Source organism: Suillus discolor (assembly GCF_016758755.1).
Source record: "Suillus discolor strain FC423 chromosome Unknown F5147scaffold_45, whole genome shotgun sequence".
In the NCBI taxonomy this organism is placed as follows: Eukaryota; Fungi; Basidiomycota; class Agaricomycetes; order Boletales; family Suillaceae; genus Suillus; species Suillus discolor.
The window spans coordinates 1-253818 of NW_024541292.1; the positions used below are offsets into that span (position 1 = coordinate 1).

A 253818-nucleotide genomic window follows, 5' to 3' on the forward strand; every position below is an offset into this window, starting at 1 on the left:
GAGAGAGTTCTGTGGACTTAGCCAAAGGAGTGCTTTGACTAAGAATCGGGTTTCAGGACGACTTAAGATTGGAGGTCTTAAGCGAAGGATGTTCCAGGTAAAACCTAGTAAGATTCAAGTGAAGAATACAAGCGTAATACATGTGCTTAAATAGATCCATATGTGCGCACAGACCAAGTCATCGTGAGATAGTAAGTACAAGTTCAAGAAAGGAAGGCATATCGTAAGAATGTAAAAGTATGAAATAGCGGTTGTAACAACTGCTGCATCTGGGCCTGGATCTGAGTACGCCAACTCTGTGTCTACCTCCTCCGCTTCCAACGTCAACTCTATCACCGGACTACGGAAGCATAAGAACAATCCTCAAGGAGTCTTTTGTTTAACGACCGGATGTGGGCGTGGGGATCACGACAAGGAACATTGCTTTCGTGAAGGTGGAGGAATGGCGGGACAGGCACCCTGGCAGAAGAAGAAGAAGGAGACAGCCACAGTCGCATCCGGCACTCCTCCCACTCCTTCACCAACATCATCTGATCCACCGCCTGCCATTGCAGCACTGGCCGCACACATACGTGACCTATCATGTGCGGGCATCGAGGAGTTATCTGACGACGTCACTGCCCATGCTCATGCACTTTCCACCATCCTAGACTCTGGCACCACCAGCACTCTCATTAGTAATCGCGCTATGTTTTGGACTTACTCCACCCAGGACCCTGTGACTGTCAAAACGGCGAACCATGGGTCACTCCGCACGTCTGGTCGTGGAGACTGCGTTGTGTGGCTTAAGATTGGTGGAGTTCGGCACCGAGTACGATTCTCTAACTGCCTTCATGCGCCTGGGGCCATGCTGAACCTTCTTTCCGTCGGGTGGATGTTAGCCAAGGGATGGGAATGCAACTTCCGGGGTGAACCAGCTCGTTGTGACCTCGTGTACAGAGGGACAACACTTGGAGCGATCCCCATGTCCGGACGTCTCTTTTACGTAGACCTAGAGTTCATTTCCCCTCAAGAGCTCACACCTCTGGTGTCTCAACCATCAGAGGTCTCCGCTTTTGCACGTGTCCCATTGACTTATGACATATGGCACGCTCGCATGGGTCACACTGGAGGAGAGTCTGTCCGTCGTCTTCCTCACATCGCTCGTGGGTTTTCCCTCAACTCTAATGAAGCATTGTCACACTGCGAGTCCTGCATCATCGCCAAACATCCACGGCTGCCTCATCCTTCGTCACAATCTCCTCCTGCTTCCCGTTTCCTTGAGTTAGTTCATTCCGATGTTTGCGGCCCCATTCCGGTACTCACTCCTCACCATAAACGTTACTTCATCATATTCCTCGACGATCATACGGGACTCCTGGACCTCCAGCTTTTAGCCACCAAGGATCAAGCTCTAGATGCATGGAAAAGTGTACGTGCAAGGTGGGAGACCCGCTCAGGACTTCGCGTCATCGCCTTTCGTTCAGACAACGGTGGAGAATTTCTTAATGATGCATTTACCGCTGAACTGCAAGCAGCTGGGATCGAGCGTCAGCTCTCCGCGCCTTATTCGCACCAGCAGAACGGACGGGCTGAGCGTGTCCTTCGCACCATTGAAGGAAGGATGTACGCCATGTTAAACTATGCGCGTCTTCCTAGGAATCTCTGGGGGGAAGCAGCCTTAACGGCTGCATATCTATTCAATCGCACAGAGTCACGTGCACTACCTGCGGGCAAGACGCCCTATGAGATGCTACATAATGTTCAACCCGACCTTTCTCACATTCGCGTCTTCGGTTCCCGCTGCTTTGCACGTATCCCTTCCGAGCTCCAGGATAAGCTGGGTCCGAAGTCACGCGAGGCCTATTTTATGGGCTACGCCCCTGGTGGGCGTGCTTGGCGCTGCAGAGACAAAGCTACCGGTACCTTCTTCAACTCGCATGACGTCATCTTTGACAAAACATTCTCGGGCCGACCTTTTCCACCGGATGATGACTCAGACGATGAAGACACAACATTGGCTCTTGCGAGTCCCTCCACACCTTCCTTGTCGAATGTGAATGCAACTTCAGCAGCACTGGCACCTCTATCAACAGAACCTCGTCGGTCTGAACGTGTCCGCTTGCCCACTGAACGTGGGCAAGTCTTCCAGGAGAAGCTAGTGTTGGATCGCGAGCGTTTGGCACGTCAGCGTGAGTTGCGTCAAGCTCGCATTCAGGGGGTGCCTCTTGAGGGGGTGAATGCGCCTGACCACGTCACCGCTGACTTAGATGCTGATGCCATTGTCCCGGATGAGGATGAAGTTGGTTATCCTCGTGTACTTGCTAATCTCATCGCCACTGAATTTGCCTGCGTCACCATCCGTAGCGATACTCGCAGAAACCCACTTGCCGCAGACTATAATATGAAGATACCACCTTCTACTTTCGACGAAGCAATGCAACGCTCAGACTGCAATGATTGGCTCAATGCCATGCGCAAGGAAATCAATCTAATGTCCGAAATGAACGTTTATGAGCTTCGCAAGCTTCCAGCGGGATGCAAGGCTATAGGATGTAGATGGGTCTTGGAGTTTAAAGAGGACACGGAAGGTGGGCCTGCGCACAAAGCTCGACTAGTAGCACAGGGATTCTCGCAGGTACCAGGCATTGACTTTGGCAAAATGTTCGCACCTGTCGCCAGACCATCATCGATCCGACTCCTTTCCGCGCACGCAGCAGCCCATGACTGGGAGGTTGACAGCTTTGACGCAAAGCGTGCATTCCTGTGGGGAAAACTACGCGAAGATGTTTACATGCGGCAGCCGCCTGGTTTTGAGTGCCTCGATCACAACGGGAGAAGCTTAGTATGCCATCTTTTGTCCTCGCTCTACGGGCTGAAACAAGCTGTGTACGACTGGGATGAACTTCTGTGTGCTGTTCTATCACGTTTGGGATTTGTTACAACAAACGGTCGTGTGCGACTAGGATGATCTAAACAGCGACAACCACGACAGTGGTACCGAGTGCTGAGAGTCATCGGCCTTTACAGACAAGCAAAGGTTGCGTACTCGAACATAGCTCGTGGTGGTTAACGAGGGGTTACGCCGAGATGATAGCGGGTTTACAGACAGTGAGAGGCGTCACTGAAGGTACGAGTCGATGTCGAGCAGGTAGCTTTAGCGGGACAAGGAGTTCAAGGGTAAACCTAGTAAGATTAAAGTAAGGAACGTCTACTTTAATCTTCGACCTTATATAAGGCTACTCTTCGTATCTAAGCTCAGCCTAAAGCTGGGTTCTAATCTGCTTATCTACATGAGTCAGAGATAGCGTCCATGAGGCGGGCTTCTATCGTAGATAGGGTCCATGCGGTACCCTTCTATCAGTACATGAGGCAGCACGAGGCTTGCCTTCTATCGGTACATGAGGCAGCACGAGGCTTGCCTTCTATCTTGATAACATAAATAGGTCTTCTAGACCTATGTCGTCATGTGTCGTCACGTGCGGTCCAGACCGCTTATCTAAGCCAGCAGTTGCTGCTTATCATCTATCATCATCTATCGTCATCTGTTGTCATCTATCATCATAGAGCTGGTGAGACTCCGGTATCGTCTATAGCCGTGCGGTGGCAGAGGGCTGTCTGCTGGCAGGGGACTCATGCCATGTTACTGTAACAGGATTCTTATGTTGCGAGGCTGACTATGCCGTCTTCATATACAATCACACCACCAGCGAGGGGGTGCATGTCATCTGCATCATTGCATGGCATGTTGATGACGGCCTTGCAGGGTGCAATAACCGGAAGTTCCTTGATTGGATCAAGGGTCACATTGCTGAACGCTTTGGAATCACAGACCTAGGGCCAGTCATTAAGCATCTGGGTGTCCAATATGTCCGTTCTCGCGCTACACGAGAATTATGGATGCATCAGCAGGACTACATAGTCTACCTTCTCGAAGAGCATGGCCTCCGTCACTGTAATCCTGTCTCACTCCCCATGGACCCAGCCTTTCCTTTCGGACGGGACACTGATGTCCATCCTCAAATCGACAATCTCCAGTCAGAATATCGCAAGCTTGTCGGAGAGCTGCTTTATCTCGCCATGTACACTCGTCCCGATATCGCCCACGCTGTCATGAAACTCTCCCAATACAACTCTAATCCCGAGCCACGTCACTACGCTGCCGCAAAACGTGTTCTTCATTATCTCTCTAGCACTCTGTCCTATCGCGTGCATTACGGGGGGAAGAATGCAGACACCAGCATTCATGGATTCAGCAATGCTGATTGGGCCATGTCTCCCGAAGATCGTATATCCATCACCGGCTATGTGTGGTATTACTATGGTGGTCCCATCTCGCACGCAGCAAAGACACAGTCAACGCAAGCATTGTCTTCCGTGGAGTCAGAGTACATGGCGTTGACAGGGGCGATTCAGGATGGACTCTGGATCAAATCTTTTTGCGAATGCTTACAGATCACCATCAATCTCCCTCTCAAGCTCTATGCCGACAATACAGGCGCTATTGCACTGTCTGTGGAAGCTGCCAATCATACGCGCACCAAACACATAGATTTACGCTACCATTTCATTAGAAAGCATATTGAGGCCGGCACCTTTCTACCCATCTGGGTCTCTACTCATCGCAACAGCGCCGACATCTTCACCAAAGTTCTTCCACGTCCAACATTCGTCGTTCATCGTGCTGGACTATCACTCGTGGCGGGTTGAGGGGGTGTGTTGGAAGTTTATTCTCTGCATTCGGACGTTGATGAGATAAGTCCGCATGCGGACAGATTAACGTTGCATTTGGCTATTGGGCAACCTCACCACTTCGTCGTATCACATGTTTCATGCTTGGCATCGTATGGTTACCTTACTTCTTGACATTCGAGCTCCGTCTTTCCGTATCCTACAAGTACCTCGTCTTGTTGTCGCTTGCGTCCCTCAGCTGTTGTTCACCAACGCTGAGGTACGCGTATTGTTTATCTTGCTCCAAGTCTCATACTTACTAGATCTTAGCGCACTTTCCAACAGGTACATTAATTATGAATACAGCTGTTGTTCACCAACGCTGAGCGCACTTTCCAACAATATTCTGGTCATTCATAGGTAAGGATCCGACTCTGACTTTATTTATAACCCCCACTATCGCCTACTCTGCCTCTAGTCACTCATTAACGCTACTTCCTTCAAGTTTCTCAAGTCTCCGTCCAGGGAGTCGTGCCGTATGGTATGGTTCAGCAACAAGCATTGTGGTCTATGTTTCTGTCTAAGGAACGCTGGTCTTCGACAATATGGCCAAAGTCGATCCCACATTCGAACTCGATCCTACATTCAAACTCGGTCCCATGGCCAACCTTTATTCCAAGGCCACAAACTGGATTCTATGGCCAGACTCGATCCCATCACGTTCTATAGTACTGCGGCCTGCCAAATTCGATCTTATACCACCGAGCCCGATCCTATAACGCTGTACTTTATTCGAGTCCGTGATGCCTGGTGCGAATCCCCGCTTATGGACCACTATGTCTTGCTTTCGTTGGACTTCAAGACGCTCACAATATCTGTCGTGGTTACCCACTGTCTGTTATTGTCAAATTCTTGCAGGTGGTGTTGACAATGAGATTGGGGTAGAGCACGTGTATTGTACCAAGCATTTTTGTATAACTCGCATACCATCCAATATGATTTCCTGGCCAATCAAGTATAAAACCCATAATATCATAATACCAGTATTTGAAGCAATTGTCTGTATGATGGTACAGATGGCAAGAATTTATATTTTTGTTACTTATTGGACAGGAGAGCCACTGTGCTAGAAATTCTACATGAGAAACACTTCGTTGAACATGTTTCATCACTTCAAAACAGTACTAGTATTTGTCACTACACGATTCATGACAATCATTGGTCATAGGGGATAGCGTTCTAAACACTTATATGCCTATATATCTCGCACTGTCATATTTTAGCCGAATATGGTTATTATCTACATGATAATGTGTATATAATGGTTTGTGGGGAACGGTGGGATTTAGTGATGCCCGTTTGCAAACCACAAGGGAAAGCCAACATGGATGTAGTAGCATCACGTGACTATCGACGAGCGTCCATTGAATTTGTGATGAAAGCGCTTCTGATCAACCAGCACCACTAGCATGGAAATATCACCAATTACTCTCAACCTTCCGGAATGCGCGCCCAATCTCATGCCATTCCACATCTCTCACTCAGGGCCCGCACCAATATCTACGTACTTTCGGGTCAAGCCCTCGCTTTCTAGCCCGCACCTTTCCCTTACACAAAACACGTCAAACGAAACACACCTGTCTACAGACCACAGCCAGAACACCCTCGTTGCTGAAGAGTCTCAATGCTCCATAACCACAATTGCCGAATCACAGTCTACTCCATTAGAGGAGGATTCTCAGACATGTCCTGCAAGAGTGGGCGCTATGGTAGTCGACGCGGATTCTGGGACTCAAGCCAGCTCATCAAGTGAAGTAGCTCGCGCGCCACCTGTGCCATCTCCAGTCGAAGTTGGTATCAACAATAGCTTTATTGCAGCATTCAGAGGGAGGCAGGTACACGGTCGTACCGCAGACCTGCCACAAGGATACGGTGGCATAGTTCTTAGTGCACCAAGCGGTGATGCAAAGAGTCAGGGTGACGACGCTGGGATGGTTGAAAAAATGGCTCAAACAAGAGGCAAGGGTCGAGCAACACGAACATGCAGCCGACAGATGGACATAGATGAGGACGATGCGGTGGATGCAGATCATGACGGCTCACATGTTGAGATTCGGAGACTAACCCCGGTCTCAAGGTTTTCTTCCTTGACCGTTTGGTCCCCAGACATACCGGTGGATGAGGGCAAAGACGAGTATCTTAGGTCTTTGACAGAGTGGACAAAATTAGCGGCAGAGGTACGTTTTCATGTATATTCAGCTATCGTGTCGTGATTCATCTTCAAAGATTCATGCCTATGACGCATAATATGGAGCCTCAGTAGTGGACTGTAAGATGATATATTACTACACGCGTCAGCTGTTAGCCCTGGTTTGGCTAATATCAAAACTCCATCATGCATAGTAATCGACTTGATCGATGCCCTTTCGTCACCGAGTCTTCACGGCTAGATCTCGTCGCTTACTGTGATTGCTGACTACCATCGGAACTTCTGCAAGATCACTCGAAGATTATTTTACACCATTATATCTTTTGGATCATGAACTAGATTCTAGTGGCACTATGACTTAGCTATTAGGTATAGCGACTTGCCTATTCACTTGCGTAGCTCGTCACTCGGGGAGAAACACATCGTCACCGACACGGAATGGAATATTGGCACGAGTGAGAGGTCAATTTCAAGATTTAGAAATTAGGTTTGACTCTCAAAACTCGGGATGACATGACACACCGGGGCAGCTTTGCATTTGCAGCTGGATTATTTTGTTCATTATTCCGAAAGTAGTGATCAACATATCCGTCCAGATTTCGCGAAGCTTTTCATCTCTTGATTGAAATGGCGGTGGCGGTAGAACTTCCAGAAGCAGATTCCAGTCTTTTCCTACGATAACAAATAGGCACGCTGCTTGGCGCAGAGGCACAGTTGCATTTGTACAATCGCTTGATAAGATGGTTTGGCAGGTTAATGTCACGATTCTGGACTCGAGCACCTGATGGGTTATCAATGTTGCCACATCGTTTACATTTCCAGTGATAGGGATTCGAGGTGTTCTCAATTCGTTCCAGGCGCTCAAAATTGCCTGACGCGAGGGGGAACCCTCCACCGTGCACCATCTTACGTTAAGGACGTCGGTTTTCATTGTCGTCATGGCAGGCGAGCGCACGCAGCGAGAAAGAGAGCTATCAAAGAATAGATTCTAGCTCAGTACGAAACGAGAGAAAAACAAATGGCTCACATCTCCGATGAATCCTCGACGATGACCGCGAAGGCACTCATGAACGGGAGTTGCCATCTGTATACTGAGGCTGTTCCTCAATGGAAACTTTGGCACCCAAGCGAGATATTTCTGAGAACGCTGCTTTGAGGAGGTCAAGGTCTGCGTCCAGGCCCTCCGCCCGTGTCTTCATCTACAGAGAAATGAGACTACACAAAGATGCACCTTATAAATCTACACACCGCAGCTATAGTATCACTAGCTGCAATCAGCTCATGATGGTGGTTGTAAACAAGAGACTGCCTATCGCCATCAAGTTGTCGTATTTCTGAACATCCGAGTGCATGAGCAGACGTCTCACACGGTCTTGAACAACACGAACCTGTAAGTAGGTCGTTCTCTCGCTTCAGGAGAGCCGACAGAGATGATGCGGTTATGAGTTGTTCGTAGTATGATTTTGCGTCAAAGGCTGCTGAATCTTCAGTAGCATGGTGAGAATCGAGCTTGAGAACTTGATGACTTTCAAAGCATACCTAAATCCATGGGGTCGTCTGATCTCCCAGGTAGAGGTGGGGGTGGACCTACTCCGAGGCCATAGTGCTTCCTTAAGAGATCTCTAGCACGAGACTTTGCAAGAGGGCCTGGAGGTGTTTTCGTCCGAGGCGTTTGTCCAACACCAAGGGAGGATCGACGAGAATTGGACGGAATTACGGTTGAAGAGCTTTGAGGAGACGTTGGTCGCAGCGGAGATAAGACCACTCTAGGAGCTGACTTCACACGTTGGGCCGTTGGGGATGTAGGTGTAGACTGTGTGGTGGACATGAGAGGTGATGATGATACTCCAATTTGACGCGATCACGTGCCTGTGCATCGGCAACAACTCGGAGTCCGGACGCCGAGTACGTAATTTTATCTGCCGCGGCGGTCACTTGCAAGCATCTAGTATTACGGCCCATGGCACAGATGCCATTTGGGCTGGTTCAAGCACCACTCATATCACGACAAGTTCTCTTCGCAATATCCGTACTAATGTCAACCTTCTATGGCGCATCAAGCTTTCAAGCTCCACCCTGCACGTCCGCCGTTGTTTGAAATAGTATTTTATCACTTGTGCGTACCTAAATTCTCGTCTACATCTGGTCTTATAACAATTTGCAATACAGCACACTCCAAATGTCTTTGAACATTCCCTTAAAGTAATACCCTTAGTATCACCACTTCTTGCACGCACGTTCCAAGTTCAAAATTCTAAATCAATCTAATGTCGAAAACATTTTGGCCACATACCAGCTACATCGAGAGATTCCCCTTCACCTCGCTATCACGTCCGGACTCCGCAGCCTGACCTCAAGGAGCAGATGCTCGACTCCCGCAATATATTGCTGGTGCTGGTGCATTCCTGGGTGCGTCGCTTCTCACCGTTTTGAACCACATCAACAAGCTGTTTTATGTTCCGTGTCGCCTCGCCAGCACAGGCCCAGGGAGCATAACACCTCATTCAAGGTCACCCAACAAATGCACATTTGCGTCAGCATGACGCCAGACCAGAAAAGTCAAAAATAGCGGAGATTGACACAATACAAACAAATTCGCATCTTACCCTGTGTGCCGATAACATCCTGCGAGCACCTTTCATTATCTCATCTCGTCCTTAGGTCATCTGTCGCTTCATGCGCACGCTCTCGTCTCGCTCTCCGCCTCAGAAATCGGGTCATCGTATGATCTGGATACCAGAAATGGTCAGCCCAGAATGTTTGATTTGTATCGTGGTCCGTGGAGTTGGTGAGGTGATAAGAGGTATCAGGTTTCACCAAACTTTCTCCTGGTTGAGATTCCGTGATTGATGTATGATGAAGATACATCACCACCTATATCAAGGGAGTATTGAGAGAGAAAATGATGGCTCGAATGCGCAATGGCTGAAGGCGATGATATTCTGTTGGCACACCATCAGAAATCTAGAGATTTGAAGAAGTCGAGGGAATCACCCGAAAACATACGGCTGCCAATGCACACCGTCAATATTCATTCCAAAACATGCCACACTTATGTAACCATCATGCACTTCATGCCCTTCAACGGTTGAGTCACGCTTTCGTAGGGTAGCCTGAGTGGAAATGTGGATTGGAACGCTGTTGTATTTCGCATGAACCAGCTACTATAATGACGCCCGAGATAACACCGACACCTCAGAATTCCTGATGATCAAGATTCGAGACTTGAGAATTCTTGTGGCGTTAGAGCCCTCGCATGCTAACAGATTATACAAAGCCGGTTCTGTGTGGGTTTGCTTAGCGAAAAACGATCGAAAAAAGGATGGGACGCTCACCGCGAATGTACATGTGCTGTGAATCAGAGTGGAGCAGCTGTACGATTTCATCAGGTGGCCTTGGTTCGACATTGAAAGAGTGGGATGCCATGGCTGAGCACTGAGGTTTAGCCTAGGAATAAGTACTTACTTCAATTTGGAGCATTGTGGATGCTGGCGTACCCAGGTGCAGACCGTGTGAATATCGCACTAGTAGTTAGCTGGTTTACATTTGGGAACAAGAATATATCAGATGAGCAACACGATCGCGAACTAGACTCGTGACCAGGTGCAGTCGCATGTCTTTTGAGAGTGGAGAATATATAATAATGATGGATGTAGCACGTTGGACTGGCGCGGCTGGCAATGTGCCTGCCTCTGGCAGACGGAAGCTGGTGTGGCCTCAACTAGATGAAAGTGCTACCTACGACAATCTACCCCTACTGACTAAGCTACGCAAATGGTGGCAAACACCCGCCTGTGCCACCCCCCGCTGGAGGGGTACCCCACTCCAACGTTCTTTTAAGATACGGGTGGTTTAGGAAGAACGAAAAGAAGATATTAATGTGGAACATCGACAGCGCTCGGCCGATGTCGACTCCCTGCACTCCTACCTGGTGTGACTTCGATTCGTCAGAGTCCAATATTCATGTTCTATCGGATTCAAACTGTATTATCAGAGTCGAATTACAAGATTTGCGAGTCCTGGAGTCCCGCCAGGTCGTGAGTTCTGCCGTTGACCAGGCACAACCACCGGTTGGCAAAACTCCAAAGTTCTGCCAACAACGCTGGCTGTATCCCTAATTAATATCCGGTCGTTACAGTAGTGGTGGGCGCTCACAAGTTGGCTCGACTCACCTCCTTATGACCAAGGAATCATCGTCTCCATCGTTACCTACTTCAAATGTCATCGAGAAGCAGTGCGCGGTGGTGTCGACGGTGATGTCCGAGTCGCCGCTGTCCGGATTCCAGAATGCCCCGTGCACGCATGAGGCCCTAGCTAGATGGACTTGGCATAAGTTTTGTGCCTCACTAGTGTGAACTTTTATGAAGTTGTGTGAGCCACCGGCGGCAGCGGCCAGTGGGTTGCCCAACGATTGATGTTGATAATAAGTGCTTGCGGACGGTCCCATAACGGGTACCCATCCCCGACCACGGTTCACAATGACTTGGACACGTGCTAGCACTCGTTTAGCAGCTCGCTGGCTTCTCGATCGATGGATAAATTTAGTCTGGAGGCTGGCTCTGCCCATAGTGTCGGGTGTATACACGAGTCGATCACTTGGCAGGGGGCTGACGCGCGCTGACATGTCAACTGGTTGGGTCATGAATACAGCTGCCGGTCTGACGTACGTGGTACAAAAACTTACTTCCGCGAGTTACGATCCTTCACCCACCACAGGCTTGTATCGGCTCCCTAGCACTTCGCCAGTCGCTCCTTTGCTATTTGCTGAGTCTTTCGGGTCGTCTTCACCATCAGTAAGTCGCGATGTATTCATTATTGCTGTACCTTAAATGATGCAATCGCCACCGTTGCGTTTTTTTTGTCAACCTCCAGTTTAAAGCACACTCCTTTCATATAAAAAACATGTTTGCGGCCCTCGCGTTGACAATTTTGGCCTCATCTGCTGCTCTATTCGCACATGCCGATCCAGATCCCACCAATCCTGGACCTGGAGATGTCTTCATCGAGGGCCAGGCCTGTTCCATGAGCTGGAACCCGGATACCACTGGCGTGTGGAAGACTATGATCATTCAGTTGAAGACGGGAGACAACTTCAACATGGTCAACTTGACCAGTCCGTTCATATACTCGGTCATGAGATACTGACTTCAACTGTTCATAGCGGTCGGCACTGTTGACGGAACGGACGCGACGAAAACTTCATTCTCTTATCCTTGTCCTCAGGTTGGTGGTGTCTCATTCCACCCATACACGCATCGTAATCGTGCTTATCCCCCCAGGTCACACCCCACTCGCCTATCTACTTTTACCAGTTCTCTTCTCCGGCTTCCACCAACAGTGTCTGGACTGGGCGATTCACGATCACTGACTCTGTAACCGACATCGTCCCCGCGGCTGAAAGCACTCAATCGGACGGCTCGGCCATTCCTTGGGGTACCGGTTCGCTCGTCAATTCGACTTCAACCACCACCGTTGTTATCACGGGATCCACGTCAGCTACAGTTAGCACACTTGGAACATCGAGTGCCACTTCTTCCGTAAGTAACGCTTCAAATAATGCCAGTCTCACTGGTAGCAGAACAGACTTACCCAGCAGTATTATTTAGAGCTCTAGCTTCAGTGCCACGACTGCCAGTGCATCTTCAACTCCGACGCCGTCCTCTGGTTCGCAAGCAACTGGCGGTGGACTCCGCTTAGCCGCGGAAAGCATCGGCTGGAAGACTGCTTTAACCCTGGGCATCTCGGCACTGGGCTTCACTTTGACGCTTTAGATTCATGACCTCACGATTAGTACAGACCCCACTTCATGTTACCACAGCATGCCGGATACTCCTACTCGCGAATTCTCCCAGTCATTTATCTCACTGTACCTTTTTCAACTTTCGGGTCTGCGGCGTGTATACCCAACAGGGCAAATATATTGTTAATTTAACTGGGTCGTTTCTCTGTCGGTATTCCATTTTTCGTATTGATACCACAGACAATACTACCTTATTGCTAAATTATAGCGATGCTCCAGATGCTTTGCTGTGATCTTCGTGCCAGTGGTGATCCAGCCTGATTGAGTTTGATTGCATGATACTGATTACATGTTAGTTCCAGGAATACTTCACCACTGAACCCATAGGCTGCATCAAATGAGTATGTAGTGTTTACTCGCCTCACGAACAAGCCGCCGAGAAAAAACCGCATGCCACGGTTCACGGAACAAGGCGAAAGTCAACAGGGCCGAATTCGAATAATCATATCATTACATCACTGTTTTACCGATTATAGTAGCGGTGATGGTAACGCACAGGTCTATAGGCCTTATCTCTCGTGTCCGAACTAGGCCCCGAGTTAGAGCATGCCCTGATAAATATATAAACCCAGGTCTTGTGGAATCGTTCGAGTGGAACTTTACCGCTAGTATCGACATTAGTACTGTATTCAACGCGACGTAATAAATCTTCTACAGCAGCTATGTCAGACTCCGTCGCTTCAAACTCTAGCTCCCTATGCACGTATATGAAGGACCATCCTCGTACACTGGTTGCATATGTCAAATATTTCGGGAAAGTTCAGGACAATGTGGTTAGTGCTGAGATGTCTGGCATCGACTCAAAGGTCAGTCTGGGACGATGGACTTCTTGTACTTCATTTGCATTGACGAATGCACCCAGGGCATGACACTTTCATACAAGCTCCAATCTGGAGTCTCAAATTCGGTTCGGGTACCATTTAATCCATCGCTTCCAGGATACGATGGTGCCAAACCCCGCCTTTTGAGTATGAAGACAGAGGCGCTTGATGGTCTTGGTATGGTACGTGTTCGCAAAAAATATTCCTTTCAATCTGTCTTGTGTCTGATGCATACGCGTCCACTTTAGCTCAAAGTTCCCAAGTTGACCACATTCCGGTTTCCTCCCAAAGCTATCTTGACGCCATTCATTTTCCTCGCGTACTTTTATCTTCTTGCACCACCACCCCCTGGCACGACATTGTTCTCTATCCCTGCCGCCACCGTGGATACATTCTTCTCCCCAGCAAACGCGATTAAAAACTTCACCGGTTTAGGGTTTGCTGCTCGGACTCTTGCTACGATACTCGGTGTTATCCACACGGCTGAAGGGCTGTATACCTTGTCACTTTGTAGGCGTTCTGTAAAAGGCTTGGCAGTGACGGTGAGTTTGTCTGATGAGTCTTCGAGTCTTGCGCTTAAACTCTATGTTCAGGCTGTTTACGTGGGCTGTTCTATGTTGTTCGGCGTTCACATATGGAAAGACCTCAAAATCCGCATTCAGGAGAAACGCACTGAAGCTGCCACGAAGTTTGAATGATTGACATGGATCCTATGTGCAATTCTGGCCGAAATATATGTTGAAACGTTGAACTGCGGTTCGCGGAGTATCGAGCTGTATGTTACAGATTAGTATTAGGCTCAAACATTTGAAGTTTAGTTGCTTAGTGGATATGTTGTTCTTGATTATGAGGTACTGATCTGACCCTACGTTAATTTCATATCGGTAGAGTCGTACTGCAGAGCTCGGCTTTACATAAATTGTTTGTGATAATAAGTAAGAAGTAGTGCACGGCCGGTCAGATTTTCAAATTCAAAGTCAACTATAGCTTCCAAATATGGATATGTCAAACAAACTCTAGTCTCTTGAGTCTTGACCACGTTGTTCTATGCAAACACACGCGACTCAAGCTTCAAGCTACGGAAAAAGAGTCAGTTATCTTGAGTGTTTTGATCTCCTACATTATGTGACCATGATGTTTCTGGATTCAACGAATATAAGTGCGTCAACGTCCTGGTCGAGGATAGCCGCTGGCGACTGTGATCGCGGGCGAAGAGCTGACACTTCTGTCTCCATCAGTTGTGAAATGAGCGGAACGAGAAGCTCGCTCTCAAGGAAATTGGTTGGCAAACTCCGGAACGCACGCACGGTGCGGAGCATACACTTCCTTGACAGGAAGATCAAAGAGCCTGTCTTCGTCACATTGACTAATAGAACTTCAATGCATCGGCAAAAACTTCGGAACGGCCGGCTACATACCTTAACCTGGTAACATTCATGCACCCACTTACCATGCAGACGCCTGCGACGAGTCTGTACATACAGATCGGATAATATCGACCACTTCAAGCTGAACTGCGCTCGGAAAGTTAGAATTCGACTCCTCGTACTACATACCTTGTAACTCTTCCCCCCAGCTTTATGCATTCCCGATAGGGAAACAAGAGGCATACCCCCACGATCCTCGTTGAGATGGGCGGACATATATGACAAACCTTCGTATTGCTGAAGTGATGGTATCGATGGAGCGGAAGTACCATCACCCCTCTCCCGGGAGGAAACATCCTGTGAACTCGAGTCTGCATGCCTGGTTAGGTACAGACTAGATCACACTGCGGCTCCGAGTGAGCTGTCAGTGTGACGTGGAACAAAGTAAGCCATCTTTCCTAGAATCCATTAATAACATAGTAGCAACGCTCGATGAGAGCGGTTGAATCTGTACCCGGAAAACTTCAATCGATCTCGGATCGTTGGCGCGGAGAATATATTTGATGGTAGCTGTTCCCCATGAGGATTACTGTCAAGGAAGGAGGAGCCCCTCGAATTCAATCTCAATCCCATGTCTATACCGCGAGTCTCTTGTGCGAGATTCCTGGTGTGCCCATTTTCGTCAGTTTTGACTCTTGAGCACGCAGGTAAGAGGACCATGGACCCAAGTGCAGTCATCGCGTCGGGTCGATTATGTAGGAGGAGCCTCGCTTCGTGACCATATAAATTTGAGTTTGAAGGGAAGGAGAGAATGTTGGTACGGAAACCTTCCTTTAGTACTTTGTAAACGTTCGGATGGCGCGCTTTGAGTAGCAACGTGGTGTATTCAATCTGCTGAGATCAGCTACATCTATAAACTCAAACTTTTGAATACCCATGCCGATTCCACTACCGCCTGGGTCCTGGGTATGACGCTCCAAAGCGTACTTTAATAAATTGCGCGATACAACATCCAGTGCGCGATACACAACACCCAGTGCGCGATACACAACATCCAGTGCGCGATACACAACATTGAGCGCGCGATACACAACATCAAGTGCTCAATACACCAGCTATTCTAGTGAACTAGACGGCCGAAATCTTCAAAGTTAGGCTCGACAATTAGGTACTTCACAAGATCATCAGCTGTACGAGTGATAAGTTTTCGCTCATGATCAAAAGCACTGCGAGCTTTCACAATATATAGCACAGCCTTCCAGCAGTCTAGATTGATTTCTCCGATGTCGAGTTTCTCGAAGCGTTCGACGGCATCCTTGTAAGGCTGGGGATTTCGTCCGTCCAGTAAAAATCTACCCATTCCGTTCCACCACAGCTGCTTCCAGTCGTCCTCGCATAACTTTTGCTTCGTGCAAGTTCCCGCGTGCACCATAGGTGGGGCTTCACATGCAATGATCCGGCGGTGTACATCAAGTCGTTCCTTGACTTTGAACATTGTGTTCCACACAACGGACCCAACAGCGCGAAATTCGTCGTCGGAGATATCATTGATGCGAGCTGAAACGAGTCGTTCGAAAGCATGCGGCAGGATTTCTTTGACATTGTACTTCAATGCGAGTGAGATAAGTTGTGTTGGCTCAAGCGAGTAACGCTGCCGCTGGAGATGGTGAACAGCATAGACTCGCGCATCTTTGCAAAGATACATGTCGCTTAGCTCGAGCAGTTGAATGACAGCTTTGTTACATATTTTGAGGACATCAGGCCTCCATCTGTATGGTATCAATTGTTAGACTTGTCCGAGTCGTCCATTGTCAAAATAAACTCACTTGTTGTAACAGACAGACAAAAATAATTCGAACGCACTTTCGCTTACTTGCGACGGCACACAAATAGGCTTGTCATCAGTACTACCATCAACCTGTTCAAGTTGGGTGCCTTGGCTTGCAGCAAACATGTCTCGGAAAGCAAGTGATTTATCCCCGAGAATGCTTGCATGCACCCTAAAGAGTGAGTTTCCTGCCTAATAGTGGTACACTGTCAGTCCGCGGTATCCACTATGAGACTATTCAGATAAGTGGTCATGGTGCACGAACCTGGAAGATGTGAGTGCCATCTAAGAAGTAGAACATTTGATGGTGTCGAGCCGTCATTGAACCACTGATAGTTGCAAGGTTGACTAGTATGAAGAACAGCTTGAAAGAGATGACTTGAGTGGTTGTTAGTAATAAAACCGGACACACTGGAAAACAATGCCTTGACCACGTCACCTGCGAATTACATATGCCCGCGGAACTCTTGGTGACAATTTTTATTACCCTTCCAACCTACACTGACTCGGACTCTCGGAAACAATGGACATAAACAGTCCTTCAATGCCATTGTCACTCCCGCTTCTCCCTGAAACCAGAAATTGGTCAGCAGAAATCCGAGCTGCCTATGAGAATATCCAACACACTTACGATCATGCAATCCGAGTTCTTCGAGCAGAGGGAGCCGACCCTACCCGTATTGCTTTCCATGTGGATGCTATCTCGTCAAATGCACTTCTGATCCTCGAAGCACTCACACCAGATGCCAGTAACACAGACTCCGAGTCGGATGAAATGTCAGAGTCTCTCCCAGTCAAATGGTTAGCTGATGTAGCCATGGTACTTGGCTGTGTAGTTTCGGGTCTGGAACACCTAGGGACTACTGCAAATGAGGAGTAAGCCTAAATTTTGATAGATATGTGGATACTGAGACAGGGATCTTACAGAGAGGAGCATCATGTTGATATACCAGAATTAACTGGAATCGAGAACACGGGAAAACGAGGGCGGCCCAAAAAAATAATAGACCTTGATTTCTTGATCGAGGCCACCTCTGCTCAACATCACATCAGACATGTTGAGCTAGCAAAGATTGTCGATGTTCATCCAGCAACATTACGGCGCTACATGCGTCAACACGGCATTGAAAGGTGCTATTCCAACCTTCGTGACCGTGACCTTGATGCTTTGGTGAAGATATTCAAATGTCATAGACCAGAGTCTGGGTTTCGGTACCTTGTTGGTTTTCTTCGACAACAAGGTGTCCGTGTACAACATAGGCGAATATGGCAATCCCTACAACGAGTGGACAGAATTGGACGCCAATTCAGACGCCAGCAAATTATTCGAAGAAGGACATATAAAGTTAAACGTTCCAATGCTCTTTGGCATTTGGATGGGCACCATAAGATGATTCGGTGGGGATTTGTTGTCCATGGATTTATTGATGGTTACTGCAGAACGGTATGTCACAAGTCCGAGTCGAAGTCATTAGAAATTAATTATGGCGTGTCCAGGTGGTTGCACTAGAAACGAGCACAAATAATCGTGCTACAACAGTTCTCGATTTATTTCTCAAAGCACAAGAAGAGTATGGTATGCCATCACGTATGCGAGGTGACCGTGGTGGTGAAAATATTGATGTTGCCACTTATATGGTCATGCGAAACGGCCCAAATCGTGGCTCGTTTATGTGGGGATCGTAAGCCTAGTATCATCATTTGATCCTTTGGGTGTTCTTCTCACACAAGTACCACAGGTCAACTCGGAATTCGAGGATTGAACGCCTCTGGGTTGAAGTAGGAACACAATTCGTGAGACGTTGGAGGGCTTTCTTTAGCCGTTTAGAAAGACTGCACAGGCTCGATATTGAGCAAACAGGTCATTTGTGGCTTCTCCAAAATCTATTCTTGGATGCTATCAATGACGACTGTAAGACCTTTCGTGAAGAATGGAACCTCCATCCAATTGCTGGCCCATCAACAAACAATAAGAGTCCACAAGTGAGATTTCAGATCAAAAATTTGAACATAAAGTAACTGACACCATATTTATCACAGGATTTGCGACTGATAAGCCAGGCAACACTTGGTATTTACCGAGACAATTGTGACGAAGTTCATCCAGACACAATTGAACAATACTACGGCACTCACGGGCGAGAGCAGACTCGTCGTCATGGGCAGACTGGTGCTGGCCATCCTGATGATGAAGACACTAATTCGGAGGATCAGCTCATCTTACAGATAGAAGAAGACCAGGAACGGAATATTCGACATGCCGCTGTTGAAGTTCCCGGAAAGAAAAGCCCCTTCGAGACTCAGCGTGATGAAAACTTGTTTTTTTCAACAGTCGAGCAAATAGTTACTGAGGGCATTGTACCGGAAGGTTATGGCTTGCTCCCGGATGAGCAAGGTGATGATGCAGCCATGACCGAAGTCTTACAATTCGGAAGGCGCGGAACAAAATCAATTACCATCTCGTTAAGTGATCCTATCTGGGAAGCTCGTGCAACACTTTGGTGTCAAGGGTTATCAGCATTATCTTTGTTTGAAACAGAAGGATACTTGTAGTTACATCATTATATTGAATGAATAAGCTTAGAAATTGATGAGACTTGCGAGTCAATAACCAATGCTTATGCGAAATAAAAAATCTATGAGCCGTACTGATTTGTTCTCCCGAACCATCTTTACTTCATTCCATACACTGCTATGTCTGATCGCCGTGAAGTATACTGCCGAGACTTTCGTCAGGGAGGGCAAGCCTGCACCTGTGAATGCTTCACCCCACCCTCTAATCCTGATGCTCCATACTACTGTCGAGAATGCCAGCATGGCTTTAGCAAGCATCCCGAAGCTCTGGATCCTACAAGAGATGCACCTCGAAAGCAAGATGGCACAACATCTGGAAAAAAGAGACTCGTCAGCATATTCAAGGAAAAGACCAGCTCGGGGTCTGCAGCAAGACCTTTGCCATCTGCTGCCTCTTCCAAAAGCATGCTCGATCAGAAGATACTAGGTGTCGAGCGAGCAAGAGATGAAGTCATGAATGGATATAGAACTGGTTTAAATTCACAGAGCAATAAGGTGCGCAGTACACAATGACCGATGTGCAGCACTTACAAGTCAGAGCAGTTGCAATTTCGTCACGTTACTGGTAAAGCAAGGGCCACGAGCCAATTTGACTCTGAGGATAAAATTACCAAGGTTGCACAATGGCTTCTCTTGGTGAATTGTCTTGATGTAAATTCAGAATATATATCTCGTTCATTGCACAAGAAAAACTAACACAATATGTTGAAGGATGATGGTAACCTCATCAATACAAGCCCACCGTCACGGACACAGTTGCACAACATGGAACGTCGTCAATGTGCACATATCGAGACTGCTAGCAGGTTTTCCTTTAGCCGAATGTGGACTCACGACGAAGTCAATCAATACCTGCAGAATGAAGTGTTCCCTTTGGCACTTGGATATGTCAATTCGACAGAAAAGGGGAAAGGAATTGGCATACCTTCTTGCCCATGGGTTTTGATAAGCAAGGAGAGGCTCCGCTATGAGGTCGTAAATATTGAAAGGCCTGACGGCAATGATCTTGCACGATTCCGAGGCAGACCCAAGTGCCCTGTAAAAGATGCAAACATCATTATAGGTAAGAAGCCTCTGTCTTATATAATTTCTTGATGCTAACCTGAGTATCTTCAGCATTGCGGAGAAGAATTCCAGAACACGTCTATGCATCATGGGATCCCGAATATCGAGAGACGGGGGATGATGGAATGTTTCTCGACTCTGATGATGCTTCAAGTTTTGAGGCGGCGAAACCAACAATCTTAACACGTGCAGGTAAGTTTATTAATTTCGACCACTTACTTCTTATTTGGTTCATATTTATCCAACTCTCTACTAGCTGCTGCGAAGCTCAAACGTGGGCGACGAACATCATTGTCCATCGAGATTCTCTCCGACACGGAATACAAACCAGTCATCAAAAAAATGAAAGGTGTGTGTTGTGTGACTAGCGAAATATACTCTCACTTATTCGTTATTCTAGTAGGCACTGCGGTGAAGCAGGAGCTTGAGGAGCCAGCGTCGGATCTCCGGGCATCGAGTATTATTAATGCGGCCTCACAGCCTACGAAACGTGTGTCCCTATTTTGATGTAAAGTTTCTCAACTCACTTTAAATTCAGTTTTTTTAGAAAGTTCTAATGCAGATATGGATGATCTCCCTGATGTTATTCGACAACTGTCTCTGGTACCACAGACCCCAAGCAAAAACACTGTCCCCTCCACTGGCTCTTTTTTCACCGGGTCACGTTTCGGCACTGCTGATTTACTTTCGACACAATTTCATTCACCCATTGTTCAACGCCGTCGTGTTGCCATGCCACCCGACTTCGTAGAGCCCCAAGCATCTGATATCATATTGCGTGGTATCCGCGACCCCGATAGTCCATCTGCCCCTCCTCGTATTAATCCCTGGTCAGAAGATTATTTTATTGGTGATGTCAATATTGCCCTCTAATCTCTCGTGTCCTCTCGCCGTCTACTCAGTATCTTTTCTAGTACCATAATGATCACTATGGAGTCCTTATTGCCTATACCTTGCTACTACCCTAACCAGCTCATCCATACTATATGCATTCCCTTACCAATAATACTCACATTAACCAACAGCCAGGCCTCAAAAAGATTCGAGGCTTTGCCGATGCTGGCAACCTTCAGTTTTTTTTTGCTTTCCGACTACTACTAGTTACTAGCGCTTATAGCAGACTTGCTTGTTGAAAAATTCATGATATTGACATGAAATACTATTGCAACGACTTCGAAGCTTCAAGCTTCAAGGCCCAACTAAGCTGCTTTTGTATCGCGCACTCGACGTATCGCGCACTGGATGTTGTGTATCGCGCACTGGGTGTTGTGTATCGCGCACTGGGTGTTGTGTATCGCGCACTGGGTGTTGTATCGCGCAATTTATTAAAGTACACTTTGGAGCGTCATACCTGGGAGATATGGAACAAACAGTGAATGAAAAATGTATGTGAACCAAAAAGGGAACCAAGAGAGTCGAGACAGGTACATTTTACATAAGATTATTCGTAACAACTTGAAGAAGGAAGGAAGGGAGATGCATCATGCAGTGACAGGGAACGTTTGAACAGTGAAGCTATCGAAACGAAACGAGCACCGACTGGACTGAAGGGCCATTATAAGGAAGGAGAAAAAAGCGCCGCCTTGACCCAGTCCAAATTCGGAACGTGCGATTTCTCCCAGGAAGGTTGGCGAAACCAGATCTCTGCTGCGTTGGTCTCCCGACCACATCGTAAGTCTGGCAGCGAACATGGAAATTCTTTGCGCCCAAGCGCTGCAATTCGCTTTTAGCACGATGTTCGCATACAAATCAGATTTAACTCACCGCGAGAGTATGCGTCGGTGAATTCTGACATGCCGGGTTCGAACAAAAACGATCTATGATTTACGACTTCAGCGAACCCAAACCGCGATGACGGGACGGGTTGCAGCAGCTACCATGGCAAAGATGAGTGATGGTGCCAGAAAACGAACAAGACAAAAGCTTACCCCAGAGATCAAATCCTCGAGATCTTCACGCAATTCTTCAAAGGCAGGGAACCGTTTGGATGGTCTGTCGCCACTGGAGCACCAAGAAACATAGGAAAATACGTCGTCCTTTGTCACAAAGAGTGACTGACGAGATGATATCAGTAAGATAGCAGCGAAGGAAGACTCAAAACGTACCTCGTGCTTCTTCGAAACGAGCTCGTAGATGACGCAGCCTAACGACCACCAGTCTGCGGGCGTTCCATACTTCAAAGGACGGGGGTCGGATTTGTTGCGCAGGACCTCCGGTGCCATGGTGCATGTTGTTCCCACCGGTTCCGAAGAATAATTCTGTTGTCGGTCCAAGGGTCCTTCGTCTGTGTTTACATAACTCACGCCAAAGTCAGTGATGCGTACGTTCTGTTGAACGTCGATCAGGATGTTTGCGGCTTTGATGTCCCGGTGGATGATCCCTATCTCGTGCAGAGCATTGATCCCGAGGGTCTTCGAAGTCGGAGGAGGCGTGAGACATGACATGTCGAAGACCAGGAAAGACGACCGCTTACCATTTGAGCAGCCCACCTGCGAGCATTGGGGACGCAGTACGTAGGATTATGTTTCAAATAATAAAACAGGTCGCTAGCCATCAGGTCCTAGAGACGTCCGATGGAGTCAGATGACTGAAACGGTCGCAGGGAGGAGGACGCACCATTACAAAACATATCTTATCCTTTGTCTGAAACGACATTTCAAGCCCCATGAGGAAATCAGCCGCGGGACATGGAAATGCGCATGAAAGACGCTTGTAAGCTTCGAGTTCGTTCAGAAGAACATCTTTCCTGGATTTGCGCTCAAGATGGTGCTTTGGGAAGACCTTGAGACACAACAAGCGATTCGACGCTACGTCTTCAGCTCCCATCGCCACGCCGTACGCGCCCTCGCCCAATGTGCCCCAAACACGAAAGGGGCCATACGTGCATGACACCGGCGCAGTTCGGACCACCTCTGCTGGGACGGAGTGCGTGAAGGTGAAAATGTGAGCAGGTGCTGGAGGGTCGGCCGGCTCTGAAGCAGAAGGGTATTGAGGATCGGGGGGCTCTGAGCGAGGATTCGCGATGCCAGCATCGATTACGGTAGACATTATGACGGGGGCGTTGGATGCAGCGCTCGAGTGAGGTTCAGAAGCAGAAGATTGAGTGATGGACTTTTGAGTGACCATGCCTGACAGATAAGAATGAGGAGAAGGGTATGGAAATGCCAAGGAGCAATTCGACGAGCGTATTTAAGAGTTCCTTGGTAGGACCACAGCATGCTTTAAATGAGTTGTGGAGCGTCGGTTTGTGGATTGTCTGAAAACACCCACAGGGTAATCATGGCGACTAGCCACTGTCGATCACGACGGGGGAGATTGTGGAGATGTGCGCTGTGGGACAATCAAAACACGTTGCGACCACAGTTGAGCACCAAGCGTCTGCGCACATCGCTGCTAGCTGCTGAGTGGTCAATAACACTCACGATATCAAAACAATGCGATGCCGTAAAAATGTGCATGTCCAAGTCTAGAATGCGAGCGGTCTTAGCACCAAACATTCTAGTCAAGCGCTAACCGCTGCAAGGCATGCTGTTACAGGTGCTTTACTTCTTCTGAATATTTATTTATCAGCGTCGTACGACAGACCACGAATGGGTATCTTCAGAATCTGTACATTATTCTTCATATTCTTATCTCATGAATGTCAAGTTGACGTCCCCAGCCGTGGAGTCGGTCGCTCAAGATGGTCTCCGCGGCAGCGGTATTGACATTTACAAAGTATAAATGTATGTTAGCAGAAAGATCAGAGTGATGCATGAACTACACCTTTGGATGACAGCATGAAAGAGTCATGGAATGAATTGACAGCGTTTGAAGGTAATAACAGGGTTGATGATTCGGATTCAAACTTTACATGTTCAACGGGCTTGTGCGGACGTGTCGATCACGGCGTGGTCCCATGGAGGTCGCGATTGCGAGTAGGAAAGTAGCCGAGTCGGTGAGTTATATTTTGGTTTCGGCTTCATGCATAACAAGGTTTATAACGGGAAAATACATGTAGAGCAGTAGGTTCAAAATGCCCTTGAACTAATATCAGCATATACTGTGACACGCGAAAAAAAAAACATACGAAGGATACTGACACAACAGACACCCCGTCGCGGTTCACCTGCAAGCTCTCGATCTGAAATCACAAGTGATGCGGGAGGTGGTCGACATGTAGCACGAGCGACGAACCAGAAGCTGTGACGATAAAGACAACTTAGACAAGGAAGCAAAGAGCATGATGATCCCAATGAGGTTGCGGCTGACCCGGGCCGGCGGCGCAAACCGTGCAACCTTCAAGTTTAACTCTTCTACTTGGGTACGGGAAGCATGACTCTCCACTATGATAGTATGATTCTAGGCAGATGTGTACTGATAAACATCGCAAACTATTTGGAAATAAGCTTATACGAAACTCTCGAATAAATTCAGAATGATCAACGGGAACGAATACCTGTCATGTGACTCAAACTTGTTGCAAAGTCGCCTGAGGCAGACTTAACACAGACCGGCCATTTCCTACATGTCCTCTCGTTTATCGTCTCTATCATTACATATGTTGCACAGAACTTATCTCAGTTATCTGTGACCTGCGTTCTGTCAGCGTTTCGTGTCGGCAAGATATACCTTCGTCAACTTACCATGACTCCACGCTCTTTTACAGATTCAGTAACACCAAAAAATATCACTGCGGTTGCGAGAGATTGTGCAAGAGCCAGCTGCACCAAGTACCTTATGGAACATGGAGACGGCATGTAGAGGTCCCGATACGAAGGGGACGTGTTCTCTGAAAGAAAAAAAGGATACATGCTAGCATGGTATCGGGACCCACAACCTGTCCAGCAGGATGAACCGGAGATGATCATGATCCTGGTATAGAGGTTCGTTTTTCTGTTTTTGTGCTTTTTACTACAACAGACTGTAGTAGCACATCATCCATCCATTCACACAGCGATCTCAGAGCACAGCCTTGGCCCTAGCTCACCGCGACCTGAAACAGCGACGGAGTGTCTCATAACTCTTTCCAAGGACCCTGCAGTCCTACATGTCATGCAGAAGCGTCGTTTTTCTATGGGCTTGCTTACCGAGCTTGCACCACATGAGCACCCTGGACTTCTGGGTCTTAACGTCGGGAGTGGAGGTACCATCAAGCTGCGAATTCGGCTCGATACCTATGATGGATTTCATCCGTACCTGGAGGCCAGGCGCGTGTTGTGCCATGAATTGGCTCACAATATATATATCAAAAATTAGCTTTTAATACCCTGTTTACACCGCGGTCGTGTACTGCTAGTTTAAAGAGTTAAATTCTCAGCTCAATCGTGAGGTTGCAGAATTTGAGGCTGCAGCAAGAGCAGGAACACGTGAACTTTCTGATTTACGAGACACCGAACTTCAATGCATCAGCAAAAACTTCGGAACCGCTGGCTACATACCTTAACCTGGTAGCATTCACCCACTTACCATGCAGATCGGATAATATCGACCACTTCAAGTTGAACTACACTGGGAAAGTTAGAATTCGACTCCTCATACTACATACCTTGTAACTCTTCCCCCCAGCTGTATGCATTCCCGACAGAGAAACAAGAGACATACCCTCACGATCCTCGTTGAGTTGGGCGGACATTTATCACAAACCTTCGTATTGCTGAAGTGATGGTATCGATGGAGCGGAAGTACCATCACCCCTCTCCTGGGAGGAAAAATCCTGTGGACTCAAGTCTGCATATCTGGTTAGGTACAGACTAAAACTGCGGCTCCGAGTAAGCTGTTGGTGTGACGTGGAACGAAGTAAGCCATCTTTCCTGGAATCCATTAATAACACAGTAACACTCGATGAGAGCGGTTGAATCTGTACCCGGAAAACTCCAATCGATGTTCTTGGTCTCGGATCGTTGGCGCGGAGAATATATTTGATGGTAGCTGTTCCCGATGAAGATTATTGTCAAGGGGGAGCCCCTCGCATTCAATTACATGTCTATACCACGAGTCTCTTGTGCGAGATTCCTGGCGTGCCCAGTTTCCGTCGGTTTTGACGCTTGAGCACGCAGGGTAAGTCTGATCAAGAGGACCATGAACCCAAGTGCAGTCTTCGCGTCGGGTCGATTATGTGGCAGGAGCCTCGCTTCGTGACCATAGAAATTTGAGTTCGAAGAGAAGCAGAGAATGTTAGTGCGGAGACCTTGCTTTAGTACTTTGTCGACTGTTCGGATGGCGTGCTTTGAGTAGTAACGTGGCGTATGTAATCTGCTGAAATCAGCTACAACTATGAACTCAAACCTTTGAAAACCCATGCCGATTCCGTTACCGCCTGGGTCCTGGGAGCTATGGAACAAACAGTGAATTGATACCGAAAGATGTATGTATGTGAACCAAAAAAGGGAACCAGGATACAGATATATTTTACATAAGATTATTTGTAACAACTTGAAGAAGGAAAGGAGACGTAATGACAGTGAACAGTGAAGCTATCAAAACGAAATGAGCACCGACTGGACTGAAGGGCTATCATAAGAAATGAGAGAAAAGTGCCGGCGTGAGCTGGTCCACATTCGGAATGTGCGATTTCTCCCAGTAAGGTTGGCGAAACCAGATCTCCGCTTCGTTGGTCTCTCGACCACATCGTAAGTCTGGCAGCGAACATGGAACTTCTTCGCGCTCAAGCGCTGCAATCCGTTTTTAGTATGATGTTCACAGACAAATCAGATTCAACTCACCGCGAGAGTGTGCGTCGGAGAATTCTGACGTGCCGGATTTGGACATAAACGATCTATGATTTACGACTTCGGCAAACCCAAACCGCGATGACGGGTCGGGTTGCAGCAGCTACCGCGGTGAAGATGAGTGATGGTTCCGGAAAATGAACAAGACAAAAGCTTACTCCAGATATCAAATCCGCGAGATTTTCCTTCAATTCTTGAAAGGCAGGGAACCGTTTGGATGGTCTGTTGCGGCTGGAGCACCAAGAAACATAGGAAAATACGTCGTCCTCTGTAACGAAGAGCGACTGATGAGATGATATTAGTAAGATGGCAGCGAAGGAAGACTCGAAACATACCTCGTGCTCCTTCGACACAAGCTCGTAGATGACGCAACCTAACGACCACCAGTCTGCGGGTGCTCCGTACTTCGAAGGACGGGGGTCGGATATGTTGCGCAGTACCTCCGGTGCCATGATGTGTGTCGTTCCCACCGGTTCCGAAGAATAATTCTGCTGTCGGTCCAAGGGTCCTTCGTCTTTGTTTACATAACTACCACCAAAGTCAATGATGCGCACGTTCTCTCGAACGTCGATCATGATGTTTTCGGTTTTGATGTCCCGGTGGATAATCCCTATCTCGTGCAAAGCGTTGATCCCAAGGGTCTTCAAAATCGGAGGAGGCGTGAGTCATCGAAGACCAGGACAGACAACTGCTTACCATTTGTGCAGTCCACCTGCGAGCATTGCTGACGCAGTACGAAGGATAATGTTGCAGATAATTATACAGGTCGCCTGCCATCAGGTCCTAGAGACATCCGATGGAGTCAGATGACTGAAATGGGTAGCAGGGGAGGAGGACGTACCATTACAAAACATATCTTATCCTTTGTCTGAAACGACATTTCAAGCCCCATGAGGAAATAAGCCGCGGGACACGGCAATGCGCATGAAAGACGCTTGTACGCTTCGAGTTCGTTCAGAAGAACAGCTTTCCTGGATTTGCGCTCAAGACGGCGCTTTGGAAAGACCTTGAGACACAACAGGCGATTGGACACTATGTCTTCAGCTCCCATCGCCACGCCGTACGTGCCCTCGCCCAATGTGCCCCAAATACGAAAGGGGCCATACGTGCATGACACCGGTGTAGTTCGGACCACCTCTGCTGGGACGGAGTGCGTGAAGGTGAAAATGTGAGCAGGTGCTGGAGGGTCGGCAGGAGGGTATTGAAGATTGGGGAGCTCTGAGCGAGGATTGGCGATGCCAGCATCGACTACGGTAGACATTATGACGGGGGCGTTGGATGCAGTGCTGGAATGAGGTTCAGAAGAAGAAGATTGAGCGACCATGCTTAACAGATAAGAACGAGGAGAAGGGAGCAATTCGACGCGCGAATTTCAGAGTTCATTGGTAGGACCACAGCATGCTTTAAATGAGTTGTGGAGCGTCGATTTGTGGATTGTCTGAAAACACCCACAGGGTAATCATGGCGACTAGCTACTGTAGATCACGACGGGGGAGATTGTGGAGATGTGCGCTGTGGAACAATCAAAACACGTTGCGACCACAGTTGAGCGGCAAGCGTCGGTGCACATCCCTGCCAGCTGCCGAGTGGTCAATAACACTCACGATATCAAAACAATGCGATGCCGCAGAAACGTGCATGTCCAAGTCTAGAACGCGAGCAGTCCTAGCACCGAACATTCTAGTCAAGCACTGACCGGTGTGAGGCATGCTGTTACAGGTGTTTTACTTCTTTTGAATATTTATTTATCAGCGTCGCACGACAGACCACGAATGGGTATCTTCGGAAGAACTTGTACATTATTCTTCGTATACTTATCTCATGAATGTCAAGTTAATGTCCCCAGCCGTGGAGTCGGTCGCTCAAGATAGTCTCCGCGGCAGCGGTATTGACATTCAAAAAGTATAAATGTATGTTAGCAGAAAGGTCGGAGTGATGCATGAACTACACCTTTGGACGACAGCATGACAGAGTCATGGAATGAAATGACAGCGTTTGAAGGTAATAAGAGGCTTGATGATTCAAATTCAAACTTTACATGTTGGGGCTTGTGCGGACGTGTCGATCACGGTATGGTCCCATGGAGGTCGTGATTGCAAGTAGGAAAGTAACCGAGTCATTGAGTTATATTTTGGTTTCGGCTTGATATATAACAAGGTTGATGACGTGAAAATACATGTAGTAAGAGCAGTAGCTTGATTTGGTGAACAAAACGCTCTTGAACGAAGATTAGCATACACTGTGACACGCGAAAAAAAACATACGAAGGGTACTGACACAACAGATGCCCGTCACCTGCAAGCTCTCGATCTGAAATCACAAGCGACGCAGGATGTGGTCGAGATGCAGCACAAGCGACGAACCAGAAGCTGTAAGCTTGTAACGGTAAAGACCGTGACAAGGAAACAAGGGAGCACTATGATCCCAATGAGGTTGCGGCTGACCCGGACCGGCTAGAACCGTGAAACCTTTTGCGAAAACTCTTCTGCTAGGTACGGGAATCACGAGTCCACGACTCTCCGCTATGATAACATGATTCATACGAATCAAGTCCTGAAGGCCATGGAAGTGGGCGCCCATGCACGTATATGCATGATATTGTCTTGCACTCGTCCAACTATCTCTCCCGTTCACCTGGTCTACCCAGAGCCTGAGATCGGCTGCCTAGGAGTGCAACTTCTACGGAACACATTGTCGACGACGAACTAGAGTAAGCACTATCCACATATATTTATAGAAACTACCAACTCGAGAAATTTCGTCAGCCCGCTCCTACTCTTAACTCAAGTATGTGCCAATCAGAATTTGACTGTAGTAGGGAATCCAGACATACCGAAAGTTGAGAGCGTCTTGGCCGCACTTGCAGTATACAAGCAACGAAATCATTGCATCCCCAAAGTCTCTTGACCACGTTTTTCTTTGCAAACAACCACACGCGACTAGTACTCAAGCTTCGAGCTACGGCAGAATCTTGAGTGTTTCGGTCTTTTATATTATGTGACCATGATGTTTCTGGATTTTGTGACGTTTCATGCACCAATGCATCGATTATCTTGCTCCTATCACTGTTTTGTCTGTTTGACATTGGGGTGTCTTCTAACATGCCACTAGTACTCTAGAGTAGAGCGGAGGCCGCACTCGTCATTGTATCAAGGTCTGGAAAGGCTTATCTTAAATGCCTGCGAGCCAGCCTTCCCCGGGCAATAATAGCCTGTCAATGGGGTCATGTGGTTTGTTATATGTTCTTCGTATATATAGTGCCGCATTGCAGTTCTCACCATGATTCGGACTGAACGACACCCTGTCGATACTGTCTGGCCTTTAAGCGATAGCCCGCATCTATGACTAGGAAAATTTTCGTTGGATTCGGCGTAGATGTTGACGCTGTGGCTGGCTGGTACGTGGTTTTCCATTCGTAGATGATAATGGTGATCATGATGCAGGCTTGGGTCCTATGGAGGAGAAGATTCGCCATTGGACATCTCTCGGGTACGCTCGCATTGACGTTATGTGATTATCAGCTTAAATCAGCGCAGGGAATGTACGCGGGAGAAGTTGGAGTGCCTCGCCTTCTAAAGTTGTTTGATAAGTATAAGATCAAAACAACCTGGTTCATTCCTGGTTGGTCTCAAGTTCAGTGCTCCCAAGACACAAGGAGCTGACGGATAGCGTATGTAGGTCATAGCTTGGAGACATTTCCGAAGCAGATGGAGGCAGTTCGAGATGCCGGTCATGAAATGTAAGATTCCTTGGGTGAGGAGATCTATATCTTTCTCATCTCATACGCAGAGGTCTTCATGGATACTCCCATGAGGTAAGTGATAATGATATCAATATTGGGCAAGGAGCTGAATGTTTCCAAAGAACCCTGTTACTATGACTCTGGAACAACAGCGAGACATTTTGGACCACACCTTCAAGCTTCTTACGGATTTCAATCATGGTGTTCCTCCGAAGGGCAGCGTCGCCCCTTGGTGGGAAACCAGTAAGGAGGGAACGGCGCTGTTACTGGAAAAGGGCATTGAATATGGTCACTATATCGCTACTCATTTCAAGCAAGGTACTAACACCTTTTAAAACAGACCACTCCAATATGTGCCACGAGTGAGTCGGCATACCAGTCGTGAAATACTCAGACTTACATTCTTTCAGTTCGCAAATGTATTATCTTCGTGACGAAGATACATGGACAAATATTGATTATCAGGCGAAAGCTCACACGTGGATGAAGCCGCTGCAAAGGGGCAAAGAAACTGGGGTCGTTGAGATTCCGGCTAACTGGTCCGTCAAATACATCGCCAATGTGCGCTGATTTGATGCTGATTATACGTGTGTTAAGGTACCTTGACGATCTTCCCCCCATGATGTAGGACGCAAGTCGTGCACAAAAGCAACATGCTAACACTAGTCTAGGTTCATCAAATCAAGCTCAAACTCTCATGGCTGGGTATGCTAACACGTTTAAAAACCTTCTCACGTCTATTCATGCATCCATCAGGTCAGCGCCCAAGCTGTCGAGCAGCTTTGGAAAGATACATTCACTTACCTCTATAGGTAAGGGTAAGATTGCTTGGTTTCAGCCCCCTGTTGATTTCTAGCGACCAGAGAAGAGAAAGATTTTGTATTTCCCATTAGCATCCACCCGGACGTTAGCGGGTCAGTCTCCACTTCTTACCATCATTTGAGTGTTCTGACCTCGGTCTTTGACAGTCGTCCACACGTACTTCTGATGCTGGTATATTTCACTCAACCTCCTCCTTGTTCTCTAATTCATTGGCTGTCACAGGAGAGTTTTATTGAATGGATCAATACTCACGATGACGTCCAGTGGCTAACCTTCTATGAAATGGCTCAAGATTTCAGAGCCACAAATGACCCAGCACCAGGTGCCATCATGCCCAAAGGCTTCGAGAAGGCCTAAGCTTGTCTTTACAATGCAATGTGTTTCATACGGCATGTTTGTGTTGAGACTTCTTTAGGCGCTGTTGAATGTTTACCTACTCATTTGTATCAGTATGTTGTATCAATTTGTGACTTATACGTTTCGAAAGCCATGGCAGAAAGGGTTCTGATTTATTTGAGTCGGACAGACCTTAAATGAGCTTGTGCATGTCATGTACAAGGTTACTGCCAGTGTGATCGTCATGCTTTGGCTGCCGTGCATAGCCTTCAAGTTCCTGCAATCATCACTGCTCAATGAGTCTTCATTTGCAATAAAAATATGTACAACCGATACGTCTCAGTAAGCGAACTCGAACACAATACAAGATCGATTCGAACAAGTTGATTTAGGTACTCCCAGTGGCTTCTTCATCTTCAAACAGCTTGAAATTCATACTTTGCAGAAACCCATCCAGAACGTAGTCCAAAAAATTCCTCCTATGTTTCCCCAACCACGCAAGACAGCCGACGATGGCCATCTCGTCTATCCACTTTTTGAGGGTTTGGCCTAGAGTACTCCCTCCCGGCGAGAGCTCATACCCCGGGAGCGATTTCCGCAGTATCATCTTCATATTCGAGAAAAGCAACTCTGAATGCTCTTCTGGCATCTTGTAAAGGAGCCGGGCCTTGGGCCTCTCGCGCGGCTGCGAAGAATACGGTTCTGGCAGGGATCCCAGCATTGTGCGACCAAGACATTGAATTATAGATGCCGTTAACTGGTAATAGCTCAGACTGACAGGATTGGTGGTCGGCCCAGCCATGCCGCATACTCTTCGTAATGAATATGCCATATGAAAACCAGAAGAGAAATCTGACGGTGAAGAGCGCTCATACATGAGCCGCGTGAGATCCACAACAAATCCATCTGTCGGGGTGTCTTCCTTGAATAGCGTTGACAAGATTTCGGGGGCCTGTGGGCTGGTACACAAGAGCGCATGCCACACTACAGGGCTGCTTGACGCACGTGCAAGAAAACTCACTACGGCGACTTCATCTTGGAGCTCTTCCAAAATCCCTTCACCTCCAGACATCACTGCGCCCAGTCTGCTCATGCAAGGTATCATGAATCGGAAGAGTTGAGAGGACGACTCGTTGGAAATCGAAGAGAGTAAAGGAGCGAAACTGACACCTTCTGCGAAAGACACTTCATCCTCCGAACATTTGCAGACCTTGAAAGCCTTCTCGACTTCTCGGCTGATTTCGTCTGCAAATGAAGTAGGCTTTGCTTTCTCCATGATTCTAAAGACTAGATATGCCCTGTCGTATGCCGTTTCGAACCGCCTGCTGCCCGTGCATATCTGCATTAGAAGCACATAGAGCACTACATCAACGAGTGTAAGTGCGTCAACATCCTGGTCGAGGACAGCCGCTGGCGACTGTGATGGTGGACGAAGAGCTGACACTTCTGTCTCCACAGTATCCGCCAGTCGCGCAATGAGCGGAACGAGAAGCTCGCTCTCAAGGAAATTGGCTGGCAAACTCCGGAACGCACGCACGGTGCGGAGCATACTCCTCCTTGACAGGAAGGTCAAAGAGCCTGTCTTCGTCACATTGACTAATAGAACGGAATTGAACTCCAATGTTTGGGGTCGCGACAGCTTTGTGATCTTGAACACAAAACTGTCATCTGCCCCTTCCTGGGAGGATCTGTAACGTGCAAGTGACATCGCGGATTGCACATCTACGTGGTCGATGTGTGCACCACGTTCGCCACTGGCGTAAATTGGAGTGGGCGGTACTGGATTCACGTGGAGCAAAGAGCTCACTAACGAACCCGGCTTGATATATTCCTTCATCTCTGGACGCAATACCACATGCCGCAGGACGAGGGCAATGCGAGGGCTGACTACAAATATGCGATGCAGGCCAGGGCAGCCACCTCCTAAACCTTCCCACAAACCAAATGTGTTGTGCGTGAGGATAAATTCTTCCCCTTCCGCGGCTTCCCAGATGCTGAAGAAGTAGTTGTCCGCCTGAGTATGGTAAGTGTACGCATCGTGGTTTTCGAGATCAGGTGGGATATGCGATTCAGTCATCATTTTTTGAAGACCTTCTTCGCCGTACTTCTCTATAAGTTCTGCAGCATCTCTCATGATATCTGAATGCGATGTGTCCAGGTAGTATCTGAGGACGTATAGCCAAAACTCGACAGCGGATTGAATACCCTTCTTTTTCATGTAGGACTCAATCCACTGACGGCCCCTTGCGTTCTCCGGGTGATCCGCTTGAAAGTAGGTGTTGGAGCATGATACCTTGCGATAATGCATGATAAATAGGAACTTCCGTAGGAGCTCTAGCGGCCTCCGCTTCAGAGTGAAAGTACCCTGAGGAAGCGCTTTGTGCAAGTCCATGATAATAGATGCTGCATGACGTTCGAGGTCCGCTAATTTCTCTTCTAGCTCGTTGATATTATACGTGTTTCGAACGTCCTGGTAGAGATTATGTACGCCGTAAACCTTTCCAATAGGACGAATGTCAAGGCTACCCGTGGCAATATCATAGTAGTAGACGTATTCAGGATCAACACCAGTGCGTCGAAATTCTTTTTGTCGTTCTGTTTTGGACCTGCAAAGAACATCATTCAGTATTCTGGTCTATTGTCCTACACGCAGAGTGCTCGAGAGGACACTGAAAACATACTTCACAGGACCGACTTGGAATCTTCGTAATATGAATCGTGGAATGAAATGTTGGTATTGTGTTGTAGGTGCACACGGACTCGGAGAGCCGTCTGTCTTCTGAGTTTCTCCTGCAAATTCTGTTCTGGCTTGTTGTTTTGGTGTATTCCTGCGACGTCGTGTCATTCTGTACTAGTAGAGTTCAACGAACCCAAGAACTGAGCGCTGAGCGCCAGTGAACACGCCATATCCATGCGGCCGCGTTGTCGTCACTGAACCCTTTAAAGAGCATATAGTAGTACTATACATAGATACCTTATTAAGTTATATGGTGCTTATAGTATCCGTTATGAATATTCAGGGCAGGGCAATGGTAAGACTATTGAGGATATCAGTAACCGCCGATGGTCGCTTGTACTTGGACCGACATCGTCAGCATCGCTAGCACTGATTTTATTAAAGTGGCTACACACTATACAGCTGAATATTGCGAAAGGGGTCTACGACTTAAGGACAATAAACCTGCATCTTGTTTTTCAAGACAAAATCGCCAAAACTCGTTATGCATCAAATTTTGCTCAAAGATCATCATCATCATTCTTAGATTACACGACTGCGAAAATTCAACAGTGTTCAAGATTCACCAGGTAAGATCTTTGCAATGTTCATTAACTCGGCCCATCTCTTGTCTTCTGCCCACACGATGCTTTGGTCTTCCTGCATAGTCAGAGCTTCATCAAGTCCATGCGTCGGCTTGCCCTGTTGCTCGAGGGCGGCGATCTCCTTGTCGAATGCGTCAAGCCATTCAATCGCCTTCTTCATTTGTGGATAATTCATGCTCGGGATACGAAGAGCCCAGAAGCAGCGGTCAGTTGCATGCGTGACCCACCCTGTTGCACGAGCTTCAGTAATCATCTCACAACTCTATGGATACTGATATACCTTTTGGACGCAGTTGTTCTGGAGTCCAGCGAATCGTATATCTGAGAATTGGGAACCCCGCCTGTTGGAAATCTCTTGCAAACATCCTCACGGGGATGTGCACTTGTCCATCACTTAGAATTTCTCCCATGTGCCTCATCGATTCGTCGATAGTTGCTGTACTTGGGAGCGTCTGATACTTCTTCACGAGCTTCTCAACGACGGGACGTGGGAAGTACCGCAAGATGTTAGGGAACACATCCTGTGGACCTTGAACCGGGTGCGCGATCGCGTAAAGGTACCACTCCTCGCTCAGATCGCCAATAGAAATGCTCTTGACTCCTTTCTCGCGCAGAGCACGAGCAAGGGCTCCCGACCGTTGCCAGGTCATTGGGTCGGGTGTGGTAGGGATCCAATTGCCATCAAAACATCCTCGGTACGTGCCGTGCTCCACACCGACTTCGTCTGTCTCTATTACCTTCATCATGGCTTTGATAGGAACTTTGGCAGGGTCTCTCAGAGTCTCCAAAATGTCAGGGGCATTAGGATCGAGATTGAGGGCGCGGCAAAGGGCTTGGAAGGATTGCCTCAGCTCCAACGGGGTTTTAGGGATAGTCCTGCAGGCAATGAGTGAGTTAATGGCAAGTGATAAAAGTAAGTGACTCACATCATTGCGTTTGATTGCAAATGGGCGGAACGGAACGGAGAGTTCTGCCCTGGTGGCAGGTGTGAAAGGTGGTGCAAGATTTGGTGTACGGCATGGGCACCTATTGCTCGTTAGCAATGATGTGAGTTCAAAGGAAACTTTCACTTACCAGCAGACAGCCCAGAAAGTTGTATATTGCTTGGGTCACCTGCACATGATGTCAGGATATCGACAAAATCTGACATGGCGTGCATGCAAGCTTACCTCCAAATGATGCAATGTTCTCCGAAATCCACTGAAGCGCTAACCATTGATCTTTGAAGCCAAAGTTTCCGTCTATCTTGGGCTCGTCGCACGCAAGGAAACCAAGTACCGAGAGCCTATAGCCGATGTTGATATGAATTTCCTTCCTTGACTCGGCCACATATTGTGACTGGGAGCTCAAGCCATGGGGCGAACCAAACTGAAGAAATCTGCGACAATGGGTCACTGAGAATTATAGGTCTATGCACAACGAACCCTCCGTGAATGTAAACCTTGACAGGAAGATTCGCCCCAGGTTTCGATGATGAATGGCACGCAATATTGACAAACAGGCTGAATAATGAAAGTATCAGATTCAGAGCTGGAAACAATATCCTGAATTGCTTACGGGTCCTCTGACGGCTCTCCGTAGCCCTTACGATCAGCTGGTGCTGTCGCTGCACCCTGTCCATCGTTCGAAGGCTGAACACAGTCTAAGGCAATTCCATCTTGTAGCAATGATTTACGAGAGTTTGATGATTTGACATACGCTTGGTCTCATAAATGTAATCCTTGTCTTCATATCGATAATCAGGAGGTAGTGGCTTTGGGTCCTGGAAGCGAACGGGTGGCAACGCGTAGGGAACCTCTAAATACTTGGTTCAGCGTACGAGTGTAAAGGGTCTGGTTGACAACCTCACCTAAGAACACTGAAGCGCCGTTCGTGGTTCTGCCACCTTTGATGGGACCGTACTTCGTCTCGACGACGACACTGACACCCTTCTGTAGCTCATCAGGGATGTGTGGGATAGGTGGGATAGCCATGTTTGCTCGAGGTGTAAGTGACAAGACGACTTGAGAGATTCGAGTTGAACTTGACAGTGGGCCGGGATGAACAATCACAGGTTCTTATAGGATCCACGATATAGGACGTGCATGTGCCACAGAGACCTAGGCATTATTGATCACGAGGTAGGAAGTTATATATTCGGGCTAGTACATGGATGAGTAAAGCGGGATGCTCGGAACGCCTTTATGTAATGTCCTCAACATCACATCCTATTTTGGAAAACCTCCTATTGACCGCTTATCATGTAACGGTAAGCGCTTTGTGTATGATTCAGCTAGCGTTTTGAAGTCCACTCTACTACAGCCGTGCTTTATGTTTCACATATCCCTTTGGCATCATAGCGCCTGGAGGAGGATCATTCTTCGCCCTGAACCTTTCTGCCATTTCATGGAACGTAACCCACTTCACGTTGTCATGAGTATTGACCCACTCGATGAACCGTTCCTAAACGCAGGAATGCAGTGTCACATAGGCACGCTTGTAGGTCATTAGAACCACTTACCAGCATGAGTAATACTTGGGGACGTCTAAATCAAATAAGTTAATCATTCTAAATGCGAAAGCAATGTATGAGACGTACCCGCCCACGTCCGGATGGATACTCAGCGGGAAAATGAAATCTTGTTCTTCCCTGTAGAGATATGTGAAGGTATCTTTCCAAAGCTGCTCGACAGCTTGAGGGGCCACCTAAGCGTGGTCAAGTCAGTAAACGGTTTTGGGAATTGTACCATGTTTTGCTTGCCCATCCATGAGAATTACTGCTAGCCTTCATGAACCTATGTTTTGCGTCAATGAAGCACGCTTTTCTATGAAGCATAAAACGCACATCATTGGTGTCATATCTTCGAGGTACCTTTGATAGAAAAGTTAGCTATGATTGATCACTCCGGCAAGGGACAGTGTTACCAGCTAGCAGGGATTTCAACGAGACCTGTTTCTTTTCCCCTCACAAGAGGCTTCATCCACGTGCGCGCCTTCTCCTTGTAGTCGATTTTGGTCCACGTATCTTGATCACGAAGGTAGTGTGCCTGGGAGCTGCGAACACAGCAGTCAATATCCGAGTGGGGTACACACATCCCAGATCCTTACTCGCGAGACATGTTCGAATGATCTACATGGAAGTATAAGAGCGATCCAATATCGTGACATAACTTGTAGGCATACCATACTCGATTCCTTTCTCTAGAAGGAGGGCAACGCCTTCCTTGCTTGTTTGCCACCACGGCGCTACACTGCCCTTTGGAGGCACTCCGTGATTGAAGTCTGTGAGTAATTTGTATGTGTAATCAAGAATATCACGTTGTTGCTCTGGCGTCAATGCATCCGGATTCTGTGGAAAATTAGCTGAGCCATGTAAGTCTAGTTGGGTTAAGTGTGTGCAGGCACCTCATGCGAATAACCGTGCAGTCCGCTAGATAGCTATCAGTCAGTGGTCATCATGACACAGGCACAAGACTAACATTTCATGACCTGCGTCCCTGACAGCTGCCATCTCTTTTGGAAACGTTTCCAAGCTATGGCCTGCACATTAATGGTGTGATAAAGCCCCAGTAACAAAACTCAAACTCACCTGGGATGAACCAAGTAGCTTTGATGTTGTATTTATCAAGTAACTTCAATACTCGCCAAACTCCAACTTCGCCCGCATACATGCCCTAAAAGATCATCAGGTAAAAATGCCATAGGTTAGGTTGAAAGCAATTCGATCATACGCGAGATATGTCTAGGGGAGAGTCCTCGCCACCGTACGAGCCTAGCCTGAAGTGGTCGCATAGAATACAGTCATTTCGGAGCTCACAAGGAATTAAACTTACCATCCAGCCACAGCATCCACATCAACACCAAACCCTATGAGGATCTCGCGGGGCATCTTATTAGGTTAGTACTTCTGGCGAAAAAGAGACTAGAACAGGCTCTTTATATAGCCTATCTTTAGAAAGACCAGGGCTGCAGAAGAGATCTTGTATTATGATTGCAGCTCGCTTTTGCCACGATCCATGATGTAATATCTCTTGGGGCCTTCTACACGTGTAGATTATCAAACCAAGTTGATAGAACACTGACTCGCGTCATTCAATATTCATCCGCGTGAAGAAGTCTTCTACAACACGATGTACAGCATTTCACAGACGTTGTGCGAAGCCCTTAGGCATTACGGCACCTGGTGCTGGTTCTTTTCTGGCTCTAAAGTCTTGAGCCATCCCGTGTAAGGTTACCCAGTGTACGTGATCGTGGGTATTGACCCATTCAATGAAACGCTCCTATGTATCGCCAGTTATTTAGAGAGCAAGGAGCATGTTGGATGAAACACACCAGCATGAGAAGCACGTGTGGACGACTGTACCAAAATAAAACACTTAGAGACGCTCAAGTATCGAAGAAGGGAGAAAGAGAGACTCACCCGCTGACATCTGGGTGAATCGTGAGAGGGAATACGAAATCTTCCTCTTCTCTAAGTGGTGTAATCAGTAGACAGTGGATTGCAACACAATTAGTATCGTTACCTATACAGATAAGTGAAAGTGTCTTTCCAAAGTTGCTCGACATCTCGGGTGTTAACCTGTCGGATACATAAATGAAACAGCCCAGAAGTGCTTCAAACGTGATGACACACCCAACCATGAGAGTTTGAGCTCGACTTAATGAACCTAGACTGATGTTAGTAGGTTGAACTTGCACACAGGTAGCGGGATCTGACATCATCGGGGGAAGATCGTCAAGGTACCTTTCCAATTGTGTAAGACGCATGGAAGGGAAGACACCAATGATACAATCCACGAACCAGTTAGCAGGAATCTCGACGAGTCCTGTTTCCTTGCCCCTTTGTAGCGGCTTCATCCACGTGTGAGCTTGCGCCTGGTAGTCAATCTTCGTCCACGTATCTTCATCACGAAGATAATACATCTGCGAACTGAAAGAATGCGAGAATTCCTATGAGTAAATACTGGCAGGACTGGTATACCGCCTTACTCATGGGACATGTTGGAGTGATCTGTTAAAACGGTGTCAATACTTCACTTGAAACGAGTAGCAATGAATTGTGACCATATTCAATGCCCTTTTCTAACAACAGCGTCGTCCCCTCCTTGCTGGTTTCCCACCAAGGGGCGACGCTGCCCTTCGGAGGAACACCGTGATTGAAATCCGTAAGAAGCTTGTGGGTGTAGTCCAAAATGTCCTGCTGTTGTTCCAGGGTCATAGAGACAGGGTTCTTTAGAAATATTCAGTACCATGCCCAGGATTGATACCATCACCATTTACCTCATGGGAATATCCATGAAGACCTCTGCACATGACATGAGAAAGATAAGGATCTCCACAGCCAAGGAAGCTTACATTTCATGACCGGCATCTCGAACTGCTTCCATTTGCATTGGAAATGTCTCCAAGCTGTGTCCTTCATATGCGCCCATCAATTCCACGTGTCTTGAGAGCATTGAACTTAGGACTGACCGGGGATGAACCAGGTTGTCTTAATCTTATACTTATCAAACAGCTTCAGAAGGCGAGGTACTCCAACTTCTCCCGCATACATTCCCTGCCTGACTTGAGCTCCCAACGATCATGTAAAGATTGTACCGTGACCATACTCGTGAAATATCTAACGGAGAATCTTCTCCTCCATAGGACCCAAGCCTGCATAATAGTACTCGGCGCTGATTCTTTTCATGATCAAATGGAAGACAACATACCAACCAGCCACAGCATCAACATCTACGCCAAATCCAATGAGAACTTTTCTGGGCATTAGGTATTTGTGGCTGAACCGCAAGAATATTCAGACAGTGTTGATGGGGAATCTTTGAGTCCTAGTCATGGTGAGAATGATATCACAACGATATATATATGAGGGAACGTAGGATACAGTCCCATGACCCTTTTCAAGGACCGGTAACGGGAGATGCAGCGAATGCTCACTCACAAACGATCTAATATAAGCCGAGTAGATAGCGACGCGGTGATGGATTTATTCTAGAGGACTGTTAAGCTGAACTCGAGAATTCGCATCGTACTGCTGCAATCGCACAAATTTCGACCAAAGCTATAAGTAAGTTGAGGGGATCGAGGCGACACCACTTTGCAGTCGCGGTTGAACGTTGAACTTGGCATTGACTTGGCAAGAGCGGATTCGTTACATAAGCACTTCATTGAGCAAGTTCAAGTTGTTGTGCCTTCTCGTTCCATGAGTGACATGGCCCAGCATGATAACATGTCACTGTCAAGAGATAAGGGACATTTTTACCAAGTGTCGCATGTCTTTCCGCAGGCCTGAGGCTCTTTCTCAGATGACCAGGACACGACACGACTTAGTAACCAAGCGCCCATGCCCTTATCTCCAACTTGACCGATATATATAAGTACACATGGCGTAAAAGAAGCGTAAGAACCCCGTGTCGTATCCGAAGATGTCGATCAGCTCGGAGAAGCAGGCGGAAGTCAGCGTCAACACTACTGGCAGCATCAAGGGCTACCGTGACTCTACTCCGCCCCGCAATGCAGACGATACACTACTCGCTGAGCTTGGCTACAAAGCCGAATTCAAGCGCGAGTTCTCGGTCAGTGACACTCCTTTACAAGTTGCCGCCCATATGGAAGCAAACATAATTCCGTCCAGATGATCGAGACAATTGCTTTTGCCTTTTCAATCATGGGTGTGGTGGCCTCTGTATCATCGACATTCTCATTTCCATTGGTCTCAGGTGTGTGCCTACCCTTCAATATCAGCCACGTGTGACACCGAGGTCCGCAGGTGGTCACGTTGGAATGGTCTGGGGATGGCTGATTCCCTGTTTCTTTGTGATGGCGGTGGCATCTTCAATGGCGGAGCTGGTATCATCAATGCCGTAAATACTTTTGTCACCTTCCAGAATACTGTGACTTGGGACCTTAGTTTTCGCCTAGGACTTCCGCCGGCCTTTATTACTTTTCCGCTAAACTCGCACCTCCGAAATACTCTGCATTAGCGAGCTGGATCACAGGTTGGGGAAACATTTTGTCAAATAGACACTTATCTCATCATGGGCTTTCCAGGATGGGCCAATATCACGGGCCAAGTCACTCTCGTGTGTTCCATCGACTTTACATGGTTCGTTAAGCAGTACTATATACTTCCTGTGACTTACTTTGTGTAGTGCACAGATGATCACTACCGCGATTGCGGTGAGCTCTGATGGAGCAACGATATTGAGCTCTGGTGCCACATACGGCATCTTACTGGCCATTCTATTTGCCCATGGCCTAGTATGCTCTGCTGCCACGAATGTATTGGCCCGCTTAAATCTGTTTTACGTGATTGTTAACGGCAAGTATTGGTTTACACGGGGTGTATGAACGTCTAGATCCCATTTTCTTCCAACAGTTGGTACCACTATAGCCGCCATCATTGCATTACTTGTCTGTTCTGGTGATAACAAAGTATCTACACAAGATGCCTTCACTATGTTCGAGAACAACACAGGATGGAGCAACAGTGAGCACTGGCCTGTAATCTGATGCCACTGACCGACCGCGTGTACAGATGGATGGGCTTTCCTTCTTGCTTTCACGGCTCCAATGTGGACGCTCACGGGCTGTGCGTGGGCAGATGTCATCTGCGGATGTACCATTGACTTCATAGAACTCCAGATGACTCCGCTGCGCACATCGCTGAAGAGGTAGCCGGTGCTCAGCGTACAGCACCCATTGCAGTCCTCGTGGGTGTGTTCGGGACGCAAGTACTGGGCTGGCTTCTCTTTATCGCGTGCTCCTTTGCAACGGCTTCAGTGGCCGACTTGTTGTCTGGTGCCTTACCACTTCCCATGGGCCAGCTCTTTTTGGATGTACTTGGAAAAAGAGGGATGCTGGCAATATGGAGTCTTATCATTGTTGTCCAGGTACGCTGAAGATTATCATTATTTGTTTTCGCATGAATAATAGGTTGATCAGTTCGTGACGGGAGCTGCACAAGGAGTCGATGCATCTCGTGTCGTTTTTGCTTTTGCGAGAGATAACGCTCTTCCCGGCTCTCGTTGGTGGAAGCGGATCAATCGGCGCACGCAAACTCCTGTAAATGCTGTCTGGTTGGTAATGACTGGTGCCGCCGTTTGTGGCTTGTTAGGTTTCTCCGCCGCCGCACTTTCATCTCTTGCAGGGTATGTTGGATTTCACTTCGTCAAGTCCATATCCTTAGGACTTATCCACATCCCAGGGCCTCCGTCATCGGCTTGTACGTGTCTTATGCAACACCTATCTTCCTTCGTATCACATCGGGCCGTGATAAGCTGGTCCCTGGCACATTCAGCCTGGGAAGGTGGTATATACCTATTGGGATCATAGCGGTTGCATGGGTATCATTCATTGTTGTTTTATTACTCTTTCCCCCAACACAAACAACCACCCCGGCGGGGATGAGTACGTATATCGAATGATTCTGATAGCCTTGATTCGGTTGCTGACAAGATGGTACAGACTACGCTGTCGTGATTATCATGGGCGTTTTCATCTTTGCGTCTATCTCTTGGATCTTTTCAGCGCACAAGTGGTTCCATGGCCCGATCAAGAATATTGATGATCCCAGATCGTCTTCAGAGGGGAAAGAGCTTTGAAGGGTGATATTTGGTCTGTTGTCCAAGCACATTTGTAGATGCTAGTGGCGTAGATGCAATCAAATATGGTGCTCTAAATATGGTGCGCTCCACCTGTGGAAGACTACTAAGTTGAAACAGAGAAGCAATGCAGTACTTCCTGCGCTTGTCTAACGTATTTCTATGCTGTCACAAATCAAGAATATAGGGTTACCAGCGTCCGATGAACGGGCCATCGACTCGGAATCCTGCGTTATCCGGTATACACACTGATTAGATTCAGAACTGTTAGCCTTCTGCTTGAGACTGAGGTATTACGCGTGCACGCGGCATGTGTATAATGCAAATTTTGTGTTACCTCCATTTTCTTCTTGACGTGTCTCCCAGCAGGGTCCAGGCCCCTATGTAAGTACACAAAAAAGCAATAGTGACGTTTTTAAGCCCGCGCGGTCAGCATGGCCAGTATGTAATATTATGCAACACGTATCGACCAACTCTTCTTCGCATCCATCATGACACATGAAGCATAATACATCGAAGTATGGCGAAATAATGATGACTAGGGGTGCCCTGTCATAGAGCGTCATCCTGCCCCGGTTCAAGATTCTATTATAGATCAAGTACGTTAGCATACGACGTAAAAGAACATGGGGCACGGTAATATACCGAACGTACGCAGGAATGATTCTGGATGCTTGTATAATTAATGTAGCGGAGGAACAACTTTTTCCTTCTATGATGTACAAGAGCCTGCCTGTGGGAGACTAACTACTAGTAGTAAATGTCAAAGTTGGATTTCCAAACCGCGCTGAATCCTAACCTTCCTGTTCGGGGGAGCGAGCTGCTGATCCTTTGAAAACCATGTACAATAGGGACAATCACTCGATGGCAAGCAGCATGTGCTAGATATTTTACATGACTGTGATTGAATATCTAAATTCTGAAACAACGATGTCGTACACTGCGAACGCAAATAGTGACTACTCTGCGGCCAACGGCATTTGATACAGGACTAAACTCATAATGCATAGATGGAATCTCCAATAGTAAAGGAGGAAATGAATACCAAGAAATTCGTTTTACTGCCGAGAGAAAACCAGCTAACTTGATCTGAGGTAAAATGAATCTTCTCGCTTAATTCGCGACTTTACCCAAGGGGGTTTTGGCCATGACGCTAATGACCTCGAAAAGTACCTGGGAAGCTAGGGTTGAAAACAATTCGGAAGTTTGATATTCATGACGTACATCGGCTGCGGCCATGGTCGTAAGCTCTGCATTCGTATCATATGCAGGAGCAACTTCAACAATATCGGCCGAAACAATGTGGAGACCATCCAAGCCTCTGATGATAGTGCGTAACTCGCGTGTAGACCAGCCTTGAGGTAATTGAGTTTATCATCTAAAAATGACGTACGAACTTACCACCGGTTTCTGGGGTGCCCGTCGCAGGAGCGAATGCGGGATCGATGGAATCAATCTATAATAAGTTAATTGAATGCTCCACAGCGATATGAAATTCCAACATACGTCAATGGACAAATAAACGGGTCGATCGCCGACGGTCTCCCGAATCCTTTTGATAATACCATCAGTGCCTACGAGATGTTCAGATAATGAATAATGATAAATCCTCGGCCTCGTTCACCTATGGTGTCGATCTCACGGGCTTCGATTCGTCGGAAGCCAGAGGCGTCGTCATTCGCATAATCGGCTGGTCCTGATAGCGTGGTCCGGATAGCACCATGCTAGATGAAGTTCAAAGATAAACTAGGATCAAAGCATTCGGTGATAGATGTTGGAAGGTAAAGAAATAAGATACTTGCAATAGAGCTTCCATTCTTAATCAGACCCTCCTGACTAGCCCAGTAAAAGTATGTGCCGTGGTTGATAGCGGCCTGGTCGGAAGGGGCGCCTCCAAATACAGAAGGTTTCCAGGTATCTAAATGGGAGTCGAAGTGGATGACAGAAATTGGGCCATATGCAGAGTGAATAGACCTGGGTGCGTAGCATTGAGTAACAGTCGCAAATCACCCGCTAGAAGCGAAACGAACCTAAGCAAAGGCAGAACAATCGTGTGGTCACCACCAAGTGTGACTACCCGTGGATGATTCTTTCCGTCGACCGAAATTGGAACGAGGGGCTTGCCGGTGAGAGCATCGTTGCCAAGTGGAGAAAAAGCAGGTCGGTGAAGGAGCTCCTTGTGCCCGCCTTCAATTTGCTGTATGGCGAACTTGTTGTCGTAGGGAGTGACTGGGATGTCACCGCAATCTACAATTTTGAGTCCAGAATGGAATGGGTTGACCTCGAGGGGAACATTGTATCCTCCATACAATGTCAACCGGCGGGATCCGGCACGAATACCAGCAGGCCCGAACCGGGCACCAGGGCGGTAGGATGTTCCGGTATCCTATGCAGAACACTAGAATAAACCTTTTGAATAAACGAAGATGCAATAACGTACAAAAGGTGCGCCGATAAATGCGATATCAAAGGTAGTATCTCGGTCCTTGCCAAGACATTGCACCCATGGTAGCTTCGCAAATGTGGTAATTCCAGAAAAAATAGAGTCCGCGGTTACTACATCGCGGGTGCCGGTGAGCGCAGTCAATAGGAGGAGGGTTTAGTGTATACCTTCATTATCGCCTGGATACACGGCCTGGTAGGGGTATTTGACATAATTCAGAGGAATTTGGTCTTCGTGGTGATGGTCATGGGCGAAGCCTACGGCAGCGAACACCAAAGCGAACAGAGCAACAGCTTGTGATTTCATCTCGGGGGAAAATTCTAGAGGGTAGAATCTGATGAGTTTCAATGAGCGTTAGGCTACTTAAAAAGCTTTTCTGACGGGAAAATTTTCGTATCTCATGACCGCTACCACGCCACGAGTATCACAAAAGATGGTGATTCTGTCTTGATAACATCACAGGTACAAGACGCTTTCCGCCATGAGGCCTGAAAACGCAAGGCCCCATCTGCCAGATGAAGCTTATCAGGGATAGTGAAATGGAAATGAGTCGGAAAATTCGGCTCACAAAAATACTCCACACGAGGTAGGATCAAACACGATGCAAGCCTCATTTTGAGAAGGATGCATGCTGTTCCAGAGGGTTTCGGAAGGGAATCGGCATGGGACAATCCGAGGTTCCGTTATATAGTCCGTTGCATCGGAATCAGCTATAAAGACTGTGGAATTGGTAACGGCCATTCACTAAGTCTCGCATCATGTCACGTACTAGATCCATGCATGAAACAGCACCCCTCCTCCACAACGCTCAACGCGCACAGCAACCGAATGAGCATTCCATTCAGAATTTTCCCGAAGTGGCAGGAGAGAACCAAACAATCGGGCCTCGCCTTCTGGCCTCCCTTGTCATCGATTCAATTCCTGGTAGGCTGGATTTCGTCAGCTTCAAGAAGCATGCACTAACAACCGATGTCAATCAGTCATATTGTCGTACATCTTACAGAATTCTATCCAGACAGTGTCGATCGTGATCACAGGCCGTCTAGGCCCAGAAGAACTTTCTGCGGCGGCATTTTCGATGATGCTGGCCTACGTTACTGGCGAGTAGCCCCATTGATTATCTTTTGCGAGGATGATCCCACGTCCTGTAGGCTGGTGCATTGCACTGGGAGGGGGATCAGCCCTTGATACCTTAGGCTCTCAGGCATTTACAGGAGGAAGTCGTTCCACCGATCTGGCTGTGCATTTCCAGCGTTGTGTAGTGTTACTCTGGATTCTTCTGATTCCCGTCGGCGTGCTCTGGGCATTCATGGAACCTGCCTTGTTGGCTCTCAAAGAGCCCCCTCGCCTTTGCAAGGATGTGCAAGCTATTCTGAGGATCTTGGTTTTCGGTGCGCCTGGGTACATTGCCTTCGAGTCCCTCAAGAAATACCTGCAATGCCAAGGTCAGTTGTATGCCGAGTATTCGTCCGTCGACTTACAAAATATGCAGGAATTATGAAGGCTGCTACTTGGGTACTGATCATAGTATCGCCAATCAATATCGCCCTCAACATTTTTCTTGTTCACTATACTTCATTGGGTATGCTCGGCTGCCCTGTCGCGCTTTCCATAACATACTGGTGTGCGTTCTTCCTCTTGATTGCAATGACATCGATCTCTTCCGTGCACAAACAAAACGCTACGTGGGGCGGCTTTCAACCCAAGGCTGTCTTCAACATCGAGAGCTGCATCGAGTTCCTCAAATTGGCACTCCCGGGTATCTTAATGGTAGGCACAGAATGGTGAGCCGCGACTGTCCCCAACTCAGGTATCCCACTTACTGTGAATAGGGCTGCATTTGAAATAGTAGCCCTTGCAGCAGGCCGGCTCGGAAAGCTTCCGCTGGCAGCACAGTCTGTTATCATGACTACCGACCAAAGTATGGAATTCACTAATACACCTCATAATGTATTAACCGCATCCATAGTCATAAGCACGCTGCCTTTTGGGTTCGGTCAGTGTCCAACGCAACGGACAATTCGTGCAGCTAACATCTCACCAGGGGTCGTCGCCTCAAATCGCATTGGAAACTTGATCGGGGCACGAACGGCCATCGGCGCCAGGAACGCAGCCCATGCTATTGCCTTGATTAGCGTCATCATTGGCTTTGTAGTGATGGTCATCATGTTAGCAGTCAGAAACGTACGTCAACAATTGTCTCGCTATGTGCTTTTTACCAAATGGCAGATAGAAATTTGGCTATATCTTCAGCGACGATGAGGATGTCGTCCAGCTTGTCAGTAGAGTAATGCCTCTAGTCGCTTCATTTCAAGTGAGTACATCTCTATGCGCGATATCTACAAATTGAGAAAGTACCGTGAGATCGCCGACGCTCTGGCAAACTCCTGCGGTGGTGTCCTTCGCGGTCAAGGTGGGCAAGCATTTGATGTGAAATGGGAAGCTCACCTATCAGTGCTTTCAGGCAAACAACACCTTGGCGCCATGTTTAACCTTGTTGCATACTACATTCTTGCATTGCCGATCGGAATCACCCTCGCATTCAAGACTGGTCTTGGCCTGCAGGGACTCTGGATCGGTGCGCATCCCGTGCCTTTTGCGAAATCACTACTCATCCTCATTCAGGTCAAGTCATCGGCCTATTCACAGTAGGCCTATCTGAATATGGTGTGGTATGGCTCGGAACAAACTGGGACCGAGAGGTACAAAAAGGAATCAAGAGGAACGCCGAAGAAGCAAAGCGAAGGGTGTTGGCTGAACGGATACGCCAGGAAGACGGTCTAACGAATTAACCTGAGAGACTTCACAGGAGGTGAAGGATTGATAAAGAACGCGTGTTGAGATACAAACTTGGGATTCAAACTTCAATGGAAGTGACGATCGCTCATCCTATATCTGCAGGAAATGGGAGTTATGCAGAATATAGAATATGAATCATAATCAAATATTTTTTCTGTCCGTTAGCACGCGCATGGCTTCCCCTCCCATCAAGAAACTGGCCAGAATATGAGGATATCGACCTCTGGCGAACACCGTGTGAGATTGATGATATGTCCGCGGGTGACTCCAAACACGTTGGAGTAGAAGATGCCAATCACTTTACGTTGATCCAAGGAAATTACAGTTCATCCCTGACAGATTGTTCTGGTGACGTTTGGAGGATGTCTGCTGACCCATCCAATATGGACCTAAAAAACTTGGTCAACGGCTCGTACTTGGTCATCCCTAAGTAGTCATGTTTATCAAGTAATCAAAGCTGTGTACGTAAAACACGCACCTTCATACAAAATTGGCACGCTGGATCCTGGTAGATACACGATGACCTTTGATGTCTTGCCCTCCACAGTCGCTGGGAACCCTAACGATACCGCAAATGCGCCATTTGGGTCTGTATGATGGCCAAACGCCATCTTCTTCCCGTAATTATTCGCAAGGACCTGCCAGAGCAGCGGAAACTTCTTGTCCTTGTTCAAGAGGATGACACGTGGGAGGTCGCTCGTCTGTGAGGGATGCGCGGGTCATATGAGGCCAAGAGACAGGATATTTGAGAGCCGAACCTTGTCCAACCACGCTGGGATGTCGTGGATATGCGGGAGAGCTTTCACGTTGTTGGGTACGGAGCGCGAGGCCCAGCGGATGAACTTGCCAGAAGTACGTTCGTTGGAGTCGTATGGCTCAGGCTCGGTCCGGCCACCACGAGGGAAGACTTTGAGGGTTGGGAACCCTTGAACACCCTGAACGAGTGTCTGAAATGACTGCACCAAGGGGTAATTGCGATGCGCACCTGTTCCGCGCACAACCGCTTGTTCAACTCGGCATCGCAGTCTACTGCATAAAACGGAATGAGTGGACTCAAATTCTGAGCAGCCTTGCTATACTCGGGAGCCATCCGTTGGCAGTGCTGGTGTGCTTGTTTGTCAGTTGAAACGAAACCATGGTTCTGGAACTCACCCCGCACCATGGGGCGACAAACGCAACCACACTCGTCCTCTGAAGTGGTTGGAATGAGAATTTAATTAAGGGCAGAATCAAAGCCGCCTACATTGCTCTTCATAACTTTACGAAAACCTTTTGGGTCTAGCATCTTGACCTTGGTGTCAGGAGGAAATATGGCTGCAGACACTATTGTGGGCAATAACACCAGGAGCGTGGTTAGAGAAAACAGAAGCATTGCAACAAAGGCCGGCAGGGACTAGTAAGTAAACAAGTAGACGAGCCAGCCAGAAGGTGTATCGAGTCGAAGTAGATCCAGTGTGGAATTACTGCTAAATATGCCATAACCGCGCTCAGAAACGTATACAAGACGTGCTGACGTGGCGTTCGGAATTTTGCATGACCCGTTGTACGTATACAACTCTTGAATCACGTCAGACTGGCACGACTAGTAGGGCTGCTTGGAATCTCAATACTGTTACTATATGTAATAACACGTATGTATGTCTGTGTTACTGTATTCAGTGAGTGAACGAAGGTAGCGGTGGAGCGGGGCGTCCGCATCAGACCTAGGCAGGTCCGGGCACAGTAGCAGGTGTCCTGGCGCGGTGGCAGGGGTCCTGGCTCGTAGAGCTGTCCTCGATAGGTAGCTATAGAGGTCTGGCCTTAGTTCCCTTGCAGTCCTTCCCCTTACAGCGGCTCGTTCAAGTTCTCCTGGTGGCAAAAATGACTTGGGTATACATCCTACCACCGCCCAGTGGATGCTTATTGTCCCAAGTTCTATCTCACTCTAGATTTTGTCATATTCAATATTCAGCTCGGTAGTATCCCTGAGTGACGAGCACGCACATACGGCTAGGGCGAGGGTCATGTCATGGTCATCGGCATCAGACGTGCCATCATCGTCCCCGCCAAAAAAGCTGACAACGACCATATGGGGCGATCTGCACGTTCCTCGGTGTACGGAAAAATCATCACCGCACCCACCGGGTGGGAAGAGTGCAGGTCCATGAAGGGTTGATACTCGAAGTAATGTTGATGGGGATGTGCCCAGTGCGTACCAACTAGCATCTGGTTAGAAATGGAGGCTTACGCGGGAAGTCAAGCCAAGCAGAGATGGCCGCCGCGAATAATGATAACATCCGGGTTCATGAAGTTAGGCAAAAGTACCAAGTACCGATCTGTCATAGTCCTAACACACCTCGATGATCGGCAGCCCAGCCGCTGCGAGGGACAGTAAATGTTCAATGCCATGAGGGAACACTTCTAAACCCTTCGACAATTGACCAGAGTTGAATGATGGATGTCAAGACAAGAATGTCAATAACACTCTAAGCTAGATCTAAGAGGTCCGGCAGTATGTCTCCTTGAAATCTACTTCGGGAAACCAAATAAACTAAATCAATACCATCACGAAAGTAGGAATAAATAAAAGCAAAATCCTCTGCTCTTTGTAGGACATCAGACAGCCGTTGACTTCACCGAAAATTACACACTACCATTGATAGTCGATATATGCGCGCGCTCCTGGAAAGCGATCGAGGATATGGCGGTTACTGCGTCAGAATCGGACACGAGCTTAGCATGATATTCTCGAACGCCAAGGATCAGGCGTGGTCCCAGCACAGACATCTGCACGACCATCAGAATCTGAACCAAACCAGAATAAATCTGAATTTCTAGGTAAGATAGATTCTATAGAGATGATGAACCGTGGTTGTATGCAGAGGTAGATGAAAGATTGACATACTGTTGAGAATGTTTGAGGCAAACTAGCAATTAACTGGAAGCAAAAAGCAGCAACGAAGCTACCATGTCCGACCCTTCAGTGGAAACAAGGAACATTAATCACAATATAATCTTACCTCGCAGAGTAAACCACGTGACTTTCCATCAACACGTTAAAACAGTCCCCGATCATCCCTCCCGCTGAATGTCGTCGCAGTTCACGGAGGTGTTTTACCGCTACCCAGACTGTGAGACACAGTGTGACGACCTCCCACACGGTGTAGAGTATCCAAGTAAGAGAAATCAGAAGTACGATATCTTTCGCGGAGTTAATCAAGCACAGATCAGCGCCAAAGGCAATGAGTTCCTCTGGTATTCATCAATGAGCCCCATGCACGTTTGTTTTCATCCATAATTAAGCGTACCCCCTGAACTATGCATCGTTGTCATTGCGGCCACCACTCCATCGAAAATGTTGTTAGCCAGGAAGGTGACAATGAGAAATATGAGGATCTTTCTGGATCGTTGATACATGGCATGTAACCGAATAATGATGATGACTTGCAACATGTTTCAGTCAAATCAATATCACTGAGGTCTCACAAGTGCCAAGCTCACCTGACAGCATTGCAACTACTAAAACAACCGTCCAACTCTCTGCGACGTATATAATCAAGCCTGACGAACACAGTCAGTGACCAACCTCGAATAGCACACACACCAAACAGACTCACATCTGTAGTCATATAGCGTGGCATTAGTGAACCAAGAAGTCAGCAAAGAACCACACCCACTGCTACAGGGTATTGTGGTCAATTGAAAGGGAATAACGACATATCTGTGCAGAAAACTCACTGTGTCTGTCAGCGAGATGGTCAGAACAATGTCTGTATACCGTTGATCAGAAAACGGAAAGACAGTGGATGTACTAAGGAGACGTACTCAGGATACTCAGGCTAATTATGAGGGATAGATGATCAACACAACACTGATTGTTTAGCTTTCCGAACATACGCAGCATATAAGATTCCAAGGTAGCGCACCTAGGATGCTTTCAAGTCAGTACAACATGGCGACCGCGACAGACAAACTACACACACTGAGATACAGAACTGTCATTAGCGACCAGCGTCGTTTCTGTAATTAATTATTCCATGGTTGTTCCTCGTACATGGGACCCTACTCACCCAGATCAGTTCAACCTACAAAACCATTTTAGCAAGATGGCTGTTCCAGTCATAGCATTAACATACCTCTTGTCCGAATGTAAGTGCTTAAAATACTTGTAAGATATCAGTCCTTCAATATTATCATGCTCACCCCAATCATACGTCACTCCAATAAAGGCGGCAACTATGAAACCGCCGTCAAAGGTTAGATTGAGACTCATCAGCCCTCAACTTCAACATCCGACTACTCTCTACGAACCTATAAAATAACTGGCAAGACGATCCGCTTTGATGATAGGCCACAAAGCGGGATCATTGATTGAGATCGTTATGGTCATATTGGTGGATAATGAAGCGAACTTGATAGATGCATAACAATAACATATGTTCGTGTTATATATACGCACACCGCTATCCAAGTCAATGCTTCAAGTTGAAAATAGAAATGAGATCAAGGGATATCGGTGCAATCCAGAGTCCACATACTAAATGTTTCAGGTGCAACTAGAGAGGTTGGGCTGTGCTTAGACTGTCAACTCTTCGCAAGCAGACGAGTTCGAGATTCGGAGGTACAACAACAACGCGAGAACGCTACTAGTAACTAGTAGTATAGCACGGCTATACCCGCGGATCCGAAGATCAATACCATACCCGGGTACCGTGACAGGTGTTACCCGTACTACCGCGGTGTTACATTTACCCGCGGGTACACAAACAAGAAATAGTAACACAGGTCTAATAACCTCACCCAACACTCTCGTCCTCTTAATCAAGGTTCATGTAGACGCATGAGCAGTAACTTGGTTCACGTACTTAGATCAGCTTTGTCATCCTCAGGCTGTTCGGTGCATCATTTTCATCAACATTGACATATGACCACGGGTAGCAAATCTCTACGCCGTACCTGTGCTATACCGTATACCGGAAGAGCTCAGTAGTTCAAGAACGTTCAAGCTCAAGTTGTTCCGAGGTGTTCACATGGGACACGACGATACGAACGGTAAATTAGCTAATTAATGGTACCGGAGAAGTAACGCGAGTATAGGTGTCTCTAATATTAATGTTGAGCAACTTGCGACTGGGTCTTGTGTAGTCTATTTTGTTCTATTTTCATTACATGTGTTATCAATGCTTGTCGGACATGTACGACGAGACGACAAAGAGGGTGAACGAAGATTGTAGCTCCAGATAAGGTCTATAATACTACAAGGCGTAGAGATACGATCTCTATGTCAGACACGCCGTTCTGAGGCCTCGAAGCTTTTCTGCATCTCATTCGCTGTGTATCATTCCCTCCTTCAAGCACCGATAGCCTTCCTTCTCGACATAGGTTTCGTCCGCTTGCGTTTCTTCCCCTGATTGAACGCATTCGCGATTTTCAAGTCGCGTCCGAGCACATCGTCCTTCTTCACTTCATAAATGCGGACCTAAAGGACAGTCAGCTAAATACCGCATTCCAATCACGTCGAGACGTACGATCCAGTTTTCTGATGTATATGCCTCCTCGAGGTAGTCCAAAGTTGGGCCCTGTATAGGCACATGCTGTCCTCGCACACGATCCATAGGCTGCTGACCACCAAACAGCTCCGCAAAGCGATAGTAGCTCATTTTGTACATCAGACTGTCACGCATCGCCGGGGATGCCTCGCTGTCTACACGGTACTCTCCGCGATTGAAGTAATTTGGCTCTTGGATCTCATCGGGCCAGACACCCTGCGCGATGCGTACCATCCAGAGGAACTTGTTGATGTCGTCGCCGCTGTATCCGATCAACCCACCGAAGATGATGAGCACGTAGCTGACATCGTGTTTGCGCAGGATGGGGTAGGCAATATCCTCGGGCGATGACATGGCTTTGCCCACTGTCGCAATGTGTGCTGTTGCATAAGTTAGCGTCAATTGAGGATGTTATATCATGGGAGAAACTCACTATTGTTCCAGGTATTGTTATCCACCAACGTCGGGCGATCCGCCATTCCTGCGATCTGGTAGCCATAGTCCCACCAACTCATGACAACTGCATCCTCTGCCGTGTTCTGCCTCAGCCAGTGGTACGCCTCCCTGAAATCATCAATGAGGTTCTTGCCTCCATCGGAGCTTGTCGAGCTCAACACGACGGATGGCGAGGAGTATGCGTTCGAAGTCACCCATGTGCAATGCACGACGAAGAAGAGAAGCAATCCGAGCGAGTTCAAAAGAACAACCAGGCGCGTGTCCATACCGAAGACGCCCCTTTCGGTAGTAGTGGCGGATTTGGCAGCTGCAGCAGAGGAAGTAACGTTGGAGACAAGTTCACTTAAGACACCGCCTGCGGATGCAGCAGCTTCCTTTTCTTTCTCCTTGTTCTTTTTCGTCTTCTTGCTGGTAGCGGGTGTAGCGGGTCTCGAGGCAGATGCTGTCCCAGTGGAGTGAGTAGTCGAGGTCTCACTCTTGTCGTCTTCAACACTGGGTTCGGTAGGGTCCAGATACGTATCCATGAGGGAGGAGAGTGCTACAGCGGCAGACACACAGACAACCGGGGTGAGGGTAAGCATCAGACGCACCATCACGCCTGCAAAGTAGCTGGCAACGACTGCGTAGATGATCACGAAGATGTGCTCGTCCCTCAGTGTACGGAAACACATCACGACGCCCGCAGGGAAAAGGAAAATCAGGAAATGCAAGTCCATGAAGAACGAAGGCCATGCGGTAGGCTGGTGCTCAGATACTGAAGCAATGATAGGGATGTACCTGTGTGTCTGGTCAGTGATAGAAGGTTGTGCACAGGTATCTTCTCATACTTCTTGGCATAGCCGGTGTCCCACAGGGAGTAGAATCGCCCAGTCCAGGGGGCAATCCAGCCCTTATAAGTAAGGCCAACAATTCCAAAGAAGCCGATCAAGCCAAGAGAGATGACCGCAGCAAGGAGTAATTCCTGGAACTGCTTTGAAGACACGTGTGCGCGAACAAGTTGCCCGAAAGCAACGATCTGCAATAGGCCGAATACACCTGCAAAGGTGTTCAAAATAATACGAGAAATGGGAATGATGAACGTACCAAGCGCAGCCATGTGTTCGCTAGTGCGAACAGGCTGGAAGCCAACGAAGGGGACCTGCATACTGGACAAGGTGCCGATCGCATACCATGACGAATACGCAACATAAAGTCGACCCGTAAAACGACCCATCAACATTAGGACGAGCGCATGCAGAGGAATCATATTTGTGATGAATGCATACCCGCCTGTGGATTGTTGTCAGAATCAACTTGAAAAGTAGATGAATGACATCATACCCCATGCAGCCACCATGTAGAAGTAAAATACAGCAGCAATAGTGCCCCAAAATGCGCTTCCCTGCTTGAGCGCCTTGATCCATGCGAAAAAGGTAAACATAAGCAAGAATATAGCAATAGCCTCATTATCATACGAGCCGGCGACGGAACGCGAGATGTAACCCGGTACTATGCCGATGAACGCAGCTGCAAGAAGACCAGCACTTTCATCTTTCATTTCTTTCGTAAACCTGGTAAGTGATAATAAATTGACTGCAATAATGGAGTGCAGAACGCGCGCACATATACGTGGCCCAAGCAGTTAAGGCGCTAAATCCTGGAGCTAAGAGGACGCAAATGTTGCGAATATCGACCGGGAGATTGAGTGCATGGAGTAAGTTGTATATTACACCGCTAGTTGCCATAAGACCGGGATAGATAGTTCCACCAACTACACGTCCGAGGGGGGTACCATGCCGTTGGGTCGAACCAATTCCAAAATTCCTGGAAAACGCGACTTGTGAAGTGCTAGTTGAAGAGCCTGAATGTTCTGCTTACATAGAAACCTTGCGAGGCAAGAACCTTTGTTGCTCGACTGTAAAGGAGGCGCTGAGCACGCGAATAAGAACACAAAATTTACGTACTAGTTAAACCATGGATCGCTGTGAAGAGTTCATTGTGTGAGTCGACGCATGTTCAAATACGGTTGCACGCACAATTCATGGATAATACTCTCGAAATTGATAACAGCAAATAGACGAGAGGCAATAGCAGCGCCTGATATGAGGGCAAGTGCAATGATACGGAGGAGGGACGCGGTGTTGGCAACGGTGACGGGAGACAAGTCAGAAGGGAGTGGGTAGGCAGCCGGCATGGCCGCTAGTAATTATTGTCGACTGTCGTGGACTGTCTTTTAGCAACGTTGAATGAAGAGACCGAAATATGAGCTGAAACCCTCCAAGCAATATGGAAATGCGAAACCTTGGCGTTAACCGAAAGTCGACGTGTCCAATGAATGTAGACTTTGACCCCTCCGTGGAGGGTCACACGCACCTGGCAAGCCTATTACTATTAGTATTGCCGTAACTATCTACTACTCATCGTTGCCAATGACAGCCATTCATATGCTACCAGTACTGGTCACGGTGACTTGTGGCTTATACGCTGGTCCCATTAGCTCAAGGTATCCTCGGTGGAAATCTAACATGGATATAAGGCGGGACGAGTCGACGTAGCCAGCTTCTGATACCAGCACTGCTTTTTCCAATGACCGCCGCGGTCCAAGGAATTCCGAGTCATCGTGGTATACGCCATGTTGTTTATCTGCAGGAGAGATGCTGGTATATGGGCCCTAAATCTATTACCAGTGAAGTGGTGCCTGCAATGACCGGTGCCGCGAACCTAATAGTGCAGAGACAATCACCTCGAGATACGGCATACTCGTTGAGTCAGGGCTGGATTATGCCTGCTGGATCAAACGCTGGGGCAACGCGCTGGGAAACGCGCCCGGATCCAGCATTCACACCCGGGTCAAAACATCCTAGCATTTTGCTCTCGCCGGAGTTTAGTAATTCAGTATCACAAAACTACCCTCCACCTCGATAACAAACCACTGCCCTAATCAGCTTCGGTGCGTCATAAGGCAGTGACGATACCATTAGAATGCGCCATGTAAGTATTGATGGAATTTCTACAACAGTGCTAGTTCAACACGTGTCTCATCAACCTTCCATCTATGGCAGGCGTGCGGAAGCCTCGAGGCGCAGCATGCAGCCCTCATAAGCGGCTCCAGATGCAACGGCATTCTGCACTTTTCTTCCAGCTCTCTTCATCTTGTAGCTCTTCAATAGCAGAGCCACTACATTCACGTCCTGGTGACTGAATACATACCAAGCAACAACCACAGTCTAGCCTTACGGGTATATTCGTACCCTAATCCATTTCAGGTTACTCGCAGATCTATCAAATCATGCTCCCCATTACCGAATTCCAGTTTGCGTTCTGTGGGATCGCGACCTTTGCGGCCACCTTCGGCTACGCATGTGCTCGTAGAGCCTCCTCCCTGGGCGCTCAACCAAGGCACGTCGATGTCGAACCGTGAGTCACGCAACCCAGCCGAGTAGTAGTAATCCATAACGCGGACTCAGCGAGGAGAAGTCTCTCAAGCGTAAGCTCGATGAATCTGATGCCGAATCCGAGGAAGAACAGGAGAGACCCGTCAAAAGGAGCAGAACACCTCCCAACGACCACGAGGAGGAAGTAAGTTTTAATCGAAGACGATGTAATTGTCTTCATTTGTTGAGCAACTTCTGCTAGGAGTGGGAAGTTGTCATCCCACCTCCTTCATATCAAGAGGCCCAGAATGCGGCACCCCATCCTGAACCAGCTGTTCAACAAGAAGTGTCCACAGTTGCTCAAGTTGGGGCCGCGCAAGTCGAAGAAGTCGCTGCAAGCGCTAATGAGGTAAAGTTAAGATTCAATTTGATCGTGCACCAGGTGACTCAAATTAATCTTCTGCAGCCCGCTCCAGAAGCACACACTCCACCGGCTACCATTGTTAACGAAAATGCTCAGTCGGCCGAACCACAAACCGAGGAGGTTGAGTCACAACATAAGCAGAGTCCCGAGAATCAGTCTCAATCAGTGAGGACCAATGAGCCCAGTGAGCCCCGCCCCGTTACACCGCCACCACTGTCGGCTCCCAAACCAGTTACTCCTGGTCCGAATGTCACTGCATTCTCATCTTTCGCAAACACCAAATCCCCCTTCACCAAGTATTCCAACACTCCCTTCCCGTCATCTACGTCGGCGTTCACACCTGCTTGGCGATGCGGCGAATCTCGTACCCGAAACTTTCCCGTTGATAACGCACCTGTGCTGTGTCCGAACGATAATGCGATCTCGCCGTCTCCAAATGAAGTTGCTGAGACGTCTTCGGCCGGTGCTCTAGGTGACCGTGCACAGGCATCCACATCATCAAAAGTATCATCACGTGGGTCACCGCCTACAACGACCTGACAACTTCATTAATCTATGGTATCCCTAGTCGTAACCGGTGAAGAAGACGAATCCGTATCTTCCGAGCTCAAAGGTGTCAAAATCTTCATAAAGCGCGGACGCAAAGAATTCACAAATGGTAACTTTGGACATATCAAAGTCCTGACGCATGACGAACGAACGCGCTTGTGTAAGTATATCTTCCTTGCAAAATGTTGATATTGATCATGTGCGGTGTATCAGTATTCAGACGGGACCCCTTGGGCCAGGTGTCGATGAACGTAGCCTTGCGGTCTGCAGTGCGGTGCCATTATGATGCAGGTGAAAGTATTCTCCGAGTCGTGCTGATGGAGCAGGTCGCTGCTGAGGGGAAGGAACCGAAAGATGAGGTTGTGATCTATGCCCTCAAGGTAGGTAACATAACTTTGATCCAAGAACAATTCGGTTAATCAATCGACATGCAGCCGGGGCGTGCACCGAAGGCCGATTTCAAGGCCTTTGCTGAAACGCTCTGCGCAAACGAGTCTCTCAAAGTGGCATCATAATCCCTCCTTCCCCTTGGAGGTCATGGCAGATGTCATGTGCCATGCCGCAAGACGCTGGACGTCTTCATTAGGACGCAATATGCGTTCGGGCAGTAAGTTGTATGACAGTATGTCGACAACTTCGCCGCATGTGCAAAATGGGTTTGGTTGGTGAAAGACCTCGGCACGTCCAGACCACTGAACAGTTATGGATATCCCGACACTGTATATTGAATACACACTAAAGATTGTACGAATTTTTGCTCGTGTTGCGAACACAACACGTATTCTAGGCAAGTTTGTACGTCTACTCTATAGAATCATGACTCCAGTGCTAAGTTGTCGGAGACTCGAGAAGATCACAACTACGACATAGTCAGAATAGTGGCAGATCACAAACTTTTGCGCTCTCAGGAAAGGTGCTATGTGAATCTCTTGGAAAATGTGCCACTGATCATGGTCACTTCGATAAATAAAACTTACGTTTCGAGTGCTTAGTGCAGTAAAATGGTAATGCGTTGTGTGAGTGACCTGAGAGGTATCGGGTGCCATGGGTCATTTCAATATTCTGAGCTTCGTAGCCATGTTATGTTCTTGAGAGCTTAAGTTATCCTGAAAGATCACTTCAGAAGTATGGAAACTGAGTTCATCTGGATTCTGGAATGTCCATTTCCATTTCCATTTCCGCAGCTACACTTCCGAGAATATGCGATCGATCGAGGCCGTGTAAGGCAGGTTCTTATCTTATTCTACTGATCAGACCTTTCATATTCTGCTTAGAACGCGGCTTATACATGCGGGCGGGCGGGGCCGCCGATCATTATTAAACTGGCGAGCCACCGATATTCCCACTCCTGGGGCCCCATCGGAGTCAATATTTAGTGTTGGATAAGTCACAAATATAGAAATTATATTCGAAATTGGCGCAAATTGTAGCTATACTTCATCAGATTTTGTATAACACATTCAAATTCGGCTTGAACTGCTTAAGTTCAGCCAGCGCTAGACATTTGTGATTTCGAATGCGATTTTATATTAGATTTGTTACTTATTTGAGGTGTTGAAAGTGTCTGCCGCCCAAGCGTACACAGAGGTCACATGATGTGTTAGGTCACGGTTACGACTCTTGGGCTAACTTGAAGGCTGCCGCATCAGCATTCGAATGAGTTTCTTGCTGTTTCTCTTTGGCTTGCCTAGTGAGCGACTCGAAACCTAGTACGCAAGCTTTGAGCGGTGCCTCAGAAGTCTCTCCAGACTCTTCACTTTGCTTTCCTCGTTTGCCACACCATGACTCGCGGCTTCAAATCCCCTGCTGCTCAAGTACCACTGCCTAAAGTGTCATTTATTATCGTCCAGGATGATGATATCAACCAACCTGCTGGGGTGCACGACCTACAAGCTAGATCTTATGGATGTATGTAGTGTATATGCTTTGTCAAACTACTCGAGCCAACTCCTTTGCAGACAATGACTTCACTGAATTCCTGAGACCGGATCATTACATTCGGTACATCGGTGAGCATGTTCACGTGTAATAAACGATTTATTTGACACAAAATAGAGCCCCTTGAGAAAGACCTTGCCATTCAGGTAGAATATGACATGGACGACCAAGGTGGGCACTCCCTTACCCCTCCTTCGCTTTACCAATATATTAGAGCAGATCAGGAATGGCTTGACGCAGCGAACGTTGAAAGGAAGAAGGATCAACTGAATGCGGTCACGTACGAGACGTTTGAGATTATCATGGATCGCCTGGAGAAAGAGTACTTTGATTTGGTACGCCCCTCTGTACCATGTATAGACTCTTCTTACTTTGCCACTATGCAGACAAAGAATATACCCAAATCTGATTATGCCATGCCTTCTGAGGATTCGACTTGCGCCATTTGTGACGATTCCGAGGGAGAAAACAGTAATGCTATCGTATTTTGTGATGGCTGTAACCTCGCTGTTCATCAGGGTATTTCCCTCGAACTTTTGAACATATCACTTCACTCATGTACCAACAGACTGCTATGGAGTCCCGTACATACCTGAAGGCCAGTGGTTATGTCGCAAGTGCACCGTCTCCCCTGAGAATCTAGTGGTGAGGAGATTTTGAAAGGGCATGCATATTTCACTAACGGACCTTCAGTCATGCATACTTTGCCCCAACGAGGGGGGAGCGTTCAAACAAACAGTATTTGGTGACTGGGCCCATCTTCTGTGTGCTATTTGGATACCCGAGACGCGGGTGGCAAATGAGGTATTCATGGAACCTATCACTGGATCTGACAAAATTCCGAAGCAACGCTGGAAATTGGTAAGTTTTTTTTTCGTCTCATGTTTCTTTCGTTCATTGACACTCTATCCAGAAATGCTCAATATGTGGCATTCGCGAGGGTGCATGCATCCAATGTACAAAGAACTCATGCTTCCTGGCCTTCCACACAACCTGCGCTCGCAAGGAAAGGTTACTCATGCCAATGAAGAGCTCGCAGGGATCTGAGCCTGGTACGCTGGCATGCTATTGCGAGAAGCACCTTCCTGTATGCAATGCCGTCTCCCTTACATTGGAAATCACTCATCTTACTTTTTATATATAGAAAGAGCAGCAAGACGCTCGCCTGAAAGCTCTTGCACAAGACGGCCAGATGACTAGCCCCAATTCCAAGCTGTCCAAATCTGCTCGTGCATACGCCAAAACTTACAAGACCGGCCCACCGCTCGTGCCACACATCATTGTTGAACGCATCCTGAATTATATCACCAAGGTGAATGTGCGCAAGAAAAACGAATTTGTATATATGGTTTGTAAATATTGGAGCTTGAAGCGTGAAGCGAGGCGGGGGGCGCCGCTGTTGAAGAGACTGCATCTCGAACCATGGACAGCGTCAAACTCGGGGAAAGTACAGACGGAAGAAGAAAAGACTGTGAAACTAGAGGTTCGTTTTCCTTTCTGTTTCTTCTGCAATGGCTAATGTTCGTGCAGTACTTGAAAAAATTGCGCGGAGATCTGGAGTCTGTTCGTGAATTGACGCTACAAACTCGCAGACGGGAGAGCCGGAAGCTTGCACAGACTGAGAGCATCCAGAAAGTGCTCGAGATTGCACTCTTCCCTCACGAGGCACTACTCCGGCTTGCGTTTGAGAAGGTTCTTGCGTACGCGGTGCTCCAAGTCTTCAGATTGAAACGCTGACATTTCATAAGTCTTGACCGTCACAGTCTCTTCAAGCATCCGGTGTCAAGGACGGAGGTCCCCGACTACTATGATGTCGTGAAAACGCCCATGACCTGGGATGCGATCGATGGGAAGCTTGATCGTCACGAGTACTGGGACCTCGAGGGTTTCAAGGTGAGCTATGATTAGGCTAGTTTTACGCTTCCGTTTTTAACATCTCTCAGAGTGACATCGAGTTGGTACTGTCTAATGCAATCCTGTACAACAAGCCTGGTACATCTTTCTACAAGACCGCACAAAGAATACAAATAAGCAGTCAACCCATCCTTCAGGAACTCAATTCCCTTGCCTACAATCACTCACCCCTTACTCCCCCTGATCCTTCCGACTCCTTCGTTCTCTCCCAGGTGTCAATCGGAGACCTAGAACCTTTAATGGAAACACTCCAGCTACTGACGTCGACTCAAGACATTCAAGATAACACTAATCTTCTTCTTCATACCGATCCCATCTCATCACTATTCAGCTTTGAACTTCCGCTCGTGAAGCCCCCACCGCCTCCTGCCCCAGCTCCATCTCCGCCGCCTCCGAAGTCAAAGGTATCCAAAAAGAAGCGCACTCCCAAAACTGTTGAACCTGGTCCTCTGGACACCTCCCCAGGCTTCCGTGCCCCGCGAACTCGCCGAGCTCGTGCCGCAGCCGCAGCTTTCGAGGCTGAGGCTGGCTTTGAACCCGAACCTCAATCCACTGCCGAACCTGAGCTGGGAGTAATTGAGGGTGATCAGAAAGTAGCTTCTGAACCACCGAAGAAACGACGCCGGCAGAGTGCAATGCCTGGGCAAGCAGAAACGCCACCCATGGTCACAGATGTAGACAGTCAGGGATTATTCAAAATGTTTGATGCCGGATGGATTTTACCGTCGGGACAACGGAGGGGCGGACGCCAGCCAGTAGAAAGGGCTCCACTTCCACCAAAGAAAAAGAAGATTGGTAAGTCGATATCTTCTTTGCTGTTTTCTTAAACTGATCGTCGTAATGAAGATCGTGGGATGTCGAGGTTGTCTGTATTCAGCACAAACGCATCGGATAATCAGACTCTAGACGAGATTTTTGGACCCTCTGGCTTGTCTGTAGAAGAGAAAGCGGAGATGGATGTCAAATCTGGAGTAATGTCCGAGGCGGGTGCTGCTGCCACTGACATGGATGCGCAGGCAGAGTTAGACCATGCCATTAATGAAGAGATGGAGGTACCCATGGCTCTTGATATTCCAGAGAAGCACCAGGAGGAAGAACCGGAGAGGCAACTACTACCAGAACCAGAACCTCAACTGGAAGTTCAACCGGAGAGGCAGCTACTACTAGAACCCGAACCTCAATTGGAAGTTCAACTGGAAGTTCAACCGGAGAGGCAACTACTGCCAGAACCCGAACCTCAACCACTGGAAGTTCAACCGGAAGTTCAACCGGAGAGGCAACTACTGCCAGAACCCGAACCTCAACCAGAAGTTGAACCGCAGGTAATAATCCAGCCGAAGGTCACAGAGTTAGAAAGGGACAGGGAGGAGACACGATCAGAGTTAGAAGCGCGGATAGCCAAGATCCCCGTACGACCAAACACGAAGATCAATGTCGAAAATGGGAAAATTGTGGTGGAGGAGTTAGACACGCCCAAACTTCGGCGGGAAAAAGCAAGGCAGCGGAAAGCAGAAAAGGCCGCGGCCGCGGCAGCTGCAGCTGCAGCTGCCCAAGGCCTTCCGCCACCCAACACTGAGATCCCGAAAACCAACGTCGGGACCACTCAAGATGACGTATCCGATTTATCCTCTCTGAGCGAGCTGGACAGTGATTCTGATGAGAAGCCTACGACACGGGGCGAGGCGACTACATCCAATACCATACCCGACGTAAAGCTCGTCGGAACGCGTCAACTGCAACGCGCGCCAGCCAATCTCGTTACTACAGGGAAAGCGCTTGTTGTCCTTGAACCGGGAAAACAGTTAGAGTGTGGTACTCTTGGTAAGTCGACCGATATCTTCACAGATTTCTCATCTGACGATGGTTCCTTAACAGTTTGGGCTAAAGCAGGTCAGACCTCGATAAATGGAATTCGGCAGTCTACAGACTCTTACTGATATCACTTCATTAGATACGTATCCATGGTGGCCTGCAGTCGTTTGGGAACCGGATGACCCAGCGATTCCAGAAGACGTCAGGAAGAAGAGACCTCAAGATAATTCTCGTCACATCGTACAATTCTATGACCCCACAAGTTCATGGTACATCTCCGAAAATGAATAGTTGGATTTTGCTGATCATTTGAGCAGGACATGGGTCACCACTGGCCATATGTTGTTACTGGGTGAAGATAATGGTAAGTGCCAGTAACGTTGTGTGTGTGTTACTGCTGATTCTCTCATTAGCGGTCGATGCTTCTCTACTTTCGCCAACCTCGGTGGTCCAAAAGTGGAAAACACCCAGGATTAAGAAACAATGCCGGGAAGCTTTCGGGTGAGTCCTCTTCTCATTCTTCATATATTTGACGAGAACACGTTGCTTCCAGGCGCGCCCTGGCAGAGATGGAAACGGATGCAGATTTACTTGCTCATGAAACGGAGGATGTTGCGACTGAGGTCACAAGCGCTGGTTCTATGAAAGAGCAAGGTCCCACTGATGTTCACATGGCTATGCCAGTCGAGCAATCTGCTTCATGAACGGGGGCTTCTTTCTGTACTTTTGTGCAGACGAGTAACAGACTGGTCATCAGACATGAATATACTAATACAGAGACTGTACCAAGTCCCAACCCGTGATCCGGGCTCCACATTTTCTCAAAAAACTGCTGGGAAACACGTTGCTTTATGGGATGGCCAAGATTTTTTCTGGTGATCACGGTCGCACTGTTGGTAAAGCATAGTGAGACAGACACAAGAGATAGACGTGTAGGTACTTGCATAAACAGCTGTTTTGCACCTGTGGCGTGGTGAGGCCCAGGTGAACTAAAGAACGAGAACAGGATCATACCGAGAGCATTGCAAGAGCTTCGAAGTTCCGGACTTTCCACAGCCGTCAAAGCCGCATTTATTAAGAGAGCTTTCACAGTGTTGTTTCAGGCCACCTGCCAGGATCGTTGTCTCCCTTGTTTGGGGGTTGTCATTACCCTTCTCGGCGACGAACGGGAAACTCACGGATCATCCTCCAGTTGCTTGAGGCAACGCGTAATCTGTTGCTTTTGGTATTTCCTATTCCATTCACGCAGTTTTGGGAGAAGCGCTTGTTTGTCTTCCTCGCTGACGGAATTCGTACCCTGCAGGGCTAAGAGGGTCGAGAGAAACTGGCACATTTCTACGATGTGCACGGGATCTGCTGGAGCTGAAGACGCAGTGGCCATGCGATGCGCTTGAGTCTTACAAATCGACGTTTTGGCCGTGGTCAATAGAAACCTAGCGAAGTAAGGCCTGAAAACTGTGTGTGAATGGGGCGAAACAGGTAGTCGAAGAGGACTTGCAGGTAAGCAACGGCATTGAGCATTCTCATGGGTATATTGAATGCCGCATCTTGCGCATCGTAGGCGTCTACAAGGGCTGGGAGATATATGGCGCAAAATTCACTGACAGAAGCATGGTTTAGGGTTCAGCCAAGGAAAAGGGACAACCTTGGCTGCTAAACGCACGAATTGATCACGTTTTGGGATGGATTTCTTTGGAGCAAACCAAGCTGATGTGCAGATGAGAAACGGTGAGAACGATGGTGTTGCCAGTAGGATACGAACCTGTGATTCGAGAAACACTGAATTTGCCTGGTGATCGCCAGTCAATCCGCAGTACTCAGCCAGCGAATCTGCCGTGACGTTCAATAGCCCTTGCATACCAGCTTGCGTGCCAGACATCCAGCTCATCGTTATGATACCACTACGAAGACTAGAGTAGCTCGAGGGAGGGTCACTCGGTTCAAACCCAGGAACAACGTGTGCAATGAGGGCATAAGCAGGCCGCAATCATTATTTACGTAGTTCATCGATGATCAGTCTATAGTGCTGATCATAAGTAGTAAATCGGGACCTTACTGGAGAAATAAGGTTTAGTAATAGCCTGTTTCCAACTTCACGTACGCGCGTATATACGGCTTCTGATTAAATCACCATAGGAAATGAACGTTTGCAAGCAAACCGGTTTTTTTTTCCTGCCGTCAGATATCTATCACGTTAGAATTTTGAAAAGACGATGTACAAGAGACCGGCTCATTACAAATATAACTCCCAAGGCGATGGCGAAGGCGCTTGATTGATAGACATGCGTGAAGACACCTGAGAAACCATTACACAATTAACAATAACAGGTCACATGTCACATGTCACTCGACAACTTTTCACTCCTTGCCACAAGTTCAATAACCTGAACGTATGGTGAGGCTCTAATACTGAGCAACAAAGTGATGATGCAAGTCGTTGGGCGTGGCAGTTGTGGGGTCAAACGAACTCACCCGACCTGGCGACTTAGTACTAGAAAGGTGACCGACCCCTGGGAAGGCACGAAGTTGACCCCTTGGTTTCAGCTTTTCTTAAGTTACATGATGTCACGCGAACCGTCGGGGCCTGGGATAGGTACTACGTCAAGCACTTAACATCTCAGAGACGTAGTAAAGACTGGTTACGGAGACAGCTCTGTCAAAAATTTGACCCTGGCCCGGATTCACATTCCGATAACACGTGGTGAGTTGAAAGTACTCATTACATTCCGCCAGGAATTTGACAACCTCTTGCAAGTATATGTCAGAATGACGCTCGAGGATCGTGCATGCTGGGCTTCGCGAATCACCACCACAGCATGGGAACTCGCGTATATGATTTTTGAATGCCGGTAGGTTCAAGCCAAGACCAAGGTAGAGCAACGTGTGCACTCACGCTTCAAGCGTTCAAATTCAAATCCCAGCCTCGGCAGAATTGGCTAACTTCGAGTAAGTAGATCCGGACCGATTCTGTATGCTTGTGCTCTATCTGATAGTCCGATGATTCCACAGGGACGATACACTCATGGCTCCACCTTCTCCATTTTAACTAATGTCAAATGGGGTACTTACCCGATAGCGCTTGCCTTCACGAAGGCATCGTGACCATGTCTATCCAAGAGACCACTCTGCCACGGACGTTAACATGTCAAAGGCCTGCAAACGCTTCGCTTATTATGAGGTTCGATCTCAAATCATGCACTTGCTTGTCACGGTTACATGAATGGTGGTGAGACTTCATTCGATGTTTTCCAGCAGGAGCAGATAAGCACCGCCCTTGCTACCGAATCTAGCCTAAGAAGCTGTTACAGCCACCGGTGACGCAGGGTCACCCTTCAAGTTGTCAGTCGTGTGATCATCGACCTTTGGGCCTTCCCGTTGGTAGCGAATTATCAAGGACAGACATCTGATAGAGTGCGGCACCGCAAGCTCCGCTGTCGTACAGTTTTCATTAAAACGTCACAAGTTCACAACCCTTGCCAGTTGACGGGATTCCGATAGCCTGCCCTATAAGTATTGTACGTTAGTGATTAGCAACCCATCCCTTACTCTTTGAAACTGCCATTTGATCTGCACAGTTTTATGCCGGAACTAGATGAATATATGTATGCTCTTGCCTGGAATAACAACACATCAGGTTCGTTAGCCTTATCGGAAATGGTTCATTATGCTAAATTTCATCGTTTTTCAGTTGTGGTCATTACCCTGATATTCTATGAGTACGGTCAGTAGCTCTCATGAACCTTGCAGTGCAGCTGAACGTAATGTTATCTAGTGCTTCAGTTCGAGAAAGAGGTACCAAAGAGATCATTTTGTCTTGGTCGATTACTCATGATCATATTATCACAGGTCACGTTTGTTTGGGTTAGAAATCAACCTCGACGTTATCGAGATCCGGAACTGACTGGATATGCAGGAAAGACAGTGGTCGATGATGACGTATCTATACCTTGTTGTGAGTCCCACCCTGCCAAAGTGCTTGATAGTTTCCCATTTTGTTGCTATTTCAGGTTCGATATTTCGGTATTTTGATTGCAATGTACGTTGCGGTGTTGTATCCTTCAGATGGATATTGTATGTTGACGCTGGCTTTTAGAATCTCCGCCTGCTGTACGTGAGGTATACCAACTGAGCTGTCATTAACTGAGTAGTGCTAGGGGGAGGTCTATTTTATATACCTGAAGCAGTGAGTCTATCAATTCTTTCTCTAGAGAATTCTAGGTTGACTAAGATTCAGCCGTACGTCAGAAGTTTGTTTGACATTTAAGCATGATCTGCTGACCTCTTGTTTAGTTGTGAGTATATCATATTCAACTGAAACTAGGTTTGCTCATCGTGAAATTGGAATAGGTTATGGTATGTTTCTGTTTATCCAATGGAGTCTTTCTGTATATTTTTGCTTGGGAGAAGGTAAGTCAAGGTCGTATACATACATTCTCGCATACCCATTTCGCATTTGCAGTCATTCTCATCTGGCGTCTATACGCCTTGTACAACCAATCCAAGCCTATCCTTTATGTTCTACTGGTGTTGTTTATACCTATTGTCGCGCTCTATATAGCGGTGGATATATATTTATGGAGTCGACCCTCAGCGATCTCAAGTAAATTTCTATTTTGATCGAATTCTGTGCAAGCTGATGCCTTGGTGCGTAGTACAAGAAGTAATAATAACCCCAAACATCAAGTACTGCGCGGCTTTCTTCCACATCGGACCCATGCCAGCGATATATACTTCCATCCCCGTCATATGCTATGATATCTTCCTAGTTGTCCTCGCCATTGCCGCCCTCGGGAAGCACCTGAAAGAACGGAAGGGACTTCGAATGAAACCTAACACCTATGTAATCGTGATCGTCCAATATCATGTGATATACTTTGTCCTGTAAGTTCCCCTTCGCTTGTTGCGTTCTCTGAAAGCATTCATCGCGCCACGCTAGGAATTTGGCGAATCAAATATTCATGGCGATATTGTGGGCCAACCTTTCGGTATGATCTCTCTTGATTCTAGAAAGATGCGCTCTAATGCAGGCATACCCAGACGGTAGTGATGAATCTCCTTCTAATGTTCAACGATACTGCACCATTTATTATCGTGCCACGTCTTATCATCAGCATTTGGGAAGCGCATGCCAACGATAACTGTGTGCATGTCAGTACAACATTCCAGGATTGCCTCTGTTGGACTTCGCCACCGATGTTGGAGGAGCACGAGCTGGACTCGCGCGAATGATATTTTAACTTAGGAGGAGGTAGAGTGAAAACCCTTCGCCCGGACTCTTGTCATAGAGGAATTCTCTGATGCTAGTCCATAGTGTCATATCGAGACATCTAACACTGTACATTGTCGCTACCAAGGATACATCAATAGTGATTGATTCATCAGTGGTTTTGGATGATCGGGTTCCTCCACATCATCTATGGCAACGTGCATTCACTATCAGCGACCATAGCATCGCAGTAAAGTCGCCCCCATGCAGCAGACTGTGGCGCTTTTGACTAGTCATACTCGCCTTATGTGCCTGGCTAAATACTGCTCATTATCAAACTAGCTGTCGGTACAGGTCAGTACTCGTACACTTAATATAATTTTATTTGGCTGTTAAAATCAGGCACCATCATTCATTGAGTGAACGATTGATTTGCCCTTTTATTTTGCACTCAGCTCAACATGCTGTTTGGAGGTTGAGAGCTGCCGAAATGCCGACTGTATTCTTGAACAGACTACTTCCGATTGCGATTGTCTTCCTCAAGGCATCATGATCATGTCTATTCAAGAGATCACTTTACCGTACGGACGTCAACATGCAAAGAGCCTGCAAACGCTTCGCTTGTTTCCAGGTTTGAAATTTGATCTCGGATCATGCACTTGCTTGTCAAGGTCATATGCATAATGGAATCTGGATGCACAGTGGTGGGACTTCATTTGATGTTTTCCAGCACATGCCGGGGTAGATAAGCACCGCCCTTACCACTTAAGCCAGAGGGTCGGACAACCCAAGAAGCAGTTATAGCCACCGGTGACGCAGGGCGACCCTTCAAGTTGTCAGCCGTGTGATCATCAATATACTTACGACCTTCCGAATCCCGTTGGACCTTGGCCTTGTCGCTGGAGGTGAATTATCGAGTACAATTATTCGCGACATCAAATGGAAAAGTGCGGCGCCGCAAGCTCGACACGATGTCGTACTATTTTCATTAAAACACAGCAAAAGTCACCAACCCTTAGGAGTTAACGAGATTTAGTCTGCCCTATAAGTATTGTACGTTGGTGACAATCAGCCCATCCCTCATTCTTTGAATCTGTAATTCGATCTTTACAGTTTTATGTCGGAACTAGAAGATGCTCTCTATGCTCTTTACTGGAATAACAGCGTCTCAGGTTCGTTAGTTTTGTCGGAAATGAACCAATGCGCTGAATTTCGTCGTTTTCCAGTTGCTGTCATCACCATGATATCTTATGAATACAGTTAGTAACTTGTATGAATCTTGCAGTGCTGTTGACCGTAATGTTATCTAGTACTCCAATTCGAGAAAGAGGTACCGAGAAGCTCGTTTTGTCTTCGTCGAGTACTCATGCATGATCATATCATCATAGGTCAAGTTTGTTTGGGTTAGAGTTAAACCTGGATGATATCAAGATCCGGAACTGACTAGATACGCAGGAAAGACAGTGGTCAGTGATGACGTATCTATACCTTGCTGTGAGCTACACCCTACCAAAGTGCTTCATGGTTTCCCATTTTTATTGCCATGTCAGGTTCGATATTTCGGTATTTTGGTTGTAATGTACGTCGCGGTTGTTGTATCCTCCGGATGATACATTGTATGTTGACGCCGACTTCTAGGTTTTCCGCCGCCTGTACGTGACGTAGTGCCAACTGCACCGTAATTAACTGACTAGCGCTAGGGGGAGGTCTAGTTTATATACCCGAGGCAGTGAGTCTGTCTTTCTTTAGAGAATTCTCAGTTGACTAAGATTCAGCCGTACGTCAGAATTTCGTTTGACAGCTGACCTGTTGTTGACCGCTTGTTTAGTTGTGAGTATATCGCATTCAACTGAAACTAGCTTTGCTCATCGTGAAATTGAAATAGGTTATGGCATGTTTCTGTTTATGCAATGGGGTTTCTCTGTATACTCTTGCTTGACGAAAGGTAAGTCACGGACATATGCATAGTACATTCTTCTTACTTCAATACACGTACCCATTTGGCATTTGCAGTCATTCTCATCTGGCGTCTATATGCCCTATACAACCAATCCAAGCCCATACTATATGTTCTAATGGGCTTGTTTATACCTATCGTCGCGCTCTATATAGCGGTGGATGTATTTTTGTGGAGTCGACCCTCAGCGATCTCAAGTGAATTTCTACTTCAATCGAATTCTGTGCAAGCTGATGCCTTGGTGCGTAGTGCAAGAAATAACAATAACCCCAAACATCAAGTACTGCACAGCTTTCTTCCACGTCGGACCCATGCTAGCGATATATACTTCCATCCCCGTCATATGCTATGACATTTTTCTGGTTGTTCTCGCCATTACCCTCCTGGTGAAGCACCTGAAAGAACGGAAGGAGCTTAAAATGAAACCAAACACCTATATAGTCTTGATCGTCCGATACCATGTCATATACTTTGTCATGTAAGTTCCCCTTCGTTTGTTGCGTTCTCTGAGAGCATTCATCGAGTCGTACTAGGAATCTGGCAATTCAAATCTTCTCGGTGGTATTGTGGGCCAACCTTTCGGTATGATCTCCTATGATTCTAAAGAGGTCTGCTCTAATGCAGGCATGCACAGACGGAAGTGATGAATGTCATACTGTTGTTCTCCGATACTGCGCCATTTATTATCGTGCCACGTTTTATCATCAGCATTTGGGAAACGCATGCCAACGATAGCTGTGTGCATGTCAGTACAACATTCGAGGATTGCGTCTGTTGGACTTCGCCACCGCCGTTGGAGGAGCACGAGCTGGAATTCTATATAGATCCTGACAACATTTCTTGATACTTCATGGGAGCAAGTAGTCCAGGGCTTAATGTTTTCGTGTAACTATGTACTATCTTTCATTCTATATTTATTTACATAAGTAGTCCCCAGCCACGTCTGGTACCACCTACGACGGGTTACCGGCAATCAATCTAGCGCCGGTAGCCTGAGCACTTTTAGTCAGCTTGATCCGGTACTGCAGTACAACTTTCCCTTGACCAGTAACTATCACCAGACAGCCGAAGGAAATCATGTCCCATGAAGATATCATGCTGACCATTACCTTTCGCGGGACATCGCACACTGTTTTCCTCCCGAATGACGCCCCTCTCTCTGCTCTCCACTCCCGTCTCGAGCTCCTCACTTCTGTTCCGCCATCATTACAGAAACTCATTTATAGAGGAAAGAAATTCCAGCATCGACAGGATGACTCAGATTCAGAACCCACCATCGCCCAAGCGGGTCTTCGCGATGGCATCAAAGTGCAAATGCTTGGCTCGACAGTAGAAGAACTCGGACAACTGAATGCAGCTGACTCGGCACATCAGAAGAAGGAGCAAATTCTGAGAGAGAGGGCGCTAAAGCCACAGGTCAAGGTATGTCCTGACATTCGTTCTTATCAGCAAGATTATCAATCATGATGAGAGGCAATTAGCTTCGTTCGACCGGGTCATCGTCTACTTCGTCACACCAGTACTACTTTCACCGTATAGAACCGCTTACTCATCTGCCGCGACCTGAAACAGCGACGGAGTGTCTCACAACTCTTTCCAAGGACCCTGCAGTCCTACATGTCATGCAGAAGCATCGTTTTTCTGTGGGCTTGCTTACGGAGCTTGCACCACACGAGCACCCTGGACTTCTGGGTCTTAACGTCGGGAGTGGAGATACCATCAAGCTGCGAATTCGGCTCGATACATATGACGGATTTCGTCCGTACCTGGAGGTCAGGCGCGTGTTGTGCCATGAACTGGCTCACAATGTGTGGGGCGAACATAACAATGATGTGAGTAACAACCTGTATATCAAGAATTAGCGTCTAATACCCTGTTCACACCGTGGTCGTGTACTGGTAGTTTAAAGAGCTAAATTCTCAGCTCAATCGTGAGGTTGCAGAATTTGAGGCTGCAGCAAGAGCAGGAACACACGGACTTTCTGATTTAGGAGACACATATCAGCCGTCGGACGGAGAAGTAGAGGCACTTGCTCATGTTCTAGGAGGCACAGACCTTCGAGGTAACGATACCACGGAAGAACATCGGATAAGGGCGCTGGAAGCTGCCACAGCGCGTCTTAGGAACGAAGAACTAGAACGGAGCTGTGGGACTTCTGGACCGCAGAAGCAATCTGGTTGATAGCTGAGTTAATGGTAACTACATATATTTCAGGCTAGGGATAGTGGTTTGAATCTGATGATAATTTATTTCTGGGATAGCATACTATCCTTATAGCAAACATTACTCGCGTGACCTATAGAATTTGCTGACTGGGTTTGCATGCATGAATATGTGCTCCTTCAGAAGTTTGGTGGAACGCCTAGGGATGCAATGATGTCGATGCTCGTATACTGCAAGTGCGGCCAAGACGCTTCCAACTTCCGGTCTGTCTGGAATATGAATTCCCTACTACAGTCAAATTTTGATTGGCACACATTTGAGTGAAGAGTAGGGGCGGGCTGACAATTTCTCGAGCTGGTGGTTTCTCTAAAGATATGAGGATAGCGCTTACTCTGGTTCGTCGTTGACGATGTATTCCGTAGAAGTTGCACTATCAGCCGGTTTCTGGGTAGCGGGAGAGACAGTTGAACGAGTGCAAGGCAATATCATGCATATGCCATACGTGCATGGGCACTTCCGTGGTCTTCAAGCCTTCAGGACTTGATTCATATGAATCATACTATCATAGTGCAGAGTCATGATTCCCGTACCTAGTAAAAGAGTTTTCGCAAAAAGTTTCACGGTTGTCGCCGGTCCGGGTCAGCCGCAACCTCACTGGGATCATCTTGCTCCCTTGTTTCCTTGTCTTTGGTCGGACTCGTTACAGCTTCTGGTCCGTCGGTTGTGCTGCATCTTGACCACCTCCTACATCACTTGTTTCAGATTGAGAGCTTGCAGGAGACGGGCGTCTGTTGTGTCAGTACCTTTTGTATGTTTTTTTTTTCGCGTGTCACAGTGTATGTTAATCTTTGTTCAAGGGCGTTTTGTTCAGCAAATCAAGCTACTGCTCTTACATGTATTTCCCCGTTATCAACCTCGTTATTTATCAAGCCGAAACCAAAATATAACTCAACGACTCAGTTACTTTCCTACTCGCAATCGCGACCTCTATGGGAGCACGCCATGACCGATACGTCCGCGCAAGCTCCAACATGTAAAGTTTGAATCTGAATCGTCAACCCTGTTATTACCCTCCAACGGCGTCTTTTCATTTCATGCCTTTGTCATGCTGTCGTCCAAAGGTGTAGTTCATGCATCACTCCGATCTTTCTGCTAACGTACATTTATACTTTTTGAATATCAATACCATTGCTGCGGAGACTATCTTGAGCGACCGACTCCATGGCTAGGAACATCAACTTGACATTCATGAGATAAGTATATGAAAAATAATGTGCAGGTTCTTCCGAAGATACCCATTCGTGGTCCGTCGTGCGACACTGATAAATAAAGGCTCAAATATTCAGAAGAAGTAAAACACCTGTAACAGCATGCCCTGCAGCGGCTAGTGCTTGACTAGAATGTTCGGTGCTAGGACCGCTTGCGTTCTAGACTTGGACATGCACATTTTTGCGGCATCACGTTGTTTTGATATCGTGAGTGTTATTGACCACTCGGCAGCTGGCAGCCGCGATGTGCGCCGACGCTTGGTGCTCAACTGTGGTCGCAACGTGTTTTGATTGTTCCACAGCGCACATTTCAATGATCACCCCCGTGGTGATCCACAGTGGCTAGTCGCCATGATTACCCTGTGAGTGTTTCCAGACAATCCACAAATCGACGCTCCACAACTCATTGATATTATCTAAAGCGTGTTGTGGTCCTACCAAGGAACTCTTAAATACGCTCGTCGAATCGCCCCTTGTCGTTTCCGTACCCTTCTCCTCATTCTTATCTGTCAGGCATGGCCGCTCAAAATTCGATCGCTCAATCTTCTTCTGAACCTCATTCCAGCGCTGCATCCAGCGCTGCATCCAACGCCCCCGTCATAATGTCTACCGTAGTCGATGCTGGCATCGCGAATCCTCGCTCAGAGCCCCCCGATCCTCAATACCCTTCTGCCTCGGAGCCGGCCGACCCTCCAGCACCTGCTCACGTATTCACCTTCACACACTCCGGCCCAGCAGAGGTGGTCCGAACTACACCGGTGTCATGCACGTATGGCCCCTTTCGTGTTTGGCGCAAATTGGGCGAGGGCACGTACGGCGTGGCGATGGGAGCTGAGGATGTAGTGTCGAATCGCTTGTTGTGTCTCAAGGTCTTTCCAAAGCACCATCTTGAGCGCAAATCCAGGAAAGATGTTCTTCTGAATGAACTGGAAGCGTACAAGCGTCTTTCACGCGCATTGCCGTGTCCCGCGGCTGATTTCCTCATGGGGCTTGAAATGTCGTTTCAGACAAAGGATAAGATATGTCTTGTAATGGTACGTCCTCCTCCCCTGCGACCCATTTCAGTCATCTGACTCCATCGACCGTCTCTAGGACCTGATGGCGAGCGACCTGTATAATTATCTGGAACGTCATCCTTCGTACTGCTCCCGCAATGCTTGCAGGTGGGCTGCGCAAATGGTAAGCAGTCGTCTTTCCTGGTCTTCGGTGACTCACGCCCCCTCCAACTTTGAAGACCCTTGGGATCAACGCTCTGCACGAGATAGGGATCATCCACCGCGACATCAAAACAGAAAACATCCTGATCGACGTTCGAGATAACGTGCGCATCACCGACTTTGGCGTGAGTTATGTAAACAAAGACGAAGGACCCTTGGACCGACAGCGGAATTATTCTTCGGAATCGGTGGGAACAACATCCATCATGGCACCGGAGGTCCTGCGCAACATATCCGACCGCCGTCCTTCGAAGTACGGAGCACCCGCAGACTGGTGGTCGTTAGGTTGCGTCATCTACGAGCTTGTGTCGAAGAAGCACGAGGCACGTTTCGAGTCTTCTTTTGCTGCTATCTTACTGATATCATCTCGTCAGCCACTTTTTTTTTACAGAGGACGAGATATTTTCTTATGTTTCCTGGTGCTCCAACCGCGACAGACCATCCAAACGGTTCCCTGCCTTTGAAGAATTGCAAGAAAATCTCGCGGATTTGATCTCTGGGGTAAGATTTTGTCTTGTTTATTTTCCGGCACCATCACTCATCTTCACTGCGGTAGCTGCTGCAACCCGTCCCGTCATCGCGGTTTGGGTTCGCTGAAGTCGTAAATCATAGATCGTTTTTGTTCGAACCCGACACGTCAGAATTCACCGACACATACTCTCGCGGTGAGTTGAATCTGATTTGTCTGCGAACATCATGCTAAAACCGGATTGCAGCGCTTGAGCGGGAAAATTTTCCATGTTCGCTGCCAGACTTACGACGTGGTCAAGAGACCAACGCAGCGGAGATCTGGTTTCGCCAACCTTCCTGGGAGAAATCGCGCGTTCCGGATGTCGACTGGGTCAAGCCGGCGCTTTTTTCTCTGTCCCTATGATAGTCCTTCAGTCCAGTCGGTGCTCATTTCGTTCCGATAGCTTCATTGTTCACTGTCACTACGTTTCCCTTCCTTCTTCAAGTTGTTACAAATAACCTTACGTAAAAAGCATCTGTCTCTTGGTTCACATACATATTTCAGTATCAATCCACTGTTTGTTCCAGATCTCCCAGGACCCAGGCAGTAGTAGAATTGGCATGGGTATTCAAAGGTTTGAGTTTATAGTTGTAGCTGATTTCAGCAGATTGAGTACGCCACGTTGCTACTCAAAGCGCGCCATCTGAACATCGACAAAGTACTAACTTAGTAAAGGAAGGTCTCCGCACTAACATTCTCTCCTTCTCTTCGAACTCAAATTTCTATGGACACGAAGGAGGCTCCTCCCACATACTCGACTCGACGCGAAGACTGCACTTGGGTTCAAAGCACTCAGGCTGATTGATTGCCGGTAACCCGTCGTAGGTGGTACCAAGACGTGGCTGAGGACATAAACAAATATAGAATGGAAGATAGTACACAGTTACACCAAAACATTGAACCCTGGACTACTTGCGCCCATGAAGCATCAAGCAATGTTGTCAGGATCTATACAGAATTCCATCTCGTGCTGCTCCAATGGCGGTGGCGAAGTCCAACAGACGCAATCCTCGAATGTCGTGCTGACATGTACACAGCTGTCGTTGGCATGCGTTTCCCAAATGTCGATGATAAGACGTGGCACGATGATAAATGGCGCACTATCGGAGAACAACAGTACGACATACATCACCGCCGTCTGCCAGTGTGCATGCCTATATTAGAACAGACCTCTTTAGAATCATGAAAAATCATACCGAAAGGTCGGCCCACAATATCGCCGAGAAGATTTGAACTGCCAGATTCCTAGCACGACTCGATGAATGCATTCAGAGAATACAACAAACGAAGGAGAACTTACAGGACAAAGTATATGTCATGGTATCGGACGATCGAGACTATATAGGTGTTGGGTTTCATTTGAAGTTCCTTCCGTTCTTTCAGGTGCTTCACCAGGAGGGTAATGGCGAGAACAACCAGCAAAATGTCATAGCATATGACGGGGATGGAAGTATATATCGCTGGCATGGGTCCGATGTGGAAAAAGTCGTGCAGTACTTGATGTTTGGGGGGATTATTATTTCTTGTACTACGCATCAAGGCATCAGCTTGTACAGAATTCGATCAAAATAGAAATTTACTTGAGATCGCTGAGGGTCGACTCCACAAAACACATCCACCGCTATATAGAGCGCGACGACAGGTATAAACAACCCCAGTAGAACATAAAGTATGGACTTGGATTGGTTGCACAGGGCGTACAGACGCCAGATGAGGATGACTATAAATGCGAAATGGGTACGTGTAAAGAAGTAAGGATGTATGCATATGACCGTGACTTACCTTTCGTCAAGCAAGAGTATACAGAGGTACCCCATTGCATAAACAGAAACGTGCTATCACCTATTTCAATTTCACCATGAGCAAAGCTAGTTTCAGTTGAATGCGATATACTCACAACTAAACAAGAGGTCAACAGCAGATCAGCTGTCAAACGAAATTCTGACGTACGACTGAATCTTAGTCAACCTAGAATTCTCTAAAGAAAGACAAACTCACTGCCTGAGGTATATAAATTTGACCTCCCCCTAGCGCTAGTCAGTTAATGACTGCTCAGTTGGTATACCTCACGTACAGCAGGCGGAGAACCTAAAAGTCAGCGTCAATATACAATGTCCATCTGAAGGACACAACAACACGTACATTGCGATCACAATACTGAAATATCGAACCTGAAAATAGTAACAAAATGGGAAACTATGAAGCACTTTGGCAGAGTGGAGCTCACAGCAAGGTATAGACACGTCATCACCGACCACAGGCTGTCTTTCCTGCGTATCTAGTCAGTTCCGGATCTTGATATCATTGAGGTTCAACTCTAACCCAAACAAACTTGACCTATGATGATATGATCATGAGTACTCGACCAAGACAAAACGAGCTTCTCGGTACCTCTTTCTCGAATTGAAGTACTAGATAACATTACAGTCAACAGTACTGCAAGATTCATGCAAGCTACATAACTGTATTCATAAGATATCATGGTGATGACAGCAACTGGAAAACGACGAAATTCAGCGCAATGGTTCATTTCCGACAAAACTAACGAACCTGACATGCTGTTATTCCAGTAAAGAGCATAGAGAAATTCTTCTTGTTCTGACATGAAACTGTGAAGATCGAATTGCAAATTCAAAGAATGAGGGGTGGGCTGATGAGCTGATGGTCACCAACGTACAATACTTATAGGGCAGGCTAAATCTCGTTAACTCCTAAGGGTTGGTGACTTTTGCTGTGTTTTAATGAAAATAGTACGACATCGTGTCGAGCTTGCGGCGCCGCACTTTTCCATTTGATGTCAATCACTGTACTGAATGATCCACCACCAGCGACAAGGTCCAATGGGAAGGCCGTAAGTATATCGATGATCACACGGCTGACAACTTGAAGGGTCACCTTGCGTCACCGGAGTTATAACTGCTTATTGGTTTGTCCGACCCTCTTGCTTAGGTGCCAAGGGCGGTGCTTGTCTACCCCGATATGTGCTGGAAATCATCAAATGAAGTCCCACCACCAGGCATACAACCTTGATAAGCAAGTGCATGATGACAGTAGTTGAACAGTTGGACGAGTGCAAGACAGTATTATGCGTATACGTGCATGGGCACTTCCAAGGTCTTCAGGCCTTCAGGACTTGGTCCTATCAATCATACTATCACAGTCATCTGGAGTAGCCTCGAGTGATTGTGACATTTCACAGTGTTGTGGAGACCTGGCATGGTGCACGGTGCTCTAGAATTGTTTATCGGAATCATCGGATGCGAAAGCGACAAAGTTTCCGTCGGAAAGCCTGAGAAAGTCATTACAAAATATTCCGGTAGCAATGTGAACTTGGCAGTTTAACGAACGTACACCAAGGTTGTATACGCTCCCCTACCGCCACAAACTTCAATCATACTCCTATATTTTCATATAATTCATATGTATCCATAGTATTACAGTGCGACAGATTATGCTTGATTACAATAGCCATGGCTACAATATCAAGGACTCACCGGTTCACTGATTGGCATGTCCGATGCATCACAACACAGAATGGATGCTCATACAATCATCAATTCAATAGTGTGCCATCCGAGTTATGTGGGTACTATGGAAACAATGCAGGTGTGATAGCAAAATAATACAAGCGAAAGCGGACGTGACTTACAGTAACAGCAACGAGGAGATAAGAGCGAGAGCAGACGAAATGTAGCATTTAAGTGATAGGACCATTGGCTGCGAAATATTTCACGGACGATGGACTGGAACAGTAAGCTGCTTGACTTCGTATAAAGGGTTTAAACTGAAGTGCCGAGTATAGTACATAACATGGGCAGGAGGCATCGGAAACAACTGCACCGCTCAGGAGTTAGAGCTGGCGTGTTTGGTATAGTACACAACACGAGCGCATAGCATGAGGAAAGACGCATCAAAAAACGGAAAGCTTGGCCCAAACATCATCTACTTCTTTTCTGTCAAGTCCTTCGCTGCAGGCTTTTCGTAAACTTCGACTTCCAGGTTCACAACGAGAAGAGGGACGTACACAAACGATTTTCAAGTATGAACTCAAGAACCTTCTTTCCTAGTTCCTCTCTGTGGTAGCCTTGACGACAAATCTCTTTCGCTACTTTCTCTACTGCGGCAACCATGGGAGATTTCAGGTAGTAGCTCACAGCAGACTCGATGAGCTCCAAGCCATCCGACTTGTCTGGGAGAAATGCAGAGTACTCGAGGACGATAATGGTAGCTGCTTCCTGTGATTAAGACTACAACCGGTCGTGTGGTGAGAAACTAACCGATGCCAGTCTGAATTATTCTGTTCGCAGAAGAAGTGAACAGTGAACCCTTCACAGCCTGTTGCACACTCGTATAGCGCCAGGAATCAATGCGGAGGAAAGTCAACCTACCAAGGGCTGAAGGACGCGGACGATATGATCTTGACGGGTTCGGGCCTAGCCACAGGTTGAAAGTATGGGTATCAGAATCGACTCCACAGAGGAAAGTACTTGCCCCCTGCAGGAAAGAATTGTCAGAATTATGAGGCGGAAAATTGACATTTGATTAATAACAGGGACGCACATTCTATCTGGTTGACGTGACAGTCGTGAATAATCAAACCACCAGATTGTAGACAATGACTGCTATGCTCAGGTAACTTACAAACTGTTAGGGGTTGGAACCAGATGAGCATCATTATATATTGGCGAATACCATTCATGGACGTACGAGCTAGATAAGATTGTCTGTCAGTGGAGTAATATGATGTAAGAAGGATATGATCAACACACATTCTGCGAACACGTGATGAAGACAAGGGCTAAAATCACTGACTATTGAAATACACTTACAACCTACAGATCGACAGAGTCAGTCGAAATGATTGAGACATCGAACGCTTCGCATTACGAAGGTCAAACGACTCACATTCTGCACAGGACACGAAAATATGCAAGATGAATGAACATGGAAAATAAGTCATCAAGGAGGGATACTCAACGAACTAAGCATCATATGAGCAATGATGATTCGACTCATCTGATGGAATAGAGCGCGCTTACATTAGGCTATGAAAACGAGTGAACATCATTACATTATTCGGCACCATCTCAATACAAGATATGATCAAGACACGCACCACCTGCCAAAAAAAAACAGTAAGATGTAAGACGTGTCCACATGAGTTGCAGACAGAAAACCATCAAAGCACTTACCTCCTGTCAACAGGTAAGGAGCAGCGATTGTCAGCATGGGTTAAGGATGAGAAACCATCAAAAGTACACACATTCTGTCAACAGGCAAGCAGCAGCGAGGGATGGGGATCATGAGTATGGGTCGAGGGCTAGAAACCATCAAGGCACTTACATTCTGTCAACAGGCGAGCAGCAGCGAGGGATGGGGATCATGAGCATGGGTCGAGGACTAGAAACCATCAAGGCACTTACCCGCTGTCAACAGGCGAGCAGCAGTAAGGCATCAGCGTTGTCCCTGCGTAGCTTTGTAAGCCATGATCTTACCAGCTGTTATCAATAAACAACTACAATCAAGGAAAACATGTCAGAATGTCAACAGTTTCAGCGCTTCGATATTTACCATCCGTGAGCACCATTACCAGGGAATCGTCAGATTGAATCAATCTTCGTCTTACTTTGAGATGTGGAAACCACTTAGCAATGCTATACTGATAGTCTTCATCATCGATTTGCTTAGGTGCACGGTCAACGAGTGTTCTAGATGATGTTGAAACAAAAATACGCGACTTGCAAATATGAGACTCACGCGATGGCGCACTTGATGCAAAGCTCCATGTTCGATTTTTGTGTCGACACCAAGCACAACCGCAATTCTTCATTATCCAGTGCGAGAGTAGTGCTTTCCAGCAGAGTGTCGCAGTTTGTATTCGTTTTGTTCATATCTAGGACGGTTGCTAATGTCAACTTTGACATGGGACAAATCAATCTAAACCACTCACTTTGCAAGCGTACATGGGACTTGGGATGCGCGCGGTTTTCGGGGTTGTACAACCGATCCAAGACACATGTCTTAGTGAATAGTTCCTCAACGCGCTCGGCAATCCTCTTTGAGCGCTCTTCGCCCGATACCCCTTGTAGTTGCTTCTTGATTTCACCATACACGACTGGACGCAGAGCTTCGAACTTGGTGAACACCACGACCACAGGAACTAGAGATCGATCATTCAGTCCCAGCACGGCAACTGACGATGAAGTTGCAAGCTCACCGTGCCCGGTGTCGCACTCCTGGAAGAACTTCTCTTCTGCCCGCTGGAATGTTCGCCAATGGTCGTCCATCGGAATACAATACCTGATGGCAATCAAAAAGCGCGGAACGTCGGAAGGGGGCTGCTTACCATATAGCGTGAATTCGGTCCTCTAATTTCGTCGCATGTGCGCGTTCTGATATAAATTTCTTCATGCTTTCAAACTCTTCTTCAGACCCCGCTTCGAAACCGCACGAGTCATGAAAGACAAAATCGGGATTACTTTTGAATACCATCTCATTCGTGATGTCGTGATTTCCACGCTGAACATTCGTCAGCGCATGTATGCCCACAGGGCAAATGATATACACACCTTGATCGAGGAATTCACGATGGTAGTATCAATCTGCCCACAATCGATCAGCGATACACGCGTCCATGGCATAGATTATCACCCGCACCTTGTTTCCTTTGGTATCGTAAATTTCTGGTCGATCGGTGGTGTTGCAGACCTTCTGAGGAATGGTCGTTTTGCCTGCGTTTGCTCTCCCCATGATCAGAACTCGAAAGCGCCCCATCATCCTTCTGAGTTTCTGAGCTTCGATGGTTGCCATTGGGAGATCTTGATGTGTGTCCTGAGAAAGAGGTAATTTGGTTTATCGTGAAAGCTGTACTGCGATACAGAACGACGTCGTGACGAAATATGGCAGCGAACGAACACGAAGCAAGGGTTCTTATGGCTTGTGGCACAACAGCTACACACGGCGTCTATCTCTTAATCTATCTCCCTGCAACAGACCACTGATTATACCCTCGCATAGACACGAAGTTGCAACTGTTCAATCGTTCGTGCGATAAGATATTTCCTTGATACAGAGGATTACACAACAAATGACGCCAAATAATGAGAACATTGATGAACTATGATGAATGATCAGAACACGACGGACATGACAGAATTTCGCTCTTCCCTATACCCATCTAGCTGAGAGCCGTATATCGGAAATCTTAGTAGGTGAGCTCGATCTTCTAAATGGTTGATCCTTGAAACGTCTGAGAGCAAACGAGAGCATGTCGGTATGTGAGACAGCTTCTGGACTGTGACATCCCGTGCTGCTCGACAGGGTCTGCACGTATGGAGTTTTCCCGGATGATGGTGGTTCTGGGTATGAACTGAGGGGCAATTAGGTACCGTGTGTGTTGGCTGAACTCGAATGTCGACCACGTTCGTTGGTACTGAGGAAAAGGCAGACGGAGCGGGCCGCAGGAGCTTGTGTGTTTATAGATAGCTCGGGGCAGGCCTGATACACGTTCGCGGATGAGTCCGGCTGTCCATATACTTTATAAATTGGCGCATATATTGTCAGGTATCAAAGAAGACGTACCGGTCAACATACACAAAGATTCTCAGGGCTGGCGTGCGTCTCACTGGATTACGATGAAATCCGCTCCAAAACCCTTGGATATCCACTCATGAGCACAGTATTAATGGACAAACTTCTTGCAGCTCCAAGAGTCGCAGTGTGCGCCACCGTTTCACTCAACCCTCCTTCGACTCTTCCCCCATTGCTGGTCCCTACTGTGATGAGTGATGTCATTTAGGCTGGCTCCTTATCGGTTCATAGCGAGCTCCCTGGTGTCTTTTAATGGTATTGAGATCGCATCGAGATCATATAGCTCCGCCCGTCATGATGTACGTGATGAAGTACATGACCCTGCGCCTCAAACATACAAAACAGCATGCTTTGGCAAGAACGCGATCAGTATAAGGACTTCGTGGTGCAAGCTAAGACTCACTAGTTGTGAAAGATATGCGTGACTGTATACCTTGGATCCAGCCATTTCGAAACATGTCCACAGCATTGCAAGACATAGCGTTGAATGTCGGCACATAGCCGTGAAGCTCGATGATCATACTGCGCATCCTTTTCTAGAGCTGGACGTGAAAGGTAGAGTTCGACAGTGGGGAACGTGGATACCCTCAAGCGAAGGTGTGAACTGCAGTGAGAATCTGGGTTGTGTGACTGCTTCTGTGCTGAGCCCGGTGTCTTTCGTCATCTAGACCGGCTGTTTGCATCCACAAGACAAACGTGAGGGAGTGACGAAGATCATTACGCTTCACGTGCGTAAAAAATCCTCCGTAAGGACACGCTCATCCACTAGGGATGTGAGAATACCGTTGTCATTAGGGTGTGGTAGCAGTGGATCTGGATCTGGAGATCGTTGTGGGATCACATGTTGGGGAAGTGAGATGAAAGGGCGGATCATCGATGTCATCTATCGCTGTGCCGGGAATGTCTCCAGAGGTGTCGTAATCTGTAAAATGGTTCTCCTGTACGGATAAATTGAAATCATAAGTTATTGTAGTAAAAAGCACAAGAACAGCAAAACGAACCTCTATACCAGGATCATGATTTGGTTCATCCTGCTGGACAGGTTGTGGGTCGATACCATGCTAGCATGCATCCTTTTCTCTTTCAGAGAACACGTGCCCTTCGTATTGGGACCTCTACATGCCGTCTCCACATTCAATAAGGCACTTAGTGCAGTTGGCACTTGTACAATCTCTCGCAATCGCAGTGATTTTTTTTGATGTTACTGAGTCTGTAAAAGAGTGTGGAGTCATGGTGTGTCGACAAAGGTATGTCTTGCCGACACGAGACGCTGACAGAATGCAGGTCACAGATAACTGAGATAAGTTCTGTGCAACGTGTGCTCTGCCTGCGTTTCGTGTGGTCACTGTGGTGGAGTAATGATAGAGACGATAAATGAAATGACAAATTTGAACATCGAGTCACATGACAGGTATTCGATCATTCTGAATTTCAATTTCGTCACTCGACCCCCCAACATCAACAGCGGAAATAGGAACCCGGCGCCTCCTCCAAGTCAGGCCTCAGCAACCGTCACTGTACTGATGGGGGTACGCCTCACATCAGGGCATTTGCGATTTCGGAACAAAGGGCACCGGGAGCCCTAGTAGAATAGCAAGTATTGTCCTACATAGGAAACTTTCCTCAATGGACACAAATTGGAATAAAAAAAACCCCGTCACTGTACCAAGCTCTGTTCAAATCTAGAGCATGTTCGGTAACCCACGTTAGACCAACTTTACCTCAACATACAATTTTGATGTGGTGCAGGTGCATCTGAGTTGTGAGCGGAGACTGAAAATGACACTGATGATCACTGGTAGAGTCGGTATGACATTCCAGCCATGGATCCACAGGGACTCCTATCAGTAAATCAGCCGCTATTCCCTAATCCCATTACCCCCAATGGGGGGCATCTCACTGCAGCTCGTCTTCTTCAGCAAACTCAACCGGATAGGACTTGCATCGCAAGAGCAGAAGTCCGCAAGCGCATTTTCCGCTATATTGCTCTCCTTATCAATATATTGCTCGCCGCTACCACACATCTACTTGTACAACAGACCCCTGAGGATCCTGAGCCCTACCACACATCGTCATTGACCGGTCAAGAATGGGTGATGGAATTAATCATTGGCCACCCTGATCGCATACGCTGTGAGCTTGGGGTGCATGCTGAGGTCTTTGAGAATTTGGTCAATGATCTTCGTAGCCTTGGCCATGGAGATTCACACCACGTATCGTTAGAGGAGCAGCTGGCAATATTCCTATATGCATGTGTGACTGGATTAACCGTAAGACATATCACGGAACGATTCCAGCGGTCAAATGATACAATCTCTCGGTTTGTAGTTTGCAAAACCTTGCTTGAACCTAGTACTAACCCCAAGTCACTCATATCACAGGTATTTCTGCAAGATGTTATTCATTTTTTCATCCCATCCATTCTACACGACGCATGTCTGCCTTCCCACTGACAACACACCTGTCTCAAGTGAAATTCGCGACAACCCGAAACACTGGCCTTATTTCAAAGATGCCATCGGAGCGATTGATGGCAGTCATATCCACGCATACCCTCCTTCACACAGCCACCACCTATATTACAATCGCAAAGGCTTCATCTCCCAAAATTGCCTTTTCGTATGCGATTTTGACCTCAATTTTACATTCACATTGACCGGCTGGGAGGGATCAGCGACAGACGCTCAGCTCTGGGACGTAGCTCACAATGATGGCCTGAATATCCCCCCCGGAAAATATCTCCTTGCTGATTCAGGGTTTCCCTCATGCAAAGAGCTCTTAGTCCCCTATCGTGGTGTTCGCTATCACCTTGCTGAATGGGGCCGTGCTAGCACTAGGTAAAACTTCAGTTGTTTTTTTTGCTCATCTGACATTATTTTTAGACCTGTTAACAAAGAGGAGTTGTTCAACCTCCATCATGCATCAGCGCGCAACGTTGTTGAACGAATTTTTGGTGTTGTGAAACATTGTTTTCGCATCCTTCTAATATCCCCTGAATATAGCATTGAGATTCAGGCGCGGATTCCTACAGCGCTATGTGCTCTTCACAATTACATCCGCACTCATGACCCAGATGAAGGTCCATTGCCGCACATACCTGTTGTCAATGACAATTATCAAGACACCTTCCCAGCACCTCCAGGACATGCCGGTGCTGATAACTCAAGTGCAGCACCTGTTCATACGAACACAAATACCTTTCGTGATCAGATTGCAACGCAAATGTGGGAGGATTATCAAAGCTATCTGCATGAACGAGACTTGATGGATGTAGATCAGTTCTTGGAAAGTGATGAGGAGGCGGCTTCAGATGATGAGCGGTATGCAGAGCTTGAAAATGATGCTGACAACAACGATGTTATTTGATACAGTAGTAGTACAACGTTCTACTACTACAAAAATGGAATATTGTGCTTGACTTGTAGAATGATAGACCGCAAAAAACCAATGCGAAGCTCCGGGGTGGTACTCAAATACACAGTGCATATCCTCGCGTTCAGCAAGAACGCGTTCAAGAGGATAATCTTCTCATCCTGCGACAACTCCTCTTCCGCTTGCATGCTGTCCAGCGCACGTGTTGTTTCATCCACTGTTACAGGGATCTGTAACACCTACAGGAGCCCCAGCTCTGCCTACGCCTGCCCCCGCTCTGCTAGACTCCCCGCGCGGCGGTGCGCCGCCCACGCCTAGAAAGACAGCGGTCTGGACCGCTACGACCCCGCCTCATGGCGCTATGACCCCGCCTGACGCTATGACCCCGCCCCTGGCCTAGACGGCCTTGTACCTGATCCATGGAGGCTGTACGCCTCATGGACACCCTAGATCAGCGCATGTATACCACATGTCGCTTCATGAAGATCCGGAGCGCGCTTGGCGCTTCCTGTACCTATGCGCAGCTGCCCTTGGCGCAGCATGCCTGATCAGAGGTTAAGCCTCATGTATCTTATCTGACCCTCATGTCTTGTTATCATAGATTTACGATATACTATTGATTACAGACTGAGCTAGAATACTTGTAGTACTTCCCTATAAGTAGACACAGATTATTGTACTTAGACTTTACTTTAATCTACTAGGTTCATCCCCAGAACTTGCTCATCTAAGCCTACCAGCTTCCTTGTGTGAGACCGCACTTCTAAGTCGCCCCCGTACGACTTAGCACGTATCCGCTAGCCCTGCATCTCGACGAGCGCCGTCTTACCGAGATCGCCGGAGGAAACCTTGACATTCCGTCAAGGCCAGACCACGCTCAGCTTCAGTAGACTCACTCGAGTCGTCGCTGAGAAGACCTATCCTAGTTCGCACACGCCGACCTACAGTCAGCGTAACATCCACCACCTGAGAATCTTCAGTGGCATTCATCGATGTTGTAAGACCGTCACTCAGGTGATTGATGGAACCTTGCAGGTTCATCCATGCAGCAGCGCTGGCAGCTTCTTTGCCCTTTCTGCCACCATTCCCACTGCTATGCCGACTCGCACCTGTTAACTTGAGCTTCTTGCTGTCGGATTCTGATGGTACCAGCTGCAAGACTGAGTCTGAGATGCCGGATGCGGAAGGGGCAACTGATGTCATATCGTCAAGCTGGCGCTTTCCCAGGCTAGAGGTAGAAGGAGGCGGCATGAGGGCGGGAATACTAGTACTGGCATCATGAGTGATGTTGCTGGTGCTGGGACCTGGTACTGGTGCAGTGTCATCAGTGATGTTACTGACACTGGGACCTGGCACTGTGACTTGAGCACCGGTTGCAGCTGATGATGTGGGGTTGTATGAAGCAGATCCATGCGCGATGCTGTTAGTTGGTAGGATTTGTTCCATCTTGCTGTAGAACCTCCAACCGGTGTTCTTAAACAACTTCATGGACTTCCCAGAGCTGCTCTGTGGCAAGATACATTCAGTTGATTCATAAATTGATACATAGATGTGATTACACGCCTGAATAAATTCACTCCACACAGATTCAACTGCTGCTTCCCCCTGAATGCTAGCACCACGATCCCTATCCCAATGACACCCAGATCGGTTGCAATATTTCTCGATAGCATTGTAAGTGGATTTTAACTAAAATATTTGCGTCAGTGATGGCTGGACTCAGAGTGGTGTAAGAGACAACATACCCCTGCCCATTTAACCTTGCAATGTGATGCCATCTTTACTGGGCCACTTTTCTTTAACCCTGCGATCTTGAGGGAAGCTTCATTGCAGGTCGGTTCTTTGAAGTTGGTTCCAGCCAACTTCGATCGTTGTGAAATAAGATAATCAAGGAAGGCATCGACCTCAGCATCCTCCCATTGAGCCTTCTCCTTTGGTATAGACATTTGTATAAGTTGGAGTTGGCTACAGATTATGAAAGTAGCAACTGCTACAAAGATTTGTTTTCCGCGCTGATCATATGCACGATGGCTGATAACAGATTTGGTGGCCATCGTCAGAAGGGAAAGACATTCAAAGTCCGATACCGGCGTCCCATCATGCCATCTGTCAATGCTGTGCATTGTCAAACTTTGCGCCCAACATTAACACAAACATGGGTTACCGAACAAGCTCCTAAGAAGTAAAGTGCGACGGTTGCGGGAACATTCGGGCGCTCGCGTGGTTTGCGCCTATTTTGCCTATTTCGTTTATTTCGTTTATCTCACGTATTTCACCAAAGGCCATGTGGTTTGCGCTTAGCTCGCTTAACCTCGATTTGGAAATCTTGCGTGGTTTTCTCGCGTGGCCTTTGAGCGCTGACTCAATCTCCTTTGCCCATTAGAACAGCACCCATGTTTATTCATGAAATTTGAGTGTTTTCCTGCAGGTGTTGTAGCAACTGTATATACACAAATCAAATGGTCGAAATGAAATGGTGAATGACGAAAGGTAGTGACAAAAATAAACAAATAAAAAGGGAAAAAGAAGGGAAAAGACAATGGAGAGACAAAACCTGGGGAAGGGAAGAATTGGGAGATATAAGAAAATTGGAAAATTGCTGGGAGAATGGGAGAATGAGCAAACAGGGAGAATGGGGAGTAGATGGGAGACGGGAGATGGGAGATGGGAGACGGGAGACAGGAGGATGTAGGAGACAATTGGGAGATGGGTAGGTGTCGGAAAAAAGTTAGGTACCATTGTAATACTGCTGGATTACAAGTTCAGCTCGGCACCTTAAGAAAGCCTTACAAGGCATTTTAATGGGCTATTCTGAGGCACGGCGAGGCAAAACTCAATGTAAGGTCATCAAAAGGGCCCTTATAAGTGCCTTTTAATGGGCATTAAAATATTATCTTACCCATTTAAAAGCCCTTATAAGGACACCCTCCAAATAGAGCATTAAAATGTCTTGCAAGGCCTTAAAACCCTGGGAACTTTTTTCTGACAGCCAAAGATGGGAAAATAAATACATTCAATGATACTGTTATATATTTTGTAATTTTGTCAGAATCCTGCTCAAAGAATGTAGAACTGACTGATCTTACTATGTACTTTATGTGGTGGTAGATTGTACTTTTAGTTTTTTTGAACTGCTCATAAATGTATTTTCAAAATTATTCAAAATGCACAATTTATTAGGATGCAGCCTGAGGCCAGGAAGCCAAAGGAGGGCGTAGCCCTCCTTGGCTTCCTGTGACGAAGGAACAACACTCATTTTCCTACCCTGAAGGAGCGCATAGCGCTCCTTCGATTTGTGCCGAAGGCACAACGGGCGTGAGCTTGTATATATATAACACACACCAAGAGACTGGAATACTTAGTCATTTGGAGATGTCACCCAAACCAAGAGAGGAATAAGTAACACTCACTCATTTGTGATTCCTTATCATTCTCAGTCGGTGTCTCCATTCTTGTACTCTTGGTTGAACTCAGAGCAGTCACCCACCACGTACAAAGCAGAAATAAATAGACACGGTACATACTGTAGACAGACAATAAGCAAGAATAAAGAATAAATAAACAACCAAAAATCGCATCTCGTGAACTCGTGTCAAGGTAGAGGTAGCCCATGCAGCCCCAGGATCTTCAACTCGACCCATTCACTTTACAACAGCCGACTGTTGGTTTCATTGACAAACCCATATGAAGTGCTACAATCTTGTTCGCCAATGTCATAAGGGTCATTCCCAGGTTCACATTTCGGGTTTACTCCCGCTTCCGCAGTACAGATCTTGGTGGGGCCAGCTGTGAGTGCCCAATCCTGGCATTTCAGTGGGTGTACATGCACTGCTGACATAGACAGTTACTTATGGTCGATGCACTATATGAGTGACCATTCCATGTTCCCAGATTCGCAACAGAAGGTAATAGCACGTGAAAGTATCCCTGAGCATGTCCAGTAGTTAAGACATGCATTTCCTTGCTCAATACTGATTTACTCGTAATCGCAATTAGGACAGGCCTCGCAATTTGCACTAACTCCAGTGCCAAGCGCGAGGAACAAGGAAACGGCCAGTACAAAATGAACCATGGTTGCACTGGAATGTTAATTGTTAGATCTAGCAGCAAAGGTATAGGGCAACAAAAACGTACACGGCATAGTTGTTTCAATTGCCTAGTAAATCTTTGGTTGGACAGTCGCTCTTATATGCAAGCTGCTTCAGGCACAACTGAGGATGCGGTAAGATCCCATAAGTCTCGCGTCCGATGTCATATGATCTGTGGTGTGGGTCTGTTCAAATGACATCAATGAGGTTACTTCCAAAGCAATATCTATTACCCATACTTGCTCACCTACAAAGTTCTATCACACCGTTTCACATACATTTCCTATGTCCGCAAAGCAGATATGCGGCAACTACACAACCGGCACTGACAAGGCCAGCGAACCGGTGGCCACCAACTTGAGCGATGGCACCCACAAAGTTTTGCCTGGCCATTTCACATGCATTTCCATTGTCCGAAAAGCAACTACACAACCAACAAGACCAACCTGCAGGTGACAGTTAACTTGAACATGGAATATGATTTAGAAATACTCACATGGACTAGAATTTGCAAGTCAAGTCACCAAAACAGTCGTTTGCTCACAAGCATGATCAGACTGACGAAGATTTCTTTTCCAGGAAGGGAGAAGTCGTCTTCGTCGTCCTGCTCGCCCTCGTCAAGTGAACGGTCCTTGAACTCCAAGTTGGAGGCTGAGAGTTCGATAATCTCAGAAAATGCGGGATTTGATCGGTCTGCGTGAGGTCTATGCAAACTAGATGCAGACTTGCGTCCTGTTAATGTGTTGCGCGGATTCAGAAAGTGGCGGCTCCGAGTCAGTGAAAATACTCACCACAAAAGATAAGCAGATATCACCGTACATAGGCCATGAAAATTCGACGGGAGAACTCAGAACATGACAGGCCGCGGTAAATGGTGATCGTGTTTTCTCACGCTTCCCGTACCTAGTAATAGAAGGTTCACGGCCCGGGTCAGCCGCAACCTCATTGGGATCATCATGTTCCTTCATCAGCAAAAGTGCCCAAACCTGACGAGGCCTTGGAAGGCCTAACAAGACCATACACGACCTTGCGAATATTGGAAGGCTTGCGATGCCTTGCGAGGAAATAGCCCCATCTTGGATGGCCTTCTGAGAGCACATCTAGGATGGCCTTTTGAGGGTGTGCTAGCTAGGTTGACCTTGCGAGGCTGTTGAGGCTTGCAAGGAAATACTAGGTCTTATTAGAACCTTGCGAGGCTGCTGAGGCTTGCAAGGGAATACTAGGTCTTACTAGATCACTCGAGACTTGTGTACATTAGAAGGCCCCAAGAGGCATCGCATTAGCATGACACTGGTAGCTAAAATACATAAGTTGCACAAAGTCCATATGGCAAAGTCCAAAGCGTGCATTAAGTCTATGTCAGCAGAAGCAGTAATGCGAGAAACGGAGAACGAAAGTCCAATGAGAGAGATGCAGTCCTAATAGCCATTAGCCCTCTTTTGTACGGAGGTTCTTCGAGGAGCGTCAGGATCAGTGATTTTCTTCCTCCCTCTCTTCTTTGAGGGAACAGGAGCCATTGGAGCTTGCGGGGAGAAGTTGATGTCATTGTCAGTCAGATCTGACAGTGGGGGTGAGGGGCGTCGAGGCGGAGACACTGGCTGAGACTGCTAATCATAATATCACTATAACGACAAAAAATTGGTCTTAGCTGCATACCTGAATCACATTCAATGACTGCTTGGTCACATGCGCACTTAGTGAATCCTCGTGCTCATCACAAGCAGCAGGGCATCGAGGTTTCGGCTTGGGTTTCGGCTTAGGACGTGGAGGCTGATCCTCATCATCATACTGGACGGAGGCACTTGTAGGATGCTGAGGCTTGCTTAGCCGAGGTTGGTGTTCCTCTCCATCGGAATCTGTAGCTCCACGGGCAGGTTGCATCGAAGTTGGAGCCTCACCATGATCAGAGGTGGAGTACCGAGGTTTATTGAACTTTGGAGGCAATGGCACATGGGGGTCAGATCGAGGCCGTTTGGGTTGTGCTGCTATTTCCAGCTCATCGGCATCATCATCGAGAGAGATAGGGCGCTTGGATTTGAGCTTGCGAGGGGGTGGGGTATCTTCGTCGTCGTCTGAAGTAACCTGAGTGTGGCGCTGGTGCAGGGGCCGTGGCTTCGCAGGCTGCCCTTGCCTTTCCAACCGAGGGTGGGTTGACTGTGTTTGTGGTGCTGCAACCTCGTTGTCATCATAAACTGAGGTGTGGTGCTGCTTAGTGTTGGAATTTGGGTGAGGTGGTGAGTCACTGGCAAGGTCGTCACCCGCTCGCCAAAGCCATTTGGGTGCATGTGTTATATCATCTTCGTCTTCGTACTCCACAGGGCGAGCTTGCTTACTGGTTGAGGGCTCTCGAGACCCATTAGGGTTGACCGGACATGACAGCACTGGGAAATAAATATCAGTACCAGCATTGTATATACATCTATCACATACCATCTGATGTAACTAATGCAGAACGGCGTGCAGCTCACTGAGCACAAATTTGTGCAATGTCGTCCTCACTTTCCTTTCGCATGAGCTTGGCTGAGTGTGAGTTGTCCTTGGTTGGTTTGAGGTGCCTGCGAACAATTAGCACTGAACTAACCACGCAGAAAAATGTACCTGTTCCACCACACGAGGGTGTCTTTGACCCATGGATCGTCGTCGTCGTCTAGCATTTCAATGATGGCCCAGAGGAGCTCATCCAAGTCCATGTCACCAATACACTGTGTCCAGTGCTGAGCGCTGCTGATCGTAAAGTGTGTCTATGGGTTCATGAGAGGGGTGCTGATATCAATAGCAAAAGAGCTAAACTTACGATAATGTGAACATATGTGATGATGTATTTGTTGACAGCTGTCAGTCCCCATGCACGATTTTTGGATGGCTTCACAGAGTTGCGGACATTTGATGCATCGTTCATGATGGATGATGGTCCAATAAAAAGATGTTTATAAAACTATAGTAACTTTGTTATAAATAAATGACAGCGTAGAAAATGAAGACGCACCCTCAGAACAATGTGGTTTCGAAACAGGCCGTGTGTCTTCTCAGCAGCATCGTAAATGCCATGTTCATAAAAGAATGTTGGCCAGTTGTGTGCCATCATGGTGATTTCGCCAGCTTGCAAGGCAGCCATAGCGCTGAACATAGTGACATCAGTACAAATAATGAAATGAATCAGGGTCCTCATCAAACCAATCCAATTTCTTCCGAGGGCAAAGTAAACAAGCCAACTGTGGGTGATTGAGCCCACACATCGACTTATCCTCGATTTCTGGAATTGGCGGGTCAAGAGCATCGGCCTTACTATACATATTTAGCCCAATGGATTGCAGGCCCTTGTGCTTGACGGAGCTCAGATCTGCAGATCTGCCATCGCTCATACCCTTCGATACCTGCCATGCAAAAGATCAGTTGTCAAGCTCAGATTTGAGTGGAAACAAGCGCATATATGCGCATACAGTCACCATTGCAATGATCATGTTGAGTTTTTTGCTTGATATGTGGTCGAGCTCACTCTTGAGACCAGGAACATAGTCGATGACGCCATTGTACAGTAACAAATGCCGATTGGTGACATCTTCAGGTCTGTAGTGAGTTAGCTGTATTGTGAGATAGATATAAGGTACATACTGTTTCGGGTTGCGCTTACCACCTCGGTCAAATTGAAGACCGGTCTTGAAGGCTGCAGAAGGTATGCCAAACGTATCCAGAAGACTCGAAGTCTTCCTTCCCGCGTTTCGGTACAGCTCTGTGTCATCCGTTTTCAAATCTTCATGTTTCCTGCCGCCAAAGGTCAAAAATTTATGGCACAATTCAAATTACAATACCTTGTTGTGTGCTTGTGAGAGCCTGACGATATAGAATTGATGAGGTCGTCAGTTCTGGTGTCCCTGGAGGAATGCATATGCTTGTGTTTGCTGGGCCTTGATGGTTCTGGTGACTCTGACCGTTTATTCTTGCATTTTCCAAGTTTCACGGGCTCTGGAGAGGATCCGACAGAAGAAATGCTAGTGCTTCATATATACATTGCATCTGAGTCAGGGGGATCAGAGGAGCTTGACAATGCGCCAGGACGACGATGGGAAGACATGATGGTGATTAGACTTAAGGGTTAGGGACGCGTTATTGACGCTTTGTTTATTTCTGGAAAATGCCGACTGACTTTTAAAGTCACGTGACCTTCGAAACAGGAAGTCCGAACTTGTTTCGTACCATTGACTTATGCACTCATATCCTCATCGCCGTCATCACACATCCTCCTCATCCTCCTAACTGAACTCTTGGTGGCGCCTCTCCACATCCAGTTGTTGATGAACTACGACTATATACGCCGTGTATGCACACAAACTCTGGTTGCACTTCACTTCCTGGTCCAACACGCTTCTAGGAAGTGACTTGGACCAGAGGCTGTCAGGCTGCGAGGACACACCTCTAGGAGGCGACTCTGAGCACTTAAGCCTGACAGCTTCTAACTTTTATTCCTACTACTTACTATGTGTACTGACCCCATCACAGAGTGTCCCATCTTCACCTGCCCTCACATCTTCACCCAACCTCGCATTCTTGCCCTCACCCAACCTCACATCTTCACCCAACCTCGCATTCTCGCCCTCACCTGCCCTCACATCTTCACCTTTAGCGCACTCGCGACGTGAGAACTTAACAATGGTGGGGCCGAAAGTCAGTCAATTATGTCCTGAGTTGTCCACCACTCTTCTTAACCTTTAACGATCATCAGGCATTATTCCCTTGAAGTAGTACAACACCCTATGCGTGCCCGTATGTGTGGTTTTGGTGATAAAGTGCGCGAGCCGTCGCGCCTTTGTCTCATAACCTTATAACATTTATTATCAGGATCGCAGGCCACTCACGCCTGCAGCAGTCGCAAAGATGGTTGTCCGATGAGAAGATAACTCTATCGTAGATGTGGAGTAAGCAGAAACATTTATTTTCCCTTTTGTGCAGCTCATCACCTACCACTCAGGGACAGCGTCATTGAGTTCTTTTCTTAGATCGCATTTGGGATGGGAATCGACAAACTGGATGGTAAAGTTGTGTTTGTTCACTCCGGCCTTTGTCTGACCGCATCGAATGGTGCGCTTCGTAATCCACTCAACGTTGAGCCACCGCAATGATAAAGGACCGGCTTGGACTCCAGAGGAGAAAAAGCGACAACTGGAAGATCTCTCAGTGGTGTCCCAGTATTGCCGCAACAAGGCTGACTGTCGATGATCATTAATCCTCACGCATTTCAACGAGCGTTTTGATTCCCACCTTTACCTGATTGTACTCATTTTGTCTACGGCCCAACCCATCCTGTGATTCAGGCCACATGTAAATTACTTTAAAAATAACAGAGCTAATTTCTGAGCTATCTGTCATGCACCGTCGTCAATTACAAGTCTGCAAAGCTATCCTCCTCGAACTCGTTCATCACATCCTCCCCATCTTCTGGACCGAAGTCATCAATCTCATTAGTTTCTTCATCTGCACCATCCTCGTCAAGGACTTGATCAAGGCCGGAGTATCCATATTCGTCCATCTCGTCGGCAACAGTGTCGTCTACCATCGCTTCAAAGGGAGCTGGAACTTCATCCCTGTCCTCGTCGTCCATGCTGTCTGTCTCCTCGCTATCATCTGTTTCCTCCTCGCTATCATCACCACTCCCATCATCTCCATCCTCCTCCATATCCTCATCTTCTTCAGAGCCCTCATCGAATTCTGATCCATGGCGCTCTTTCTCTCTTTGGAGGGGGATTCTATCCAACTCATCACAATCATCAAGCAGGCATGACGTCTCTCTTTGCGTGGATTTGTGCCCCATGCTTCCTCCATGGAAGCGCATGAACATGTCTCGGTCGACGAACCTGGTAATTTATCAGATTTGATTCATGTCGTTAGTGGGAAATAACTGACATGTTGACGCAGTACCAGTCCCAATCCTCGTCATTGTCAGCTGCTTGACGGGCGATGGATGGTCCCAACAGTGCAGTCGTACGTAGATGTCGAAAGGCTGGGATAAGGTGAACGCCACGAACGACGAGGTCAGGATCGAGGAACCCAAAGGCTGATTCATTGTTTCCGTCATAAAACCCAACTCGTGGCAGCCATTTTGCTGCCCAACCTGTTGGTGCAGTGATGTCACGAGCGAACCAGCGGACCCACAAAAAGTCGACACGCTTTATAGTGGGATGTGCACCTTGTCTCATGTAGCGGATATTGGCATGAAAGATGCCAATAACCCGGGTGTACCAGTATGGATGGGAGTCTTCCTGATCACGGGCAAGAACCATGATGTCTGCATGCGTGCGGGGATTGAGGGAGTCCTGAGCGTGCCGCAAGTCATAGGTAGTGTAGTTGACACGAAGCACTTTGTGACGATAAATTCGATTGTTGATAATTGCAACAGAGTTTCGTTGTGCTGCACTAAATGAAGTCTCATCCCCGTCGTAGTCCAGTCCTGACAAGCGACCCAGCAGGTGATCTTTGAGATGTGGAAGAAAATTCTAATTACATCCAGTGAGCAAATACATTTGTCATTTTACGAGTTTCAGAGACCTACCTTTGTGGCCTGGTCATTTCTGTTCTTTCCAAGCCAGGAAGAAATATCTCAGTGATGTTTCTGTGATGAGGACATCTGGTAGTGGATCTCTGGTGAGCAATGCGGCAGTGGGTCCTGGTCAACGAAATGAAGAGATGGACGGAGATCTTCAGTCTCAGGCTGTGCATGATTCTCTTGTGCAGCTGCCCTTTCACGGTTCACCTCTTTCATCCTCTGCAAAATGCGCTCATGACGCTGAAGTCTTGCAATTCCTCATGTGAACTTGTTCTTGTTGGTCCGTGCATAAAATCGCTTCACTCGTCGATGCTCAAGTTCACCCTAATTCCAACATTAGTAGGTGAATGGTAGGTGATAGATTCCAATACTTGCAACTTGTGTAGAGTAATTGTCTGTGGTCCCATATAGCCAGATTGACCTGACATAGTCTCCGAGAGCATGAAGTTTATAAGTCGAGAGGTTAAAAATGTGTTGCTTCGAGGGGCCATCACCTTCAACATCAATATTCATCCTTTCTGACCCTGCTTTCTTGCCTTTAGACACTTTCAGACGCCGATGCTGTGCATGAGCAGCCGTTTCACGTGGCAAGTCATGAGTAGCAAATTTTTTGCATGTGTTGTCATGAAATCGCCGGAGAGCCTTTCCTAGCCGTGTCATACAATTATTGAAATGGTAGAGTGTCGTCTCCGTGTCCATACGAAGCTTCCCAAATGCATGCCAGGTGGCCAGCTCAAACAGAAGGTTGAGGATTGAGTTGTTGAACGGTTCCGGTAGAAGACCATCAAATACTGGCATCGCACACTGCCAGCATTGATCAGCATGACAGCAGCTGTATTACTTATGCTCCTACCTGAAGCAGGTCTTCGAAATCACGCACTGCGAGTTTTGTAAGACCTGACACATTGTCACTAAACTTGCGGATGGTGTCACGTCCAAATGTTGGCACGAGACAATACCTGGATCATCACGATGGACACGCAAATATATGAGAAAAAACAACTTACCGCTCATTGAGATCTTGCACAGCAGTACCTCCATATGAATACAAAATTTGGAGAAGATGCGTAAGGGTTGCCTTCCATACTCCCAACTCAAACTCATGCATAAAGTTGGGCACGAGCATCAAGTGGAAATCGAAACCGAACTTGGCAAGCTTCTCTGAAAAGGCATTCTGATGCTCACAGTTAGTAAACTTTCAAGTTGAGAGATCAATTCAAATCATACATACACGAATAGGTGCCACAGAGGTGGTACCGACAATTCTCTCAATTGCAGAGCTGACTACACTATAGCCTCGAACAAATATGAGTTCACAGGCTCGTTCAATGAGACTACGCCGTGGATGATTGTCAACTCGAGAATTTCTGGTGCGCTGCCGTCGATCGAACTTTGTCCCTAATTTGAAAATGTTGTCTTTGCTAACAAGACACCGTGGGCATGGACACCTCCCGAGGAATTTCATGCATGCAAGTAGAACCCTGACATCAGGGAGATTAGTATGGTGTGATCAAGTAAGATGTGAAACAGACTTCTCCAGATAATCAGCAGAATAGGTGAAAAAACGAGGAAACACACGACGAGAGACTCCATCAGGGAACTTGACAACGAAGCCATGTTCATATGCATCTATGAATTCAGCATTGAGCAGGAAGTGCCAAACGGCCTGCATTAATTCACATTTGCAATGCGTGAGCACTGCTCCTGTGGCACTATGACCAAAAGTCTTCTTGTAGAAGTCTTGGATAGTATCTGATAGCTATACACATAATTAGTTTGTGTCTCAAGTTCAAATATTAAAGACAGACCTTTGGAATATATGCGAGATGATGTGCTGCAAACGATGTTGGCTTGCCACGAATATACTTTGACTGATTGCCAATGAACAAGTATATCGGCCAGAGAGAAGCATTTCCGAAGCTTGCTAAATGAGTGGAATCGGACCAGAGCATGATTGCAGCTACGACAGTTTCTAGATTACAGTCTGATTCACAGGGCTGCGAGTTGAGCTTCGCTTGCTCTTGAAGCATGGCGTCAGATGTATACAGTTCAGTAATGATTCACTCTGGGGGTTCGTCGTCCTCCGGCTGCCAGAATAGTTTGTATGGCTTTGTGTGAAATGTTTTGGCTGCAACTTCTGCGTACGCCGATTTGAGGACCTCTAATGGCTTGCAGTAATAGAGCCCGTCAACTTCAAATTCAGGTGCACAATCCTCAGAAGAGAACTTCTCTTTTTCACATGGGAGTCGGATTTTCACTGAGGCCTCATGCCATCCATCGGATGAGAATATGGATGAGGCAGGGTCATGTTGGGCCTTCTCGAGACATGATGCCTCCCTAGGTGCATTAAAATCTAGCAAATCCTCTCGGCAGAAATCCTCCACTAAAATGACATCGTTGACTAGATGATTGAGATCTTGCAGTGATTTCGAGATCGATGAGTTGTAAAACCATGTCATGAGCCGGAAAACAGTGGCATTAAGGAATGGTGCGAAGTAGTCATGGTGGACTGCCTCAAGTGATTGTCCGAAGCCAGCATACCACAGCCGTTCGTAATCAGCATCCCCATCAACATGCTGGAATGTTGAGGAGTCACAAAGTGCATCGAAGTAGGCTGAATGTTCGGGGTCGTATGTTGGAAATGAATGAGGGTATTCACAAAAAAGGTCGAATGTGTCAATGTCCATACGATGTTGCTCTGTAGGGGGGGCATGCTCTGATGATGGTCTGTCATCGAAGTCCATGGCAATGTCATCTGGGTCGTCAGGCACTGGTGCTGGCTCATCTGGCTCAACCGGAGGTGGCGCAGGAATTGGCAGGACTGGAACTTCGTCACGGTAATGTTTGGGGAGACGTATCTGGCGATTGGGACGCCCAGATGGTCGCGAGTCCATTTCAATATCTGGTACCTGTTCATATATGAATATCAAGTCTATGTTTTAAAAATAATACTCACTTCCTCAACACGAGGCTGCTGCTGTTGTCATTGACGATGCTGTGCCTCACGCTCTTCTTCCTGTTGCCGTTCTTCCTCTGCACGGGCAGCTTCGGCAATGGCTTGTCGGCGCTCCAGCCGTTCAGTAAGCGCTGATGTCGTGGCTACATCACGCATGCGGCAGTACCTGCTGAGGTGCATGGAAAGTCCACGATCACGAACTTCAACATCGCAGTTCGGACAGTTGACCATAGTGAGAATAGCGAGCAAAAATAATGAGACTGAGTAGAGCAGCATCAAGAGAGGCTGCTGGAGAGCTGTTGCATCAACGATTAGTATAATTGATAAGGCTTAAATACACATATGAGAACGGTCCGAAGGAATGTGTTTCAAAGGCATGAACCGAACCCGAAATAGGACACGGACCGTACCTTTGAAACACGAACCGTTATTAGAGATGAGGTTTCCCTCGCAATCCTGTGCGAGACAGCGCCGATCTTGAAATGCCTCGCGAGGCTGCCGCGAGGTTGAAACAGTCTAGTAAGGCCTTGTGAGACGAGTATGCGTACCTTGCGTGATGACGAACAAATACAATCAAGCCTCGGAACGCATCATGTGGCCGTGGGAGACTCTCCGGACCTTGCCGGACCTAGTTAGATTTGGGCACTTTTGCTGATGTTGTGTCCGAGTCTTTATTGTTACAGCTTCTGGTTCGTTGCTCGCTGCATCTCGACCACCTCCCGCATCACTTGTGATTTCAGATCGAGAGCTTGCAGGTGAACCGTGATGGGGCGTCTGTTGTGTCAGTACCCTTCGTATATTTTTTTTTCGCGTGTCACAGTGTATGCTAATCTTAGTTCAAGAGCATTTTGGACCTACTGCTCTACATGTATCAACCCTGTTATGTATCAAGCCGAAACCGAAATATAACTCACTAACTCAGTTACTTTCATACTCGCAATCGCGACCTCCCTGGGACCACGCCGTGATCGACATGTCAGCACAATGAGCATGTAAAGTTTGAATTTGAATCATCAAGCCTCTTATTACCTTCAAACGCTGTCATTTTATTCCACGACTCTGTCATGCTGTCGTCCAAAGGTGTAGTTTATGCATCACTCCAATCTTTCTGCTAATATATATTTATGCTTTCTAGATGTCAATACCGCTGCCGCGGAGACTATCTTGCGCGACCGACTCCACGGCTGGGGACATCAGCTTTACATTACTGAGATAAGTATATGAAGAATAATGTACTGGTTCTTCCGAAGATACTCATTCATGGTCCGTCGTGCGACGCTAATCAATAAATATTCAGAAGAAGTAAAGCACCTATAACAGCATGCCTTACAGCGGTTAGCGCTTGACTAGAATGTTCGATGCTAGGACCGCTCGCGTTTCTAGACTTGGACATGCACATTTCTGCAGCATTGCATTGTTTTGATATCGTGAGTGTTATTGACCACTCGGCAGCTGGCAGCGATGTGCGCTGACGCTTGGTGCTCAGCTGTGGTCACAACATCTTTTAATTGTTCCAAAGCGTACATCTCCATGATCTCCCCCGTTGTGATCAATAGTGGCATTATCTGGTCGCCATGATCACCCTGTGGGTGTTTTCAGACAATTCACAAATCGACGCTCCACGACCCATTGATATTATTTAAAGCGTGCTGTGGTCCTACCAAGCGAACTTTTAAATACGCTCGTCAAATTGCTCCTCGACATTTCCGTACCCTTCTCCTCATCATTATCTGTCAGGCAAGGTCACTGAAATGTCGATAGCTCGATCTTCTTTTTCTTCTTCTGAAGAATCTGAACCTTATTTTACCGCCATACAGTCTATCGTTGTCGATGCTGGAATCGCGAATCCTCGCTCAGAGCCCCCGGATCTTCAATACCCTTTTGCTTCGGAGCCGGCCGACCCTCCAGCCGACCCTCCAGCCGACCCTCCAGCACCTGCTCACGTCTCTACCTTCACGCACTCCGGCCCAGCAGAGGTGGTTCAAACTACACCGGTGTCATGCACGTATGGCGCCTTTCGTATTTGGCGCACGTTGGGCGAGGGCACGTACGGCGTGGCGATGGCAGCTCAAGACGTAGCGTCGAATCGCTTGTTGTGTCTCAAGGTCTTTCCAAAGCACCATCTTGAGCGCAAAGCCAGGGAGTCTGTTCTTCTGAACGAACTCGAAGTGTACAAGCGTCTTTCATGCGCGTTGCCGAGCCCCGCGGCTAGATTTCTCATGGGGCTCGAGATGTCGTTCCAGACAAAGGATAAAATATGTTTTGCAATGGTGTGTTCTCCTCCCATGCGACCCGTTTCAGTCATCTGACTCCATCGGACGTCTCTAGGACCTGATGGCGAGCGACCTGTATAGCTATCTGCAACGTCATCCTGCGTACTGCGTCCACAATGCTGGCAGGTGGGCTGCACAAATGGTAAGCGGTCGTCTTTCCTGGTCTTCGACATCTCACGTCTCACGCCTCCTCCGACTTCGAAGACCCTTGGGATCAACGCTCTGCACGAGATGGGGATCATCCACCGGGACATCAAAGCCGGAAACATCCTGATTGACGTTCGAGAGAACGTGCGCATCACCGACTTTGGTGTGAGTTATATAGACAAAGACAAAGGACCCTTGGACCGACAGCGGAATTATTGTTCGCAAGAGGCGGGAACGACGCACACTATGGCACCGGAGGTCCTGCGCAACGGATCCGACTCCCGTCCTTTGAAGTACGGAGCACCTGCAGACTGGTGGTCGTTAGGCTGCGTCATCTACGAGCTTGTTTCGAAGAAGCACAAGGCACGTTTCGAGTCTTCTTTCGCTGCTATCTTACTGATATCATCTCGTCAGCCACTCTTTGTTACAGCGGACAACATACTTTCCTACGTTTCATGGTGCTCCAGCCCCGACAGTCCATCCAAACAGTTCCCTGCCTTTGAAGAATTACATGAAGCTCTTGCAGATTTGATCTCTGGGGTAAGCTTTTGTCTTGTTCGTTTTCCGGCACCATCACTCATCTTTACCGTGGTAGCTGCTGCAACCTGTCCCGTTATCGCGGTTTGGGTTCGCTGAAGTTGTAAATCATAGATCGTTTTTGTTCAAACCCGGCTTGTCAGAATTTACTGACGCATACTCTCGCGGTGAGTTAAATCTGATATGTTTATGAACATCATACTAAAAACGAATTGCAGCCCTTAAGCGCGAAGAATTTCCATATATGCTACCAGACTTACGATGTGGTCGAGAGACCAGCGCAGCAGAGATCTGGTTTCGCCAACCTTCCTGGGAGAAACCGCGCGTTCCGAATGTGGATTGGGCCAAGCCGGCGCTTCTTTCTCCGTTCTTATGATGGCTCTTCAGTCTAGTCGGTGTTTATTTCGTTTCGCTAGCTTCACTGTTTACTGTCACTACGTCTCCCTTCATTCTTCACGTTGTTACAAATAATCCTATGTAAAATGCACCTGTCTTGGTTGGTTCACATACATCTTTCATTCACTGTTTGTTCCATATCTCCCAGAACCCAGGCAGTAGTAGAATCGGCATGGCTATTCAAAGGTTTGAGGTTATCGTCGTAGCTGATTTCAGCAGATTGAGTACGCCACATTGCGACTCAAAGCGCGCCATCCGAACGTTGACAAAGTACTAAAGGAAGGGGTCTCCGCACCAACATTTTCTCCTTCTCTTCGAACCCAAATTGTCTACGATCACGAAGCGAGGCTCCTCCCACAGAATTGACCCGATGCGAAGACTGCACTTGGGTTCATGGTCCTCTTGATCAGTGCCAGGAGTCGAATTCTAGCTTTCCGAGCGTAGTTCAGCTTGAAGTGGTCGATCTGTATGTACAGACTCGTCGCAGACCTCTGCATGGTAAGTGGGTGCATGAATGCTACCAGGTTAAGGTATGTAGCCAGCCGTGCCAAAGTTTTTGCCGAATCTCGATGCTAGTACACCTCAACATTTCCGGAAGCGTTGAAATAGTAAGCACTGTATCAGATTGATAACCATCTCACCACTGGCCAATTATGCTAATCTGCAAACTGCAATCCGGCCTTGGCCCGGCCAGCCTTCAATATTCAATATGAGCCTCATAGCCTACGTCCTGAAGGTATCAACGCACAATTCCAGCCCCAATCTTTCAAATGTCATCCACACGCCTGAGCCCTCAACTTCTCGTCGCTGATATTGGCACTGGTTGAGATCTTCGACAGTGGCAGTGTTCAAGTGAGGGCAGTTGGCCCTACAGTTAACGCTGGATATCACCTGACTAATATATCTCTAACTGAAGACTATGACTGTCCTGACGGTATGATTATTGCTATAGATGTATGTTCGAGCCTTTGGAAACGTAGTCTCGCATACACATATATGCAATAAGCAACACTTCGGAGTCGATGAGGACGTATCCAGATTTTGGAATTGCAAGACTGTGTGGCACTGGCAGGATAAATGGTGGGCCGTGGCCGACTAAAGATCAAGCAGCAAGTTAGAGGTTGTTGTATCATGATTTGGTTCCATTTCAAGTATTTGTGACTATTTGTCATGTGCCACGTAAGGAGTTTCGGTTTGCATTAAGTCCTGCCAAATCACAAACTTCTTCTTCACTTGTCCGCTCCTGGACTTCAAGCTACAATGAGCGGTTGTAAGTCTCAAACAGAGTTCGTTAGTTGACTGGTATTGACTTTAGTTGCATACAGTTCGGTTTCTGAATCTTGTCCGACCATTCCTTCCACTCCTGCCAGAGGTTTCTTCACCTGATCGCAAAGTATGTCCCATACATGCGTTTGTAGTTACAACATGCAAAACTCACCAGCTTCCTTCATTTTTAGGTTCCTTTCAACCAAAAACTGCTATGGACCGCTGTTACACTCCTCATTTTCTTGGTCTGCTCTCAAGTACCATTATATGGCATCATGTCTTCAGATTCGTCTGATCCTCTTTACTGGATGCGTGTCATCCTCGCTTCCAACCGTGGAACCCTCATGGAGCTCGGTATAAGTCCTATTGTTACGTCCGGAATGATCATGCAACTATTGGCTGGCGCAAATTTAATCGAAGTCGACTTCAGCTTGAAGGAAGACCGGGCACTGTTCAGCGGTGCACAAAAATGTACGTGTCACTTGGCAACTTTTCAAACCTTACTGACTGATGCTTGTTTCAGTGTTTGCTTTGATCATTTCCCTCGGTCATGCTACCGTATACGTCTTGACAGGTCTTTACGGGCAACCAAGTGATCTCGGTGCTGGTGTTTGTCTTCTGCTCATCATTCAGCTTGTCGTTGCCGCCCTCATCGTTATTCTCCTCGACGAGCTTCTCCAGAAGGGCTACGGTCTTGGGTCCGGTATCTCCCTTTTCATCGCGACCAACATCTGTGAATCCATCATCTGGAAGGCCTTCTCACCTACAACTGTTAACACCGGTCGTGGCCCTGAGTTCGAAGGTGCCATCGTCGCGCTCTTCCACCTACTCTTCACGTGGAATGACAAGGGACGTGCTCTTCGTGAGGCGTTCTGGCGTGACAGACTCCCGAACATTATGAACCTCCTTGCGACTGTCATCGTGTTTGCCGCTGTTATCTATATGCAAGGCTTCCGCATTGAGATCCCCGTCAAGAGCAACAGATTTCGCGGTCAGCGCGGCAGCTACCCCGTCAAGCTGTTTTATACTAGCAACATGCCCATCATGCTCCAGAGCGCACTCGTATCAAACGTGTTCATTGTGTCACAAATGCTCGCAACGCGCTTCCCCTCTAACATCTTGGTCAAGATTATTGGCATCTGGGAGGTCAGTTATTCTATGACTTGATGGTTTTAATTGGCACTAAAGTATATCACAGCCTCTGGAGGACTCTCCCCAACTTCGCGCCGTAGGTGGTCTCGCATACTATATGTCACCCCCACACACCATCAAAGAAGCCTTCCTGGACCCCATCCATACATTCCTCTACATCACATTCGTAGTTTCTGCTTGCGCACTCTTCTCAAAAACCTGGATTGAAGTGTCTGGGAGTGGCCCACGCGAGATCGCTAAACAGCTCAAGGACCAACAAATGGTCATGGCTGGTCATCGTGAGGGTTCAATGTACAAGGAACTGAAGCGTGTTATTCCTACCGCTGCTGCATTCGGAGGCGCTATTCTGGGCTTGCTTTCTGTTGCTGCTGATCTCATGGGCGCTATCGGAAGTGGAACGGGTATTCTGATGGCTGTTACAATCATCTACAGTTGTGAGTACTTTTGTCCTCCCCGAAATGAACGTTCGCACTGACTGACGTGCGCCTTGCGTTTTAGACTGGGAGATTGGTATCAAGGAGAGTGGGGGATCCGAAATGGCAGCGCTGAGCGACCTCATGTAGATACTGGAAGTGTAGCCGTCAATTGTTGAGTCTACTTGAATACATGGACCTGATTCAGAACCTCGCTGAGTGATGTCAATCGACTCATTCCACAACTGGAACATGGTATTGATGGAGCAGAAGCACCTGTGCCCATCTTCCCGGGGAAGAAATCCTGTGCACTCAAGGTCTGCATGTCTGGTTAGGTACAGAGTAAATCACACCACGGCTTCGAGTGAATGGTCGGAACGAAGTAAACTGGCCCTCCTGCCTGGAATCCATTAATAAAACAGTGACGAGAGTGGTTGTCCCCAGAAAACCCCAATCAATGTCAATGGGAGCCTCTATGTCAAATTCATGTCTATATCGCGAGTCCCTCATGCGAGATGCCTTGTGTGGCCATTTTCTTTCGTTTGACTCTTGGGCACGGTAAGTCGGACCAAGAGGACCATAAACTAAAGTGCAGTCTTCACGTCGGGTCGATTCTGCGGGATACAATTACGAACTCAGACCTTTGAATACCTATGGCGATTCCACTACCGCCTGGGAGATATGAAACAAACTGTGAATTGGTACTGAAAGATGTATGCGAACCAAAAAAAAAGGAACGAAGAGACAGGTGCATTTTACATGGGATTATTTGTAAGAAGAAAGGGAGACGTAGTGACAGTGAACAGCGAAGCTATCGAAACGAAATGAGCACCGACTGGACTAGAGGGCCATCATAAGGAAGGAGAAAAAAGCGTCGGGTTGACCCAGTCCACATCCGGAACGCGCGATTCCTCCCAGGACGGTTGGCGAAACCAGATCTCTGCTGTGCTGATGTCTTGACCACGTTGTAAGTCTGGCAGCAAAGATGGAACTTCTTTGCGCTCAAGCGCTGCAATCCGTTTTTAGCATGATGTTCGCAGACGAATCAAGTTTAACTCACCGCGAGAGTATGCGTCAGTGAATTCTGACGTGCCGGCTTTGGACAAAAACGATTTATGATTCACAACTTCAGCGAAACCAAACCGCGATGACGGGTCGGGTTGCAGCAGCTACCGTGGTGAAGATGAGTGATGGTGCCGGAAAACGAACAAAACAAAAGTTTACCCCAGAAATCAAATTCGCGATGTTATTTTTACCCAAATCTTCGAAGGCAGGGAATTGTTTGGATGGTTCGTCGCGGCTGGAGCACCAGGAAACATAAGAAAATATGTCGTCCTCTGTAACAAATAGTGGCTGACGAGATGATATCAGTAAGATAGCAGCGAAAGAAGACTCGAAACGTGCCTTGCGCTTCTTCGAAACAAGCTCGTAGATGACGCAGCCTAATGACCACCAGTCTGCGGGTGCTCCGTACTCCGAAGAACAGGGGCCGGATCTGTTGCGTAGGACCTCCGGTGCCATGGTGCGTGTCGTTCCCATCGGATCTGCAGAATAATTTCGCTGTCGGTCCAAGGGTCCTTTGTCTTGGTTGACATAACTCAAGCCAAAGTCGGTGATGCGCACGTTCTCTCGAGCGTCAATCAGGATGTTTCCGGCTTTGATGTCTCGGTGGATGATCCCTATCTCGTGCAGAGCGTTGATCCCAAGGGTCTTCGAAGTCGGAGGAGGCGTGAGGCGTGAGATGTCGAAGACCAGGAAAGATGACTGCTTACCATTTGCGCCGCCCACCTGCGAGAATTGCGAGAGCAGTACGAAGGACGACGTTTCAGATTAACACACAGGTCGTTCGCCATTAGGTCCTAGAGACGTCCGATGGAGTCAGATGACTGAAATGGGTCGCAGGGAAGGAGGACGCACCATTGCAAAACATATTTTATCCTTTGTCTGGAACGACATCTCGAGCCCCATGAGGAATCTAGCCGCGGGACACGGCAACGCGCATGAAAGACGCTTGTACGCTTCGAGTTCGTCCAGAATAACCTCTTTCGCGTATTTGTGCTCAAACCGGTCCTTTGAAAAGACCTTGAGACACAACAAGCGATTCGACGTTACGTCTTGAGCTCCCATCGCCCCAGCGAACGTACCCTGGCCCAACTTGCGCCAAACACGAAAGGGGCCATACGTGCATGACACCGGTGTAGTTTGGACCGCCTCTGCTGGGCCAGAGTGCGTGAAGGTGAAACCGTGAGCAGGTGCTGGAGGGTCGCCTGGAGGGTCAGCCGGCTCCGAGGCAGAAGGGTATTGAGGATCGGGGAGCTCTGAGCGAGGATTTGCAATGCCAGCATCGACGATGGTAGACTGTATGGCGGGCGCGTTGGATGCAGCGCTAGAATAAGGTTCAGAAGAAGATTGAGCTATCGACATTTCAGCGACTTTGCCAGATAGATAATGATGAGGAGAAGGGTACGGAAATGCCAAGAAGCGATTCAACGAGCGTATTTAAGAGTTCCTTGGTAGGACCACAACGCGCTTTAAATAATATCAATGAGTTGTGGAGCGTCGATTTGTGAATTGTCTGGAAACACTCACAGGGTAATCATGGCGACTAGCCACTGTGGATCACGATGGGGGAGATCTTTGAGATGTACGATGTGGAACAATCAAAACACGTTGCAACCACAGTTGAGCACCAAGCATCGGCACACACCGCTGCCAGCTACCGAGTGGTCAATAACATTCACGATATCAAAGCAATGTGATGCCCCAGAAATGTGCATATCCAAGTCTAGAACGCGAGCGGTCCTAGCACCGAACATTCTAGTCAAGCGCTGACCGCTGCGAGGCATACTGTTACAGGTGTTTTACTCCTTCTGAATATTTATTTATCAGCGTCGCAGGCCATCCAGAATGGATACTCTTGTCATGTCGGCCATGTAGTGATAAGATGATCCAAAACGACTCCAGATCTGCGTACGAAATCGTGTCGTGGTTTGAGGCGTGGTCGTGACTTCTGCCACTGCTGTCTGTGTAGGAACCTATGCAAAATTCTCGATGTACAGGATAAACAATTCGACAAGTTGGAAACAAACTCTCAGAGAGGATGATGTCGACAGCAAATATATGCCTTCGTAGCCTCACAAGTATGTTTATCATCTTCAGGTTGTTCGGATCTTCTTCCGCCTAAGTAGGCATCGTTATTATTCCTGTTGAACTTTGAAATCGAGTCTGCTTATTTTGCAGGCATACACGGTGATGAAAATTCAGGGGGACGAAAAGGATAAGAGCTGCACTCACCCACATTCCCTTATTTATTATCTTGTCATCATTATCGTCTGACGAGTTGAAAGTTCTAAACTGCTGTTGTCGCCGCAGAGGAAGGGCTCGCGAATGGGTAGGTTCGGAAGAACCTGTATATTATTCTTCATACACTCATCTCATGAATTTCAAGCCGATGTCCCCAGCTATGGAGTCGGTCACTCAAGATGGTCTCCGTGGAAGCAGTATTGACATTTAAAGCGTGTTGACCAGAATCATCAGAGTGGTGCCTGAACTACACCTTTGAGCGACGGCATGACGAAGACATGAAATGAAGCGACAGCGTTTAAAGACAATAACGGGGTTGATGATTCAGATCATGTGAGGCTTGATGTCGATCACGGTGTAACGGTCCCCTGGAGGTCGCGAACGCGAGTAGGGAAGTGACAGAGAGACATTGAGTTATATTTTTGTTGCGGCTCGATACAGAGCAAGATTGATAGCGGGCAAATACATGTGAGAGTAAGTAGTAGCTTGATTTTGTGGAAATGCTCTTAAACGGAGATGGGCATACATTGTGCATATACCGTTCAAATCACAAGTCATGTGATATGGTACTGACTGAAGTGTATTGTGATGGATACACTATCACCGGCCGACTAGCTCAGTTGGTTAGAGCGTCGTGCTAATAACGCGAAGGTCTTGGGTTCGACCCCCACGTTGGCCATACATTTTTGCTCATCTACCAAATCAAAACCAACACGAAACCAATTAATCGCTAATAGTAATACTGCACACAAAATTATACCATCGTACATCGACTCCTACATCGAGTATTCAATAAATAAATCATCGTTCTTTGGGCTTAAAAGTCCAAATCTCCATAACAGTCTTCCCCGCTCTCTTACACATAACCGCACACACACCCTTCTTATAGAGCACCTTCCACACGCTCTCGCACCGCTCACTCAGATCGCGCACCCACGCCCCAGTCTGCGTCTCAAACACCCGTACGCGGCCATCGTTGCCGCCCGTGATGAGGAAGTTCGTGTCGAACTGGAGAGAAGTGACACTGCTGTCGTGTGCGGCGAGACGTTGAAGGGCGGTGAATGAGCGAAGGGAGAAGGTAATGACTCGGCCGTCGGAGCCGCCTGTGGCGAGGAGGTTGGTGGTGGTGCTGAGTTGGAGTTGGCAGACTAGGGCGGTGTGGCCTGTGAGTTGGGCGACACAGTTTCTGTTATGGGTGAATGTGTGAACGTGGGAGTGTCAGGAAGGGAGAGAACATACCCCGTGGTTGCGTCCCATACTCTCACGATGGTGTCCATACCCCCTGAAGCGACGAAGTTGCCAGCGATCGCGATGGAGTAGATTTGATGGCTATGGCCTCGGAGAACTCGTATGCATTCACCTGTGTCAACGTCCCATATCTGCAACTCGTCAAAATCATGTGCACATTGCTCTGGAAATAAGACTCACTCGACATGTAGTGTCGTAACTACCACTGACGACCCGGTTCCCACAAACGTCAAGACATCTTACGCTCGCAGTGTGGCCGTGCAGTACACGGAGCATGACCCCCTTTTGGATGTTCCATACACGGAGGGTAGAGTCCCGAGAACCTGTCACTGCGATCGGGCGGTTGTGTAGTACTCGGGCGCATCTGACAGTAGCAGTATGCCCGCGAAGGACGTAAACGCAATGTCTAAGCGCCCATAAGCACATAGCCAGAACCAGACGAACGCAGGAACATACCCAGATGTGGCATCCCAAACACGAAGCGTCTTGTCGCAACTAGCACTGACAATGATAGAGTTTGGCTGGCCCCATCCTTCGCTCGTACAGCAGATATCGCTCGGCTTAGAAGAGCCGTCTCCAACGCTCGCTGGGGATCGCATTCGCCTGCGCCTGTCGATACCGAGTGCTATTTTCAGGGCTGCGGGTACGACTGGATCGCCTGCGTCGTCCGGGTATCCGTCTTCATCCATGTCTCCGCGACCCCAATAACCGCCGCGGCAGACGAGATGGACTGCCCATACGCCTAGTTCGTGACCCGTGAGTGTTCGGCTGAGTACGCCTGTGATTGCGCTGAATAAATGGATCTTTGAGTTTGCTAGGCCGACAACTACCCATTCGGTATCAAGGGCTACGGATGTGACTACACCACTGTCTGGTGTTGGGATTGGCATACGGTGAGCGTGAAGGATGCTACCGCCCTTTCTCAGATTGAGCACTAGATATTTGATTAGTGAGGATATGCATGTGGGCAGGAGCGACGTACTTGTACCATAAGCGCGCCTGAAATATTGCTGATGAGAAAACTGAGTTCTTGGATGTAAAAGATCATCCGCGTATGGACCCCAGTGGGATACGGAAGTAAGTTCTTGCCGTTTGAGTCGATCTCGCGCTGTGAGCCATGGGTCTATTGAATTGGAGGTGAATTTATCGATCTCGTCCCAAGATTCGTCGTCTTGGTATAGATTAGTAGCAGATTTGTCTTCTGTATCTGCTCTGAAGCTGTATGTATCGCATAAGACCTTCCAGAGCCAGTCATCTGCGACGAGGTCGTGCCAGCGTTTAGAGACTTGACTTGCGCGTGCGAGAGTGCATGGATCGTCGACATAAGATAGGATGTGGAGTGCAAGTTCTGCTGGTAGTTCTGTTAGGACATCACGTTTGAGCATGGGGGTGATTGTTTGGGAGAGGAAGCGTAGTTCTGCTGGGGAACATTCATGCAGTATTGATATGAGGTATTGTTTACGTGAGGCGGGACCTAATAGAGTTGAGAATTCGGATGAAGGGTTGTATTGGGGTATTGGACGAGGAGAAGGAGCTGGCGTTGGTGGTGATACTATTGGCATGTTACTGGTCATGGTCAAGACATAGACTTGACACGTGACTTAATACTCTCTCGACTTTATTCAATTTTTCATTGTAACAAGTTAACTATGACCAAAAAGAAGACTCAAGCAAAGAAAAAGCAGGCTCAGGCTGCTGCTGCCAATGCAAATGGCATAAAGTATGGTTTAATTCGTTCCATTCACTCGCAATTGACCGCCATCTCATCGTTGATTAGCAAAAATCCACCTCCTCCCGAGCCTAGTCCTTCCTCACCCTCCATCCCCAAGCCTGAGGGCCCTTGTGCAGATGACGTAAAAGAGCAAGGTAATGTAGCCTTCAAAGCAAAACAATATACAGAAGCTATCGAGCTATATACCAAAGCTATCGGTAAAATAACTACATCTCCTTCGCAACTCACAGAATAACCCCCTTCCAGATATCAAACCAACAGAACCAGCATATTTCACTAATCGCGCAGCCTCTTACATGGCTTTGAAGCGTTTCCGTCCCGCACTATCAGACTGCCAACAAGCAGCTACACTCCAATCCTCAGAACCATCATCAAAGACTCTCATCCGTCTCGCACGTTGTCAATTCGCACTCGGTTTATCAGAGCCTGCATTAACAACACTACGCTCGGTCCTCGATCTTGAACCTACAAATCTTGCTGCTGCACAACTGAGAGACAAAGTCCTCGAACTAGAAGCTCACTTGCGTACCTTTACCTCTTCCCGCACACGCAAGGAATGGGGCATGGCACGCCTTGCGTTAGATAAATGTCTACAAAGCATCGAGGCTGAGGGCGGCGAGATACCAACTCAGTGGCGGCTATGGAAAGTTGAACTCGAGCTCTCAAGAGGGAACTGGGATGCTGCAAACATTGCTGCAAAGTGAGTCTGACCCTATCACCACAGATCTCTGGACATTAACAGTCTTTCAGCGATGCTCTTCGATTAGAACCCAACTCACCAGAAGTACTTACACACCGTGGTCTCGTGCTCTTCCTCAGTGGTAAGCTATCCCAAGCACTACAACACGTGGCTTCGGCGCTTCGCCTCGATCCTGGACACGAGCCTGCCCACCGCCTGCGTAAGCGCGTAAAAGACGTAGAGCGTCTAAAGGAGGAGGGAAACACCGCCTTCAAAGGTAGCAGACTCCAAGACGCAATCGCACGATACACAGAAGCCCTCGATGTACGTCCCTCCTTACTTCAATAACTCAGGCTCATACTCATACTTCATTTCAGCGAATAGGCGAAATCGAAGAAGAAGGCAAAGGCGGACAGATCCGCGCAACCCTTCTCTCAAATCGCGCTACGACTCTCGTAAAGGTATGTCCCCTCTAACGCCTCACTCATACCACATTTTCACATCATTCTCAGCTTGATAAATACGAAGAAGCACTCCTAGACACAGAAGCTTCTCTCACACTTTACTCCACCTCCTTCAAAGCCCTCCGCACGCGCGCGCGCATCAACCTCCATCTCGAGAAATATGATGCTGCAATCGCCGATTTCAGAGCGTCGATGGAACAAGCAGAGTTTGAGGGTGTAGACGCCGATGTTAGGGCGCTGAGGAGCGAACTTAAGAAAGCGGAGGCTGCACTTAAGAGGAGTAAGACGAAGGATTATTATAATATCCTCGGTGCGTCCTTTTCTTTTCGAGAAATAGGTAATATGTATCGATTGTTACTTTCCAGGCATTGCGAGAGACTGCAACGAACTCGACATCAAGAAAGCATACAGACGTGAAAGCCTCAAACATCACCCAGACAAAGGAGGCGACGAGGAGAAATTCAAACTGGTAGTAGAAGCACACGCAGTCCTCAGCGACCCTCAACGCCGCGAACGCTATGACATGGGCGAGGACGAGGATGGACAGACGGAGGGTGGGATGGGTGGCGCAGGGGCGTTTAATACGGCTGATTTGGCCGAGATATTTAGTCAGTTTCAGGGCGGGTTTAGTGGGGGGCCGTTTGGTGGCGCAGGAGGAGGAGGGTTTGGCGGAGGGCAAGGGGCCAGTTTCCATTTTCATTCGGGGAGGCCGCATGACTTTCATTGAGTGGTTCCATTATATGAGAATTTTTTTCGTATTGTTGGATTTCGTCGGACTTGAATTTGTGAGACATATCGCGCTAGCACTTAGACTGCGAGCTCCGCGGGGATCAGCTTGACTGATCAGATTTCTTGGACAAAAATATCGTTTGAGTGGCGACACTGCTTTGAACCTCTTGTACATAAAATTATGGCGAACCCCTGACCAGGCTTAGAGACTCTCATCATCGCTGGCACACAAACTCAACTCTTCGAGTTTCAAAACAGTCGCATTGGCAAGAGGGACAAAAATCATGGCCAACGTGGGGATCGAACCCAAGACCTTCGCGTTATTAGCACGACGCTCTAACCAACTGAGCTAGTCGGCCGTTGGAAAATAAATGTACTCAATCAACAAGACAAAGCGGCATCCTGAATGCCAAGTCAACGGGCCCCTGTGAACTATTCTTAAATTCGAACCAAGTCCACAATGTCCTCCACGAAGAAATCAAGACGAAACAATAGTGCCCCGGCCCTTAAACAGGGGACCTTGGCCTTTTCTGTTAAGCGCACAAACTCCCACACCACTACTAAGACGAAAGGGACTCTACCACGACGGTCATCCCCTTTGATTGAAAAGCATGCAGCTGAAGACGCAATAGACTTGGAGATAAACAACGAGCAGGACAGTGACGCCGTGCTGGAGATATCTTCAGAAGAGGAGTACTCACCAGCTTCTGTGAAGCGAGGTGGAGCTCCCAACGCCACGAAAGCATCGACATCCAGTCCTGCCAAAAGGCTAAAGGATAATCCTCCTGCTGTTAAATCCGTGGGGCAACGGCCGACATTAGATGTATCGGGCAAGGCCTACCGCAAACACTATGGACACGTGCGAGAAAAGATGGGCCACCTTGAACCGAGTGAGTGGCTATATGCGTCTCTATCGTTCACAAGGCTAAAGCGGGAACATATGTTTAGTTCATTCGGAAGGGCAGAATAGAATCCATCAGATACTCCGCGTGTTTGACATGTATGTAAACTTTGGATCCAGGGAATTAGATCGATGTTTAGCTTTTTTTAGGTCCTACGAGTACGGTCCGTGTGTTGGTATGTCACGTCTTGAGCGTTGGGAGAGAGCCGCTTCGTTTGGTCTCAACCCACCTGATGAGGTATGTGCATGTACACCATGACGCTCCAACATAAATGCACTCTTGCTTTGTGATCAGGTTCGGCATATTCTCTTGACTGAAGAAGGAGTCGAAAAAGATGAATATTCTCAATGTGTTCTCTATGGAGAAGTGTAGTTTGAAGACTTGTTCAACTTCTCGGATGTAACCTAGTAAGTGCCTACATGTTCACCCCATCGGGTCCGTCCGATAACTGGCTCATGGCTATCTCCGTAAGTCTGGTTTTTCCTACGTGTCCGACTCGACTCGGATGTAGTGTTTGGGGTTATCCATGCGCGCCGCGGGCACTTCCGGACAAGCCTGTGAGTCGTGACACAACAACCTCGGTCCTCCACTGCTCCATCATATCGAAGAGGATAGAGTACTTGTTCCATACTTCTCTGTTGTACTGATCACTTGTTATATTAACATTCGTTGTGCTACCCAAGTCAGGATGATTGATCTCACGGAAGGATATCGGACATCACTCCATGTCAAGTCCACCCGAATGTGCTGTCACTTACGGTCTTGATGGTGCCAGCCTATTAAGAACAATACGGGGTACACAATATTTTTATTCGCAGGATGATATGTTTATCCAGATTCAAAATTCAAGTCAGCGCCTTAGAATCGCTGTGGGTCTAGTCAATGATCAATAAATAAGCGTATAGAACACAAAATTCAATCAGGGATGTATTTCTGACATACCAATAAGCGTATTGTGTTGTAAAATAGTTGCTAATGCATACGAGGTGTCTGGTCAGCTTAGTCATCACTAGAATGTGCTCACATAAGCTTGACGTCGCCACATGGAGCTCCCTTGGTGAAATTCACTGTCGCAATTGCGTTCGAGAACATCGTCAACAGTTAATTCTTGATGCTTAGTGTCATATAGCAAATGCTTTTATCTCGATGCGGCAAGAATTGCACATACACTCCTGGTGCGTTGGGTCAAGCTCTCCCACCGTGCTCGAGAGTCGAGAACCATTATGCTTCCTTTTCGCCGAAATAGCCTCGACGTAGCTCCGCTGATTAGGATAAATTTTGAAGTGCACAGGATGGCCATAGATTCATCTCGGTAGGTTCTTAGAGAAATTTGCATATATTTTGTGACGCGGCTGCCGGTAATCGCAGCTAGTCCTTGTGACTCAATTTGTCAGTAGGTTGGCAATGCTCGGGCCCTAGTACCAGTGGCATGTTTATTGAGAAAGAGACGATGTGTCAGCAGGAGAGCGTCGATACGCAAAATCACATACATCCATTATCACTTGGATTTGCCCATATTGCATGCGGCTCAGCTCACACCATGTACATTTCAGGCTCAACCTTCTGCACGCGGATTATACACCTCTATGTATGTCACAGTGTTTCCCATAAAGTCTCACTGAAGCCGGTTCTATTTTCTGATCCCTCCGTTTGTCCGTGGCCTGTGGTGAGGTCGGCCGGGCGGATAATTGACTAGTACAGTGTTGGTGAGGACTTTTTTATTTTTATTTTTAACAAACCAGGAGCTCATGAAAACGGGAGTAGCGAGGCATCACCCAAATTTCAATCAAATATTTTTTTGCCAGATCGATTAGCTCCTTTACTCGTCCCCAGTAGAAACCCAGCAATCAACCACATCAGAGCTACATGCATCTAATTTATTGTGAACAACTACACATTTGATGAACTCCTCGATAGATTCGGTATTTGCCACGTGTAGGAGGCAGAAATATGATCGCCCACATAGTCTTATCCAGACATCTTGCAAATGTGGATTACTGTGAGATAGGCTCATATATTTATCCTGCCTCTGGTCATTTGCTCTCACGAGCACTCTGGACATTGTGGCTACGATCCTCTACAGTTACACCCTGGTATCCGGGCCTTCGGTATCAGATGACTTTGGTGAGTGCGAGTGTGGTCTTAATTTGCGCAATTAGCTGAATTGGCACTACTAGCGGTGCTACAATCATGTTTGATTTTTGCTTACTCTCCCGTGGAGGTCCGGGCGCCAGTGCTCCGCTTCAGTTAAGGATAGGGATTCCCGCACTCGCACCCTTTGTATAAAGACGCTCTACATTTTCATTTTTTCACCATCACAATCTTATTTGCAATGCCTGTCCCCGTCGTACCCCACTCCGAAGTCGATGTTCTCATTATTGGGGCTGGCCCTGCTGGCCTCATGTGTGCGAACGCTCTGGCAAATGCGAAAGTGAATGTTCGGGTCATCGATAAAAGGTATGTGAGTTTGGTGGCTAGCATTCCTTCTTACTTGATTTTGCATCAGGGCTGCTCGAGTAGCCGCCGGTCAGGCTGATGGACTTTCACCTCGTACTATTGAAGTTTTCCAGGTGAGATCGCTTCTTTACTCAATGCTGGCTGACTAATGATCCATCACAGAGCTATGGCATTGCAGAGCGCCTTTTGAAGGAATCTGTTCAAGTCCATCAAGCGGTATGTCCTTCAACAGGGGCTGTCCTTCAACAGGGACTTGGCCAATCAAACTTACTGTTTTCTAGGCCTTCTATAACCCTTCCCCGTCTGGCGGTATCGAGGTTCGTAACTTTTTGTGATCAACGAGGAATATTCAATGAATGACGGCCATCAGCTTACCAGCAGAACACAAGATGTAGTAGCTCCGTCTGCAAGATACCCATTCGAGGTATGCTCATTATTTAAAGCGAAAATGTATACCAGCTGAACGAAATGCAGTGTGCACTTCATCAAGGAGCTATTCAAGCTATTTTTATAGATTCCATGAAACCGCTTGGTGTCGAGGTTGAGTGGTCAACGTTACCAACTTCGATAGAGATCTGCAATGACGAACATGTGTTGATGGACCCTGCATCGCATCCTGTTCGCGTTGTTCTACAAAAACTAAACGCCCCTGAGGGTCAACTACAAGAAGAGATTGTCCGTGCTAAATATGTTGTTGGAGCTGATGGTACGTTCCGAGGATATCCATCTGGCCGTCCTAATCATTGTTTCCTATAGGCGCTCACTCATGGGTTCGCAAACAATTTGATATTACGATGGATGGCGAACAATCTGGTAAGCATCTATATCAGTTAGGGTTTACAGCAAGCCTAATCTCGATTGATAGATTTCATCTGGGGTGTCATGGACATGGTGCCTGACACGGATTTCCCGGATGTCAGGAATAAGTGTCTTATGCATTCCAACAATGGCTCAATTCTTCTTGTACCTCGAGAACAAGATCGCCTTCGCGTGTATGTGCAACTAGAGAACAAGGATATCATCGATCCAGCAACAGGTAGAGTAGATAAGGATAGAATGGGTCCGGATGAGATGCTTGAAGTAAGTGATACCCGTTCAACGGATCAACAATCATCAATATCCCCCTTAGGTTGCCCGAAAATCGTTTAGCCCTTACAAAATTTCCCCGACGACTGGGTTTTTGTGGTGGACACTATATATCAGTACGCATCTGACCAATTTGCCATCGAATGTTTGTTTGACACGTCGCTTAAGTCGGGCAACGAGTGGCCTCACAATTTTCCGTCAAAAACCGAGTACTTATCGTCGGCGATGCTTGTCATACACACTCTCCGAAAGCAGGCAAGTGTCTTAAATCCGGCCCTCCCCTATCAGTCTGCTTACAATGGAATTTTCAGGGCAAGGAATGAACGCAGGTGTGAGCGATGCACACAATCTAGGTGTGTTTCCTGTTTCCTGCGGCGTCGGTTGAAGCCAATGGGCTTTTACAGCATGGAAGCTCGCCCTAGTGATTCGTGGTTGGGCAGATCTGTCACTTTTGTCAACGGTACGCTCTCGTATACCCATTTGACTATCTGCTCACGCATCGCCATTAGTACGAATCAGAGCGCCGTAAATTCGCATTGGACCTCATCGTATTTGATAAAATGTATTCCACCCTCTTTTCTGGGAAGCCCTTGTCCCAGGAGAACGCCCATGGGGTTGCGCCCGAGCATTTCTTGAAGTGAGAATATGCTACCAACAGTGTTGCCTTGTTACTAATGCAACGGGGTTATAGGATATTTAAACAGTTCGGTGGCTTCACCAGTGGCATTGGGGTACATTATGAGCCTTCGATTGCAACACTTGACAAAAACCAAGAGTTGGCCAGTGGTGTAGTGATTGGCGAACGTTTCCCTCCATACAAATTCATCCGCGCTGCAGACGCATGGCCCTTTGAAATCCAGGACCTTCTTCCTGCGGACTTCCGCTTCAAATTGCTCGTTTTCACTGGTGACTTCAACGACCCACTTCAACATGCGAGGGTTGAGTCGATGGTTGCTACCATGCAGAAACCCGAGAGCTTCCTAAACCGTTACGCGACGTCTAGCAAGGGCGTTGAAAACTCACGATTTGACATCATCACCATCAGCAAAGGTCGAAAAGAAGGATTCAATTTCTTGCAGTTCCCAACGCTTCTTCGCTCTCACTGGTCGAAGTGAGTATTTGATTTATAATATGTGTGATGATATTGATAGGGGTATTCTCAGGGTATTTATCGATGACATTGATGTCACCGGTAGCTTCGGGGGGAAAGGCTACTCGTATTATGGTGTAGGCCATGAGGGCGCAATAGTTGCTGTTCGCCCCGATGGCTATGTTGGAGCTATCGCGCCCCTGGATCACGTTGAAGACCTTGATGAGTATTTCACATCTTTCATGACGGCTGCCGTTTAGTTTCCACGACCAATTCGTTTTGCACATTGCTTCAAAATAACATATTTTCTATTCTTTATGTATTAAAAAAAGTCCTGTTGTATTATCATAGAGTCATCATCAAATGCATTACAAATATATCTTTGGCTTGGAAATCTCCACATGTCGCCTTCAATGATGCAAATAATGCTGCGGGGTGTTTACACCGTGAGCGAGTGAACTTGTGAGGAGGTGCCAAATTCGAATTGAATCCGCGTGTGCTGTTGGTAAAAGCGCAGCCAGTCGTCTTACATAGCAGTCACGAGGGTAATGCAGCTGAGAACAACTTTTGAATAATCTTTCCTATTTTTGTAACTCCAAAGACGGCCGTCTCTACCACGAGTCCAAAAGGGCGACGGAGGAGAGTAAGAAACTCGGCGGCGCAGGGAATGTCGTGGCCAAATTGTCTTTGCGAGACGTGTCTATCAACCTTATGGGCATATAATCGAATGGCTTTAGTTGCAGACACCATGACGTCTGCGATGTGGCATTCAATTTCAGAGTTGCGTGCCCTTCCGTGTTTACATAATGACCTAAGGCGGGTGTGGCGCGCAGTTGCCTTTTCGAGCGGAGTCGGTGGCGCCAGGCCCGTATATGTACGTCTCGAATTTCTTAGATTTCTAATTGATGCCAAGTTGGATCTAGACGTCTATTGCCACCTATCTTCCTCTTGTTGTCGAACCAGTCGATTTTCATTAATGGGACTGTCAACATGATGACTAGAAGGCGCACAGACACGCGTAGTAACCGGGTGCGTATCCATACATACGCCCTGCACACTCAAGCTAGCAGGGCCCAGGCTACCGTGACATCACAGCCCACAAGCACAAGAGTTACAGTATCTCTCCTCGCGCACGAGCAAGATAAAGGACGACGTATTCTCTTCATAAACCATATAGCCGAGATAGCTTCGGATCCGGAAATGCCGCTGGTGTTCGGTGACGAAGCTGCGAAAGATAAAGGACGTTTCGGAATTTGGAACAAGGTTTGCTTCATTTACAGCCTAGTACCAGTCGAAGCGTACCGTTGCTTCTTAGTGACCCGTTATCGTGCTTCGCAAGCGTAACTGTGAGGAAATTGAGGTATTTGGAGTTGAGATATGAAATTTGACTTCTTTGACTTCGCTGAAGGTGAGGCCATTATTAAAAGCGAGTCTATCTCGAAGTTAGTATCTCTTGCAGCATAGTGTTCGAGTCTGACGTACTTATGGGGTCCAACATTACCAACTTTTGCGCCTCCACGTAACTTGCGAGCGGCTGTAATGTCCAGCATCTCAGCTTTATAGAACCCCATGGGCGTAGAAAAAACTATATGATTCAGTTATTACAATTGACAAGCTGACACGTTTATGCGTATGGTGTCGAAACTCTATTGGCAATATGCTAAAAAGATGTGTATGAAACGAGATGAATCGTCTCAAGAAACGTGATGGTGAACGCCAAGGCACTACGCCTCGCGGTTCAAGGTTTTTCCTATCAGGAAAGAACCGAAGTACTTATCCATGCTCTCTAACTCCGTAGATGGTGCAATCATACCGACATAACCGTCAGGCCGAACAACCACTATCGTGATTTCTTTCTCATCGATACCGAATCTCGGATATGCGCCTCCACCCAAGCGGCCTGTCACATCCGTGTCATCGATCAAGACTCTGCAAGATCATATGTCAGTGTCGTGAGACAGTAGAAAGCACGACGACTCACTTAGACCAGTGTGTCCTCAACGTCGAAGGAATGTCCAGGAAATTCACATCATCCTTGTGACCAGCGGCTATCGAAATGATGTCGAACGTAGACTGTGCCTTGCCCTGGGCAGGGGAGCCGTACTTTTGTAGGAAACTTGTGGGGAGTTCCAACTCCTCAGCAAGCCTTCGAACCTTCGTGAGCTGTTCCGATGTCAAAAGGCCAACGAAGAAGAGAAGCTTGAAGCGGGTATCTGCGGGAAGCATGTCTTGGAGCTCCATAGGACGAGCATCCGCTGCACGAACGAATATTTGGGGCAGCATCCGCTCGCCGATGATGATGTTGGGCGCGCAGCCTTGATGGATAGCATCGACAATCGCTGAAGGCATGTAATGCACACCGATTCCACTGCTGAAGCCACCAAAAGCCTGGAAGGCACTGAGAAGCGTAATTCAGATAAAGTTATAGAACGCTATTGAGAGAACTCGACCTCAAGAATTCTTCATGGGTAACACCCTCCTGGTTTTCCAACGTCCTCGGTTTGCCGGAAAACAGAGCGGAGAACTCACGATCGAAATCAATGAGATCTTGGGCATATTTCTGGCGCTCAAGCTCGTACTGAGGGGTGATAAGTCCTTGACATGAACGAGTGATACGCGAACATACAGTTTTCAAAAGGGAAATATCCGCCCTGCCCCGCAGGACTTGTGCCAGCTTCCACGCTATTTGCAAAGACTCTGAGAAATGCACTTCATCTGGAATAGGAAACCCGTACCAAGGTTATGGGTGTCGTTCATGCTCGCGTTCATACCCTGTCCTGTAATGCAATGAGACACGTTTATCTTCTTGGACCATCACATGGCTCACCTGCTTTCGGAGAGTGCGTGTGGCACGCGTCACCAGCGATGAAGACACGGTCATGTTTAGAGAACTTGGAGGCTACACGTTGACCAACTGGAGTGCCAACTGTTCAACTCGCGATCCCAATGATAGCAATGTAATGCCCTTACTGATGTAAATTGAACACCAGTCCACTTCTTTTGGTTCGTTAACTACATACGGGTAGAATGTTCTGCGAGCAGTCTGTTGGAAAAGGTATTAGCAGTCCTTTGAGGCGATCGAGTTGTTGCATACGTTGATGAGGTTCTCAGCGGTCACTTTCTGCTTGTCGATTCTTCCTGTTGCAGGATCCATGACGTCTTTATCCGCCATCTGCAGGTAGAACCGGACTTTGTCTCCTTCGCGGGGTATGATCATACATGAGCCGTTCTCGGAGTGGATTGCAGCACGATTGCGAATGTCTGGGAAGTCGGTATCCGGAATGAAGTCGATCACGCCCCAAATGTAATCTGAAATGGGCTCCACATATTAGAATATCTCATGTTGAGGAGTGAGTGCCCAAGTTGACCTGTTTGTTCCCCATCCATCGTAAAGCCCAAGGTTTTGCGAACCCACGAGTGTGCACCTGAGTAATAGGCACCATCAGTTCCACAAGAGCGTCCGACATGTTGCATGTCTCACCATCTGCACCGACGACGAACTTTGCATGAACGATCTCCTGTTCTGGTGCATCGTCTGAAGAATGTATGTGGTCCAAGACCACCTGTGCCAATGTGTCAAAAGTAGCGTCTTGTTGGGATTAGAATCTTGAGCACCTTCACAGGGTATGATGATGGGTCCAGAAGTTCTGCGGGATCTTGTGAAATTTCTAGTGAAGAAGGGACGATCGGACGGTCAACTGATATTCCTTGGGACTTCAGGGATTCGACGAAAAGTGCTTCGATTGATGCTTGTGCGATCGTGATCTGCCCGACAGTAAGAATCAGATATGAATAAGCCGAATAATAAAACATACCTTGAAGGGATAACGGGCGGTTGGAGCTGTCACATCTGCAGCGCGGCCAGTACGCTGCAAGTATTGTTTGAACAAATAGTGACACAGCAATTAACAAACATACTTCGATGCCGCCATCAGGGCCGGGGTTGTAAAAGGCCTACACAAACATCATTACTGCTTAGAATTTGAATCAACTGAAAGTCTGAGACTTACACAAAGATGCATCTGAGCACCGTCCTTCAACAAAGGCTCTGCCAAACCATAACTCTGGAGGAATTGAATATCACTCCTCTTCTATTGCAAATGTTGGGACATACTTGAAGAACTTCGATCGTCCTGGGCTGTATGCCATCAGCTTGGCCAGCGGCCACACCCACCGGTCTGGGTTGAGGTGAGTCATCCATCTGCGCCCAAAACTCTAAACAACGGACCTGTTGTCTATGATTCTAAAGTCGACTCCAGCGCCAGCTAATGCATTGGCACACATGAGGCCAGATGGACCTGCACCGATGATGAGTACATCAACATGACTTTCCTTGAACATGACGATAGGGATATGTGTAGGGATGATAGAGTGACTGTGTTTTTGGATGAGGGTTTATATATACGATTTAATACGCGTGCTGTGTTAACGTTTGAAAGACCCGCCCGAACAGAAATCCCATGATATTCGGTTCACCTTCGAAAGCTGTGTCACTGGCAGCTGTGAGATCTGGGTACTTGTACGGTATCCGATACTTATAAATGGTACGATAACAATTATGTAGACCCGAGCAATATTATATGGCCTGACCCTTTGCTTCATTAATTAAAGTATATGTATTACTCCTATTTTGTACTTGCCAACTCCTACATCGGCATCCGACACCCAAGTGTCCCTGGATGTCCGCCCGATGCACGATTTTTGCTTGTAATCGCAGGGATGCAGTGATACATTATCGCAGTAGTACTTTGGTGCATCACTCAATGCCATCAAGTGCTTTGATGCCGCATCACATACCGACTGTGGGAATTTTATCAAAACATAGCCATTTTCGGTCTCCTGCTTCCTACTATACCATATCCACCTAGAGAAGGCAATGTACATATTTAAAACGCTTTTTTGTCCCGATACAAACTCCAGACCTGGGAGGATCCAGGAGATGGAGAAGGAGATGACCGGAAATGCATCACTGCATCCCCACAATTGTTACATCATCATATCAATATAGGTGCTTGTGAATCTTCTATAGATATTATAAGACAGTCTGAACTCAACGGAACATCATCGATGTGATCCCTAAAGTAAGCTGAAGGACACCCCCTCGCACCTCAATTCCGAAATTCACCCACTCAATATTAATGCATCTCTCTGCTGTGACAATTCTCCCAATTATAGGGCATGCAGGCGAGGTAGAGCGCACCGTGACATCACAACACAGTCTACATGACTCTCAATTTGAAACGCAGCACCGGGGAACTGGGGAGTCCCTGCCGTCGACATGCTCATATGCGCACGTGTGAAGAGGTTGGCATTACTGTTGAGGCTGCACGAAATCTTGAAGCATTTTTCGCGTGGACGCCTCCGAGCTTCTTGCTGGTCTAGAGAATATCTCGTCTGACGACGTTACTGCTGGATTTGCGGCTCTCAAAGAGTGGACTGAAGAAGTTCAAAGCAGTAACGAAGTTGAAGTGCTCGAGGTAAATGCTTCAGGTTGAACAAGGGATAATACCATAGGCTATTCTAGAGGACCACAGTTTTCCGATTCCGCCGGTTGTAACCGGAGTAGATCTACCCCTGCCAGAACTTGAACTTTTCTTCCGTGGTCATCGACATCAATTGAATACTTGAAGTTGAATCACTGTGCCAACCACGCGATGGCTCGGAATCTAAGTATGTATTTGCAAAATGCCACATGTAGCGGACTCGGTTCAAGCGCGATGTCCATGTCAACGCTTGTCAACGCGATGTGAAAATGCTGCAATGTCACTGCGTGGTGACAAGACTATTCGTGAGTACTGCAATTTCACGTGCACTCGATTAAACGTGTCGCTCCATTCTGCTTGCTTGGCCTTCGTTGATGGGCTTATCGTGGGTGCTGGACCAGTAGAGCTGATGTTCACTAATCATGCACTCGCGACTGGTCACTGCTGGGATTCTTGTTAAAATTGTGTGTCTTCTTTACTGCGGTACTTATGCCAACTTTATTTCAGACCGCCGAAAGTATCAACAGGACAACGGCCGCACGCGGGCCCGGTATTCAATGATTGAAGTTCCTCAGGTCGATTCCACCATGGTTCTGTACCACATTGCTGCGACACACTAGGCTGGGATTCTTGTTAAAATTGTGCCTTCTTTACTACGGTACTTGTGCCAACTTTATCTCAGACCGCCGAAAGTATCAACAGGACAACGGCCGCACGCGGGCCCGGTCACGGTATTCAACGATTGAAGTTCCTCAGGTCGATTCCACCATGGCTCTGTACCACATTGTTACGACACACCAGCCTACTACTACCACAACGTCTGCTCAAGGCTGTCAAATGCACATGTGTGTAAGCCAAACCACTAGAGCGCGCAGTACTTGTCGTCGCAGCCGGCTGCCCGTTGTTAATGTCGATCTAAATCAAGGAGTTCTATAGCCCCGATCACGATGGTACATTCGCAGTACGAGTTTTACGTTAAATTCTCATACTAACCTCATGCTGGATGCACTCCTGACACAACTACCCCAACAGCTCGATATCCCTTTGAGATCCTGTTTAATCAAGAAGTTGCCAAGTCAATCTTTGTCGAATTCATGGACACGGTCTAGATCTCATAGTCGGCCGTCCCATGATGCCTGCTTCTATCGAGCTGTCCAATCATTCGAGGCAACTTTGAACTTGCAGGTCCGTTCATCCGTGATAAGAAACCTTGAACAAGGCAGGAAAATGATGATGTTTTCTTATTTAGATACCCCCAATCAGATGGTGCATGCTTGTTTTGTTGCCGTAGGTTTGATCTTTCCTACGTGAAATTAATGAATGATACAAGGTAGGCTTCTGTATATTTTTGTCAAGGCTGCAGATCTCGTTTATATGACATATCTGACACACGTTGGTCTGCTGATGCGCCAAGAGCACCTCACGCTCTTGTCGACCACCAGCCAGTCAGCCAATGAAAATTGTTTATCGTTTATCCACTTCTTCTTGGACGCCATTCGGCAAAGTTCTGAACAACAACGCGAACCTCAAAGGACATCTCGGGCCGTCTACATGAGGCTGATAGCAATATTCCGCAGGAGATAGCATTTTGTGACCGTCTGGCCGCCTGATGATTTAATTCATGGCCGCCCCTCGGGGAGAAGCACTTCATCATCAAACGCTGTAAGGCATTCATCTGACTCTGGTAATGGGCTTCTTTGATACTTCCTCTTATGAAACATTATTGCATACGTAGGCACAGATGTTAATGTTTACAATAAAACCGTAGGGTATCATAATAATACGGCAGGAGAAAATCACGGACGTGTGTGGGGACAACTACAAAAGACTATTAGTCATAACGTCTCTCATCCTCGCCACCCAGGCAAAGGAGCAGCTTCGGCACTTCCAATTAATACCCTCCTCGCACCACCCTTTCCAGAAGGTAGCTTCGGTGGAGGCTTGTTTGCAGCTACGCCGCTAGCCTTCAGCTTTGGTTGAGGAGCAGGAGGCAACGAAGGAGATGGTTTTCGGAAGACCTTGTCGCAGTTTTCTTTCTCTGGTTTCAGCTTTCCAGGAACAAGCTCCGCTTTGGTCTTTCCCTTCTCTTTTGTCGAAAAGCGCTTCGATTCGGGGGGTAGCACTTTTTTGAAGGGAACCAGAGGAACAACATTTGGCTCGGTCTTCTTATCCCTCAGGGGACTATCATCTGACTCTGATTCGCTTTGGAACGTCTTCTTTGTAGCAACTGGTGGGGGAACAACAGACGTCGGAGAGTCTTCGCCCTCTTCTGATACCCCGTCCAGGCTGTCAGGAGAGTTCGCAAGCATGAGAATGCGAGAGAGTGGACTTGGTTTTACAGGCGAGTAAGCATGTGACATGTGTGGCGCAAGTGGCTTCGCAAGTGGGAATGGACGGAGTGTATTCGCAACAGGAGCAGGAGGTGTTTTAGGTGATGGAAGGATAATTTTCGGTATTGCGGCTCGTGCCTGAGTAGGAGGCGACGTGTCATCTAACGGAGAAGTATCAGTGCTCGAAGCGGAGGCTGACTCGGTGTCGGTGGAAATTCCTCCTAACGTTGCCTGATGTGTATTTATCACTGGAGGAAGGAATGCCTCCACAGGGGGTAAGGACGTCCGGGGTGAACGCGGAGGGAGCACAAACGCGGAGGGTAAAATAGAAGCCCCCAAGGTTGACTTTTTGCCTAGCGCCTCAATGGCAGCCGGTGGGATAGCGATAGGAATCACCTCCGTCTCGTATGCAGGCTCTACTTTACTTGGTGGTGTGATCGAGGACGAGGAGCGCCGAGACACTCGGGTCTTTCTGCTTGCCACCTTGCCGACGACCTTGGGCTTCATAGGCGACTTTCGGGGCGACTTGATCTTATGAAGCTGAGGTGGTCGAGGTGCAGGTTGGGAGGTTGTGGGAGGTGTTGGTGGGAGATCGGAGAGCATCTGCTCGACATGCCATGAACGTTTCTCTTCAAGAAACTGGATACGCTCAGTCTGAGTATGATCATCAGTAATGTGCTAGACCCAAGTATTGGATTTTTACCTCGAGAGCAGCTTTCTCCTTGCCGAGTTTGACAGCAACATCGGTAAACTTTTTCCGCTCCTCATCAAGTTCGATCTTCATTCGCTCAAGGCGCTCAGCGGCAAGATCTCGCTCTGGCTGTGTCATGAGCTCGGCGCTTTCGTCCCTTGGATGGCGTTCTGTAGATGATGTTTGGGATGCAATTTGCATCAAGAGTGCCTGAGTCTCTACAACATGCCTGTCATGGAGTTTCTTAGCTCCATCTGTTCCGAACACTTGTTAGGTATGTGCAAGGAAACCCGATGGCGTCCAGACACGCACCAAGTTCTGAGCGCAACTCGTCGACGATTCCTTGTAATCGTTTATTCTCCAGAGCATCCGAAGCCTTGGCGCAGTCTGGTGCTGGTAGTGCAGCAGCTCGCTGTGACAAGAGTTCTGAAATATCATCGAAGATGCTGTGCGCCGAGGAAAAAAGAGTAGAAAGCTTGTCATTGGCAGCGTTGGGATGTGCTAGAGGAAATAATATGCTGTGTGATATTATTGTGGGCTACGGACAGGTTAGCAGGTTGGTTTGTGCTCGAAGCTGTAGTCATACCTCTTCATCACAAGGTGAAACTAAGCATTGCAGTTCGTGCAGTACCGACTGCAGTCGGTTTGCGACATTTACAACAAGTCGCTGTAACGCCAATGTTTCATCAGCTAGTGTAGCGCGAGCAGATTCAGCTTGCTCAAGAGCAATCTCAAGGTATCCCTTCCCCTTGCCAAGGGTTTCGGACCCGCTCACCACGTCGGCATTACCGCATCGAAAAGTCAATCCTGAAGACGAAGTTGACAACTTGGTCTGCATGTCAGAAAGCTTTGACCATTTCTCGATAATGCGCTCGACATCTTTCTCTTTCTTTTTGATTTCCGCCGAGTGAGTCGCCCGAAGAGCTATCAACGAGGAGCGTGTGCGCTGAAGTTCGGCTGAAGTTTGCTTGTGGGCTGATTCCGAAGCTGCCAAAGTTTTGGAGGCCGTTCTGCCACAAAATTTAGATTTAAATTTTCGATAAAGATAACCAATCGCTCACGCCATTCGTGACTTGTAAACGTTCATTTCGCGCTCTGCATTAGCTGCCTTCTCAGTGGCTGAGCGATGCATCCCCATAAGCCGCTCGTGGTCATAAGAAAGGGTGCGCAAACTGGTCGATAGATCTTCAGCGCGAGACATGTCATTCTAATATTTCAAAGGAAAGTCTTGAATGAGACTGGTATCACTCGCGCTATCACATAACCGCGTTAACGCACCACTCTTTGGCCTAACATAGCAAGCAAACACCTTGCAAGCTGATCGGCGTCAGAATTCGAGAGTCCTTCGAAGGAGATCCCAGGTGAATGAGTGAATCCATGTGCCACAAGCTGAGAGTTGATGTATTCCAGACTGGATGTTGACGCGACGGAATCGGAGGACGTTGCTTCCGAGCATGGTGATCCAAGGTCAGAAATAGAGACATCAAGACCCCAATGCACCAGCTTTCGTGGTGTGACGGCCATCATCGGTCGTGGTGCTGAGTTGTTGGTTGTGGTTGTCGTCGGCGTCGTCGATGTTGAACTATTTCTGACGCGACTCGGTCACGTGTAATCAATGTTAACGCGTGACAGCGTAAAATCTGTGACAATATCACAAACCGAATCATGATGATTCAAGACATGTCGGAAATCTCGGAAATTGATTTCAACCGATTAGGATGCTTTGTAATAGTCCCAATATCACACGTGATTGGCAAGCCATTGCAATAGAAGCCACGGTTTGGAATACATATTATAATGACGCCATAAACGTTACATTTACACCTCTAATGCTCATTACATTTTCCAATTCCACTATGTTTTCAATTTTTTTGGGTGTCATTGCAATTAATTTTCAATATAATGGTGATCTTTGGCTTGCGCATTACGATTAGTGATGTTCCGGCCCGGCTTTGGCTTGGCCTGAGGGGGCTCGGGCTCACCATATTTCAAGCCAAGGCCATGAGCCAAAGCCGGCCAAAAGCCACGGCTTGAGCCAAACGAAGCCGCGGCTCTTTTGCTATCAGTGCGACATTATATATTGTAGTGCAATAGAACTACGGAACAAGCAACATGGAGCAGACCTAGTCTGTCTCAAAGTCAGACACCTCATCATCAGCTTCATCATCAGCATCGTCTTCCGCATCATCAAGCATGATATCCCAACTATCCTTGTCATCACCATCATCACCTGCAGTCTTCGAGTCAACCGAAGAAGTTGTCAATGTCGGCAGTTTTGCCTTTCTGAGATGACCCTGGGTCTGCGATAGAGACGTCGACATCAACAAGAACCCCATCTTCATCAACTAACTCTGGGGACTTCTCTGGGGACTTGCGCTTCCTTCTAGCACACTTAGGGTTGACACGAGCGTTCTCGCGCTCCATATCACCAGATTCATCGTCATCGAGGGCATCATCGAGGGCATCATCGGGACACACATGTTTGTTGGATGGGGGAGGCGCTAATTGTGTGGCTGGTACAGGCACTGTGAGTGCAGCAGGCTGAGAAACCTCTGAAGCACGCTTGGCAGCCTCAGCTGCACAAAAATCGTTGATAGCTTTTGTTTGGGAGGGAAGAGCCGCTTTCTCCGAGTGTTGAAGAAGGGCAGCAGTGGGTTTGATTTTGCATACGGGACGCACAACACGTGGCTCATCTTCACCATCGGTGAGAACTGTGCCCATCATGCCAGTCATTGCAGGCAGCTACACAGATAAAATACACACACATACCATTTATAAACAACTGAAGCTTGTTCAAGAATCCATCAAGCTCACAAAGCTGCAGCACAAAGTAGGACTTGAGAGGTGCATAGATTGCTGAAAACAGTGCAATATGATACGGCGGGTGATGTCTGTTTTTCCGTCACCGGGGTGAGTATTAGCGGAAGCTTTGAAAGAAGACAACAATGGCAACTCACCGTGTCATTCTGACATACCCTACAGTATGATGGACTAGGAAGCAAGAACCAAAGAGAAGCAAGAAAATGACAAAAATAGAGTTGACAATCAGGTTCCTGCGCAGTACTTACATAATTCTAAGCTGCGGCTTGGGCCGGCGGCTCAGGCTTCGCAGAATTGAAGCCTAGGCCAAAGCCCTTGTCAGGCCGTCACCTGGGCCTGGGCTTGGCCTGGCTCAATTTGGCCCGGCTTTGGCTGGCCCGGGGCTTGAAGCCAGGCCGGAACATCACTAATTACGATGGGTTTGCATTGCACATGTCAATTATTCCCATAGTATTCTGCCAATTACAACATAAATTTTATTGCGCTGTAGAGACTCATGCCTCTCCTTGTGCAATATTGCAGTTTTCACCAAGGAGTATGCTGCATGAACTTGTAGTATCACTCTGTATGCTATCCACAGCTATTCCTATACGAGGCGCAGCTTTCCCACGCAACGCGCAACTCGTGCGCGTGCCTTTCCCGCGCTTCACAATGTATATGCGCGCGCACTTTCCCGCGCTTGAGCGCCCTATAGCGCCAGCCATCCAGAAGCATCCATCCACTGTCCACCAAGTTCCCTAGTGCGTATATTTCCATTTCTCACATTTGCTTATCGTTCCATCTTTATTTTTATCATGGACCCTTACTTACATATACCTTTACATACCTTACTCGGTAGCGCTTCGGCTCCGCATGACAGCGCTTAGGCGCCATACTTAAGCACCAGCAGTACATACTATTAGGAACTTACTCACCCACCACAAACAACGGAAGACTGAACCACAACAATACCCATTTACTACCCAGCAGAGCATAGTTGAAATCTATTCCTTGGCACCTCGCATATAACATCTCTCAGCTTGCATCTCTCACCTCTTGTCTGGTGTCTTATCATCACTTAAGCAAACTCACTCTTACTCTCTCTTGTTTCTGCATACACGCGCATGCATTCCCGCGCTTCGCGCATTCTCGCACCTCGCGCACACCTGCGCTTTCCCGCGCTTCGCATTCGCCAACCAGTAGCGCCTTTGGCGCCTACTACTAGATCCTTGCTGCACTTGCTTCCCCTTTAGGGTCAAATGCACTTGTCGTCTCAAGTATAGCAGACTAGGCAACACGCGACCTTACAACATTTATAGATACAGTCAGGAGCATTGTTTGTGCCTCGCTGTATCGTTGAACCTTCAACGTTGAAGGTACAACAATTCAGATGGTGAGTCTGAACAATGTTGGGTCTTGCAGAACCTAGCTGCTATTCGACCCTAAAGGGTTTCTGGACCAGGCTCAAGGCTCAGAGGAGAGGAAATGTCATAAAAACTGCTCAAGACTCAGACAGACTCATACTGGTAACTGGTGAAAAGATAACTTCATTATGTAAGCTACAAAAGTGCAAACATAACACTAAGGTAAAAACAGTCTCTGCAAGCCCAGCCAGAAATGAATCCCTACAGCACATTATAATGGATATATAGTTGTACATTATGATCAATTTCGAAACATCTAACAGTTGCACGAATTCATTATACTGGCACTCGCAAGTCCTGCGGAGACCCTTGCGCGTACGAATGCCCCTGACAAACTTTTCGATCTTGCTTCAAGAGGAGCTGATGGATTTCATTAGTATTAACAGTCTTCATACGTCACACAATTACGCACATCCATTCATGATCTCCTAGTGGTCAAACACAATGTCACTCTGGGGGAAGGCTTGACCAGCTGTCTGTGAGCGGAGATCACTGTTGAAGCCAAAGGACTCCATGACGGGGAGGTACGCCTTGATGGTGAACATGGGCATTCTTGCTCGACTATGAATGGTATCAGCACCCTGTAAAATTATGAGGCAAGCGTACCGAGATACACTGGCTCCTGGAGACCAGGGGTAGCAAGCAAACATGCAGCGTAGCAGACACGATGGCACGTAGGAATGATTTGTCCACCGCCATGATGGATAGCATCAGCGTGCAGCTGTCAACTTTGCATAAGAAGATGTAATACAAGTAGGCATGAAGTGAACTTAAAGTGACATCAAGGACATTGAAATGGATACCACACATGTTCTCCTCAGCACAGACACCTTCCTTGGTTGCCCACTGGAAGGCAGAGTCCTTGATTTCATTAAGGTACTGCACACCATTGGTAACATCAATGAGCAAGTTGGGGCCAGTGGTATCGGGACCGAAACACCAGATCTTCCTTGCATCGATGACATCGTCACGGGAGTTGACGGTACCAGCCTCGATTTCCTTGGTGAGTTCCTCATTGAGAGGCATTGCTTTGGTGTAGAGATGGCTGTGTTTATTCTGCGACTTGGACAAGGTCATGATTGTGGACTCAGCCTTGACAGTCGCATGGTAGCCGTCGATGACAGGGTCAGATACCTTGAGAAGAACACCAGCGTGGTCTTCTTGGAGATCCTACAATAAGGGTCAGACTAATGAGATGGACCAGCAAGTAGATAAATTTTTATAGCTGTTTACCTTCAAGCAAATTTCCAATTAAAGTGCAGCTCACCAGCACCAGTGACAATGTGCTCACCAGTATAAGCAATCCAAGCCTAGACACAGAGGTCAGACTCCAACAGATGCTCGAGACCTTCGACAAGCTTGGGCAAATCTGCAGCGTCATTGTAGACATTATAGTTTAAGGGAGATGTGGACTAAGTTCAAAAGAGAAACCAAAACACCAGTGATGCGTGTTGCAATGCTGACATAATCACTGCACAGAGATTGTGAAGTTCATGGTGAACTTGGTATACTTATTTGATTCATTGTATTGGTACTAGCTATCATCAAAATTTTAAGAGCAGACACTTGACATCAGGACCGCTGAATCTAAGTGACTACTTGAAGAGAGATAAATTGTGAGTAACTGTAGCTGTATCAATAATCAGGAGAAAAGTTGGGATATGTATTAGTATTAACATTTCTTCGAACGGCCACATCGTTTTGGGGCCTCAGCGCCTCCGTCCTGTAACACCTTTGACTTCTTGGACCGACCAGCCTTAGACTTCGTCTTGACAACCTCTTCGACTACTGTGACCTCTCCAACAATCTCATCTGGTCCAGGTCCATGCTGAACTTGAAGACTGGTGATCAGCGAAGAGTTGGTTGCTACACTGGCAGTGAGGGTTGATGTCATAGTGGTAGTTGACAAAGGAGTAGGAGCCTCATTGGAATCACGTAGCGCTATATTGCCTGTAGCTTTAGCGAGGACGTCAATACTAGCATTTTCATTGTCAGACAGAGACAGATCATCTTCTGTGTCTGCTGCTAATCCAAGTCGAGCGAGACACATTTCTTCTTGAAGATCATCAGCAGAATCCCTACTGTTAAGATCATGAGAGGGGCAAGAAGTGCGCTCGAAAATGAAGGTATTGATATGCTTGATGATTGTCTTCAGGCAAGGCTTCTCCCAGTCGCAGATCAGCAGTTCTTTAAAGAACATAAAGATCATGCCATAGTTGATTCTGGAGGTCTTCCCTTTGCCTTCTTGGGAAAATTCCTGGTCGGGTGATAATAGAAATATGTTCTATTAGAAGTGTACAGAGATTGAATCAGCCAAGATGAGCACAATGAATAAAGGCCTAGACTTACTGCGACAATAGCCCAAGCCACAGCCCCAGGTGTTACTGCCATGACGCCCCACTTAACTGCGTTGGGTGGAGCACCGCCCTGTCGTCTACTCTCATTGGAGAGTGATGTCCTGCCCTTAAGGCAGCAGCTCAGTGTCTATCGATACAGTGTAGATTAGATGTCAAATGTGAATGAAGTGAATGACGACGCACCTTAGCAATAAGTTGCCAGTTACCAAACAGTGTTTTACAACTGCAGTTGACAATATTCCCTGGAAACAACATAGGTGGCAGAGTCGGATATGACTCGCCGGCTTTGCCAGTGGTGCCAAGTAGCTGGCTGTCACAACCCCTTAAACAAATTAACGCAGGGCAGAGACTAGGACTCAAACACAGAAAGATCACAACAAAGGATAAGGCAGCAGGTATGTCTTGGATTGCTCACTTGGAGATACAAGAGGTTTGAACTAAAGAACTACTGGCTACAAGACACTACCTATATACATATATTGAAGCGGAGATCGAAACTGAGTATGAACTAACCAGCCAATGAGAATAATTAAAGGTATCGTATGATTCTATAATTATGATGTCATAACATGTGCTGCAGCTGCAGTAAGACTCTGGAACATTCCAAGAGTGTCGCATGGCATGATGTCATCTTCTGATGAGTCACGTGATTCTGATATAGGGGAGTTTGGTAATTCTACAATAGATGCCGTAGGCGCTTCCTCGACTATAAATACATTCTTAGGTTTATCTTTAGGTACAGGCGCTATACTTGTGTGCTTAAAGGACTTCAAATTCAGAAAAGTATAATGATTCGTATTTGGAACTCGTGACACTGGCGAATCTCAGTTTCTGTGTCGCGAGCATATGAGATGGCGAAGTAACACTGAGGAAGCTCGAAAATCTGACCAGTGGCACTCCTGAGCTTGTTAAGCTCGGAGGCACGACCAGCACAGACTGCCTTGGAGAACTGTAGATAGTGTCAATGGTACTAAGTAAGACATTGCATGATAATGAAAAATAAATGTATTACCACGTTCGAAAACTGATTCATCGGCACCAGGTGATACAGGTGCTGGGGGAGCATGTCGTACAATTCTGCCAGAACTGCAATCTCCTGCGAACCTGTAGTAGCATACCGAGCAGCTGTATTGAATGACAGTGCAGGGTCGGGAAGTGTTGTTTTGAGCAGGGCTGCTGGCGGAGGGAACATATTGACCATGAGACTGTATCGTTTTGCACAGACCTTGAGTTCTGCTTCGAAGGCCAGAATGTCTTCAGCAACCGCATCGTCCTTCTTGCGGCGACCCTTATTGGCCGATAGTATCTTATTCTGTTCCTCCACGATGCGGAGTCTTTCCTTCAGTGCCTGGTTTTCAAGCTGTGCATTCTTGACCCCCTGTAGACATCGATAATGCTTTGGTGAGTGATACGAAAGGGAATCATGTACTTTCATACTTACTTCTGCTTCGTGTCTAGAATGGTGCAGTCTTCGTTCACTGGCAGCCGCACTGGTAGCCTGACGTTGAACAATATCAGAGGCTGACCCTCAAACAACACTATGCGTAGGTCCGGGCCTCTCATCAGATGATGAAGATTCATCAGCATAACGAGATTGAGACATGATAACAAGTCTAAGGGGAGACGAAATCAGCGACACTTGAACGTCGAAGTGGTGCTTGTACCAACAGCACAACACCAGCTACAATTTATATGCAGTTTGGATGACAGTGGGAACATGTCGGACCAGTGCATATGGGGCATGGTATTGGGGTGTGGAGGACAGGTTGTGCGATTAATGATGTATTCGGAACCTTGATAAGCCTCTGGATGACATCAAATGAGTGGCTGTAGACTCGGATCGTGAGAATGGACTCATACTTACGGTTGGTTTGAAACGAGGATGCTGCAATATTACTCTCATCCGCCAAAAGCAGTATTGTCGGCGCGAGTGCGGTTGATGTCAAGAGACATTAAGTGTGTTGGGGCAGACCCGTCCGCTCAGGGTTTGTTAGACATGTTAGCGTTGAACTAAACCAAAGATAAACAGAAATTGATCAGTAGTTCCGACTCGAACATCCTGACTCTTACGGTTTGAGAGTCCCTGCCAGACAATGGAAGCTTGCAGGAAGAGTACATAATAAGGGCCCCATTGAGGATACAGCGTGGCGTGAATGATGTTGGATCTGTCGCATTGTTGGGTCGCCACAGAGATAATACCAAGCTTACAAGTATCCATGCCACAATTCTAAGTCTCCACCCAAGGTCTGTATGCTGGTGTCCTTGGTAAAGAATGCGCGTGTATTGTTTGGATATCTCCTGCAAAGAAAATGAGCACTACTGATAAAAGCGCAACGCACAAATTGCATGCCTGGATGATTAATTGGAGGACATTGATGACAGTCAGAACCTGAGTAGTCTGCTTGGTCTGTTTTCCGTCGATGAATGCTTGCAAACCGCTGTAATTTGACAGTAGTAAGTGGAAAACTGGGGGGGAAACATGCTTGATAAAAGTACATACCTGGAGGACTCCGCGGGTTGGGACAGACCCATCCGTTAGGGGTTTGTCTGACATTGATGGCCGTCAGAACTTGAGTAGTCTGCTTGGTCTGTTTGCCGTCAATGAATGCTTGCAAACCACTGTAATTCGACAATAGTAAGTGGAAAACTGGGGGGGGGGAAACTCGCTTGATAAAAGTACATACCTGGAGGACTCCGCGGGTTGGGACAGACCCATGTCATTATCAGAGTAAATAGAGCTTGAACTCGTGCTTAATGCCAAAGGCAAAGAGTTTGGTGAGGGTGTGTACACGCAAGAAGTTCAATGGAAACGGGCCTCGAACATGCCCGACACTTGATAATATGCCCTCCTGGAGAGATAGCTTTGCACGTGGTGATGGGACAGGATGCAAAGGCATAGAGAAGTCGCCACTACCGGATTGTGCCGATTTGCATTTGGTGCCCACGCACCATGATGTGCAGGCTGCAAATTGAGCTGCTTTGCAGCTAGTATGGTACAATGGGAGTCCTTGACTGGCGTAAGCAGTGGTTGAGTGAATGTGTGATGAAAGAAAGGGGAAGGTACAGTGGATGGAGAGGATCCAGAGAGGAAAATGGTCGCCTAACACGATTGGTTTGATTGGTTTCTGAGGATGTGAGATGGAGTATAGACAGTGCACTATGGGTGGTGATCTGAATGGAGATTGTAAGAAGATATCGCTGTCGTTGTGATCCTGCTCCTGAGCCATTCATCTACTTCATGTGTGGCATCTGCTGGGAACAATGATCGCTATCTAAGAGGAGACGGTGTCAACAATGAACATTGGTGACAGATGCTCAGATGACACCCTGACCTTTGGGGGAGTTTGATAATGGGCTGCGCAACAGCCTGAAGATATTGGTGAGACACTCTGGTCGCATGCTCTAGTTCTGGATTTTTGTACAGAACCTATGTACTGTGGGACAGACGTCGAGACGAGTGCCGTCATCGTTGCCGGTGTACTGTTTTTGTTGTCTTCATTGTTGCTGTCGTGATCATCACTGTGGTCAATGTTAGGGAGGAACAAAGGTTGCAATAGCTGAATCTGACGGCTGAAGAATGAGCGTCCCAGGCCATTATTAGACATTGACATGCTCCACAGACTCAGAGGGTCCAGAGAGGGAGGAAAAGAAAACGGACATTGCATGATGCGGCTAGTAATAAGTATGAGTACATGTCCCTATACTATGATGAACAACATAACAAAGGAATGTTAGTTGGCATGAAGCCGCAATGATGGTTACTAGTCTAAGTGCCTGGCTGCGAGGTGCATTTGCTTCATGCGCAGAAATATATCACTGTCTACAGTGTCCATAACGAGAAAATCACCAGGTATAGTGGGATCGGGAGCAAGAGCGACTCCTCGGATGATTGATTCTGCTAGTATGAACTCACTAGCAGTTTCTCTCGGTTGCGATCTAACACGCCAAAATTTCAGGTGTTTGTCCTTCTGGAGACGCCTCCCAATTGGTGCGTTGTCTTACTAGGATGTGATTGGCAATAAAATCACCAGTTCTCACTATCCTCCATGGTCAACAGTTCAGACAAATACCAACAGTTGATAACGTGGTCGTTCGTGGGAGGAGGCGTAAATAGCTGGGTCAATCTAAACAACTTCTAATGACTTTAGGTGGGTTGAGACAGTGACCGTTAACTGGCTTGATGTAGTGCTTAGGTACTTGAAGGTCGATAGTCCATTAACTGGCTTGATGCAGTACTTAGGACGGTGAAGATAAGGATCGTAAATGGTGTAGCCAAATCGATAACTGGCTTGATGCAGTACTATGATGCTACTAAAAGAGGATTGCAAAGGTGTGCAATATGAAGATGAAGATATGAATCACACAGTACACAATGAATCAGAGTAATATCTTGTAAACACTCCCTATTCTCAAAAATTAGAGGAGATCAAACTAAGCCTCTAACACAATCGAATCAACCAAAATATGTGGCTTCGAAACTAACTTCTCTGCTGCTCAGGCACTCACGATGAGTATGACGCAGAATCAGAACAGAGTACACCCTCTTGATGTAGTCTTAAAGCAGCCAAGCTCTTAATATTGTTGAATAAAGTGCTAGTCTTGTTTGTCGTCCTCCTAATCGTTAAAAATACGTAAATTCTCCCAACAGAAAAGGTATCCTGTGTTTGTAAAGAGAATGTGACGAAACTACAACTAGATGACTGATAACCGTGTACCAGCTAGTGTAATTCAAGGATTGGCTCAAGGTAGGCCTCAGAAGATCAGTATGTTGTGGGAAATGATGACAAAAGAATGGAGGGAATAAACTAATATTCACTCAGATGTTCACACAAATGTAGGGTGAGAAATTCAGGAAGATACTCAAATCCTCCTCCCTCTCTCTAAAAGGGGGATGTCTGTCCTCTCAAAGGAAGCTTATTTCAAAAGGGAGATTGTCATTATTCAGAGGGGAAACTGGGCCCCTTATATACTACTCTAAATGTGGCTGTGTAACTATCTATTTAAGGAAATATGACTCATCCTGACTCATACTGAGTCATATTAAAGATGACTCATAGTGACTCAGACAGAAAATGATTCATAATGACTCATACTGAGTCATAGTTGAAATGTCTCATGATGACTTGTTCACTTCTCAAATATTCCCATCTATCAACTTTCTTCCTTCAGTTTCCTGACTAATCCATCTCATCTTACTAATCCATTTCATCTGACTAAGCCATTGATCACACATGAACTGTTGAAATGTTGAAATGCTACTGTAAATATGTTTCAGAACATACAGAAAAAATGTGAAGAATTTGTAAAAAAAAAAACACTCATAAGATTGTGAGAGAATGCTGACTAATGTGTTGTGGTATGTTTGGAACTTTATCTTTAGATTGGATCAGTGTTAATTGAATTATTATGTAGTATTATGGGTTTGTTATGTCTGAAAATTACTCAAATCAAATCATAATGTGTTATAGAAAATTCTCAGTAATTTCATAAAGTATGGTAGAGAACGTCAAAGCTAAAAAGTAGCCATGACCATGCACAAAACAAGTTTGGTGCGTGTCAGCATCGTATGAATGTACAAGGGCGATGGGATAGGATGTGTCATTGACATTACATGTAAAGAGGAATAGGAGCCGTGCAAAAAACACACCAGTCGTGGTGTTAACGATGATGCAGTCATATTGGGGAAGATTGTGGAATCTCAGGCTGCAACGGAGATAGTCTGTGGTCTGGCAGAAGTCAACTAGTGACTCATAGTTAACCTTGAGGAATCGAAACTCTATTATCTGCTCAGTATTAGTCATGTGTAAGCACCGACATTCAATGTGATAGACTTACTTCGTCAGAAGGTAACATGTTCACCTGCTGCAAGACAGTGGGCAAAGCATTTAAAAATGCATTGAGCTTGGTGCAAAACTGCCTGAAGGAAGGGTTGTCAATATGTCGTTCGTCGATTGCCTCAAGAGACTTTTTCGGTTGCCTCGATCCAAATCTGATATGGAAATTGGATGCGATGTTAGTATCCGGGCCAGTCTTGTCAACCTCGTCTTCATCCATCCGAGCATCATATGCAGCCAGTTCGTCTACTCAACCACGGATGAACTCAGAAACGAGAGACCAATGGTCTGCACGTAAAATCTGTATGTAATAACCTAGATTAAAACTAGAACCAATGATATTGAAAATAGGACGATGAACTTGTGGTGCTACATTTTTGAAATTGGTTTGTTGTTGATATGACTCCTTTAGAGGACCATGACACTTCTCATTTGGCTTTGTGTTGTAGTTGCGAGTTGCTCCCTTAGCCTCGATGTCGTTGAATAAGTGGGCAGCTAGATGGATCTTCAGGAATGACCAGTTTTTGTCTGGCCATAAAGCTTCAGACTTGCGGATGTATTTCTAACGAATCAATCTGAGAGTGAAAGGGCCATCAAGAAGTCTAATATGACATACATTCATTAGTTCCAAGAAAGATTGAAGGGCTTTGCGTCCTGCAGCTATCATTTTCGTGGTATGTACCTCCAATGCTGCATACAGGTCCACCTCGAGGTATGCATGGATACATCGAAGGAGAAGGTAAGCAATTTTACATTCGTCAGTGTTCGGAAGAATATCATGAGCTGCAAATACTATTAGCTGGTTCGGTAGTACATAGTCCTGTGAGTAGAAGACACTCGCACTTCGATAAAAAGATCATTTACCTTGAAAATGTCTTCGTATTTACTGCCATCAGTAAATGTTATAGCCATGACAGCATCAAAATGATTCATATTGCGCCAACGTGGCAGTGCATCAAAACTACGAGTGAGAAATGAGAACAAATTATGTTGTGAAACTTGACAAGTTTACTTCTGGTCAACTTTTACGGCGAAGTCACGTCCCAAAAGACCGATTAGTACTTGTAGCTCTGGCCACATGTGGTCCCCAAAGAGACCTCGGAGGACAATGTGAAGGCGGTCATAGCATAGTGCACGGTGCACATCAGTAGTCTTGCGATTCATCTTGTGAAATGTGTTCTAAATGTGAGATGGTTATTGCAATAGATCTAATCAAATCAAACACTATCATACATCAACATCGCGAATTGACTGTCCCTTGAGTATTGCCTCCCACTGTCCTTTGCGGTGCTCTGCCCTTGCCTTGATCAAAAGGTCATTCATTGCCTGGCATGTGCGAAGAGTATAGTTATGGGGCATGACAGAAGACAATTTGTCCTCGGGGATCAGACAGATTGGGCATGGAAAGTTGCTCATCACGCCTCGAGTGAGGGACATTACACTCCTGGACCACCAAAAAAGTTAGATAACATATCAATAAACTTAACAAATGAAACCTGACTGCTCCTCGTAGTCCGCGGATAGTATCAACACCAGTGTATAGAAGAGCCTCACAACATCGTCCCAGCAATTCGCCCAGTGGCCATGTTTCGAAGGCGGTATGATTGATGCAAGCACTTTCTTGAAGGCAGCATGCCATACAGCAACTTTGAAGTTAGCGAATTGTTGGGTACCTTTGTATTTCAGGTCGTCTTTGACCTATGGAGTGATGGTTAGCTCTTGATGCAAATCTGTGATGAACGGCCTTGAAACGTACCAGTGGGAGCCATCCAACCACTCGTCCCCCACCCACCCCATTTCTGTTTCTGATGGTGACAGGAAGGTTTGCTAGCCGAGCGATGACAGGATATCCCTTCTCGTGCCCAAATGATGATAGCTTCGACTTGTCAGCATACAGGATGAACGCCAACAGTTTTGCTTCTGGAGGGATCTGGGACTACATAATTTTCCTACACATCAATGGTATGTCATAGTATGACATGGAAATACGTACCTGGCATTCCCAAAATGCATCTGCGGTCCATGGCTCATCAATGAACCTAATAAATGAGTCTCCATCAAATTTCGATAGCTGCTGGGCATCAAAAATGCAATGAGGGCCAATGTCAGGGTGTTGCAAAATATCTACTCCCCAATCCCAAAGGGAGCGAAAATAAACTGTATATTCCATGTCATTGCCATCAAGTGGTACTGTAATAGTATCCTTTTCGAACTGAACTGATCAGATGACTTGTGACAACAAACATAGATAAGACTTACCGGCGTCAAGCGATGGGACGCTGCTTCCCATGTATTCCGAACATCGGCGTAATTTTTAAGAGTGAAGTCTTCGGTCCTACCATGCTGAACCAACTGGATGAGGCACGTCGTTTGTTCATGAGTGAGTACGGTCTCGTGCACCAACCCCGCAACCTCAAAGTCAAGTTGGCATCTGAATGGGAGCCAAGGGTGGCGATCTGGGCAGGGTGGCTCGTAGTGATGTTGTCGTGTGAAGTCAGAGAATGCTTCAATGCGCATTGTGATCCTCGCGTGCGGATGAAACTCAGTGCGGATATCATCCACACTGGTATGTTCAGGGACATTCTCGGGCTCAGAGCGATCTAAACAAGATCTCAGCACACTGTATACTGACCAACTGATAGCAACTCACCCGATAGCATGTCAACGTCGGCGTTATAATGGCCGACGTAGTCGTTGTCATGATCATAGCCATGGTCCTCGTTCCAGGCTTGTCCTTGTACGGCCAGGGCCAGCACAGCAACTGTAAAAAGTAGAGTTATATTAGCAGAATCATATTAGTATTGATCCGCTGACCTTGTACAGGCGGGATCGAAGCCCATAGCTCTCCATCTTCTTCTGACTCTCTTGCTCGTTGCTCGCAGGCTCTTTGGTGATGATCGAAGCCTTTGGGCTTGAAACTGCGTCCACAGGTATCACAGACTTTCTGTCTGTCATCTGGTACATATTGCAAATACGCAGACATGCTGCAGTGGTGCGCTGTGCAATGCTGGCAGGAGTTCGGGATGGTATACACGTAGAGTACTGGTAGAGTACAGTGAGAACAATACAAAAGATGTTGTTGGATGAAACTCACACGCGAGTGCAATGCGTTAATGAAAAACGTGTCCACGGACTGCGTCATAATAAGTCATTATGTGTCAGATGATAATACTAATGACTTACTACATAATCGCCACACAGTACATTGACGGCTCATTGTTCGATACCCTGTTGGCTTGCGAGTGCACTGAAATGCAGTGTGATTGTGATCATAGGTGTGAGGCGACTGAGAGAATCCTGAATCAGAGAATGAGCGAACAATGTCATAACAAGAGCAAGCAAACAGAGAATAGCGAGGAATAAATGAGCACATATTCACTGTTCCACTTACTGATGGCATTCAGATAAACTAATCAATCCTGGACCAGACATTGCAAGAATCATCTGAATTGATTACCGCCGTGTTCGCCACTTGAGAGCTGATGCATCAATAACCCGATAGAGGCGCGCTTATGTGTGACGACAAGTCTAATAAGGAATGGTAGCGGCACTAGGTACTGGAGTTAGAGGCTGGAGGACCAGGGATTATGGCGTGGATAGTATTTGTTGCATGTTGGCGGCTCAGAACAAGATCGATCAGCTGTGGCAGTGCGATTTCAATCAATTTGCAATCAATTGCGTTTTTGCCCTGTTATATTACATAAAATAGGCCATGCTTGCATTGGAACTGACTCAAATTCTGAAGTCTATATCAATATTATTAAAATATTATCATATCTACGTCGCATTTGCAAAACTTTGAGCTGTATTGCAATTAGGTCACGTGTATTGTAATGTCCAATTCAAGACTTATCTCAATCACCGGCTATTGCAATGAGGGTGGGAAATTTCCGACACATGCAGAATCATTCCAGAAGTAGAGCTGATCACGGTCAAATTGGCGGTCCAGCATGGGCTTACCCAAGCGAGCACCGCCACCGCGGCACATGAACCGCAACGTCAAAAAAGATGTGACCCCAGACAGCAACATTTCAAACCACAGATAGGCTCGGAAAATGCGCGAGAGGGCACCAGACGGGCTATGGACGCCATAGGCAGCAAAAATCGATGTTTTTGAGCTGCGAGAGAGCTCTGGATGGCTGCTGGATGGGGTGGAGGGTCCTGGGTGAGCACAATGCAAACCACCTGTGGGAGAATCCCGAGACGCTAACCGAGAGACTGCAAATTTCGCACATTAGGACCGTCAATTTTTCGTTTACACCCAGCTTCGGTCTTGGTGGCGACGCATCCTTCCCTCCTGCCAAAAAAACACGCTGCACGCTGATGTGCTGCAGATTGACAGTCCTCGTATTTACAGTCCCGGCTGGCTGCTATACCATACATGGTACTGCCACCACTGATGTATGCACACATACGCTACTAGTACTAGTGAGTACCTCCTCTTCTCGTTCAACTCCCGTCTCCTCCACACATAGCGGCTGTGCTTGTCAGCCTACTGATCTCAAATTATACTTCCAGCATCCTCATCGTCATGGGCATCAACGACCTGTGGGAGGCACATTCCCACTGTTCACTCGGCAGGTGCTGAAACTCACCCCATCATTTGTCAGGTGCTCGAGCCTGCCGCAACGACGGTGCCCCTCATCTCTCTCGCCATCCGGGGCCGATATGAGGGACCTGCCCCTCACTCGCCTTATATTGTAGGCGTGGATGCAAGGTTTGTGTTCGCTCGCTGTGTTCGATGGCAAACATTCTCACATTCTCATTTCTTGATTCTAGTGCATGGTTCAAACAATGCCAGCAGGGCAGGTGGCACCGTGCACATGCTCAGACAGGCCAGAATCCCGCCCTTCGAACATTTTTGAAATCAAATGGGGCCACAGAGTGTCTACCAACGACCATTGGATGGTCAAGCCCACCCAGCGCCTACTGAATGCATTCAACGTGCAGTGGATCATGGTGAGTTTTTTCTTTTTTTTCATTGTCATCTATATCAATCCTGGCTATCCAGACTGCCAGAGAAGCTGAGACACAGCTGGCACTGATGAATGGTGCCGGTGAAGGTACAACAATTCAGATGGTGAGTCTGAACAATGTTGGGTCTTGCAGAACCTAGCTGCTATTCGACCCTAAAGGGTTTCTGGACCAGGCTCAAGGCTCAGAGAAGAGGAAATATGATAGAAACTTGCTGAATACTCAGACTCATAGTAGAACTGGTGAAAAGGTAACTTGATTATGTAAGCTACAAAAGTGCAAACATAACACTAAGGTAAAAACAGTCTCTGCAAGCCCAGCCAGAAATGAATCCCTACACCGGTATTATTGATGCTGTCATGACAGATGACAGCGACTCATTTGTTTTTGGTGCTCAGACTGTCCTGCGCAAGTAAGATCTCTCATGTTCTCTTTCACATGCCCTGCTGACTCTTTTTAAGCTCGACATTTTCAATAGATTCGACTGTCAAATTGTATACAACGAGTGCCATTCAAGAGCACTCAGGAGCACGTTTCTTTATCATATCCCCCCGGACTCGTCACTTACTACATATCCCATCCATGCAGCGGCACACCATCAAATTTGCACTGTCTACCACTATATCCCTACCTAGCTGTTTCTACAGGTAACTTCAATCTCGCTCGGGCATTTGTCCAATAGTTTATGATTATAAACCATACATTCTCTTCTAATCTACTACTGTACACACAAGTATGCACTACATAATCTAATTGTCTTGTCTCCAACCCATGAACAGAGCGCTCAAGAGCTTCTCCAGCGCACCTGTAACCATTAACAGAGCACATCGGTACCTGGTGCAGGGATTTGGTGAGTCTTGGGGGCCGGACAGAGACGGCACATACGTATAATCATGAATGGAGTGCTCATGAGCTTCTCCAGCGCACCTGTAACCATTAACAGAGCATGTTGGTACCTGGTGCAGGGATTTGGTGAGTCTAGGGATCTGCACGGGTACGGGTAACCCGCACGGGTCACGGGTACGGTGTAGAGACTCATGCCTCTCATTGTGCAATATGGCAGTTTTCACTGGGGAGTACATGGCACGAACTTGTAGCATCACTCTGTGTGCTACCTGCAGCTATCTCTATATGAGGCGCAGCTTTCCCGCGCAATGCGCGCCATGCGCGCGTACCTTTCCCGCGCTTCACGATGTATATGCGCGCGCGCTTTCCCGCGCTTGAGCGCCCTATAGCGCCAGCCATCCGGAAGCATCCATCCACTGTCCACCAAGTTCCCTAGTGCGTATATTTCCATTTCTCACATTTGCTTATCGTTCCATCTTTATTTTTATCATGGACCCTTACTTACATATATCTTTACATACCTTACTCGGTAGCGCTTCGGCTCCGCATGACAGCGCTTAGGCACCATACTTAAGCGCCAGCAGTACATACTAACTTACTCTCCCACCAGAACGACAGAGGACTTACTGGTTACTACCCACTATTTACCTAGCAGAACATAGTAGAAATCTATTTGTTTACACCTCGCATCTCTCTTCTCTTGTCTTACATCATATCACCACTTAAGCAAACTCACTCTTACTCTCTCTCATATCTGTATACACGCGCACGCTTTCCCGCGCTTCGCGCCATACACGCGCGCATTCCCGCGCCTTGCGCGCACCTGCGCTTTCTTGCGCTTCGCATTGGCCAACCAGTAGCGCTTTCAGCGCATACCTCTAGATCCTTGCTGCACTCGCTTCCCCTTTAGGGTTGAACGCACTTGTCGTCTCAAGTATAGCAGACTAGGCAACGCGCGACCTTACAACAATTATAGATACAGTCAGGAGCATTGTTCGTGCCTTGCTGTATCGTTGAACCTTCAACGGGTACTACTGGGGTACGGGTACGGGTCAGGATTCTAAGACCCGCGCTCTTACCCATACCCCAGCTATACCCATGCCTTCCATAAACGCGATACTTCCCGCGTGCACGCTACAACCGGCACCACCACCAAGCACTCACCTGCTAACACACCACCACCAGCATCCTCGCATTCGGCAGCACTCGCTGCACCCCCCATGCCAATTCTTCCGGCACCCGTTCTAACGCCACTAAGCACGTCAACGGATGCCCTCAGCCAGCAACCACCACCACCATTCACACGTTCCTCGATGCCGGCACCACCACCACCATTGCTAGCAGCTCCCTTCCCACAGCAACAACCACCTCCATCCAGGATGCCACCAGCAGCTCCCACCTCGTGCTACCAACCGCCAGCATCGAGCATCTGTGCCCAGAGCACGCCAGCATTTGCTGGCGTGGCTCAGACACATACGGAGGATACGACGACGAGGAAAGAAGGGAAAGAGAAGGAAGTGAGAAGGAAAAGAGGAGGAACGAGAGGAGGAAGGAAGGATCTTGTCAGTAAGTCGCCGTCCTGACTCTGCCCCCATTTTCTGCAATGAGGATGTGACGCCCGACACGTCACACTCTCACGCCACCACACCACCATCTCCCATTTCGACATGCTCACCTTCGACTTCGATCATATGCGATGAAGGTTCAACGATACAGCGAGGCACGAACAATGCTCCTGACTGTATCTATAATGTTGTAAGGTCACGCGTTGCCTAGTCTGCTATACTTGAGACGACAAGTGCATTCGACCCTAAAGGGGAAGCGAGTGCAGCAAGGATCTAGAGGTATGTGCTGAAAGCGCTACTGGTTGGCCAATGCGAAGCGCGGGAAAGCGCAGGTGCACGCGAGGCGCGAGAATGCGCGTGTGTATGGCGCGAAGCGCGGGAAAGCGTGCACGTGTATACAGATACGAGAGAGAGTAAGAGTGAGTTTGCTTAAGTGATGATATGATGTAAGACAAGAGAAGAGAGATGTGAGGTGTAAACAAATAGATTTCTACTATGTTCTGCTAGGTAAATAGTGGGTAGTAACCAGTAAGTCCTCTGTCGTTCTGGTGGGAGAGTAAGTTAGTATGTACTGCTGGCGCTTAAGTATGGTGCCTAAGCGCTGTCATGCGGAGCCGAAGCGCTACCGAGTAAGGTATGTAAAGATATATGTAAGTAAGGGTCCATGATAAAAATAAAGATGGAACGATAAGCAAATGTGAGAAATGGAAATATACGCACTAGGGAACTTGGTGGACAGTGGATGGATGCTTCCGGATGGCTGGCGCTATAGGGCGCTCAAGCGCGGGAAAGCGCGCGCGCATATACATCGTGAAGCGCGGGAAAGGTACGCGCGCATGGCGCGCATTGCGCGGGAAAGCTGCGCCTCATATAGAGATAGCTGCAGGTAGCACACAGAGTGATGCTACAAGTTCGTGCCATGTATTCCCCAGTGAAAACTGCCATATTGCACAATGAGAGGCATGAGTCTCTACATCTCCCAGGGACTTAAATTCTGAGTGTCCCCACTCAGCGCGTGTGTGGTGAGGATCTCAAGTGATAGTATGCGAGTACGATGCATGTACGATGCTTGGGTTGTTGGGCGATGGATGCGCACGCATAGGAATGTATCACATGATATGCACGAAGCGCGGGAATGCGCAGGTGCGCACGAGGCGCGAAGGTGCGGGAAAGTGCGCGCGCATATGCGCTCGAGGCGTGGGAATGCAGCATAGCATGGCGAATTGCAAGGGTGACTCTGGTGTGAATAATGCACCATGGGTGTGAGGCGATGATGTGAGAGTGATATGGCTGTGGTGTGCAAAGCGTGGGCGAGGCGCGCACGTATGGCGTGAAGCGTGGGAGAGTGCGCGCGCATAAGGCGCGAGAACATGCGTGAGTGTTGCATGCGCTGCATTCTGTGGGGGTGCAAGGGGTTGTTGCACAATGATCTCTGAGTCCAATATGCGTGCATGAGCATGATGTGAAGTGGCGCGGTCCAAGAGCGATCCAATCCATGTCCAAACCAAGTCCTGCTAGGTGCGCTAAATATTAGGTGCTAAAGGTTTGAACAGCATGAGTAAAACTTTATGCGAAAATATGAAGAGAAAACAGTAAACTTTGCAGATGTCCTATCCGACTTGTCTTCTTCGTGCGGCTGTCGACATCTACACCTTCCTATGAGCAAGGCGCGGGAAGCGCGCGCGCACGTGAGGCGCATGGGTGCGGGAAGATTGCGCGCATATGTGCGCATTCTAAGGTAAAAAGAGCATGGTGCCGCGTCATGCGTGCAAAGAGAAAATAATATCCTATTGAGCTAGGCGGGCACAATCTAAGGTTGTTTTGGTGTTTTTTTTTCTTCTATATTCTTCTAGGCGATCCCTATATGCATATATATCTGTGTGTTATTAGTCCTTTGGATGGTGTTATAATGAGAGAAAATAAAAATGAAAGAGCACTGGACGAAACCCAGGGTAAAACGAACGGTATCCTATGAAACAGCAATGGTATGTGTTTTTCTTTGGTGCGCAGCTGAAGCGCTTGAAGCGCGTGGTGTGTGTGGCATAGGCGAGGGTCAGAAGGCGCAAGGCTGGCGCGCTTGGGGTGCTTGGTTCCTCTTCATCAAGCCTTTTTGATTGTGACTCCGAGGCGGGCTAGTAACTGGCAGAATGAATTCCTGCACAACGCGCTGCAGGTTGAAGGCGCGCCAATGGGAGGCGCTGCAAGGGGTGTAGAGGTGCTCTACAAGCTGATAGGATGCGCGCGATGTGCGCGCCTTGGGGCGATTTCGCGCGAATTCGATTATATTGGCCGAACACACAAGGAACGGCCATTTCTCTGCAAATGTGTTAGCGAGAGACATATATAGTTTGGAATTAGGCGCAAATGTTGCGCGAATGGGCTGTAAGGGTGGTTTATCAAGGCGCAATAGGCGCATAGGTGAAAGAGAATAGTGCACGTCAGGGTGTGCAGGAACGAAATTGACATGGTAAGCAAAAACATGAAGAATGCGAATAAATGTGGAAAGTGCGAAGTTGAAGATGATGATGGGGGAGTTAGGCGCATATGTATGTGTCCGGTGCGCGCCTAAGGCGCGCCTGGATGGCTGATTGGAATATATTTTGTGTTGAATAACAGAAATGTGATTTAAAAGGGGAGAAACAATAGAAATGCGATAGTGTGAAAACTCTGCTAAAATTATGAATGCGCGAGGCGCGGGAATTACCGCGCGATGCGCGCGATCATGGCGCGTGAACAAGGGTTGGTGCGAAGATGAAATTAAAGTGTTTGGAATTCTCATATAGCTCCTTAAGAGCTTTAAACATGAAAGGGACAAAAAACGCGAAATGAGATGAGGGAAACTATACAATGCCTCTAGGCGCACGCATTGCGCGTTCTCAGGCGCAATATGGTGCGCCTGAGTCATCCCAGGGTCGCCTGAGACATGCTCTGCTTGGTGGTTGGGCAGTGTGATGCACGGATGCTTTACTGGCAAGGGATAGTCACTAGAAGCAAAAAGCGCGATGTGTGCGTGATCGTTAGTGACAGATGGAATTACCAGAGGCAAAGTCTGGTTGACGCGAGGTGCAACTTGACCCTCTGATGCGGTAGAAGGCTCCTCTATAGGCGCGCTAAGGTGCAATAGATGTTTAGGGTCATCCCTGACCTCTGGCGATGTGAACGGCGATAGCGGTGACGGTGACGGGGCAATTGGCAAGATTTCTTCCTTAAGCGATGCAATAGCGATAGGCGAGTGTGTTTCAAGCGATGGCGTAATAACTTCCACAATGGGCGCGTTATTGTGCAATAGATGTTTAGAGTCATCCCTGACTATAGGTGATGCGATAGCGATAGGCGAGCGTGATTTGAGCGGTGCATTAATGTGCAATAGATGTTTAGAGTCATCCCTGACTAAAGGCGATGCGATTGATGCTGACATGGGCAGCAAATGTGAATTGTCAGCGTGAAAAACAGGTGAAGAAAGAGATGATGATGGGGGCAAAGAGGCGCCTGCAGTGCGCTTCTGGTTGCGCTTCGCAGGCGCGCGCTCGAGTTCGTGATCTAAAGCGATGCAGTCTGGTATAGCTTTGTGTGCTGGCGCAGTTGATGGTTCAGGCGAGCGTGAATCGCGCGAAGGCGTGGGAAAATCGTGCGCACGAGGCGCAAGGATAGGAACTGGTGGCCTTTTGTCAAGTACAGCATCTGAGGATGCACGATAGAAGAGTCCGGCTGTCACACTAGCGCTAGTGGACGTATCCTGCGTTGCGCGGCTCGTGTAGTATTGATCTTTGCGCTTGGTTACCATGGCTTGCACCGGTGCTTGCGCTGGCGCGGTCGCTGGGACTAAGTTCACAATTGGCACTACTACAGGCGCGTTAACTGGCGCGCTTGGCGCGGGAAAAGTGCGCGCAGGTAATAGGAACTGTGCGGCTGCAAAGACGTCCATAAACGGATATGGGTCATGTGGATAGTGGTCGGGGAACTTGATCATAAGGCGCAAGCGAATTTGCGGCTGAGCATCTCTAGGGATTCCTTCCATGAATAAGCGGTCGCGTTCGGCCTTTCCAATACGGTCTTCATCCATAAGTGGCTGCATAACCTTCCTGAATGCGCGCAAGTAATTGCTTAGTTCGGTGCAAGAGGGCATAGGTTTGTTAGCGTATTCTCGTGTGATGGCACGTAAGTCTGCGAGTGCGTAGCGTCTCTTGCCATCCCATCCTGGATACATTACCTTCACCTCATCTAAGAAGGCGTCGTAATCGCTTACTGCCGCTTCAGGCATGCCTCCCCATAGTTCTCGATCATCGCGTTCAAGGTAGCGAATAATACCTTTGATGCGGTTGAGTCCTTGGAGTCCTGCTTCATCAGCGAGCTGCTCATATGCGTCAATGAACTCGGCGAGGTTGTCTGTAGTGCCATCAAACTTGGGCGCGTTCGTCGTGCCACGGATGGGCATTCTATAAGGCATTGAAGCGCGAGAAAGGCGCGCGCGCGAGGCGCGAGAAAGCGCGACTAAAAATGGTTAGCTTGTGAAAATGCAAAGAGATTGACCTATATGTGCTAAATGGCGCTAAGTGCAAAGGTGCACGGAACTAGATCTTGCTGACTGTTCCCCTCGCGGTGGGCTCCAGTTGAAGGTTCAACGATACAGCAAGGCACGAACAATGCTCCTGACTGTATCTATAATTGTTGTAAGGTCGCGCGTTGCCTAGTCTGCTATACTTGAGACGACAAGTGCGTTCAACCCTAAAGGGGAAGCGAGTGCAGCAAGGATCTAGAGGTATGCGCTGAAAGCGCTACTGGTTGGCCAATGCGAAGCGCAAGAAAGCGCAGGTGCGCGCAAGGCGCGGGAATGCGCGCGTGTATGGCGCGAAGCGCGGGAAAGCGTGCGCGTGTATACAGATATGAGAGAGAGTAAGAGTGAGTTTGCTTAAGTGGTGATATGATGTAAGACAAGAGAAGAGAGATGCGAGGTGTAAACAAATAGATTTCTACTATGTTCTGCTAGGTAAATAGTGGGTAGTAACCAGTAAGTCCTCTGTCATTCTGGTGGGAGAGTCAGTTTGTGTATGTACTGCTGGCGCTTAAGTATGGCGCCTAAGCGCTGTCATGCGGAGCCGAAGTGCTACCGAGTAAGGTATGTAAAGATATATGTAAGTAAGGGTCCATGATAAAAATAAAGATGGAACGATAAGCAAATGTGAGAAATGGAAATATACGCACTAGGGAACTTGGTGGACAGTGGATGGATGCTTCTGGATGGCTGGCGCTATAGGGCGCTCAAGCGCGGGAAAGCGCGCGCGCATATACATCGTGAAGCGCGGGAAAGGTACGCGCGCATGGCGCGCATTGCGCGGGAAAGCTGCGCCTCATATAGAGATAGCTGCAGGTAGCACACAGAGTGATGCTACAAGTTCGTGCCATGTATTCCCCAGTGAAAACTGCCATATTGCACAATGAGAGGCATGAGTCTCTACAGCGACACACCACCTGCCACAACATCAGTGTCTATTTCGACGTGTCCGTCATTCACGCTGTGCCTCCACTCCTCCTTGTGCCATCCACATATGTTCGAGTCATGTCAGCATTCACTGACGTGTGCTGGACATATGTGCTAAGCACTGGCAGTGATACCTATGGTACCCGCAGGTAAACCCTGCACAGGTGCGGGTGTGGGTAGGGGTCTGAGCTTGTTGTACCCGCCAAAAACCTGTACCCGTCAGAGCGGGTACAGGTTTTTGCCAGGTGCGGGTGCGGGTATGGCCTCCAATACCCAGGGGTTTACCCGTGCAGTTCCCTAGGTGAGTCTCGAGGGCTGGACAGAGACAGCACGTACCTATAATCATGAATGGAGCACTCATGAGCTTCTCCAGCGCACCTGTAATTATGAACGGAGCATGTTGGTACCTGGTGCAGGGATTTGGTGAGTCTCGAGGGCCAGGCAAAGATGGCACATACCTATCACCATCAATGGAGCACTCATGAGCTTCTCCAGTGCACCTGAACCTGGCAGCACATTTAGGAACCTATGAATATAATAATCGACTCGACTGGAATACATGAAGTGGGACTGGATTTCTGTGCTTGTGGGACCATGCAAACACACGTTAAGCAACTGCTACGCTCTCGACTCTTTCCAGCAACCGTTACTGACCCCAAAACTGCGGCTACTTTCGGCGTGCTCGAACAGTATCACTTACTGTCTTTTGAGTCTAAAGCCTCCGCGTTTGAGTTCTATCAAGCCCTCGCGCGCTTATCCAACAATACGGGCATGGATCTGCCAAAGGTATTTTATTTACTTATTGCGAAGCACTGTGATAACAAGAACTACAGGACCGTTATCCTACATTCTTGCGAGTAGTGCACGAATGGCGAATCCTCAAGTTGCTCAAACGTTTCGCTCGGGGACACTGTCCGGATGGCGTCGTGACAACAGAGCCTGGACAGTGCGCAGTGCTCTGCCCTGCCTGTCCGCACCCCAGAAAAAACCTGCCGGAGAACTGGGAGAACGCCTCGCTTGATAAGCGGTAAGTTCCATATTGGTTCAAAATTCTTTACCTTCTAATCCAAACACAGATGGCTGTATGCTTTATTCGTTGGCATCGATGCCAACTTCCGTCTGAAGCGGAAGTTGGTATCAAGTGATATTGTTGATCCTGGAGTCAGTAAGGGATGGTCGTATTTTGTGGAGGAGAAGGCGTACAAATCATATCTAGAAGACAATAAAGACCGGAACCAGGAGGTAAGTCTTTTTTTGGTCAACGATTGTTGCAAACAACTCAGTCACCGATAGCGCAGTACATGCGCCAGTCACAACGCTGTGAATATGGCCGATACAAAGAAGTCTAGAGGCCTTGCCGCTACAGGTGTTGGGACGGTGGATTGTGCCAGGCACAATATGAAACTTCGCAACGCAGTTGGTGACTTACAGAAGGGCGAGAAGTATGTATTCCCCATTGTTTATTTTGTCACGCTACCGCCTTACAACACTGCACAGGTACATTAATATGGATTACCTATTTTTTTCGGCAATGAAACACCACGACGTCATCGTTCTCAACATATCATACGATATCGCGTGTCAATGGTCCAAGCATCTGTGGTCACGGATGTCAAAGCTTCCTTCCGCGTTTCATCTGGATCACGACAACAAACAGGTCAACTTTCTTATTCCAAAATTCCATCTACCGGCCCACATCGAGCCATGCCAGATTGATTTTTCTTTTAATTTCTCTCGGCATGTTGGTCGTACTGATGGCGAAGCTCCGGAACGCGGGTGGGCTAATATTAACCCGATCGCATCAAGCACCAAGGAGATGGGCCCAGGCTCTCGGCGTGATACACTCAATGACCATTTCGGTGATTGGAATTGGAAGCGTGTTGTCCAGCTTGGTAAGCATTGTCGTTGGCATTTTGTTCTTTCTACTAATCATGATGCAATATTGCACTTAGGACGACTCACTGCTCGAAAATTAGCAAACGCCGTGGAGCAAAAAGCCGATCATCAACGCGAGCTTTTGGAACTTGAAAGCTGCCTGCAAGCACAAGATATTTCCGAATGGAGAATTGACATAGAGGCTTGGGAACTGGATCGCATGCAGCCAAATCCATTCAAGGTCCGAGTAGCATGTATGTGTTTTTGTTCGTTTCAATTTCTCTCCGTTGACTTTATTAGCCAAGACACAGGCTGCTATTCGTCTAGAACTCGCACGTATTGAAGCCGCAGAACTTGAGTCTGGCACAAATGTCTCCCTTCATGCAGAAGTCCCCCCCTCGGTATTAATCAGTTCCGCAATTGACCTAGAAGATCAACAGTAAGTTAACCAGCTCGTGAATTCACGAGCAAAGAACTAATGAGCACACAGACGACGTTTATCACATGAGATAGCAGCACTCGGCGCCCATGCAACCGACCACCAACTCGCTAAGGTCCAGCTGCATGCCAATACATTACGCAGGAAAGTTGATGGGTGGCAGGAGATCCAATTGCTTTATATGCCATTCGTGTCTCGCCTACGCGCCAATGAAGATTGTGCACGCTCCTCTACGGATGCAACACCCGCTGTCGAAGCTATTAATCTGTGGCTACCATCTGCAGTCGGCCCAGACACACAGTGTCCTACTCAGCTTCATCGCTTCGAATGGATGTTACGCTACGCCCAAGCAAATGATGCGTTAAAGGACATTCGAAATCTTTTGCGTCTCCGCTCACACCTATATAAATTCAAGGATAACAACATCGTCGGCCAAGCAGCTAATACCCGCGCAAGAAGTACTATCAATAAGACCGATGTCAAAGTCAGCATGGCCGCTGAGCGTTATGAAGTTGCGAGGGCGGCGCTCACTGCTCTGGCGCAGATTCTCGATGAAGGCCCGGCCTGGCAAGATATATTCAAGCCTCTCAATCGCAACAGGGACCTGAAATCGTTGAAGGACATGTGGGAAAAGGAGACGGAGGGGATGAGACACCTGTCGTGGATCTGGAAGACACCGGGGGTGGCAGAGGACGCCAGTGTTGGCCTACATGATGGTAAGGCCTAATATTTTTCAATTTGCTTGCACTGACAGACATGCTTATGGTTAGCCCTTCGTATCGAATGGTGCAAGGCGCGCGCGCGCACGATGCGATGGGAGGAGGAGGTCGATTTGCTGAAGGAGGAGCAACGGCGGGTCATTGCATTCCTGGACTGGCAGGCAGACTGGTGGTGGTGTCAAAGACAAGGCCGCGATTCAGAACACTTGGATGACTGCTTGAGGGAAGGTTTGAAGGCCTATGCCGAACGCCAGGCATCGCTGCGCAGGGCTTTATCGGCTCAATTTCAGGCATTGTGGACGACACCTACCCTCCCAGCAGCAACAAGCATCGACACAGCAACATTCACTGTTTGATTTTTGAGATACATGCTTGTACAGTAGTCACGTTTTATCTACTATGATGCATTTTGGCCTGCTATTCTCAGTGTGGTATGGGTGTCGGTCACCGTGAGAGGCAACAGTGGGCGTCGGTCACCGTGGGAGGCAACTATCATGCGTCGTGCATGATATCATGCAAGGCAGCGGCTGTTGTGCATGGCAAGACGCAATGCAAGACTGCGGCTGTCATGTATGGTGCCATGATTGTCATGCATGGGGTAACACTGCGGGTATCATGCAAGGCAGCGGCTGTCATGCATGGCAAGACACTATGCAAGGCGGCGGCTATCATGCATGACGGCAAGACACTACTATGCAAGACTGGGGGTGCAGCCAAGACACCATGCATGGCAAGGGACAGTGTAGCCTGATGTATACCATGCATGAATGACAGACTAGGATAGCAGTACAAGATGCATGACGTCTGTACTCTAGTAACAGTACTATCATGCATGACTACCCCACCATCAGGTGACTCACCTCACTGATATACACCACCAGCGAGACCCATCGTCTGGCCAACGGGTCTTGGATGCCGATTGTGCTGATTGTGCTGATTGTCGGTGGTCCAGGTCCAGGTGGAGCGCGATTGGCAATCGAGCCAAGGAAGGAAGCGAGCGCTGTGGCTGAGTCGTCACGTGACAAGTTTGCAGTCTTAAGCGAGGACTGCAAACGCCACCGGTGGGACCGTCAATTTTTCGCACGAAGATGAGTTATCGATGATAAAGCTATTGTCAATGACTTCACATCTTCTGCGTGTCTCACTACACGCATGCTAGTGCTATTGTTCTCCACAGCTCTGTGATGCACATTCTGATTCATCGAGAAATGGGTTCGAGATCGTCCTAGTCACTAAGATCTCTTCCCCCCCAATGGGCCCCCATCATGATAGACTCGTCATGGATTTGCCCCTGTCAGTCCTTTTTCTGTTCTTTCTGAAACTAGTATGCAACAGGATCCATTCTTGACTGAGTTTCAACCTCCAACACTCACCCACTGAATCAACTCGAGGACCAGTATCAATATGCTGAATCTGGTGTGATGAAACCTGCCATCTGACTCGAAGTACAGGATCATGGCAGATCGGTTTTCTCGTGTAGGAAGACCAATAGAAGGGAACCAGTCGTTATTCCTTGAGCCTACTATGGTATGTGCTTTTGAATTCACTCGTTAACGAGATATTATTGACTTGTAAGTTGTCGGCCGCCACGTCATCGTATTCAATACTTATTTGCTACTACGATGCGTTTCTCAACTTTATTGATCACAAGCTATCACCAGGCCTCCCGAACAGCAAGTATTCACTACGCGAAGCGCGTTGTGGCTGCCATGACCGGTCCATCATAGATCGATGTAGTCTATCCCGGCTCCGAGAGTAAATGTCATTATTGATGTGAGAGTACACATAGACTAAGAAAATTCTGTGAAAAGAAACAAATAGTAAGGAACGTCATGTCGACAGGCGAGCTACAGGGGATGACAGCAAGTATAGTGATATAAGTTTGATTTGACTCCAGGAGATAAACATCCAAATAAGCATCTTAAATAGTGATTTGATCTATGATTCGATTCTCTTGTAGTACAACACGTATGCTGGGCGTCCCTAAGAAAATCGTCAGGTTCGAGTCTCAACCTGCATATCAAAAGCTTACCACAATGTCCTTGGCGTCAGTTGGCATGACCCGACTGTCGTCACAATAAACCCATCCTCCACGAGAAGCGATAAAAGCGGTATCTGGACACCCGAGTTGTTGACAAAAAGGTAACATAGCAACAGCAAAAAAGCTCACAATGTCCATTGCTTAGATTTCCAAAATGATTCGTCACGCCGTATAGATCGTATTTGTATGGTGGCGTCTGTACTCGCGGATCACCAATACCATTCGCTGAACCTTTATGCATCCCAGGGGGTAGAGCTGGAGGCATGTAATTCGTCAGATCCAGACCCTTGAGAGGAAAGTCGACGACGGTCTCAATCTTGTCTGTGAATACCCCTTTGTGCGAGAAGCGCTTCAGGTGAATGAGCAGGATTGGTGGAAGGCGTGATAACGAGAGCTGTTTGGTGGCATTACGCAAGGTTTTGCAATGCGGACAGTGCCTGGTAATGACATGAGAACAATGCCATAAAATTACGCGACACTATACCAAGCCTCCGTTCCCGAAAGTACTTCTTCTTTAACAAAAGCGTCTAGGCACGACTGCAGGGATGTCTTGGACAGGCCTTTTACGGAAGGCATGGGAAGCGAAAGGTACATGAAGGAATTATACGTCGTCGATGTCTGCATGATGTCGCAAGCATTGTCAATTGTTTGAGAATGTCTAAGAAGATTCCAAACACACCTTACGACATGTCAAGCACACCAACCGATTCTTAAATTGTCCTTGAAAGAAATCTACAATAAGTGAATCGTTCCGCATTCGGTAAATCTCCCATTCTTGTGCACTGGCAATCGACTGAGGAAGCCGCTCCAGTTCGGCCTCGCGTTCAGGCGTCGTTCCGTTGGATGGTTTATGAAGGACACGATTGAGGTCCTCATGGAGACCATCAAGTAAGAAGGTGAGGAATTCTTGCGAGTCATGCTGGTCAGATCCTGAAAATTGAGGAGCATGTGTACATATTGATTTCTTGCTGACGAAGTCAGTTGTGCACCAATGAAGACAACAAACTTACCCTGAACGAAGCGGGGATCAGATGCGGAAGCTCGGAATGTGACATTTCGTAGAGAATAGTTGCGAACGCCGATGCGAGGTTCCCCTTCGTTCCCATGGGGTTGACCGCATTGACAGCCTTCTTCCACCGGCCTTCTATATCAGAGTCATCTCCCATAAGCCCTTCATTTGAATGTAGATTTTGACATTCATACATACCAGTGAAGAATCTCGCGAATGGCACCGTGGCACTGAGACACTGAATTGTAGCATTCATGTAACATGTATTTCCCAAATTCTTGAGGCCAACCGTGACAATCTGCATGTCAGACCAATATGTCACGGGATAATCAGACGCTATTATAGGCGGTTTGGGAGGCTCCTTAAGCGTGCTAACGGAATAGGACTGCGAGTGCGAATGATGTCGTTGGAACGAGGAGGAAGCAACCGGAGGGGGAGGGCGAATAATGTGAGAATGAGGTAGATCGGGGTAGTCGATGGGGAGGCGAGCACTAAACGACGCACTGCCAGTACCCTGTTCGACGTAGTCGCTTCGCCTCCGGACAAGCGGAGAGTGGTTGATGCTCGCTTGCGGTGGAATCGCTGGGGGGTGAGAGATTAAGGACGTGGCCCCTGACCTCGAAGCAGAGGAATGACTTGTGGTTGAGAAGGAGGGGTATTGGATCGATGTGAATGCCGCTGCAGAACCGTTCGCGAGAGAATGGGGTATCACGGGAGGTGTGCGGGGTGTCTGTGGGACAATGAGCAACGTGTAATCAAATTAGGGTAAATGCCACGTACACTATCAGGACGGCTATAACTGTATGATATGGATGACGGGATATGCGTAAGAATGTTCGCGCGGCTTATGGAAGCGGGAGTGTCACTTAATGTATCTGAATCGTGGGACTTAAGCAATAGCCTAGTACCGGTACATCAATACTAGACGCAGGATGGAAAAGGTTTAGCTTACCCTGGAGAATCGTTCGGCAATTTCGGAAACCGGCGTTCAGGTGATGAGGGTATGCCAGACAGGGCGTCATTTGTTGAAGGTTTCCAGGGGCGTAAAGCTGATTCGAAAGTTGACCTAGTACCAAAATATCAATATTGGACACAGGCTCGAAGAGTGAATGCTTACCCTGAGGTGTCCATTAGCAATTCCGGAAACCGGCGCTCAGGTGATGAGGGTATGCCAGACAGCACGTCATTTGTTGTAGGATTCCAGGGGTGGGAAGCCGGTTCGAATGTTGATATACCTCCTAGATCCTTGATTGCACTTGGTTTTTCCACTTCATTGGCTGCAGCGACTCCACCAGCAACTCGATCAAACCCCGTCTCTGACGATTCAGTAGACGTCGGGGACGGCGGCCCCAGTGACGACGGCGGGACAAATGCATATGGTGAAGGTGCTGTAGAGTTTGATGCGGATGAAGAGGTACTGAGGACAACAGTCGAGGACAACGAGGGAGACGTTCGATTAGAGCGGACTGGATCCGGCAGGTACAAGGGAGGAGGAGTCCCAGGAGCAACTTCCCGCGAATAGCGTTTCGTCGTGGGGTCGACGAGTCCATTTTGACTAAGCATCTTCATCCGATCTGCGAGCGACTTCATATTGGATAATTCTCCCTGATGAGGTGAAACACTATGGAAGAAAGAAGAGTCAATATATACGAGGGTCAATCTGTTGGGTGCAGCACCCACGTTGTCGTCGATCTCTCAAGATCAAGTTCAGCCTCCAGACCTTTGATGCGGTTCAGATAATTACTGTTTTCCTGTGGATGATATCATTGGATGGTACTCTACACTGAAGACATAGTGCGAACCTGGAAGAACTGTAGGAACTCATTGTAAATTGGGCTCCCTTTAACCCTGTCTGCGGCATAGCTGGGGTGCTCCGTATAAATCGCAATCAGGTTAGCTGCGATATAGAAGGCATGCAGAGCTGCCTTTGGGTCCCGAGCGGCGTCCTTGGATCGAGCCAGTTGTATCTGGGAACGGGCCGACCCAATGAGTGTTTTGGCACTAAAACCTTTACTGCATTCCGCAGTACTTTTAGCATGCTCCTTGATCTCCTGGACAGATCCTAAAGATGACAAGCCATTGTGCATAGTTGAAGAATTTAAGGTAGGATCGATAAGTTGTCGAGGCAGGTGTGCTCTATTAGTACTGTGAGTGTCTGGACCGAACCCTGCGAGACTAGGTGATGGGGAAAGGACAACGACACCAGGCATCCAAGAAAACGAAAAGAGTAGCCTCGAGTAGCCCCGAGTAGAGTCAGCGATTCAGTGCGTGGCAGGTACTGAGCCGCTCGGCGACGGAGCGAAATACTTGGCAGAACAACACAACTGAGTCCCACTGCATCGTGTGACAATATTGATCCCGATTACATAACTCAACATCAAGCCACTCTGAATATTAATGTTCTTTCCTGAACGACGAGTGCACTAGTATCGTACAAAGTTCATTTAAAATACAATGGGGTATTCAAAAAGACCCGCGTCTATCCATCCATTGTGTCATCAAGGGGGGAAAGACTATCATCAGGAGACTGGCCAGCACCGACCCCATTTCGGTGCTCAAAGTGGCATTTGTGGCACCGCCAACGGCCCGAGTAATGTCCACTCGGATAGAATGCAGGGGAGTATTGTGTAGAGCACATATCACATTGAAGCGCAGGCTCAGCCGAAACGTCAGCCGACGAGGCGCCGTCCGTGCGGATATTCAAGGTTTGGTCGAGTCTCCTAGCCTTCCGAAGTAGAGCATGCGCCTGAGTTACAGGCGCCTGTTTATAGATCCGGCAGTAAACTTGCAGAGCAGTCTGCCGCACCGCTTCAGCAATTCTAACAGGTGAAACATTGTGATCCCTCACCTCTCCAGTCTCATCCGTTTCACATACATCATATAGTTCCCGCCTGCTGTTCTCGTGTTCCTGGCAACATACGATAGGAACCATGTTGCCAGTCTCACCCTTGAAGGTGATTATACCATCCCGACGTGGATGACGCACCTGCAATAATTATCCTATGACGCAAAACGATGAAAAAAAAACGAAAAACCGTACCGGTTGGATCTCGAAACCAAAATGGTGACCTTTCCTCCAAGCACAAGATGAGTGGTATTCCCGGACACAGTCACTGCATCGGATGACTGCACCGCTGGTTTCGCCGCATAGAGCACATTTCTGCTTAATCGTGTCAACTAAATAAGGATAAAGGAAACGGATGCGTCCTTACAGATGCCCATCTCTGTTTGGGTATGGTGCTGATGCCCTCAACGAGCCGGAGTTGCGACACATCCGAGAAACTGATCTCAGGAGTAAAGACAGCACACAGTACGTGCGCCCACCCTTGTCCTTCTGTAGGCTTGGAAGCACGTAAGAATGAATCAGCGTTGGGGAATTGAACTTTCTTCTTGGATTTGCGCCGTGGACACAACAAACAGTCAGTGTGCTAGAGAATACAAGTTATTATCATACGGTTATGACAAACCAATTTTTTTGGTTGATTTACCATAGATGATTCCAGGGTCTCTTCATTCTGGCAAATGTCGCACATCCACGAGTCAACGGCGCTCTTGTCCACGTGAACGCCGCATGATGCTGTATATTCGTGCTGTTGAATTAGTGTATGACGTGATTAGATCAGCGACCTCACCTGCATGCACTCGGAATTGACACTGGTTACACTTCAGTACCTTACCCACTGGACCATTCTTCTGGCATGCCAAGCAACGCAGTTGTGGGGCCATTGGGGCATTAGGGGGAGGTGTCGCATTTACAGAGGCCGATGTTGAGGTCTTAGAGAAAACGAAAATGAATAATTGAAGTACCAGGGCGCGTCCGCCATTACCTTCACTCGTTTCGTACTAGGTCCATTTAGGGGTGTTCCTTCACGTTTATCCGAGCCCTTCTTGCTAGGCGGTAGAGCATCCTCGCGGACTGTACGGAAATTAAGGTCCGCATATTTACGCCAGTTCGTCCCACAAGTATCACAGAGAATATCAGTAGCAAGGCCCTTGGGGGCCCTCCACCAATTCTCCGATTCACGAGTACGGCATGCGCCACAGCTATTGTTGTGTCTGGACAATCCAGGCATGATTGAACCTTCGTCATCAGAGAATTGGTCGGTGACAGCCGCAGTGGCTGAGGGCAACTCATCTCTGCCCTCATCTTTAGCCTTGAGTCTCGCGGCTCTGATTTGTGCATTCTCTTCCTCTAGTCTCGAGCTGGATGGGAAAGAATAATAAGAAAAATCAGGGAAGATAATCCATGCCTACTTTTTCCAGTGCCCATAAAACCGCACGACCTCAGCCGTGGAACGGGTACCAATTTCGTCATGTACGGCCCGAAGTTCAGCGCCGTAGAGGAAAATGCCGTCCTCGAAAGCAGTCACCTCATCTGCGGTCCACTCCCGGTCGGTATGCCTCGTTTCGCCCTTCTTCCACTGTGAACCAGTCAGATTTTCTCACTAAAAAAAACCACATCTGGGACATTACCTTCTCTGGACGGGTGGGAATAACACTCATATCAACAGTGGACCAGCCGCGATTCAATAAATGTGCCTGAGTAAACCGCCTGAGGGCCTCGGTCAGCCAGTCGACACTGTGCAATTTTTCCGGTTTTCTGCTCAACACCACCTTCCATGCTTCCACTGAAATTTGTATTTTTAGCAAATGTGGTCCCCCAGATCATAAGGCACCTACTTTCAGCGACTGCGAAAAAAAGTAAGTTGTTTACCTAAGCCTAGGGAAGGCTAAAAATACGTACTTTCTTCATCTGTCAAGGTGTTGATCGCGCTCAGAACTTCGACGGTATAGTCTCCGCCCCGCTGTTCCGGATCTAAGTTGCCTTGAGCAGCATCCCGGGCTAAAAGGAGAAGAAACTTACCTGAAGGCGAGGGTACATCAAGCGTAGTTGGAACAGTAGCTTGATATTTGGGGCCAACGCGTGTAGCAGATCGAGGGAAGATGAGATCGTCAGGATCTATCGTCCAGATGTACTAAGCTTCACACATCCCGTATCAAACTCAAACTTACCAAGCGTATCTTCTGCCACTGTGTATTGCCTTCATGGGAACATGGGCAGTCAGCTTTCGCTCTTAAATACCTAACGAGATAGGGATGCGGTCAGGCGCATACACTTACCCAAAGTACCGAAACGGCCACATTTTAAAGTACTTGATCTCGACGTTTTCTTCCTTTTCCGCAAGGCTCCTGTCTTTACGCGGGCGTCCCCTGCCTCGTGGAGCAGGCGCATTAGACTTTGGCTTCGTAACGGGGGTCGGATGTCGAACATCATGTTTATCTACCTCCTCTTCATGGCGCTTAGAGCAAGGGGCGCATGTCCAGCCGTAGCCGCGTGATGGCTTTGCCAGAAGTGGAGGTTGTACGCAGCTCATGTGGAAGAAATTCTTGCATCTATCACACCCTACTGTGTCAGGACTGATGTTATGATGTTAGTATATGCACAAAATAAAAATGTTTCCTCCATCAACAACGTACTTTGCACACCATTCACTGCAGGTTGCACACAACCGCAGAGTGTCGGTGAGGTCTGGAACCACGTCTTTCTCAGCTACCACGTATTCGTATCTTGAGGTCAAAACCTGTCTGATGTGATCGGGCACTATAGGAAAATGTTGACTCGAAACCGCGGAGGTAACGAGAAGTTGTACGTACAATTCCGAACGTCAGTCGCTTGAATAACATCAAACTCCTTCTTGATATAAGGATCAAAAAGACGATTGAAATAAAATCTGTCAGGGCGCTTCTTCCATCCAGCTAGGTCGGTAATTTTATCCCTATGCAAAACGTGGCACCGGGAGCGAAGTTGGTTTATGTCGCAGATCTCTGAATATATGGCGGCGAGAAGGAGGCGAGAATCTGCGACCGGACGATCACTGACGTCGCTTGGACGATAATACCAAGCCAATCGAGCGCGGGTATATATTTCCTTTCCCTTCCCTTTGCCTTTGCCTGCCCCTTCCGGTGGCAGGAATTCCATGATACGGGCTATAGAGTATGGGGTACCATCTCGAACAGACCATGGTGGAGAACAATATACATGGTCTTCGTGATTCAAGTCAGAATGATGTCAGAAGACAATATGGAAAGGAGTTGGATTTTTACCGTTGACTTTGACCTTCTCCCCGCTTTTCAGGGTAACCTGAGCTGTCATAAGCGCTTGCTGGAAAGATTGTAGGAAAAATCTGCAGGGGATCAAAACATATCCTTTGACCTTAATCAAGTTCAATACCGTAAAAAATTGACTCGTCTTGGCTGTTTATTGTGTTGTTGTGTGGATAGTATGAGCTGCACAATGAAGGAAACGAGGTGGAGAAGGTGTGATCCACGAAAGGCAGAAGCCTGCGTAGTAATCAAACTCCGATGGGCGCGAATATTCCCGCCGGCTCACACAAAACACCAATATTTACAAGCTTCCCACTACTACACATGTTAATTTTCAGCTTATATTTTCTTGGTTGTTTTCACGAGGACAAAGTGAAACCAATGTCTGAGTTTGTTGCGACGCGGACATGTTTATAGCGTGGCACTCTTGTGTCGGAGCTGGACATTTGTTGCCATTTGAGTTCACAACTTCACATGCCGTACTGGCCGTACCTAGCCCTGGACAGGCCTCCCGCTAGCTGTCGACTTCCGCGATACCGAGGAAGTATGTAGCTTGTACATCGTGTGCAACACATATGTAGTAGTTGACCATCTTCAGGAACCTTCCGCGAGTTATATGATGCATTCGTAACGGATGATTACTGTGAATTTCCCACTGCGGCAGCATTGTCAATGTTAACGCGCGCTTGTCTACTGATACAGTACATACGTTGACTTTCCACGATGACACCAAAGAAGAAGAAGGCTCAAGCCTATCCGAGCGGGCCTTGAACGCGGATTCTATGGGGAGATAGTGAGCTTATGATGCAATTTCGTATCCTCAGATATCTTACAGTCACTTTCCAGGTTCATCAGATCTCATATACACCCCTCCGCATGCTGCTCGGCCTCTTGTCTTGCAGAGATGTCCAAGTTCAATGATGGTACTCGACGTCAGCTTGTTGAGGCAAAGATGGGCGATACGGCGTCTGTTCTCTTTACCCGTCAGCCCGAGGACTTCACGGGCTTGCCACTTCCTGTTACACAGACTAGTACTGCAGATTCAGGCCACCAAAACACGAAAAGATGCGTTTATTGGGAATGTTTCATGAAGCGCATGGGTACCGAGTCCCCGTCCTTATCCTCTGCGCTTGTGGACAGTGTTCGCGATAGCGGTCAAGTTCGGCTAAGAACAGAAGATGGTACTGACGTTGACGAAGTCGACGAAATTGTCGTGGACCGAGATTGGACAGAGGATATAAAGAACTCGCCGGACCATTCGGAATACGCTTTGGATAATTCAGGGGATAGCCACATGGCTCATGTCGGTGCAAGGACTGGTACAAGCGTCGGCCATGAAAGTACAGCGTTTCCAGATGATGGTGGCTTCTTCCGTCAATTTCTCGTTCTTCTCCGCTGGGAGGTTTGGCCAGCAGTTCATAAGTTTTTTCTTGTTCGTTTCAATGACGAAAAGACGGAAGAACGATATCAGGGGGAGCGTTGGTATATTAGAAAGGTACTGTGCCTTCTGGACTTCCCTGCTACCTAACTGACGTTTTGTTCAGCCGTTAGCAATTTGGTCGGCCATATTTTTCATTGCCAACTGGGTCATTGGAGCAGCAACAATTGCCACGCCCAACACCACACTCGATAAATCATGGATATGGGGTGTAAGTACAAATGTCGTTTGCATGTATTGGCCATGTTCATATTTTACAATAGTTTATACCTGCGCATACCATTCCTCTCCTCATCTTGGTTGTATTCGATTTCCCACGCGACTGTCGAATACCTTACCAGTTGCTTTTAATGATCTCAACGTGGTCATGGTGAGCGTCATAGATATGTAGCTTGCAAGTACAATGATTTTGACTTCCCCCGAGGTGTCTGTATGAGATCGTGACAATGTGAGCCTTAGCGTTATGCCTTCTACTAAGACTCTGATACTGGGTAAAGGTATGTATGTGGATATTATAGTGCAGATAACACATGCGGAACAAAGGATTTCCTCGGAACATTCTAGTGCGTGGTACCGGCCTTCGAGCTCAAAACTACTTATCATTGCTTCTAGCTATACCTCTGCATTACAAACTATAGCACTATTCGGGATGCGGATGAATAGAATCGCCGCTATGGCGGGGGCACTGACTTTCCTGGTTATGTGAGATATGCACGAGTTTATGTATTGCGAGGCCTATACTGATTTCTCATAGCTCAAGTACTCTTATTTTGCCATATAAGCCAATATGGACCAAGCGTGCGTTGAATGTTTCCGGTCTTATCCCCCTAGCTCACTAAAAATTCCAGACATGCTTAATTTTCTCCTGTATCACATATTCCTCTTGTTTGTGCATTACATGCATGAGAATGTGGGTGGAACAAGTGTTCCTCTCTTTTTTATTCTCACCTTCACAGTCTGAACGGCGTCTCTTTATTCTCCGAGAGCAACTCAAAACCCAATTTAAGGCTACCCAGAAGGCTCAAATTAACGAGAGAAAAGAAGCGGACTCTAAGAGGAGGCTTACGTCGTACGCATCATGTTCGCATGCCTGCATAGTTTGCTGACTATTGTTATTAGATATGTCTTCCATGATAAGTACAGTATCTTCTTGTCTTCACCTGACTCACCAGAAATTTACAGGTGCGAGTGCCCTTGAACACAGCTCGTAGGTGTTATCAGGTACAGGATAGCTAGTGCTGATCTCGAGCGTCTAGTGCTCGCCGTGCAGAATATGGAGGCGTCCTGCGCTGTATCTAAAGCGCAAGAAATAGAATTCATGGCATTAGGGGGTAGCTTGGTAATGATGTCTAAAGGTAAGTCCGTCTTCGTTTAGTTTCTGCAGCTAATTAATTGCTCAGCAGTTCTCAATGACATGCTTGACTTGCTTGAGTAGCTCCCTCCCTTCTAGGAACCGTGTCTGACATCGTTCCTAGCAATCGCATGGATAGTGGTCTGTTCGAGATCTTGTCTAAACCTTACAAATTCCATGCTGTTATGCGCTCGTTGTTCATTCCACTGCGCATGGCAACAGATGCCCGCAATCTTGAACTCGTAACTTCTCTTGACGAGACCATCGACAAGGTTGCGCGACAAGCCGCTTTCGAGGCTGCAGGCGATAATTTGGCAGGATCTGAGGAGTATCTGAACAACAAGGAAGACGGTATCGTTCTTGGGGATGCTACTAGGCTGCGACAGATCATCAACAATCTCGCAAGGTCTGCAGCTATCCATACGTCATCAAGACTGTCTGGAGCATTTCATTTTTAGCAACGCCTGTAAATTTACCCCTGCGGGAGGCAGAATAATGTGTTCAACACGTCTCATATTTCCTACACATCCTGCGCCAGAACCTTCATCAAGACCAAAGATTGATATAGGCGAAGATGCGATAGAGGAGGTACTCTGCGCCCCCGCTGATGATTTTGATCCACTACATCCAACAACGAGCGGGGGACAGGACATGGAATTTTCAACAAAGAAGGGCCCACCGAAGCAAATCGTTGTGCGAATTGAAGTTAGCGATACAGGACACGGAATTCCGCCCAGGGAGATGGCGCAGGGCAAGCTGTTTTGTGAGTGACCGTCTTGTGAATTCGTTGCGAGATGCTCACTTTTTCAGCTGCATTCAATCAGACGGAGCAAGGTAGACAACAAGGCGGAAAGGGCACCGGTCTTGGCCTGGCCCTCGTCCGCCAGATCGTAAGGCTGAGTGGCGGTCGGCTAGGCCTGCGTTCTAAAGTTGGCCATGGGTCAACATTTTGGGTCGAGCTACGTAAGTTATCTAGGTTGTTCAGCCCGACTTTAATTGTTTATGCACATGTTTTGCAACAGCGCTGGGTGTCGGAGTTAAAGTCGTCGATGAACCAGACGCGGAGTCGACTCTGCGCGAGAAGCAGCGCACCTTTGAGCTAGCTGGGCCGCTATCAGTGGATCTACTGACAAGCAGTGCCCCGACGCAGTCAGTCTCGACAAACATTATGCAGACCATGATGGACGAAGGTCAGCGTTATACATACTCTGTTCATCGTGTAAAGCAAACATCCGATTTTAGGGGGCCTGGTGCAGTTGAATTTACCAAATACAGTTAACAGCTCTGAAACTTACAGGCTCACTCGGACTACCAGCAAACTCTCGTCAGGCACACAGCTTGGTCCTCCGTTACCCACTCCACCTGTCGATGAGTTTGGCGAGAACCTGGGTAGCATCATGTTCTCTCGAATGGGAAAATACTCAGTTGACAGCTCGCCTACGGTCGTTGCGGATTCGCTGAAGAGTCTTGATGATGCTACCCCACTTCCAGCTATGTCATCTATGTCAACTCGCCCAGATCCACCAGTTCGACAGCCAGCTTCCCAATTATCGGTGTCCCTACCTTTGCCTTTAAGCCGCAAAGGGTCCACTGCCGGTTTTGATCCGCCTATACTTGTTCTAGTCGTTGACGATGACCGCATCACTCGTACCGTCATGTCTCGAATGCTGACGAGATTGGGATGCGACGTCTCAACCGCTGAGAATGGTGAAATTGCGTTGGAGATGATCATCAGCGGTCCAGGCACTTCGAAGACCGAAGATGGATCTAATTCTAGGGTCTTCGACCTCAATCATGATAGTGAAAAGGACCAGAATGGTAAAGGGACCGAGAATGGTTATGCATATGATGTCGTCTTTCTTGACAATCAGATGCCCGTTATGTCTGGTTTGGAGGTGGTTTCCAAACTTCGAGAGATGGGTAGGGCCGATTTCGTCGTTGGAATTACCGGTCAGTGCTGCAATTGAATTGTGCCCTTAAGTGTTCTGACGCTGAAGCAGGTAATGCACTCATCAATGACCAGAAAGAATACTTTGAGGCGGGTGTGGACTAGTATGTGGCTTCCCTAGTTCATAACGTTCAAGTCCAACTAAATTTCTATCAGCATCTTGACAAAACCTGTCTTTGAATCTAGCCTGGTCAAAATGTTGACGATAGCGGACGAGCGGCGGCAAAAGTTATGAACTTTGACGACCTTGATACCAATGGGCTTATTTGTCCTCCTTGTTTACAGCACTCTCATCTACCGTAGACAATCTTACGATGTTCTTTATTTTGGACTTTTTGCGTATAGGATCGCACAACATGTACCATGCTAGATGTTGTTATCTATCTTTATTATTCACTCACGCTATTTAGCCGCCAGGCGATATGAAAATGAAAGTTTGGGAGCAAAAAGACGATGGCTGACTACTAATTGCTGATTGAATGATAATAGTCGACAAATTCTTGTCCCCTGCGTCAACAACTAGTAATCATTGTTCGCAACGGAGGTGTATATATTCGGGTTGGGTGTGATCGGGCACCCCGTGAAAAGGCTTGCTAGAGACAATCCTTTTACAACGAGAAACAAAGGTCTGGCAATGGCTTATAATCGTAAGTACATTAGAACTGTATTTCAAGACTGCACGACGAACAGCGAACCTGTCAGGAGTCATGTTGTTTACATAGGTGCAGCTTTGTTCAGGGACGAAGATTTGCGCGAGGTACAGTAAGTATTGAGCGAGGCTGGAGATGATCTGCATCTGGAACCTGAAAAAAAGCTAGAGTTGTTACCCTTCACCTTCGAATACATTACAAGCTTCCGTAGAATCTATGTTTCAGTTTTCACTTCCTCCTCTATACCGTCATTCTGTGTCCACTGAGATACATGAACCTGCGAAGGCTTCATAGAATACCGCTGCGAACTCCTTCTTTCGATTTCCCCGCTATAAGCCATCGGGAGGAAATTTGGAGTAGTTTGCCAGGGTGTAAGGCGAATCAACACCATGTAGAAGGCAATCGAAATGATTGGCATGATCTAGGTCGAGTTTCAGTCTCATAACGGGCGTTGACAGTTATAATTACCATGTCCAGCATAATATACTGGGCGTTGTTCGCGCAGATGAAACATATTAGTATGGTCACCAGGGCTGCAGAGTACAAGATGGCGGCATCTACAAGCACGTGCACGATGGGCATCATGGTGCCATTCGTAGCGCGATTTTGAGAGATTTTACGTTCCACCGTCCAGATGCGATACACAAGTAATCCTGGATAAATTCAGGTCGTTATGAGCTATCGACATCGTGTTAATGCGAAAGCAGGCTTACCTGAACTTATCAGATTAGTTGAAAGTGTCAAGGTAAACAATGCCGTGATCCATTGTCTAGTCTGATTGGTGTAGACGTTTCCGCCAGTTGCCTGCGAGGCATAGTAGGGTGCGATTAAAGCAGCCACTTCAATACAAAATCAGTAGTCAATTCCCCGAGTACGGTAGCGATCTGACCTGAGGAGCCGCACCACAGCATGCTTGGTAGAATAATTACCCAAACGGATTGCCAAACGACATAACAGCGATAAATCTTTTATCATACAAGGCTTTTTAAGCCCAAAGAGCTGTAAGCTGGTAAATAAGAATAAAACACACCACCACGCCATCGCCAATCATAGTTTGCAAGGCGTATATCAGGTTCTTTGTCACAAATGTTGGTTGGCTGATGTCTTGGAAGAACGCCACTGGTCCGCCAGGAAAGATGTCGCGATACTTGACAAATCCATCTTGGAGACGAATGATGTCTACGATCAAGTGCTGGGGCAAATTCAGCAGGTGGCATCAGGTGTAAGAGGTGAGGGGCTCACTGCAGTGCTTAATATCAACAGCAGGATTGCCGCCAAAGCGATCGGGCGATTTGCGTCACGTTTGTAGTGGATCGACGCCCACATTGTACCCATAAACATGAGAACTGAAAAGCCTGAAGAACCCTAGGTTGATGGGCATGGACAGATGCTCATCCTAGTACTCACCAAACAAGATGCCTTCCAGCGCTGTTGAAATTATAGTAGCGGTATCTAGCGGAATGCCTGTTGAGACCATGGCGAGAACAACCTGGATGGCTTGGGAATATACGAGACGAGGACAATACGAGGGCCCAACTTTATAGAGCCTTGGTGTCATCAGCGGTCTAGCTCATCAGGGTGTATTTTTGGAACATGCTAACCTAAAAAAGAGAAAGCACTCGTCTTGTTGTGAGATGGAGATGATTTGCGGATGGCGGATGATGCTTGAAAAATTATTGTCACGAGTGAAGAACTGCAAACAGAGAAAAGTTGACTAACACACAGTGAACATTAATACGTGAACGAACTATAATACATGGTGCATGATATCATATAAGCGCACAAGAGACACCCCTGTGTAAAGTAGTTAGTCACTGCCAAACCGTGACGTACCTCTAGAGACAGGCTGTGTCTCTGGCAGTGCTCGAGCTTTACATCTGACCACCAATGCCCCGCTGTCAAATAGTTTTGAAAGTAGCTCTCCGTTACGGTCGCTCAGGCGATTATAACGCGTAAAGGTTGCTTGCTGGTTTTAAATTGATTGGACGGACACCTTGCCGTGAAGGTCAGATTCGTCCATAAAGACATACATCCGTGGGAAGTAATACCCGATTGTACGCAAGGTTCCGATGAAGTTCCGAGGACCGAAGGCCGTTTCCTGATCTAGTCACTTTTGTTCTGATATGTCTACTTCAAACACATTCCTGTCTTTCTCTCATTCCACGCTCCTTTCACATTCTGTCTCGCCTGTCTCTCCCGGAGTGTTACCGCCGTACCCAGGCTATCTCCAGAGTCATTTCACCTTTTGACATGGATGCTTGCCTCAATGCGGGGTTTTCAGGTGTAATCTACTGACAGCATCAAGTCTTCAGACCTTTCCAGACATTTTGGAACTAACGTTGGAATTTTAAGAAAAGATGTACGATCAGGCTACGGTTTTTGTATCTTATCTCCAAATTTCAACAAGCCTGGAACCTGGAGACTCTGCGAGTCGGAGATGATCGATGACCACCGACTACACCGCCAGTATCTTTTTTTATCGTCCGCAAGATGGTTGCTTCCGTAGGACGGTTGGGCGGTTCGTATTCGTTCTTTTAGTTTATTTGTCAGTCATACTTACTATAAAACGTAGGACTAGCCTACATGGTAAAGCTCGCTGCGTTGACTCCTACTCGTTCTTTCCTCGCTCTTTTTCCACACAAATCGTCACCATAGTGTCAGCTACTTCTAGGATGTTTTCGGGGGCCCTCGTGATTGAAGCCGTTGTGTTGAGAAAGGAATGGACAACGCGTATTCATCCAATTCAGCAGACGATCAATTTCGCTTTTAGCAAAATTGTTCATGTGCTAAGTTGGCAGTTACATAACTCATTATAAGTAACTCGATTGACCAGAATTTGAATTACTTTTGACCGTATACATCAAGTTTAGCCCTGACAACGTCTACTAAGTAAAGTGCCACATCGAAATTGCGAATACCAATGTTGGTGGGAGGTGGACTCGTTGATGCTCACAAATCATTATGGGGGAGGTTCACGTTCTTATGTTGAAAGAGTTCGCCACCATACATGCATATCAGTATCGAGGATCATGAATATTGAAATTAGATATTCGGAACGAATACAAGTGCTTTACTTTTCAACGCCATCTGCAGAGACGTCCACTGCAGAAAGACACTGAGGTTAGTCACTTTCCTCCTAAGTACAGCTGTCGTTCGGATTCGTCGCCATCACAAAGTCCGAATCAATGAGCTGTTCTGCTCTAATATTCCAGCCAAACCTCCAAGGTGTGCTTATAAAGTGGCCGCACCACTAAGGATGGCGCATGTAACGCTACATCCATAATAATTGATGTTACTCTACGTACAATGATATATTCTAAGTTGTCTTTGCAGAGCTAGTGAGAGTACATCCACCATGCGCATAGACATTCCGTGACTGGCGTGGCCGTGGTATATCATCATGGTGATACTTTCCATCGTCCGGTGAGCTGGTTAGCGCGGAGAACAAGCAGGTCCCTGAGCATTTGTAGCGAGTCCTTGACAACATTCAGTTTGCTCCCCGCCACCTCATGCCATTGTACAGGAACTTCTGCAACAGGTATACCCAGCTGCTTCGCAAGCAGGAGTAGCTCAACGTCGAAGATCCAAGTGGCAAGATGTTGTGCAGGGAAAATCTGCTGTGCAGCGCGGCGTGAGAATAGTTTGAATCCGCACTGCGTGTCACGAATATGCCCCACGCCCACTATGCGTAGGATAGTGTGCAAGCCATACATGAGGATGTTACGGAGTACAGAGCGCTAACGGAGAGCGATGTAAGAAGTCAGTCGTGTCACACCGGAGAAAAGGCGCACCTTGACCACAGCTTCGGTCTTGACGAGGTGCGCTCGACTGCCGACGACCACCGTCGGCTCGTTCTTCGGCCCAAGTTCGTCCATCTTCTTCCACAGTAGCTCTAAGTCTTCAAAGCGACTTGCACCGTCCGCATCCACCATTAACAGCCTGTTTCCGCGTGCGTGTAGCATCCCATGGCGTACCGCACCGCCCTTGCCAAGGTTCTTTTCAAGGGTGACAACCCGAATATCGCTATTGAGGTGTTGCTGTGCCAATTTTAACGCAAGTGCGGACGTGTCATCTTTTGAACCGTCGTCGATGATGATGAGCTCGTATGTGCGTGTCTGGCGGATGGAAGTGGAGTTAAGGTGATCAAGTGTCGTTTCGAGCATGGACGGGAGACGGGATGTCTCGTTGTACGCGGGAATGATGACGCTGAGATCAATGGAGGCTGCATCGGCGAGAGATGGAAGGCTGAGAGGATCTTTGAGGGACTTTCGTGAGCGGTATGTCTTTTCCGAGAGTCGGGTTATTATTGGGGGAGGCGAAAGCAAGATGAGAGCTAGATAGAGCTAGTGATGATTAGCGAAATTGTTAAAGCGGATTGATATGGAGAAGATGGTCAGGCAAGAGGGAAATGATTCCCTGACCCAGGATTTGTCGTCCTCGCCACGGCGCAACGTCTCTCGAGACGGCCCGTGGCTCGAAGAACAAGGATGAAATGGGTGCTCATCATACAAAAACGAAAGACCAGACATTGACGTTGAAATTATCACTCACGCAAGGTAACGATATGGCCAGAGCAGTTAACAAATAACCAAGGACAGATTGGTCCATTTTTGAAGACTCCTTCAAGGAACCATACGGTAAATTGAAGCCAATTGAGATGAAGTTTGTCACGCAATGTATCATGTCACACAACATTACTTGACTCTGAAGGACCGCAAGTCCGCAACGTCAGACACACCCCGTATACTTCCCGCCGCTGCCGCAAACCCAGAACTTCGATAGCTTGGGGGCGTTCATGGAAGCAACGAGGAAATATGGTATCATGATGGAAGCACCGACTTTGAAACAGGCGATCGTTCTGAAAGGCTAGCGCAACTCGGAGCTAGCCACTCGCCGAGAGTTCGTTCGAAGCCCATCAAGACAGTCATCTACAAGCGACTGTCTATCCCACCCGCACCGCCTCAGTCATCTGACCGACCTCCCACACCGTCGGTCTCAACTCCTGCTGCTCTAAAATCAGCTGCCTCTCCTTCTGCTCGTCCCTCACCGCTAGTACAGCCACCATCCACAGAGGAACATCGGCCGTTTATCATGGCTTCTCTGTTCATGTCGAAGTACTGCGGCACCCTTTCCCAAGTTTGCATTTTTCCATCGCCACTCTTACCCATCAGGTCTGCAGATCAGATTTATCGCACGTGTCTGGGCGTACTTTTATCTACTACATGGCAGTTGGGCTTACGTTGTGATCGCTGAGGTTCATGAAACCGCAGCAAACGTGGGGTTGACCATCATCATGGTGACCACGCTCTTTGTTAACTCCGAGTCGGAAGTTTTGACTCGGAGTGCTGTGGGCTTCAGACTAGGTGAACTATGCAGTTTCTACTGTCACTTAGGAGGAAGAAGACGGACAGAGTACATGGAGCTACGGAATTTGGTGGCCTCATTCTTGATCTTCTAAAAGAGTGTCTTGGGTTTATGACTCAGGTTCCGTGCGAGGGCTTCTCTCCGGAACGAGTGCCTGCACTCCCCATGTTGTCTCAGCCCTGTTCAGGGATGGAATTAAGAGACTCAGGGACTCATTTCGCACCCGCAGGTGATCTCTCCATCTCTTCTACCGGACGTTTCCGCAAAACTTACAATCTCATTATGCAGATGCCCGCTGGACTCCCACCAGCGCTGGGATACACGTTCTTCCGCGAACATCTAGTAGCGTTCCCTGCATCCAGCAGTTTGATTCACAGAATAGCAGGTATTACAGCAAACTTAGATAACATCGCCGGCAATGTGTTGGTGGTGGAACATGCCCGAGGGCGGAGTCTACTAGTTCGGACCAGGTTCAAGAATCCTGCAAGTCCTTGAACCGTGGACCGGACCAATCCTTCTATTTCCTGAACTTTGAACCGGCCTTTTGGTCAGGTTCAACGAAACGGTTTAGGTTCGAACCGCGGTTTAGAACTGGACCCGGCCACCACTATTGCTTAATCATCTCAAATTGGCGTTATCTTAACCTGTACTAAACGTTGTGTCTTGTATCAGAATCTTCCATCTTGCCAAGATTTTACTCCAGTTCTTCACAGCAGGAAGACAGGTGGCAGCCATATCGATTTCCTGGCGTCTTTATACCACGTGGTGTCAGTCATAATTAGCCTCCCCGCTCAAGACTATCGGAGTAAGCCGACGGCACGAAACTGCGAGTTGTTGCTGACGTAAAAGATTCCTGGGCACACCGGGCAGGAACCAGTTGTTAATCCCGATCACATGTAGGCTCGGGACCAGCCTGGCTTATATAACCACGGACAAGTCGAGTGGCGTAGCCAGGCTGGTCGATCTCGGAGAGATTTGGCAGGCGAAGCATGGAGTTTCAATTTAGCAGGTGCCGGTCGTGCCGGTCGAAGTAATAGTGCTACATAGTTACTAGGGGTTTGCTGTGCGAACTTATGACCTTGCTCTGGAGAATTTTTAATTCGTGGGAATCGGCCTTGTTGACCTCTTCCAACACTCGTCGTTTTCGGACCCCAAAATCTGCGTGACGGCAGTCCTAAGTCTGCTTGTTTTTTGTTTTCACTGCGATAAGTCATTTTTTTTCAGCCAATTAATAGGTTGGCCTTTAGCATATTCGATGTCGTCTTCAGCTTGGTCCTAATATTGCCTTTTGAGCATGTTCGATAAGCCGATTAAAACATTGTAACAGCACACAAAATGTACGAAAGTTCAACAAATCCAAATAGACCAATGCGGCTTCACGCGCTCTACCATCCTCACTATATCACCCCGTGATTTTTGCATCTGCTGAAATGTTTTGTATTCCAGATCCGGGCACCATGCGATTGCTCTTGCACTCGAACATAACTGGGAGGCTCTTCATCGCGTGACACTCTTTGAAGTTTGACTCCCAACTTCAACTACATACGCACGAAATGGCAACCGAAAGAGATCCGTTGATCTCAAATGGAACACAAGATCATCGTCTGCCTGGCCCTCGAGACATTTCAAGGTCGACGCGTTACGAAATTTTGGTTGGTCTGTGGTCTAGGTGCCCAACCTACAATTAGATCCAAAGTCGGCGAGTGGTTCATCGACCGTTCGAAATACATCCCTCTTCGACGCTGTACTTCAGGTATCCGAGTTATAGTATTCAGCGCTTACTCTTCCGGGCGAGCAGAATCGAAGCACTCGAGTGCTACCGATCGTCCATATCCTCTCTCTTGTTCTCGTTCTCCTCCTTGTCTTCTTCCCTTCTCCTGCTCTCGTCCATCGTCCGTATTCGTCTGAGCCACATCAGCAGTTGCTGACGTGTGCTGGGCGTTTGCGCATGGTGTTCATGGTTTTGGGAACAGCATGGTGGAGCTCAGACATCGATTACACGGCCGCGGCTTGCATGGGCCTAAGCCCCGGCTTTGGGCCGGCTTGGGCTCACGGCTCAGGCTTGAAATCTAGCGAACCTAAACCCCCCCCCCAAGCCGAGCCTAAGCCGGGCCGGAACATCACTAATTTAAAATTGTATCATGACATCGAGATCGAGCTCAGAGTTTGACTGTATTTCATCGAGACCAAGTTCTGAGTAGCTAATTGGATACTTTATGAAGTAGTTTTGTGTATTCATATTGATGCAGTTCTATTATTTTTGATTATTGCACAGCATGATGTTCATGTCAGGTGACTGACAGATTATCTGCCATCCGACATGACCTTGCTCCGCAAGGTAACTGTCGACTATCAATCACTCAGAAACTTTCGTTCGCGCACTGCTGCATAGAGTACCACATTTTTCTCGCTTTTGCGCTGCATCACTAAAATTGAAATAGGATACTTCAAATGATACCATTTGCTCCATATTATACTCCCCCACTGCAGTATGCCCTGCCGCCTGAACCTTTAGCATGGACAGTGGACCCTCGCAGCCTCAGCAACTCTCATGTACACTCCAGAGTGTCTTGTCATGAGGAGTGTCATGATTGATTGCGATTGAACGAACCCCATGCTCCTCGAATTCCTTGACCTGTAATCCAGAAGCGCAAATTTCACGCGATGAGAGTGATATTCAAATATTCAGCGTACATGATCTTTTTAAAGCAATTTTAAAGGTGTAACTGTGATAGCCATCTTGTCGGGGGAGAGAAGCAAAGGTAAAGCAAAACAGTATAGTGTCTGCCACACAATGTCTAGATGTACGACGACACTCGGCACAACCGGCACCTGCTAGAATTTGAACTCCATGCTTCACCTGCCAAATTTCTCCGAGATCGACCAGTCTGACTACGTCAAAAATTCCCCACTCTCATGTGACGTACGTCAGACTGGTCACGAGTCTAGATCACATGCCCGATCATACCAAAGTACAGACCTGAGAGTGTGGCACTGGAGTACAGTCAGCGAGGCCGTCAATATCTGCGTCATTGTGCCCCATTACGCTTCCTCCAGTCTAAATATGCTACCTCTCCGTGCTCAGGGTAGTCGACCCGCATTTTCCGCGAACCTCGGCGATCACCTAGTGTATAATTGCGGCTGTACGCTGGCCTGGTGAGCTTTTCGCAATTCACTTCTGTATGCCACTTCCTAGTAATTATCCCACCACCACTCCGTTGTCTAGCACCACGAGTCACAGGTTGTTAGTTTTCAATACGAAAGTCACTTACGTGTTACCTTTTGCGTCTGTACCTCCGAGTTAGACCTGATTCTCATTCATAATTTCATGACCCTTTCAATGTGTCCCGGGGGGCATCGCATCTTATATTAAGTTCAGCCTCATCGGATTCTTGCGCGCGAGACGAATATTGTCGGAATGAAATCCTACGAAGGCTTGAGGCGTCGACACGGCGCTTGTTAAGTTCTCAGAAAGTACTATCATAGGTATGGAGATTACTTGAACATGATGGAGAACTCAAGCTAACACTTCTGACGAGTCTCCGCCGTGTCTAATTTGTCTCATATAATGCTTACGCATGATAGGTTAGATTGTGTGGACATGAGCGAGGTCAAAGTTACCGTAAAGGAAGCTCTGAGATGCTGGCAATCCATGACAAGGCTGAGGCTGTACTGATTGATTTCATTCGGATAGACAATATCGAGATCGGTCTCGCGAGAATCCCATGAGGCTGACTGAGCGGGGTGACACATTGAAAGGGGTCATGACAGACGCCATGTTCTACACTACCACTTGTCATTCCGCGCAAGTCAGTCCTTCTCCAAGTTCCGACTACAGGATCTGACTCATAAATTACAGGCGTCGACCCAGTGCCATTTACAGGACTATTCGGGGATCGTCAGTAAGTGAATGTATCGCCACCTCTATCTCATTTTGACAAATACTTCCGTAGTCCTCACCGTCGGATCTTTTGTACCATACCTTTACTACGGATTCTACTGTGAACCAGCCTTGTAAGCCTGTTATCTATGTTCCATCGCACTAGTTGGCGCAGGTCGGTGTTGTTCATTGATACCAGTCCATTAGCAAGTCATTTACCAATATACGTTTTAAGGAGCAGCATATATCGTTCTCAACCCTGAATATGCAAAACCAACACATCAAGGTGCACGTACCGGTGTTTTCATTGGTCTTGGATTGTCCGCTGTGGTCCCAGTTGCTCGTTTATTGGTATCGCATGGGGCATCAAAGCTATTTTCCGAAATGGCATTTGGTTGGCTGCTCGCATCAGGTGGACTATGCATTACGGGCGCATTGATTTAGTGCGTAGGGCCTCGCCGATTTCCCACTTTCCACACATATGTCTGACATTACGATTAATCCCCGCGCAGTGCCAATCGCATGCCGGAACATCTGGCCCCAGGGAAATTCGACTTACTCTTCACATCACATCAAATATTTCACCCCTGTGTGGTTCTGGCCGCTCTGGCTCACGGGATGTGTGTATTGACTGCCTTCGATCATTGACATTCTGGCTTAAACAGATGAAGATTGTGACATGCTGGTGTTGCGTCGCTGCGTCGTGAGTATTATGCTGTGGTTGGACAGCCCTGGGAAAATATTTTGTCGAACATGCCCGAATTCACCTGTACAGCAGGGTTCACGGCTCCGGCGGAGTCGTTAGCGCGGAAACAAAATGCACGTTGCAGGGTGTATCCGTAAGCCTAATGGAAGTTTGGTCATCCTTATTTCAATCGACAGATTGAATGGTCTTGATTGTTTGCCTTCGGTGACCGTGCACTGTATGCGTGTGGTTATGAAGGTGACGTGTATGTTAGATGATAGATGGATTTTGCACTACTAGTAGTGAATGGGATCGAGGCTCTGATCCACCAGCGTCCAATGGACGATGATGAATAGATGTAAAGATGCCTTGCCACACCAAGACCTCGAGGCTTTGTCCGAGTTCTATTTTTTAGGTATTAGAGAGTGCCACGATGCAGGGCCGGATGTACCAACTCTGGCGACCAATGAAGTGCAGCACGAAGTACGTTAGGCTACACTGCGGTGCGTCGTGATTGTCTCCGACACAAGATAGCACATATGAGCCATGAGACAATTACGTATTTACCGCGTTTGAGGAATCGAAGCTAAAAAATTAAAGATCTGATCATCGCCGAAAGGCACTTATGCGTGCATACCGTATAGGCGAGGCCGCATATTGGGATCTTGTACACCACGGTGTAATGACCCATGGACTTGAGTTAGTTTAAATATGTGGCACGTCCCTATCTTTTTATCACACCAACCTCATCTCTCTACAATGGCAACAGTTACTCAGGAGTCCGAAGCACCCCTACCTTGTGTTTCAACTGAGTCTGATGCCAATGGAACTCCCCTGCCGAATCAACTGCTGGATGCAAACAAACGCATCACCATCTTTCAGAACAATGTTATTGCAGAGGGTGTAACCATCAACATATCCTCGAGTCACTGCGACGGTTCCAGTGAGTTCTTCATATATATAACTTACCATTTATGCTCACCTTTCAAACAAGCTGTGACCAAGCTGGAATACGTCGCTGGCGTTGCTGGAACTACTGAGCCTACGTCCTCGCAGCCTCCGTTAGCCAGACAGTTGGTACCAGTGGAATACAGTCGCGAAAGTGTCATATTCAACGGCAACACTTTTGGCCAGTACGTTATGATCAACATAGGATCCCACAATTGCACAGGAGCTGGTGGGTCCTTTACTTCTGACCAAAATCCAAGAGCTTAAGAATCCTTTATCACTCACCAGTCAAGCAAACTGCTCTTCCTAAGACCTCAAACCAAGTACGACATTTTTGCGAAGCAAGGAAACCCTTTCGAGTCGTTACTTAGTTAAAGTCCTGTGTGGTCATTCATGATCCTATGTTGGACATTGTATTTTGCATCTGATTTTAGTCCTGCGCTGTCGTTCATGGCCCCATGTTGGGCGTTGTCATGTACTTACTTGATACTCACTCTGCATATCTACCAAATCTTCCGCTGCTTTCGAGGCAAAGATGCACGTACAGCGGGATCTGTTAGATGCGGGAAGAGCGTACATGCAAGGAAAATCGGAGTGTATTTGAATCTAAAAGACACATCCAGTCAGCACTCACTCTGTGCACGAAAAAACGAAACAGAATGAAACCCACCCAGCACCCGTTCCTGAGTCACCAAACACCAGCGTCCGCGCGTGCATCTTCTGGAGCTTTTCTAGATTCTCGGGGTCGATTTTTGTTTTCCCGTTCAGAGGGATATTGTCGAAGGAACACCAGCGTCGCTTGCGGCTGTCTGTGACATCAGCGAACAAGTGTGTGCATGGTGGTGGCGAGGCCAATGTTGCAGGAGCAAGGGCCAAAGCCGCATGACGTGACCCACATTTTTGCAATCGTTGTGACCTGTTGCGGCGCCCAAGCCCAGGACCGCACGCAGAGCCCTTCTGTAAGATAATCTTAACCAGTACCAGAAACAGATGGTAGAAAATTGTACGAAAGAGAAAGACAAGAGGAAAGGGAAAAACACACCCACTTCAACGACCTCACCAAAAGCGATCTCTCAACTGTAGGATCTCTCCCGGACCCGGACGTTCACTCAACCGTTGATCAGTAGACAAGCGTTCTCTCTGCTCCCTATCCCTATCTATGTCCCGGTGCCTCTCTCTCTCAGGACCAGGAAGCCTCAGATACACACGCTCCCTGTCCACTCTCTGACTTTGCATATGTTCCCTATCCCTATCCCATTCATGCAGATGCGGAGGAGGCAACGCCTGGAACTGCCCTTGGACAGGTAACATCCCCCCACAACCCTGCTGGATATGAGAATTATGTGGTGGTGGTGGTGGTGGTATATGCACATGCCCATGACTTGATGGGTGTCCATGAGTATTATGTGCGTGAGGCGATAGGTGGGTGTGGGTGTGGGTGTTTGCCAGTGCATAGGGGGTCAGGAGAGTCGAGATGCAAGATGGCTGCTAGGTCCTGGCCCCGGTCCAGAATTAAGGTTAGGTCCTACCCTCTATCGTTCCCCTACGCTGGGTTTATCTGGCTGCATCTCTCCTGGGCGTTCCCTTTCTCGATCTCTGTCACGATCCCATTGCTGCTGCTGCTGCAAACGCAACCTCTCCGCTCTCTCACACAATACTTCTCGGTCCCTGTGGATCGTCATCTCGCGCTCGCAGTCTAGAGGGGGAGCGATGGCATGGAAGCGTTCTCTTTCGCATTTGCGCTCTCTTTCCCTCTCCCTATCACGCTCTAGCCGCAGCACATGCGTGTGCAGATGGGGATGGATAGGACCAAGGTGGAGCTGCAGGATGCTGGGGCCTGCGGGGATGGGACCACGCTCGGAGGGAGGGCGAGGGCGGTCTAAGCGTTCCATAGGGTGAGCGTGTGGGTCGCGTCTATCTTTGGTGAGAGGTTCACGTCTGTCCATGGGTAGATCGCGTCTGTCTATTGGTGGATCACGTCTATCCAAACTTAAAGGTTCTCTTCTCTCCATGCCCATCTCCCACCTCTCCATCTCAGGTTCGCTCTCTCGAGCAGCCGCGCAAGTGCGGACGTGTTATCTTTTGAATCGTCGTCAATGATGATGAGCTCGTATGTACGTGCCTGGCGGATGGAAGTGGAGTTAAGGTGATCAAGTGTCGTTTCGAGCATGGACCGGAGACGGGATGTCTTGTTGTACGCGGGAATGATGACGCTGAGATCAATGGAGGCTGCATTGGCGAGAGATGGAAGGCTGAGAGGGTCTTTGAGGGATTTTCGTGAGCGGTATGTCTTTTCCAAGGGTCGGGCAAGATGAGAGCTAGATAGAGCTAGTGATGATTAGCAAAGATGGTATGGAGAAGATGGTCAGGTAAGAGGGAAATGATTCCCTGACCCAGGATTTGTCGTCCTCACTGCGGCGCAACGTCTGTCGAGATAGTCCGTGGCTCAAAGAACAATGATGAAATGGGTGCTCATCATACAAAAACGAAAGACCAGATGTTGGTATTGAAATTATCACTCACACAGGGTAATGAGATGGCTAGAGCAATGAGCGAATAAACAGATTGGTCCATTTTAAAGACTTATTACCGGAACCATACAGTAAATTGAAGCGAGAAATACTTTGTCAATTGAGACTCTGGGTCACTGAGAATATTCGGAAATGTTATCGTGCCCTTCCCGGTGACTAGTAACATAAATCCAACTGCTATGCAGTAGATAAAAGTCCACAGACTGGTCTTGCTTCCTTCGCACCTAGATAATTTGTTGGGGGCACACTGCACGCCCTCCATCAATGAAATTAATAACATGACCACAACATTGAGGAAACCTTGGCTGGAAAGTAACTTGCATGAAGAAACATGACCAGGTCTATTCCATTATACCAGTGGACAGCACCTTGAGGACAAACCCTGACATTCAACGACATGGTTACCACCCACTCGGTTACCATATTTAAGGTAGGCAACCGTGGTGATTGTCACTTTATGATAGGCCTGCTGCGCACTCATTCACAACACATTTAATAATGGGAGTCTCATGATGGATTCAAAAGAGCCGCTTCAAGTTGGACGGTTCCAGAATTGGAGATAGAGCACTGCAATGTCACACACTAAGGGGGGCAAATGCCGTGCATATGCATCATCCATGGACCACGGGGGATGTGCTGTTAGTATATCTTGAATATATATATATACTGTCACTTGCCGCATCTCAGATCAACCTTCAATGTTGCAAATTTACACTGGATAATTATTGAAGATGAGTTCTGATTGGCTGTCATTGATGTCATCATTGACCAGACAGATCCGTAAATTATTAATTAGTATTCGGCGGCGTCTGTGTATCATTGAAACAAGTTAAAAGGCGCACTCTATCCTGCTTTTACCAGCACCCACCCCCAAACTCTACAATGGATTCTTCTACTAAAACATACTCACCTCGTGCTTCAACAGAGTTATATCTGCCTCTTGCTATTGTCCCATTGCAAGATGCTATTGCAATGCCAGCGTCACCCAGTCATGGCTCCATGACTGATGGCATTCCACTGCCAAGTGTCAAACAGCCATCCCCGAACCCACCAAGCAACTGTATCATAATCATACAGAACAACTATATTGCGGAGGGGGGAACCATCAATATATACTCAAGTCACTACAATGGTTCCAGTGAGTTCTTTGTATTTTTGACTGACAAGACCCACTTCACGATGTAAACAGCTACCACCAAGTTAGAATGTGTTACCACAATTGCAGAGCCTACGCCCTTCAAGCCTCGATCAGAAATGCAGGCAGAACCCGCAGAGCACAGTCATGAAAGCATAGTATTGAGCAGCAACATGTTTGGCGAGTGTGTCATGATAAACGTAGGATCGCCAAATTGCACTGGAGCTGGTAGGTCTTTTAGTTCATTCAAAAGAGACTTGGCTTACAGTTGATTGGCATCAGTTAAACAAATTGTTCTTGTGTCTTAAATTGACCTCGACGTCTAGCAGAATGGAGTAAGGGTTGATGTTGAATGTACTATTTTGCGCCCACCTGTATGCCTATGTAAAGATATCGACCAACATTTATTTCTAAAAAATCTGGATGCGCGTATGCGCCTGAGCTTGGTGCTCGTAGCCATTTCGCTACCCGCCTCCCAAAGGTAATAATGAGCTTGCCATAAAGAAAAAAACCACGGGAAGGGTGCCAATTGTATAGTGTTCAATTAAGGTTCAAAAAAAGAACAGGCGGTTCCTCGGAGTGTTCCGTGTTTCCTGTAGAAAAGCATTTGGATGAATACTGGAAGAACATGCAGCTGCATGACATCTATCATCGTGCATGATACAGAACCCTTAAAGGGGATGATTACTTCTAGAACACAATAGTAAGTTGCTACAGGAATTGGACTCACCAAATAATACCGTGGAACTTGATATGTTCCCGTTCCCCCTCCATACCAGCAACACAAATGAACTGATCGCGACATAGAACTTCTGAAGGCTAGGACACTGCCTTTCCAGAGGTTCATCGCTGCAGTGCCATTTTTAGTGCGAGAGTGGATCGTGTCGGCTTTTGAACATTTGAACAGTCATCAACGCGTCGACAATGAGCTTATATGCGTGCACCCACTGTATGTGGGCAGAGTTGAGGCTCCTGGGCATTGTCGTGAGTATGGATGAGACATGTGATGTCTTGATGTAGCAGGAACAAGGACACTATGTCGATGGAGGCTGCATCGGCGAGCATTGAGCTGGACCACAATTGCCCTAGACTCATTCTATGAGCGCCCGTAACCAGTGCAAGTTGATTCAGAAATAATAGATTTTACAGAGCGAAATCAATATTATGTAAGCCATATAGCGTCAGCGCCGCCATTCCAACCATCTATCCAGCGGATCTGCAGTCACTTTTCAAATTCGTTTGATTTCCAATATGTCAAGACCTGCAACATTTGTCCATTGCCCACTACCCAGAACTCGAGATTTCCTGCCCTGCGAAAAGGTCCTACTCGTGTACTTCTCTCTGACCATGAGGTCAATCAACTATGTACGGTCCGCCTTTGAAGCTCCCGTTTCAATGCTTGATGTTGTCAATCATCGAGCTGTGATGTCTTTCTCTTTCCTGCGCGCTGTTAAGTGTTGTTGCTGTTGTATCTTACACTGCTTAATCATAGGCTCTCATTCTGTTCTTCTGTGTGCATTTGCTTATCCTTTCCTCCAGTGTGCGATGTTTGTCTGCAAAGTCCCGTGCTACGTCGTATGCGCGCATGCTTGATGAGCGTTGTCTATCACATGCAGTTGCCCATACCACCTCAGATCACCCCATTACTATGATGCACCTTATTACCCTGAATATCATGCATTGTGCTTCGAATCCCCTGAAAACTGATGTTCTTGGATTTTCTTCCATTAACCGTGGCCGTTGTTTTTCGTGCACTGGACTGTTTGCAGATTGTATGTGGTTAGATGGCGAGTCGATTGTGATGGCTCGCAACGGTGTGTCCGTGTCATCATCTCTTATTGTCTTTCAGGCGTCCAACTATACCCACTGCGCTGCGCCACAACAGTCAACTTCTGACCTGATGGAGTTCTAGAGAGTGGAAGCGCGCAGATAAGATCTAACAGGTGAGTCTCGTCTCAGTATCTTGGTCAGAACTCTATATTGATGATGTATGTACCTAACAGGTGAGTCTCCTATGTCATCATCAATACATCTACTCGAAGTGTAAAGTAAAGCTAACTCACGTCTCAGTATCTTGGTCAGAACTGAGACACTTGGGTGGCTGGCTGCTGCCTTTTATACGGTAAGTGTTTTTCTAAACGATATTAAAACAAAACATTGATACTTGGAAGGTTTTGGCCCCGATGTCACATCTCTCGTCCCTGTGCCTCTTTTGCCCTTGCGCTCGGACCACTCACTCGTCATCTTGTTCCTCGGCTTCGGTCTCATCGGCAACATTTGACTCGGAGGATTCGGACTTCAACACTCCCCCTTGAGCGCAAGCCAGTCCCATTAGGGCCCTGAGCTTTTGCAAACGGGGGCATGGGAGGGCCTTGGTAAAGGCATTGGCCACGTTGTCGTCAGTGGGACAATAGAGAATGTTAAACGTGCTGTCTTTGACGTACGAACGTACGAAGTGGTACCTCAAATAGATATGCTTGGTGCGTGACTGGAACTTCTTGTTCGACACTAATGCGATGGCTGCCTGGTTGTTGCAGAATATTGGAATGGGGAGTGTGGGGGGCTCGTAGAGCTCAGTGATGAGGAGTTTCAGATAGAGCAGCTCACGGACGACGCTGGTAAGTGCTATGTACTCAGCTTCTGTGGTAGATAGTGCGATTAATGGTTGTTTTTGTGCACTCCAGGCGATGGGACCTCCGTTCAACATCATGATGTAATCGGACATCGAGTGCCTGTGCAGTTGGGAGGCCCAATCCACATCGACAAATGCCTCCAGTCCTGCATCTGTGGAGCCCAAGGTAAGCTCGTATCCATCAGTGGCCTTCAGGTAATGTAGGGCGCGTTTAGCTGCCTCCCAATGGGCTCTCCCCGGACTTCGCATGAACTGCGACAACATCGCGATAGCGAAAGCTATGTCCGGACGCGTGCTCGTCGCCGTGTACATCAATAACCCAATGGCACACTGATACAGTACGTCCTTCATGGCCTCTAGTTCTGTGTGTGTGGATGGGGACTGATCTGTGGATAGAGTGATGGCTGACTCCATGGGGGTGTGCACGGACTTCGCGTCGCCCAGTCGGAAATGTTCAACTATGGTGGCCACGTAGGCTTTCTGCGACAAGGTCAAGGTACGTGATGCTCTGTCTCGTGTTACCTTCAATCCCAAGAGCCATTTCAGTTCCCCCAAGTCGGATATTTCAAAATATTGCTGGAGCTGGTCTTTGAAGCAGGTGATGTGGGAAAGGTGGTTCGTGGTTACGGCCATGTCGTCGACGGAGACCGTGATGACCATCTTCTCATCAGAGGTATGCTTGAAATAGACCGCCTGATTGACCATTGACCTTCTGAACCCTAGCTCCCTGAACACTCCTGCTAATTCCTCCGCCCACTCGTATCCTGCCTGCTTGAGTCCCGGTAAGCTTCTTTTCAGCCTCAACACCTTTCCACATTGATCCTCCCTCAAGTATCCAGGTGGTGCATGCATGTAAATCTCTTCTTGGATGCTGGCGTAAAGGTAAGCACTCTTGATATTGACTTGGTGGATTTCCCAGTCTTGCTGAGCCGCCATTGCTAGGACCGTCCAGATCGTGCTCATATTGGCAGTGGGGGCAAAGGTGTCGAAGTAGTTGACACCGTACTTTTGCCTCTGGCCATTCGTGACAAGCCGGGCCCGGAGCTTCAATCTCTCTCCGTCAGGTCTACGTTTCATCGCCAAAACATAATGGCACGGTATGACATTGGCGCCTTTAGGTGGGTCAATGACTTCCCACGTACCTAACTTCTCGAGCTGACTGATTTTGTAATCCAGCGCTTCTTGCCACTCCACCGCATCAGGACCATTTAGAGCTTGCTGAAGGGTGGGTTCCGGCTCTGCCGCAGCCAAAGCTAGGTGAATGTGCACCTCCTCATCTAGGAGGTCTAATGCTGATGCCTCTAACAGGCTATCTAATGCTAGGGACACGGTCTCCCCCTCATTGAGGGCCGCATAGTATCCAGGGGGTGGCCTAGTGCGAGTCGTCCTTGGAGCTGGTGGGGTTATAGGGCGTTGAGGTTGGATTCTGGCTGGGGTTGCTGGTGGAAGGATGGACTGAACGACAGGTACATTGTTAGTATTGCCGCTATTATATTCGTCGTGCCGCATGACGATGGACTCCCCCTTGTTCAGGGCATCCTCTGCCACTGTCACCTCACTCGGCACAAAGGTGACGTTGCGCTCGATGGAAATCCATCCCTTACCCGGCCAATACACCCGGTAAGCCTTACTCTGGGTGTCCATCCCCACAAAGATCGCTTCCTCCGCCTTGGCCTCCAACTTTCCAGCATCCTCAAGATGCACAAAGATTCTGGCACCGAATTCTCACGCATGGGAGAGGTTGGGCTTGGTCTTGATGACCAGCTCAAATGGTGTCACACCCAGTGCCGCCCTAGATGGTAGGCAATTTTTCAGCCAGGTGGCATAATTAACTGCCTCTGCCCACAGGTTCTTGGGGAGGTCCTTCGCCAGCAACATGGCTCTGGCGTGCTCGACGAGGGTGCAGTTCAGGCACTCGGCCACTCCATTCTGCTGAGGTGAGTCATGCACTGTGAGTTGTCTTTCGATGCCGCGCTCACGCAAGTACTCGTCGAATTCAGCACTTAGGTACTCTCCTCTGCGATCAGATCTGACCTTGCGGAGCTGGATGCCTGGATTTTGGTGTGTGAGCCAGGCCTCATAGGCCTTGAAGGTGGTGAGTGCCTCGCTCTTCAGCTTCAAGAACTGAATTTTGGTCTGACATGTGCAGTCATCGGTGAAGGTGATGTAGTACCAGCATCCGCCCAAGCTGGTGGTTTGTGCGGGGCCCCATAGGTCCGTATGGACCAACTCTCCATAGGTGCGTGCTCTGTTGTGGCTCTCGTTGGGGAATGGCTTCCACGCTGACTTTGCTTTGACACATGTGTCGCAGAACTCCGGCTTGGAGTCCTTGTCCAGGGCAACACCCACGACAAGGCCTTTGTTTACGGCCTCGACCACTGCAGGCTGGGAGACGTGGCCCAGCACCCGGTGCAACTCACTCACAGTAAGCTTTGTTTTGGCAACGTTCGCATGGTGCTGACTCGTCTTTCCCACCGCTATGCTGTATAGACCTTCCACTTGCGGAATTTCCGCAATGACTCGGTGTTTCAGTCCCTGGGACAAGACCTTACACATGCGCTGTAGAGACTCATGCCTCTCATTGTGCAATATTGCAGTTTTCACTGGGGAGTACATGGCACGAACTTGTAGCATCACTCTGTGTGCTACCTGCAGCTATCTCTATATGAGGCGCAGCTTTCCCGCACAACGCGCGCCATGCGCGCGTACCTTTCCCGCGCTTCACGATGTATATGTGCGCGCGCTTTCCCGCGCTTGAGCGCCCTATAGCGCCAGCCATCCGGAAGCATCCATCCACTGTCCACCAAGTTCCCTAGTGCGTATATTTCCATTTCTCACATTTGCTTATCGTTCCATCTTTATTTTTATCATGGACCCTTACTTACATATATCTTTACATACCTTACTCGGTAGCGCTTCGGCTCCGCATGACAGCGCTTAGGCGCCATACTTAAGCGCCAGCAGTACATACTATGACTGACTAACTTACTCTCCCATGAGAACGACAGAGGACTTACTGGTTACTACCCACTATTCACCTAGCAGAACATAGTAGAAATCTATTTGTTTACACCTCGCATCTCTCTTCTCTTGTCTTACATCATATCATCACTTAAGCAAACTCACTCTTACTCTCTCTCATATCTGTATACACGCGCACGCTTTCCCACGCTTCGCGCCATACACGCGCGCATTCCCGCGCCTTGCGCGCACCTGCGCTTTCTCGCGCTTCGCATTGGCCAACCAGTAGCGCTTTCAGCGCATACCTCTAGATCCTTGCTGCACTCACTTCCCCTTTAGGGTCGAACGCACTTGTCGTCTCAAGTATAGCAGACTAGGCAACGCGCGACCTTACAACATTTATAGATACAGTCAGGAGCATTGTTTGTGCCTCGCTGTATCGTTGAACCTTCAGCGCCCCTCGAAGAGGACGGCCATGCCTGCGGCTGCTATGCGATTGGTGGATATGAGGGTGAAGGCCATGGCAGGTGCGTATAATGTGTTTTTGAGTATGACTTTCGTGCATTTCTCACCAAGGGGCAATTCTAGCTCGATGTCTCCTCGACCTATGGCGCTCAGGCTTGAGCCATCGGCCGTGCGGATTTCCTGGGGGGATATTGAGGTGAAATTGGTGAATTTCGCCCGGTCTGGGCAGAAATGCGACATGGCGCCAGAATCGACGATGGCACCACGGTGTTCAATGGGGATTTTCAGGTCCTTGGCGACACTTGCCAAGTCGGACAATACGAACGCGTATTGGTCCTGGGACCTGGACTCTGCTGCCGAGTTCGCTGTCTCCTTCTGTCCCTTTTCACCTTTTCACCTTTGCTGATTCAGGCCTTGGCCCTCTTTTCCCCCTCCAGGTCTCCAACAATCGGTCTTGTAGTGACCTTTTCGGTCGCAATTATAGCAGGTAATGTCTGTGTTTGCCTTGCTCGACATAGCTGACCTTTTCCCCTTGTCTCTAGGCTCCCTCGCACTAAGTGCAGTGCCCGCACTCCCCTTCTTACTGGGGCACTTCTCAGTGAGCTGACGGTGCTCGTATTCCTCCGTAATGATACTGATTAGTTCGTAGGAGGACAAGGGGGTCTTTGTGATCTTGGCGGCCGTGTTAATGGATGACAGGAGAGGGCGATAGGATTCGGGGAGTGAGCCAAGAATGATGGTGTGGAAGTCCGTATTGAGGATTCCTGCACCCATGCCTGCGAGTAGCTCGTGCAAGCGCAGCATCTCGGCGAAGTGGGCTTTGACGTCAGCTCCCTCCTCGCACCTTGTCTCCTGCAAGCGCCGCCATAAATCGATCTGGACCAGTTCAGTCTTGTCTTCGTGGATCTGGCATATCTCCTCCCAGACCTCTGAGGCAGACTTGAACTTCTGGATGCGCAGCAACAGTCGGTCGGTAATCATACTGAAGATTTGCTGCTTAACAAGTGAGTTCTTTTGGTCGTACTCGTCCATTTTCTTATCGCGTTCATTGATCTCCTTTTGAGAGGGAATCGAACCATCCGGTTTTTCTGGTACTCCCGAATCCTTGCCAATGAGGTAGGGTAACGGCTCAACGGCACGGCCATCTGCATATTGCATCAAACCTCGGGCACTTATCGCTGTCAATGTTCTCTCCTTGTAGGTAATCCAATTCGTGCCATCTTCAGCAAGTTTGGGGACGTTGAACACCGAGGACATAGTGCCGGGGAGCATATTATCGGTGGCCATGTCAGGGCTCATAACCTCTAGAGAGCAGAAGCACGCAGATAAGATCTAACAGGTGAGTCTCGTCTCAGTATCTTGGTCAGAACTCTATATTGACGATGTATTTACCTAACAGGTGAGTCTCCTACGTCGTCATCAGTACATCTACTCGAAGGGTAAAGTAAAGCTAACTCACATCTCAGTATCTTGGTCAGAACTGAGACGCTTGGGTGGCTGGCTGCTGCCTTTTATATGGTAAGTGTTTTTCTAAACAATATTAAAACGAAACATTGATACTTGGAAGGTTTCAGCCCTGATGTCACATCTCTTGTCCCTGTGCCTCTTTTGCCCTTGCGCTCAGACCACTCACTCATCATCTCGTTCCTCAGCTTCGGTCTCATCGGCAACATTTGACTCGGAGGATTCAGACGTCGACAGTAGTGACATCTGTTGTTGCATTCAAGGATTGTTTCACTGCTTTTTTCTCGCACAACCCCGCCGTAATCGCAAAACATTCAAACACTTTGATGCTCCCCCTTCTGGCTCTCTGTGTTGCCCTCTCACACAAAAGGCACGAACGTTGGTGTTATCCTGCAGCATTTTCTCGGCCTTTGTGAGCGAATATTTTGTTGGTTGATGCTGGAGCAGTTGACTGATGTTTGCGTGCCTTCAAACTAATACTGTGCATATATCTCTATCAAATGTTTACTAATACAAGGTCGTCGCGTTGTCTATTCTCGTTCTCGTACTAAGACCGGTAATGAATTGTTTAAATTTGGCAACACCCTTTGTTTCTGCAGTCAGCTGGCTCTCAAATCATCATTTCCCAAGCGATGACAAGATCATAGCAGAATAAAAGGGGTCTGATACACATGTAAGTACAATGCCAGTTTCCCACAGATGGATTTGTAGAGGAGATCCGGCATGTTTGTTGCAACAGAACGGATCCCACTTGTTGCTTATCGTGGGAGTGGGCTTTGCACACTTCCGGCTTTTGCTTGCTACTTGGGTTTTTTTTGAGCCCTCCCCTGCCCTCCCCCCACTAACATGGGAGTCAGGGATATCATAGAACCCTGTTATTAAAAGAGCTTATGTTATCACCCACCCTAGCCTCATAAAAGGTGTGTTTTGTGCCTGTGCTTCTCCGACTCATTGCCTACATCACCCAGGTGCCTAGTCGGAGCTGATGCCTGCGGCATAAAACAACTCAGGGGATCGCACGTACTATTATGGTTTTCAGCTTCAGCTCTGGAGGCCTAGGCCATTTCATCATGGACTCATGTTTGCATTGCCTTCAGCTCAATGAAGGATTCTATCATATCAGTATATATTTGGTTAGCATGCACATCCTACATGAAGCTTGAAGTCTGAACTCAGTGCTCTGCACTGCTAGGCATGCGCTAACTTGGAGCGAAATATCGCTCTATTGTGTCACTTCTAGACTGAAGAAACAGTCGTATTGATGATATCAACGTGGTACTACATATTATTTTCCCTCCTACACTGTGTCGCAGTAACTCTCACTATCTTTCGCGTTGTCATCGAGATATGATTGTATAAAGTTTGAGCGCTTATGTCAGAATGTTGAATGGATGGCCCAGGATCCGACAAGAGGACGGTCCCAGTTGTCCAGTATCCACCTGCGAAGTTTCGTATCGTAGTATTCGACATCGCCAAGGTTGGGGCTAAGTGCTCGAAGGAGATCGTGGTGGTCGGACAAAGAGCAGACCGTAGACTTCTCATATCCCGTCACAGAGATGGGATCAGCATTGCTCTGCATTCAGGTTTGTTAACAGCAGCGAGACAAATTCAAGTGTCGCACCTCATCCCAGTAGTTGACTATAAAGCGACCTTTCAGGCACTGCTCATGAGTCCTCTTCATCTCCATGCGACGCTGGTGCTCCGTCTTGAGAATCTCATGTTCAGTATGCATAGTGAGCCATGTATCATTAAGTTGAGTACTAAGACAAGGATCAAGGGTCTGGTGTGCTGATTGTGAAGAACTTGGGTGTGAAGCGAGGATCTTCGTTGCAGCAGAACCTAGGAGTGGTAAGGGAGGTTGCGACACTGAGGGGGGTGCTTCGGCAGCCAATGCTTCATGAGCGGTGCCATCAAGACCTATGGCAGGGACAGGCAGGTGAGACAATGGGTCCGGACCACCGGCAGGATCGGTGTCGAGCAAGAAATCATTGAGAACGTCACTTTCAGTTGATGTGAGACATGTGGCTGACACTGGGGGTGCTGATTCAGACTGAGCAGACGGAAAGCCATGGGTAGAACATCCACCACTTATAACACAGTGCGCTTTGCACATATGGTGTGGGCACATAGCTCTGACGGATTTAATGGCACAGAAAGACGTAGCACACCCTTTGGCCATGGTAACAAGCGTGTGTGGCAGGCAGGCAGGTATCACAGGGAGGACGAGAGGTATCGCAACTGATATGAGGGAAACGAGTGTGTGCAGCAGGCAGGTATCACAAGGAGAATGAGAAATATCACAGTGGGAACAGGCAATGCACGTCGCAAATATTGATACCAGGGAAACGAGCGTGTGTGGGTATCACAGGGAGGATGAGAGGTATCGCAGCGAGAACAGGCAATCCAAATGATATCAGATAACTAACAATATTAATATTATTGACATATGCACGTCAGGTAGTTTCCAACTCCAACTAAACTGCCATAGGACGGGAATACCCGCCGTACTTTGGGCCGTACTGTTCTGAGCCGTAGGGTTGGGTTGAGTGACTTTTACCAGGATCCTGTGTGTGAAACTTAGCAGTCTGGGAAAGTGGCCCTGTAGCTGATTGGCCTGATCATCTCCTCAAATGTCTACGTTCATACAATGTTCATATCACATTCATTTTCTGGTGGCGGAGTCAGCGCAAGAACTTTAAACAGGACAAGATTCTTACCAACAGATTAGCTTAAATATGTGGTATGTCCCTCTGTTTTTATCAGCAACCTCATCTCTACAATGGCAACAGTCACTAAGTCTGATGCCAATGGAACCCCCCTGCCGAATCAAATGCTGGATGCAAACAATCACATCACCATCTTCCAGAATAGCTTTATCGCAGAGGGTGTAACCATCAACATATCCTTGAGTAACTGCGACAGTTCCAGTGAGTTCTTCACACATATAACTTATCATTTATGCTCACCTTTCAAACAAGCTGTGACCAAGCTGGAATACATCGCTGGCATTGCTGGAACTACTGAGCCCATGTCCTCGCAGCCTCCGTTAGCAAGACAGTTGGTACCATTAGAATATGGTCGTGAAAGCGTCATATTCAATGGCAACACTTTTGGCCAATATGTCATGATAAACATTGGATCCCATAATTGCACAGGAGCTAGTGGGTCCTTTACTTCTGACCAAAAATCCAAGAGCTTAACAATCCTTTATCGCTGACCAGTCAAGCAAACTGCTCTTCCTAAGACCTCAAACCAAGAATGACATTTTTGCGAAGCAGAGAAACCCTTTCGAGTTGTTACTTAGTTAAGTCCTGTGCGGTCATTCATGACCCTATGTTGGACATTGTATCATTTTGTATCTGATTTTAGTCCTGCGCTGTCGTTCACGGCCCCATGTTGGGTGTTGTTATGTACTTACTCGATACTCACTCTACATATCACAGTCTAGAGTCATTGCTTGTAATTGTTACGCACTCAAATAGATCTGTTATACGGAGCCCTAAGAGGGGCATCGTCTGCTAACGTTCGTGACGTAACTGGAAGGATCCGGTGTAGCAAGTGAGACTGGCGACGATGAGTCGACAGTGATCACAGTACGCGCTTGTCACGTGACTTCTGAGATGGATGTCTTATGAAGTCGCTCAACGTAAGGACAGTCTTGTCCGGACGATGAGGTCGATTGAGGTAGACTCAGTCGCGATGAGCAACTAAGAAAAGATACTAGAGACTGAAGCCAAAGGGGCGTTCAGAGAGAAGTATGTTCCAGGGAAGATTGAGTAGATTCAAGTTAGAGAATCTAGTACAGGGTGACCGACTACTTATACTAAGTGAAGAGGGTTAAGGGCAAGGCTACCGCACAGTAGGTAAGGGTAAAGGGGAAACGAGAATGGTATAGGTGCGTTGGCAACAGAGCCAGATTAGCGATGGATGGTCGAATGTGGAATGAGACCGAGAAACGTTGGAACAGACCAACGGTAAGAATACAACGTGTGGGAATCCGCAGTCAGAAGGTAACAGAAAGGGAAAGCCACATTGGTGGCATGAGTCAGACCGAGTCATAGGTGCGGGACCACATAGGTGGTCGAATCACGGGAGGAACATGCGTGCACGTGCATAGAGGCGGGCGATGCGAGGGATGGGAACGATCCCGATGATCCGGTCAACGGAAAGTCGGTAAAGGAGGACGAGCCGGTAGATGGTGAGGGCGAGGATGAAGGGAAAATGATAGGGGGGCCATGTGACCAATGTTACTTGTAACAGTAATAAATCAATAATGCACCTTGGTGCCCGCTCATTCACAACTGGCGGTTCAGATGCATGACAGACTGTACTATGCACTCTCAAGGCAGTCAAAATGTGGCATTATGTTTCATTATCAAACTCCGTTCCAATCCAAACGGACCACGGGCCAAGGGGATTACCAGTTAGATTTAGGTTGTGATTTGACATGAGGAAAGTGAAAAAAAACAAAATCAACATTCATTTCACGGCAAACAAGTAATAACCGCTGTGACTGTAGTACGTACCCATATGAAAGAGTCAACCTGTGTTCATCCTGCCTTTCTGATTAGCAAAAGCAAGCAAACCCAAACAAGCAAATCAAGACTAGATTGCCACCTCGAAAACACTGCGCGTCCTCAAGGCCTCATATTCGGTATCTTTTGTAACGAGAAGATATCCATGTCACGGTCACTCTCCATGCATTGAGGAGATTATGGAATGTGATCTCAACTTGAAGGTGATCGAGCCTGAATTCGACTTCCCAGAGGCGTGCAACTTCAATTTTGGACTTCAAGAACAGATCATTCTTAGTTGGCGATAGGATTTTGGTAACAGTTTCTTCGGATTGGACTTTTATGTTATGAAGGATCTCGCTGGTGCCTGTGTTGCTGCAGGGAGGATAGACTGGGACATGTGTGCTCCAGCTCAGGGCGGAGAGTATGACTCAGTTCACGCAGCGCGTTCGATGGTATTGCAATATCAGCAAGTCCCATTTCTTTGCAAATTGTTAATGCTGTCATCTAACCTAGACTCGTGACCAGTCTGTCTGATATTGTGGCTTTTTCCGTGGATATTTATTTCTTCATCGTGAGCTCATTATTACCTTTGGGGAGGCAGATGCCGAAGCGACTGCATGGACGGGTGCATATAGCTTGTCCCAATTTAGAAAAAAATGTCAACGAACTGCATCTTTCATACATGTGCATACAGGTGAGTTTATTACAAGACCAGTGAGCTTCTTCCCCTAAATGTTACGGTCACGTCAGGATGCAAGAGCCGTTTGTTTAACTGATGCAATCATTCTTCAGCCAAATTTCTTTTGGATGAACTTGATGACCTACCGGCTCCAGTGCAATTCGGCGATCCTACATTTATCATGACGCACTCACCGAACGTATTACCGCTCAACACTATGCTTTCATGACCGTGCTCCATTGGCTCTGGCTGACTCGTCAACAGAGGGTCCAAGGATGTGGGCTCTGCAGTCAGTCCGACATGTTCAAACTTGCTCACGGCTTGTTTACAAGATGAGTATTTAGTAATGTCAGACATGCAAAAAAACTCACTGGAACCGTTACAGTTACTTGAAAGTATGTTGATGGTTCCCCCCTCCGCAATGTAGTTGTTCTGTATGATGATAACGCAACTACTTGGGTTCGGTGGTGGTTGTGTGCTACTCAGCAGTGTATTACCATCAACATGAGTGGAGGGCATCATGTTTACATCTCGGAGTAGTGTAGCAATCAGAGGCAAGCATGCCTTGTATATTGCATTAGCACCGCCCAGCCCCAGTGAGGACAGCATACTCTTGAGTGCATCCATCAAGGATGAGGGTATTATAGAGAAAGTAAGAGGAGGTGCGCTTCTTGCCCAGGTTATGGATAGTCTTTTAAGGTACTTTATTAGCACCTCGCATGTTGTACAGGGTGGCGGGCTGTACATCTTCGAATAACGAGATTAATAGCTGCTTCCCACCTAAAATCAATCCCGGTGTGATCTGAAAAGTATTAGGGCAGCGGAACAACCAAAAGGGGTGGTCACAGGATAAGATCTAAGAGAGCGCAAGGCACACATCCCCATATAGCTTTTCAAGCAGTTAGTCACAACTTAGGTAGTGACAGTGGAGTTGTACTAGAGTCCCCCTCGCTGCATCAGGAAAAGCCTCCTGGGCAAAAATCGTAATAATTTGCGCTAAATGATGTTATTCTGATAATTCTATCTAATTTCAAGTTTTAGGAATAAAATGGCTAGAAGACAATAATGTACAATGGCATTATCAAGACTTATTTGAAAATACAGTAAGTGAATCTATCTAGATACGAGTTCAACCAAAAAGTGTCACAGTCATCTAGAACTGTATCACTGGACCACTCTCGCGGGACGACGGCACCGAAATTCGGTAGCCATACGCAACATTGGCAGTATGATTGTTAGAAATAGGTTGCCCAGCACGCGAGTCTGGATAGGGCACGATAACACAACCATGCTGCCCTTGGGCACGTTCTTGAATCTCCTGGTGACCATGGTGTTGTTCTTGACCGGTTGCTTCATCAGCGGCCAAATCATCCATGGCATCCATGTCATCGTGGTCATGTTGCTGATCAACCGGAGGCTCCCACTCAGGTTCGTTATTTGCTTCATCTTCCCATCCATCGTCCGCTCCCTCATCCGCATCACTACCATGGCCAGATCCCTTGCGAGCCCACTCAAACTCTTCCATGTCATACCCTCCATCATCATCAGGCCATTCCAACTCGTCATCAAGTTGCGGTTCACTAGTGTTGGCGTGTATCTGGGAGCGTGAGTAATTGTACAGCGCTCGACAATCAGGGTTTCGGCTCTTTGATAGATGATGACTGAGGCCTGTGACAGTGAGATTGTCCTGTCCACAAGCTGGGCAGCTTGCGGACATTGTGTTAGAGACAAGGGGGGTAGAGGTGAGGGAGTGAGACAAGGGGGGCAAAGGGTAGAGGTGAGGAAGAGACGCCCCCGACCAATGATAGAGAGTGAGAGAGTAGAGAGACGCCCCCGACCAACGATACAGACAGAGGGAATAGAGAAACGCCCCTGACCAACGCTACAGATGGTTAGACGATAGAGGGTGAGGGTGTAGAGGGTGAGGGAGTAGACGACAGCGCCCCCGACCAACGATAGAGAGAGAGAGGCAGTATCTGCTATGAGGGTGGAGGATGAGAGGGTTGAGGTTAGCCTGAGTAATGTTTAGACCCTCAAATTGAACGTACCAAATTGACTGCCTCCGAGCCCCTTGAAATGCAGGTCAACGTTATATTCGGCACCCAATTGAGGTGAACGGGAGCGGGAATTGAGACAGAACATGTGGCATGCGCATAGGCGTGACATAATGTGAATGCAAGTTCTTTCAGGTGGAGGGAGTAGTAGTAGACGGGAGCGGGAGGGAGTAGGCGTGACATAGTGTGAACGCAAGTTCTTTCAGGTGGAGGGAGTAGTAGTAGACGGGAGCGGGAGGGAGTATAGGCGTGACATAGTGTGAACGCAAGTTCTTTCAGGTTGAGGGAGTAGTAGTAGACGGGAGTGGGAAGAGCATAGGCGTGACATAGTGTGAACGCAAGTTCTTTCAGGTTGAGGGAGTACTAGTAGACGCTATTAGAGATGGAGGTTAGTCTGAGTATTGACTGAAAATTGAACCCTTGACGGCGAATTGAACTCACCGGTAACTGCCTCCGGCATCCCTTGAAATGCAATAATGAACAAAAATTTTGAGGCGCCAAGAGGTCGAGAGCCAGGACCCGCATCCGAACAGCATATGCGGACGACAGGAATCAGGAAGTAGACCAGTGCCCAATGAGCAGTATTAGCCGAAGTGAAGGGTGGACAGAGTAAAGGATGCTTTGTGCCAAAGATAAGGTGAAGGGTGAGGGAGTGGTGGATCAACGTGGCCGATATACGCGCAAATATCCTAGTGAGTCTGAGGTAAAATGAACTCACCTAACGACTCGGAACTGCCACCGATGCACTGCAATGCACACAACATCACCGTTAAAAATGACAACGAAAAATCTAACAGCGTTGTCAAATTTTTATTTCACCCCCCCTCCCGCTCTTTTCGTATCCTGAACATTCATTCAGTTAGCTTCCTGTCCTTGCAATCCAGTATAGCATGTACGCACCTCTTAATTCTCGTGGTGAGTTAAGCATATTATTTTGAAGATTGGCGAGACAGCAGCTTCTCACTGGGCTTGAATAGAGCCCTGAAATGCAAAGAAAAAAGCTATGGAAAAAGCCAGTAAGCAAGCGACTTCGGTCAGGCTTGAAATCAGAGAATTCAATGCTCACCTGCTACTTCAGTTTGGATGCCTGAAAAGTCAGCAAGAAAAGTTCTTCAACAGACTCAAGCACCTCCCAACCCACCGGCAAGTAGGCCACCCACCAAACCACCCACCAAACCATCTACCAAACCACCCACCAAAGCGAAACGACCAGCGCCAAGTGCGGTTGCTCAGATTGACCAGGGTTTGCCTTCAAAACTGAGTACATCACGTATTTAATCTTGAAATCATAGCGATAAGTACTAACTTTGATGGTAGAGCGTCAGCGTACCTTTGTGAACGAGGAATCGGATGATGGGTATGGTTCTAGTGGCCATGGTAGCGACTCAGAGGACTTGCGACCTGAAAAAAATCGAGGTGAGTTATAGATAACAAGGGGTTTGAATCTTACTCACTATGATGATGTGCACCATCCCAGCTGCCCGTCCTAAGAAACTCTGTCGCACTTATGCGATGCGCGATGTGACTGCGATGTTCGACTCCGACGAAGATCTTGAGGACAAGCCACCAAATGGCATTGATACTGATGCCGACTGCGAGGAGAGTGAGGGCGAAGAACCAGAGGCCACTGCCTTGATGCTCTCAGACGAGGTTAGTAGTTGCACTGGTTTACCTAAGCTGATCCTGCTGATTCTGAGTTTCGGAAGATGCCTTCGCTTGTTCAATCACGTGGCAACTCCTTGAAGCAATCCGCCAGAGAGCGAAAGCAAGCCGAGGAGGTGAGTCCATACTATTATATACTCTACGCTGATACTACAGACTACCTTCAGACTCCAATGTGGCGCGATGTCGACAACGCTGTCTCAGAGTCAGTTGAAGAATCCACTACTCGTGGTGACTCCTTGGAACCTCCCTCCAGCGACATTGAAGTTGTCCAGAAGGTCACCTCTGCAGCTTCTCTCGTTCGAACGGAGAAAGGAAACGTCAAACTACTCGATCAGAACCTGGAGACTCGGCGAGTAGTCCGGGATGCCATTATTGACGCTAAAGGTCACATCATCTTCGTCAATGCTTACCCTGAGCTCGTCGACAAAAACCAGGTATCACTCCAGTCTTTGCTAACGGTGGCCGAGAATCGCGGCATAAAAGCCATCAAAAAACGCCTTCAAACAGATGCTCAGTATGCTGCTCTCCTTGGTAGCTTGGTAAGTCATTCGCATGTCTCGTTTTACGGATTTTTTTTAACTATCATTGCTATTACTTGAGGTCGAGCCCCGGATCCCATTATTGCGGCGTGATCTGAAAGTCGCTGCATGTGCGAACATCGATAGCTACTTCCGTCTCAGCAACAACATAGTCAAGGCAAAAAAACTCATGGAGCAGCACGCATATGTATATGCCTTGAGGTTTGATGTGAGTTTACTCTGTCCCTTCCCTCCTTCGCCAACACCCAGGAGCGGGTTCTTTATCGTATTCCCATATCTTCCCTCCTTCACCAACACCCAGGAGCGGGTTCTTTATCGTATTCCCATATCGTTTCTCCTTCCTCGACCATTCTATTCTCTTACTAACTTCCCTCTTCAACAGTCCAACGACGATGCTTTGCCCATAGGGAAAAAGCCCTACCAGGGTGAACTACTGATTTTTCTGTTACACGACGGAGTCTTCAATGGTGCGAAGTCCATCGGTGTCAGATTTTCGGCGCGTTTTGTCGAAATTGCGAGAAACAAGGCCAAACGCCCCGAAGTCCCCATTCCATTGCTGGCGCTGGCGGCAACAGCAGTAATGTCCTTTCCACTAAGCCTTCATGCTGTGCTCATTTGTTTTCAAGATCTACGCGGCCCTTTTCTGGAAGACGCTTGGTTCACCGGGAAAGTTTAACTTTACCGGGAATCAATTCAGTGAAACTTATGTTTTCCATGTCAACTTTCTCGAGGGTTTGAAGAAGGACGCACCTGGAAAGTTTCACTGTATGATGGCTGACATTTTCGAAGCTGTACAGTAAGTTTCGCTGGTGTGGATGGTGCCATTCTGACATGCTGGATACTGACGCTACTTGCAGGGCTTTGAAACAGAAGGGCAATGATCATCTCGCCAGTGAGCATCGAAATGCTCTGTCGCTACTCGACTTGGATGGCATGGCCGATGATTAGGTTCTGTAGTCACGGTGCTGATCCATTCCTGTATATTGTGCATTCATTAGTGATTGTACCGAAATTCCTCATACCCTCGTCGTCAGCTGTTTCGCAATTACTTTAATACACATGTTTTAATCCAATATTAGTCTTTTGTTCTTGTAACATTGCCTGGGACGCGTGATCTGTGAACCAACATTTGTAATAACGGCTTCTGCAATTCACCACTATTATGTCTAATATCAGCTAAATCTTGATAATTATCCAACACTGAGGAGGGGGTTAAAAAGTCCTTCTAAACTATATAATCTTCCTAATTCTCCTAAGGCTGCTAATTAGACCTAATTCTTGGATTTTATCAAAGATTATCGAAATTTTTGCCAGGAGGTTTTTCCTGATGTGCTTATCTGTTGATTTAGTTGCAAGATCACGCAGCGCCCTCGGCCAAATTTCTCGGAACAACTCACTCAGGCTAGTCAAAAAGATTGCCACCCCCTTGCCACCCAAAGTCACCTCGAAAGCTCAGCATCCGTACATCTTTTTTAACGAGAAGATGTTCACATGCATATGCGTCAAGGAGAGTATCGAATGTGACGATTGCGATCTCGAGGTGATCGAGCTTCGAGCCTGAGTTCAGTCTCCCGGAGGCATGCAACTTTGGTTTCGGAATTCAAAAGCACATCGTTCTTAGTTTGCGATAGGATTTTGATAGGGCACGTCAACAAATCTGACGTGTTCGACCTAATTGCATAAACAACCGCTCCCGTGTGCAGATACGTGAAGATCGCAAAGTCAAGTTATGAGCAAGTGAATCGGATTAGTACCACCATGAATTGGCAATTTCGGAATCAGCCCACCTCAAAGCAGCGCCAAAACAATATTAATTCCAAGCCTAATAATAAACGCAAAAATCATCCTCTAAGTATTATTATAAATACCATCTCCACCGCACCACTCTCACCCTCATATCCTCACCCTGCCCACACACAACAACACCATCCTGCTCAAATTTGAAATCCGTATCCTGCAGGTTGCTTCGAACGACCTTCGTACTGGTCTGAGGCACCATCTTTTTTGAAGGCGGAGAAGTAGATATAGGCTGAGGTAGAGGTGGATCTGGGACTGGGACTGGTGTTTTTTGGTCATCTTTTGGCACATCGGAAGTAGTGGTCGGGTTTTCACCAGCACTCGAAGCGGGAGGTGTGATCTTGGGTGCAGAAGCTGTGGTTACTGTGTTCTTATCGTTCGCAGGTTCCTCAACAACGTCCATAATCTTCCCGTTTGTAGGTGTGGCCAGAAGGATAGACAGCACGAATCCTTCACTTGGGCTAGGCCCAGGAGAAACAAGGTACGTCTCGCTGTCGCTCTCGAGAACCACCGCACGTCCTTCGTCTCCAGTCTCTTCCCCGACACCGTCTATGTCCATTCGCACGTCCTCTGCCCCTGCAGGTGGGTCCTGCGCATGCAGAATCTTCCGCCGCTTTCGAGGTAAAGATACACGTACAGCAGGATCTGCTAGATGTGGGAAGAGCGCACATGCAAGGAGAATCGGAGTGTATTTGAATCTAAAAGACACATCTAGTCAGCACTTGCTCTGGACACAAAAAACGAAACAGAATGAAACTCACCCAGCACCCGTCCCCGAGTCACCAAACACCAGCGTCCGCGCGTGCATCTTCTGGAGCTCTTCTAGATTCTCGGGGTCGACTTTTATTTTCCCATTCACATCGATATTGTCGAGAGTAAACCAGCGTCGCTTGCGGCCATTTGTGACGTCAGCGAACAAGTGTGTGCATGGTGGTGGCGAGGCCGATGTTGTAGGAGCAAGGGCCAAAGCCGCACGACGCGACGCATATTCTTGCAATCGTTGTGACCTGTTGCGTCGCCCAAGCCCAGGGCCACGCGCAGAGCCCTTCTGTAAGATAATACTAATCAGTAACAAATACAAATTGTACGAAAGAGAAAGACGAGAAGAAATGGAAAAAAAACACCCACCTCAACGACCTCAACATGCACAACCTCAATAGCACTCCCATCATGGCCCCACCCCCAACCAGCACTAACGACTCCCCTCCCATCATCCTCCGCTTCCTCTTCAAAGCTCCTCTGTCGCGCATCCGCACTCGTAGCATCATTCACACTCGCAGCACAATACCCTGCACTCGGATGCCCATAAAACGCCTCCCCCCATCCACCCACGAACCGACTCGCCCAGACACCACCAGCATAACCCATCCCGTCAAGCGCCGTAGCTCCAGCAATACCACGAGTACCATTGCTCACAGAACCATGAGACGATACAGTAGGCTGCGAAGCGGAAGATTGTGAGGTACTAGGCGTGATCCCGTTCGATACTGATACAGCGGGTGTAATGCCGTTCGAGGACGTGCCATTTGCTGGTCCAATACCTGCAACTACAGGAGGATCTACGTGGTTTGCATCGCCCCCGACGCTACCTCCATAACTTGATACGGTGGGCACGACTCCAAGCACGACTTTGATGTCTTTGCCTTCTTTTTTTGCGCGAGAGACGGCACTCCATGTTAGAAGACCAGCGTGCACGGCACATGCGAGAACGTTTGAGTCGTCGGTGTAGACGCGTCGGCGGGGAGCGTGCATTGGATGGTAGGTGGGTGGTGCAAAGTTTGGTGCGGTCCTTCCGACAGATCCTGAGGGGTTAGGCGTAGCACTTGATCCAGATGGGCCAGAACCGTTTCCTGCTGCGTTGCTCAAGTTCGTATGTACCGGCCAGAACTGCATTGGCGGAGGGGGCAATAATCCTCCACCCCATAACCGCAGCTTGTGTGGCCTGGAGGCAGGGAGGAAAGAGGACGGAATGAGGACGGTGAGGCGTACTTCTGGAGGGACAACCAAGCCATCTCTTCCAATCTCCTGTGCATCTCCTTGCTTCATGCAGGGCATGTGGTCTCCAAAAAACCAGGGGAACGGCAATGCGGGGAGCACCCATGAGCCAAGGCTGATATGCGGACGCTCCGTTCGGGATTGCAGAAGTAGGGCAAGCTCCTGCGGGGTGGGAAGACGCTCGAAGGCTTCGCGTTCAGCGCGTTCACGCTCCATTGCCTCGCGCTCCGCACGTTCACGAGCTTCGATGTGTTCGCGTGAAATGAGGTCGTGTTCGCGTTCACGAGCGTCAAAGCGCTCACGCTCGAGGGCGTCGAGATGCTGCTGTCGTTCCATACGTTCGAGATGTTCGCGCTCCATCCTTTCCCGCTCGGCGATACTCATATTCATCCCCCGCTCACGCTCTCGTTCCATGTACTCGCGCTCAAGGTGCTCCCTCTCCAATCTCTCTCTTTCCATCCTCTCACGCTCAAAGTGCTCACGCTCGCGTTCGCGTTCCAGCATCACTCTCTCCCTCTCTTCTACCATGGGAGACGGTATCCGCGAGTGTACCTGAGTCGGAGCCTGCGAATGTGAATGCGTACGACGTCCAACTCGTCGATCAGGCTGTTCAAGGGCCCTAAGCTCCCTCTCTCGATCCGACAACACCTTTTGCTCGTGTTCTCTCTCCCCCACTCTCTCCCGCTCTCTCTGCTCCCGCTCTCTCACAAATTCACCCCGCTGCTCCCTCCCACCACCACCGACACCAGTGTTCTCTCGATCCCTGACCAACAGCGCTGGATCTCTCAACTGTAAGATCTCCCCCGGACCCGGACGTTCACTCAACCGTTGATCAGTAGGCAAGCGTTCTCTCTGCTCCCTATCCCTATCTCTGTCCCGGTGCCTCTCTCTCTCAGGACCAGGAAGCCTCAGATCCACACGCTCCCTGTCAACTCTCTGACTTTGCGTATGTTCCCTATCCCTATCCCTATTGTCCCTGTCCCTATCCCATTCATGCGGATGGGGATGTGGAGGAGGCAACGCCTGGAACTGCCCTTGGCCAGGTAACATCCGCCCACGACCCTGCTGGATATGAGAATTATGTGGTGGTGGTATGTGCACATGTCCATGGTTCGGTGTGTGTGCGTGAGTATTATGTGCATGAGGCGATGGGTGGGTGTGGGTGTTCGCCGGTACGTAGGGGGGTCGGGAGAGTGGAGATGCACGATGGCTGCTGGGTCCTGGGCCCGGCCCAGGGTTAGGGTTAGGTCCTACTCTCTCTCGGTCCCCAACGTTAGGTTTATCTCGCTGCATCTCTCCTGGGCGTTCCCTTTCTCGATCTCTGTCACGATCCCGTTGCTGCTGCTGTTGCTGCAAAAGCTCCCTCTCCGCTCTCTCACGCAACGCTTCTCGGTCTCTGTGGATCGCCATCTCGCGCTCGCGGTCTAGAGGGGGGGCGATAGCATGGGAGCGTTCTCTTTCGCGTTCGCGCTCTCTTTCCCTCTGACTCTCCCTATCACGCTCTGGCTGCGGCGCATGCGTGTGGGGATGGGGAAGGATAGGACCAGGGTGGAGCTGCAGGACGCCAGGGCCTGCGGGGACGGGACCACGTTCGGAGGGAGGGCGAGGGCGGTCTAAGCGTTCCATAGGGTGAGCGTGTGGGTCGCGTCTATCTTTGGTGAGAGGTTCACGTCTGTCCATGGGTGGATCACGTCTGTCCATGGGTGGGTCGCGTCTGTCCATAGGTGGGTCGCGTCTGTCTATAGCTGGATCACGTCTGTCCATAACTGGATCACGTCTGTCCATAGCTGGGTCACGCCTATCCATAGCTGGATCACGCCTGTCCATGGGTGGGTCACGCCTGTCCATAACAGGGTCACGTCTTTCCATAGCCGAGTCACGTCTGTCCATGAGCGGGTCACGTCTGTCCATAGGTGGGTCACGTCTATCCAAACCCAAAGGCTCTCTTCTCTCCATGCCCATCTCCCGCCTCTCCATCTCATGTTCCCTCTCTCGAGCAGCCGCACGTATCACATCCATATCTCTCTCCCGCTCATCTCGATAGCGTTGGAGAATTGGGTCTCTTTCCCTCTCGCGTGCAAGGGGTTCTCTGCCAGTTATGAGCGGGTCGCGCACCAGGAGAGGGTCTCGTTCGCGTGGGAAATGCGGATCTCTGTCTCTGGTGAGCAATAGGTCTCGTGGGTCTCTTTCTCTTGGTAGTAGAGGAGTGTCTCTTTCTCTTGGTAGTAGAGGAGTGTCACGTTCTCTCGGGAGTAGAACGGCATCACGCTGTAAACCTGGTTCTCGTTCTCTAGCGCCATCACGTTCTCTTGGAAGGAGAGTGGGATCACGGATGTCTCTGTCACGCGGTAATAGACCTGGATCTCTGGGAAGTAACGTAGGTTCGCGCTCTCTGGGCAACAAGGCAGGTTCTCTATCCCTCGGTAACAAAACAGGGTCACGGATGTGTAGACCTTGTTCACGGGCAAGGTCGCGGAGAGGGCCATCACGGTCTCGCATAGTCTCGCGGTCACGAAAGTTGAGATTTGGGTTTAAATTTGGACTTGGATTATTGAGATTGGGGTTCAAGTTTGGAGGGGGACGTTTTTCGAGTGATTGTTTGGGGGGTTGAGATTGGTTTTGGGGTGAATGAGAGGGTGCTATCGGGGGGTTAGGGTTGTGATATGTGTATGGAGAAAGACGAACCTGGAGCAGTAGTCACAGGGTTGATTACGTTTTGTCGTTGAACTACTGGACTTCTTTCTATAGATTTCATTGAAGGAATGGAAATGAGTGTTTACATGAGGATGAAAAGAAAAGAAGAACGGACCGACGGGTAATGGCGCTCTGGTAGTTGCAGATAGAAGGGTGGAGGACCCCGAAGATGGTCGAGGACCCCAGGAATTATGAGGGTGAGGGTGTTGTAGACTAGCCATTGGTTGTTCGGGGGGTTGCCTAGGTGTGATACGTTGTGGCACGAAAGGGGAAGAAGGTGAATAGCTTGAGTAAGATGGCGGTGCAGGGTACTGGGCATTTGGATGTGGAAGTGTAGGACGAGGCTGAGCTGCATTTGTTTGGGGTGAAACTGAATTCGACTTGACAATTTGTTGGGGTACGGGTGAAGAAGAGCTAGTGCTAGTGCTCGTTGGTCGTTTTCTATGCTGACTAGGTGAATCCTGGAGTAGATCGGACACGTTCATTGTACTATGTCGTCGTTGTCGCTGTCGTTATTGTCTTGGTCGTAGTGGTAGTAGTGGTGGTAGTAGTCTTCTTCGACCTCGTTGTCGGGGTCGGGGTCGTGGACAAGGATGAAGTAAGCTGAAGTAAGTTTGAATGTAGTGGGAGCAAAAAGAAAGCAACTTGGAGGCGAAGCGATACAAATGAATCACCCCGATCGTGATCTAATACACGTGCAGATCCGATCGGTCAGGTACACCTTCTCTCGGCAATTACCGCGGGCCCAAACTCGTGACTTTAATTTCATTCTACTGATAAGACTTGTCCTGGTACTACATAGCTACCCATGTCATTATATGTCAAAACAGGCGTTACAGCCTAATATTTTGACGTTTAACGACAAGGACTCACTAGTAACTCATCCTCTCGGTGTTAACGTTCCCAAGGGAGCCCCGCGTGCTCACATGCCGTCACTCCACAAATTTGCTTCAGATTTATCAATGATTGTATGTCTCACTTACTGTAAATGACTTGTTTCTTGTCCGACATCACTTCCATCAGATTTCATATCGTCAGGCCTTGATGCTGATGCCCTTTGCTCCGCTTCAATTTTTCATACAACGAACAAATCTATATTTGTCATCTCTCATGTGATCCTATGTTTTCATCCATAAATATTACTCGAGCGGCCTTTCTAAATTCTCATACATCAAACACCCTGTCCTCCATATCCCGCAACATACTCGGCCCCGAAATCATTTACTCCTCCAAGCCTAGCGTACTCGTCAGGTCATGTGTATGCATTGTTGTCCATAACATCGCTTGCACATGAGACCTGACGGATATACTTGCTACATAAATTGTCATGATTTCAATCTTCTCGCGACGCAACATGAATGCCTCGATGTCTCAATTGACACCGCAAATCCACTCAAGAACCAATCTACGCTAGCAGCCAAACACCAATCACCACCGAACACCTTCTAGGCTGATTGCGATTGCCACGCTGATAATCAGTACGTATAAGTATCTGCACTAGTAGTAAGTTCGTCCACCTTTCTTGATCGTACCATCAAGTGCTTCGGGCGCTAGCTAAAATGCCTCTCCGCAGCTTTCCCAGTCCTCCCAGAGCTGTATCTTACCATCAGAGCCGGCCTCTGCCCACCATCCTAGCAATCTATCGTACTCCCTCTACTCCCTCCAATCAAATAAACTCTCCCACATCTTTATGTTCCGACCTATGGAAGCTCTTCGGTGACATCGCCGTAGAACCCATGCGCGCCGAGCTCCGGCGCACAGCCTCCACCCACCACTCAGGCGAAAATGGTCTTCCTCAAGTCTTCCTTCTCTTACTTACTTTTATAGGGTCGCCTCCGGCGAGCCGTAACTCCATTTAGTCTGGAACTAAACTCCATCGACGATTCGGCACACGACCAGCGTAGACGAGTCAGAACTATTGCTAGGTTGTGTAACGAGGTCACATCCCATACATTGTAGTGGCACAGGGTCAGTGCAGACTAGTTACGATCTTCAGTCTATCAACTCACCGAGCACTCAAATGCAGATCTCCCGATCTGAGGGCGTCGAATCATTATCTGAGTACGAAGCCCGTCATCCCTTGCATCATGCCATCCGCCTCTACTCAATCGATATATCGTCTGATAGAAACTCTTGCCTGCTCAGTCTTCCCCACCGAGACGTGCATATTCCGAGTTTGCAGTCGTCATTATGAAAGGTCGAGGCTCCCAACAACATATCTGCATCTCTTCCTGTTCAATACGCTATATTTTGGCTGTCTATCAGCAATCTACCCCGCTTTGAAATCCATCGGAACCCGTTCTCCTTCTTCAGAGGCCTTAGCCATCGGTGATGCTGAGGATGTCACAGCGGATGAGTCGCTCCTTCTGGCTGAAACTATCCGTTCATACACGCAGCTAAGATATCTGGATTATAATGGGAAGCATAGAACCACCTCTCCGACCTCTCAATTGGAGTGTGGAGTAGCAGAAGCTGGCCATTAGACCGACGTGATCTCAAATTCGCACCTTTCTTCAATATCGATTTCTATGTAAACACGTTCGCCTCCCCACAACAGTTCGAGATGCATGCACAAGTCATGCCCGAGCAGCTTTTTTGTGCACTATCGACGCATCCCACACCCTCGAATACATCATTATCATCTCCTTTGATTCAGACGATGACGAGCACTCAGACAACTGTTTGATAGCAAATCACACGCAGCTGCGAACATTGGGGCCTCGTATTTGAAATGACCCCGTCTACCTTGACAACGACCCATGTGGAGTTCGCTTCATATTCGCTACAAATCACCGAGTTTATCCACCTACCATTACTTACATTCCACGGATCATTCAACGGGCTCCGGCTGTTTTCCCCACTTGGACTCTCTGCAATGACGCATCGATGGTCCGATATCGATCCTGAACCCGAGTCACCCCCCTGCAGCCATCTAATGTAGGCTTCTCTATCGTAAAGGATGTCGCTCGGATCATTATCATTTTCTCTATGCTCCCTTGCGTCAAACAAGTTACTTAGACACGCGGACGAGAATGAGCGGGACAAGGTTAACCAGCACCTTGGATATTTGACATCTTCCGCGGTTGCTAGCCGTCATATCACCCCTGGTTACCGGAATTCGGGATTTCTACAAGTATGTGTCGGGGCAATTGTCGCTTTCGTTAACGTTGCAACTCGGACGTCGTTCTGGTGTACTGTGAGATGCATACTTGAAGCTTGATGATACGAACGAGGCTACGTCGCTCGAACGTACGCAGTTGCATATGCTAGGCTGATATGATATCTAAATGAATACTTGGTCGGTTTCTCTATCCTCGTTTGATATTCCCATCCCCCGATTTCACCAAGTGAATGCGTCTGGTACACAAGCGAGCGTCTGCATGCGCTTGACATCTCGAGGAGGACAGTGAGATCAGCAGATCCATGGGTAGACGATGACGCCATGATGGGCAGTACTATGTCAGGGAATACGGGGATTCAACACAACATGTGATATTCTATCCATGACAAATACGATGCAAAGCTCCAAGCTCCATGTTGAGATACGATATAGCTACTTATCTCATAGGGTCCAACAACCATATAGAAGATATAACGAGCCACATGCTGAGGTACAATAACCACGTCCAGCGTGGAAAAAAAGATAACCCAACAATCATATACATGGATGACGCGCTAAGCAAGAACGAAGAGAGGAAACCAAGTCGAAATGAGTCAACACTGTTGGTGATAGAATAAAACGAGTATTGTTGATCGTAGATAGCAGTGCATCAAGAAGGAGACTAGAGTACGGAAATGAAAAGTTAGCAGCAGTGACAGATACAGGGCAAGGGGGGGAACGTACATATCCCTACTAATAGGTCGCGTTCTTGGCAGGAACAATGTACCCATGGACCGATTTGGTCATCTCTTGGAGACAGAAGGGGTGCTCTCCATGCTCAGCGTGGGCCTTGCTAGTAGCAAGCAATGGTCTGCACCCCTTCAGATGCCGAGTCAAAGAATCAGTCCTCGAGCACAGCTTCTTGCAATAGGGGCATTTGTAGGACGTAGCAAAGTGGACGCCTTCGATGTGACGGCTCAAATACTTCATCGCCTCTAGGTCCGAGTAACCCTCAAATTTGCAGGAAGTGGCTTTCTTCATGTCAACACCATGCCAATACCACAGGTGATCTTCGATGCCGGCCTTGTCCACCTCTATGAACAGACCACATGGCTGGTCGGTCCAATCGCATGAGCGTACGCAGGTCAACTTTGGTGAGAGGTCCTTCGTAACGTTTCCGGATCCATCGGGGTAGTGATCATCCAATTCCATCACCCCAAATCTCCTCGTTCGAAGGGGATTGCTGTGGGAATCAAGCATAGGCATAGATTCACTAAGAAAATGATGAGATGAAGTGCGTCATCAAACTCGAGATTGAAGCTGTGACATGAAAGACTACATGTAAAAGGCATTGTTAGCATATAAAGATATCAGGACGATGACCTTTGATATACCTGGAATGTGACGATCAATGTACTTCTTCACTAGACGATGTACAACAGTACAACTCCGATAAGATTCCAAGATGATAATAACGGCATTCTTGCGGAGGCATACTCAATCAAAACCATAAACTTTAGCAGAGGCACTTGCTCAAGACAACAGCAAGAGAACTCAAACACGAGCGGGAAGTTGATTCATTATAGCTTAAAGGGTCAGTCGCATTTTTTATTTGTACACATGCAAAGACACTTACCTTGGCTATCCACTGTGTCGTAACCCAGGGTATACCTTAATTTAACGTGGTAATTAGAGGGGATGATGTAATGTAACCACTCGAAGCATGCCGCAATACTTTCGAGATGAAACTATGGTTCAACATTAGCGCTTAGTACATGGAGATTCTACGAGCCAATTGGCAATGCAATAAAGGGGTACACAGCATGTGGTGTCCCAATTATGATGTAAGATGAGGGTGGTATTCTCTGTGCTAGGTGACCGTCAGTCAACAGTTGCGCTGTGAGGAAAATCGATATACATTACATATCGGTTTGATAGGTGTATCAACTATCCACGGTTATTATAACTTTTTAGAGGCATAGAGCTGCACGCATCACGCAATGGTTGTATCGAGATTAGAATTCGCCGTAGCCTCAATTGTGCCAGACGGCCCAGACCAGTGCATGAGAGCAAAGTTCAGAGGGTAAGCGTTGTTTTGGTCTGTTGTGCAAAGGCTTCCAGGAGTTTCCTTATATGGACTTCTCTGCACTTTGCAGTAAAGTCGATGAGCTAAGAGCTTGACTTAGTAAGCTTGAAGCTTGATGCATGGCTCTTTCTACCCATACTACTCCGTCAGGTAATTCTGCATTCCCAACAATTGATAATGCTGCATGCTTCTCAAATACTGACCTACTAACTAGGATTTCTGCTACCGTCAATCCACTCAGCACCCCCCTTCTTTACGTACGCATTCCGCCTCAAATCCTGAATTGATATTCACACCCACCAGACAGTGAGCAACCAAACCAAAGCACTCACGCACATCTCACAGAGAAATGGATACACCTCATACTGACATACGCGAGACACAAGCGTCTCTTTGTGCTGCGCGTTGAGGATGCAGAGGTCCCGGGCGGCGAATGGGATGAGATCCTTCGTAATGAGAGGATAAACCGTGCGTTCTATTTCAACTGTTATTTTTGCGAAGACTTGTTGTGACATATGTGTTTCAGGACGAATCTTACCGCAGTATCTCTCGTCGTTGATGGCTATCATGGTCGCAAAGAACCTCGCCGTCTACGAGCCGTCTAAGCAGACCCGTGCAGTGCTGCTTTACTGGCGTCTTCCGGAAGAATGGGCTGATGTTCTCCATTCGTGGGTTAGTACCTCCTTCAATCTCAAGTTAAATAATTTATCGTCGCATACAGGCAACGGCGACTGGCCAGCTCAATACCATCCTCACTTTTTATGAGATTTCAGACCCTCCCATCCAGTCACCTCTTTCTGGTATTCCTATACCACTCCTGCGGCGGGCTATTACCATTCTCTCACGCTCCAATCGAGCACAAATCATCGGGGTTGCTGATGGCGAAGGTGTGAGGTTCTTTGTAGGATGATTTTTAGAACAGAGACTTGTAATCTGATAATGTACGTCGTTGTACTACTTATACGCAATATATGGTAGTCTACCGCAAAGCAAGCTATGAACAAACATTTAAACAACAGTGATGATAGTACACGCTCATCTTATCGCAGTTCGAGTGTCCTTGATGAACTCATGAATTCTTGTCAAATTTACGTCTTGACCCCAGTACCGCAGTGCCCACCAAACGACCCATTGGATCCAGCTTTATTGGAAAGTCAGTCTTGGACTTAGATGCAGGGGCTTTTCTCAGCGGAGAACCTGGCATCTGCATGGGAGATGGGAGCAGTCTCGCATCACCTCTTTCTTCAGTAGCCCTTCCCTTCCCCTTCGTTGGTCTTGTAGGTTGCAATGAAACTTTCACTACCTTGGACGGTCGCGCTCCCATAATGGCGTCCCCCTCGTTCTTCCGCTTATTCGTCTTAGCTGCTTTCTGCCCGGTGTAATTGATGGGAGAGCGTGATTGTACACTGTACGGGCGATACGGGCGATCCTCAGGAAGTGGTCGTTCGCGGTCGTCCATGCTCTCCGTTGCTCGCCTGCCCCGTAGCCATGTAACACCACGACTGGGCCCTTCGTCTTCATTCTCCTTGCTCGACTCGTTTCCATAATCGCTATCAATATCATCGAGATTGTCCCCTCGAACCTCACACACATCGTCCAACCAGTCTTCGTCAAATGCACGCTCAAGCCTGTCAGGGGCGTTTCTATCGACAACCAAGAGAGATTGTTCTTCTGGAATCTCTACGGTTTGTTGGATTTTTTGAAGGCGCGCGTTCTCTTCCTTCAGAGCCTCATATTTTCCTTTGTATTTGTCGTGCTGCCAGTGTGAGGTAAATCAACAGTACTTGCTGGAATGTATGCATGCTTACCGCCACTTTGTTTCTATGCGCACGATGCTCAAACTCTCTTGTCCTTTCCGCCAACTCTTTCATTCCTTTATCTAGTTCCTCTTTCTCCTTTCGTGCATTTCGCGCATCTCTTTGTGCAGTCTTACAATTTTCCCTCCACGTCTGCTCGGCACTCTCAGCGACTTCGTACTTCTTTTGCAGCACAGCAATTGAGCGCTCGACTTTGCGGCGCTCGTTCTCATGAGTCGTGCATGTACTTTTGAGGTCTGCATGCTGCGCCTGGAGAAGGTCGTACTCTCTTTGTAGCTCCTGATGCTGATCATCCAGCTCATCGCGTTCCTTGTTCGCGCTCGACAAATTCCGTCGCAACTGTTCCAAACGCTTATTCAAGCGTTGTAGTTCTGCCGTGTTTTCACGCGTTTTCTTGCGGAGGCTAGAGACGTGCTCAATAGTCGAATCCGGGTCGTCGGAAAGTGTAAAATCAATATCAACAGCCGAATCTCTACGGGGAGATTGTGTGCCAGGTTGTGTGAGCGATCGGTGAGGGTTTAAGAATATTTGAAATGCATCCTTGCGCTGGATACGCTTGCGACAAGTGGGACATTTGAAAGGCGGAGGTCCGGCTTGGAAAAGGTTTTCGATGCATGTGTTGCAGAAGCCGTGTCCTGTATACGATCAAGGATAATATAAATGAGTTGGACATAGTCATGATTTGCACGGATGACTCACCGCACTTGAATGACCGCATATCTTTCAGGGGAACACCATCAAGGTGAATAGAGCATTCCACCACCAGCTCATCTGGCATCTTCCCGAACTAAAAGGTGACCTTTAAAGATGATGAGCATGCATTTCCGCACACATATCAGAAAATCGACTACCGAACGGACTCCGTGTACAATGTACTAAGTTCAGGCAACAGTTTGACGATCGTCGAGTTGGTGTCAGTTGGTGAGAAATAGTATTCAACTCTTTAGAGGTGATGATGAGTTTGATAATAGTATACCCATACGTTTACCACCTAGAATTTAGAATTATTGGCAGCCTGAGTAAGACGTTCTAGTATGTAGTGCAGGGTCTGAGGTCACATGCACAGTTGACGTGACTGTTACTGACGCGTTACGCGCCTTATTTCGCTTCCAGTCTTTGCTAGTACGACCCAACCCCCGTCGCGGTGCGTAAACAGTGCTACAGTCTTCCAGGTTCTCCTATTAATTTTTCCATGAGCATCCATTTTAATTGGTAAGTTCGAGCCACTAGCTACGATGTACCACCATGCTAATGGTTCAACGACAGCGGAACCAAATTACGAATCCTCAGCTCCCTTCGATTACGCTGAAGCAGACATCATTTTGCTTTCCACTGATGGCGCCGAGTTTCGATTATTCACGCTCTTCCTCTTCCCTACCTCTCCATTCTTCGAGTCAGTATTCTTCCTTCCTCAGGGCCCTAATGGTGGTAATTCTGACCAAGAAACGAAGGATGGCTTCGCAGTCATCCCCATATCTGAGGACAGCAAACTTCAGATTTATTTCTCAGGTTTTGCTTTCTATCAACACTCAGATGATCCTCTTTCTTGACAACCTGACGGACGCCCTACCTGTGATCGCAATTGCGAGGAAATTTGTGCCATACCTAGTCGAGAAAAAGCATGCTAGGCTCTTATGGCTTCGACGTTTCTCCAGACCGAGTCGGTTCGATACTTTGTAATTGCCAGACAAGCACGGCCCAAACCTGAAACTATCCTTGCCACCAGAAACAAGACCCTAAATTCTCACGTGGTTTGCAGAAATCGATCTTTCTACCGCATCCGACCTTCTTGCCCTTCTGACACACCACAAACTTGCAGTATCGTCGTGCAAACATTTGCGCACAACTTGTGATACATGACCAAGCATTCTGACCATCATGACAGTCCCAGTGACCGACTGCAATTAGATATTTGGTTGGGTGCGTGAAGTTCATAGTACCCGGAGGTAGTGTAACTGCGGAATGGCACCGACCAGAGATTTTTGCCTTGGGACGCCACTCCAGTTGTGTGGTGATCAAAATTTATGTAAATTATTGAAAGGCTACCCTGTCCGGCGGCACTGTGCGGACTAGACGATAAATGGTCGGAACTTCACGCTGTTCAGTTTGCTTGGGCTAAGTGGAAGCGAACATGACGAAGTTCAGTGACATTTTTGCTCTGGAAGTCGGAGATGCCATCGCTCCGGTGCGTGTCTCGCTTTAGATCACGAAGTGATTCTGATACTTCGAGCTGATGGTAGACTTCTGACTGTCACCGTGAGCAAGGCAGTATATAGTCCCATAGAAAAACAACGCCATCATGTCCCTCAGCAGGAGTGAGCAGCACTCAGCACCCTCCTGTCCCTATCGACTCAGTCCAGACTGTCGAAGAGTTGCATTCAAATACCTGGGAAACCAGCCAGCCAGGTATTTCTACTTACATGTCTGTCACAACCTTTTCTCTTGTTTCATAAACATGGGTTCTTGATAGTGATATCAGTTGTAGCACCATCCGTCGTTGGCAAGGCCTGCTACCTACTCTCTTAACTTTCTGCTTCTGACCGTCTAGATGTTGTCACTATGAATCCATGTTTTTGGTGCACGAGTCTTGGCTGTTACGATCTAGCTGAATTGCTTGAAACCCAGAACCCAGTAATCGATGGCCTCAGACAAGCCTCAAGATGTTCTGTAAGATCTACATTAACGTCGGCTTCACAAACCAAAGCGTCTCTGCTAGCCATGTTCATGATTTTTTATTTCCAGGTTCAAGGATTGAAGAAGACAGGACATTGAGACGTCCTTCTTTCAAGGCCTGACTACGAGAGACTAGGTTCTGCACTTGCGTCGAAAGAACGTGCGACACCGCAACGCCGTCGACCACTTCTCAAGATCTCATGTTTGAACTTGAACGGTGAAGGAATGTTCTCGCGGGTAAGTCATCCCTAACTCTACTGGAACAATTTGTAAGTTGCTGATCGAAGGCAGAAATGATAACAGATCGTGCTAGATACTCATATCACGCAAAAAAATGAGCTATAGCCTTCCAGATCGACAAAGTGGCTGTTGCGCTAGACACTGGTTAGATTGTCACTTGCCACAGCCCCAGTTTCATTATCACCACATGGCTTATCTTCCTGCGTATCTTCTTGATCACCATCGCGTACCATCTCGCTTTACAAATACCCAGGTTGTTCTGAACAACAACGGACCAAAGGGCCGTGAGGTCAAAGAAGACACGATGTATGTAATAAATGCCGAACTTCTGCAGTGGTCTGCGCCCTAACAGGCAACCTGCCAGCGCATGACCAGTTCGAGTCTCTTGACTTTATCAGAGCCCCTTTATCCGACAAGCACACCCCACGAATCTCAAGTTTCAACCGGTGAGTTCAGCTCACTAGCTACGATCAGCCATATTCATGACACCACAAAGATCATAATCGCCAATGGAATTGCCAACGCAAACCTGTGCTTCAGCCCCGTTCGATCACGCTAAAGCAGACGTTATCTTACGATCAGCTGATGGCGTGGAGTTTCGAGTTTTCATGCTCTTCCTCTCCCTTGCCTCTCCGTTCTTCGAAACATTGTTTGGCCTCCCTCAGGCATCTGATGGGACTTCCGATCAAGAGATGAAAGATGGCATAGCAGTCATCGCTGTGTCTGAGGACAGCAAAACTCTAGATTTGTTTCTCAGGTTTTGCTATCCATCGACGCTGGCGGAGGATCCTTGCCTTGACAACCTCACAGAGGTTCTTTCTGTACTCGCAGCTGCGAGGAAGTATTCACTAGACCTGATCGAGAGAAAAGTATGTCAGGCTCTGGCAAATCCCAAGGTTCTTGAGACAGAGCCCCTTCGTTCCTTCGCCATAGCGAGGAACGCACGGCTCAAGCATGAAACCATCACCGCTGCCAGACACAACTTGCGGCAACCCTTAATCCCTGTGTTATTTGCAGAGATCAACCTGATCACCGCATCCGACTTTCTTGCCCTACTAACATACCACAAGAAATGCGCTATCGCCGTAAAAGCCCTAATGAAGGACTTCACATGGATGACGAATCATTATGGCAATATAGATAGCTGCATTTGGCTGTTCAATCGTCCCCGCTACAACCAGTACTGCTGCGGACAGGGTACCGACACGAGATTTTGGCCTTGGAATACCGCTCCACTTGCATGGTGGACAACATATATGCAGGAGGTATACGAGCTATTGCAGGATAGCCCGTCTGGGGATACTGTGAGGACGGCAGCGGACAGGACAATCCAAAAGGTCAGAAGTGCGAGCTGTGGTGCTTGCTCCGGTCGGGTAAAAGAAGGCATGACGGAGTTTAGCAACTTGCTTGCTCTAAAAGTCGAAGAAGCTGTCGCTCCGGTATGTACATTGCTATACAACACGAGCAAATCCTGAGAGCTCCCGACAGATCGAGCTGGAGATGGACTTTTGATCGCAACTGTAAGGCATTATACAATATTGTGGTAAAACACTTTATTAACATCATCTGGCAGATTGTGTCCATAAACTTGTGTCAAGTGTCCAATAATCATGACTCGGTTAGATCTAGCAGTTGAACGTTGAACTTACATAAATATCAAGAAAGGGTATCTCTCAGGGGTTGGGACCGCCGATCTAGTAGTGTAGAAATATGTCTCAAGGATTACGATTACTCCTTTCCTCCATGGGTCTTCCGTAGCTTCCAGTTAACTTGGTGACCTTCCTAGTATGACGCTGTGAATATAATAACAATTTGATATACATGACATACATTCGCAATTTCATCGAGTTTCTTCCACACCGCCCTTTTGTTGTTCTTCCAGAATCTATCGATCGTTATTGTATTCTCTACACAGTCAAATGTAAGTTCAACTTATCGCCCAGGAATATATTCTTGACCATACTGTTCATACAAAGGAAACTCCTCATGGCAACCCCGCCATTTCTGCATGCCAAAGCAGATATCATCTTTCGATCGTCCGATGGCGTTGATTTTCGTGTGATCACACCCTTTCTGAATCTCGCCTCGTCGTCTTTTGACTCTATCATCAAGCAAACGGCACAATCAAACCAGATCGAAGGTGATCTGCCCGTCGTGCCCGTGGCAGAAAACCACAGAGTCCTTGACATCTGGCTCAGATTTTGCTACCCTTCAACTCTTGCAGAGGATCCTCCTCTGCATGAATTTGAAGATATCATACCTGTGCTTGAGGCAGCCAGGAAATATTCTTTGCAAACGCTTGAGCACAAAGTTCGCCAAGCGCTTAAAAGCCATATGGAGAAAGAGCCTTTGAGATGCTTTGCGATTGCAATGCGTGCCCAGCTAGATATTGAAGTCACGCTCGCCGCAAAATATACTCTCCGCCAATCTCTGATTCCTGAGAGCGTTCCAGAAATCGACCTCATCACGGCAAAGCAACTGCTCACACTACTTACCTATCATCAGGGGTGCAGCAAATCGTTGCAATCCTTGGGGGTGGATCTATCTTGGATCGCCAGCAGTTACCCAAACGTGAATGCGACAGAATACCAATGGATCATTAGCGGCTCCTGTAACTGCGAGTCCAGCAGTCGATTCTTGCTCAATGGTCAACGACCATTGAAATGGTGGAGTGATTACATGGAAAAAAGTCTGGTGTCTTTGTACGACAAGCCATCTGGCCACACGGTTCTTATGGGGGTCGGTGACACAGTCCGGGGTGTTCGAGCTATGGGTTGCTCGCGGTGCTGTTCAAATATCCTGGTAAACATGACGGGATTTGCCGAGCTTTTTAGCAGGAAGGTTGATACGTTGACAGCAAAGGTGATTTGATGGCTTGTTCCTTTGCTAGCAGCGCATCAGGCTCATAATATCACAATTGAAAAGGTTCATCTTGATGTGCTCACCCTAACAAGGGGGTGGATGAGACAGGGCGGGTTCTGGGGGAAGGGCGGGAAGAAGAAGAAGAAGAAGTGAAGGAACTCTCAAAACTACTGTACATACAAGTTGGCATACAGGTTGTCGAAGTAGTCTGACACTACATAATCTCAAGATCAAACTGTACATTATGGAACACGGCAATACCATCGACCGACCAATGTGCTTAGTAGAAATTGAATGTCATGTCTCAGTGGTGATCACTGATGTGCACGCCGTTCTAAAACGCCGCCTGCTTTAAGAAAATTGTGCCACAAGACAAGCCAGGCGCTGATGACATGCTAGCACTAAGCTGATCATTGTCCTGGAAGTAAGCGAGTCGCTCATCTACATATCAGATAAATAACGGGATGAATCTTTTGTACTCGTGGTCATCAGGAGCAATCCGCGGAACTAGAAGATCAGTTAAGCAGGAAATACCGTAAGCCGATTGATATATCAGCGAGATCGAGAAAAATATGATCATGGATTATAAAACGGGAATCAACAATGCACGGATGGTGCCCGAAATTACAAGCAGCTGCTTGTGATTAGTGGTGGTCACCAGCGTGATCAACGGACTTGCAACCGGGGAATAGCTTGACACGGACAGGGGAGGTGGCAACAGCTGCAGTCATACATGTTACGGGGTTTCACCGGTGACAGGTGTTCCATGGTGCGATGATTTATTTGTGGTTGACTTTGAATCACTTTCTTTCTTTAGGTCTGGGTTTGTTCCTTTTACGTGGTAGGGCAAGTCTGTGACGATGTAGACGAACATTGGAGGTGTGGCGAAAGGGCCTATACCGAGGACTGCAGTCACTGCACGTGGACGTAACCCCAAGAAAGTGAGAGTACTGCTACAACGATATGCAGAGGGTTGAGGATGGGAATAAAAGAGATTGTTCATCTGGAATCTCTACGGTTTGTTGGATTTTTGAAGCCGCGCGTTCTCTTCCTTCAGAGTCTCGTATTTTCCTTTGTGTATTTGCCATACTGCCAGCGCGAGGTAAATCAACAATACTTTGCTGGCATGCATGCTTACCACCACTTTATTTATGTGCGCACGATGCTCAAGCTTTCGACTTTGCGGCGCTCGTTCTCATGAGTCGTGCATGTACTTTTGAGGTCAGCATGCTGCGCCTGGAGAAGGTCGTACTCCCTTTGCAGCTCCTGATGTTGATCATCCAGCTCATCGCGTTCCTTGTTCGGGCTCAACAAATTCCATCGCAACTGTTCCAAACGCTTATCCAAGCGTTGGGGTTTTCTTGCGGAGGCTAGAGACGCGCTCAATAGTCGAATCCGCATCGTCGGAAAGTGTAAAATCAATATCGACACCCGAATCTCTACGGGGAGATTGTGTGCCAGGTTGTGTGAGTGATTGGTGAGGGTTTAAGAATATTTGAAATGCATCCTTGCGCTGGATATGCTTGCGACAGGACATTTGAAAGGCGGAGGTCCGGCTTGGAAAAGGTTTTCGATGCATGTGTTGCAGAAGCCGTGTCCTATATACAATTAAGGATAACATAAACGAGTTGGACATAGTCAGAATTTGCACGGACAACTCACCGCACTTGAATGACCGTATCTTTCAGGGGAACACCATCAAGGTGGATAGAGCATTTCACCAACAGCTCATCTGACATCTTCCAAAACTAAAAGGTGACCTTTAAATATTATGAGCATGCATTTCCGCATCCATATCAGAAGATCGACTAGCGAACGGACTCACGGTGTGTACAATGTACTAGGTTCAGGCAACAGTTTGGCGATCGTCGAGTTGTCAGTTGGCGAGAAATAGTATTCAACTCTTTAGAGGTGATAACGAGCTTGATAATAGTATACGCATATATTTACCACCTAGAATTTAGAATCATTCCTCAGTAAGACGCGTTCTATGTGGTGCAGGTTAAAGGGCAGCGGTCACAGTCAACGTGACTGACGCGTTACACGCTTGGTTTTGTTCCGGTCATCCGAGTCTGACTTCGCTACGACCACAACCCAACTTCCAACCTGTCACGCTCTAGATCACGAACTAATTTTGGTACCTTTGGATAGGTCGAGGTGATAGCGGACTTCTGACTGTCATGGTGAGCAAGGCAGTATATAGTGCCATAGCAAAACAACATCATCGTGTCCATCAGCAGGAGTGAGTAGCACTCAATCCAGACTGTTGAAGAGCTGAATTTGAATACCTGGGGAACCATCAAGCCAGGTATCTCCGTTTGCACGTCTGCCGCAACCTTTCCTTTGTTTCGTTCATGGATTCTTGATAGTGAATCATCCTTTGTTAGCAGAACCTGCAACCTTTTTCGTTAACTGTCTGCTTCTCGCCGACTAGACTTTTTTCACGAATGCATGCTTTTGGTGCGCGAGTCTCGGTTATTGCCCAAGGTCTGGAACCCAGTAACCTATGGTCTCAGACAAGCCTCTAGACATTAGGCTGTAAGACTTGCATCAACTTCAACTTCACAAACGCACGCGTCTCTGCTGGCTATGTTCATTTTTTTGTTTCCAGGTTAAGACGCAATTTCCTTCTACCACAGGAGACGAGGTCCAGCACTTGGGTCGGAAGAATGTGCAACATGCCGACACGTCCTTTCTCGATCATTTCTGATGTTTAACAGACGGTTTTCTCTTGGCAAGACAGTGTCGGTAGCTGGTGATGTTCCATAGCGGCTTGAGCCATCCCCCGTTTCAACTAACAAGTTTTCAGTTCGGGCGCTGCAAGTCTCGGGGGACCTCTCTGAAATCTGGGGCTCACCGAGTCACGTATGTAAAAGTCATTACGTGACTATAACGTCTCGATCACTACCTCGTGTCCACCTTGATACTAAATGAACCTAGTCTAACCGGTGGAGGAATGTTCTTGCATGTAAGTCGTCCGTTGAACATTAAGTCTACTAGTAAAGTTCATGAGTTGTTGATGAAAGGCAGAAATAATCGTGCTAGATGCTTATACCACGGAGAGGGATCGAGCTATAGCCTCCCACATCAACTAGAAAGTGGCTGTTGCGCTTATAGACACTGGTCAGAATGTCACTTCTTGCCACAGCCCCAGTTTCGATATCACGGCATGGCTTATCTTTCTGCCATTGTCGCGTATCATCTCGCTTTGCATGAACACAACGTACAAAAGGGCCACGAGGTCAAAGAAGACACTATGTATGTACTAATGAATGCCGAATGCAGTGGTCTGCGCCCTAACAGGCCTGCAAGCGCATGGCCAGTTCGATTCCCTTAACTTTCTCAGAGCCTCTTCATCATCCCACAAACACACCCCACAAATTTCAAGTTTCAACTGGTGAGTTCAGCTTACTAGCTACGATCGGCCATATTCATGACACCACAAAGATCATAATCGCCATGGAATTGCCAACGCAAACTTGTGCTTCAGCCCCGTTCGATCACGCTAAAGCAGACGTTATCTTACGATCAGCTGATGGCGTGGAGTTTCGAGTTTTCAAGCTCTTCCTCTCCCTTGCCTCTCCGTTCTTCGAAACATTGTTCGGCCTCCCTCAGGCTCCTGACGGGACTTCCGATCAAGAGATGAAGGATGGCTTAGCAGTCATCGCCGTGTCTGAGGACAGCAAAACTCTAGATTTGTTTCTCAGGTTTTGCTATCCATCGACGCTGGCGGAGGATCCTTCTCTTGACAACCTCACAGAGATTCTCTCTGTACTCGCAGCTGCGAAGAAGTATTCACTAGACCTGATCGAGAAAAAAGTATGTCAGGCTCTAGCGAATCCCAAGGTTCTTGAAATAGACCCCCTTCGCTCCTTCGCCATTGCGAGGAACGCACGGCTCAAGCATGAAACCGTCACCGCTGCCAGATACAACTTACGGCAACCCTTAATTCCTGCGTTATTTGCAGAGATCAACCTGATCACCGCATCCGACTTTCTTGCCCTACTAACATACCACAAAAAATGCATTATCTCCGTACAAGACCTAATGAAGAATCTCAAATGGATGACGGATCACTATGTCAATACGAATGGCTGCGGTTGGCTGTTGAGTGGCACCACCTACTACAACGGGAATTACTGCGGCTGCGGACAGGGTACCGACAGAAGATTTTTTCCTTGGGGAAACGCTCCAGTTGTATGGTGGACAACATATATGCAGGAGGTATATGAGCTATTACAGGATAGCCCGTCTGGCGATACTGTGAGGACGGCAGCGGACAGGACAATCCTGAAGGTCAGAAGTGCAAACTGTAGTGTTTGCTCTGGCCTGGTGAAAGAAGGCATGTCGGAGTTTAGCAACTTGCTTGCTCTAAAAATCGAAGAGGCTGTCGCTCCGGTATGTACCTTGCTATACAACACGGACAAACTTTGATAGCTTCCAACAGATCGAGCTGGAGATGGACTTCTGATCGCAACTATCCTCATCCGTAAGGTAATATACAATGCTGTCGTAAAACACTCACTTGACACCATCTGGTAGATCATGTGTATAAACTTGTGCCAGTACTTGGCCAGTACCGCCCCAGTGTCCAACAATCATGACTCGGTCAGATCTAGCAGTTGAACGTTGAACGTTGAACTTGAATATCAAAAAAGGGTATCTCTTAGGGGTTGCTTAAGGGAAGAATCGCATGTAGTTGTGTAGAAATATGTCTTGAGAATTACGAATATGACTTTCCTGCACGGGTCTCGGATCCAATAGCCTCCAGCTGGTAACTTGAACGTTTGAACGTTTGAACAACGACATGCTCTCTGAGTCATCTTTAAAAAGCCACTAAATATGATTCGTGTGAGCAAGTATTTGTTCGCTCCTTCAGCCTCTTGGCCACCGAAATATAAACTGTAGTAAGACGTCATTCATGTGAGTCGCCATCGACCTTTATCGTGACAGGCTCTTGTTTTTGATCTCCAACATTTGCTTCAGTTATTCACGATGTGTCATTCCCATCCTCAACCCTCTGCATATCGTTGCGGCCGTATTCTCACTTCCTTGGGGTTACGTCCACGTGCAGCCCCTTCGCCACAGCGGCCACACCTCCAATGTTCATCTATGTCGTCACGGACCTGCCCTATCACGTCAAAGGAACAACCTAGACCTAATGACAGAAGTCAACCTCGAGTAAATCATCGCACCCATGAAACGCCTGTCACCGGTGAAACCCCGTGACATGTATGACTGCAGTTGTTGCTACCTCCCCTGTCCATGTAAGCTATTTCCCCTGCTGCGCGTCCGTTGATCACGCTGGTGGCCACCACTCGTCACAAGGCAACTGCTTGTAATTTCAGGCACCGTGATCCGTGCATTAATATTGTTGATTCCCGTTTTATAATCCATGATCGTATTTTTCGATCTCGCTGATATATCGAACGGCTTACGGCGTTTCCTGCTTTACTGATCTTCCGGTTCCGTGGGTTGCTACTGATGACCACGAGTACAAGAGATTCGTCCTGTTAATCATCTGATATGTAGAGCTTGCTACTTCCAGAATAATAAGTAGCATGTCGTCTGCGCCTGGCTCGTCTTGTGGCACAATTTTCTTGAAGCAGGTGTTTTAGAATGGCGTGCGTATCGATTGCTTGGTCCTGGGCCTCTGGCACTGAGATACATCATTCAACTTCTACTAAAGTACATAAGTCGGTTACATCGCGGCGTTCTAGAATGTACAATCTAATCTCGAGACTATGTAGTGTCAGACTCAAGTCAGACTACTCAGAACTATACGGCAACTTGTATGCCAACTTATACAGTCTAAGTAGGTTTGAGAACAATTTGAGAACTCCCTCACTTCTTCCTCGCGTCCTTTGAATTCGGAGCCTTCCTCTTTGAATTCGGAGTCTTCTGCTTCCCGTCCTTTGAATTTGGAGCCTTCTTCTTTGAATTCGGAGTCTTCTGCTTCCCATCCTTTGGATTCGGAGCCTTCCTCTTTGAATTCGGAGTTTTCTGCTTCCCGTCCTTTGAATTCGGAGCCTTCGTTGATGGCCCAGGGGTAGCCGGGGCCGGGCCCGCAACGGAGGGCTCAACGTCGAGACCGCTTGTCCCTATGAAAATCTGAGCCTTCGCTGATAGGGTAACTCGGGCTGGAACGAAGGGTTTGAGCAAATCCATGTCGAGATCAACCTTTTCAAATGCGATATCATGAGCTTGATGCACTGCTAGCAAAGGAACAAAGCCATCAAGTCACCTCTGCCGTCAATATATCAACCATCGTGCTAAGAAACTCGGCGAATCCCGTCATATTCCCCAGGATATTTGAACAGCACCGCGAGCAACCCATAGCTCGAACGCCCCGGATTGTATCACCAACCTCCGCAAGCACCGTGTGGCCAGATGGCTTGTCGCGCAAAGACACCAGACTTTTTTCCATGTAATCACTCCACCATTTCAATGGTCGTTGACCATTGAGCAAGAATCGACTGCTGGACTCGCAGTTACAGGAGCCGTTTTGAATCATCCACTGGTATCCCGCCGCATTCAAGCTCAGGTAACTGCTGGTGATCCAGGATAGATCCACCCCCAAGGATTGCACCGATACGCCGCACCTCTGATGATAGGTGAGTAGTGCGAGCAACTCCTTGGCTGTGATGAGGTCGATTTCTGGAACACTCGCAGGAATGAGAGATTGGCGGAGAGTATATTCTGCAGCGAGTGTAGCTTCAACGTTGAGCTGAGCACGCATTGCAATCGCAAAGCATCTCAAAGGCTCTTTTTCCATGCGGCTTTTAAGCGCTTGACGGACTTTGTGCTCAAGCGTTTGCAAAGAATATTTCCTAGCTGCTTCAAGCACAGGTATAATATCTTCAATCTCATGCAGAGGAGGATCCTCTGCAAGAGTTGAAGGGTAGCAGAATCTGAGCCAAATGTCGAGGACTCTGTGGTTTTCTTCCACGGGCACGACGGGCAGATCACCTTCGACCTGGTTTGACTGTACCGCTTGTTCGATGATGGAGTCGAAAGACGACGAGGCGAGATTCAGAAAGAGCGTGATCACACGAAAATCAACGCCGTCGGACGATCGAAGGATAATATCTGCTTTGGCATGCAGAAATGGCGAGGTCGCCATGAGGAGTTTCCTTTGTATGAATAGTATGGTCAAGCTGGCAATATCTTCCTGGGCGACAAGTTAAACTTACATTTGAATGTGGAGAGAACGCAATACCGATTGATAGATTCTGGAAGAACAACAAAAGGGCGGTGTGGAAGAAACAAGATGAAGATATTGCCTAGAGTGTATTGAGAGTGTACGTTATATATATTGAATCATTATATTCACAGCACATGCATTTGTCATACTAGAATCTAACAGAAAGGTTAACGTTCAAGTCGAGTCCGATGTGAACATCCTCAGAGATCCTAATTAGTAAGCCAACGTCTTGATCCGGAGATAAGGTTCTTTCCATTCGACGACCAGGAGGACCGAGGTAAGAAATTTAGCGTCAATTGTATTGAGACTACTGAATATGTAAACGAACGCCACCGAGGCTCAGCTTCATCAACGGATACTGTACACTTATTCGAAGACTATCGACAAAGACAACCCAAATGAAAACGAAGCGGAATTGAGATTTTTCAGAAGAACATGGTTAATGGCCGCGAGCGAAACCCGAGTCTCTGACATGCATAGCGACTGTAAACGCGGATCAATGAGATCATGGCATAAGTGAGCAAGAAAGAAATTCATACCACTTCAAAACGTTCAAAGCGATCCGAGCCAAGACCAATCCCCAAACACGGACGAAGAATCTTTTACCCAACCCTCTATAAACGTACTCTTTCCATGTTCTCGACTCTTCTTCTCCAGCCCCATGATCCTTTTGGTAGCGCCCGCCCCGTGTTCCTCACAGAGTTGCTTCAGGATGATCCTCCGACTCAATCCGGGATATCCGCTCATGACTTTGAGTATGTACTCTCCCATAGCATCAAGACCGGTGTCACTACTCTTCGTCATAACCCAACCACGGTTGATCCGGAAGATCATTTTAGCTCCTGGATCATCGATCACAAAGCGAACTGCTTCACCGCTCGCAGTGAAGAGGAAGTAATCGACATTTCGGTCGGCTTCAAGCATCTCGGCTTGACGCTCCGCAGCAGGGGTGCGTTTACCCTTACAGGGATTTACGCCAATGTCTCTGAGGCTCGTGAGATGCCGACCTTCCTTCTTGCCAAAGTCGCGAATCATGTTGGCGGTGGGATCAGAGTCGCCGAATGCCCAAAGGGAGTCCCCCTTGGTTCCGCTTAGACCCTTCGATACTGGCTTCTTGCCACAAGTCCGTTTGTGAAGAGACCAGTTTTGTTTCTGGCAGGATCTAGTGGATGATGCAACATTATGAGGGAGTTATGAAGACAGAATTAAAGGACTTCTACTCACTGAGAACAATAATGTATCTCGAAGTTAAGTTTCGCTTTACAAACACTGCACACCATGAAGCGAACACCTTGTCCGATTTCTTCTGGCGTCTTCGTGCAGTTTTCGCAGCGGACAAGAGGTTTATCCCTGAAAGTAGTTTTGACTTGTGCTAAAGCTCGAGCAACATATCCCTTTGTATTCTCCATGACGTGTAGGACCCCCTTCATCCCCCCGCTACGATTAGTGATGTCACTTACGATTGACAACACTGAGGACATAATAAAATGTCCTGTTCATTAAATGTTAGACTCGCATGATGTTATATGCGCGGGAAACACTCACCGATAAACTTATTCCTATTGATAGTCGCGACTTCGAACATAAGCTTTGTGCTTTGGGATATTTGTCTTTGAGGTGGAACGTCCGGGGTCTGTTCCCACCATGGATTTGGCAGGTTCGACGCCTGTTCCCACCATGAGTTTGGTAGGAATGCTGGTTGAAGGGATGACTCGGTTAACTCCAAGACACGAGTGAGAAAGTCGACGAAGCCCTTCCCGCCCTGCGTCAGAAGGTTCGAAACTGTGACCTCCGGGCAAAGAGCACGACAATCTTGCCCCCAAAACGTAGGCGCTTCACAAGCCCCCTTCAGGCCTTCGTTGATATGTCTCTTCTTCTCCGCGACATTCAACAACAACCAGATGGTGTCAAAGTGACCTTCGTCGAAAAGGTCACGCAGAATTTTGGCTACGTTATTTTGGACCCTGCGAAGATCCTGGTGGAAGAACTCCATGGCGTCAGGAGTAAAGTAAGAGTCGTCTAGGAAACGAGACATCTCCTCGAGGACGTCTGCTGCAGTTGAAGATGCAATCGCCGCCTCCCACTCCTTATCCCACTTGAGCGCGTCTTGCATAACATCAGTGATGTTGAATTTCTTGGACAAGAGTGGAGGAAAATCTTCAGGTGTCTTTACAGTATCGTCGTCCTTGATTGGCGATGCCATCGCTAGATGATGAGTGACTTGTTTGCCGCTGGGAGGGTATGGAAGATCAGGGATATCGACGAGACGCGTTTTATAGCTAACGCCCCATGATGATAATCGGATGCCATCATATCGATAGTCAAGTGAATAATAGTTCCATGATCAATGATGAATCATGATAGTCTATAAAGAGACAAGCCATGATCTTCCAGACGTAAAACTCGCGCTCTGTATGATGTAAAGAACTTACTTATCACCGAGTATATTCCACCCGAGTGCATCTTGCTTGATTTCAGTGATGTTGGCGAAGAGAGGAGGTCGATCTTTAAGTTTCTGTGGCCCTCGGCTGCCGATGCAGACGATGACTGAGCGCTCTGAGCTGCAGAGCGTATGTGAGATCTAGACCAGACGCGTTGAAATATCATGACAATCGGATACCGTTATATCGATATAGTCAAATTGTAAGCATGGGCAGTGGAAAGTAGTCCATGATCAATGATGTCAGTCCGTAAAGAGAAGGTCGCAGACGTAAAACCCTGCGCTGAGCGCTCTATGCGATAAGCAAACATTCCTATTTTGGCATTTACTCCTCGAAGAGAAGAGAAGAGAAGCCTGACAGCGTTGCAGACGAGAAAACCAAATTTGGCAATAGAGAAAGAAACCAAATTTGGCAATAGAGGAGAAGGCCAAACTTACGCCCTGTGTGTATGAGGATAAAGAACTTACTTATCACCACCACGAGGCTCCATGCGGTCTCATGACTCACTTCGAACTTTCCCCAGAATGTTGATACAGCGGCCTTGTCACAATACAAACCGGGCATCGAGTCTGATTTTTACATGTGCGTAATATCACAGCATATATTCATTCCTGATTTGGGACTCCGTGGCAGAACCGACGATTGTACTGAAAGCGAGCAAGTCACACCTAAGTACTAATTTAAAAAAGGGGTTCTTGCACTCACGGTAACAATACATGCATAAACCCCCAATGGGTCAAACAGAAAAACATCAACACAGAATTCGATCAACACATTAACGACACCGAGAAAAAATTATCATGGTCACTTAATCGGTAGCGGTGGTTCCATGGGGCAGTGATCATGCTACAGGTTGGCTTTGAACTGCTCACTGTCCTTGGATCTGAGTGACTTGAATCTCGCTCTTTTTGTTACGGAGTGGGGCAACATATCAAGTCTACGAGATACATGAGCACCGGGGGTATAGTCAAGCGAGTATAATACCCCTTTATCCTCGGCGGCCGCAATATCCACAACAGGGGGTTGGTGGGAAGAATGTTGCCTAGGGTGCTGCTGAAATGGTGTTGCATCGTGGTTGATGGAAGGAGAGCGTTGGAAGAACAAGGAGAAGCGATTAATGGCCGCACGTGGACGTGACCTCAAGGAGGCGAGAGTACTGCTCCCATAACGTGCAGAGGGTTGGACATGGACATGTCGTGTTGCGGAGTACTGAGAGCATGAGGTCAGCATAAGAGCCAACTGATATGATAACGACCCACATGAACGCGCCCCAGCGTGCAGTCAAAAAAAATTACCTCCAAAAACGGCTTGTCAGGTACGTCCTATACGAGTGGGAAATTGATGTGCTCCATCATTAAAGAGCCATGTGATGCACGCTTTCGATTCATCTTTTGGTAGCTAAGAAAAAACGCTATCAGTGTAGAGTGGGCAACGTACTCCGAGTCAGACTCACATTAGACAACAGGTCATTGAGACCAGTTTATCTTATTATGACATGGATGTCCCACAAGTGCGCAATGTGGTCATTGCAACCCATTACTAGCAGCTTTCCATCAGCGGAAAGAGTTGCACAATACACGCCAGTTTCATGGCGAAGGGGTTCACAGGTAGATTTGTGTCGAGATTCCACAAATGCACTATTTGATCGCGTGAAGCACTTACTAGGAGCAAGCTAGCAGAAGGTCATTGTAAGACCCAACAATTGTGATGAGTGACGCGTGACGTTCAACCATGATTGAATATCCTAATTGAGCCAACGGAGATAACCTTCTTTCCATCCGACGTCCAAGCCGTGACTGTAAACTGGTCAACTATGTTCAGTTGTAGAGAGCAACTTTTCTGTGTTGGCATCCCACATTCGCATTGCATTCTTCTTGTATCCATTGGTCGCAATATGTTTGGAATCGGGCGAGTAGCTCACAACGATGTGTCGTTGATTGGACAAAACAGTTTCGCCGATCTCTACCGTGACAGACCCTTGCAGTTCCCTCATCTGGTCCACTCACAACTCGCTCACAAATCAGACTCCAACTCAAGGACCACAGAGCACACGCTTCTTGTGTGATCAGTCTATTTTGCACTGACCTTCCCGGTCTCGGCTTTCACGACCTAGCTATCCCATCACTTGTAACAATGTCGTTCCTGGGAGATAATGCCATGATGATCATCCCGACTCCATCCTCTTTATCTCGCCAGTCGTCACTAATTTGTAAACCGCTCTCCAAATCCCACCCTCGGAGCAAGCCGTCGTTCGGACATGTGATGAGTCGTTGTTCACCAGGCAGGTGCACAACACCTCGTACCTACTCGGTAGAGTGTGTTATTGCTGATGCCTCTCCTGTTTTAATCATGGGGGTAGAGGGCGTAATCTCTTACGTCTCTAGCATCTCACTGATGGGGGAAGAGAACCTCATCACCGATGTCTCTTGAATCTCAATCGTGGTTGAAGATAGATACAGTGCTAATGGTTCTGAATTCGTGTCAACCCTTGTCAATAGAAGCACAATAGAAAACGTTCACGAGAAGCTTGTTAAGAGAAATTCAAACCTGACCCACAGGGACAGGGGTTACCTGCGATGGCGAGGTCCTATCTTTCACAAGGACGTGTCAAGTCAAGTATCGTCAACCCGTCGAGAAGGAAGGTGGGCAAGGATTCATTTAAATGCCTACTACTGACTACCAAGACCCGGGCACGTTCGGTGCGTTGGGCCACTTATCCTCATGTCACTTCACCGCTTGATGCTTTGCAGGCGAAGCGATCAAAATTGGCGCTATACGCAACTTCCTAATCCTATACTTATCATTTTTGAGACTTTGTTTGATGATGGTCGTGACTAACAGATGATAGGTGCCGCATTTCCATTTCTCAAGATCTCAATCCTCGAACTTCTTTACAGGACAGTGCCGTGAGGCATGGTACAACTACACATGCCGCAGAAATCATCACCTGATCGATTCAAATATCAAGATTCTGATAAGCCTCGATCCATCGTCAGTGGGCAAGGAAGTCCAATCCAGGCTACCCGCTGCCCTGCGGCATGCAAGGGACTACCGAGGAATTAATTAATTACAATAGTATATAGGTGGGTACCGTTCGTCTCAAAGTTCACCCATCAGAACATTCACATCTAGAGTTGACTTCAAGCTCTTGAAGAATCCGACAAATCTCTGCCTATGGAACCAATGTCTTCGCAGCTTTCAACGATTATGCCTGACTGCACATACGCATCATCGCCCTTTGACCACCCAAAAGCTGATATTATCCTGCGGTCCTCAGATAGGGTCGATTTCCGCGTCTTCAAGCTTTTTCTCGCCCTCGCCTCCCCGCTCTTCGAGACTATGTTTGAACTCCCCCAACCAACAGCAGTTGGGACGAGTGATGATACAAAGGATGGTCTCCCTGTCATTCCCATGCAGGAAAATAGCAAAATATTAGACACTTTCCTCAGATTCTGCTACCCCTCCACATTAGCGGAAGATCCCTCGCTTGATAACCTGATAGACATCAAAGCTATCATCGGGGTTGCGAAGAAGTATTCGCTGGAGCTGATAGAGAGGAGGGTCTGTCAGGCTCTAGCTAGCCCCAAGGTCCTCGAGGCAGAGCCTCTTCGCTGCTTCGCAATCGCCCGGAACGCACGGCTCAAAGATGAGACTATCATCGCTGCCAGATACACCCTACGACAACCCTTGATTCCCACATGGTTACCAGAGATCGATATGATCACCGCATCTGACCTTCTCGCTCTGCTCACGTACCACAACAAGTGCAGCGTTGCAGCAGCGTCATTGCTTGCCAACTTGGATTGGATGACGAACTATTATAGCAATCCAAGCGGTTGTGATTGGTTGTTGGACACACGGCAAACAGACTATCGGGGAAAACTACCAGATCCCCCCTGCAGATGTGCACGGAGTGGTGAAGCCAAATTCCAGTTGTGGAAATCTGCTCCGTTCTCTTGGTGGACTACTTATATGGAAGAAACATTCGAGTTATTGAGGGACACTCCTTCTGGCGATATAGTGAGGTCGGAGGCAGAAAAGACGATACAGAAGGTCAGAAAAGTGGGCTGTACCAATTGCTCCGCCCATGTCAAGGAGAAGATGGAAGAATTCAGCAACTTACTTGCCCTCAACGTCGATAAGGCGACGGCTTCGGTACGTAGTATCTCTGTATATGCATTGCAGCACTTCTTAACATCTTCGATGACAGATTGAACTAGAGATTGACCGTGACTTCAGACTGCCACCTATCAAGGGTCCCGGCAACTACAAGCCCACAACCCCGCCTTCGTTTTTTGGGCAGGAATAGTACTCAGCAGTTCATCACACAAGTCCTGAAGCGAGCCAAAGCTGTGGGGGTTCAAGCAATACTCGGGGTATAGTACCGTACGACCGATGGTCTCGCTAAGTACGTAGGTTATCCAGACAGAAAGCCAATAGACGAAAATTCAAGCAAGGAAATTAAGCTTGCTACCTCAGGCAACCTTACTCTGGCCTGTGCCTATCTTCGCTGTCCTGCCGGACCGTCGGCCTTGCGCTCCCAAACGCAATGAACGAAGATTGAGGAAGAGGTGTGTTACCAGATAGAAAGGCTAGACACGAAAGTTCCAAGCAAGTGATAAAAACTTGCTGCCTCAAGCGGCCTTACTCAGAGTAAATCACTCTGGCCTGCCCCATGCTATGCAGGTCCGTTGGCCTTTCGTGAAGAGGTTCTTGGCAAGTGGCAGCGGCCTCATTAGACCTTAATTCCGTCTGGTACACTCGAGAGCCAGTCGCACTAGTACTGGTCTGGTTCGTGGTTGGTTATGTTCATGGTTCGGTATAGGATCTGGGCCAGCAAGAAGTCATTATACAGTCGGCGCAGAGCAGCCGCGACAGCCTTTCCGTAGAATCACATCTCAATGTAGCCCGAGATAACGCACAGACAGGATACAGAGGGCAACGGACATTTGATAAAAGGGTGATCACGAGCAAACAAAGCCTTGTTAGGTACAACATCCAACTCGGGGCGTAAACGACAGAAGTGCAACAGAAGGTATTCGGCAGAATCAGGACGGGTATGCTCCTTCGGCACAAGGGCTGAAGGAAGTTGGCGAGCCGCCTCTATGACGACAGGCGCAGGCAAGTCAGGAAGGGATGTGGTCTTCGGGAAAGAAAAACCACGCAGGACCATCGCTGACCACGATGTCATACAGCTTCGTCAGGGGTGCACGTAGTACAAAACGTCAAGTCAGTGGGAAGTTACATAGGATTCAAGAAGGAATATCAAGAAGATGTGAGAAGTAACCCATCAACTTATTCGTCGTCACTCTGGTCCCCCAAAAAGGCTAGAATGCTCGCGCCCGCAGTTTTCTAAGGAACATCATGATTCCAAAGACAAGAACATAGGAAATGATTCACGAACCTTCCTCTTGAGTGGTGGGTCCTCGTCCTCATCGTCACTTCCTGGTCCCGACTGTTCATCCTGCGATTCCCTCTTTTCTTTCTTCCTTTCCCGCCGGCGTTCTGCCTCTGCGAAATCTTGCACATCCCCTAATACACCATGTCACTATAAGCTTGGTTTTCAACGCGAGTCGTTCCAAGTACATACTAAGTTCTTGTGCGAATTCTCTCTCTGCTTTGATAGTCTTTGCTTTTTCCAGAGTGAGGCGACCCGTCATTCCTAATTCCTTGAGAATTTCTTTCAGTCGTTTAGTTTGGCCTGACGGTGTATCCAAATCTGCGAATTCTTTCTTCCACATCTTGCGTACGCCACAAGCAACCACTATAGCCTAAGCAAAAATCAAACCGCGTCTCGCATGTGTTAAGTAGAGACACTTCTACCTTGAGTTTGGAGACAGTCTCATCATCCTTAGATGACCCTGCGTTGCTCTTCTGTGTCTTCTTACGTTCTGTCGAGGCTTTCTTGTTTGAATCCTATACGTTGTCAGAAGTAGCACAGAACACCAACTGGAGAGCTAAAAACCTTTTCCTGTTTCTTCCTTCTTTTCTTCGGGGGTTCATCGACGACTACTGACATATCGGTGTCATTCTCCTAATTGCCTATTAATTTTGTGAAACGCGCAAGTCATAAAAATGGGACACACAGGTTCGCTGTGGGGAAGTGCATGTTTCAGAACGACGGGTTCCTGAGGCTTTGAGGTGGAAGAACTTGCTCCGTGCTCGAGCTCGTCGACCACCTCATGTTCCGCATTTTGCTTGGTGGATGACTAGTGAAGAGAACAGTTCACACAGAATACAGAAGCGAAGGAATGTGTTTAACCTTAGGTTTAGATAGAGGTTTCTCCTTCGAAGGCGATTTCTTAGGTGACAATATTTCTTTCTTTGAAGACGTCACAACAGATTTGGATGCATGCTTAGCATCAGCCTCATCCCCAGAAGACTCGACAGTAGACTGTACGTAGTGAATAAAGAAGACTAGTCGCAAGAAATAGAATTTTAACTCACGGCTGATTTATGTTCCTTCACAGCGGTTCCGCTAGTCGACTTCTTAGTTCTTGATGCCTTCTGAGAGCGCTGTATGCCATTAGTGACGTAGGTATTTTGAAGGAATTGCGCGTACTTTGGAGCCAGAGGGTTTCGTTTCATGCTCGCCGTTACTTTTCGGAGGTTTGACCTGTTTCTTCCGAGCTGGAACTTCGTCTTCAGATATTTCGGACACTTCAGAGTCCACTATAGCCTAGAGGTAACAGAACGGGGTTCGAGTGGCTGGACATAAAGGGATGCCACAAAAGCTCACAGAGGACTTGGGCACCTGCTTTCCTTGATTGTTCTTTCCGGGCGACGGCTTGGGCTTAGAGGCGCCTTTGCGAGGTTTGACAGGCTCTTCGTCGGCCCCTCCCTTGCGTTTCTTTGAGGGTTTTGGCTGGCTTTCTTCATCATCTGCCTCATTCAGTGGTGTTGTTGAAACATTGTCCTTTAGAAAGATAGCGTCAATATTAGGAGAGCAGGTCAATGCCCGACCGTAACTTTGCCTTACCAGATATTCGACGACTGTTTTCTTGATAGACGTCTTGTACTCTTTTGCGTCTAAAGTTCCAGCTGAGAGGTTAAGGCTTTCCTCTAGCCGCTCACGCACAATGCGTACAGTGAGCTTGCTACAGTGGGAGAATGGGCATGAGTCGCGACAAAGTTACAGGACACGGTACCAAAGGTATAACATGCCTCAATTTCCCCTCTGCACGAGCTTCTTCTAATAGCTTCGTAGCGGCTTGCTGTATTCTCTCAGTACTTGGTGTGGCCATTAGTGTTTTCAGTTGGCACTGCGCAAGAGGAGTGATGCTTTGCGGATGAATGACATTGATCGCTCGTTGGCACATACAATGAATCACGTGATGCCAACGCGAACCAATCACTGTGATCCGGGAGCCGGATGATCGGGTAAGTTTGATATCTACCCGCGCATAAAACTTGAAGCTTCAAGACAAAGAAAAGTCACATTCACACTATACGGGCGCCTGAACAAATATATATCTAAGAAACCTATAACCTATAGCTTTGCCTTAGTCGACACTAGGGAAGCGCCGTGCTGCAGTATCTTCGCTGCATCTGACACCATCTCATCCACAATCTGCTGAGCAGGCAGCACTTCATTGATGAGCGCTGCCACTCTTCCTATTAAAAATGTTCTAGCCTCTAGCGACTTCTCCGGGTGTTGTTCAATGTCCCAAGCCGCAGGAATAATACCCTTGGATGTGAGTTCCTTAATCTCCGCCTGGCGATTGTTATTCCTAAAAGAGACATTGAAACAAAGAAGCTAAACCGTAACAAGGTAGAAACATACCAGTCCTCGACGTATGGCGTTCTCCTGACCCGGAGGGGTCGTCCGGTAAAAATCAGAGTCGTGACGGCGTCCTCGTATCCTGCGGTTACGAGCGCATCTTTGTGTGCCTTGGGCGCATTTGCTTCCGTGGATGCAACGAATCTGGTGCCTACCCAGACCGCTTGTGCTCCCCACGCCAAATTTGCGGCGAGTCCGCGCCCATCGTACACCGCACCAGCACCGATAACGTACACCGGCTTCTTTGTCAGCGGAGAGACATGTCCGCGACATGCGTCAACGACTGCAGGAATGAGGACTGATGCCGGGACATCGCCTGTGTGACCACCGCCTTCCCCGGCCTGAGCGCAGATTAGATCAACTCCCACTGCAAGTGCTTTCGGGACATGTTTGGGATGTCCGACCATCTAGGGCATAGTGAGCACACCGCCCTCGTGATATAAGAAGAAACTCACGTTCATGACGGGTATACCAGCGCTATGTAACTTATCGACTACCTGCTGTGGCGGCACACCGACAGCGCACACGAAAAGAGCCGCTTTCTCCTCGATGATGATATCAATAAGCTCATTTAGTTTCCCATTCTGGTAATCATACTGTAAAGGATTCAGCGCCGGAGAACTGACACGTAGCACAAGACTTACGTTTGTTTTCCTTGCATTCCCGCCAACCTGAGGAATGAGTAGGTCAACCCCAAATGGTGCATTTGGATTCTTCAAGTCCTTCTTGATAGCTTGAATCTATGCGACGGAGTTGTATTTAAATGTCCGTGTGAGCTCAACTCTCGCGGCGATACGCACCTGCTGCCTGAGCACCTTTGGGGTATAGCCGTGCCCGCCGATAACACCTAGTCCACCTGCGTTCGTCACTTCAGCTGCCAGTTCCGGACCAGCCGCCACATTCATGCCTACAAAGTCATAAGAATCCCTGGAGGGTAACACTGTGGTTATGACACGAACCTGCGAGCAATATGGGATGTTTGATCCCAAAAAGCTCGGTGATTGGTGTAGAGATGATGACAGACATCGTGTCAGATGGTGGAGAGAGAGATGATGGATTTCAGAGGGTGACGACGTGAAACTCGTTTGAATCAATAACAAGGGCCGGTAAGCGCCTGTTATGCCATACAGTAATCATGTGCATGTAGTGTTCCGAGTCGGAAATGTATACCTCCGGTTATTAGTTAGCCGAATCATCCGCGTAAGGAAATTACCATGCCCACCAACTCCCACCCCGCTTACGGGTACTGCCGTGCAGTAGAGTGAAAATCATGCGCCATGTACAAATCATCTCAAGTTATCCTGGTAGGTATATGACAGCAATGGAAGGGTGTAAGATATATGAATGAGTGTGTGCGTGATATACATGAGATAAATGTCCATGTCAATGAATAATGCCTCCTGGACATTTAGTCGACGCAACAAAATGAGACATCTAGATCAGGAAGGATTTCCGGTATCAGGTGGAGGGGACTTGGTACCAGACTGCATTAACCGGCGGAGACGAGCCAGCTCACTCGCCAAAGTTCTATTTGAACAAATTTCGTAAGGCCAAGGCGTGGGGTAAGAAAGCAGTACTGCGTACCTCGCAGTCTCCACTGCCTCATCACTTTGATGAGATCGGAGTTCAACCTGTGCCTTCACTTTGATGATCTCCTCGCGGAACTCTTCTTCGACCTCTTTCCTGATTTTCTGTTCTTCGTTTTTGAGGTCCTTCACAGAAGCTTGCTGACGCTGCGCCTCCTTCATCTCATCTGCGAGAAGCTTATACTTCTTGCCAATTGATTCGGCTTCTTTTTTTAGCTTGTCCTCGCGCTTCCGCATCTCTTCACGAAGTCTATCAGTATCATGCTTCCAACTCTCGGTCATGCTTTTGATGCTATCCCGCAATGTAATGTACTCGCGTTCAGCCTTCTGGGAAAGAGCCGTTGATTCAAGGAGAGCAGATTCCATCTCGCGCAGGGACTTTTTGGAGGTCGCAGTCTCCGTTTTCAGCTGAGATTTTAAGGTTGCTGCCTCGGCTTCAGCTTTGCGGGCCCGCTCAAGAACCTGCAATTGGTCAGTAGAGAAATTATGATAAGGCTGACTAACCTCTTGTAACAACCTCTCCTTTCTCGCTACAACATTGTTAAGACCTTCATTTTCCAGTCTGAGGCGTTCTCGGCCTTCCTTCAAATCCTCGGTCTGTCGTGTCAACTGTGCAACAGTCCGCTGTGAGAGACGAAGCTGAGACTTGGTGTTTTCCAAGGCGTTGCGAGCATTTATAACACCGGCCTGCAGATCTGCCAAAACTTTAGTTGTCCCCCCAGGTGTAAGGGAGATACGTCTATTAGGAGATGATGGAGCCTGTAGCGCAGAAGTGGAAGCATTTAAATTGTCTGAGTTATTGCCAGCATGAGTGTCAATCGGTAAAATCGCTGGCGAGGAGTTAAGAGCTGGAGAGAGACCATTGTCGGCTAACGCACGAGCATTCCCTAATAGTATTAAGTCACCACGTTCACGATGAGGGAAATCCTGGTTGCAGGGGAGGTAAAGAAAGACTGACCTACGGAAGCTACAGGTATCCCTAAAACAAAAAGTTGTTAGTATAACGAGGCAACAAAGGCACGGGTGACGTACGACTCAGTGTACGTGTTGGACTAGACATTCGTTTAATGTTCACTGCAGGTCCGGGACTGCCGCCGAAGTCCATGGGGATACCTTCTCGGATTCCATCGCGTTTCATTATTGGTGTCGCACTTTCTCTCCTTGGGAGCGGAAGATTTGACTCGCGACCAGCGAGGTTTTGCAAAACATCAAAACTGGAGCGACGTTGCATTTTTGGAGTTGAAAAGCTCGTAGTGTATGACACAGGACAAGGACTTATATCCAAGACATCCTCCGACGAGGGTTGTGGAGAATGAGAGGGTGCCATAAAGCCAGGTGGTAGCGGACGTGATCCACGCAAAATGATATTTTCCAAGCTGTGCAACTGTGCCTGTTGATGCCGAATAGAATGCTTCAAGGTCGACATTTGGTTACGAACAACCACTATGAAATAGAACGAACCGAGATAGTTGAATGAAATCTGAATGGACAGGTGAAGGAGTTATACCTGTATCGTTTTGGGGTATTGACGGGCTCAAAGCGCGTGCAGAACGCAGGGAGCCGCGTGAAGAAGACCTTGACTCGGAGAGCGGACGAGAAGGAGAGTGCAAAGAATTATACATGCACAGGCAATATGGATATCAAATTGATTGTGATGGAGCCCTTGTCCACAAGAAATGATCAAAATTTCAGTTGTTTCAATGATTTAAGGCACTGCCTTTAAAACAGCGGGTCCAGGAAGGACCTGTTAATGCTCTTGAGACACAGCCAGAGCTGTTGTAGGCTGTGGTTTAGCGCTGGCAGTTGGCCCGAGAAGTGACTGGGAGTCTGGTCCTTGTTTATCTTTGTTGTGATGTGCCAAGAAAGACGCGGTCACGTGGCGTGGACGCGTCAGTCCAGTTTCTACTTGAAGCTTGTTTCACGACAATGAATCTCTTTCAATCCAAGTTTCGTCTGTACCACTAACATCTGACAGATTGCTCCAACATGGCTGAATGTGGCATCTGTTTAGAGGATATCAAGAAGCCTGTCTGCATTCCGTGTGGTCAGTCCTATTCCGATTCAGACTTCTGCATGTGATGACCTGTTCATGTCATCTAGGTCACGTTCACTGTGAAAAATGCCTACGCGCCCATATAAATTCCGGAAATGATGCTTTGAAATCTTCGTGCCCATCATGTCGAAGCATATTCCACATTGGTATGTTTCACGTTGCGCGAGGAACCCTCTGCTCAGACTACTATCATGCAGCTATGCCTGATCTATCTTTTGTTCCCAAAAAATACCATGATTTCATGGTTCCCAGCGTGCGCAAATTGTACTTAGATATTGCTTCTCCTGCTCCGTTGGTTGCCGAGATCGAGCAACTCAAAACACGCGTCGCTGCGTTGAGTAGAGATCGGGATGCTCTGATGGAGAGATGTGAGGCACACATGGCAGCTTCTCGTCAGTATGCCACAAATGAGAAGGACGCTCGTTTGGAAGCCAAGGCTGCTCGTGAAGCCACCAGCCGGCTGCAGGTGAAGTATGATGCTTTGGAAAGAGAATTCCTGGACCAGTACGTCTTCTACCAATGAATTTACATCCTGTTGTTGACTCGCACCAGTTCATTCATGTCCCAGACATCTCCCGATGGCCGAAAACGTAAAGGCAGGGAGAGCGTCAATAACTCGCGCGTTTCCTTCTGCCAAGAAGAAGTTGTCACCAAGTCAGACGTGAAGCTCGAAGAGCTCCCTGATGCACTCGACTTCGCACCTTCACGCCTGAAGCGTGCGCTTCCCAGATCAAGCGTGGCTTCATCCTCGCGGCGCGAACGATCCCACGATCCTCCTCCTCGTTTTGTTAAGCGTCAGCGGCGCGCAAGACATTCAGATATTGGCCCAGAATTACAGACTCAGATGCCTGCATCGTGCGAAGGTTGCGAGGAGTGTCACGGAATCTACAGTCAGTAAAATCATCTAGACAAGGCCACATGGATGATGCCCTCTCACTTCTCTGTACAGTGTAGATATTGATATACATGTATTGATATTTTTTTTGCAATGATAATATCTGCTTACCATTTAATTGGGCCGTCCACACAATGGCACACATTCATTACTGGGTAGACTAGGGACTCGGTACTGCCAGATCATTGACCATATCGTCCGTGGTTATATAAGCCAGGCTAGTCCAAATGTGAACTAAGTATAAAGCTTCTAACATTACATACTTAGGCTTTAAGTGGCGTTGATAAGATCAGCTAGTAGCTAGTAGCTATCGATGTGCGTAAACCCGAGATTAGGATTAGCTTTGAATACAAAGATAAGTAGCTCATACTAGTGGACTTGAACATATGAACATACGACCACCGTGACTGTTTTTCACTGCCTGAGACAGCTAAACACTTCCTTCTTATCAACCCCCTTTTTTTGTCTATCGAGTGACTGAATCGGATCATCATATGGGACAATACATACCTCACCACCCTATCGCCTCACCCCTGAAGTCGCGAATGCCCCAGTATGAACGTTTGAACCCTCACTATACCCACTAGTCCGCCGTTCCTGCCGCTGTTTAGGACGGCATTTCAATGAGAATGAGACCAGTGCCTTCAATATATTTGCACGGATATACATGTGGTATCGTTTAGAAGAAACGCCTTCGTTTATAAAGGGTTCTCTAGGAGCGCGGTTGAAAGAAACAGGTCACGTCGCTCCCGGAAGTACTTATCTGATATTCGCTCGTTCCTCGGCTTAGATCTTATCGATCATCATCACCTATCAAAGGAAAAATTCTCATAGGGACAAAAGACCCCAGCCACCCCACCCTGTGCATCATGTGTTATGGTCCCAACGCGTCCTGAAGTCTGACTGGAGAGTCGGGACCCGTGGCAAACACGGCGTCCTGACTGCCGCCGGAATTTAACCCTGTTGATCCATCCGTTCCTTCTATCGCTAGCCGACGAAAATCAATTGAAATGTCGGCCAGCTGTGAGCGCATTCCCGCGACCTAGTGGCGACACACACTTGGGTATGTGAGATATTTGATATATCGTGACGGTCACGGTACCTTGAGGCAGTTGTTTCAATGAATCGTCAGTACGTATACTCCGAGTCCGTCAGTGATCGGAACGGCACGCACCCGATGCGTAGTGTTCTGGACAGAACTCTGCCACATATATGACACTGCTAGGCAGGTGACAGAACCTCCTGGGCAGAATCTCACAGGCAGAACTCAGGATGCACAGGTTGGAGTGCCATTAAATTTTTCCCTTAATTCTGCCACCTGCCACACTAACAATGGTTTTGCCAAGCTCTGCCAGCTCTTCCGGCAGAACTTCTGCTGCAAGATAGTTCTGCCCACGACACTACCAGCGATGCGACCGTGACGATGATCTGCGGTCTTCTGCAGCTGTACTTGATTCGTGGGTATATCATATAGTCGTAAGTGATGTGGCAGTCCTCTGAACACATGGACTGGAAGCATGTTCATCTACAAATTAGTAGCCAAAACAACTCATCATAGTCGTGTCACGTCTTGACGGGATATCACCGTGTTGATTTATTTCGAGGACTCACAAGGCGCTGCTAGAGTCAGGTACTCTGGTCGGGGTCCTGCTGAAACCGCTCCTCGGATCAGGCTACTTGGAGCTTGGCGGTGGGTAGATCAGACAAGTTGGCCGAGACTTGTGTCAGAAATCATGTGTCCGATGGCGCGATCTATGCGACCAGAACCTGGTGAAATGGGGATGCAGCTACGACGAGGGCCAATTTTCCATGTCATCTTTGACGTATTGGGCTCGTTGTTGACGACACTAGAGGAAGTAGAAGAGGACACGAGTAGTATAGGTAGAAGGGGTATGTTAATGTATAACATAAGCACGTGCGCAGTCACTATTCTTTCACCCTTGCCAAGCCTCACTTTATTATGCGAAATAAATTGTATGTAAACAACTATTTAATTTCCCCCGGATAAGAGAGAGCTCCGAATCCATTTTTGACTAGAGACACAAGCTCAAGATTGTCCGGCGGATTCTAGCCTATATGTATTCCTATACATAGCGTGCAAAAAACGCTTTTTGGTTGTATCAGCCTCCCGTTCTGTGTCAAGAAGGGGAAATGAGAAGGTACCCTTGGATACGATATAGATAGCCAGAATCAAGATGAAGTAATAATGAAGGCCTAAAAGGCATGCAGGGCCATTGGAAGCGAAACAGGCCACATGTTGGGGAGCACCGCAAGGTTGTTACCAAATTCTCTAATTCACTTCTACTCGCATCAAATTACTTATAAGATTCCGAATTGCACCTTTGTCATGTACCCTTGCCTGCTAACTAGTCCTCACAATGCCCGGCGACTCAGCCAAAGCGCCATTCAATAATGCAAAGGCCGATATCATCTTGTGTTCTTCAGACAATGTCTACTTCCGCGTCTTCCGCTGCATGCTCGCACTTTCCTCTCCATTCTTCGAGGCGATGTTCGACCTTCCCCGACCAAGTAGGGACCACTGTAAAGATGAGATGTTTGACGGCCTAGACGTGATTTGGGTGTCAGAGAACAGCAGGACACTCGACATGCTATTGAGATTTTGTTATCCGGCAGCGGTAAAAGATCCCGGTTTGGAGGACATTAATGATGTGGAGCAAGTCCTGGAGGCTGCAATGAAATACGGGATGGAAGATGTTGAAGAGAGAGTGAGGAAAGCCATGGTTACCACGTCCCTCCTAGAGAGCAACCCCGTACGCGTCCTCGCGATTGCATGTCGGTTTAGTCTCGAACCAGAAGCCGGGATTGCGGCACGATATTCGCTTCATCACACAGCCCCAACGCATGACTCCCTTGCTGCAGAACACCTTCCTAATAACGTCATTCAGGGCCTCGTCGCATATCGCTCTAGGTGCGGCCAAGCGGCCAGAACGCTTTGCGATAATCTGGACTGGCTGAAGAAGTCACAGACGCACAGTTTCTACGAGTGGTGGACAAACTGCTGTCCATGTAACTCAAAGGCAGACGTCAGGTACCTGATACATGGAACTTATCCGCGGGAGTGGTGGGCGGATTACATGGACAGGACATCCAGTTGCCTTGGAAGAATCTCCTTGTGGTGCAGTATTGACGAAAAATTTGGAAGAAGCTGTCGAGAGGGCAAATAGTTGTCCCTCATGTCGACGGCGGGCGCAAGACCAGATGATTCAGTTCACCGAGACTTTTGCTCGGGAATTAGACAGAGTCATTGCCGAGGTGCGCGAGTAGCCGAATTGCGGTTGTGTCGTAAGGATCTAAACTCGCCTCTACAGATCGCTTTAGATATCGCCATTTGATGCAGGGTCGACACGACTACCTGCACTGTGCACTTACCACTTGCGCATCAAAAATCAGCGGAGACCGCTAGGCTCAGCTATTTTGTTCAATCTATCACAGCTGAACCAGCTTAGAATTACCCTGTTATCAAGGACTTACTAGTAGAGCCGGTATCTGCTGTACAAGCACTTCTGGTGAGTTAAACATATAATAGATATTTAGACTGTAGAGAACTTTCCATCTAATGACAGAACGACAACCACTTACTGCGCGTTACTTGGTATCGTGATCATCGTACAACTTTTGCGCTTTCCCTAGAAAACCTATGTGCAACACGTTCTTATAATCTGGAAGCAAGTCGATGCCATCGAATGGTGAGAGCAGGATTATTTTTAACAGTTCAAGAGCAGATAGAAATTAAAATTAAAACCGAGTTTAGTTAGAGCCATCCTAAAGGGGAACTTCAAGTCATTCTCGTTCACATGTTGTCTTAGACTCCTTCCACGCTGCGGGCGCTGGAAATGCTTGTCGCAGAAGTTACTGCAGGAAAGTTGTAACCTAGCTCTCACCAGAATCCTCTCACAATGGACACATGTACAACTTTGTACAAGTACACCAGCATCGAAGACGTTGAATCACAGCGGATACCAGTCGACGCTGGAGCCCCCTTTGACAGAGGGGATATCATATTACGCAGTGCGGACAATGTTGATTTCCACTTTCACAAGCTATTGCTGTCCCTAGCATCATCTTTCTTTTCAAACATGTTCTCTTTACCTCAGCCAGACTCTCTCGATGATGCTGCGGACCGGACAAAAGACGGTCTCCCCATCATACCAGTGACAGAGGATAGCGTCGTTTTGCGGAAGCTGTTGAGCTTTTGTTCTCCTGTCTACGACACAGACGTGCCCGCTCTCGAGAACTTGGACATCGTCATGTCTGTCCTCGATGCCGCCGATAAATACGACATGAAACGAGTCGGTGTATTCATCGTTAGGAATGATAACGGCTCCTAGGTTTCTAGAGAAAGAACCTATGCGGGTCTTTGCTATCGCATGTCGCTACCGCTCGGAGGCAGAGACTCTCGTGGCGGCGAGATATATGCTGCGTTTTGCAGTGTGGGAGCCTGCATATGTGTCTGAATTGGACTTCATCTCTGGTTCAGACTTCCAGCGGTTGGTCAAGTACCACACAAATTGCGGTCAAGCTATGTCCCAACTTACCCGTCTTTGGTCTACGTATCCCCTACCGTCACTCGACTGCAAGTTCTGTCGCAAGAAGGGGGTTTCTCGCTTGTCCCTCAAAGAATATCAAGATAGTGTCATAGAAGCACTCCGCATTCGACCATCTGTGGAAAGCCTTCTTAATCCCGAGTGGATTGACAGTATGGTTAGGAGGGCTGGAAGCTGCATTGGTTGTAAAGAGAGAGTGCCGAGGGCGCTTGCTGAATATGCAAAGGAGCTTGCCTTCCCGGTAATGGCGATTATCCTGGAGGTGAGTTCTCTCGCGTTTGACTGACTGCCTGTGATTTACCTCCTCGCAGATTCCCCTGGACATCGATTTTCGCTGATGATATTTATCTCACTATGTACTAGAGTCAGGTCACAAATAGTTTCATGCTTGGCACACTTTCCTAGGCATATTCCAGTGGGCAGGTTCTCTTTCCAGAATTCCCTTTGCACGCGGGATAATGCGAATATCCGGATTAATGGCATTGAGATTTCGTCAAAATACAATAATTTGCAGCTGTGAGCAAATGTCTTTACCTCTATCCTGTTTTGTCATTTCACGTTATACAGCTTTCCCGATTCTAAATATCGCACACTGATGTACACCCCAGGGCCCAGACGGGGTTCAGGTAACCACCGCCGAGTCTGAATCAATCAGCGCGCTCCCGATTACTTACCCGACGATGCGCCTCATGCGATGAAATAAATACCATCTTGTTGCCCGTCCGAGCTATGTGCGTCGTCAAAATCGATCATCGAATAACTGCAACTACTATCGCACTGCGATGACAATTGGATGTCATACTGCGATCCTCCGAGGACTGATAATGTCCATTTTTGTACCCTGCAAGTTTTTGTCACATGCAGTCCTCGATTTTAGGAGTAGATCCGACCCATGTCCCTGAGGTATGGGTACGGCGCACTTATTCCGAAAGTGGATGGTCTCACCAAAAGTTATAATACATACACAAGACTACGATTCATCTCTTGTGAGAAAGAAACGATAGGTTGTTCCATCAATTCCACATACGCATTGACAATCAACTTAAGTCGTTACAAATGCCGCCGCCGAAAACATTATCATATTTTCGCTGTCATGTGTTTGAATACCTCGTGTCTCCCTTCTATTGAATCTTGATCCCAAAAACAATTACTTTCGCACTCTTTTCTGGGCTGGTCCTGCCGGGTAAGAGCGGTTAATTTTTTCATGTTCGATCAACTTCTAGTCGGTAGTAGCACTGTAGCAGAGCTTGGGGTCTCGACCAGCTGGTTTTGAGCTAACTTTGTTCCAAGCAGCACGTGATGAAACGCGGTCACGTGGTCTTGGGCCACTCGTGATCTGCAACAACATCAACCTCGGTAAGTCGTTATCGCGTGCATGAGAACTGACGAAATTTTAACCATCCAAAGGATCCGCAACATCATTCAAGATGGCGATGCTTGAGACCCCGTCTCGAATATGGCGCAGAATTCAAGCTGCAGACGAAGGAGAGCCACCTTCTCTTCCGTCACTACCTGCCTTCGATTCTGGTGCACAAGACTCAGACTCAGACTCAGATTCAGACCAACACTCAATTGACGATGGCGCTGTTATCTTGCCGGTGCATTCAACACCCGCCGCTGCCTCAGCGCACACGGCGACCTCAACTATCAGGCTACAATCAAGTACTTCCAGCACAGCACGCTTTGCAAGCTCTCTTACATCACGCTCTGTATCAGCCAAATCTTCCTCTGCCTCTAGAACATACCCATATCCTCGGAGCCCTGCACAAAGCTTCGAAGTGAGTGCCATTACCTCGCTTCCCCACGAGAGCGACGAGAATACAGAACCAGAAGACTTGCCTCTCGCACATAGTAGACACAGTGTTCCGGAGTCTCATTTACCGCCAGAAGAGAATGAGGTGGACGACATGTCTTTGGAGGACGCACTACAGTCGGTCAGTCGCTCTAGTTCCCCGTTTTCTCCCGAAATCCCTCTGGAAAATCCTACGCCGAAGAAGAAATATGATTACTCGATGTCATTACGTTCTGAACCTCAGGTGAATGCTTTGCTGCTTGTTTCTTACTTTGATTAAGCTCAATGTGTCCCAGCGATCGCCATTTGACAAATACCGTAATGTTGCACTACGAAAACCATTCGCACGGACGAGAACGCCGTCACTTTCCCGGACGACGCCCTCTCCTGTCTCATCACCTCCAAACTCCACGCCTCGCAGCAACAGATCTATTCCACTACCTGTAGAGACACCGTCACCGACTCCTGGTGTTTACGTTCCCTTACCTCGTTCGAGAACTGCCTCTCCAGCTGTCATTTCACTCCCAAGCGTCGTGATACAGCCTCCGGAGGATGAGAGCAATGATGAACAAGAGCTTTCTCCAGTACATTCCCAGGACACACCACAGGAAAGTGACCCCGAACTAGGGCGGGAGGACTCTGGCACGCAATCGGACCGCGAGCCCACATTCTCATCCGCATCGTCTGATCCAAGCAATCAAATGAACAACGACCGAACCATAGGTGCTCATTCGACAGCGTTTCTATCGCCCGCCAGATCAGTGTTAGATTTCACACCCGTTCCGCGGTTTCGTACGCAGTTCAACATCCCACCTGCATACAATGAACCAGGTACAGACGCAGGCGAAGAGCTCCTCACACCTCATGCCCGCAGGCGATCATTTCTTCTTTCAGTCATCAACTCCACTGCCAGACCACGCATGAAGTTTACCCCTCATCCCCACAACCGGCTCAGTGCTCTCCCTGTGTCGCAGAGCTCAAGCGGGAGCAGCGAAAACGCATCCGGTGTCAGCGCAACGCCCGTGGGTCCTATACGCACCGCATTTGCTGGTATCACTCCTCGGCCTGGACGGGGGCGGGGACGCATGTCACACCCTCTTGCGCAGGCGCATGTTCCAGACAGTGCATCCTCTACAGGTGAAAGTGAGCATCCCGCGTCCCCCTCTGACATCGAGCTCCGCGGCGCATCGGCTTCATTCCTCTCCACTGCGTCCTCACAGGATCTCACCACACACCCACGTGCCAACACCTCGTACGACCCTGCGCTGGGCACAGGTCAGCGCGGCGTGGCCCGCTTCGACGCGCCGAAGCTGAATCATTACCTTCACACACTGAACTCGAAACTACAGGAAGAGAACAAGGTACTCGTTGACCGGTTGAGGAAGTACGAAGAGGTGAAGGATGCTGATCAGCGACGGCTCAGTTTGGAAAGCATGGGCTCTGGAAAGGCGCGAAGGGTCAGTGCAGGGAGTGGACTGGGTGATGTGGAGGAGGCGGGGGAAGAAGGGTGGGCAGAGGAGAAGAAAGATTTGGAGGAGCTGGTCGAGAGTCTGGAGGCCCAGCTCGACGAGCTTGCAGG

The 253818-nt window shown here is 47.8% G+C and overlaps 82 protein-coding genes and 2 non-coding genes across 84 annotated transcripts in view; 43 read left to right on the forward strand and 41 right to left on the reverse strand.

Annotated features, from left to right (window-relative positions):
* Positions 1-6119: 6119 nt before the first annotated feature.
* F5147DRAFT_776033 (ribonuclease H2, subunit C) lies at positions 6120-6957 on the forward strand (the record flags this gene model as incomplete). Its single annotated transcript, XM_041441805.1, has 2 exons — positions 6120-6887; positions 6937-6957. The coding sequence occupies 2 exons, from the start codon at positions 6120-6122 to the stop codon at positions 6955-6957; spliced, it is 789 nt and encodes a 262-aa protein (XP_041290348.1).
* Positions 6958-7910: 953 nt separating this feature from the next.
* F5147DRAFT_282656 (Vps51/Vps67-domain-containing protein) lies at positions 7911-8716 on the reverse strand. Its single transcript, XM_041429022.1, has 4 exons — positions 8399-8716; positions 8248-8343; positions 8108-8193; positions 7911-8058 (listed from the first exon to the last, which is right to left on the reverse strand). The coding sequence occupies exons 1-4, from the start codon at positions 8685-8687 to the stop codon at positions 7924-7926; spliced, it is 606 nt and encodes a 201-aa protein (XP_041290349.1). The 5' UTR covers positions 8688-8716; the 3' UTR covers positions 7911-7923.
* Positions 8717-9514: 798 nt separating this feature from the next.
* Positions 9515-10545, reverse strand: F5147DRAFT_282705 (uncharacterized protein). The gene is made up of 5 exons (XM_041429023.1): positions 10357-10545; positions 10195-10287; positions 10052-10142; positions 9854-9997; positions 9515-9801 (listed from the first exon to the last, which is right to left on the reverse strand). The coding sequence occupies exons 2-5, from the start codon at positions 10283-10285 to the stop codon at positions 9666-9668; spliced, it is 462 nt and encodes a 153-aa protein (XP_041290350.1). The 5' UTR covers positions 10286-10287; positions 10357-10545; the 3' UTR covers positions 9515-9665.
* Positions 10546-11761: 1216 nt separating this feature from the next.
* On the forward strand, positions 11762-12465 carry F5147DRAFT_580720 (uncharacterized protein; the record flags this gene model as incomplete). The annotated part of the gene is made up of 3 exons (XM_041431561.1): positions 11762-11972; positions 12021-12082; positions 12139-12465. The coding sequence occupies 3 exons, from the start codon at positions 11762-11764 to the stop codon at positions 12463-12465; spliced, it is 600 nt and encodes a 199-aa protein (XP_041290351.1).
* Positions 12466-13212: 747 nt separating this feature from the next.
* Positions 13213-14386, forward strand: F5147DRAFT_838586 (uncharacterized protein). The gene is made up of 4 exons (XM_041444169.1): positions 13213-13465; positions 13522-13662; positions 13729-14022; positions 14074-14386. The coding sequence occupies exons 1-4, from the start codon at positions 13322-13324 to the stop codon at positions 14176-14178; spliced, it is 684 nt and encodes a 227-aa protein (XP_041290352.1). The 5' UTR covers positions 13213-13321; the 3' UTR covers positions 14179-14386.
* A 215-nt stretch (positions 14387-14601) lies between these two features.
* On the reverse strand, positions 14602-15123 carry F5147DRAFT_776037 (uncharacterized protein; the record flags this gene model as incomplete). Its single annotated transcript, XM_041441806.1, has 3 exons — positions 14602-14846; positions 14931-14994; positions 15037-15123. The coding sequence occupies 3 exons, from the start codon at positions 15121-15123 to the stop codon at positions 14602-14604; spliced, it is 396 nt and encodes a 131-aa protein (XP_041290353.1).
* Positions 15124-15967: 844 nt separating this feature from the next.
* F5147DRAFT_580716 (uncharacterized protein) lies at positions 15968-16801 on the reverse strand (the record flags this gene model as incomplete). Its single annotated transcript, XM_041431560.1, has 2 exons — positions 15968-16610; positions 16674-16801. The coding sequence occupies 2 exons, from the start codon at positions 16799-16801 to the stop codon at positions 15968-15970; spliced, it is 771 nt and encodes a 256-aa protein (XP_041290354.1).
* Positions 16802-18403: 1602 nt separating this feature from the next.
* On the forward strand, positions 18404-19255 carry F5147DRAFT_809379 (uncharacterized protein; the record flags this gene model as incomplete). The annotated part of the gene is made up of 2 exons (XM_041443415.1): positions 18404-18658; positions 18716-19255. Coding segments are annotated over 2 exons (768 nt in total), but the record flags the coding sequence as incomplete, so codon positions are not given.
* A 102-nt stretch (positions 19256-19357) lies between these two features.
* F5147DRAFT_638889 (uncharacterized protein) lies at positions 19358-20344 on the forward strand (the record flags this gene model as incomplete). Its single annotated transcript, XM_041432988.1, has 3 exons — positions 19358-19678; positions 19865-19900; positions 20045-20344. The coding sequence occupies exons 1-3, from the start codon at positions 19370-19372 to the stop codon at positions 20342-20344; spliced, it is 645 nt and encodes a 214-aa protein (XP_041290356.1). The 5' UTR covers positions 19358-19369.
* A 1347-nt stretch (positions 20345-21691) lies between these two features.
* Positions 21692-23885, reverse strand: F5147DRAFT_706324 (kinase-like domain-containing protein). The gene is given in 9 exon segments (XM_041437980.1): positions 21692-21765; positions 21779-21791; positions 21802-22027; positions 22079-22187; positions 22243-22362; positions 22411-22725; positions 22788-22874; positions 22931-23656; positions 23737-23885. 6 exon segments carry the CDS (start codon positions 23438-23440, stop codon positions 21870-21872), a joined length of 1299 nt encoding a protein of 432 aa, XP_041290357.1. The 5' UTR covers positions 23441-23656; positions 23737-23885; the 3' UTR covers positions 21692-21765; positions 21779-21791; positions 21802-21869.
* A 2832-nt stretch (positions 23886-26717) lies between these two features.
* On the reverse strand, positions 26718-28348 carry F5147DRAFT_838592 (kinase-like domain-containing protein; the record flags this gene model as incomplete). Its single annotated transcript, XM_041444170.1, has 6 exons — positions 26718-26967; positions 27019-27127; positions 27183-27308; positions 27360-27665; positions 27721-27807; positions 27866-28348. 6 exons carry the CDS (start codon positions 28346-28348, stop codon positions 26810-26812), a joined length of 1269 nt encoding a protein of 422 aa, XP_041290358.1. The 3' UTR covers positions 26718-26809.
* Positions 28349-30365: 2017 nt separating this feature from the next.
* F5147DRAFT_706336 (carbohydrate esterase family 4 protein) lies at positions 30366-32040 on the forward strand (the record flags this gene model as incomplete). The annotated part of the gene is made up of 13 exons (XM_041437981.1): positions 30366-30421; positions 30468-30513; positions 30561-30645; positions 30703-30763; positions 30814-30838; positions 30889-31084; positions 31161-31305; positions 31364-31390; positions 31438-31471; positions 31523-31578; positions 31630-31680; positions 31735-31759; positions 31811-32040. The coding sequence occupies 13 exons, from the start codon at positions 30366-30368 to the stop codon at positions 31943-31945; spliced, it is 942 nt and encodes a 313-aa protein (XP_041290359.1). The 3' UTR covers positions 31946-32040.
* Positions 32041-32312: 272 nt separating this feature from the next.
* On the reverse strand, positions 32313-34232 carry F5147DRAFT_638901 (uncharacterized protein; the record flags this gene model as incomplete). Its single annotated transcript, XM_041432989.1, has 2 exons — positions 32313-32883; positions 33367-34232. 2 exons carry the CDS (start codon positions 34230-34232, stop codon positions 32313-32315), a joined length of 1437 nt encoding a protein of 478 aa, XP_041290360.1.
* An 846-nt stretch (positions 34233-35078) lies between these two features.
* F5147DRAFT_706347 (Alpha/Beta hydrolase protein) lies at positions 35079-37400 on the reverse strand. Its single transcript, XM_041437982.1, has 9 exons — positions 37095-37400; positions 36944-37042; positions 36803-36887; positions 36670-36747; positions 36415-36623; positions 36320-36358; positions 36172-36271; positions 35526-36121; positions 35079-35473 (listed from the first exon to the last, which is right to left on the reverse strand). The coding sequence occupies exons 1-9, from the start codon at positions 37216-37218 to the stop codon at positions 35217-35219; spliced, it is 1587 nt and encodes a 528-aa protein (XP_041290361.1). The 5' UTR covers positions 37219-37400; the 3' UTR covers positions 35079-35216.
* Positions 37401-37540: 140 nt separating this feature from the next.
* Positions 37541-39113, reverse strand: F5147DRAFT_654804 (carbohydrate esterase family 4 protein; the record flags this gene model as incomplete). The annotated part of the gene is made up of 12 exons (XM_041433908.1): positions 37541-37687; positions 37746-37770; positions 37824-37930; positions 38070-38096; positions 38194-38278; positions 38333-38354; positions 38408-38573; positions 38630-38654; positions 38704-38764; positions 38814-38898; positions 38956-39001; positions 39058-39113. The coding sequence occupies 12 exons, from the start codon at positions 39111-39113 to the stop codon at positions 37541-37543; spliced, it is 852 nt and encodes a 283-aa protein (XP_041290362.1).
* On the reverse strand, positions 38955-41365 carry F5147DRAFT_706353 (carbohydrate esterase family 4 protein). The gene is made up of 15 exons (XM_041437983.1): positions 40936-41365; positions 40834-40879; positions 40697-40781; positions 40580-40640; positions 40505-40529; positions 40289-40454; positions 40214-40235; positions 40026-40154; positions 39942-39968; positions 39858-39891; positions 39748-39803; positions 39645-39695; positions 39557-39581; positions 39058-39504; positions 38955-39001 (listed from the first exon to the last, which is right to left on the reverse strand). Exons 1-14 carry the CDS (start codon positions 40989-40991, stop codon positions 39367-39369), a joined length of 921 nt encoding a protein of 306 aa, XP_041290363.1. The 5' UTR covers positions 40992-41365; the 3' UTR covers positions 38955-39001; positions 39058-39366.
* A 68-nt stretch (positions 41366-41433) lies between these two features.
* On the forward strand, positions 41434-43905 carry F5147DRAFT_706357 (amino acid/polyamine transporter I). The gene is made up of 12 exons (XM_041437984.1): positions 41434-41799; positions 41859-41943; positions 41994-42087; positions 42146-42222; positions 42275-42329; positions 42376-42545; positions 42603-42713; positions 42762-42815; positions 42869-43116; positions 43169-43374; positions 43431-43633; positions 43691-43905. Exons 1-12 carry the CDS (start codon positions 41650-41652, stop codon positions 43825-43827), a joined length of 1590 nt encoding a protein of 529 aa, XP_041290364.1. The 5' UTR covers positions 41434-41649; the 3' UTR covers positions 43828-43905.
* An 808-nt stretch (positions 43906-44713) lies between these two features.
* Positions 44714-46595, reverse strand: F5147DRAFT_706369 (arginase family-domain-containing protein). Its single transcript, XM_041437985.1, has 9 exons — positions 46438-46595; positions 46268-46383; positions 45858-46213; positions 45630-45801; positions 45452-45551; positions 45334-45401; positions 45229-45283; positions 45052-45182; positions 44714-45000 (listed from the first exon to the last, which is right to left on the reverse strand). Exons 1-9 carry the CDS (start codon positions 46574-46576, stop codon positions 44941-44943), a joined length of 1197 nt encoding a protein of 398 aa, XP_041290365.1. The 5' UTR covers positions 46577-46595; the 3' UTR covers positions 44714-44940.
* Positions 46596-47046: 451 nt separating this feature from the next.
* Positions 47047-49062, forward strand: F5147DRAFT_580733 (MATE efflux family protein; the record flags this gene model as incomplete). Its single annotated transcript, XM_041431562.1, has 11 exons — positions 47047-47194; positions 47251-47374; positions 47402-47715; positions 47763-48054; positions 48103-48191; positions 48240-48266; positions 48315-48454; positions 48504-48584; positions 48635-48683; positions 48735-48848; positions 48896-49062. 11 exons carry the CDS (start codon positions 47047-47049, stop codon positions 49060-49062), a joined length of 1545 nt encoding a protein of 514 aa, XP_041290366.1.
* A 326-nt stretch (positions 49063-49388) lies between these two features.
* F5147DRAFT_809413 (thioredoxin-like protein) lies at positions 49389-50734 on the reverse strand (the record flags this gene model as incomplete). Its single annotated transcript, XM_041443416.1, has 6 exons — positions 50313-50734; positions 50222-50260; positions 50055-50171; positions 49828-50025; positions 49548-49770; positions 49389-49495 (listed from the first exon to the last, which is right to left on the reverse strand). The coding sequence occupies exons 1-6, from the start codon at positions 50439-50441 to the stop codon at positions 49389-49391; spliced, it is 813 nt and encodes a 270-aa protein (XP_041290367.1). The 5' UTR covers positions 50442-50734.
* Positions 50735-54188: 3454 nt separating this feature from the next.
* Positions 54189-57387, reverse strand: F5147DRAFT_706391 (glycosyltransferase family 66 protein). Its single transcript, XM_041437986.1, has 11 exons — positions 57069-57387; positions 56997-57014; positions 56911-56947; positions 56825-56856; positions 56656-56766; positions 56374-56603; positions 56137-56322; positions 55881-56088; positions 55031-55830; positions 54577-54977; positions 54189-54527 (listed from the first exon to the last, which is right to left on the reverse strand). The coding sequence occupies exons 1-11, from the start codon at positions 57224-57226 to the stop codon at positions 54399-54401; spliced, it is 2310 nt and encodes a 769-aa protein (XP_041290368.1). The 5' UTR covers positions 57227-57387; the 3' UTR covers positions 54189-54398.
* A 785-nt stretch (positions 57388-58172) lies between these two features.
* On the forward strand, positions 58173-60262 carry F5147DRAFT_706395 (uncharacterized protein). The gene is made up of 7 exons (XM_041437987.1): positions 58173-58449; positions 58500-58611; positions 58669-58815; positions 58873-59344; positions 59399-59539; positions 59593-59759; positions 59814-60262. Exons 1-7 carry the CDS (start codon positions 58322-58324, stop codon positions 59892-59894), a joined length of 1248 nt encoding a protein of 415 aa, XP_041290369.1. The 5' UTR covers positions 58173-58321; the 3' UTR covers positions 59895-60262.
* An 898-nt stretch (positions 60263-61160) lies between these two features.
* On the forward strand, positions 61161-65747 carry F5147DRAFT_580606 (PHD-zinc-finger like domain-containing protein; the record flags this gene model as incomplete). The annotated part of the gene is made up of 18 exons (XM_041431555.1): positions 61161-61287; positions 61338-61388; positions 61435-61488; positions 61534-61652; positions 61704-61836; positions 61886-61962; positions 62011-62178; positions 62231-62404; positions 62462-62800; positions 62848-63017; positions 63066-63210; positions 63261-64026; positions 64078-64162; positions 64508-65040; positions 65183-65312; positions 65361-65407; positions 65457-65544; positions 65597-65747. 18 exons carry the CDS (start codon positions 61161-61163, stop codon positions 65745-65747), a joined length of 3357 nt encoding a protein of 1118 aa, XP_041290370.1.
* Positions 65748-65776: 29 nt separating this feature from the next.
* On the reverse strand, positions 65777-67031 carry F5147DRAFT_283319 (uncharacterized protein). The gene is made up of 7 exons (XM_041429024.1): positions 66806-67031; positions 66707-66750; positions 66542-66643; positions 66222-66491; positions 66058-66171; positions 65988-66006; positions 65777-65933 (listed from the first exon to the last, which is right to left on the reverse strand). The coding sequence occupies exons 1-7, from the start codon at positions 66929-66931 to the stop codon at positions 65865-65867; spliced, it is 744 nt and encodes a 247-aa protein (XP_041290371.1). The 5' UTR covers positions 66932-67031; the 3' UTR covers positions 65777-65864.
* A 1591-nt stretch (positions 67032-68622) lies between these two features.
* On the forward strand, positions 68623-70604 carry F5147DRAFT_838607 (uncharacterized protein; the record flags this gene model as incomplete). The annotated part of the gene is made up of 13 exons (XM_041444171.1): positions 68623-68677; positions 68732-68764; positions 68816-68835; positions 68890-68904; positions 68957-68995; positions 69051-69079; positions 69137-69150; positions 69198-69230; positions 69391-69450; positions 69503-69643; positions 69696-69924; positions 69980-70028; positions 70081-70604. 13 exons carry the CDS (start codon positions 68623-68625, stop codon positions 70270-70272), a joined length of 909 nt encoding a protein of 302 aa, XP_041290372.1. The 3' UTR covers positions 70273-70604.
* Positions 70605-71335: 731 nt separating this feature from the next.
* On the forward strand, positions 71336-73100 carry F5147DRAFT_283492 (uncharacterized protein). The gene is made up of 13 exons (XM_041429025.1): positions 71336-71421; positions 71476-71508; positions 71560-71579; positions 71638-71652; positions 71705-71743; positions 71800-71828; positions 71888-71901; positions 71950-71982; positions 72135-72194; positions 72263-72403; positions 72456-72684; positions 72731-72788; positions 72841-73100. Exons 1-13 carry the CDS (start codon positions 71367-71369, stop codon positions 73048-73050), a joined length of 936 nt encoding a protein of 311 aa, XP_041290373.1. The 5' UTR covers positions 71336-71366; the 3' UTR covers positions 73051-73100.
* Positions 73101-73168: 68 nt separating this feature from the next.
* F5147DRAFT_706427 (WLM-domain-containing protein) lies at positions 73169-74482 on the forward strand. The gene is made up of 3 exons (XM_041437988.1): positions 73169-73628; positions 73688-74038; positions 74109-74482. The coding sequence occupies exons 1-3, from the start codon at positions 73284-73286 to the stop codon at positions 74385-74387; spliced, it is 975 nt and encodes a 324-aa protein (XP_041290374.1). The 5' UTR covers positions 73169-73283; the 3' UTR covers positions 74388-74482.
* Positions 74483-75927: 1445 nt separating this feature from the next.
* On the forward strand, positions 75928-77806 carry F5147DRAFT_706436 (kinase-like domain-containing protein). The gene is made up of 7 exons (XM_041437989.1): positions 75928-75999; positions 76060-76671; positions 76730-76816; positions 76872-77181; positions 77234-77355; positions 77411-77519; positions 77571-77806. The coding sequence occupies exons 2-7, from the start codon at positions 76153-76155 to the stop codon at positions 77726-77728; spliced, it is 1305 nt and encodes a 434-aa protein (XP_041290375.1). The 5' UTR covers positions 75928-75999; positions 76060-76152; the 3' UTR covers positions 77729-77806.
* Positions 77807-78142: 336 nt separating this feature from the next.
* On the forward strand, positions 78143-79451 carry F5147DRAFT_706441 (uncharacterized protein). Its single transcript, XM_041437990.1, is given in 7 exon segments — positions 78143-78503; positions 78562-78610; positions 78624-78625; positions 78668-78893; positions 78946-79085; positions 79148-79207; positions 79364-79451. 5 exon segments carry the CDS (start codon positions 78231-78233, stop codon positions 79011-79013), a joined length of 618 nt encoding a protein of 205 aa, XP_041290376.1. The 5' UTR covers positions 78143-78230; the 3' UTR covers positions 79014-79085; positions 79148-79207; positions 79364-79451.
* Positions 79452-82732: 3281 nt separating this feature from the next.
* On the reverse strand, positions 82733-84382 carry F5147DRAFT_283624 (uncharacterized protein). Its single transcript, XM_041429026.1, has 8 exons — positions 84023-84382; positions 83935-83967; positions 83712-83884; positions 83583-83665; positions 83316-83525; positions 83123-83258; positions 82992-83073; positions 82733-82863 (listed from the first exon to the last, which is right to left on the reverse strand). The coding sequence occupies exons 1-8, from the start codon at positions 84173-84175 to the stop codon at positions 82795-82797; spliced, it is 939 nt and encodes a 312-aa protein (XP_041290377.1). The 5' UTR covers positions 84176-84382; the 3' UTR covers positions 82733-82794.
* A 5373-nt stretch (positions 84383-89755) lies between these two features.
* On the reverse strand, positions 89756-90381 carry F5147DRAFT_580616 (uncharacterized protein; the record flags this gene model as incomplete). The annotated part of the gene is made up of 3 exons (XM_041431556.1): positions 89756-89831; positions 89889-90016; positions 90073-90381. Coding segments are annotated over 3 exons (513 nt in total), but the record flags the coding sequence as incomplete, so codon positions are not given.
* Positions 90382-95003: 4622 nt separating this feature from the next.
* Positions 95004-96152, reverse strand: F5147DRAFT_547092 (uncharacterized protein; the record flags this gene model as incomplete). The annotated part of the gene is made up of 5 exons (XM_041430339.1): positions 95004-95156; positions 95210-95350; positions 95402-95534; positions 95590-95789; positions 95862-96152. Coding segments are annotated over 5 exons (918 nt in total), but the record flags the coding sequence as incomplete, so codon positions are not given.
* Positions 96153-103169: 7017 nt separating this feature from the next.
* F5147DRAFT_706469 (kinase-like domain-containing protein) lies at positions 103170-105360 on the forward strand (the record flags this gene model as incomplete). Its single annotated transcript, XM_041437991.1, is given in 8 exon segments — positions 103170-103176; positions 103671-104179; positions 104238-104324; positions 104387-104692; positions 104744-104869; positions 104925-105033; positions 105085-105313; positions 105328-105360. 7 exon segments carry the CDS (start codon positions 103170-103172, stop codon positions 105240-105242), a joined length of 1302 nt encoding a protein of 433 aa, XP_041290380.1. The 3' UTR covers positions 105243-105313; positions 105328-105360.
* Positions 105361-106441: 1081 nt separating this feature from the next.
* F5147DRAFT_754243 (SecY subunit domain-containing protein) lies at positions 106442-108307 on the forward strand. The gene is made up of 6 exons (XM_041440279.1): positions 106442-106532; positions 106588-106655; positions 106720-106999; positions 107052-107674; positions 107727-108114; positions 108179-108307. Exons 1-6 carry the CDS (start codon positions 106523-106525, stop codon positions 108241-108243), a joined length of 1434 nt encoding a protein of 477 aa, XP_041290381.1. The 5' UTR covers positions 106442-106522; the 3' UTR covers positions 108244-108307.
* A 486-nt stretch (positions 108308-108793) lies between these two features.
* F5147DRAFT_706475 (kinase-like domain-containing protein) lies at positions 108794-110754 on the reverse strand (the record flags this gene model as incomplete). The annotated part of the gene is made up of 8 exons (XM_041437992.1): positions 108794-109102; positions 109154-109262; positions 109318-109436; positions 109482-109803; positions 109866-109952; positions 110011-110359; positions 110465-110622; positions 110683-110754. Coding segments are annotated over 7 exons (1209 nt in total), but the record flags the coding sequence as incomplete, so codon positions are not given.
* A 1247-nt stretch (positions 110755-112001) lies between these two features.
* F5147DRAFT_t96 lies at positions 112002-112075 on the forward strand. Its single transcript has one exon. It is a non-coding gene; the product is annotated as a tRNA-Ile (tRNA).
* Positions 112008-114227, reverse strand: F5147DRAFT_706483 (WD40-repeat-containing domain protein). Its single transcript, XM_041437993.1, has 5 exons — positions 113627-114227; positions 113101-113578; positions 112825-113050; positions 112636-112775; positions 112008-112582 (listed from the first exon to the last, which is right to left on the reverse strand). The coding sequence occupies exons 1-5, from the start codon at positions 114216-114218 to the stop codon at positions 112198-112200; spliced, it is 1821 nt and encodes a 606-aa protein (XP_041290383.1). The 5' UTR covers positions 114219-114227; the 3' UTR covers positions 112008-112197.
* Positions 114228-114250: 23 nt separating this feature from the next.
* Positions 114251-116382, forward strand: F5147DRAFT_706486 (uncharacterized protein). The gene is made up of 7 exons (XM_041437994.1): positions 114251-114364; positions 114422-114573; positions 114623-115076; positions 115127-115379; positions 115433-115516; positions 115568-115829; positions 115885-116382. Exons 1-7 carry the CDS (start codon positions 114294-114296, stop codon positions 116244-116246), a joined length of 1638 nt encoding a protein of 545 aa, XP_041290384.1. The 5' UTR covers positions 114251-114293; the 3' UTR covers positions 116247-116382.
* A 151-nt stretch (positions 116383-116533) lies between these two features.
* Positions 116534-116607, reverse strand: F5147DRAFT_t97. The gene has a single exon. It is a non-coding gene; the product is annotated as a tRNA-Ile (tRNA).
* Positions 116608-116698: 91 nt separating this feature from the next.
* Positions 116699-117887, forward strand: F5147DRAFT_706490 (DNA polymerase delta, subunit 4-domain-containing protein). Its single transcript, XM_041437995.1, has 5 exons — positions 116699-117138; positions 117197-117248; positions 117300-117387; positions 117445-117557; positions 117623-117887. Exons 1-4 carry the CDS (start codon positions 116709-116711, stop codon positions 117520-117522), a joined length of 648 nt encoding a protein of 215 aa, XP_041290385.1. The 5' UTR covers positions 116699-116708; the 3' UTR covers positions 117523-117557; positions 117623-117887.
* Positions 117888-119477: 1590 nt separating this feature from the next.
* Positions 119478-122365, forward strand: F5147DRAFT_754247 (FAD binding domain-containing protein). Its single transcript, XM_041440280.1, has 15 exons — positions 119478-119607; positions 119657-119720; positions 119770-119823; positions 119889-119924; positions 119978-120031; positions 120082-120313; positions 120364-120420; positions 120473-120687; positions 120737-120809; positions 120862-120948; positions 121005-121046; positions 121098-121153; positions 121203-121330; positions 121385-121804; positions 121857-122365. The coding sequence occupies exons 1-15, from the start codon at positions 119483-119485 to the stop codon at positions 122041-122043; spliced, it is 1830 nt and encodes a 609-aa protein (XP_041290386.1). The 5' UTR covers positions 119478-119482; the 3' UTR covers positions 122044-122365.
* Positions 122366-123339: 974 nt separating this feature from the next.
* Positions 123340-126334, reverse strand: F5147DRAFT_706508 (FAD binding domain-containing protein). Its single transcript, XM_041437996.1, has 16 exons — positions 126012-126334; positions 125898-125961; positions 125794-125847; positions 125702-125737; positions 125599-125652; positions 125399-125548; positions 125265-125346; positions 125152-125208; positions 124878-125092; positions 124754-124826; positions 124611-124697; positions 124519-124560; positions 124410-124465; positions 124234-124361; positions 123765-124181; positions 123340-123712 (listed from the first exon to the last, which is right to left on the reverse strand). Exons 1-16 carry the CDS (start codon positions 126122-126124, stop codon positions 123508-123510), a joined length of 1833 nt encoding a protein of 610 aa, XP_041290387.1. The 5' UTR covers positions 126125-126334; the 3' UTR covers positions 123340-123507.
* Positions 126335-127601: 1267 nt separating this feature from the next.
* F5147DRAFT_706511 (uncharacterized protein) lies at positions 127602-128536 on the forward strand. The gene is made up of 3 exons (XM_041437997.1): positions 127602-127736; positions 127912-128451; positions 128516-128536. The coding sequence occupies exons 1-2, from the start codon at positions 127689-127691 to the stop codon at positions 128200-128202; spliced, it is 339 nt and encodes a 112-aa protein (XP_041290388.1). The 5' UTR covers positions 127602-127688; the 3' UTR covers positions 128203-128451; positions 128516-128536.
* Positions 128537-128981: 445 nt separating this feature from the next.
* On the reverse strand, positions 128982-131847 carry F5147DRAFT_283944 (Afadin and alpha-actinin-binding-domain-containing protein). The gene is made up of 6 exons (XM_041429027.1): positions 131566-131847; positions 131349-131494; positions 130874-131297; positions 130600-130825; positions 130300-130541; positions 128982-130250 (listed from the first exon to the last, which is right to left on the reverse strand). The coding sequence occupies exons 1-6, from the start codon at positions 131812-131814 to the stop codon at positions 129114-129116; spliced, it is 2424 nt and encodes an 807-aa protein (XP_041290389.1). The 5' UTR covers positions 131815-131847; the 3' UTR covers positions 128982-129113.
* Positions 131848-132531: 684 nt separating this feature from the next.
* F5147DRAFT_706513 (uncharacterized protein) lies at positions 132532-133044 on the reverse strand (the record flags this gene model as incomplete). The annotated part of the gene is given in 2 exon segments (XM_041437998.1): positions 132532-132727; positions 132746-133044. 2 exon segments carry the CDS (start codon positions 133018-133020, stop codon positions 132532-132534), a joined length of 471 nt encoding a protein of 156 aa, XP_041290390.1. The 5' UTR covers positions 133021-133044.
* Positions 133045-134938: 1894 nt separating this feature from the next.
* On the reverse strand, positions 134939-135900 carry F5147DRAFT_809478 (ribosomal protein S5 domain 2-type protein; the record flags this gene model as incomplete). Its single annotated transcript, XM_041443417.1, has 4 exons — positions 134939-135066; positions 135117-135231; positions 135291-135680; positions 135802-135900. The coding sequence occupies 4 exons, from the start codon at positions 135898-135900 to the stop codon at positions 134939-134941; spliced, it is 732 nt and encodes a 243-aa protein (XP_041290391.1).
* A 488-nt stretch (positions 135901-136388) lies between these two features.
* Positions 136389-138248, reverse strand: F5147DRAFT_809483 (uncharacterized protein; the record flags this gene model as incomplete). Its single annotated transcript, XM_041443418.1, has 5 exons — positions 136389-136794; positions 136860-136994; positions 137051-137177; positions 137683-137816; positions 137880-138248. Coding segments are annotated over 5 exons (1171 nt in total), but the record flags the coding sequence as incomplete, so codon positions are not given.
* Positions 138249-140628: 2380 nt separating this feature from the next.
* On the reverse strand, positions 140629-145684 carry F5147DRAFT_580627 (uncharacterized protein; the record flags this gene model as incomplete). The annotated part of the gene is made up of 13 exons (XM_041431557.1): positions 140629-140835; positions 142405-142650; positions 142703-142947; positions 143017-143263; positions 143318-143500; positions 143566-143662; positions 143714-143880; positions 143935-144145; positions 144203-144399; positions 144458-144637; positions 144695-144913; positions 144961-145328; positions 145516-145684. 13 exons carry the CDS (start codon positions 145682-145684, stop codon positions 140629-140631), a joined length of 2736 nt encoding a protein of 911 aa, XP_041290393.1.
* A 1319-nt stretch (positions 145685-147003) lies between these two features.
* Positions 147004-147541, forward strand: F5147DRAFT_706518 (uncharacterized protein; the record flags this gene model as incomplete). Its single annotated transcript, XM_041437999.1, is given in 4 exon segments — positions 147004-147129; positions 147148-147149; positions 147222-147418; positions 147481-147541. Coding segments are annotated over 3 exon segments (297 nt in total), but the record flags the coding sequence as incomplete, so codon positions are not given.
* Positions 147485-148527, forward strand: F5147DRAFT_706521 (uncharacterized protein). The gene is made up of 4 exons (XM_041438000.1): positions 147485-147660; positions 147713-147755; positions 148015-148087; positions 148137-148527. Exons 1-4 carry the CDS (start codon positions 147496-147498, stop codon positions 148324-148326), a joined length of 471 nt encoding a protein of 156 aa, XP_041290395.1. The 5' UTR covers positions 147485-147495; the 3' UTR covers positions 148327-148527.
* Positions 148528-155894: 7367 nt separating this feature from the next.
* F5147DRAFT_809501 (uncharacterized protein) lies at positions 155895-158954 on the forward strand (the record flags this gene model as incomplete). The annotated part of the gene is made up of 9 exons (XM_041443419.1): positions 155895-156351; positions 156399-156592; positions 156642-156807; positions 156859-157007; positions 157063-157457; positions 157518-157694; positions 157741-157879; positions 157931-158595; positions 158650-158954. The coding sequence occupies exons 1-9, from the start codon at positions 156094-156096 to the stop codon at positions 158952-158954; spliced, it is 2448 nt and encodes an 815-aa protein (XP_041290396.1). The 5' UTR covers positions 155895-156093.
* Positions 158955-160145: 1191 nt separating this feature from the next.
* Positions 160146-163279, reverse strand: F5147DRAFT_284016 (uncharacterized protein). Its single transcript, XM_041429028.1, has 10 exons — positions 162766-163279; positions 162601-162714; positions 162429-162549; positions 161847-162378; positions 161650-161783; positions 161319-161603; positions 161124-161257; positions 160769-161076; positions 160631-160713; positions 160146-160581 (listed from the first exon to the last, which is right to left on the reverse strand). Exons 1-10 carry the CDS (start codon positions 163236-163238, stop codon positions 160537-160539), a joined length of 2229 nt encoding a protein of 742 aa, XP_041290397.1. The 5' UTR covers positions 163239-163279; the 3' UTR covers positions 160146-160536.
* A 712-nt stretch (positions 163280-163991) lies between these two features.
* Positions 163992-167949, reverse strand: F5147DRAFT_706540 (uncharacterized protein). Its single transcript, XM_041438001.1, has 18 exons — positions 167881-167949; positions 167754-167833; positions 167304-167693; positions 167127-167250; positions 166770-167066; positions 166662-166690; positions 166513-166608; positions 166393-166464; positions 166329-166337; positions 166122-166276; positions 165903-166069; positions 165476-165851; positions 165281-165422; positions 165137-165225; positions 164861-165076; positions 164689-164808; positions 164497-164634; positions 163992-164445 (listed from the first exon to the last, which is right to left on the reverse strand). The coding sequence occupies exons 2-18, from the start codon at positions 167800-167802 to the stop codon at positions 164128-164130; spliced, it is 2787 nt and encodes a 928-aa protein (XP_041290398.1). The 5' UTR covers positions 167803-167833; positions 167881-167949; the 3' UTR covers positions 163992-164127.
* Positions 167950-168741: 792 nt separating this feature from the next.
* On the forward strand, positions 168742-172719 carry F5147DRAFT_809544 (Tco5, signal transduction HAMP domain histidine kinase; the record flags this gene model as incomplete). Its single annotated transcript, XM_041443420.1, has 18 exons — positions 168742-169248; positions 169298-169402; positions 169455-169561; positions 169616-169639; positions 169689-169754; positions 169804-169893; positions 169946-169989; positions 170040-170101; positions 170148-170271; positions 170381-170398; positions 170448-170546; positions 170642-170948; positions 171001-171305; positions 171353-171505; positions 171565-171732; positions 171785-172492; positions 172540-172594; positions 172647-172719. Coding segments are annotated over 18 exons (3015 nt in total), but the record flags the coding sequence as incomplete, so codon positions are not given.
* A 210-nt stretch (positions 172720-172929) lies between these two features.
* Positions 172930-174537, reverse strand: F5147DRAFT_706551 (uncharacterized protein). Its single transcript, XM_041438002.1, has 7 exons — positions 174383-174537; positions 174171-174332; positions 174030-174105; positions 173854-173979; positions 173609-173793; positions 173186-173561; positions 172930-173128 (listed from the first exon to the last, which is right to left on the reverse strand). The coding sequence occupies exons 1-6, from the start codon at positions 174479-174481 to the stop codon at positions 173355-173357; spliced, it is 855 nt and encodes a 284-aa protein (XP_041290400.1). The 5' UTR covers positions 174482-174537; the 3' UTR covers positions 172930-173128; positions 173186-173354.
* Positions 174538-176350: 1813 nt separating this feature from the next.
* On the reverse strand, positions 176351-177691 carry F5147DRAFT_838626 (glycosyltransferase family 2 protein). Its single transcript, XM_041444172.1, has 3 exons — positions 177562-177691; positions 176932-177483; positions 176351-176877 (listed from the first exon to the last, which is right to left on the reverse strand). The coding sequence occupies exons 1-3, from the start codon at positions 177667-177669 to the stop codon at positions 176539-176541; spliced, it is 999 nt and encodes a 332-aa protein (XP_041290401.1). The 5' UTR covers positions 177670-177691; the 3' UTR covers positions 176351-176538.
* A 718-nt stretch (positions 177692-178409) lies between these two features.
* Positions 178410-179197, forward strand: F5147DRAFT_284110 (uncharacterized protein). Its single transcript, XM_041429029.1, has one exon. It carries the CDS (start codon positions 178511-178513, stop codon positions 178997-178999), a length of 489 nt encoding a protein of 162 aa, XP_041290402.1. The 5' UTR covers positions 178410-178510; the 3' UTR covers positions 179000-179197.
* A 1201-nt stretch (positions 179198-180398) lies between these two features.
* F5147DRAFT_706563 (uncharacterized protein) lies at positions 180399-180679 on the forward strand. Its single transcript, XM_041438003.1, has one exon. The coding sequence runs from the start codon at positions 180453-180455 to the stop codon at positions 180672-180674; it is 222 nt and encodes a 73-aa protein (XP_041290403.1). The 5' UTR covers positions 180399-180452; the 3' UTR covers positions 180675-180679.
* A 1473-nt stretch (positions 180680-182152) lies between these two features.
* F5147DRAFT_706566 (hemolysin-III related-domain-containing protein) lies at positions 182153-183136 on the forward strand. The gene is made up of 5 exons (XM_041438004.1): positions 182153-182313; positions 182364-182406; positions 182458-182505; positions 182626-182827; positions 182897-183136. The coding sequence occupies exons 1-5, from the start codon at positions 182230-182232 to the stop codon at positions 183030-183032; spliced, it is 513 nt and encodes a 170-aa protein (XP_041290404.1). The 5' UTR covers positions 182153-182229; the 3' UTR covers positions 183033-183136.
* Positions 183137-183798: 662 nt separating this feature from the next.
* F5147DRAFT_706568 (uncharacterized protein) lies at positions 183799-184749 on the forward strand. The gene is made up of 5 exons (XM_041438005.1): positions 183799-184019; positions 184071-184243; positions 184303-184441; positions 184501-184623; positions 184688-184749. The coding sequence occupies exons 1-3, from the start codon at positions 183829-183831 to the stop codon at positions 184386-184388; spliced, it is 450 nt and encodes a 149-aa protein (XP_041290405.1). The 5' UTR covers positions 183799-183828; the 3' UTR covers positions 184389-184441; positions 184501-184623; positions 184688-184749.
* Positions 184521-186591, reverse strand: F5147DRAFT_776092 (uncharacterized protein; the record flags this gene model as incomplete). Its single annotated transcript, XM_041441807.1, has 7 exons — positions 184521-184623; positions 184688-184822; positions 185078-185502; positions 185565-185980; positions 186043-186345; positions 186431-186443; positions 186499-186591. The coding sequence occupies 7 exons, from the start codon at positions 186589-186591 to the stop codon at positions 184521-184523; spliced, it is 1488 nt and encodes a 495-aa protein (XP_041290406.1).
* An 839-nt stretch (positions 186592-187430) lies between these two features.
* Positions 187431-188010, forward strand: F5147DRAFT_706574 (uncharacterized protein; the record flags this gene model as incomplete). The annotated part of the gene is given in 3 exon segments (XM_041438006.1): positions 187431-187686; positions 187738-187955; positions 187966-188010. The coding sequence occupies 2 exon segments, from the start codon at positions 187431-187433 to the stop codon at positions 187953-187955; spliced, it is 474 nt and encodes a 157-aa protein (XP_041290407.1). The 3' UTR covers positions 187966-188010.
* An 8570-nt stretch (positions 188011-196580) lies between these two features.
* Positions 196581-197384, reverse strand: F5147DRAFT_776095 (uncharacterized protein; the record flags this gene model as incomplete). Its single annotated transcript, XM_041441808.1, has 2 exons — positions 196581-196778; positions 196827-197384. The coding sequence occupies 2 exons, from the start codon at positions 197382-197384 to the stop codon at positions 196581-196583; spliced, it is 756 nt and encodes a 251-aa protein (XP_041290408.1).
* A 600-nt stretch (positions 197385-197984) lies between these two features.
* Positions 197985-198467, forward strand: F5147DRAFT_654840 (uncharacterized protein; the record flags this gene model as incomplete). Its single annotated transcript, XM_041433909.1, has 3 exons — positions 197985-198132; positions 198184-198366; positions 198427-198467. The coding sequence occupies 3 exons, from the start codon at positions 197985-197987 to the stop codon at positions 198465-198467; spliced, it is 372 nt and encodes a 123-aa protein (XP_041290409.1).
* Positions 198468-200490: 2023 nt separating this feature from the next.
* Positions 200491-200920, reverse strand: F5147DRAFT_654841 (uncharacterized protein; the record flags this gene model as incomplete). The annotated part of the gene is made up of 3 exons (XM_041433910.1): positions 200491-200543; positions 200596-200721; positions 200773-200920. The coding sequence occupies 3 exons, from the start codon at positions 200918-200920 to the stop codon at positions 200491-200493; spliced, it is 327 nt and encodes a 108-aa protein (XP_041290410.1).
* Positions 200921-203345: 2425 nt separating this feature from the next.
* F5147DRAFT_762388 (uncharacterized protein) lies at positions 203346-205694 on the forward strand (the record flags this gene model as incomplete). Its single annotated transcript, XM_041440583.1, has 10 exons — positions 203346-203370; positions 203534-203698; positions 203773-203871; positions 203933-204105; positions 204162-204233; positions 204285-204659; positions 204721-204867; positions 205042-205236; positions 205286-205455; positions 205517-205694. The coding sequence occupies 10 exons, from the start codon at positions 203346-203348 to the stop codon at positions 205605-205607; spliced, it is 1512 nt and encodes a 503-aa protein (XP_041290411.1). The 3' UTR covers positions 205608-205694.
* A 755-nt stretch (positions 205695-206449) lies between these two features.
* F5147DRAFT_706582 (uncharacterized protein) lies at positions 206450-210455 on the reverse strand. Its single transcript, XM_041438007.1, has 3 exons — positions 207585-210455; positions 207218-207504; positions 206450-207154 (listed from the first exon to the last, which is right to left on the reverse strand). Exons 1-3 carry the CDS (start codon positions 210426-210428, stop codon positions 206518-206520), a joined length of 3768 nt encoding a protein of 1255 aa, XP_041290412.1. The 5' UTR covers positions 210429-210455; the 3' UTR covers positions 206450-206517.
* A 5952-nt stretch (positions 210456-216407) lies between these two features.
* Positions 216408-217348, forward strand: F5147DRAFT_706594 (ESCRT-II complex vps25 subunit). Its single transcript, XM_041438008.1, has 5 exons — positions 216408-216481; positions 216546-216588; positions 216639-216799; positions 216858-217003; positions 217053-217348. Exons 1-5 carry the CDS (start codon positions 216451-216453, stop codon positions 217239-217241), a joined length of 570 nt encoding a protein of 189 aa, XP_041290413.1. The 5' UTR covers positions 216408-216450; the 3' UTR covers positions 217242-217348.
* F5147DRAFT_762391 (uncharacterized protein) lies at positions 217349-219164 on the reverse strand. Its single transcript, XM_041440584.1, has 4 exons — positions 219000-219164; positions 218848-218947; positions 218140-218783; positions 217349-218087 (listed from the first exon to the last, which is right to left on the reverse strand). Exons 2-4 carry the CDS (start codon positions 218924-218926, stop codon positions 217401-217403), a joined length of 1410 nt encoding a protein of 469 aa, XP_041290414.1. The 5' UTR covers positions 218927-218947; positions 219000-219164; the 3' UTR covers positions 217349-217400.
* Positions 219165-219383: 219 nt separating this feature from the next.
* On the forward strand, positions 219384-219698 carry F5147DRAFT_809576 (uncharacterized protein; the record flags this gene model as incomplete). Its single annotated transcript, XM_041443421.1, has 1 exon — positions 219384-219698. The coding sequence occupies one exon, from the start codon at positions 219384-219386 to the stop codon at positions 219696-219698; it is 315 nt and encodes a 104-aa protein (XP_041290415.1).
* A 1872-nt stretch (positions 219699-221570) lies between these two features.
* On the forward strand, positions 221571-222573 carry F5147DRAFT_776103 (uncharacterized protein; the record flags this gene model as incomplete). The annotated part of the gene is made up of 2 exons (XM_041441809.1): positions 221571-222500; positions 222550-222573. 2 exons carry the CDS (start codon positions 221571-221573, stop codon positions 222571-222573), a joined length of 954 nt encoding a protein of 317 aa, XP_041290416.1.
* Positions 222574-222951: 378 nt separating this feature from the next.
* Positions 222952-224233, forward strand: F5147DRAFT_284319 (uncharacterized protein). Its single transcript, XM_041429030.1, has 3 exons — positions 222952-222986; positions 223038-223923; positions 223987-224233. Exons 2-3 carry the CDS (start codon positions 223048-223050, stop codon positions 224074-224076), a joined length of 966 nt encoding a protein of 321 aa, XP_041290417.1. The 5' UTR covers positions 222952-222986; positions 223038-223047; the 3' UTR covers positions 224077-224233.
* A 1029-nt stretch (positions 224234-225262) lies between these two features.
* F5147DRAFT_654848 (uncharacterized protein) lies at positions 225263-225662 on the reverse strand (the record flags this gene model as incomplete). Its single annotated transcript, XM_041433911.1, has 2 exons — positions 225263-225521; positions 225586-225662. The coding sequence occupies 2 exons, from the start codon at positions 225660-225662 to the stop codon at positions 225263-225265; spliced, it is 336 nt and encodes a 111-aa protein (XP_041290418.1).
* A 1720-nt stretch (positions 225663-227382) lies between these two features.
* F5147DRAFT_638980 (uncharacterized protein) lies at positions 227383-228357 on the forward strand (the record flags this gene model as incomplete). The annotated part of the gene is made up of 1 exon (XM_041432990.1): positions 227383-228357. One exon carries the CDS (start codon positions 227383-227385, stop codon positions 228355-228357), a length of 975 nt encoding a protein of 324 aa, XP_041290419.1.
* Positions 228358-229558: 1201 nt separating this feature from the next.
* F5147DRAFT_706609 (uncharacterized protein) lies at positions 229559-231277 on the reverse strand. Its single transcript, XM_041438009.1, has 4 exons — positions 231117-231277; positions 230168-231056; positions 229954-230103; positions 229559-229851 (listed from the first exon to the last, which is right to left on the reverse strand). Coding segments are annotated over exons 1-4 (1125 nt in total). The 5' UTR covers positions 231119-231277; the 3' UTR covers positions 229559-229767.
* Positions 231278-231679: 402 nt separating this feature from the next.
* Positions 231680-233330, reverse strand: F5147DRAFT_776108 (uncharacterized protein; the record flags this gene model as incomplete). The annotated part of the gene is made up of 3 exons (XM_041441810.1): positions 231680-232289; positions 232352-232619; positions 232673-233330. 3 exons carry the CDS (start codon positions 233328-233330, stop codon positions 231680-231682), a joined length of 1536 nt encoding a protein of 511 aa, XP_041290421.1.
* A 3445-nt stretch (positions 233331-236775) lies between these two features.
* F5147DRAFT_746759 (uncharacterized protein) lies at positions 236776-237877 on the forward strand (the record flags this gene model as incomplete). Its single annotated transcript, XM_041439878.1, has 2 exons — positions 236776-237723; positions 237779-237877. 2 exons carry the CDS (start codon positions 236776-236778, stop codon positions 237875-237877), a joined length of 1047 nt encoding a protein of 348 aa, XP_041290422.1.
* Positions 237878-238722: 845 nt separating this feature from the next.
* F5147DRAFT_284401 (uncharacterized protein) lies at positions 238723-240849 on the reverse strand. Its single transcript, XM_041429031.1, has 12 exons — positions 240733-240849; positions 240548-240665; positions 240308-240484; positions 240131-240247; positions 240016-240084; positions 239831-239962; positions 239655-239777; positions 239534-239602; positions 239392-239484; positions 239159-239339; positions 238973-239100; positions 238723-238920 (listed from the first exon to the last, which is right to left on the reverse strand). The coding sequence occupies exons 1-12, from the start codon at positions 240810-240812 to the stop codon at positions 238864-238866; spliced, it is 1344 nt and encodes a 447-aa protein (XP_041290423.1). The 5' UTR covers positions 240813-240849; the 3' UTR covers positions 238723-238863.
* A 136-nt stretch (positions 240850-240985) lies between these two features.
* Positions 240986-242490, reverse strand: F5147DRAFT_706625 (2-nitropropane dioxygenase). Its single transcript, XM_041438010.1, has 6 exons — positions 242308-242490; positions 242149-242255; positions 241993-242088; positions 241804-241944; positions 241352-241755; positions 240986-241298 (listed from the first exon to the last, which is right to left on the reverse strand). The coding sequence occupies exons 1-6, from the start codon at positions 242372-242374 to the stop codon at positions 241058-241060; spliced, it is 1056 nt and encodes a 351-aa protein (XP_041290424.1). The 5' UTR covers positions 242375-242490; the 3' UTR covers positions 240986-241057.
* Positions 242491-242588: 98 nt separating this feature from the next.
* Positions 242589-244752, reverse strand: F5147DRAFT_706630 (uncharacterized protein). The gene is made up of 6 exons (XM_041438011.1): positions 244442-244752; positions 243967-244377; positions 243893-243913; positions 243439-243821; positions 242933-243396; positions 242589-242875 (listed from the first exon to the last, which is right to left on the reverse strand). Exons 1-6 carry the CDS (start codon positions 244554-244556, stop codon positions 242788-242790), a joined length of 1482 nt encoding a protein of 493 aa, XP_041290425.1. The 5' UTR covers positions 244557-244752; the 3' UTR covers positions 242589-242787.
* A 96-nt stretch (positions 244753-244848) lies between these two features.
* F5147DRAFT_706634 (uncharacterized protein) lies at positions 244849-246000 on the forward strand. Its single transcript, XM_041438012.1, has 4 exons — positions 244849-244978; positions 245035-245133; positions 245185-245491; positions 245540-246000. Exons 1-4 carry the CDS (start codon positions 244921-244923, stop codon positions 245883-245885), a joined length of 810 nt encoding a protein of 269 aa, XP_041290426.1. The 5' UTR covers positions 244849-244920; the 3' UTR covers positions 245886-246000.
* A 2157-nt stretch (positions 246001-248157) lies between these two features.
* Positions 248158-249672, forward strand: F5147DRAFT_706640 (uncharacterized protein). The gene is made up of 4 exons (XM_041438013.1): positions 248158-248993; positions 249025-249155; positions 249212-249589; positions 249655-249672. Exons 1-3 carry the CDS (start codon positions 248261-248263, stop codon positions 249233-249235), a joined length of 888 nt encoding a protein of 295 aa, XP_041290427.1. The 5' UTR covers positions 248158-248260; the 3' UTR covers positions 249236-249589; positions 249655-249672.
* A 10-nt stretch (positions 249673-249682) lies between these two features.
* Positions 249683-250785, forward strand: F5147DRAFT_809605 (uncharacterized protein; the record flags this gene model as incomplete). Its single annotated transcript, XM_041443422.1, has 3 exons — positions 249683-250207; positions 250242-250709; positions 250759-250785. Exons 1-3 carry the CDS (start codon positions 249800-249802, stop codon positions 250783-250785), a joined length of 903 nt encoding a protein of 300 aa, XP_041290428.1. The 5' UTR covers positions 249683-249799.
* Positions 250786-251826: 1041 nt separating this feature from the next.
* F5147DRAFT_615772 (uncharacterized protein) overlaps positions 251827-253818 on the forward strand; it is a 5555-nt gene continuing 3563 nt past the window's right edge. The window contains exons 1-2 of the mRNA XM_041432528.1: positions 251827-252483; positions 252536-253818. The exon at positions 252536-253818 is cut by the window's right edge and continues 1300 nt beyond it. Of these exons, the coding sequence (XP_041290429.1) occupies positions 251875-252483; positions 252536-253818 (1892 nt within the window). The 5' untranslated portion in view covers positions 251827-251874. The remainder of the gene's footprint in view (positions 252484-252535) is intronic.

Bases quoted from the DNA above. Each gene is read 5' to 3' on its own strand.
- F5147DRAFT_282656 (XM_041429022.1), bottom strand. From the start codon at position 8,687: ATGTCCACCACACAGTCTACACCTACATCCCCAACGGCCCAACGTGTG. The intron at 8,344-8,398 runs GTATGCTTTGAA...ATGCTACTGAAG, and splicing joins AGACGACCCCATGGATTTAG to ATTCAGCAGCCTTTGACGCA. The intron at 8,194-8,247 runs GTTCGTGTTGTT...TCGGATGTTCAG, and splicing joins AGAGAACGACCTACTTACAG to AAATACGACAACTTGATGGC.
- F5147DRAFT_282705 (XM_041429023.1), bottom strand. From the start codon at position 10,285: ATGGCATCCCACTCTTTCAATGTCGAACCAAGGCCACCTGATGAAATC. The intron at 10,143-10,194 runs GTGAGCGTCCCA...AAACCCACACAG, and splicing joins ACAGCACATGTACATTCGCG to AACCGGCTTTGTATAATCTG. The intron at 9,998-10,051 runs GTCGGTGTTATC...GAAATACAACAG, and splicing joins ATCATCAGGAATTCTGAGGT to CGTTCCAATCCACATTTCCA.
- F5147DRAFT_838586 (XM_041444169.1), top strand. From the start codon at position 13,322: ATGTCAGACTCCGTCGCTTCAAACTCTAGCTCCCTATGCACGTATATG. The intron at 13,466-13,521 runs GTCAGTCTGGGA...GAATGCACCCAG, and splicing joins TGTCTGGCATCGACTCAAAG to GGCATGACACTTTCATACAA. The intron at 13,663-13,728 runs GTACGTGTTCGC...CGTCCACTTTAG, and splicing joins CGCTTGATGGTCTTGGTATG to CTCAAAGTTCCCAAGTTGAC.
- F5147DRAFT_706324 (XM_041437980.1), bottom strand. From the start codon at position 23,440: ATGGTCACTCAAAAGTCCATCACTCAATCTTCTGCTTCTGAACCTCAC. The intron at 22,875-22,930 runs GTGCGTCCTCCT...GGACGTCTCTAG, and splicing joins ATAAGATATGTTTTGTAATG to GACCTGATGGCTAGCGACCT. The intron at 22,188-22,242 runs GTAAGCTTTTGT...TTGCCATGGTAG, and splicing joins TCGAGGATTTGATCTCTGGG to CTGCTGCAACCCGTCCCGTC.
- F5147DRAFT_706347 (XM_041437982.1), bottom strand. From the start codon at position 37,218: ATGGCTATCCCACCTATCCCACACATCCCTGATGAGCTACAGAAGGGT. The intron at 36,888-36,943 runs GTATGTCAAATC...GAATTGCCTTAG, and splicing joins TTACATTTATGAGACCAAGC to ACTGTGTTCAGCCTTCGAAC. The intron at 36,122-36,171 runs GTGAGTCACTTA...CATTGCCTGCAG, and splicing joins TTGCAATCAAACGCAATGAT to GACTATCCCTAAAACCCCGT.
- F5147DRAFT_706353 (XM_041437983.1), bottom strand. From the start codon at position 40,991: ATGCCCAGAAAAGTTCTCATTGGATTTGGCGTAGATGTTGATGCTGTG. The intron at 40,782-40,833 runs GTATGGTCACGG...CAAGTCAGGCAG, and splicing joins CTCCGTTAGATATTTCACGA to GGAATGTATGCGGGAGAAGT. The intron at 39,969-40,025 runs GTTCGTGGATTG...ACAATTGGAAAG, and splicing joins GTCGAGATTCCTGCTAACTG to GTACCTTGACGATCTTCCCC.
- F5147DRAFT_706357 (XM_041437984.1), top strand. From the start codon at position 41,650: ATGTCGATCAGCTCGGAGAAGCAGGCGGAAGTCAGCGTCAACACTACT. The intron at 42,088-42,145 runs GTAAATACTTTT...GTTTTCGCCTAG, and splicing joins GAGCTGGTATCATCAATGCC to GACTTCCGCCGGCCTTTATT. The intron at 42,816-42,868 runs GTGCGTGGGCAG...ATAGAACTCCAG, and splicing joins AATGTGGACGCTCACGGGCT to ATGACTCCGCTGCGCACATC.
- F5147DRAFT_706369 (XM_041437985.1), bottom strand. From the start codon at position 46,576: ATGAAATCACAAGCTGTTGCTCTGTTCGCTTTGGTGTTCGCTGCCGTA. The intron at 45,402-45,451 runs GTGAACGAGGCC...AACATCTCGTAG, and splicing joins CCGTGAGATCGACACCATAG to GCACTGATGGTATTATCAAA. The intron at 45,183-45,228 runs GTAAGTTCGTAC...AATTACCTCAAG, and splicing joins GGGCACCCCAGAAACCGGTG to GCTGGTCTACACGCGAGTTA.
- F5147DRAFT_706391 (XM_041437986.1), bottom strand. From the start codon at position 57,226: ATGCCGGCTGCCTACCCACTCCCTTCTGACTTGTCTCCCGTCACCGTT. The intron at 56,857-56,910 runs GTAAGCAGAACA...CGCGTTTTCCAG, and splicing joins TTGCCTCGCAAGGTTTCTAT to GAATTTTGGAATTGGTTCGA. The intron at 54,978-55,030 runs GTGAGTTTCTCC...CTTATGCAACAG, and splicing joins TAACAATACCTGGAACAATA to CACACATTGCGACAGTGGGC.
- F5147DRAFT_706395 (XM_041437987.1), top strand. From the start codon at position 58,322: ATGCTCCCCATTACCGAATTCCAGTTTGCGTTCTGTGGGATCGCGACC. The intron at 58,612-58,668 runs GTAAGTTTTAAT...AACTTCTGCTAG, and splicing joins CCAACGACCACGAGGAGGAA to GAGTGGGAAGTTGTCATCCC. The intron at 59,540-59,592 runs GTAAGTATATCT...GCGGTGTATCAG, and splicing joins TGACGAACGAACGCGCTTGT to TATTCAGACGGGACCCCTTG.
- F5147DRAFT_283319 (XM_041429024.1), bottom strand. From the start codon at position 66,931: ATGAGCTGGATGTCTGGCACGCAAGCTGGTATGCAAGGGCTATTGAAC. The intron at 66,644-66,706 runs GTGCGTTTAGCA...TGCTTCTGTCAG, and splicing joins TCCCAAAACGTGATCAATTC to TGAATTTTGCGCCATATATC. The intron at 66,492-66,541 runs GCAAGTCCTCTT...CACAGTTTTCAG, and splicing joins CTCAATGCCGTTGCTTACCT to GCCTTACTTCGCTAGGTTTC.
- F5147DRAFT_283492 (XM_041429025.1), top strand. From the start codon at position 71,367: ATGTCGGAACTAGAAGATGCTCTCTATGCTCTTTACTGGAATAACAGC. The intron at 71,983-72,134 runs GTCTGTCTTTCT...AAATTGAAATAG, and splicing joins TTATATACCCGAGGCAGTGA to GTTATGGCATGTTTCTGTTT. The intron at 72,404-72,455 runs GTGAATTTCTAC...CTTGGTGCGTAG, and splicing joins TCGACCCTCAGCGATCTCAA to TGCAAGAAATAACAATAACC.
- F5147DRAFT_706427 (XM_041437988.1), top strand. From the start codon at position 73,284: ATGTCCCATGAAGATATCATGCTGACCATTACCTTTCGCGGGACATCG. The intron at 73,629-73,687 runs GTATGTCCTGAC...AGAGGCAATTAG, and splicing joins CGCTAAAGCCACAGGTCAAG to CTTCGTTCGACCGGGTCATC. The intron at 74,039-74,108 runs GTGAGTAACAAC...GTGTACTGGTAG, and splicing joins GGGGCGAACATAACAATGAT to TTTAAAGAGCTAAATTCTCA.
- F5147DRAFT_706436 (XM_041437989.1), top strand. From the start codon at position 76,153: ATGGCCGCTCAAAATTCGATCGCTCAATCTTCTTCTGAACCTCATTCC. The intron at 76,672-76,729 runs GTACGTCCTCCT...GACCGTCTCTAG, and splicing joins ATAAGATATGTCTTGTAATG to GACCTGATGGCGAGCGACCT. The intron at 77,182-77,233 runs GTTTCGAGTCTT...TCGTCAGCCACT, and splicing joins GTCGAAGAAGCACGAGGCAC to TTTTTTTTACAGAGGACGAG.
- F5147DRAFT_706441 (XM_041437990.1), top strand. From the start codon at position 78,231: ATGGAAGATAGTACACAGTTACACCAAAACATTGAACCCTGGACTACT. The intron at 78,504-78,561 runs CTGCCAGTGTGC...GAAAAATCATAC, and splicing joins ACGACATACATCACCGCCGT to CGAAAGGTCGGCCCACAATA. The intron at 78,894-78,945 runs CTACGCATCAAG...ATAGAAATTTAC, and splicing joins GGGGATTATTATTTCTTGTA to TTGAGATCGCTGAGGGTCGA.
- F5147DRAFT_283624 (XM_041429026.1), bottom strand. From the start codon at position 84,175: ATGGCAACCATCGAAGCTCAGAAACTCAGAAGGATGATGGGGCGCTTT. The intron at 83,666-83,711 runs GTAAGCAGCCCC...GATTGCCATCAG, and splicing joins GACCGAATTCACGCTATATG to GTATTGTATTCCGATGGACG. The intron at 83,526-83,582 runs GTGAGCTTGCAA...ATCGATCTCTAG, and splicing joins GGAGTGCGACACCGGGCACG to TTCCTGTGGTCGTGGTGTTC.
- F5147DRAFT_754243 (XM_041440279.1), top strand. The intron at 106,656-106,719 runs GTATGTCCCATA...CTTCATTTTTAG, and splicing joins TTTCTTCACCTGATCGCAAA to GTTCCTTTCAACCAAAAACT. The intron at 107,675-107,726 runs GTCAGTTATTCT...AGTATATCACAG, and splicing joins AGATTATTGGCATCTGGGAG to CCTCTGGAGGACTCTCCCCA.
- F5147DRAFT_706483 (XM_041437993.1), bottom strand. From the start codon at position 114,218: ATGACCAGTAACATGCCAATAGTATCACCACCAACGCCAGCTCCTTCT. The intron at 113,051-113,100 runs GTATGTTCCTGC...ATGGGCGCTTAG, and splicing joins GTTTGGGATGCCACATCTGG to ACATTGCGTTTACGTCCTTC. The intron at 112,776-112,824 runs GTGAGTCTTATT...GACGAGTTGCAG, and splicing joins GTTACGACACTACATGTCGA to ATATGGGACGTTGACACAGG.
- F5147DRAFT_706486 (XM_041437994.1), top strand. From the start codon at position 114,294: ATGACCAAAAAGAAGACTCAAGCAAAGAAAAAGCAGGCTCAGGCTGCT. The intron at 114,574-114,622 runs GTAAAATAACTA...ACCCCCTTCCAG, and splicing joins GCTATATACCAAAGCTATCG to ATATCAAACCAACAGAACCA. The intron at 115,517-115,567 runs GTATGTCCCCTC...CATCATTCTCAG, and splicing joins GCGCTACGACTCTCGTAAAG to CTTGATAAATACGAAGAAGC.
- F5147DRAFT_706490 (XM_041437995.1), top strand. From the start codon at position 116,709: ATGTCCTCCACGAAGAAATCAAGACGAAACAATAGTGCCCCGGCCCTT. The intron at 117,139-117,196 runs GTGAGTGGCTAT...ACATATGTTTAG, and splicing joins GATGGGCCACCTTGAACCGA to TTCATTCGGAAGGGCAGAAT. The intron at 117,388-117,444 runs GTATGTGCATGT...CTTTGTGATCAG, and splicing joins GTCTCAACCCACCTGATGAG to GTTCGGCATATTCTCTTGAC.
- F5147DRAFT_754247 (XM_041440280.1), top strand. From the start codon at position 119,483: ATGCCTGTCCCCGTCGTACCCCACTCCGAAGTCGATGTTCTCATTATT. The intron at 119,721-119,769 runs GTGAGATCGCTT...GATCCATCACAG, and splicing joins GTACTATTGAAGTTTTCCAG to AGCTATGGCATTGCAGAGCG. The intron at 120,314-120,363 runs GTACGTTCCGAG...TGTTTCCTATAG, and splicing joins ATATGTTGTTGGAGCTGATG to GCGCTCACTCATGGGTTCGC.
- F5147DRAFT_706508 (XM_041437996.1), bottom strand. From the start codon at position 126,124: ATGTTCAAGGAAAGTCATGTTGATGTACTCATCATCGGTGCAGGTCCA. The intron at 125,209-125,264 runs GTGAGACATGCA...CCTATTACTCAG, and splicing joins GTTCGTCGTCGGTGCAGATG to GTGCACACTCGTGGGTTCGC. The intron at 124,362-124,409 runs GTATGTTCGCGT...ATCACCCCTCAG, and splicing joins ATATTTCCCTTTTGAAAACT to TACGAGCTTGAGCGCCAGAA.
- F5147DRAFT_706511 (XM_041437997.1), top strand. From the start codon at position 127,689: ATGCACTCGCGACTGGTCACTGCTGGGATTCTTGTTAAAATTGTGTGT. The intron at 127,737-127,911 runs CTTCTTTACTGC...TTAAAATTGTGC, and splicing joins TTCTTGTTAAAATTGTGTGT to CTTCTTTACTACGGTACTTG.
- F5147DRAFT_283944 (XM_041429027.1), bottom strand. From the start codon at position 131,814: ATGATGGCCGTCACACCACGAAAGCTGGTGCATTGGGGTCTTGATGTC. The intron at 131,495-131,565 runs GTGCGTTAACGC...TTGAAATATTAG, and splicing joins CTATGTTAGGCCAAAGAGTG to AATGACATGTCTCGCGCTGA. The intron at 130,542-130,599 runs GTGCGTGTCTGG...TGTTCGGAACAG, and splicing joins CGAGTTGCGCTCAGAACTTG to ATGGAGCTAAGAAACTCCAT.
- F5147DRAFT_706521 (XM_041438000.1), top strand. From the start codon at position 147,496: ATGCCAGCAGGGCAGGTGGCACCGTGCACATGCTCAGACAGGCCAGAA. The intron at 147,756-148,014 runs CCGGTGAAGGTA...TGAATCCCTACA, and splicing joins GCTGGCACTGATGAATGGTG to CCGGTATTATTGATGCTGTC. The intron at 148,088-148,136 runs GTAAGATCTCTC...ACTCTTTTTAAG, and splicing joins GCTCAGACTGTCCTGCGCAA to CTCGACATTTTCAATAGATT.
- F5147DRAFT_284016 (XM_041429028.1), bottom strand. From the start codon at position 163,238: ATGAAGTCGCTCGCAGATCGGATGAAGATGCTTAGTCAAAATGGACTC. The intron at 161,258-161,318 runs GTGTGTTTGGAA...GACATCATGCAG, and splicing joins TGTGCTTGACATGTCGTAAG to ACATCGACGACGTATAATTC. The intron at 161,077-161,123 runs GTATAGTGTCGC...TGTCATTACCAG, and splicing joins CTTTCGGGAACGGAGGCTTG to GCACTGTCCGCATTGCAAAA.
- F5147DRAFT_706540 (XM_041438001.1), bottom strand. From the start codon at position 167,802: ATGACAGCTCAGGTTACCCTGAAAAGCGGGGAGAAGGTCAAAGTCAAC. The intron at 166,465-166,512 runs GTAAGTTTCTTC...AAGGCAACTTAG, and splicing joins TGATGTACCCTCGCCTTCAG to ATCCGGAACAGCGGGGCGGA. The intron at 164,446-164,496 runs GTGAGGGATCAC...GCGGTGCGGCAG, and splicing joins AAACGGATGAGACTGGAGAG to ACTGCTCTGCAAGTTTACTG.
- F5147DRAFT_706551 (XM_041438002.1), bottom strand. From the start codon at position 174,481: ATGTTTATGGGTACAATGTGGGCGTCGATCCACTACAAACGTGACGCA. The intron at 174,333-174,382 runs GTGAGCCCCTCA...AATTTGCCCCAG, and splicing joins TGTTGATATTAAGCACTGCA to CACTTGATCGTAGACATCAT. The intron at 173,562-173,608 runs GTAATTATAACT...AACTCGACCTAG, and splicing joins AGTATATTATGCTGGACATG to ATCATGCCAATCATTTCGAT.
- F5147DRAFT_838626 (XM_041444172.1), bottom strand. From the start codon at position 177,669: ATGTCTGGTCTTTCGTTTTTGTATGATGAGCACCCATTTCATCCTTGT. The intron at 177,484-177,561 runs GTCAGGGAATCA...AATCATCACTAG, and splicing joins GCGAGGACGACAAATCCTGG to CTCTATCTAGCTCTCATCTT. The intron at 176,878-176,931 runs GTGCGCCTTTTC...GCTCTCCGTTAG, and splicing joins AGACCGAAGCTGTGGTCAAG to CGCTCTGTACTCCGTAACAT.
- F5147DRAFT_284110 (XM_041429029.1), top strand. From the start codon at position 178,511: ATGCAGTTTCTACTGTCACTTAGGAGGAAGAAGACGGACAGAGTACAT.
- F5147DRAFT_706563 (XM_041438003.1), top strand. From the start codon at position 180,453: ATGGTGTTCATGGTTTTGGGAACAGCATGGTGGAGCTCAGACATCGAT.
- F5147DRAFT_706566 (XM_041438004.1), top strand. From the start codon at position 182,230: ATGAGGCTGACTGAGCGGGGTGACACATTGAAAGGGGTCATGACAGAC. The intron at 182,314-182,363 runs GTCAGTCCTTCT...CATAAATTACAG, and splicing joins CCACTTGTCATTCCGCGCAA to GCGTCGACCCAGTGCCATTT. The intron at 182,828-182,896 runs GTGCGTAGGGCC...ATCCCCGCGCAG, and splicing joins ATTACGGGCGCATTGATTTA to TGCCAATCGCATGCCGGAAC.
- F5147DRAFT_706568 (XM_041438005.1), top strand. From the start codon at position 183,829: ATGGCAACAGTTACTCAGGAGTCCGAAGCACCCCTACCTTGTGTTTCA. The intron at 184,020-184,070 runs CTTCATATATAT...ACAAGCTGTGAC, and splicing joins TGCGACGGTTCCAGTGAGTT to CAAGCTGGAATACGTCGCTG. The intron at 184,244-184,302 runs CTGGTGGGTCCT...TTTATCACTCAC, and splicing joins ATCCCACAATTGCACAGGAG to CAGTCAAGCAAACTGCTCTT.
- F5147DRAFT_706582 (XM_041438007.1), bottom strand. From the start codon at position 210,428: ATGGAGAGGCGGGAGATGGGCATGGAGAGAAGAGAGCCTTTGGGTTTG. The intron at 207,505-207,584 runs GTGGGTGTTTTT...ATTATCTTACAG, and splicing joins TGCATGTTGAGGTCGTTGAG to AAGGGCTCTGCGCGTGGCCC. The intron at 207,155-207,217 runs GTGAGTTTCATT...TGTGTCTTTTAG, and splicing joins GACTCGGGGACGGGTGCTGG to ATTCAAATACACTCCGATTC.
- F5147DRAFT_706594 (XM_041438008.1), top strand. From the start codon at position 216,451: ATGGCTCTTTCTACCCATACTACTCCGTCAG. The intron at 216,482-216,545 runs GTAATTCTGCAT...CCTACTAACTAG, and splicing joins TACCCATACTACTCCGTCAG to GATTTCTGCTACCGTCAATC. The intron at 216,589-216,638 runs GTACGCATTCCG...CCCACCAGACAG, and splicing joins TCAGCACCCCCCTTCTTTAC to TGAGCAACCAAACCAAAGCA.
- F5147DRAFT_762391 (XM_041440584.1), bottom strand. From the start codon at position 218,926: ATGCCAGATGAGCTGGTGGTGGAATGCTCTATTCACCTTGATGGTGTT. The intron at 218,784-218,847 runs GTGAGTCATCCG...GATCGTATACAG, and splicing joins TATGCGGTCATTCAAGTGCG to GACACGGCTTCTGCAACACA. The intron at 218,088-218,139 runs GTAAGCATGCAT...TCACACTGGCAG, and splicing joins CGCATAGAAACAAAGTGGCG to CACGACAAATACAAAGGAAA.
- F5147DRAFT_284319 (XM_041429030.1), top strand. From the start codon at position 223,048: ATGGCAACCCCGCCATTTCTGCATGCCAAAGCAGATATCATCTTTCGA. The intron at 223,924-223,986 runs GTGATTTGATGG...ACAATTGAAAAG, and splicing joins TTGATACGTTGACAGCAAAG to GTTCATCTTGATGTGCTCAC.
- F5147DRAFT_706609 (XM_041438009.1), bottom strand. The intron at 230,104-230,167 runs GTGACTTGATGG...GCATTTGAAAAG, and splicing joins TTGATATATTGACGGCAGAG to GTTGATCTCGACATGGATTT. The intron at 229,852-229,953 runs GCTCCGAATTCA...TCAAAGAAGAAG, and splicing joins CCCCTGGGCCATCAACGAAG to GCTCCAAATTCAAAGGACGG.
- F5147DRAFT_284401 (XM_041429031.1), bottom strand. From the start codon at position 240,812: ATGGCCACACCAAGTACTGAGAGAATACAGCAAGCCGCTACGAAGCTA. The intron at 240,248-240,307 runs GTGAGCTTTTGT...TGTTACCTCTAG, and splicing joins AGCAGGTGCCCAAGTCCTCT to GCTATAGTGGACTCTGAAGT. The intron at 239,963-240,015 runs GTGAGTTAAAAT...CACTACGTACAG, and splicing joins TGAAGGAACATAAATCAGCC to TCTACTGTCGAGTCTTCTGG.
- F5147DRAFT_706625 (XM_041438010.1), bottom strand. From the start codon at position 242,374: ATGTCTGTCATCATCTCTACACCAATCACCGAGCTTTTTGGGATCAAA. The intron at 241,945-241,992 runs GTAAGTCTTGTG...AATCCTTTACAG, and splicing joins GGAATGCAAGGAAAACAAAC to TATGATTACCAGAATGGGAA. The intron at 241,756-241,803 runs GTGAGTTTCTTC...ACTATGCCCTAG, and splicing joins CTGGTATACCCGTCATGAAC to ATGGTCGGACATCCCAAACA.
- F5147DRAFT_706630 (XM_041438011.1), bottom strand. From the start codon at position 244,556: ATGTATAATTCTTTGCACTCTCCTTCTCGTCCGCTCTCCGAGTCAAGG. The intron at 243,822-243,892 runs GTCAGTCTTTCT...TAATACTATTAG, and splicing joins GATACCTGTAGCTTCCGTAG to GGAATGCTCGTGCGTTAGCC. The intron at 242,876-242,932 runs GTACGCAGTACT...TTGTTCAAATAG, and splicing joins GAGGCAGTGGAGACTGCGAG to AACTTTGGCGAGTGAGCTGG.
- F5147DRAFT_706634 (XM_041438012.1), top strand. From the start codon at position 244,921: ATGGCTGAATGTGGCATCTGTTTAGAGGATATCAAGAAGCCTGTCTGC. The intron at 245,134-245,184 runs GTATGTTTCACG...ACTATCATGCAG, and splicing joins TCGAAGCATATTCCACATTG to CTATGCCTGATCTATCTTTT. The intron at 245,492-245,539 runs GTACGTCTTCTA...GACTCGCACCAG, and splicing joins GAAAGAGAATTCCTGGACCA to TTCATTCATGTCCCAGACAT.
- F5147DRAFT_706640 (XM_041438013.1), top strand. From the start codon at position 248,261: ATGCCCGGCGACTCAGCCAAAGCGCCATTCAATAATGCAAAGGCCGAT. The intron at 248,994-249,024 runs GTTGCCTTGGAA...CTTGTGGTGCAG, and splicing joins TTACATGGACAGGACATCCA to TATTGACGAAAAATTTGGAA. The intron at 249,156-249,211 runs GTGCGCGAGTAG...TCGCCTCTACAG, and splicing joins TAGACAGAGTCATTGCCGAG to ATCGCTTTAGATATCGCCAT.